The 288,358-nt window shown below is 42.5% G+C and overlaps 2 protein-coding genes across 14 annotated transcripts in view; one reads left to right on the plus strand and one right to left on the minus strand.

The window, feature by feature from the left end:
• Positions 1–8,649: 8,649 nt before the first annotated feature.
• On the minus strand, positions 8,650–150,281 carry HIVEP2 (HIVEP zinc finger 2). 7 transcript variants are annotated; one of them, XM_075748275.1, is made up of 10 exons: positions 149,472–150,281; positions 113,649–113,743; positions 61,215–61,312; positions 34,306–34,350; positions 27,405–33,030; positions 26,494–26,648; positions 21,255–21,430; positions 18,550–18,651; positions 17,098–18,008; positions 8,650–10,326 (listed from the first exon to the last, which is right to left on the minus strand). In XM_075748275.1, exons 5-10 carry the CDS (start codon positions 32,817–32,819, stop codon positions 9,508–9,510), a joined length of 7,578 nt encoding a protein of 2,525 aa, XP_075604390.1. In that variant the 5' UTR covers positions 32,820–33,030; positions 34,306–34,350; positions 61,215–61,312; positions 113,649–113,743; positions 149,472–150,281; the 3' UTR covers positions 8,650–9,507. The 7 variants fall into 7 exon arrangements, with proteins under 7 accessions (XP_075604390.1, XP_075604383.1, XP_075604386.1 ...); XM_075748268.1 differs by having other exon boundaries at positions 113,638–113,743; positions 149,472–150,140; XM_075748271.1 differs by lacking the exon at positions 149,472–150,281 and adding an exon at positions 146,900–147,350 and having other exon boundaries at positions 113,638–113,743.
• Positions 150,282–180,119: 29,838 nt separating this feature from the next.
• Positions 180,120–288,358, plus strand: part of AIG1 (androgen induced 1) — a 128,175-nt gene continuing 19,936 nt past the window's right edge. Inside the window, exons 1-4 of one of the 7 annotated variants that reach the window (XM_075748278.1) lie at positions 180,202–180,582; positions 216,940–217,095; positions 223,982–224,083; positions 236,792–237,294. In XM_075748278.1, the coding sequence (XP_075604393.1) occupies positions 180,442–180,582; positions 216,940–217,095; positions 223,982–224,083; positions 236,792–236,899 (507 nt within the window). In that variant the 5' untranslated portion in view covers positions 180,202–180,441 and the 3' untranslated portion in view covers positions 236,900–237,294. Of the gene's footprint in view, positions 180,583–180,736; positions 181,098–216,939; positions 217,096–223,981; positions 224,084–227,292; positions 227,459–236,569; positions 236,755–236,791; positions 237,295–288,358 lie in introns of those variants that run through there. The other 6 variants (XM_075748279.1, XM_075748280.1, XM_075748277.1 and 3 more) reach the window with 6 other exon arrangements.

Raw genomic sequence — 288,358 nt, forward strand, 5'->3', positions numbered from 1 at the left:
GAGCCGGTGCTGGGAGGACACATGCAGCAGGGCACCATGCGCTAGTGAGGTGTTCACTGTTTACTCATCATCTGGTGTCCACCACTGGGTGAAGAAGATTCGTTTATAGCCTACCCTATCAACTGGTGTTTGCGCCTGCAATACTTGCACTGGCTCAAGAGCCAAACTCTTAGAAACTTATGGGTGTCTGAGCTAAAAGCACACCTCTGCTGGGGGTGTACAACACAGCAATGGGTGCAGAGACACGTAGGTCTTTTTATGGTTGCAGAGAGCCCTTGACATGTAACAACAGCAGCCTGCAGGCAAAGAGCTGGCGGCCCTGCTACTGGTGCCGAAATGCCCCCAGTCTGCCCGCACGCCCTGCGGTTCACTTCTCTGGTCCTCCCCTGTTTACCTGTTGCCTTGCTACAGGCAGTTGAAGCTCTTGGCAGAAGATGGCCCCTGATGGCTCCCCTCCCAATGTCAGTTGCCATTTTCTTGGCACTTGGGTTGGCTTGTGTGTGTACAGGCATATGCACGCATGCCCTCCTCACAGGTAGGCGCAGGGTGCGGTTACAAAGCATCCATAGGGTTTCTTCCTAGGCAAAGACATACTTCTACCAGCCTGTATTCACATAGACCTTGAAGAACAAGCTAAAGGCCAGCCCTGTATATGTTAAGAAACACCCTGGAACCAGGAGAGAAACAAGCAGCACTAGGAATCATGTTTTAATAAGTCACAAGAAGAAAACAGCTTGTGTAAGGTATGAACTAGCTGTATGAGCAGACCGAGTGGACCTATGCCATCGAAGGGCTTTGAAACAGACAGTTCTTGCTGGAAAAAACTGTTCACTAATATGCATGTGTAAATTTTTCACAACAAGGTGGAAATATCAGAAATAACAGTATCGGCATCTGCCTGAGGACAGTTGCTACCTTCTCATAACCATTTTTTTTTTTTTTTTTTTTGCATCTGGTTCCATTTATGACTCATACTTCCCAGACAAGCCATACTTTGCTGCAGAAGGCCTTTAACTTTGCTTGATTCGTATTGAGCTGTATTCCTGGCTGTCAGCCAAGTAAATGTAATAAAACCACTTTTTCCATCAAAAAATAAAAATGAAATCCCATTTGCAATGAGATTTAATTAGCAGCCAGTAAGTCATTTTGGTGTTGAAAGCATGCACACTCATGTTTTGTTATAGCCTGATTTGCACCTTCAAACTCCATTGTAGCATTTTATTCGTTATAATACAGAAAGGTTTCCTCTCTCCCCCCTCCACCCCAGCCTTCATTTCACTGCAGATCCTGTAGCATTTGAATGATGGTAAATTTTTGCAAAATGTTACACCCTCTGAGCTCTTCTCTTTGGATGTCACATTTTGCATCACCTATTTAGAACATTGTGACATTGATGATTTTAACACCCCGAACACCAAGCTGACAATAGTAATTTCTGCTGAAATAGGCAGTCTATCAAGAAACTTGTGTATAAAATCAGGAGCTGGCATCCCATTAAAGCCCGCAGAATACAGATGACTAAATCAGCGTCATTGCTGATGTTTCTGCAACCAACAGGCCAAAGTTGGGGGGGCAAAGAGACTCTATCCTACCTATTTAAAACAGCCAGAGACTCTTCTTCACTGCCCTTTTTAATTTAATGAAATCCTCAGGTAATGCACAACGTGACAACACATTTTTGGCTCCTGTCTCATGTTCCCCCAGGGAGGGGTAACGTTTGACACCACTGGCATTGTTTTGAATACCATAATTTTAAGAAAAACAGCAAACCGAACCGTTGGAGGGTTTAGCTTGTCCCCTTTCCTGGAAAATCAGGCTGCAGGAGCCAGGAAACTTTGCGAGCTCCAGGATACAGAATTTCCAAGTACTTTTTGGGAGCTTGGGGAGCACTGACCAGCCAGAGCAGCTGCGAGCAGTGCATCCCCCAGAACGGCTGCCCTGGAGCCCCCCACCAGCCCCCCTGCCCTGTCCCGCCGGGCTGAGCCCCCCAGCCAGCGCTGCCCCACGAGTGGCTTGCTTTCCCGGCACTGGCTGAGGCAGCGCACGGCTGCGCAGCAGCAACTAGAGAGCAAGCCCAGCCAAAGTTTAGGCTGCTTAAAGCAGCATTAACTCTCGCTTGGATTTCTGCATGGAAATCCAGTGGGTTAGCACAGGGCAGTGCTCTAGACAGCGGCTGATCCTTCGCTCTCGCAGCCTGGCAGGGATCCAGCCCTGCAGACAGCCGGCAAAAAACGTTTTGCGGGATCCCACAGAGCGAGGGCAAGACCGTAGGGGTGTTATTCCCCTCAGCTTCTTCCCACCGCCTGTATTGATGGAGCAGGCAGCAGGGATCTACACAGAATATCACCCAGCCTCCTTCAGCCCCCACCCTGAAAGATCAGCTGGATCTGAATCCCTTCTGCTCGCAGTAGGACCAGAGGAAATACAGATGGAAAAAACTATTAGACTATTTAGCTCATCTTCTGCCAGAGAAAGACTGCTCCCTGCAGTACACCATGCCTTTGCCGTTTTTTTTTTTCTTTTTATTTCAAAGTTAAAGGCCCCCCTCTCTACTGAATGTCCAAAGAAAACTTCTGAAAGTTTTAAGATGAGTCCAAGATGTCTCTCTGTACCAGTCCCATGAGTTAAAATGTCATCAAGAAATATGAAATGGAGAGGAAAAACTTTGTCACAAAACTGGTCAAAGCCTCTGCTTTATCATTTTCATTTTTCCTGGCAATAAAAAGGAACAGGCTATTTCAGCCATGAATGTTTGCTCGTTGTTTCATTCATTTGGGTTTCTTTCTTTCTTTCTTTCTTTCTGGCTAAATATGGATGTTGTGGAGGGAAGAAAGATTGTAAGAAATAACAAATGGAAGTGAAGTGCCAGACATCATTAAGTTAGTCATTAAGAAGTTTTAAGGGCCAGATTTTCACACGTGCCCAGAATCCAGCAGTTTCTGCCGAGAACAAGTGCTCAGCACTTTTGAAAACTCTGACCACTTCATCTAAGCGCCTCAGTCAAACAGCCCAGCTCTTCAGAAAATCTGGCTTTTGAAATAGTCACCCTTTTGAAGTAACCCTATGGAGATTATGAGTAGACATCTCTTGAGGAAGAATAAGCACACAGGTCCTCCCCCAAGCCTTCATTTGCCTTGCAGACTACACAGTGACACCGTTTGAAGGGCCAACACTAATATGCCTGGAGGATTCAGGGCATTTACACCAGCACTCAGGATGTTCAGGCACTGGCTCCTTCCACGGCCTGGAGCTGCCCCCCACAGCCCCCCTGCCCCGGCAGAGCGCAGCTGAACCAGGCAAAGACCTTCGCTTCTCCAGGAGCAGATGGGAAGGAAAGAAGTTGAAACGGCAAAATGCCAAATACTCTGACATCCCTGCAACTTTAGCAGCGAGATTTCTCATCACCTCATGGAAACAAGCCTTCAGAGACTGCATCTCCTGCTGTTAAAATGAATGTGGAAACTCCATTAATTTCTATGGCATGGTGTCAGCCTCTTCTTATATTCTGGCAGGGGAGAGGGAAAGGAAATGCTGTTCTCCGGTACAGAGCCGGATCTGCCTCCGTTGGCTTTCTCCACCTTGCTGGGTGTTCATGGAGCTGTGTGTGCCGCCATGCATATTCATCCTGACTGCTTTGCTTAGCAATACTCCTGTCAGTTAAGAGATGTCACTCATCGGGAAAGAACGCAAAAAAGGCAGTTTATGTAGTAATATTGGGTTTGGTTTTGATTAAGCCTGCTGCTGATCAAGCTCCCCTCATCATGTCAGCTTCAGAATGAATATTCATATAATGCAGAAAAGCAGGGAAACTCACTAGAGCAGAAATTTTTACTGTTTTTCAAAAAAATTTTTGTTTTCTTCTGCCGCTGCTCTCACCAGCCTGCAGTCCAGCCTGCAGTCCAAGCTCATGCAGGTTATTTCCATGCTTGAACAGACCTCAGAGGTGTTAGAGGCACCAGAGTCCCTTGGCCGCTCTACAGCAGAGGTGCACTGGCACCACTGGAGCTAGCTTGATGCACGCTGGCTGAGGAGCTTGCCTGTCGCTTTGATGTGACTGGAGATGATTTTACCACATACGGCAACGCACAGCGCAATAGGAGGCCATCCCTGTTTCTTAAAGCTGCGGGGAAAAATGACACCGAGGCACCACGTGTAACCAGTTGCCAGCACGGAGAGCCAGCAGTCCCTGCACGCCAGTTCATCCTCTACGGGGATTCCAGGGGTTTGTGGTCATTGCAGTGGTCTGCTCCCAAGGACGAGTTTAATCTTGCTCTGCCTCCACAGTGGTCCAGCTCAAGATTATCTTGTATAAAAAGATAGAGACATTTCTCTTTTGCTGAAACTCAATCACATGTCTAATAAAGCCTATACATATGAACCATATGTACAGGGCACCTATACTCACAAATTAAAGAAAGTCTTAAAAAGAGTTTTCCTCACCACGCACAATCATTTGGAAAAGACTTACGTACACACAACAAATCAGCTTATTATAGCTCACGTAGGCATCACATAGGGGCAAAAGCCAAGTATTTCACAGTGAAAGCCGCTTCCCACATTCCTGGTGCTATCGGTGGTACCGAATCCAGTTGAAAGCAGGCATATTAAAGGTAGCGCAAACACACATGACAGATGTAACATAGGCAAAGCCCCCAAGAGTAATTACGGAACAAGTCAAGCTATCCAGCACTTTCATCTTAAATTAAACCTACAGTGAGCATATGTTCAGGGTCTGTGTTTAGTACATGTAATCTGCGTATAAGAAAAGGACAGAGGGACATTGTCACAGTGATAAACTCAATTAGTACACAGACTGCTGATTTTTTTCATGCAAGCAATTTAACTCAAAAAGAAACCCCAGATAGTGGCTAAACTAAAATACATGATGTGTTGTGCAGGTTTTGCATTGAATATCCTGGATTTAGTCTAAGGACATTCTTTAGAGAATATTGATTGAGATTTTCAGGGGTGGCTAAATGACTTAAAAGGATAACTCCCATTGAGTTGTTCCACTGTGCAATGGAATAAATCAATAAGGCTTGTTCTCCTTCAGCTAGTCAGGGCAAAACCCAATAAGGCATTCAGGCAGCACCTAACGTTTGGGGCTTGGTCCTCACTCTGAAGCCCAGAACTGTTAGTCTGTCATCTCCCCCTCTCCCTTCACTGGACATCGGAGAGTCAGTCACCTCAGAAAGGAGCTGGATGCTTGAAACCGTGCTCGCCAAGCTGTCTAGAAGGCTGCAGGCAGGGAACTGCTTGAGCTCAGTCCCTGTCCTTCAAAGTCTCTGTCACACCAGTCCACTCACTGGCCTTCCCAGATGGCTCTCTCCCTGCTGAGCAGGGCATATCTAAACAGCTTTTCTTCTTGGGGGCAATAGGTTACAATCTTGCCAAAGAATCTTGAATTTCTTGCTTTGCAGTAGCAGAACTTCAGCAGGAAAGAAAAGACTGTTCTGCTCCTGGTGGGGTACTTAGGGCACTCTCCTAGGGGACTGGAGTTGTTGATCTAGCAAGGGAGAGGTTTCAGCACAGGTTTTTAGGGTTTTTTTTAGATACCCAGGGAGGAGGACCAAGTCATTAGGCTAATCCATAAGAGGTGGTGACAGCACTTGCCATAGGTGTAATTCAAGAGGGAGCCCCATTTCATCATATGACAGGTATTTTCAAAGACCTGCTCGGTAGGGCAGGTCCCTTGAAGGATCTAGGCCAAGAAATGTGTAGTTTCTGGCGTCCAACTCAGTTTGGGAGGGGAAGAGGCATGAAACAGTTCCGAGGAGAGAAGTTCAGCTCATGCCCAAAAGCAGAACTCAAAGAAACAGCCTCAAACAAGGAGGCACCTTGAAAGTCTGGGTGCCACTAGGGTTAAATAGGAGCTGACTGCAGCATTCCTGGATTGAAATTTTTGCATTTAAGTAGCTTGACTCCATTTGGGTCTGTTATAGCTAACGATGTCCTTTATTGGTGCTATTTCTTATCCACTGCTGGCAATGTGTCCTGCAGTGGGGAAGTCCACATAAAGGTATTTAACATGCGACGGAGTTACTACCCTGAGTCAGAATCTAAAGCTTCATAAGAAGATTGTGCAGGCAGTTATATGAGACCAATATGCTCTCTGTTTTGCTGACGCAAATAAATCCTGAAGTGACTCTGGTGACAGTATTCTGTGAGAAGGGAATAAAGAAAGCTTGCCAGAGCATCTGTATTTCCCTTGTGCTTTACAGAAAAGACATATGGATCTTCATAGAAAATTATAACCTCCTTGAACAATATAATAGGTAATTATATTCCTGACTTTTAGAAATTCTACAGCATACTGCATACAAAAATCCTCATTCAGTTCTGCAGTTTTCTAGAGCGCCCTTTTTTTCATCCCTTTTGAAAACACCAAACTTTTACATTAGAGACCTCAAGAGTTATTCTTCTCCATCCCATCAGACCTACGTGCACCCACTGCACTAAGTATTTTGGAGGAACCCCCTCCCCATCACCAACATCCCCGGCCGGGAGCAATGCAGCTGCGTTCCCACAGCACTGAGCCCAAGCCCGCAGGTTCGAGGCGTGGTGCGTTAGCTCAGCATGGCAGGGCACAAACGCAGCCCCACGCCATCGTTACCGCTGATGGCTCGGAGCTGGCTGCACCGGGGAGCGGGCAGAACACTCACGAAATTATCTGCCCCCAGTCCTGGTTGCTGTACCCACTGTGTTGATTCCAAAAACTACTCATGCCTGGGGAAATTTTGTCGGACGTGCTTGGCTTCCTCCCCCACACGCCTTCCAAAGCATGAAAAGTGGTCATCATCAATGCCTAGGCCTTGTATGAGGATATGTTTTTTCCAAAGCACTGTATAAACAATAGCTCATTAAGAAAATACAATTAAGATTATAACTACCTGAAACCTCTTTAGGGTTGCTCCATTGTAACCCAAAAATATCACATGTAATTTCAGTGATACTTGCTCAATGATTATAAAAAAGAATTTGCCCCAAGGCTGAAAAGGTGGATGGTAAATTGCAGTTGCAAATTAATTAAAATAATCAAACAAGCCAGAGGTAACTCCCACTGTAAGGGGGTGGCTTATAAAGGCAATTTTAACACAGCATTTACCATCAGGGGTTGCCTGGTTTCCTTTTAATAAAGTATCTGTGATTACCTGATTAGCTGATCATTGTGCAGAGCATTTTGTTCTCAATACAGCCAAGCAGCCAAGGAGGAGAAGAGAGAGGCTTTTATCAGATAAGGTTTGTTTATTTAAAACGTATAATTGACTTCTCCTTTTTTGATGGAAGCATGATCCAACAAGCTGCTCGCCTCCAACTACGTATACTGCTTCTCCTCTCTACAGTCTGAGATGAGCCAGTTTTCTGGCACGCGCTCCTCTTGGCAAGGTTACCATAATGATCTGGAATAAAGGTAGGAACACTGCAATGGATATGAGAAACTAACCTTTAATGGTTAGAAGCGGTCACCATCCATTATGGTATTACACTCGTCATATGCCATCATGCTAGAATTATGACAACGTACCAGCTGTGGTTCTGCCCCCACATGGTATTATTGGAGAAATAAACTGGTTTAGTTTGATAATATCTGAGGAGGCCAAAAGATGATCCACATTTTTCGCTGCCACTCACATTCTTAAGGGCGCACCTCGTGCAGGAACGTGCTGCTTGGGAAGAAAAGGTTCTGACAATATACTGGAACGCCAATAAACTTGGAAATTCAAATTCAAAGAACACATGAAAACTAGACACCTCATGCATGTAACTGTATATTTATTTCTTTTTAAAGAACACTCCTTAAATGTATTGTAAGTCAAGTCAATATACAAACTTGGTTTCACAGAATTATAATCCACTAAATAGCACAAAATATAATCCAGGTCGTTGTTTTCTTTCATCTGTGTGTGCATGGGTGTTTGAGTGCGTGTGTGCGTGTGCACGTGTGTGCTCGCACGCATGCTGCTGGTGGTAGTGGTAACCCACCACACATGTTCAAACACAAGCCCGGGCTCTTCCTGACCTTCCTCTGGAGCAAACCTCACCCAGATGGAGACCCTGCTCTGGAAGACTGCGACTTTCTTGCCCATGAATCCTGCTCCTTGAAGAGAAGGGGGTGGTGGTGCTCTCTGGCAGGGCCACGCTCCTCTGTCCCGCAGGGACGGGCAGGATGGGACGGGACGGGAGTGGAAGGAAGCCTCCCCTGAAGTTGACCCGGGTACCGCAGTAGGGAGTGACCGTCCGTGGTGTTCACGTGCAAGGAAACGCCTTTTCTTCCCACTCCAAACCCCTCTCTGACACTCCGGAGCACCTCTGCGTGACACCTACACCCCACGGTCAGCCCTCGCGAGCAGGGGACTGCCGGGGCTCGGCGGGGCGCCGCTTGTCCAGCCAGCGGGCCGGCTCCTCGCCCAGCCCCGTGCGGCCATAGGGGCCTCGCCGCCCTGCTGCTGGAGGCAGGGGAGCGGGTCGTGCCACGGCTGGGCTCGGCCTCCCGGCAGCCAGCGGTGCCCCGGCTCCGCTCCCGGCAGCGCAGCAAACCTCGCCCGTCCCGGGGAGTTACAGAGATGGCACCAGTGATGCACGTGCACATATTTACATGGGGTGGAATGTTTTCCCATAGCTTTTTAAAGGAGTATATAGATCAACGTGTTCACATAAGACCAAATACTTTTAATATATTTATAACTGTTTTATAAAGCTTTGAAAAAACTCACAATAGCACATTGTTTTACTTTAATGCTTTACGGTACTATCAGTTTAAAATCACAATCAGCACTTAAGTTATAGTCAATCCGGCAAACAAGAGACAAAAAAAAATTACAAGAGTTAAGAACTGACTGATACATCCTTTATCTTTTTTTTTTTTTTAACTAATGCATAAGTGCAGAATAAGATAAGATACTCTAGTTTAAATATCTTGGTTTACAATATACATTTTGTTCTAATTACGCAACAGTAAATCCCATGCTTCACATAGAAAAGCAATCCACAACATTAAGAAAAAAATTTACAATTTATGAAACAAAGTAAATAAATATTAGTATTACAGAATCAGAGCTGTACATAAAAGCTGTTCAGTTTTAATCATATAAAAATATGTTTTAGTGCAACCTCACATATATTGATGCTGTTTTGCTTTACATCATTTAGATCCAAGTGTCCAAAAAAGGAAAGAAATTACATTTATTACAAAGCAGATACACAAATTCTAAAATATGTACAAATTACTGCTAAAAAAATGCTTATAAGAATATAAGCAAAGTAAAGAAAAGGCACAAACATCTGTACAATTTAAAAGTACCAGACCCAATAAGAATTTCAAATTTAATTTTGGTCAGGCTCATGATGACTTGTTATTTTATCTAATTCTTTTGATATAACAAAAGTATATATAATAGCAAACTACTGTAACTTAGAACAGGCATGCTGTAAAGTTGAATACTTCTATCTCTAGAAAAAAAAAAAAGTGGGGTAAATGTATGGGTGAAAGTCTCCATGCATCTCAGATCAATGTGGCTTGCTCTTCTCAGATGACGGATCTTTTCTTTCCTGTGTGCTTGATGGGGGGTCGCTCCTGCTGTGAAAGCCCAACTGCCGGACGTCCACAAAGCTCTTGCTGTAAAAGGTGGGATGGGCTAACGCAGTCTGTGATGTACCAAAACTGTCCTGTTCACCACCGTGCAAGTCAGGATGGGTGGCTGAGGCACAGGTCTGGCCCGGCTCAGATCCACTAAAGTGTTTAATGCTAAAATGTGCACTTTCTAAGGGTTTCTGGTGAGGCTCAGAAGGCCTCTGCAGCTGCTCCGCGCCGTGCAGAACGGCTTCTTCTGTGGCAATTCGCAGAGAGGCTATGGCTTTTGTACAAGTCTGTATGTTCTCCTCCTGCTCCCTCTCGGTAGCTACGACACTGTCCTCCGACGTGCTCTGCGTCAGCAACAGCAATGGAGAGGAGGGCGCACTGGAGGGAGCGGTGGGGTGCAAGCTGTGCGGAGAGGTACGTTTCTCGTGGTGCTTAGAAATACTATACGATTCTTTTGCAAGGATTTCTGCAGTTCCTCTTTGCTTCTCCTCAGAGCCCTCCCTCTGCAGGGCCAGAGTGGACGGAGGATGTAAACCTGAAAGGGCCACTGGTACTGAATGGACCATCTGGATACCCCCAATAGGCATCATGGGGATGGGTGCTCGGATCTGTTGCTGGGAGTGTAGTGGAAGATGACTGAAGACGTAGTCACTCGGACCTTCGGGGAACGGGCTAGACCTGCAGGGCTCCATACCTCCTTTTTCTCCATATACGTTGAAGTAAGGCCCCTGAGACAACCCCCTTCTCTGTAACCAGAAAAAAACAAAAGAAATGTCAGCACTGCTACTAGCAAAATTCTTGTCCAGCTGCCAAACCACCTATCTGCTTTCCTGTCTAACACAACCTCCCATTCATGCAGCACCTTTCGTCCAGATGGATCCCTAAGCATTTGGAAAACTCCACTAATTGCTTATCCAAACAACATAGGAGGTTTTGCTGAGCTCAGCCCTACAGGGCTCATGCCTCTGAGGTGAAAGGCAGCAGCTAGTTAAGAGTGTTCAGCAATACAATGCAGCAATTTAGGTCAGGAAGTGAAGAGTATTATATTCAACTGAAACTGTGGGAGAGAATTTGGGGTAGATAGAATTTCATTCCCCAGGAGAAATTTGGCCAGGAGATCCATCTTACCCTCTCTTTTGGCAAACACTGCAAACTGTGCTGGTACTGGCAGTTCCACACTGGGTATCAAGACTTTGTTGCAGAGAAATACACATCTGAACGCTCCTTGCTTGCCACCACTGCTTGGCAGTATGGGAAAAATCTGACTGTGTGTACATGTTTTCTGCCCGATGAAAAGATCCTGCTCCAGAGCCCCAGAGAAGGCACTTGCTCCTCCTACTCTCTACCATGAGCTTTACCCAATCCTTGATGAAAGAGGGTGGGTATTTCCACGGCAGTTCAAGTGCCTCTGTGCAATTGAGACCCAAATTTTTATAGTCATTAAGACAACGGAGCACCACACTGGCCTATCTGTAGTCTAAACAATAAATAGTAACAAAAGCATGGGTATTAGCTGTGAGTGAAAGTGATGATTCTGTCGCAGGGAGACTCACCCACTCATAAGGGGATTGAGAAGAATGAGGGATTTTGTAACGGCTAATAAAAACTAATCTTGCAATATTGACGTTTTCAGTGCCTTCCCATTACTTCCTGCCTTGGAAGAATGAATAGCTCCATCTCCACTCAGTATTAAATATGCCCTGAGCTTCTGGATTTCTCTTTCTTTCATTCTTAACTTTTAAAATTTGTTTTCCATCTGATGATTAAGTATCATTTATTGCTGACCAGAGGAATAACGATGACAGAAGTGCAGGATGACATTTTCATAATTGTATGCGGGATTTGGCCACACAACTCTCGGGGACTCCCATAGGAAATTAGATGAACGAAAACGCTCATCTCTGCTCTGCAAATTGACCAAACACCTCTCAATTGCCCCAGAGCTGTACTGCTACCACAGTCTTGGTGTGTCAGCCCAAGGACTGCGCTGCTAAATGCCAATGCATTAAAGTGGCAGCACATCACTGCTGGGAAATCCTAGCTCTCAAGGCATTAAGCAACCTCTTGATCCCATCCCCAGGAACTGGTTTAGGGGGCAATTAAAGATTCAGTTTCTGTGCTACCCGGGGGCTCAATCTCACTGTGCTCAGATGCTTTGTCCTGTTCAATATAAATCAACGTCGAGACAGGAAGGGTGACCCATAATCATCAGACTTGAACTTAAGAGATGTTATTATTCAGAAACTAATCTACATTGGGAATTTTCCTATTCAGAAAGCGAGACACTGGAGTCTCCTAAAAGATAAACTGTCATAAGAAAGCACAGTGGCAGCATGTTACACTGCTAAATGGGGAAAAATTTACAGAATAAACCACAGTTGCCAAGCCACAAGACAGTTCACCTACCATGCCAGTCCTTCCTATCGCTAACCTCACCTCTGCACAGCTGCTTGCCCCCTTTTTTTTTTCCATCTTTGCTCTGTCAACCCGTTTCTCAGTCATACTGTCCTCTTGGCTGTTTCCTAAGCCATGACATTTATCACTATTGCATCTGACGTGAACTTGGGCTAAGGGAAATAGAGGAAAAGCAACCAAAAAAAAAAAAAAGGAGTAAAACTCATGGAAGAACAAACCTAGTCACACACAAATCTGTAATTGAGAAAGACACTGGCTCCATGTTGTACCCAGCCACAGTTTCAAAAGGGAATAGAGCAACAGTCTGTCCTCATTGAGGTGGCTAACATGATAGAAACTGCTACACGCTTCAAGATCAACAGTATCATCCAATATATGTCTCATATGCATAATTTTTACATAGGCAGTGACAGTGTGTGCATGTCCACTGGATGCCTTCCGAGCCTGGCTGAGCATGTATCGGATTATCTTTCTCTAGCTCTGGTAGATAAGTTTGGAAACAGCCAACATAAATATAGGCATTAATAATTGTTCATATCTCCTACCCTGCTTTTATTTCCTTTACCAATATCTAGTATTTTCCTATCTACAAGCAGACACACATATACATATTCACGGGGAAAGACTGAATATTAGAGGAACTGTCTTCTTTTAACAAACATCCTGAGAATCCAAAGACTTTATTTTGTTGACAGGGCGAGCACTAGATCTCATCACTGAGCACAGTGCAGAAGTCATGGTATTTTTCTGCGGCGCAGTGAGAATGGGTTGCTGCCAGCACAGTGAGATGAGCTCCTCTCTTTGTCAGGTGATGGGAACCCAGTTCATTTCCTATTAATTCTCATTTGTTGCAGTTCAGCATATTTCCCTCCAACTCCAGGTGACATATGATTTCCCAAGTAACAATATTCTGTGGGAGCTTTTCACTAAACTCTCCGACCTGGTGGTAAAACTAGACTTCCACAGCACACCCCTGAGCAAAGCCATATCCAGCTTCACGGGTCCCTTGGAATGCCTCAGGGGCAAGATAGGATTTACCCTGTGTCTGGTACATGACCCAAAACAGGCTGTGGGGGATTGAGAGGAAGATCGCATTTCAAAGCCAAGCACCCTTCACAGACATCCTCCCCGCAGCCTCAGACCACAGCTTGCAAAAAGATGGTGGGTGGAAAACAATCACTTTGATTACCATATCATAACGTACTTGAGGCTCTTTTAAAGTTAAAAACCAGAAATTGTTGAACTCTATTGTGAAATTCATTAACAGAGCATATTACTGATGTGCTTTCTAAAAGACATGATGCTTAATAAAATGACTATAAATCTGTATGGACTTCAGTTTCAGGATCAGCTCGATCGCAGTCCTACTGAGAATGCACCATAGCATCGCACATACACCAGTATTTACAGTTTACCTGGACTTAGAAATTTTATGCTGTCTGTACAGGAATGCATTTCACTCAAGATGATAAAGTATTGAGTGTTTGGGAAGGGATTTAATATCCATACATCTGGGATGGTCATAGGACCTTAAGTCCTATCAGCTTTCAAGTGGATATAGAGGTGCCTAACTCTCTTCAGCCCTTCTGAATATAACGAGACAGGCTTCAGACTTCAAAATGAGGTGTGCAACAAAACAGCAACACAAGCAAAATCCACTACCTCCTAGAAGTTAAAACAGTTGCTAGGAACAAGTTTGTACTGCTCACAGCAAGATATATTCACAGTCTCATTGCATCTAGCCCTGGGACTGGAAGAAGAAGCAAAAGCTCTGATCCACACTTGGAAGCAGCAGGGTACACAAGTAGTGGGGGACAAGCAGGAACACAGTGAAACTGTTGGTGCTGGATTCCACGTTCACCATATAAGTGTTGTGGGGCTGGAGGGGAAGGTTGCTTCAGACTAACCCTATGTGGTCTCTTCTTGCTCATTTGAATGTCCACTCACAGTTTAAGCACACCTGCTGCATTCCTGGTTTAACTTCATCTAAAAACAATCCAGGTCACTTACTCCAAGACTCCAAGACATTGCTCTGCAATGTGAGTCAAAGCACAATAAATGTGGCAACAGCGACATACGCCTGATCCAAACTAAAATGCCAACAGAGATGCACTCGGGGTGCACAAAAGCAGCCTTCCCATTTCTCTTTCTTTCAGGACATAAAATGACGGGGCAGAAGACTTAGAGCCCTTCAGTAATGGCACCAGCCTCCCCAGAAAGGATAGAAACCTCTGGCATTGACAGAAGAGAAGATACTGAATGTATTTAGAGTGCAATAGGGACCTGTCTTTAAATTTAGAGACGGGCATTTAGCTTGCCAAAGCCAAATGTGCACCAGCATCAACCAGAGCCTTAGGCTACTTTGGAGAGAGTATCTTGTTGCAAGAGTGTACCTCTTATTAACTGCCAAAGGAAAAAAAGTGTATTTTTCTATATTTTTGTACAATCTACAAAAGTAGTTACTTTCCCCATGCTCTTTTCCACTTCCTAAAGAAATAATTTCAATTACTTTCTATAGCTTTCAATGCCAGAACACTTTACAAGCTCTTTGCACAGGACCACCAAAGTGCATGAACATTCAAGGGAAAGTAACATGAAGGGGAACTAGACCAGCACCAGCCAAACAGACCAGAGCAAATACAGCAATATCAGTGGAGAAGAAAGAAAATTGGCCTCTTCTGGGAACTGCAGGCAGCAGAAGCACAAAACCATGCTTATTCCTGCAAGGACTGGAAACCCAATGCAGCTCTGAAAGAGGAAGCATGATTGTAAGCTTCACTGATGCAGTTGCTAATCATGTTCTGATTTGCTGGATTTCACTTCTCTGAAAGTGAAAAACAGCCTTTATTCCTTTATCTTCTCTGACAGCTTTCATTTACAGCAAGCTCAGCTGTAATATTTGTCTTCCCACACACTGAGTATACTAACATGTGTTTCACCTAAACTCAACTACTGCTTGGCTAAAGTATGTCTTCCAGAAAGGCATGAAGAGGTGAGGATTCCATCTTTCCTCCCTTGCAGTCGTATGCTGAGATGGGCAGTCATCCTCACTTGTCATTTCCTCATTTGAATTTGCCTGGGCTCTGCTTCCAGTGATGCCTGTGTTCAGGTTCCAGTGACTGTACTGAGGTCTGGGTTTCTCTCTCAAAACACTCAATGTGCCACTGAGTTACGGATGCTTTCTGTAGGACAAATGATCTTTTACATTGGGTTTTTCACTGCCACATGACTGATCCTACCTCAAAACTAAGGTAAGTGCTAAAAGCCCATCTGGCATGGTGAAATTTCCAAAAGAAGGAGCTAAGGGTGCTAAAAGAGTCCTTACAATGTGCTAAACGCCTTGCTGGAAGGTGTGCATAACACACAAGGCAAATATTACAGCAAGAACTGTCAGATGGCCAAGGGTGACTGTTACATACTCTTTTGCCAGCATCATCACACATCCAAAATCTCTACTACAGGATGCCAGTAGAAGTGTCTCATGCAGGACATCAGGAACTTGGGCTCCCTGCACAATGTCAGCTGTAGTGTCTCATATAATCCCTTTCATTTGATACTAAGACATCATGACTGTTAAACTGGTGGCGCTTTATCCTCTTTTTGTGCTTCCTTACTTTATCAGTAGGACTGCTGGCTGGATTTGTATCCTCTCTCAGCTACACAGCTGTCACCCCTATGAGAGTGCAGCAGGGTTTCAACATGCCCTTCCTCAAGAATGGCTTAGTGAGCCACCCCACTCTGCTGCCCTCCCCAGCAACTCGCCAGGCCATAGGGCCATGTCTAAGATGTGGGAGAAGGACCTGTGTTGCTCTCTCCTACAGACGTGGCCGCTCACATTGCAGCTTTCCCTTATCCCCCTGAAAAGCTGGGAAGCCACTTTTGGATCTTCCAGTGTGGCAGCATCTCAGCTCTGTTCGGTCCATCCCTGCTCCAGCCACCTTTGCCCAGCTGCATCCCTCACTCCATTCCCAAGCGCAGGTAACACATCAGCCTGGCTCCACAGAGAAATTCACTCCAGAGCTCTGGAAATGCTGATTTTATGAGCTCAGGGTTCGATTCTTCTCCTCTACAGAGAAGAACCACAAAGAACTACACAAAGAGCTGAGAAGACTGGCGATGGGGAAGCGGGTAGGAGAGCCCTGCCAGGAGGAGAGCAGGGAGGCAGGAGCCCTGAGGCAGCGGGAGCCTGTCACAGCTTGCCCGAGTTGAACCCACACATATGGGCTGATGAGGCAGGCAGTGAGAGGGCAGCACCAACACCAAACGTGGCAATGGAAGCATACTAAATAAATAAATGCATACATAGTGAGGTCATCCCTTAACTCTAAAGAACAAATTTATTTGTGGAGAGAGTGCTTTGTGAACGCTAGGGCCTGTCAAAAGTGCCAAGTCAGCAATTTCTGAGAGCTGATTTACCAAAAGGCAATAGCATAGGCAGCAGCTGTGCAAATTTTGCATATTTCCATTTCCACCCAGACGGTTTTGTCCCTGCCGAAACAGTCAATTGTGGTGGTGCCTTCTGCTGGGCAGACAGCTGCCTACTCCTGTCACACAATAATATCCTTTAAACTCCAGTCACAGATCCTGATTTCAGTGGGCACCCTGCTTTTCCGAGAGTTTTAATTTAAGTGTTTTTATTGTATTAAACAATACAATACAGTGATGGGCACCGTACTGCAGTATCAGGACCTTAAACCCCAATCTGGGCTTGATCCCATCTGACAGTCTGGGAGGTAAAAGGTTTTACAGTGCTGTAAGAAGCTCCACACACCACGTAAGCTTCCTGGGCCGTTTTAAAATAAAGACGGGGGGCAGTTAATGTAAGCCAGCCTAATTTCATTGAAGTTAATGGAGGTACCCAGGCTTGTACCAAGTGAAGATTTGACCCTTAGGATGACTCTATGGCATCTAACTCAATCAACATCTTGACTTGGTCCCCGCCTATTCCAAATTTCTTGCATTCGTTCCAGGACTTCCCGCCAAGACTCAAAGCTTATGCCTTCTTCTTCTACAAAGCTGCAAAGTTTTTTAAAATACTATGTATAGATTAGGTAAGAGCACTGATTTTGACAACAGGAGTGAAAATACTCTTTCATACTTACTGAATGCCCCACTGGAATAGATTCAGGTTGTAAATATTGACCCATGGTCAACGCTGGATTATGGTATAAGCCCCTCCGGGGAGACGCCGCTCTAACGGAGGTCATATATCTCCTCTCTCGCCTAGGAGACACATCTCTTCGAACAGACACATCTTTTCCTGGTGACATTGGTCTCCTTGGCGATAAGTGACGTCTTGGTGACACATCCCGTCTTGGCGATAACTCTCTCCTCAGCACAGCCTCCTTCCGCGGGGAAAGGTGCCTCATGGGTGACATATCTCTTCGGGGTGACAGATGCCTTCTGGGTGACAAATCCCCTTTTGGCATTAAATACCTCTTTGGTGAGTTATCTCTATAGGGTGAAGAATCATAGCCGGGTGACGACTGTCGACTGGAAGGTGAGAGGTCCCTTGGAGACGAACTGGGGTCTAACGAAAGCACGTAATCCTCATCCATGCAACTAGGTATGTCCAACCTGTCTTTATCGGGCTCTGAATCGGCACTCTTACTCTGGAAAAACCTCTGATATTCTGTCATCTGTGAGTCTTCACAGGAGTCACTTGGTGTTATAAGCTGAGTAACCTGAATGCTAGGTAAGGTGACCAAGTAACTGATGAGGGAGGAGTGTCCCACAGAAAGGGAGCCCTCGGGGGAAGCCCCCTGCGACGCCCCAGCTGAGTTCACCGACAGGGAGGAGAACCGAGGGGGCTGCGGGCTGGTGCTTCTTGATCTGGTTTTTGGTGTCGAGTCTCCCTGAGTATCATCAAAATCATCCTCATCTTCATCGTCATCGTCATTGTCGTCACCATCCTCACCATCTGACTCCTCCGCGTCAGAAAACTGGTGCTCTGCTGACAGGCCTGCCAGGTTGCTACTCTTCTCTGCCTCCTGCTGCATGTCCTCCATGTTTTCTGAAACAGCCACGGCAAGTCAAAATGGTGAGCACAAACCCCACCTCTTACGCCTTCTGCCACGTTCATTCCCCACCCAGCACACCTGTGGCCATCGCTGGATACTCTTCATCTGGGATGGCTGCGTAAAGCCATCCTTCATAGTCTCAAACCATAATTTTTCATAATAATACCTTAAAATTCTACACTTGAAAGGAAGTATAAAAAGCAAATTCACCCTACCCCACCTTGCAACTTCGCTAAATGTTGCCATCTCTCACATCTAAATTGAAAAGATTAGGAACTTTGTATGAGACAGATGACAACAGGTCATATTTTTATTTCTAGCTCCTCCTCAAGTATCTTAATAAAAAAAATAACTCAGACAAATGGATCAGATTTATTTTTTATACTTCCTGTTTATTAAAAAGATGCCTCTTAATTAAAAATTGCCCCAAATACTCTTAATATATTTTCCCATGCCAGCCACTGTGCTAAAGTGCAATGAGTCATTTGCATACTCCAGAGGCCATTCCAACTAAATTAAATCATTCTGACATACCTGCTTCTTCAGTTTCAGCATCATCTACGGATGTCATTGATACTCCAAGCTCCAGGCATTTTTTCATGTGTGCTTTAGACTTCATATGTTTTGTCAGATTTCCTATGGATCAGAGATTAATCTAATTAATGAACAGCAAAGATCACTCAGCTCAGGTTTTGGTGTATCTTAACTCCGTTATCCTGCAGATGGGGGTTTTTAGTTTTAAAAAACCCACAACAGACAGGGCTGACTCATCCAGCCCATTGCCCTCAGAGCCTGTTTTAATGAGAGTGGGTTTTTATATCTTCCAAAAAAATACATAATATTTCAAATAAACTTAAACTCAGGGCCTGAGAGGTATATAGGCATCTCTCCAATTTTCCACATGACATTTAGGCACCCCAGCAAGCTAAAAAACTCGCTTTTGGATGTCCTCTGTCCCTGGACTGTGTGTTTGTGATACGTACAGACTGCCCAGACACTGAAGTCCAATGCACACCAGCCATTCAGGGCTCACACTCACAGTGGTACTTTCAAGCCAAGGGCTCTCCCATTTACTCCACATGTAGGCTCCAAATGTTGAGTGTATATGAAACATTCTGAAACAAAAGCACCCCTCAAAAAAGATATTTATGGGAGAATTCTCTCTGCAAGTTTACCGTCTAGCTGCAATCTCTGAACTGAGAGGAGCTGTACTTACAGCATTCAGCTGGGATGTGGAAAATCCAGGTTCAGCTCCCTGCTTTGGAGTACGGATCTGGACCAGACACAGCAGGGATTTGAAATCAGATCTCCCATTCCCCTGAGGAAGCAACCTAACACTAGACTATTGACTTTCTGGAGTGCCTGTCTTGGTCTGTTTTTTCACAGATAAGAAAACTCGGTTGAGACTGGCCCCAAGAGACATATCATGGCAAAGAATCTTGAGCACAAAGCACAAGCTGGAGAAACAAGAATATTGCTCTAATCCATTAGCCACTTCAGTCACATTTGCAATACCCAACGGGGAAAGCATGGCACAAGCAAACCCAACCCACTACCAAGACACGGCGCTTCTTAGCTCAGGGAAGGCATTCTGTGAATGTACCTATGCTGCTTTTGGGACCTCAGCCAACGTCTCCAGATGGTGCATGTGGCACGTGCAACCTGGGGACAGGAGCACTGCACCACTCTGCTGGATAGTGGAGGTGTGCTTAGAAGCTCACAAGCCAGGCTCCTCTCCTCTGACTTTCCATCCCAGCTAGTTCAAATAATTCTCAGTAAGAGTTTCTTATTGTGCCTGTGCACTGCATGAAAAGTCTAACTTGGCCTCTGATGCCTCTGGATGGCTAAATGCTCAGGGTGTACACTGAAAACCTAACTACCTCTGAAGGTCTGTTCCCTACCGTTCTCAGCAAAACAGCAACAACAGTTATGAGGCTGACAACTGCTCATACACAGTAATACACCAGTTAAACACTTCCGGTACTTCCAAGGCTAACTTAGTCTCTTCCTACTCATGCCCTTCTTGTGCTATAGCATACCACCTCCTCCCTGTTTCTTCTTCTCTGCCAGAAATGCCAGCCTCAGCAAGCAAGTTCACAGTTCTTTCCATGCCATCTCTCCTGCCTGGAATGCCCTCTCTGAATATAGCTGCAAAACCACAATCCTCCTTCAAGTCCCTCCTCAAGACCCATTCCTCCAGCAACGTCAAATGTAAACAATGAACAGCTCAACAGATGGTCTATTGGGACTATAAACGAGCAGCTCCTTGTCTTTGTCTCTACACCCCCATGAAAGTTCTCATCTTAAATTAGGTTGATGGGTCTACTACCATCCATCAGCTATTCCCATCTTTGGCAGAGGAAGAAGTGCTGGAGTCATGGAAACTATTACAATTCTCAATCCTCAAAACAGCCATGAAGCTGCACTGGGATTTTGGGAGAAATTTCCTTCAGCTTCCTTTCTCCCCCTTCTAGTGAGTTCACCGCACTGGAACCAGAATCCATTTCCCTTGTCTGCCAAAGGGAAGCTAAGAAACTGAGAATGTAAGGCTCATTTGGGCTGTGCTACAAAGAAATGCTACCAAAGAAAAGGATTTTTTTCTTTTAAGGAGACAGTTGCAAGGCAAATCCAAATTCCAAAGAATATCATTATCTGTGGCCTCAGGGTGACAAATGGAAGCTTTTTTCTGTGCTGATAAATACATGTGAACACAAGCTATCAGATCTCTATTCATAATTAATGCCACAGTGGATGGAGTGGCCCATCTGGGAGACATACATTATTTATAAACTTGAAACTGACCCACTGTAAAGCCCATGAAGGCATGTTTTCCTCAGCAGCTGATGCTCTGCTTCTACATTATGTCATAACAAGTGCACTCTCCTGGTAGCATTTAAGTGTTGCTGCAATTAAAATTTGCACCATGTAACAATTTTGGCAGAAAGTATTCTTTGTAAGGGTGGTTCTTATGCCACTACATTTTCTCTGCAGACAGATGGACCAGCCAAGAGCCTATAGCTCTTAATGAAGCTGTCCAAGGAGTCTCGGAGTCTCACAAAATCCCTGGATCAATTAAACAGAAGAGAAAAACCTCTCTCGTGAAGTCCTCTATACATAAACACAATAATTTTATTCTGAAGAAAATTCTCTCCTTGATTGCAAAGGGTGCTTGGAGCCCTGATGGCAAAATAGCTCAAGATTTGTTTGGGAAGTGGCAAGACTTCAGCAAAAAAGGGTACCTTTAGTTTTGAAGGCAAAATTGCACAACTTGCATACATAAGGGCGGACATCAGTATGAGTGCGGATATGTTTTTTGAGCATGCTTGGCTTTTTGCAGCGAATTCCACATTCTTCACAAATGTACTTTCCTCGGCCACGACCTCTGACATAGACATAATCCTCGTTTGATTTATACCTGTTGGAAGAGAGCAAGCATTTAAATCATACAGACTCTAGGACACATACATGCACAAACATCACCCCTATGCATCTGATCCTGATCCTGTAGGTATCTCATCACAACAATTCCACAGAAGTCCATAGGAACTACTGAATTTTCAGGCTGGAACTCAAACAGTATTTGCCTTTCAGGGAATGCACTGGTCCCAATGTGTTTTAACAATATGAGACCAAAGGGTTGCAGTATGAGAACAGTATAAACACCTTGTAAGGGAACAGACTAGCTACCATTCCTATAGACACAGCACAACTCCAAATACGAGTCTGCAGGTTGGATTTATTTCAGCTAACTGTAGTCTTTTACAACGCAGGCATCTACCACCACCGAAAACAGTGTTGTTTTTCAGCACTGTTCATTTAACTATTTCAGTGTATTTATCTCTTGGGATCAGATAAATCACATCCTGGAAATGCCTGTTTCTCCCCATTAAGCATAAAGAGAATGCAGATGACTAGCAAGGATGTACGCATTTCCACTACAAATGCTTGAAGTTCCTGAAGATGGATCCCTCCCTAAGGGACACCAGGTCGAGTTCACTCAGGTACGTGCTGCTTTAGAAATAAAATGGGAAACTTCCAACCTGCATACTTAGCAGAAAGCTGTTAAAGGAATTTTTCTTAGCACAGGCATAAGCATTCCATGCTATTTTTGCTGATTACATAGTGTGTAGTTGGACAATAAATAAGATGTGCAAATCTATGTAAAGCTGCATATTGCCTTTACTATCATGATAAATTGTTAATACTGAAATCTAAAAGGGCCCAGGGGATCTGCTCAGGCTGTTCTGAGGTTTGAAGAGTGCTGGGCTTTCCCTAGAGGGAGAATTTCATCCTCATTCACCCAAAGTAAAATCCAGAAATTGCGAGAACTGAGATGATATAATATTTTTTCTCCCCTCTGTCCTGCACTGCCCTCTCCCTAAGCAGCACTAATAAGTACTTTCAGTCACCCTGTGGATGTGCAGCCCACAAAATATCCTTGGTACTGACAACACTTTAAATAAATAAGGGACTGTCTGAAAGATTCTGTTAATGTGATGATAACTCTGCAAGAAATAAGTGGCAATTTTTGGGTTACAGAGCTGAAACATTTTTCAAATGTGCTTTTCTTAGATGAACACTTCTTCCACATGTTCAGCTATATCACTGGCAATATAAATACTGAAGCTAATATCTGAGAAATACATAAAACACTGTCCTGTTCTCATGTCCATCTTGTTATCTATTAAACCTATCAGCTCCTCTTTTAAATGTGGATGCCTAAATTCATCTCCTTTCCAATAAAGTTGGCCCTCTCCCTATTCCTTCATTGTTCCTGGCACCATGTGCAAAACTGGCATAGTCTAATGTTACTTAAATATTTAGCCATCACTTTAGCAGGGTTTTTTTGTATAACATTTCTGGGATTCTGCTTTTCTGTCTGCCCTATTTTCCAGGTTCTCCTTCATACGCACATGCCAACAACTCATAGACATCTCTCTATCCACTGCTTCATCAGCTACCTCCAGTCTTTCTCCCACAGACAGAAAAAAATGTCCATTATTGTTTGAAAGACTGCCATTTTATCTTCTTTTCATCTCTCCTTACAGGCTGATTTTGCTGGGGTGGAGTCTACCTTATCACCCCTGATTGATACTGGTAAGATAAATGCTGCATTATAACATGTGCTTTTCTGTTGCTCCATCTCTGCTGTTCCTCTGTGTGACCTCATTCCACCGGCTTCTGTCACCTGTCAAATCCCATTGGGCACAAAGACAATTAGACAAGATCTATCTCTTCATCGTTCATATGTACAGTTCTTGGCCATAACTGACCTTAACTCTCTAAGTATGCTTCACCATAACAACTCTAAGAGAAATGACACGCACAAATTTGACATTTAAAGAAGGCCTGGTCCGAAAACTGAAACAGCAGAAGACTGAGTCTATAGTGATTATCTTTCTAGCCCCCAGGAACAGGAATAGATCTTACTATCAACTCCTGACTCTCTCAAAGTTTTCAGCAATTTTCCCCTTCCCACTACACAACTTTCATATAAGGACTATGGTCACTGCCGCTCTGAGCTTGACTTGAATGGGACCCTAGTGTTAAAAAGTATTAACGAGCCTCAGAGTCCTGCAATTTCTATCCAAAATGTTATTTTATTGGGGATTTTCAATTGGAGTCTATTACTGATAGATCTGAAAGAGCAAACAAGCAAACTGTGACCCATTACTGTCAGCTGATAATGTCATTAAGCCAGATGTCAGATGAACAGGCATGTTTGCCCTGTCCCTCCTTTCTTTTCACTTCACACCATTAGTAACTAACTGTACTGCAGCAAGTACTGAATGTCAAATTGCTGCTTTTCTTTGAGGAACACTGCTGTATATCCCATCAGGGTTTTGCAGTCACAGATGATGGAAAGCAGATTTTGTAATTCAAATCATTTCTTTAGAATCAAGCCACCTGCCAGAGGTAATAATATGGTTGTTAGCTTCTTCCTTCAAAACCCCCTTCTGCTGCGATGCTTACAAACTGCTCGATGGGCTTTGGTGCACCGAGGTGGTGATGTGCTGTGACATCTACTTTTCGCCTCAACTCCGTTCATTCTGTTCCTTCAGCTTCTCATTCATCCCCAACCCTGTCTATTTGCTTTTTGCCCACCTGCCATACGAGCGCTCTGCTCCCCTGCCACAAGGCAGCAATTCCCTGCCTAGCAGACAGGCTTTCCCGTAAACTGAAAACTCTGACAACCACAGATCTTTCTCAACTATGGATTCAGAATTGCTTTCTTCGCACTTACAAAACAAAAGCAATCAAGAAGCTTAAGCAAATATACTCCCCAAGACAAACGAAAACCAAAATGCAAATACTCCGCTGAAACAAGATATTACCATGCACGCTTGTCTGTCCAGGGGAGAAAATGTGAAATGAAGACGACAGACATTTGCTGCACAGTTCAGTGCACTACTTGCGTGTACTGAGGTAATATGAAGATGAGCTTGATGAGTAGAGCAAAAGAGAGAAGAACAGAACAGCTCTACAAACAGCCAAGAGCAAGCAAGCACGGAAACCCACCCATGTTAAAAACTAGCTTTCAGAAGTCATAACAAACAAAAACCTGAAGGAAGACAAATTCAATAGGACAGAGAACAATGAAAGACATGGTTATGGAAAGAATATTAGATCCATTTAAAAAATAGCCAAAGTAATGAAAAGAATGAATCTACCCTTCCACAAATAATTCCTATACAATGTATGATAAAATTATGATGTATAGGAAAAGAGTGGACCCATTAACACCACATCACCTCATTCACTATAGCTTTGCAGGTTATGTGCTCCTATTGAGGAAGTTCCAGTCTACTGCACAGATTATTTGTCCCTCCCGCTCCAGAAACTAATGTACACATCAAGGTGTCTTATGTTTTGTTTTACTCAAAGGATATCTAAACATAGCCAAGTATTACTAGGAGACATTTCTAGGTGACGTGTCAATTACATGACTTTACACAAATAGTTTCATAGACCTTATCGGTGTATGGGGAAACTTAAGATGGTCTAAGTAACATACAAAGTTTCTTAAAGAAGGTATTAGATGGTAGAGGCGATATATACAGTGATCTGTTGCAGCTCACACTGATCTGAATCCTCCTTTAAGTTGCTTCTGTTAACACACTTTTGCTCTTCTGACCTCCCATCATACAGCTTACGTCAGTGCAGACTATCTTCAGCTGGGTGATCCAAATTCAGAATTGATACATAGAGGGAAGCAGGCAAATTTTATACTTCAAAGTGAGTTGAAGCAACACCTCTTTAAACTTCTTGTAAACTTAGGCTCACTCCTGAATTTGGGTCATGCTGGTGTAGCCAGCCTACTGGTTTGGGTACTAGGACAATGTACTACAGAGAACAGCCAGGATCAGTGTGTCTGGGCCAGCATACCTATAACAATCTCCAAAATAACATTTTCGGTCTTTCAGGCAAGATGTAGCCTATAGCCCTTCAGTGTTGCAGACTACAGAGAAATGCCAATGTTCATTTCATGGAGATTATTCAAGCAGAGCCAAAACACATAATGTTAATGAAGGACAACTGAGATTTTAAAGGGTACAAGCTGATGGGAGAAAGAAATGGATGTACAAATTTCTCACATCTCCATCCTCACCTATTTAGTTACCCCAAGAAAACAGTGTTGTGAGACCATCTGAGTTTGGCAAGACTGAAAAACACATGTTGTTCAGCCACCTGATTATTCACTACTAACAAATGGCAAATTAAGTGCATCGTGTCAGAATTCTGTAAAAGAAATTAAACAGTATCTTCCATTTTAGAGTATACTGCAGAGGAAAACAAGTGTCCATTTCATTTGCTTTTTATAACAAGCTTCATAAGCCTCAAAACAATGTTAATAGGATTTCAGGTCTCCTTTTTCCCTCTCTTTGTTGTTTGTTTCTGTTATCACTTGAGTGATAGATGGCCATGGTAAAATTAAACATTGTTTAATCAACCATACATGACAGATCTATGGATTAGGCTTAGATACCATAGATTTCATTATCATCTTACATTTTATCTCCAAAATCCAACTTCAATGAGTACTGAAAAATTACAAGAATAAGAATAAGCATGCCTAGCTAACCCATTCAAGTGAGTGGAGGTTCAGAGAGTCTAAAAATGGAAAGATATCCTCATGGGAGCCATTAAATACAAAGAAATGGTATAGAAAATATCAAAATGTTAACCATTTATCCATTTCTTTATGACCTAAGGAATGAAGGTAACAATTTCAAGTGAGTGCTCTCACACAGATAGAAAATATAATTGTCCTAATAGCAAAGTAGAGCCAAGAGTAAGTATGCAGGTACCCTGCGGTTTGTTTTAAGACTGACATATACAGAAAAAACAAGAGGCTTGGGAGCTACAAGACATGGCAGGAATACAGGAGACTGTTCACATCCTAATTCATTCATATTCATTTTCAAATCTCTTTAAAATGACAGGCTGAGCTTGAAATTTCCAGTTGCATTTTCTTACCCTCCTTCAAAGATTTTAATTCGTATCGGCTCAGTTTGTTTGGATGTAATGTCTTTATCTCCATGAATGTCTCCTTTTACTCTTTCTTTTATAATATTCCCCACTACTTTCTTTTCAAGCTTGCTGCCAAACAAGAAGAATGGCTCGTGTTTCATCTGTAGAACAAAGTCAAGGAAGGGTGTTACTGCTGGAGCACACAATAAATGCACACTTCATTTCAAGTACTTTTAACATTCCAGGTCAAAGCCAAACTCTCATTTTGGTGTAACTCTAGAAGATGAATTAATTTGTCCCATTTAATCTGACAGAGAATAAGAAAGGGGGCAGCATGGACAAATTTTTATGAGAGTCTTGACAGAAAAGACAGCACCATATCTTTCCTCAGAAAAAAATCATGGAAAATAGAGATGGAAAAGCCTTAGAAGGTAATTCATTGCCATTACAGAATTTTCCCTGGCACCATTATCTAATGCTTCATCCATGAGGAAGAGTCAGTATGTGAAAGACATTAAATGGATCTGAAGATCCTTACTCAATTTTAGCTTAATCTTTACTTATGAATGCACGTGGATGTTTGTGTCTGATGCTGTTTGAATCAGGACACAGCAAAAACAAGGGACAAAATAAAAGAAGATAATGTATCAGGCTCTGGCACACATGAAGGGAGGGCTTTAAAAGCCTCACTTTTTACATCTGACTTTGAAAATGGAGACAGAAACAGCAGAAGTAGCAGAGCTTGCAGAAGGGTAAATTGAGGCTCAAAAGTTGTCATGGGAAGATGTCAACATCTGATTTCCCAATGGGGAATTTTTTTTTTTTTTTTAAAAATCATTAACTTACATTTCATAGTTTACTAATATTTTCTGAAATAAAGATATACTAATTTAATTTTATTAAAACCTCTTATTTACCTGAGCAAACTGCTTCCATGCACTTGATGATGTCAGTTTACCAGCTCCAGGTCTATGCATAGCAGCCAGAGTGTAGATTTCTGTGGTGTTTTTCTGCTTGGACCTTAAAAGTGCTAAAGTGGTCTTTGTACTTAGCCCAGATGGGTTTGGGTTACATGAACTTATACACCATGAAGCATAAACAGAAGATTTGAGGGTTGGTTGCTGAATGTAATTGGGTTTCGTATAATTTAAGAAACACCAGCTCACAGTAGTAGTAGTGCGCAGACTTGGGAACTGAAGGATCTGCTGAAAATCTGCTACGTCTGTCAGGAGAATGGTTGAGCCTGTGACTTTCCCACTGGTATTGGATGACATCTGGACTAACATACCAAGAGGCAATTTTTGATGTTTCAGTTGGTCTTCTGGCTGAATTTCTCCTGGTGGCAATGAAGACCTCTGTGGACTCATGCTCATATCCGAGGCTGTTTCATCCACATCCAGTTCTTCTGGTGAGTCTCTTCCTTCAGAAGGCCCACTGGACTTCTGCCCCGGTGACGTGGAATCAAAACTGGAAAGTTTCTCCCCGCTCAGTGGGAAAGCATCTGCTGTTGGCATGCTGACAGGAGGGAAATCTTGAGATGATGAGGAGGACAGCGGTGAAGAGGATGACACGGATGGCAGAGTTTCTTTTGGCTCAGTCGCACAGCTCTGCCTTACTAGTTGAGGCTTCTGCATTCTTGGAAAATCTTTCTTTATATCTGAGTTAGTTAACTCAACTGCACTTAGCTCCTCAACTATCTGCCCATACATTTTTTCTTCTTTGACTCGTTTCTGCTGCTTGGTCTCCATGAAGAGCTCCAAGCTGCTGGCAGGTGAAAGCATTCGTTTGCTTCCTCCCAAGGTAGAAGCCATGTCAGAACTGGAAGGCAAACACAGGGGAATCGGTGGCTCCAGCCCAAGTGGTAGTGTCTGTGGCACTTTCCACAAAGGATATTTTTCTAGCCCTCCATGCTGACCCAACATCTGAGCTATGTTAAATCCAATTCCTTGCATGGTTGCATTAGTTGCCAATGTTCTTTGAGAAACAGTTTCATCAACTTTACAAATTACAATTGCAGGACTGCTGCTCTGCCCAAGAATCTGGGAAATGCTTGTGTACATGACACTACCGTAAGATGGCACATGGGTTTGAATCCTGACAGGAACAACTGTTCCTGGCAAAGACTGTACAGATCCATCACTTGGGGAGTCAAAATCTGTCTGAAGATGCTGCTCAGAGGAGGTATCTGTTGGTTTAATGCTATGGTCTGACTGGTACTTAGCAAGAGTATTTTTTGAATACTGCCCAGATGTTCCTGAGTAATGCTGGTATGCTTGCTCTTTAGCGTGCACATAATCAGCTGGTTTCTTTCCAATAAGCTCTGGCGTATGTTCTAGGGGATAACTTGGAGGAACGTCTGTTTGGAAAGGCTGTTTGACATAAGATTTCTGCAGCTGTTGTACAAAATGATGCTGGAAGTGTAGAGGTTCTGTGCACGACTGCCACAAGACAGGCTGCTGAGATGGTGGTAAGTGAACCATGCAGACAGCTGGATAAGGGAACTGAAACAAGGTGCTATGAATAGGGGGAAATGGGACTTTTTCTTGATGTGCAAATAGCTGCTGCTGTTCTGATGGATGCTTGTTAGGAATATAAGGTGCTTGTTGGATCAAGGGAGTCCTTAACATTTCCGGGCTGTCTGCAAGAAGAGCCTGTTGCTGGGCAAGGTGGGATGAGCTATTACTAAGCTGAGCACAAGAGCCAATAGCCTGTTTTCCAGAGTCATCTACCTGAATGGGCTGAAGTACAGAGGAAGGGGAGTGATGCCAAGCAAGCTGGGAGGAGCGAAGACCAGCTTGTGCATGTTCCATCTGCTCCTGCTTTATACTTTGTTCTGTGCTCTGATCAGCCTGGGAAATCTCTGGAAAACCACTGAAGGAAGCCTGGCGAACCAAGAAGCATTTCTTCCTTTCTCGGGATGGAGACAGTGCCATAGTAGGTGTCCCAGCTGAAGAGGCATGAGACAGGTTCCCGTAATCAAAGGACTTACTTCGGATCTCTGGGATTTCAGCAGCATGAGGACAGGGCATCTGTTCAGATGAGCAGCGTCTCATTTCCCTCTGATGGTGATGCCCAGGGACGGAAAGTGAGTAAGCACCAGCTGGAACTGTTAAAAACTCAGACTGTTTTCCAAACTCATCTTGTTTGGGAGGCGTGATGAACTTCATATTCTCTTCTCTTTCAAAGGACATTGAAAAACTTGAACTGTGGGACAAATTACTTTCTTGGCTAGGGCTGCGAGAGAGGCTTGTACCTGTGGACTCGAAGCTGGATTCTCCAGAGGAGTGCTCCATGTCAGCCAGTCGTAAACGCTTCTTTTTGGGTGGTAGCTTTTCAGCTGGAAGTTGAGAAAGGGTTTCACTTCTCTGGGGCCACTGGAATTCTTCAGTGGGTCTTTCCTGCTCTTTACTCTGCACTTCTTTATCTTTTTCAGGCTTATCTGGCTCCTCTGTGACACGAATTTCAGGTACCTGTATGTTGTGCTGGCGAACCAACCTGGGCTGCATATGATAAGGCTGAGGCTGCTGGGATGGAGACGGCTTACTGGTGTCAGCGTTTTCCGTTTGTGGAGCTCGATCTGGGCTCATTGGGGACTCGCAAATCTCGCTCTCGCATGTTTCAGATGGTGAATAGATCTTTTCCTGCTGACATGCAATATGTTCTGTAGATTCAGACCGTTCAAATGAGTTTGGCCTGCTCAACGAATTTGTGTGCTGAATGACAGAGATGACATTTCCAGGGGGCTTTCTGGCCAGAGATTCTGCAGTCTTTTCTTGCTCTCCAGTTAAGGATGAGTCTTCCAGAGAAGCTGATGGGCTTCCAGACTGCAAGTAAGGCCTGCAGATTTCAAAACGCTCCACATGGCAATGGGCAGCATTGTCCAGGCCTTGAAGGGCAAATCCGCTCCTTGGCACTTCCTGAATTTGGGATTTGGGATCAAAGTCCAGAGGCTGAATTCCCCCAGTGGTGCCAGTTGTACTGCTGCAAAGCATGGGACTGTCTTCCTCATCTCCCACACTCTCCTCTTTCCTGCGCTTTCTGTTTTCAAAAGTTGTTCCAAGCATGGATGGTACCGCCTGAGGTTGTCCGAGTGGGTCAACAAAGTACTCTCCCCCCTTGTTCATCCCACCTAAGGATGGCGAGTCCCTGTAGTTCTGCTTCTGAGCTTCAAATTCTTCCCACTTTCTGTAGTGCTTTCCGCTGGCATCATAGTCATAAAAGGTCTTGTCTCCTTTCTTCTCTTTTAAGGATGGTCCTTTCTCACCTGGTGTCTGTCTGCTGGAAGAAATAATGATATTTTTTCCTGGTCTTCCATGATAGTCCGAATCCGAGTGCCCCTCCTGCACAGAGGGCAGTTCAAAGGCAGCCTGTCTTCTCAACATCCTTTGGTGAGTTATTCCCACTGTCCCGGGGTAAAATACATCATCTGAGCCAGTCATCTTCTCATCAAATGAATGGCTGCCTCTCAGAGATGGGGGAATACTTAGGCTGTTTGCAGAAGAGGTTGGCATGGAGTTACTTCTAATAAGAGGAGAGGAATCTACTGGGGGCTCTAGAAGGACGGGTATGTCACCTTGCTGACTGACCTGGTACAGGCTGGATTCACTTTTGATGGATGATGTGGTGGTCTGGGATTGTCTAGATTCTGTATTGCTGCCTGGATAAGCTTGTGTAGATTTAATAGTGCTCAAATTACTGGAGTCAATGAGTTCTTCTTTATTTGGAGTCAGCTGAGAAATATGTTCCTCAAGCATCTTGATATCTAATCTGTTATTTAAAAGAGGTAATGGCTCTGCTTTGCCCTTTCTACCCATTAAACTGTGTTCCTGATTTGTTGTGGCTACTGTTAGTGCTGTCCTTTGATTAATCCTATAGAACTTCCCAAAGATGATCTCTTCATAAGACTTTGCATTAGTATTTGGTGGGCTAATTTGCTGCTCAGCACTTTCTGAGCGGGAAAAATAACCCGAGTCAGTGCTTCCTTTACTGTGTGGGCTCAGGAGGTTTAACGACTGCTCAGAATCTTGCCCTTTTTTCTCTGACAGTCTTAGTGCAAGTCGCTGTTTAACTGTATGAGAGTCGTCAGTCTTGGTATTTAAGGATGGGGTTTGCAATATATCAGAGCCAATATATGGTGAACTCTCACTGGGTAACTGAATTCCACTTTTAGGGATAATCAAAATGGGCACTTTCATTGGCCCCACCAAGGACTCTTCCATGGAGGAGTGAAAACTGCTCCTGCTAGCAATGTCCAGGGGGAGCTGTGGGACGGGGCTCAGTTTGTCAGACCCTTCCACTAGGAGTGGGGTCTCCTCATCAGTGTCTGTGCTCTGCTCACCGTCTGAATGTATTTCAGCTTCCACATCGATGTAACCAGCATCTAGATCCAATTTGGAGACTGCTGACTCTGTGAAAGGTACCAATCCTGCTTTAATTGCATGGGCATGTGACTTCCTGTGCTTGTAAAGGTTGCTCTTCGTCTTGAAAGAGAAACCACAAGGAACACAAGGGTACGGTCGCTCCCCAGTATGAGACCTAATATGCTTTTTAAGTACACTAGGTTTGGCACAAGCCCGATTACAGTAAGGACAAATATACTTGCCAGGTTTTTTGGGTTTGTGCTCCTTTTTGTGAGCATCTTCTGATTGTTCTAAAGATTTCTGTGAATATTGGCTGTATGCAGGGTTCAAACTTGAAATCTTCTTCCTGGAGAAACCTCCACTATGGCTATGCATATGAAAAGGAAACAAGTCCTCTGAGGCAACTGATTGCAAGTGGCTAGGAAACTGCCACGGAGGGCCTTCCAAGCTCTGATGTGGCTTTATGTTGTGCAAGAAGCCTTGTGGCAATGAATGCTGTGGGAAAGAAAGTGAATGTTGACATGAGTAAGGACTTGGACGATGCTGTGGATATTGCTTCTCTGTGACTTGCTGTGCAGCTTCATTCGATGATACCAGTTTCCCAGAACTAAAAAGTTGTGCTGATGCTGTGTTTCCTATTTGCTCGTGATCTATTTGTGGTTGCCTCTGTACTTCTTGATTGCCAAAAGTGCTCATCTTAATAACAGCTGAATGTTCTTGCCTCCATCTACTTGGTACTTTAGCAGTTTCTCCAGACCTTGAGGTAGCTTTTTGCCCTATAGCTGTGTCCCCAGAGTCCATTTTGTTACACAAGGTCTTAAGTGCTAGTTCACTTGAAAGCTCTGCAGACACATGGAGTGTGTCCAAAGCTGTGCTTTTTAAAGTTTTGTTGCTCCCATTTTTCCAGGGCTGTTGCAAGTTCACAGACTTTTCTTTCTCTTTGGAACTTTCCACGCAGTAGTCTATAGGCATTAGATTTGCATCTGTACACTAATGTGAGTATTATACAGTTCTGTTCATGGCAGAAACTTTCCTAAGCAGTTTATTATACATTTGCAAAGACTTGTTATAGCATTTGGACATTTTCCATTGTTATTAAGTACTGAGATGCAGAATGACCCAGAGATATTTGTGATCTACCACAGCAAAGTTCTCTTCATCTCTTCCATGGTGACACAGATATCTGTACAGAAAAATCAAAAACAAAGAAACCCCACACACCAATTAATACAGACATACTAAATAACATAGATGCACTCAGTTGCACTTTTATTGAGCCTTAAATGAAAAGTATTGAGGGACTTAAGCAAAGGCAACTACGTTTCACAAGACCCCCTTTTGTAAGCAGACACAGTAAAGACTGGCTCCAGAGATTGCACACAAGCATAATCGCTACTCAATACAAGCCCTAGGAATAGAAAACAGAGATCTACACTTTCCAAATCAAATAGTAGCTTTGGAAGGTTTTCTGGGGACAGTTTAAAGGCTCTATTCTCAGAAAGTCCACCACCTACTTTCAAAGGTCTTTCAGCAAATCACTGCTGAAAACAGAGTCCTAACACCATGGGTGGGAATTACCTTATCCAGTATTACTCACCTACAGTTCAGACATGCACTTTAGTCACCTGGCCTTCCTCTAAAGTCAGAGGAGGGTGATCAGTAGTTCCAGAGGAGAAATCTTTCCATATAGTACAGGTGCTTCAGACATAGAGGATGTCTATGCATGTGACTCTCCGCTATGGAGATGCCTGTTTCTCACTGTCGGCTAGGCAGTAACCCTAGATGACTCCCTTGGAATATATACCAAATTTTAAATGGCTAAAGTGAGGTACTTCTTACCTTAGATTATCTAACTGGTTTTACAAGAAGGTGTTCATTACCCTTTTAAACTACTTTTAAACGGTCAAAAAAGAGACATCAAATATGCATTCCACACATAGTACCTTTCTACATCTCTATCTTCCAATCACTGTATGAAATTCTAGTGAGAATGTCTTTCTAGAGGTAAAACATGTCTTAGAGAAATGAGCTACAACTGTGTTTATGTGACTTTAGCATTTTAGTTTTCAATGGCAAAACATTTCCAACCAGTTATGCATGCATTTTTTATGCTTAAATGCAATAGGTTTCCACAGCTCTATTATAAAGAAAAAAAGAAGAAATCATACTCAGAGGTATGATTTTCATAGACAAGTACAGCATTTGAATTCGAAGAACAATGTAGGCTTCCTGCTTCTGTACTATCCAAACACAGGACATTTTCTAGATGAAACAGTGAGAATTATAAAGACAGTCATGATTTTACAGTAGCAAGGAAATGGGTAAAAAAGCAGTATTAGAGCTACTGGAATATTTTTCATTCCTACGGTGGAAAAACTGAATTTGGCTTGAAGAAATATTAGCAAAGTACAGGTAATGAGAATATATGATTATTTTTTTTTCAGCATAAAACAATTACCTGCATCTTCTAGGCATCTAATAGGCATGACTATCTTCGAATTTCCTGTAGAAAAAAAAATACAGTCATAAGAAATTCTTGATATTAAGTATAGATGCTGAAGAAAGTTTTCTATTCTTTACAGTAGAGGCCTGAAAATTTCATTTATCCGTCCACTGGAAAAAACTCGTGTCTTAGAGGTCTGAGCAACCACATTTCGAAGACTATGAGCATGAGTCTTTTTAAAGTACTTGGGCTTCTAGTGTGTAGATGAATAACTGCAAGTCTAAATTAATGCAGTCTCACCTTCCTGAGTCAGTACAAAGAGAGCTACCGATGTCCCTCTTCATTCCTACGCCTTTGTTAAGCCTGGATTATCCCCGAATCCCATTGGCAAATCTCTTTTCAATGCCTCTCTCCAGCTAATACTTTTAGACTCCAGGTCTCTCATTAAGTGTTTCAGGGACCAGAACAAATTCCTGGTCAGGGTGTCACCACTCAGGTACAAGAAAATGTAGTGAAAGGTGACGAGGTTTCCAAATCAGTTAACACCAGTGGGATACTTGATCGAGAATATATGGCTGCCTTCTCAAAGAAGAAACATACAGCCCAAATACATGGTTAAAAGACTTCTGTGACTGCCATGATCTGCCACCTGTCTGACCACCACCAGACTGCAGCTACTCTCTGTATTGCCAAAAAGACGGGCACAGGGAACAGGGAGCCTGAACATCCTCTCGCTGCCTTAAAGAGCATTTCTCCCATGAAAGGAGGACTCTCCCTTCCAGTTTTCAACAAATCTTGAAAACAGATTTTGGCTTTTGTTTCCTTAAAAAGGATATTTGTTCCACTGTGATAACAAAAGCAACACTTACGGCTTTTCTTTGTGGCTTTTATTTAGGACAAAATTCAGAGCATCTCTAAAGAACAGATCTTTAGAAATAGCTGGAGTATTAGCTTCAGAGCATTGGATATAGGCTACTATAATGATCCTCAATTAGAAACTGTCAGGAAAACAGCTAGAGCACTCATGCTTTCTCCACTGAATAAAACCAACAGATGACAAAATAGTAAAGTCTATAAAAGAAAAATATCATCAAAATTTAAAAATTATTTTTAATTCTTTGTAATTAATTACACTTTCAAAGAACAAATGAACATTAGTAAAGCCCTATGATTTGACATAAGAAGAATCACTACTGTGCCACCTGCTATCAATTATTTACTTAATAGTACAAATAATGTATCAGTAGTTAGGTCAGCAATAGCTAATGGACTGTTGGTTTAGTCAAATATGGATAACATATTTTTAAATGGTAACTATAGAGAAATCCCCTATAGGACAAAACAATAGCAAGCTTTCAAATACAAACTAGAATGTTTTAGATCATAATGTATTCAGCTTTGATGCACTAATGATTTTTACATAACTCTCTTGTCTGATTCTCTAAAAAAGAAAAAAAGTAATCCAAGTAAAACATTTTTCTTCAATTTTCCTGATCTGCTTCCTCAAATAAAAAGTATCGGTACAAGTGGAAAAAAAGCAATCCTCGTGCACGATTTACAATCTATCAGAAGTGGTTACTAGGGAGTAGCTCTGCAGTGCCTTATGAGGAAATGGCAGGTAAGTGGCAAACCATTTTCAGCAGCTGAGCTAAACTGAATCTCAGGTGAGTAATGATGCCAATATATAAGCACAGATGTAAAGGAAAATGTGTGGCTTGAGAAGCAGAAACAGGGATGAGAGGGAATGTTCCTCACTGAGAGAGCATAAAGCTATTAGCCATCTTCAAAGAAAAAGACTTTTCTCCTTATTAGGCAATTTTGCAAATGGTGAAGGAGAAATTTCTAGAAGATGGGAGTATCCTTTCTGTTCCATACTCCCTCTACTGAGAGCACCTTTATAGAAGAAATCTTCCAGTCAGAGAAATGTGACAGCAATGGTTTTATTTGAGCAAAAGATGATGCTAATACACTTCCAGCAATTTTCTGTTCTGGACTAAGACCTCTGTTACAGAGTTCAAGCCATTCTGTGGTCCTGCTATTTTCAGAATGTTCTATATAATTTTTCAACCTACACTATGAAACAGGTATAGACTAATTATAGGGATTATTGATGGGTTAAGTTTGGTCAGAGTCACCCTCCTGGGGAAAATAAATCCCTTTCCAGAACCAACATAATCACTTCTGGTTTGGTGTGAGCTGCCATCCATCCTGTGTCAAAGATGGCTTTAATATTATTTCTTTCAATTTCTTTTTTTTTCTTTTTTTTTTACCCTCTTCTCCCTAATGGGTGACTGGCCTAACTGGAGAAATCTAAGACACTGCAGTGCTAGTTTGCATTCTCTCTGTTCTTTCCAGTCAAGTCTCTATCTCATCTGCCTGCATCTGCAGCCTAGCTTAAACTGACAACAGGCTTCCATTTTTCAACTGATTCATGTTTCTCCTTTAGAAAACACTGTAAATACACTTTTCAATATTGCTCTTCATCAAACATATACTATTCAATAGACAGAAACTCCCTATATTTCAAGCACTACATATTTCAAACTAAGGAACTCGGGATGATAAAAACGCACGTTTTCTTTAATACCTTTGGCACGGTTCAGCTCCGCTGGAGTGACTAAGAGGAGCCCACCTACACGGATCAGAAGCCGTACAGGAGTTGCACTGAGCACATCGTTTGACAGGAGCTGCAAAGTCCTGCCTGGCCAGGGGCCAAGCCAGGTTTCCCAGTAGGAATGTGGCCCGGGAGCCAGCTCCCCCAGCCACACTAACTGCACTATCTGCCCGCTTCAAACCGGGACATTTTACTTCTGTGAAAACTTTGAACATGGGAAGATTACTGGGAAACCAGGAGCTGTATTTATGTCAGATGCACCTACTAAATCAAGACCTTCAAAACTGTCTAGAAAGGAGCATTATCCTGTTGCTCCTTTTCCTAAGGTGCCTTTGTGAGCCGCGTGCAGAGGACGTATATCTGGTTGACTACAAAGCTCCAAGATTATTCCTTCTTTTTTTCAGACCATTAAAATGGTTACACTCAACAGCTTTAAAATAAAATTTGGCAAAATACAACTTTTACTACTTCTCAATTTGTAGCTCATATTACAGTTCTTACAAGTGAACAAATTGGAAGCTTATGTCTTCCAGGCTAAATCCTGAGTGCACCATACAGAATAAATATTGACTCTAGCGTAAGGACTAAGGGTCAGATCCAGCCCTGTTTTAAATCTTTTCTGTCCAGCTCTGCCAGCACAAAGCCGGCCTAAAACCACAGTAACTGGTCCCTGAAGAATTTCTATTCTATAGGGCAGGCATTAGCACAGACAAGCTGCAGTGGCTCCTATGAAATCCTTATACTCATGCACAGACCTCTGCCAAGACCCTTATTAGGCAAGTCTAGTTTATGTCTGGGATAAGCCCAGCAGCCAAGCAGCCTTACAAGAAAGAGAGGCCACCTCAGAGCTCTTCCCCACCTGCAACTGAGAAAAAAATTCCCTTGGCCTTTTGGGAAGAAAGGCAGCACACCTCTGGCTTGCTGTCCTGCCCCGCGTTTCCCTCTGCCCCGCTAATGATATTCCCCAAAGAGCTGTTTGGTGTTGGCATCTCAGCGTAAAAAAAAAAAAAAGGGGAGGGGGAGGGAAAAAAAAAGAAAAAAGACTGGGAACCCTAATAAAACATGGATTTACAGCTTCTCCTACCTAGGCAAAGTCATAGGTGGGCTAAGTCTGAAAAAGAGCTCTTGACCAGCATTCAGTGTGCATCTCTGAACTGAAGGATTTAACTAGCATGAAGCTAGATAAGCATTTGTGCATCCTTCTTTGCAAGGCTTTATACTCATCCACGGGCTGAGGATGTTATGTAGCATCATAGCAAAAGGAATGCAGTCCTTGGGGTATATAGTTTTGGCAGTTTACACAAATGAAGAAAAAAGATGACCAAGCTTTTTTATACTGTTCTACACCACACTTGTGGTCTTTGAAGTGTACGTACTAAAAAGATAAAGAAGAAGAAACACTTCTTAAATTTCTCAGTTTTGTAAAAAGGCTTCCAGTTAGTGACCAGAGAGATTCTCTTTGCACTTCCAACAGCCCCTGGTTAGGAGTTCCATCTGACTGTGGTTATGTAGCTGGCCTTCTACCTGTCTATTTGAACACCTCTAGGAATGACTGTAAATGCCTATGTCAACCACTGGCACTTGGCAAAGCCTTGAATTACTGGGGAATGCAAGGATGCCTGTGCTTTTGCTGCAGTTTGGCAGGAGTTGTAAGACATCCTTTTACACACATGATTCCAAGAAGGCAGCCCTTTTAAAACAGGTTAGGTTTATTCATCTACCACTTTCTATATTGTAATTGTTGTTGTTACCTCTTCATATTTGAAGACACTACTCTAATTCGTTCATTAATTCCACCCCAGATGTTCTCCCTGCCCTCTGGATTTCAGTGCTTTATTGAACGTATCGCTATTCTCCAAAACCAGCCAGAGAATCACAGTTTTGAAAATACCCTGGAACGTTTAGAATAACACACATGTGTTTTTTAAATTTGGGCAGCTGAACTCATCATTAAAATGTATTTTTTTAAATGTCACTTAAAAAGTACTAGCCAATACAAAACCAAACACTGCTCCGCAAGTACACATAGTACACTGTGAATATTAAGTGATCAAACAAACTGTACTAAGCTTACTTGAGGAGAAGCTACAGGGCAGGATCTGTTCTCCATTGCTATGTTGGGTGAACACTTGTGTTCACACGGATTCCCCATGAAGCCAGGAACTGAGGGCACTGACTGAGAGGATCCAGTTACAGATGCGTCGAGGGTAGACTGCAAGCCGCTGTGACCAAACACCAGCTTCAGGCTCTTACTCGCAGGTTTCCATGAACCTGGTAGTTGCTGGTTTCAAGGGACAGAATCTGTGCACATAAAACTAGAAGTGGTATAAAACCTGGCATCCTGAGTTGTGCAATTATTGTTTCAGTGCTTGCACTAAATCTGGCTCATATTTTGAGAACTATTCTAGAATCTCAGCCACTGAGAGATGGCATATAACAGCACATTTTGGTTAAATGTGGTAGTATTGATTATGTCTTTCATTTTAAGGCTTTACCAAACTCACCTTAATCTTATAATTCAAACTATTATCTGAGACCATTATCCGAGTACGTTGAAGAAAATAACTGGAACCTGTCTGCTTAAAGGCATGCTGAAGCCAATGGAAAAAAGCAAATAAATAATCATCAAATCTGTTGTACACTAACACCCATTAACCTTAACTGTAGGAACTTATACCTGTCTCAGATGTTTCATATAAATGTCAATGGGTACATGCTGTGAAGAAGAACAAGACTCTCCTTCCCTCCTCCGAATGTGACCCTACCACCTCAGAGGTCAGGAACTCTCTAGTCCTTCTGTGGTGACCTTATGGAAAAATCAGGTCTGAAACAAGAGTCTCTCATTTGACTTCAAGGAGCTTTGAACAGATATGAGGTTTGACTCAGAGCAACTAAAAAGAGACAAATTACTCCAACAGCAAGTAAAAGTAAGAACCAAATTCTGCTCTACATTATCCTGGTGTGAATCTGAAGCAGTAAGTCGCAAATCCAAGGACATAATTCCAGATTTATTCTTCATTAAAAAAAACAGAATCAGACATCACTTAGGTTTAGGCTTTTACATCCTACATACTAAATATCTGAGGTTATTTGCTACCGGGTGAAAATAAACTAATCCAACAGCTCTAAGATGTCTACAGAGAAATTCGTAACACATATTGCAATAAAGGTTCAATTACACAGTAGTAAGAAAACATGGGCGATTTTCTTCAAGAGATGCCAGCTTGCATCATAAATGCTTAGAGCACAGCTGCAGCAAAACACGCATTTTTTGCTATGTTAAGTATCTCAAATATAATTTTAAATTGCCACTCTCTATAGAAAAATAGCACCCCCCCAAAAAACTTAAATTCAAGTTGAGTGTATTTTAAGAAGCCATAGAAGAAGCCTACAGCAGAAATGCTTTAACACTGACCTTTTCACTATAATGACAAGGATTGCTCACTTAAAGTACATCACTATTTCCTGTTTCAGCATCATACACAATGTACACATTACTACCGGATGGAAAAAATGTATAAAAAAAAGCTTTCACACTGCCAAAGTCCAACTGAACACAGACTTATTTCCACAGGATGACTATAAAAAAAAAAGAAAAGCTACACCAGAGCCAAATTCATCTTAAACACTTCCTTTATAGGTGGAAGTCTGCAAACAAATCACAGTTCTTCTCCTTGAACTGAACAAAAACCTGCTATCAAAGAGATGCCAAAACAGCCACCAGGACAAACAACTTTGTCAGTCAATTAGCAGCTAATTGATCTCTCTGATCCCACTGCTTTTAACGGATCAGGTAAATATTTTGTTTCTGGTTGCCTAACCTTGCTGTGCATGTAAGAGTCTGTCGGAGGTGCTTAAGCATGTCAGATAATACAAAATCTACCTGTTCTGGCTGACCGTCTTCGGACACGGACATCCTGAATCTATCTATATACAAAAGCAAAGAATTTGGATTGTTCAGGCATGAAACTAAACAAGAGAATTATATAAACTGCTAATCTTCTCACACTGTTACTTATTTCCTTGGGGAACAAGTTAAAAACCGAAAACGGATGAGTAAAATACCCATCATTTCCCACATGGCCCTTAAAATCTGATGGCAGAGCAATGGCAGATCTGACAGACAGCACTTCCAGTGTTATTAAAATTTCAGAAGGCAACAAAAGTATCACAATCGTTTTGTCCCCTTTCCTCTTCTTTTGAATCATAGTACACAGTGACTTAGGAGAGTGAGAGCAGCTCCCATGCAGAGAACAGTCAGAACGGATGCCCACCATTAAGGTCCTCTTTAAACACTATTTTGATGGCTGAAGTTAAGTTTATATGATGCCTAATTCCACTGGTCCTAACCTGCAGAAGAATAAGTTTCTCTCAAAGGTGAGTTAAGTACTAAGTAAACAGTATTTACTAAATACACGTTAACAATGTGTAGTAGTATCCGAAGTGGTGCTCTTGATTATCCAAATGAGCTCTTAATTCTTGGGCTGCTCTCTTCACCAACAGAAAATCAAGTCTCTCTTTCCTCTGAGCCACAGCAATTGAACATAAGGATACTGTGCCAAACCGTACAAGTGTGAAATAGCTTCTGATCACTGTTTGTAGGATTACTTTTTTTAGAAAAGAAATGATGGAGCTTTGGCCTTGCTGTTGGCCCCAAACTATTATCATGTAAACAAACAGGCATTACCTAGCGCCCAAAAGGCTAAATACCTAAAATCTGTGAAAAGGAAAGGCTCAGACACTAACCAATGATGCTATGCGATGCCATTGGGATTGCAATGAAAGTTTTGCATTTGCAAGAACTGGTGAAAATTACTGAGATTGAAGATTTTTTTTCTCAATTCAACACAAAGAAACATGTTAATCAGGGAAAATTCGCACCTTATAAAGGACAGATTAACTAAACTATGAATTTAGCAGCACTTGCAAAAGATTAAGCGTATGCAAAGAGCAAGATTCCCATGTGGACGTAGTTTGTAGTCACTTCTAGATTTATAAAACATTGTCTACAATAAGAAGGGTAAGAAGAGTGTCACTGGAGAGTTCAAACTGCTAAAGTTGTTGGATATAACAATTTTCCTAACTGAAATGACATGCAAAGTCGGAAATGCCTCTTTGTTTTCACACAAGAACTGCAACCTTGGGCAGCCGCTGGGGAGAGCAGACCTGTGCTGGTAAGTCCCTGCTAAGACACCATACAGCTTTTCCCCAAGTTTTCCCAGGAAAAAAATATCTAAATTTGTGTAAATATTGCATCATTTTTTGGTACAAAGTAATTATTATTCTGTTGCCAAACGGAAATATTAGGCAAATATCAGGCTTTTGCCTAGCATTTTCATCTTAGAGGGAAAATATCCCTGAATTTTCTGGGAAGCGAAGCTTTCTTAGTTTAAAAATTACACAATCTGAATTATGCAACCACGGCAGATTTTGCGAACAGCTATGCCTCCTTTCACACCGTGTCAGAAAAAGCCACTTGCGTTTCACATGAAAATATCAGTGTCTTTCAAACACTTTCTTGAATGAGCAAATGCACTGCCTCTAACGGCCGCCCTCACCCCAGGGAAAAATTACAGAGGAAGACATTTATAGTATCTGAGCTTGCATTTGTTTTTAACTCACACCAATTATTATACAAGCTTATTTTAAAACCTGTCATTGTTTACTAAGCCCTGTGGTCACCACATGTCAAAACAACAACAGACGCATGTTAAACATCAGTAGCACGTTCTTACCTTTTTTTTTTCCATTTTTTGCACCCAAAGTAGAATGGGCCTTTGCAGCAGTTTTATTTCAATCCATTCTGAATATTTTGTTAAAGTTCAGCTGAGATCAGCTATTAAGCCCCAAATCCTGTATATCGCAGAGATGTCACAACAGTCACTACTCTGCAGCCAAAATATTCCGTTTTGACTAGTGACGCAATACAGGCATTTTGCTGTAGCCAATCTAGTAGTCACTTAGCATTGCCTAAAGACTCTGACCACTACAGTGGTAATTTAAGATACATTAATTAGACTGCACATTTAAGGATACTGCTTTCTTTACAACCCTCAGGATGCCTAGCAGGGAAAAAAAAAGGCGGGGGGGGAGCTCTTTAAAATTACTCTGGTTCTATTTTACAGTACTTCCTTGGTTTTATTGCATGAAGCATTGGAAGTCAGTATGTATAATATCCAATTGCATCAGAACACCTCTTAAAAAAATTCAATAAAATATGCGCACACTTTCTGCTGCATTTTGCAGGTACACATGAAATTTCACTCTTTCCAGTTAGGTTTTTTTCTACAGAACACAAATCAACTGTGTTTATTAACATGAGCATCACTCTCCTGAGCACACACCTCTGAAAAGATGAAGGTCTACCAAAATGCTTGAATCTGCACACAAAACCTCTGTTATTCCACAGGGCTCTGCTTGAGGGACAGGCCAGCCTGACAGCTCTGTTACAGATTCTCAACAAGCCCAACACAATAAACCCCAAAACATTTCTTGGGAAAGGCACCGCTCAGGTTTCATGACTACGTATCAGACAAGGCTAGACCAGGGCATTCCTAGTACAAACAGCACCTTAAAGTTTCATATATGTATCCCACATCACACCAACTTTTGAAACTACTCCAAGGAAACCTGCAATGTGAAACCACTATCCTGTACTTACTAAGTGACACAATGGGACACCAAATCGCTCCTACCCAGGAAAAGTCTAAGTAAGGACAGCAAAAATCTTAATTTCAGCCACCAGGCAAGAGCTCAGCAGGCTCTGAGAGGACATTTTCAGCGCTGATGGTCTATCAAAAGGGAAAGCAACCACTGCTCAGCTCTAGAAAACTCCAGACAACTTTGTACAGGGTTCTCTTTCTCCTGCACCATTCTTGTTCCATTCCACCAAATTTAGATTTTTTCCTATTGGCAAAAGTGGAAGTGAGATCAGCTACAGATCTGATCCACAAGTCTCTTGGGTGCTTGTGATATACCAATGACACTTGTGCACTACAAACAAAAGAAAGCATCTCCAACGTACAATCATAGAATGGTTTGGGTTGAAAGGGACCCTTAAAGATGATCTAGTTCAACTCCCAAACATCCCTTAGTCCAACCCCCAACATCCCCTTTGCAGACACGAAAACAAATACATAGAGTATACACACAAGTATACGGGGGCTTCGTGTTTGTTAAACTACGTTTAAACTAATTAATTCCTAAATGTTCCTTGGGATAGCTCCTGACAATCTGAAAAACTGCCTTGTAAGCCAAAAGCAGAGAGGTTATTTTCCTTAAGACCAAAGTGCCATGTTTTAGCACTCAGACCACCTCAGAAAATTAATGAACTTGCTTATTCAATTGAACTCTTGCCCCTACTTCCCTTTCCTACCCCCCTCGCAGGATTTGAGGACACCCTGTTCGCTTGGAGATGGTGAATCATTACAAGCCAGCAGGCCCACTCGGTTCCTCAAAAGACACAAAAGGTGTAAAAATAGCTCGTACTAATGAAGCAAGTACAGCGTCAGCAGGCAGATGAGCGTGGGTGATCAGATAAGGGTCTGTTGTTGCAAAGGGCAAATTATTAAGAGAATGCTTCTCCCTCTCCCTCTCTCTCTCTTTTTATTAAGCTTTGTTCTTCCTTTGCTGAAACCAGCCCTCTGCAACGCGTGATAAATGACACCTGACAAGATTGACTCCTCCTGTAATTGCAAGTTTCATACCGGTGCAGGAAGTGGTGCCTCACTGCGAGCTGAAGGTACAGTGGAGGTGTCACTAAAAAAAATAAATAAAGAGAGGCAAAAATAAAGCCTAAAAATAGCCAGGACTACCCACTGAGTATGACTATGTGGGTATATTTAGCTGGTCTAACACCAACTTTTCTTGTTAAAAACACAATCTTACCTTTATGCAAAACAGTTTCCTGTTTCTAAACATAACTTGAGAAACTTGAGAACACAAAAGGGGAAAATTCAGATTTTGAACTTGTCCCTTTTTCACTGAGATTACCAAAAGATTAAATGTGAAAAGATCAAGTAGGTCTTCCACATGGGTTTTGCATCCTGCCATCCCACAACGAATAGACAAGAGTTTGCTATTAAGACATCCTAATACGGCCCAACGGACAAGGCAATAGATTCAGAAGCAAAACCAGAGCTGTACCAGCAAACTCCTCCGGGAACCAGAAATGAGACTGCGAGAGCTGAAGGAAGGGGGACACATCCTATGCCAGCTCCACTGCCTGAGCCAGCACTGCCCTCCTGGGAAGGCTTTGCCCCACCAGAAGCAGACACATAGGTCTAAAGACTGATGAGATGCAGCTGCACTTTTACAGCCCTGTTCTGCAAGTCTCATCTGCTCTGAGGCCAGTTTACATCACTTTACCAGCACAAAGGAGCTTTTAGTAAGGGTGTAAATATAACTTACTCCCATTTAAGGCACTCCTGTGCTGCCCAATAAAGTAGCATGAGTATGAACGACCGTCTGGCCAAGCGATACAGTTTAGTATCTTATGAGCAATATCGAGAAGCGCTTCCAACCGCACATTTGAATTTCTGATTCCCAAATACCTGTACTTACAGGGATTAACGCATGTGCCTTTAAAGGGCTGGCGCTGTAGCTGTGTATGTCAGCTGGCACGCACACCGAGGTGAGTGGAGGTCAGCGCTCAGGCACTTCACGCCATATCTCTGCACCACCGGCACTGGCTAGCCTTGCTCGCGGTGCCACACCGACCACACATTGAGCCCACCGCTCACCTCACCCTCCTGTGTCAGGACTGCAACAGGATGAGCCACAACTACCTTCAGCATAGATGTTCAGAGATGTTCAGCAACCTCTCTTTGCAGGGAGACTTTATGCTTCTGCACGGCGTGAGTTTTGCTGCCCCTGCCCCAAAGGGAAGGCAAGCCCAGTCCCAAAGACTCTCTTAAGAATGTCTGCAACTGTTTAAAGTACATTACTGAAATATTACTACTAGAAGTAATACATGTGCCAACTTTCTAGTGCTCTGCATGAGCTGTGCAAGGAAACGGTCTTTTCTACAATTATGTTTTTTCTGTTTAATATCGTGACTCCTTTGGCTGATGCTTACATGAGGGTTTTGTTCCATTATTATGCAGCCTTCCTGTGTGGCTCCAAATACCTCATATCAATCGTTCTGGGGCCAAGGTTAAACAAAACCACACAGGTTTATACCAGACCTCTTTTCTCATTTACAATAGGAAAAAAAGACCACTGTAAGACATGCCAACTTCATATGCAAGATTCAATGAAAATTATTATTCTGACATTACAATTTTTATTTTGTTCTGATTCTAAAATTTTTTTAAAAAAAGTAACTGAAGTTAATAAGATGGTATTTTTAACATTATATCCAGTGGGAAATTGAGAGCATGCTCTTTTCTTGATATGCTGTGATTAATTCCCATTGATACAACCATTCAATGTTCAGCATCATAGTTTTGTCTTTTCATCCTATGTCTTAGCAGTAAATTTAATAGTCACTGATTTTTTGTACTAGAATAGGTAAACATTGTGATGCAAGAAAAATCAGCTGATGATATTATTCTTCAGACAATTTAATTTTCATCTGAAATGAAGAGTAAATGTTATTATATTAGAGGAAATATGAATGTAAAAATAATTATTAATACATTTAAATACTGAAGACCATACTCCAGCAGTACATTTACATAAAGTTAACAGGAGACAGGACTACATACCCCAAACCACTCAAGTTATACAGCTAAAAGCACTAGTGATCAGAACCTCAGCCTATCCCCCCACTCAGATTTGGAGCAGAAATTTTGTTTAAGGAACAGTTATATATTATGTATCTTTTTAAGACTTCACCCATTTAAAGAAAAATACACAAAGGACAAGATGACATTAAAAAAACAGCAGGAAGGTATATGAGAAAAATGAAAAATTACCTTCACTATACACTTAAGAAAATATTTGTCATTACATGGTATTTTCCAAAACTCATGCAGAATAGACTGAGGCCTTTTCCCTGAAGCTCTGCAGCCTGGGCCAGCCACACGTGTGGGGCTGAAGCTGGCAGCTGCCCCCTGGCTCCCCACAGGCCTTTGGCCTCTGGGCTTTCAGCGCCTCCACAAGAGACAGCTTTAACCATGCACAAATTCAGCTAAGAACCAAGAAAGGGGCTGACTGGGAAATAATTTGAGGGAAAGAAACGTTAACTTTTCAGTCGGATCCATCCCCTGGTGGCTTGCTGTGCAGGCAGGCGGGGGGGGAAGGGGGCAGTCACATATCATGGTGGAGCAGGGCAAGGGAGACCGGACGCGGTGGCTGCCCACACCTCGGGTGGGACAGCAGTTCCATGATGGCACTTTCCACAAAATGAAAGCCTACGGTCGGCAACAGCACCGCTGATTTCACACCCCGGGTAGGGGCACCCCACCACAGGCAAACGGAGGCAGCGGGTGCCAGCGCAGGAGAGCAGGGGAGGCTGCAACGGGAGCCACGGGAGGCAGTAAGAAGATACGGCGTTAAGTAACGAGGGGCTGCGCTATCTCACATCTTCCTACATCCTGCCGCAGGTCGCTTTTCCTGCCACAGCCTTCTCCCTCCCGCCCCTGCACGGTGTCACTTTCACCGGCGTGCGCTCCCCTCCCACTCACCAATGTGCAACGCACACCATGATTTATGTCACCTCTCCAATCTGGCCGGGCATCTCTGAGGTGCGAGCAATAGATGCAGTCTACGAAAGGTTAGCATTAATGCTTTATTGGCAATTACAGCAGGCAAGTGGCTCAGCTCATAATGCAATTTTTTCCTCATGAAGACCTGTAGGAGGTGGGAGCAGGTTGCCACGGGCCCGGCGCCTGCTGCGCGCTGACATATCTCCTCGCTGCTTGGCAAAAGGGCAGGTCCAATTAGGTGTCTTGTATTATTAACGTTCTGCTCCTTCATCTGTTGATCACGTATCCTCCTTTTGGCCCCTCTGCGCCCCAGCTTGTGCAACGCACCAACATCTGCAGAGGCACTGCTCTACCCGGGAAAGCTCGAGAGGAAAGCAGGGGGAGGAGATGGAACATCTTCCTTTTGCAGACCCAAGCAAGGGGCAGAATGGCTGAGAAGTCGAACAGATCACTGTAACTAGGATCCTCAAGCTAAAAGATGAGAAATACGAGATATCTGCCCTGCTGGCAGTAATAATTACAATGTATTATTAACAAAACTCAGGTTTCATCGTTAACTTGACTCGAGTTTCAAGAGCTGATCTCACCCTAATCATCCTCCAAATTACATCCAGCATTTCTGTCAGTGCCGAACCAGTACCAGCAAGGAAGGCTGCTGGTAATGATTACGCTGAAGAGAAAGCACAGGTAAAAACTATCAATTCCACAATCAAACAGGTGCAAAAAAATTAGACACAGATTTTAAGTTGCCCAAACCCAGGGCAATATCACCACTCGGATCTGATCCTGCCAGAAAGATGGAGCCGGCGAGTTCAAAGCAGCCGAGAGGAAAGGGCTCACTGTCAGTGCACACTGCATACGGCACAGCTGACATGACCCCGCTTCTGCAAAGGATTGACTCCACTCCTCTCAAAGGTGTTGGTAAAGTCACAGCTCCTCTCTTGGATCTCAAAACATGAGAAAGGCCACCTACGTGTTTGCTATAATGAAGTAGCCAACTGTCTCAGCCACGACCCAACTGCTGCAACAAAAGACCCTTGTTTGATTTGGTTCCTCTACAGACCTCATCATCAGAGCAACTAAGATCTTCAAAAGCTTTTTCTCAACCTCTAAATGTGAGATGAAAATGCCATTTTAATCGTGGAGCAGTGAGGTCTGCTTGAGTAAAATAACCCCAGTCACTCGGATGCAACTGGGTAACAAACACCGCTCTTCTAGCAGAGAGCCTAATTGCTCTGCTAGCACCAACAAAGAGCTGCTGGTTCATTAGAGCAAGCTGGAGGAGCTGCTGTTTGCGTCTTCACAAGCTGGGAGTATTTGATTGCAAAACCGCTATGGATGTTTGATCCAAAATTCAGCCTCTGATTTCTGATCAGCAAAACTTAAAAGCAAGGAAGCTATCAGTCTGATATTTTTCTTCATGGCTTTCTTCAGGGTAACAATTTATTTTTCTCCTTGATCTGTTCAAGGATGTCAAATCTAATCTTAAGACAGGATTTGGACTTTTATATTCTATATAGACCTGCTTAGCACAAAAAGTAGCAAGAACAGAATTGGTGTGAACCAAATTGCAGTTTCACATGACGCCTGGATGATGCTGGCAGTTACATTGCTATCCTGCAGCCTCACTGCGCCAGCACCTTGCCAGAAAGTGCAAAGGGCAGAGGAAGCCAGAAAAAGGCCAGCAGAGGTCAAAGGCAGCCACGCTTCCTGCTGGCTGCTCACAGCAGGTTCACACAGCAGGCGACCAGGCAGATGGCAGAGGAAGCATACTTCCATCTTGTTCAACGGGGAAACAATTTGCTGAATCACACCAAAGGGGAATGTGGCAGCTAATCCTACTGAGACGTCCAGGAGCTCCCTTTGCCTGCTGCAGTGGCTCCCAGGTGTAGTTCTGTGCCCCCTCCAGGACCCCATACTGCTGTGCTCAGATCTGTCTGTCCACCCTCTCTTTAAGAACATGTATTTCTGTTTCTTTTCCCTTCGCAACCATCTTTAGACTGAACACTTTCTGAATGGAAAACGTAAATCTAATTTCAGGCAGATACCGACCTCAGCAGGTCTATCAAGAGCAGCTTATTTTCTCCAACTCAAACTCCACAGATGAATACATCCACATACAGGCTCTGTACATATCTGCATAAAGAGATCCATTTGCCTGAGTGTTTGCTAATGAATGCTTGGCAGTCAGGGGGACACCACAAATGCATCCAGTTGATTTTCATTTTTTAAAGAAAAGGTGCCTTACACCTCAAGGAACAAAGCGTTGCCAAGATTGCTTATGAAATGCACCACCCATGGATGCAAATCCAAATCTTAACATTGACATGAAAATTAAAGATGCAAAGAAGAGTAACTTTTTTCCCCCCTTTTTTATGCAGTTTGAATCAGCTTGTGGGAAAGTTAATAGAAATATTCCACCAGTGAAATGGAAAGTGGATCAAACCAGTTGAACATAAGCCTTCAAGACAGCGGAAAACTCCACATGGGATGCTTTCAGGAAAATCACTCAAATACAGTGCTACCCAGTGTGCTGAGGGCTCAGGTAGGCCAGCTCTTTGCATAGCCAGGACCACGGTCTACGTTCCACCCAAGGTGCTTGTCAGGATTGGAACCCAAAACCTTCTTTTCTCACAGGTCATGAATTAAATAACTACAGCTGGTTTCCAGAATCTCTTTCCTTCTGCTAGCAATCTCACATAGAAACAATAAAAGTACTGACATTGTAAATTAGTTCTAGAGGTATCTTTTTAAGCACAAAGCTGCTGCAAGATATTTCTTCTCTGGTAGCAGTAACAGTGAGCTCGGGAAGCACAGAGCACCTGCCAGCATTAAAGGACGAGCACATCTAAAACCACACATCCCGGTGGTTAAAATGCTGCTTGCTACAGGAATTTCATCTATGCTAACCCTCTGCTAGAGCAGTCCAGGTAATAAGAACAATAACAAACAATAGGAAAAAGTTAAAGGAGCACTAATATAAATGGGACAGCATTATTCACTGACATTTTTAAGTCCCAGTCGTGTTGATCCACCCATAAGCAGGTCTGGATTTAGGGCAAAGGAAAGAGTAAGGGCATGACTACTGCACAGAAAGTTTCTATTTCAAAAAGTGCCTGCACTGCCTGAAAATCAAGATCACACCACTGAAATTCCCACCCATCCAATACTTTGTTTCCTCCTTGGTTTTCTTTTTCTCTCTACAGTGAACTGAGCTGCTCTAAGATTATTTTTCTGTGATTTTCAGCAAAAGTAGATACAGAAGGAATTGTGGACAAACACCAAGGGCATCGAGCCCACAAGAGACTCAGCCTTTGTCCCTCTTGAAAAATGGATACAATGCCAGCTTGAGTAGACTCCGAATCCTGGTTTTAATTAGAGAGAAGACGAAATCAGGCAAACCTACCTCTCGCTCAAACACTATTCTTTCCTCAGTATCCCTCTGTTCTCCAGAAAAATGGTCTTCTCCCTGTTGGTGACCATTTATGCAGACACAGGATCCAAACTCTTTCCCACTGTGTCCTCACCATCTGCATGTTGTCTACCTCTCTATTGACAGCTTCCAATAAAAGCTTCCTTTAATAGAGTTGTCCTGACTCACAGGTGGGGGGGGAGGGAAGCTGACCTTGCTGCAGCATCAAGAGTCTCTGACGCATTTTGGGAGGCTGTGGTTTCGGGTCTGAAAGAATTCAGCCTTGTTTTCAACTAAGTTTTACACATTTAGCTTCCAAAATATCACCCTATAGCTTCATGTCCATTTGCGACTCACTGTTGTTTAGTGGTTCGACTTAGCACTATTCAGGGCTTTAGCCGTACGCTTGGCAAATTAGCAGTGCTCACCAGCAGAAGAGAGTTTCTCAGAAACGCAGCCACCCAGGCTCCTGGCTGGCTCCACCTCTTGTCCGCCCACTCCCGGTTTCAGACATTTCGCATTCCAAAACTGGAAGTGTCTACGCAACATAGGGTCACGTTATTGCACAATGAGCTCCGCTCCTTCTAAGAGCCACTGCATCCTCAAAAGTGCATCAACTCTTAACAGCAAGAGAGCTGTTTACAGTGAATTTCTCTCTGAGTGGGAGTATTTTCTCCAAGAATCTTATAACAAGGACATGAAGCGTATGACTCTTCCCTACATTTGGTAAAACTGTTACCGAGATGACATTTATTTCATACTTCCACATCAGCATTCCTTCCCCTTTAAGCTGCCTTTTGAAAAATTGAGAATTAATTTTTACACTTCCCCAAAGTATTTATGTGCTGGATAATTTTAGGACACACTAAACAGAACAGTTTCTGCCTATCTTACATTTAGAACTGGGGCCATTCGTAGCTTTTGAAATGCAACTGTCAAATACAACTGATTGTCACCAATGTACGTTTTGCCAATATTTTTTCCTTGCCAAATGGTATCAATAATTGCTATGACCCCTCCTTCACTTAGTCTTTAAATTCTAACAGGTGAATGAAAGCTCCAGCTTCAATTTTAACTAAAGAACATCTTCTCTTTTAGTATAGGGGATTAAAAGTGAGGTGAGCTTTATTTTTTCCCCCAAAGGACAGTACACAGGTGGAAATGGTGGTGTCACATTGTGTTATCGTTGAAACTGTATTCAGCTTTTCAGGTACAATTAAGTCTTCATTGTTAGCATTGGAAGTGTATTTGATGTTTCCCTGAATGCCAGTGAGGTATGTTGGTGTCTCCTAAAGGCAATTTTGGACATATTTACATATAGAATAAATGACCAGTCCTTATGTGCCACTTCTTTCAATTCAGATCTGCCCCCTTTGCCCTCAGCACCACTGCAGCAGCTGAGCACTGGGGAAGCAGAAGGGTTTGAGGCTGGGAGGGGTCCCAGCACCCTCTGATGAGACTGAGGATGCTGGCAGGGCTAACGGCTCAGGCAGCTCTCAAAAAGCCCTCCTGGTTTCACAGCCAAGTGAGCTCTTCATAAGCTGTCACTCCTGTCCTCCCAGAAGTAAGAAGGTTCAGATCCAGCAGTCAGCATTCAGAAATCTGACTCAGGCTACCCGGTGAAAATTATGATGGCCAAAACAAAGCAGTGACAGACGAAGAGGGAGAGGGAAACTGAGAGAATCCTATGAGAGGGGCAGAACGAGGGACAGAGGAGGACTTTTGCACTTATGTGTTTCACTAGATGCACTGGCACCACACTCTGCTGTAAGTAAGGGTAGCCCAGGATTTTCACTCTGAGTCATTCATTTGGAAGATATGACATGATTGAGAGTCAACTGCCCTTCGTCCTGTGGAAGAGATATTTAAAATGGAGCTAATGGTTTAAAGTTACTTAGCTCCTGATCAGTCTCTGAGCAAGCAAAAGGTTAGACTGTAATATTTAACCACAACTCCCGTGCCTTTCCGAGAAGCACAGAGGAGGCTGCCTGCAGGAAAGTCAGACATCTGCCATGCTGCTTCCTGTGTGCACGAGGTGAAGAAATCTGCGCCAGCCTTCAGCCTCGTGTAGATAGTGAGCTTCCCCCGGTGCAGTGGCTGTCACGCAGTGTGCTTTCTGGTACAGCCCATTTCCTTCTGGGGGACATGTCTCCCTGGGGAACAGCGGGGGCTAGCGCTCTGTGCACGCCACCAGCCACGATCATCAAATCTGCTAGCCGGTCACCATGCAATATAGCCTAAGGTCTGGTGCTTTAAGGAGAACTGGCAGCATGTCTAAGTGAGAACTGGATGAAAAACCAACGAGGGATAGCAAGAAAAAGAAAAACATTCATAGAAGTCTGGAGACACAGTACCATAAGGAGAACACAGCATCTACTACAAATCTTGGGGAACTATTCAAACTGCTACTTTAAAAAGTAAAAGTGGTATGCGCATTCATTCTGCTTTAACATTCATCCATAAGAGGTCACTGTGTGATACAATGAACACCTTGGTGTTGGCAGCATTCCTCTCTCCCTTCCCATGTGCTCAGCACCAGGTGTCCACTCACCTACAGGAACGCCCCAGCCACTACCCAGCTGCCCTTCGGAGGGACAGTTAGGGCCAGCAAGAAAGCAAGATGTGTGTGGGAGTCCTTCTCTCTTATCCTGTGACCTCAGCCAATTTTAGGATCACTTAAATGGACTTACTTTCTATTCCCCATTAATCTCAAATGGAATCCAAGAGTTTTACAAGCCCCAAAGACGTTTTAAATAGCCACTAAAAAATACACAAAAATTCAGGAAGCTGAGTTTGAACAGCAAAGACACAAGCTCACAAAGGACCGAGACTCCTCTGGTTTCCCAGGGTCTGTGGCCTCTATTTTAGTCTGTTTCACTATGACATTGTTTTTTCAGTAGTAAGCAGACTTTTTTGCAAGGGTGACTACAATACAGTGTGGGACCTACCCACAGGAACTTCTCAAACACGAAGTTTCTGTACTGCCACTCGCCATGAGACAAGAGGGAATAATAGGCAGATGCAACTTAATGGCAACTGAAACCATTTTAGCTCAGTTCAGCGAATCAAAGACCTTCTTCATGGAGTAAGGTGACTTAAAGGGAAGTATTTCATTCAGAGATTTCCATGGGAAAATGAAAACAAAAAAATAAAAATAGCAATATGGAGATTTTCCAGTGGAAAACTTGTTCTTGTGGAAATTCCGCCTTCAAATGACAAATTGTTTTTATGGGAAATTCCTAAGCAGCTGTAGGCACAGCCCTCATGCTGAGAAGCTTAAAAGCAGCTCATGTCTGACCCAGTGCCCTCAGATTTCCCACATCAGATAAACTGCAAGAGCAGAGGCCTCAACTCTCCCTTACTCCCATGCACACCCTGCAGCACACAAGTGGTCCCACCACAGGCACGACAGCATATTGACTGCAGTGGCAGTATGCATGTGGTTACAGATGGGATGCTTGAAGGATTAATCTTTTAATATCTCAAATCAAGATTAATTACAGGCTCTTCTATATAAGCTGTCCCTAATGCTCTGATACTGGTAAAGCTGTCATTGACTTTAGCAACAGATTTACCTGCACTAGGGATTGCAAGCTTGGGAGAGTCTTAAATGAAGCTCCTCACAGGAGACTGCACCAGGCAGAGAGAACTTGTGGTTGTTTTATGTGATTATATGAATGGTCACAAATCATGGATGTAACTCCATTGTTATTGTTTTACACTGGCTTAAACCCATCAATAAAAACTACACGCTCCACAGCTAGTATTGCAGAGAGTAAGACAAACATTTCTAGTGAGCTTGCCAAGGGTCTTCTAAATTTGCAGCAGGAGCACTGAGTAAGCATCTCCTTTACAGAGTGATATTAGAAAAGAGTAAACCATTCATTATAACGCATCTTCTATCAACCACTTTAGCATGAATCATCATACTGCGTAAACAGGCTAGAAATCATATTTATGACAGCGCTCAAAGTATCTCAGAAAGTAAGAGGAAGAAAAAAGCTATTAGAGCAGGCAGGTTTGTACAACCCTTCACAGTCCAGAAAGGTACTGAGCACCCGAATTGTTCCCCTAAGCATGTGCAGTTATTTACACTATTTCTGTACCAGCCCTGTATTTTCATACTAATGCATTTTTAACACAAAATAAAATGTAGATTCCTGTGAGCAAAAAAAAAGTTGTTTCTACTGACAGCATGGGACTGGTCTTCACAACTTACTCCCAAGAGTAGACCTTGCCTCTTTCCTGACTACCTTCTGTCCCATGTAGCCTATCCAACAGTAGAGCGGATCCAGCATCCCCCAAACCGAGCTGAGCTGGAGGAGCTGAAGCACAGCGGGCGCCCCAAGGTGCCACTGAGGAGTCTGTCGGCAGCTGGCCGCCTGTCACGCGCTGCAGGCTATGAGGTGAAGGAGTGGACAAAGGCCACCGCTCAGCTGCTACGGTGACCTTCAGCTATGCTGATCTGCGAAGGGAATGTACCCCCTGGCCATGCTCACGTTTTTAAACCACGTTTTCTTGGCTATCTGTAACACTGTGTACACACGTACGATACCGAGGTCACACACATGCACAGCCCGTGTCTGTACTGCACATGAGGACGATGAGTTCCCCTCTACTCCTAACCGCAAAGTGGCTAGCCAGTTACAGCAGGGCTACTGCTGCTCTGCGCCCAGCGAGCGCAGCAACCACACGTGTTCATCAAGGCGTGCTGCATGGCTGTGAAGATCATACACGCCGAGATCGAATTGCAAGCAACATCAATTTCAGAGATCAATTAAAAAAATCCTGTGTCTCTCCACCCAAAGGAGTTATTCTTTTGGGACATCACAGTAACAAAATACAATTGCAATGAAAATCTTATTGATACAAGCTTTGTTACTGAAGTGACAAGAAAGGCATTTATTTTCAGTCAGATACTCAAAGGAATAACCCCACGTGCTAGATCATGTAAGATGTCTTCTCCAGTACATAACAGAGACAGCTCTACTACACTAAACATATGTGATAAGAGGACCCAGGCTCTTCTCCATATTCTCTGCATACCTGTTACTATCACACAGCTGCTCTCAAGTCTACAGTTTCCTGTGCAGTACAAACTGCATACCACTTCCCCTACAGAAAAAAAAAAAAAAAGCCTTGCTTGTTCTTAATTGACGATGGAAATACTGTCATATTTTCCACTAGCCAAGCTTGAAACCATTACTGAACGAACCTTCATTAATTTTTCCACAACATTTTGCAGAAATGTCAGGAAACAGCTGCACCAGAAATGATTAACTGTCCTTATCACTAGGGCTTCATTGGCCAACTTCAAATTATATAGCTTTTCTTCTTTCCAAACTCTACATTCAGTGATGTTTTTTGTTACTCTTTAGTTGACTGTCTTGATACACTACTTTCTCTTCAAAAGTATCTGATTACACAGGTTCAGCAGTGCACAGATATTTTACGACCAGTGGAAGAATTTGTACAGTTTGGAGCTGCATACTTCTAGGAAAAGATTGCTTCCTGCAGATTGCTCAGCTGTGTCTTTCTTGGATCAAATTCAATGAAATTCACAACTTGCAGTCAAATTGTATTTGCCAGTCAGGCTGAATTCATTACACTGACATAAACTCTTCTTGCTCCATTTTCTTACTCCTTTCCTCTCCTGTCCTACCCTTTTCCTTCTCCCTTTTCTCTCCCCACACTCCTCTCTCTCACCTTTTCTTGGAGTTATACCATGTGTCAAAACTTACCATACAATGCCCTGTACATTTTCAGGCGAAAACAAGTGAAACGGTATACATCATCATTCCAAACATGCAACCACTGAGATGCTAGAAGGCTTGGTGCAAAATAAGAGCGCAGCCATCTGGAGGTAACTGCCAGCATGGATCTGAGATTCCCAGCTGGCTGAAACTTCGCAGTCTCAGAACTTTTTAGCAAAGCGTCAGTGAGCAAGAGACTCTGCTCCCACGGATTTGGACAGGGCACTGGATATCATGTAATATGGATATCCATATTTGTCAAAAATGTAAATTCTTCAAATTTCTGATGAGAACAGAGCAACAAAAAGCGAGGTTCACAGAATTACTTTAAAAGACCAACAAATATTACAGCTTCTTATTTATATTTTGAAATACTTAATTTAGCATTACTACACCATGGCATGTTAGAATGATTCTGCATACATGTCACTGGCAGACCTAAAACTGCAATTGTTCGCTCTATGCCATCACTGGAGCTGTAAGCCTTCAATGTGTAACCCTGGGATATTCTGAGACAGAGGGGAAATATAGATGTGAATAGGCATATACATGTATTAGAAGTTACATGAAATTAATCCCATCAAGTGTGGTTCAGTGTTAATAACGTTATCACACTCTGTCCCTAACAAAAGGTAGGTTACTTGCAGAAATGATATAGCTACATAAATAGAGGTTTATCTAGGTATTATAGAGCAAGAATCCTTCCGGCTGTCTGTAACGCAAAACGATTTGCATTTCTTCCTTTTTAAATGGGTCCCTTCCACAGCAGCGTGCATTGCAGCACAGTCCACACGCAGCTCTGCTCAGAAGGCGCCAGCCACTGATGACCTCACCCTGTGCTAGGTCAACTCCTGAATGTCTTCATTGCCTTCACAGGTACATGTACAGCTCGCAGATCCTAGTCCAGAACACCTACCATAAGCTAGCATTGCTATTTAATGGGTGCAGTGCTGGCTACAGAAACAGATCTGGTTTTAAATTACTCTACCAAGATACTTGCTTAGGTAGCAGAAATTGCAGTACACTATATTCTACTTAAAATACGCATGAATATATATGGGTTTATTTACAAGAGATGAAATACTGCCAAGTATCCAGGGGTTTTTAAGGATTCAATTTTATATCATGCGATGCCGAATTTCTCCTTCACAATATCCTTGTCTGTCTCTGTTCTAGTTTGAAACTAGTGGTGCCAGAGGATTTCAGGGACCGTGTCCTTCCAGTATATGGCCTGTTAATGCGCTGCCAGCTATCATATAGCCGTTTGTGGCTGCGCAGGAGACGCACGAAGCACATATTGTGTATGGGGAAAAAAATGAAGTTAAGTTGTTAGATTTCATTAACCACCTCCTGTTTTTTATTTTTTTGGGGGAGGGGGTGCTCTGACACAAACAGAACCAGAAGATAGACATCGCACCTCCTCGCCAGCAGAAGGGTGTCGCAGTTTCCCGAGGGAACAAGGGCTGGCAGGCGGCAGCTGCGGCAGACGCAGGCTTTTTTCTTCCACACCTCGTCCGGCACCGACCCCCGGCGACCGCCGCCGCCCGGCAGCAGCAGCGGCAGCGGCAGCAGCAGCGCGGGAAGCGCCGGAGCCGCCGCCGCACCCGCGCCCTCCGGCCCGCAGGCGCGCACCCGCGGCGGCGCGCACCGCTCGCCCGCAGCCGGTAGCCCCGGTGGCGCCCGGGCACTACGGCGGCGGGGCCGCGGGCAGCCGGGCGGCCGCGGCGGCGTTTCGTGCCCGGGGCCTGGGAGATTCGGAGTGGCAGCGTTCATTTCTGCCTCCTCCGGGTGTTTTCGAGTCTCTTTCTTCCCACCCCACGCTGTCAGAGAACTAGCCACTGAATTTGTTGTCCCGCCACCCTGCTCGGCCACCTCCTGGACGTGGAAAAAGAAACATGTTTTCCCTCTCTCTAATAGCGGGCCAAGAAATGAGTGCTCTTGCTTCCTCCTCGGTTTGCACATCTTGAGCTCAAACTGCCACAAAGACACGGCCACCTCTTGTTCACACTGTCAGCGACGAGCAGCAGGACCTAGGGGCAATGTCATAACAAAAAGAGAGACCTTGAACTTGCTTCACCCTTTGCATAGTCATTTATATTTGGGCAAAGCGGATAACAGCTCCTTTAGCACTAGAGTAGTGGCATTTGATGCTCGCACGGCATTCACTTTACCCAGGTATAAATAGCAAAAGGTTTCAGGCAGTAGAGAATCGGGACCAGTATCTTCAAAGGATTCTCAGCCAACGTAAAGCAGCTAGTCCTCCACGCCACAGCTTGTGCAAACTCGCTCTGCTGCAAGAATCATCCCCTGCAGGGCGCCTGGCACTGCTGGTTTGGCAGCATCACATGCTCCTGTCTTCAGAGAAAATGTGCCTTCCTATTGCCCCATATCTAGCGGTGGAATCAGACTGCAAGCTTTCACCTGTAAAGTAGGCAGTAATAGAGTTCAGGTTTTTAATGGGAGCCTTTTATTAGTTCACACAGGGTATTTACAATCCTACCGGTATTAAGTGCTTGCCTTAGTATCCTTAGCACACAAGGTAGCGGTACATATTATCATAGTTACCATAACATTGGTTTGAACTACATTAATTGAGAGCATCTATTCTAAAATTCAGTTGTTCCAAACAAAAAAGTAAAGCATGCCATTACTGGGCTGACACATTATCAGGGAGAGTTCTCAGCATACCAGAGAGCCACAACAATAAGGGTCCAATGCACAGAAGTACCATTAAGTTCCATGCTAATGAAACCTGAAAAATTTATGCCAAAACCCCATTTCAGAGGATGGCCGCCATGCTCTTGTGTACTGAAGTCCTCTGTTTTCCACTTAAATCCTGCCTGGTGAGTCAGAACATGGCTAGGTTTCTGTACTGCAGGAGTATTCCATTACTCCCGCTTATAAATTTCACACGCTATTAATGCTTCCCAAACTGGCAACAGAGCTTAGGGGTGCATGAGGACAGTTTGTTTTCCTGTTGAACTTTCAATATAAATTCCACAGGACCTCTGGTGGGGATGATGCCTTGTTTTTTGCCGACATGTTCGTTGGTAACGCCCCTGCTGACAGCCATTAGTTTGCACCCCTCTCGCCCACCCACCTCTGATCCCAGGCTGCACGGAAAGATCTCGGTCAGCTCTGAGAGACTGTGGAGGGGAAAGACTGCAACGCAGATACATGCAACTTCCATTGCAGGGACCTGGAGAGGGATCCATAAGAAGAGATATCCCATATAGCACCACCCTGGACTGCAGAATATTTGGGATCAGTTCCAGGTTTGAGCAAAGGTTCCAGGGATAGCCCATCTCAAGTTAACCCCCTCCATTCTTTCCTTCAGCCCATCTCAAATTAACCCCCTCCATTCTTTCCTTCAATCCATTTAGAGAATAAAACATAGGTCCAACACAGCTTACAAAGTTCTGAAAAACCTGGGGGGTTTTATCTCAAAATATGTTCTGCATTTTCTTTGAGCACCTTCTCCTGTGGTCATGATATCACATGAGAATCTCCCATGTCTTCCTTATATGCCTAGCTCCTATGGTTACAGATAAATATTGGATAATTTAAAACAAAGAAAGCTAATGAGAAAGATCAAACTTTTTCTTAACTTTTCACTATTTCAAGCCAGTCTCAGTAAATTCCGAGAGCTAATAACTCTCTGACCATCAAGGATATACCCGTACAGAAAAGATTTGAGAAGAGGAGCTTCTCAGTGCCTCAGGTCCCCTACAGCAACAAAAGTAACTCTACTGCACGCAGGCATGGGTTTTGAGACAAATTCAACGTGAAACCTGTCCAACCTGTGACTACCAACCCAAATAAACATAGAACTGCAATGAGTAGCTGAAAACGGACCTATTCTTAGTGAGATAAACTGGCTTCTGACCTATCTGATGCCATAGTAAGACTGTTGTTGAGGATCTACTAACTTTAAGCTAATGACACTTTTGAGTGTCATTATACTACAGTGTCAGCACTTTCATAACTGCAGTTCCTATGTGCCCAAGTGTTCAAGACCCAGAGGAAAAAATAAACCTTGAACAGTATTGTCAATGGTGCACTTGAAATGGCAAGATGGTCAAGCAGAAATCACCAACTTATACTTTAGGACAATTTAAAAATGAAAAAAAAAAGTTTCAGGTATCAAAACCCCACCCACCATTTCTTCTTGTATTTTTACAAGTACATTTTTCATTTATTTGGTTCAAAAAGTGTGTTCCCTGGATGCTTGATGCAAGAACTGCACAGAGAAGGGAAAGTGGCAAACTAAATATGTGGACAAAGCAAAGACAGCACTTCCAGATGAACAAAAACATAACCTGCGCCAAAAGAGAAATCCCTCTGCAGCGAGAGCTGACTTCAGTTGTAACAAAAGAACATGTAATCAGTATTTAAATGTGAATGACTTCCACATGAAGCCTTCTGAGAAAGAAAAACTATTCATTCGGGCCCGCTCCCTCAGTTCACTCAAACCCATCCTTTCTTTGCTCTCCTACCTGGCCACTGCCATCAAAGGTGCAAGTGAGTAATGGTTCCAGTCAAGGCAATTTGGTTCACCGCTCCAGCAAATATGGCTGTTGACTTTCTCCTCTACCTATTTGGAAAACAAATATGAAAGAATTTTAAGGATTGTGGTTGATTTAGCCTGCTGTTTGATTTTACAACCTAATTGACCTCATGGCATTGGCTACATCAATTTGTGTAAGAATTTCAGAGATTCAATCACAGACCTTCTTGCTACTCAGGTCTTTTTCCCTCAGAGCAATGTGGCACCAGCAATCAGTAGCTGTGCTGTGGTTTCTAACTTGCTGTGGGCTAGAATACACACAAACTAATATATTCTGAGGTGAAAACAATAGATATACAAGACCAAAAGGTGCATACAATGATGTATTTTCAAACATGATGTATACAAGAAGTAGCGTAAACACACAAACCACGGAAGTGCCTTTGTAGTCTATTTACCTTTAGGGGTTGCAGTTCCAGGTTTTCTGCCTAATTTCTGCCTAATTTTCAAAAGATCATGCCCAAATCAGAATTCAAGAGAACATATTTTTGAATTAAATGCAAATACTTTCCTGTTATTAAATCAGAGCAGTGCAATTGTCTTTCTTTCTGCTTCTTTCCCTACTAGCACTGTGCTTTAAAAGTGAGATCACCTCTAAAAAGTCCTTTTCTCTATGATGCTAGTCTGTTTTAGACAAGTTATTAGCATACACTGTGAAAATAATTCATAAACCTTATATCTCTCTTTACATGTGATGGTACTCTGGGAAAGACCACAGAAAGGCACTTTCTGTATATAAAAGACCTGCTGTAGGCATGTATGCAGGAGTGTATGTACCACTGTGCGTCTGAGGCACAGAGCACCAGGAGATGTGTTCGTTAATGTGTTAGACACGTTAGACAGCTACAGGCTGCCCTATTTACACCTGCAGGGAGGGGGTTATTGAATACGTGGAGGCTACATGGGCATACAGGGCATACAGACAATGCACCAAGAACTGGAGACTTGTATCTAATTTGCACATAATAGAGCTGACTGAAATGCCCCCCTCATTAATACTGAGACAACAAGCATTCAGTGGTCTTCTAGTGACCACATACTCCAACGGGCCTGGCTATTCTGATTTTGTTGAAGACCAGTGTGAACACACAGACAACCACAGCACACGTTTTGCCCAGGGCACTTTCTTTCAGGCTTCCCTGTGTCCTTGAATGGCCACATGTGAGATGCCAGCCTGGGTGAGGTGACAGGGATGGGCAATGAGCATGGGCATCCCAGGGTGGATGTGCTCCTGGATAGGGCAGCACCCCAGGGGAGCACGGGGTCCTGCTGAGTACAGCGCGTGTCACACCTACTCCTGCTCTTTGCCCTGGCTGTGATCCTGAGCCCTGGCTGGCCACCAGGCAGTTGGGTCACTGGAGCAGGAGAAGGTACCCACTCCTCAAAGGCTTACAAATGTCATGGCAGAGGACCATGCCAGAGGACTTGGACAGGAAAATCTCAAATGTAGCACATTGGACTTGAGATCTGTGCCCATGGCCTGACCATACTGGCAGTGAAGCCAACAGCAAACCTCCCTCTGCTTCCAGCGAGTGCGACGGCTGCCCATGCTGCCCCAAACACAGGGCAAAGCCTCTCCACCATGGGGTGGGTGACACGTGGCACGTCCACTGCTAGCAGAGTGCAGATGTGAGCTGGTGGAAACAGGGTGCCAAAAGCTGAAGGGTGAAGCAGGCCTGGAAACAGTTAGCAATAAAAGGCATATGCTTATGGGTTTTATTTCCTGTAATGTTTGCTATCAGCAACAAAAACAAATAGTAAATAATAATGTGTTACTGACTGGCAATGTCAACAGTGGTCTATACAGGCATCTGAGTATATAAAATAACATATGCTCTGGCTCCAGACCCTGACGCTTTATCACATCAATATACAACTTTCTAGGAAATGATCTGGATGTGGAGCCAGGAACCACTTTTGAACCTTTGAACAGACAGGGCCCAATACGTTTTTAATCTGCGGGTGAAACCTTGGCACGGCTGGACTCAAGGGCAAAACTCTGTTTTTAGCAAGGCCAGTATTTCACTCGCTATTTTTACAACTGGCATGAGAAAAGTTCCAGTCAAAAAACAAAACAAAGCAATAAAGAAGTCATGAGTCCTTATTCCCACATCCTTCAGTAGGAGCTAGGGGTGCTCTAGATTGCAGCATCCCCTCCCTGGTATGGCATGGATACCTTCCAGCCCCCAAGCAGGTCACCCTGTGCTGTCACAGGCCTAACTGGCTTTAGTGATGTTGGCTACACTTGCACGGTTATTTTTAATTAAGGGCCATTGTGAATCAGTTCATCTAATCCGCAACCCAAAGACAAGGGTCTTTATTCTCATTTATACTAAATCCTCTCATAGCACCGTGGCAGGAGCAGAGGGGACTTTGATGAAAAGAGAATGAAGCCATAAGTGAAAGATGTCATTTATGAAACAAAATCACACTGCCGCTTCTCCAGCTTCATAAAGAGTATTTAAACTGAAATCCAGGAGGAACACTACATTCCGTTTTCCCTAATTTCTTTTTTAGCTCTTAACTGCAGGGAGCCAGTGTCTTCCCTCTCGCTGTGGTAACCTCACTGACTTCAGTGGCGTTCCTCAAGGGATACTTTAGCCTCTGATCCAAGTGTGATAGACTCCCCCTGATTCCAGTGAAGGCTGGATCGGCTTCTGAGTCTTTAAGAAGCTTAATCTTTACTTACAATTAAGTGAAATACTGTCCAGAGCAAGATCTGGTTAAGGACAGTAAGATTTTGTCTAAGCAGTACTACTGCATCTCCTTGCTAACCTACCATCTTACAGCAGCACTGGCGCTCGCAAACAGGACGTGGTCTGAGGGAACAGCCAACCTGCAGAGCCGCTAACAACCCCGGATAATGCATGTGTCATCAAACAGGATTTTACTGCCCCATTAAAGCTCCCAGGGGCATTGTTGTGATACTAAAACCAGGAACTTTTAATTTGTTTTTATCACCGCATCATTAGTAAAATTTGTGCAATCCTTGGCTCTTTGGCAGCAAAAGTAAACGAGCGTGCCTTCAATGACTGCCCACCAAAGACAGACACCAACGCAACCACCGCTGCCGAGCATTTGCCAGTATCTGGTCATATCTGGTCATGACTCTCCTAATCTGCTGCAGTTGTTTGCCAGCCGTGGAGACTAAACAAGCACATCAGAAGGGAAATGACAGTCTGAGAAGCACGGCATGTCTTACTGCTTTGGAAGAGGGGTTTTTTTCAATTTGAACTTTGTACCTCAGACACTCGGGGATTAGCCTTTTACATGGGACCTGGAAACACCCAGGCAGAAGTGCTCTGATGATGATTCTTGCACCATCTGCTTTTGAAAGACTGCTAGCTTCTCTCTTGGCAACTTCAGGAATCATTTTGTAATTGTGAAACTACACCTTCGGTGGTGAAACAGAAATGTAGCAGTAGGCACCAGCATCATCTGACCATAAGATTTACTCATTTCATGGATCAACTAGAAGGACTTTGTTTTATATTACTTACATATCTGTTAGACCGACACTGTAAGGTCAGTTGGGGCTATGGGACTGACAGGGAGATTCCTTTGCACTTTATAAGGTAAAAAATGTCAGAAATCTCACTTGTATTTTAATCAGAAACTAAAGTTTAAGGAAAGCAACTGGATAATATTTATTGTACTGCTAATTATTCGAAGGTTCTGAAGTAGCACAATAAATGGGTGAAATTGCCTCAAGAGTACAAAGGGCAAATAAAGCTGCGACCACGTTACTCCTTAATGGGCTTGCAGCAGATAGCATTGCCAGCACAGACAGTTTGGGAATTTACCTAAAGCCTCAGTTTGACCAGGTCTATAGGAAAGCCAGGTGCCATTTAAATTGCAGCCAGGTGCCAGGATTGTATAGGGTAATTCATACCAAAGAAGAGCCAGGCAACAGAGGTAGAAAAATGTGCACACTTCTGTAGCATACCACCCAAGGGCTTGAATTCATGGCTGATAACTCAAAGCAGTGAGGCTATATGCAAATCTCACTTTTCCATGGGTTCAAATCCCCCTTTATAGATGTTTTCTTACTAAACACAACGAATCGACCACACAAACTTGTGTACTGTAGTATGTAAAGACTGTGAACACAGTCTGTGTGGATTTTCTAATGCTCTTTTTGCCCTCTTTCTCCTTTTCAAACACAGAAAGTCCAGAGAACTCTGTGAATTACGGTCTATAATGGGAGAAGTAAGAATTTTGCTCGGTTACAGCTATGGTGCATTAAGCTCCAGGCATCAATCTCAACCTCAGTACTTTTGCTCTGAATGGGCAATATTTTACAGTTATCGCTCTCTAAACAAAGCACAATTTATTATACACACAACTTGATAGCTATGACAGCTAAGACTAGAAGCAAAAATGTCTTCCTACTTGAGGAAGGTAAAAGCAATGTCATACTTTAAATTGACTTCATATGATCAATGGCAGAAGACAATCATCTGAGAAATGACGTTCACGTCTTGATCAAATGCAATCATACCATATGCAATTGAATTTGGAAAAACTGGAAGAAAATTATTCCTATTACTTTACTGGTGTTCTTAATGTGTTCACACAAATCATCTGTGAATAGCTGGATTAAAATACTTACAGTGTGTCTACCTTTGCCCTCTTAATTCCAGGTCATTCTGGCAGCTCTTGATACTGCAGAAATATGTTTTCTTACAAGCAGTTTGATGAAATTAATGGATCAAATCTTGAACTACCTCCAAAGTTAAAGGGATATAATTTATTTTTTGAATCAAATGTCTTTATGCTGTAAACATTTACATCTTCACTACTAAAGCAGAAAGACATTTGAAGCCTAATTTATTTTTCAGTATTTATGCTTTTTTTGTTTTCCACATTTTTTCTCAATAGGAGTGTCATAGCCCATATAGATTTTGTTTATTCACAGCTTTTCTTCATTTTGATATTTTGGTTCCTGCAAGCTAGCACTATGCTGCAGGTCAGGATGCAAACAGCACCCAGAAATCTTTGTAAAATTTTAGTTTGTTGAAATTTATACATGCATGAATCCATATGCATACATACATGTGTGTATATACATAAATGTATGTATGTGTAGAGGTATGTATGCATATATGCATATGTTTGTACATATACATATTATATAAATAAAATTAGCCATATTTACTAACACGTATGTGTTAGTGGAGCTGGTTTTATTGTCTCTCAGGCTCTGCAGAAAGTTAGCAACCAGAACAAAATTTACCTAAAAGATGTATCATGCCAAATGACTTTTGAAACATCACCTATGAACTTTGTTTGTTTACTTTACACATAGGTGATGCACTTTATTAAAATCAAGCACATGATTTCTTCTCTGGATCCTCCCTACATTTTCTCCTCTATCCCCAGAGCCCGCTCCACGCAGGATCTTATTTCGCTGCCACCACTGGAACTATGATTTTGGGTTACTTTTTTTTCACTTCAGCCAGGAGCTAAATTAGCAAGAGCACATCCCCCTAAGTATAGGTCCATAACCTCACTGCAAATAACAGTTTAGACATTGCCAGCTGAGATCAGTGCCCTCACTAACCAGGCTTGATGCTTTTAGACAATGGTCAGGCTGACAATTGACACAGCGTCCATGCACACAAGTTGCTCAACCCATTTGCTAGCCCGCTGTTGCCAAGAGAAGAGGGCTGTTTGTGCGGGCGGCTGGCAGCAAGAAGCGAGTACATCTGGCGATCCTCCGAGAGTGGGCAGAGAAGGCAAAAACATCAGGTCTCAGCCGAGCCCAAGATAGGATTCCAGGTAAAGCTCATGCTCTACGTGATCCAAACAGGCTTCAGCACCACCACCACCAAGGAACCTCCTACAGCGAGTGCCTTGGCTTTCCTTCCCTCTTGGAATGACTACTCTCCTATGACACCCATGCATTGGGAAAAAACAATACCACCATGCACACAAGGAAGAAACTGAGGCAGAGCCACTCATAGCCGCCAAGCAGGCAGGCTGCAAGGTGGCAGGTCTCCTACAAGCCCATGACAGTCACTTGAGCTGTCACAATTACCTCCATCTCCATGGAAAGACCATTGCAAGTTCAAGCCCGTGGCAGAGCGATGGCAGCAGCACTGGGCAATCTTAGCAGTAGATAAAAGCTGACTTGCCCCTGGGAAGCTGGCAACTAGTCAGACGTGCAGGACACTGAGAGGGAAGCGTGACGCTGGGGAACAACAGAAATTTGTCAACACGGAAAACAATCTAAGGACTTGGAGTCTGTTTACAGTCAGTTTTGGTGGTTATTACCTGCAAAATCTAAGCCAACATTCTCTATAAAATAAAACTAAAAGACCTCAGTGAGACTGGTGTTAAGCCAAAGCATAGACTTCATTCAAGGCACTCTGTATTTACACCAGGTAAGCTGAGATCAGTCTCTCACACTATGCTCCTGGTTGCAAAGACAGCTTGTACAGCACAGGATACGCTACTGTTGTTTCAGGTCAGCAGCCACAATGAAACACCATCACTGGCGGCTGATAATTTGTCTTAGAAATCTGAATGGGCCACCGAAACACCTGTGACCACACACTTTGTTAGCACTTCTGCTGAACGCTGTGTGACTTCTTCACAAGGAGACGAGTGCTCTACCTCACTATCCCTTGTTATTGCCACATCTAGAAAGGGACTGGTTAAAGTGCCTTCCTTCCAGTACCTCCACGCTGGTCCTCCAGGTGTAAAGCCAGACAAGAGAAAAGCAGCAGTGGGGTCTCTGGTCCTCCACAGTGAGGCAAGATCCCTCTGCACTGATGTCACTCTGCTCTTGGTGTGTGCTCAGTAAGTCAGTAATTTGTCATGAGCGTGGGCCCTATCCATACATGGCAGGCTGGAGGAGGAATGACCTCAAACTCCGCTTCTAATCCAGGGGGCGTTGCCAAAGCACAGTGTTTGAGTTTGATGCATGAAGCGCAGAGATATTTTCAGCTCCTGAATCACACTTTTGGCTCCACAGCTAACTTGAACTTCTCCTTAGTTTTGTTTGCAATTTTTCACCTTCTGCAGTCACTACTGACTCTCAGAAAAAGAAAAGGAGCTGGTACATTAAAGAAAAAAAACCCAAAAGCCGTAAATACAAAGATTTTTTTAAAATAATTTTATTTTAATAACTTCTATTTTATTCTCTTGCATGTGTGGAGGAGTGGAGTTAAACAAATTACTAATAGATTAGTGGTGCATCACAAACGTCTGGTTTCTTTATTTCACATTCTAAATATATGCTATTAATTGCTGCCAGTGAATGTTTTCTAATGATTTTGGTGTCCAACACAAAAATGAAACAGTCTGAAAAATGAGGCAGTGCAGCAGCAAGTAGTTAGCCTGGATACACCTATAGGAGAGCTTTTAGCTATATATTTCTATAGCAGAAGCAAAAATGTTTTGCTATACTCATCCCACGAAACCATATTGACTTGACCACAATTCACAACCATAATTTGAAACTGACAGTAATGAGAAAGCAAAACTTTAATTTATAATACAAAGGGAATAAGTTTTAATTGGCATATCCTGCCAATTACAACCGCATCACCTCTCTGTCGCTGCGGCCTGAGTCTACTCTCACTGAATTCAACAAGAAAGCTCCAGCAGACAAATTATGCAACCTCAGTCACAGCTAAGCAAATCATTTAAGCATATGCTTAATTCCATCTCTAATCAGTAATGCCAATTCAGCAAAGCACAGCATGTGCTCAAGTCACAAGTGAATAGGTAGCATATATCTTTCTGAATATGGGTTTTTCACAGGCTGAGGATGTTGCACAAAATTTCCCTTGATTTCCTTTAGAGCTCATCATACTGGAAGAAGGTAGAATTCAGCTGTTAATCAAACTGTCACTTTTGCATGTAAAGTACTAGTGTTTTTAACTCATCCATAGATTGGTTAAGCAAAAACAACAACAACAAAAAAGCCATGGGGACATATCCTTGGGCTGGACACAGACATACATACATACTACCCATGGATTGCAGGAGATGACAGAAGCAGAAGGAGGAAACACAGAAAAGATGAGGTAAGAAGCTACCATAGGAAATCCCATGCATCCAGGATTGCTGATGAGGCACTCTGAGCCTTTTCACAGAGTCAGTTGGGAGCTTTCTTACCCACTGGAAGAAGAGTGGAAAAGCATGGGCGTTTCAACCCCTGCATTTCCATTTCCCTCCCATGAGAATGAGGAAAGAGTAGGGATAATGAACACACCACTTCAGTACGGACTGTGGCTCTTTCCTTGATGCACTGAAGTAACTGGGTAGCCTCTAAAGTCCTCTGAAACCTCTTCTTTTCCTTTAAATTTCCTTTAGTCTTAGCAAGTGACATTAATCTAACAGAGACAACTTCCAGGCAAGCACGGATCCCCAGGAACATTCCTCAACTGCAGACAAGCGGGAAAGGAAAAGCCTGTTGCAAACAGCAGGGCTGTAACCGGTCGCCGGGAATTCACTCTCCGCAGCAGGCCGCACCACTCGCCTGCCTCCGCCCTTCTCCCCCAACCAAGGGGCCTTATCTACCTTTGCGTTTCATCTCAGAGATCAGGAATCAATTACAAATGCCACGGGGCTGCCCTAAATTATGTTCAGCTGCCTGAGGTTGCTTCCTCCCAAGCAGGTCCCCCCCGGCCGAAGGCTGGAGGAGCCATGGGGAGGGGAGCACTGAGGACCAGGCTCTACCTGTTCTCCGGCTCCTCCGGGCTGCCGGGGACGGCTGGCGTGGGGTCAGCCTTCTCATCTGTTCTCTGAGATTGCAATCTGTCCCTGCCCCAAAGGCACTGGGAGCTGTAGAGTATAAATGTTTGCAGAAATTAAACAACTCCAGCAAAATACACATTATGCAAACATCTCCTCTCTTCCCAGATGACACAACATGGAGCACCGAGCACAAACAAAAACCGACCAAACAAAGCATAGAGGCATTGTGGAAAAAAAATCATTTAGCGAAGAGCTTCTCTGCTCTCCTTACAGCCATTAGGACAGCGATAATGCTGAAATGGCTGGCCAGCCCTGAAAATTGGATAAACTGAGACACAGAAGAGACAATTGAAAGCAAGGAGACAGACAGCAAAAATAAGTGAGACAACAGATGGAAAGCAGAAATGCAGTGTCTAAACTGCAGCTGTAATTCTGCTAGTAACAAGCACGTTTAAGCATAGTTCAGCTTGCCTTCCCATTTTGGGGAGGGTAGTTTTCCTAAAAAAAAAACCCCAAAAACTTGTTAGCAAAACTGCCGTGGGTTCTCCCCAGATAGTCTGTGGGACAGGAAAATTATTTCTTTCTATACCTAGAAGTGAGATGACACTTCTAAGAAAGGGCAAAATTCCGACAGCCTCTGGTGTCCCAGTTGTCCTAGTACTGCTGGGGGTGGAGAGGGGGGGATCACAGCATTAAAATCTGTATCCACAAGTGCAAGAGCTGTGTTTTAGTTACTGCTGGCCAGGGGTCAGTCAAAGGAATTGTGAAGGGCTATGCCGTGGCAGCACAGCTTCCTTAGCCTTTCTCCTTCACTAGCCTGACTGTTACAATTAGGCAGGAAAAGGGTAGTTATTGTTCTACCGACATCTTTATAGACTCATTTGGCAGTTTTTCTAGCAGGGTTTTAGTGTAGTTTTGATAACATGCTAGTATGGGAAAGAAGGATTTCCACATTGGCCAAAGAAACAGTTGTGGCAAGACTACCTATTTTTAACATGGTTTATTCCTAGCACTATTTCAGACACAGCATTTTCTCACCCATCTGTTGACACAGTTGTTTTGTTTCTTTAAAGACACAGTTGTCTGTCTCTTGGGGAAAAAAAAAAAAACCAACAACAACAAAACACCTTCAATAGTTGCAGAGAAAAACATGAGACTGAAACTCAATCAAACAGTGATCTGGTCAAAAGGTAATGCTTGTGAAGCTTTACAGCTGAAATATAGAGCAATTCTTCAGATGCATTTTAAAATTTACATCAGGTTCTAGCCTCTGTGGTATTTTAAGCGCAACTGTGGATTTTTAAAATTCAAATCTGGTATACTCAACAACTAACTAAGATGGTTTATTGATTTAAGGAGCCTGACTGTGAACCTGCCATCAGAGCAACATAGTGGTCTGCTCAGGAGGAACGCTGCCACAGAAGCACAGAGCAAGATGCAAATGCTGTCTTTAACAAAGGAGGAAAATGTAGTGAGAGCACCAAGGGGAAAAAAACAACCCCCAAAGTCTGATAAAAATTAAACTGGCATAACAGGATGAAACATTAAGCAATCCTTCTGACACTTGGGTTGCCAGGCTGTTTTCTCTGGTTTTTGATGATAATTTTTTTTCCTTATTGGACTGCTGGAGTTCATGGTTATGATCTCCCAGGCAATCTGAAAATCTTATCTCCTCTCAAAGGCATTTCAGGCAGCTTGAGAGCTTGTAGGTAGAAGCAAATAAAACTGAAGCATGGCTGAGGTGGGACCTCTGCAGATTGCTAAAGCAACCTCAGTTCTTGTAGGACAGCCTATTTGCTGGCAAAGTTGCAATATGAAAACCTGATATATTAAAGGTCAAGACTCCAATACAGAGCAGACTCATCTGTATTGTGTTTTAATTTCTTTTACGCTGAGAGGTGCCTAGGGACCTGAAGAGGTGACAGAAAGATAAATCATGCATGACAAACTGGAACAGAAGACCAGGCTGTATCCAGAATAGGATAGCTCTGCTGGTGCAGCTGTCCTAGCAAACTGTACTGACAGCATGTTCCCAGCACAGCCTTCATTCGTACCAGCAAAATCACATTATTTGCTGGCACAGCTTTTTCCTGAGGTCCCTCTTCCCTCATCCAGCAAGCAAAAAGTGTTTCAGTAAATGTAAAGGTTTGTCCTAAGTGTATCCACAGTGAGAGCTTTTGTGTCAGCCAGGGATCAAGTCACGGATCAAGTCAAGGATCAAGCCTCTTTACACCTTTGGCCAAGACAGCTATGACAGCAACAATCTGTAAAACAGGCATGTTCTTCCTTTGACTGGAGTGAGAAGTCCTTTGCAAAAACTTCACTTCCGGCTTCTGCCGCTAACCGGACTCTTACCTTCCCATTTGCTTTTGCAGACACGCAGAGATACACCACACGTGTCCCAACTGGAAAGGTTACAGTATTTCCACAAGCAAAAGAAGTCTCCAGCATGCCTGAGACTGAGCCCAGCTGCTGTTCCACCACCATTTTGGAGGAGAATGCTCACCCACCCGGCCCAGCACGCGGCAGCGATGCTCAACCCGGGCTGAGCACCCTTCCCCAGAGCCGCGGGAAGGGGAAGCAGACGGCAGGCTTGGCAGTGCTGCCTTCTGCAGGCACAGCCTTCTCCCCGGATGGAGAGAGCAAGATCCCGATGTACAGTGACATGGGGAAAATGATGCCAAACCAAGTGCCTGGGACTAGGTGGGCAGCTTTAAGAAAACAACCAAATTCACTAAGATGATGAAAACCACAGCTGATTTAAGATGTATTTTTAAAGGAATTTGTGGATCTGCTTTCAGGAGCTGTGTGAAAAGATATTTGCCAGGTGTGCTATATGGTAGGACCTGCTGGTCACAATCACCCAAGCGATTTAAGATTTTAATGCTGTTGTCTATGATTTTCATAAAAGAATGGGCAGCAACTTTAACATGCCCTTGAGGAAATTAAGATCAGCGAGGGATCTGGCAGCATATTCATACCCAGTTTTCAGCCTGTTTAAAGGGCTTACCTGCTTACCTGCCTTCGGTTTGGCACCTTCTAGAGCTGTGGTCCTTGGCCACCCAGTATTATCTAATTTCTTTACAAGGCATGCAGTACGTATTTCTGGAAGGTTGGACCTAATCCAGGCTACTATGGTTTCCACGGACAGGAAGCTTGAAGGTTTGGGATTAAAACGGCAGGAGGCTGAAAAGAAAATTGAGGACCTGGAAATAACAACTGATGGTCCTGATGCAATCATCAGCAAGAACACTGCAACTCTGAAAAATGTAATCAAGAGCCTGGAGAATAATCTCAGATAAAAGGCTAGGTTCTGGAGGACAATGGAAAGCTCCTGCAAGTACAGTTAGAAGAACAGGTTCTAGTACACTTTTGCATATGAATTTCAACCAGTTCTCCACAGCATCGTGTAGGAAAACACACAATACAAAAGCCTGTAGCTATCCAATCTATCCCAGCATGACTCATTTAAAGGAAAACTGCTGCTGGCTAAGACCTATGACAGAAGCCCTCTTCTTCCACTGGCTGTGGAAGCTGAAGGTGCTCCCTCTTGTCCCCACTTGCTCCTCACTGACTGGAGGCTCATGTTTCCTACCTCAGCCAATGTGAGCCCTCCAATGACCTTCAACCAAAGCCAACCCAGATGGCTTTGCCTGGAGTAAGAAACAGAGCACTTCCACAGCTCTTTCAACAAGAAGAGTGCTGGAGTAATTTCCAGCTAGTAAACAATGATGATCCATGGAAAGAGTGTCATCTTCAACCTTTGCGGCCCCTTGCAAAGGCAACACCTGTCCACTCTCTGAGATCTGCAGGATAGATAAAGAGTTATAGAAAAGGCAAGATGGAAAGTTTCAATTTCTGTATCGCTACAGTACTAGCTGAAGAAATAAGCTTACCAGCAACCCTACTGAACTTAAAAGCCCTAAGTAACAATTATCCATGATGCAGTACTTGTCAAAAGACTCATTACTTCAGGGCACGCACACAGGTTTCATCCTGAATTCATGAATGCTGTTGTAGGCAAAGTATCACCTTGATATCCTTTTGTGATGGCCAAGACAACAGAATCAGAATAAAATAAAGATGCCAAAACACTGTACTAAACTGATCCCTCTCTAAGCTACCTTTATTTACTATCCCCAGAAAGGTCACTAAAAAGCAATGTATTTTAAGGAAGAAAACTATTGACCTTTGAAACACAAATGGCAACGCAGGTGAGCAGAGCCTCCACTGAATTTATTCATGTCACTGTCCAAAAGTCAGGTGCCAGCTCACATGGATACCCTACCACTCACTGACAGAAAGAGGCCCTATAGCTCACTTAAAGAGACTGGCAGGGATTAGCTAAACGTGGTTTCTGAGCGTGTTTCCTATGAACACGGAAAACATGGAGTATCTTCAAGGCCTGGGTTGCCCCAGGAACCAGACAAACAGAAAAACTGGTTTTAAGCCACCTTTGCTCTCTCTGCTGCATTCGGCAGAGCTTTAGTGCAGCTGCAAGGAGAAGACTAAGGACTGCAAGGTGGCAATTTCACTAAGACTCATCCCCTTAAAACCTCAAGGTTTGATTCTATGTTAGGGCTTCTGCTCAAAAATAAGTAAAACCAGGAAAATGATGAGAGGCCACACTACTGTAGAAAGTCCAACTGAGGTAAAACTGCCCTAGGAAATGAGCCAAGAAAGTGCATGGGACCTAAAACCACTTTCAGATAACACAGTCAACATGCTAGGCAGCCAAAATGTTTCTGCCAGGAAAACATAATGCCACTGCTAAGAAACATAAGAAATCAAGTTAAAGGCTTCTTGTGAGGAATAAAAGGCACAACAAACAATAGTGGTCATTCAGAAACTCAGACACCATTAGAGACTAAGAAAGGTGGTAAGTTAGACAAAAATTAACAAAGACGACCCTACTGAATTCTACATCTCCAAAGAATTATTCCAATTCCCACTTGAGTGTTTCCAGAGATGAATACCACCAATTCTGATTCAGGAAGTTACAACAGATATATTAAAATTCAGTCAATTATAACCCAAACCGTTATCGCACTGTTCCAGAACCTTTGTGGCCACCAGAAACTGCTTAAATGATAAAAGAGCAAGCACTCAAAGAAAACAAGCTATTTCTCCATCAGGAGTACTTCACAGGCGACAAGCAGAATTAGGAAACCCCAGGAAAAGGCTACAGGCAGGCACGCTATACCTGATCTACCTCCTGATCTACCTAACGTGCCCTTAGGATACGGTAAAGCACTTCTCACCGCTTCCCTAAGGATTGCTTACTGATACAGTAGTTTCAAATGGGATTTAAAGAGGGTAAGTAAATGGAGTCAAAATTACTTTTTCTGGGGTTACTGCTTTTCTTTCATTCTGATAAGTCAAAGAAATCGTTAACTTGAACTGCTGATCTAAGTTCGGCACCTATGTTCCAGTGTTTTTCATATCATTTCATTACGACTAGTCCTGGCAATGAGCAATAAAGTCCCCAGTGGGTTTGCAGATCATCACAGCAGCATGATTAGAAAGCTTGATCCAAGTATCGTAAAAGTCAATGGAACTTGGATTGAGCCCAAAGAGAAATTATTTTCCCTGCTATGGGTGGTTAGCTATACATTATGCTTCTTCTGTTGATAAAAGTTAATCTTTCCCCATGCACTGATTTTAATTACTTAACAACAGAGCCTGCTTTTGAACCATATAGTATCATGAAAGAAATCATAACCTAGAATAGAGAAAACATGTCTTTTGCACCCTGGGATCAATTAAAAATTCCACTGACTACAGTAACCATTGAGTAAGACTAGCACACCGTTACCTAAAGGTATGCACGTACATATGTACACACACATGCATTGGCTTACTGATCTGTAGGTCCTCTAAACCCTTCCCTGGCAACTAGCACTACGACGAACATTTGTAGGAGGAGAGATGTAGTTTGTGTGGTCATGGGGACACAGAGTGTATCTCAACTCCTGTCTAACACTATTCTCTAAAATTTTATACATTTCCCATCTTTAAAATATGTAGCCATTTCTGTGGAAAAAAAAAGTTTTATTCTAAGGAAGAAAACAAAATGTTTTAAGAATAGTCTAAATATTTATAAGACATTTTAATTTTAACACAGATTTCAAGAGACTATTCATAAACACAAACACACCATTGACTTTATGTAATAATTATTTGGCATTTTACATCTGCTATAACATGCAAAGTAACATTGGTAGTATATCTAGCTTACACGCTGTTCTTAGTGCAGAGGGCTTTTTTGTCAATAGGGCTGTAATAATTCACATACTAACTGGAAGAACAAGTCAATCTGACATGAGTCGTACTTGAAGAGAACAAAAATCACAGAAACATTTGGGTTGGAAGCCACCTCTAAATGGGTCATCCTAGATCGTCTATAATAGACACTTATCTAGTCTAGCCATGACTGACTCCACACCCTCCCATGGCAGTTTGCTCCACTGACCTAAATGTTGCGTAGTAGTAACCCCTTTCCAATATCGAACAGTCTAGCAAAGTATTCCCTGCTGCAGCTTCACCACACTATTTTCCCCCCTTTTCTCTTCAATAACATGTGAAAATACCTTGCCCTGTTCTTTCCAGCCCTTTTGCATATATATGTGCAGTTAAAGCTCTGACTTACACTTTCTCCAGACTCAGTGTACCTAGATTTCTTGTCTCAAATATTCTTTCATCTTGTCTTTGGGTTTACCCATCTTCCTGAAGAGTCCTGTGAATTAGGTTGCCTTTTGGCTCTTGATTTCACGGGCTGAAGAGGATTTGAAATGTTTGCACCAAGTCTAGTTAGGAATTTATTTTATGAGGCTTGAAGTTACAAATATGTCATCGCACATCTCCCTGCTTTATAGTGGCATTTGTTCTTTCAAATTTAATATTGTTCTCCCAAGAAGCACCTTGAGAAGATCACACATACGAAAATCAATACGCACATTAATGAGATAGCTGGAATACTGCTGTTCTTCAGGATGTGCTCTGTAATTCCAGGGAACTCCTGCCCCAACTTGGACAAGGAGTGTTACCTCCTTATATAAACGTATGTCACCTTCATTAGGTATTGCTAGGAGTGAAGTCACGCCAGCACCAAGGTTATCTGAACATTTACACAGGGCGTCTGAAGGCTGTCGAGGCCACACTAAGTTCCAGTAGCAGGGACTTAAAAGCTGCTTCTGATATGCCCGGTTGGGCTGCAGTCCAAGAGCACCATATACTTTGATTTTTAAGTAACGCCCTTCACCTGATCCATATTAATGACTGTGACACCCCTGTGCTCTCAACACAGAGGAGGTCCAGGAGCACAGGAGAAGCTGGTGGTCTGCTCACGCTTACAGAGAGAGTTTTTGCCTGAGCTGCCTGGAGTCATACACTGTGTGTGCAAATACATTATTGATTCAGTGTATCGGTGTATCATAATGCACATGCACTGAAGTAGAATCTGGGACTTTAAATCAATTATTTGCCTGTAACATAAAACAAGTCCATTTTCCCCATGAAAACATGTGCCTAAAGAAAGTGGTAAAGAAGGGGCTCTGACACATGAAGAGGAGACTTTTTTTCTGTGCTTTGACAAAAAACTTGGCAGAGGGTACCCAAACGGCTCGCTCCATGCTTCAAATAGCTGCAATATAATACTCATCCAAATTGTTTTCAGAATCAATACAAGGAAGGTTTGGATTTTCTAGTTTTTCACTGTTTCAACAAAGAGAGGACACCGCTGCCAAGACTGCGCCTGCCTATTGCCAGCATGAGAAGCTGAAAACACGCTTAACAACAGCACGGCACGAGCAATTTATATATTAAAGAGATAGCTGTAAAGTCTGATACAAACAGACAAGCATTATGTTTTCCAATACACAGCTCAGGAGGCCAACTTATTGACCATAAAATGAATTATATAACCCAACTTGTATTATGTCATCTGAGACCTTGGTTAGGCCACTACCTTTTATATATATATACACATATATATATATATATATATATAAAAAAAAATAAATTTTCTTCCCCAGACAACTGTCAAGTTACATTCCTTATATAATGCTGCTGCGATGCTAACCTGAAGCATAATGACTGTGCTCGTTATAGGGTTATTATGAGTTCTGGGATGAAGAACTGTGAATAATTTGATTTGCTCCATATAAGGTAAAATATTGTCTTTGTTGTAAAGGGAATCCCAATTATATCTTTTTGAAACAGCAGCAAAACTCTTATTGATATCATTGGATTAAGAGTGGTAGTCACCGCTCTCCCTCCAGCAAGACATGCAAGCCCGTGTCTCAGCCGGTGCACAGGACACGGAGACAGGGTGCTGCCAACTAAATTGCTGGATCAGGTTTTAGCAGACAATCCTCTGCATCCTTGAACAAAAGAAAATGGTATAGAATACTGCAGTGCTCATGGACAAATAGATTCAATGTTTTCTGTATGAATGAAAAACCTATACATGGTAAATTTTCTTGATTGTTCAGTCTCACTTTTTTGTTGGTTTTGCTGTCAGTTCAGTGTAGCCTATTAAAGACTGTGGAAAAAAACATCCTTCAGCAGGGATTTATATTCCAATCACGCAATCTCAATTTCTTCCAGAAAAAAGGAGCTATCGAACTGGTTCTCCACTTTTCAGGTAAGTCAGGTCCAACTTTTAGATGTTGCCCTTATGTTGTAATTATGTATTGCCAATGAATTCCTATTTAATATATTCCAAGATAAACTGATACCCATGCAATTAGGTTCCAAATATGTTACACCAATTTGATAATGACAGTGTAAGCAGGCAACTCTCTAATGCCTTCCTGTCCGCTCCACTAATACGGAAGGGTTTTTGGCCACCTTTCTTTAAAAACAGAGACTTTTGTTGCTACACGTTCCTGTAGAAAAAAAGCAAAGGTGTTCCTTTCCCAGGACTTCAGTTTAGCCCTTACCACCAGCATCCGATTGAGTTGCAAAACATACACTTAATTCTGTTCAAAACCTTTACTGGTCTTCATCCTGGTTTTATGCAGTTGTTTGCCTACTGGCTGCATCTGTATTTCCGAGCAGCAGTAAGGCTCTGCTGGCTGCAGGCTGGCAGATCGGTACAAGATCGCAGACCTCTGGCGTGCTCCCGGCAGCTGCCTGTTTGCCTGCTCACTTGCTCTCTCCCCTAAAGCCCCTGGGCCACTTCAGCACAGCCAGGGCTGGAGGCCCGGGCTGCAGGATCAGACCTCTCTGCTTTCTAAAAGAGAAGTTTTGATGTTTAATATTCATACGTAAGGGCCAGCAAGGCCGAAATGGAACAACACGGACCACAGGTAAGTCTATTTCAGTGTGCTATCAGTGGTTTTTCTTGTCTAACAAACTAGGAAAACAGAAGAAATTTTAAATTTAAGGCTTCTGCTCCATCCTCATCACCTTCCTGTACTGAGGCAGTTCATCTGAAGCAGCAAACTACAAACCAAGCACTTCCATTTCTTGGGTTGCAACCTACAACCTGCCGCCTCGCTGAGCCTCCTCCCGGTCCCTATGAGGCGAGCCAGCAGCTCGCACCCTCCGCTTTCGGCCAAGCGACACGGGTTTACACCTAGAGGTGGGAGAAAGGTTGCAAAGAAGGAGCAAACCTCCTCGTGACCACAGTGTCCCCACTCATCCCCACCCCTCTTCCAGTGCCGTCCAGAGCCTCCTCTTGTGGGCTCAGCCCCCACCTCCACTGCCCCCCTAGCCATTTTTCTGGGACCGGCACAGGCTCCGCTCCCCACCTGAGATGCTGAGGGGTGATGACCAAGGGAGTCTGTTCCTGCACAATCCACCTCAAACCATAACTCAAAATGTATTTTCCAATTCTACTCACATATTTATAGGCTCCTGCACGGGCACATATTATTCTTTCAAAAATATTACAGGAAAATGCTGCAAGTGATTGTCATAAAAAAACCTCCATCATAAATTCATTAAAAATTAACAAAAAGAAAGCATTAGTGTTGTCCTGCCAACTGGGGATGGGGGGTGTCTCATATTATTAAATTGAGAAGGGCAGCAATGGAAAGCCTTCTTAGATTGGTGTTTCCATTCTTTCCTCTTTCGCTTGGTTCAGAAGTCCTGCATAATTAATACTGTAGTACTTAATAAATGCTTATGAACCTACTACCTCTCTGCTCTTTCCGTTTAATTAGGTGATTGACTTCAGGCGTACTATAAATTATAATGACAATTTAATTACTTTTTTAATGCGCACACTTAAAAGATTTATAAACAGGAATAGAGTAGTACAGTGCACTGAAAACTAGAAATACCGTGAACTGGAGAACAGCACAAAGTAATCCCATCTAAAGTATCTCTCCAGTGTCTGAGCACCTGCGATGACTGGGAGATACAGTATTTACAGTGTCTGGTACAACCATAGAGAATTGTGCATTTCTATCCGAACACCCATGTATGCCCCTTTTAACTTTTTCTTCTGGCACTTGGGTATCTCACTCAGTTTCACGGTAGGAACCTAAAGCAGTTCCAAGGAGAAGTCAGGCTATGGACTTCAGGGTCTCTTAGGTAAAGCGTTTGTAAAAAGCAGAAGACCCTCTCCCTTCTTTTAAACAAATTGTGAAACTTCTGCCTCATTGCATCATAACACAGTCATTGTTAAAATTTGCAGGGGACCAAAATCTCTCACGGTATTCCAGCTGGCACAGGCAAATCGTCAAAGACCACGGATTTCATCATCTCATGAACAGACTCTTCCTAGTCAGGAGACAGAAATATCTGTCTGAGAAAATTTCATGCTATCAGCACCACATACCGCAACAATCGAAGTCAGCTCTTCTGATATTGTTGTTCTGCCATCTAGGACGCATTCCCCTGTCACTTACAGGAATGTAAAGTATAACTGAATTCACAAAGCTAAGAGAATTGCATATATAACAAATCGAGTAAGAATCAGACCCTGGTTTTCACTTCAAACCAGTGCTCAGAAAAATACACTTGATAAACTAAAAATAATCTTTTTAAATTTAAATAGTTTAAGATACTAAGAGAAGACTTAACCTACCTAAATGTCCAGACATTTCCAACCCCTGGTTGGTCATTGAAAACAAAAAAATTATCACTATTTTCTACAAGTTACCTGTCACCAACATAGAGAGACGACAGCATTTGTTTTAAATCACACTGTATGCTATATTGGTGAAGCTTTCTCATGTAAAAAAGTCATTAAAATTTGGGCTAGAGGAGACACTTTCCCATCTGGGAGCTGAATCTGGTTTGGTGTGACTATTCCTGTCTGTTAATTTAGCAGTATAAAGTATAACTGTACATTCTTGGCATACTTGCTGGGGATGCTGACATCTCTGTAACCAGAACTGCTTTCAGAGAGGGAAAAAAAAAAAAAAAAGACTGGGCAATTCACAGTGCACTAGAAAAATGATGGGCAATTCAGTGTTTTAAGCATCATCTAACAACAGCGTTGAACAGTCAAAAGGGAAATAAATATATCGCCAAGGCACAGTGCTGTGATAATTGTCTCTGGTTTTCCTTTTTGATATAGAAAAAAAAAGTCCCAGGTGCTTGCCTCATTCACGCCCAATGAAGCTGAGTGGCAAGCAGATCAGTCCCACAGCTTCCTCCTGCATCCGTCCACCTCGGCCGGCACAGAGCAGGGCCAGAAAACGTATAGGTAAAAGGGAACACGCCGGGAGGCTGAGCGGCGCGGTGAATCACAGGGAGCCGCTTTGTCTGCAGCTTCCGTTCTCGGAGGAGCTGCGCAGGGCTGAAACAATGGCTCTCCTATGGAGCTGCGTCTCCTCTACCTCATCTGCAGCCGGTGATGGATGATGGGTCAAGAGGGCAGCAGACTTTGGGTGCACAACCCTTAAATACTTTATCAAAGATGGCAAAAGGCCATGTACTACAATAACACAGCGAATACTTCCTTTTGCTGCAGAGCAGACAAATTCCTTCCTCTCTGCTGGCTAAGTCTGAAGCTTTTGGTTCACGGCTCAGAGTGTGTGCAAGTTCTATAGTCACAAAACATATGCGTAAAAAAGCTGCGGTCTTATTCCTGAGATGGTTCGATTGTAAACGTTCTCACAGAAATGAAAAGTCAGCCCTATCTGTGCTGAAATCCTAGGCAGTCATAAATATGTAATTCTAGGAATTTATGGGGTTTATAGACAATAAAAGAAGGCACGTTTCACCCATTTTAAAAATTGAAACTGCACAGTAAGAATTGAAAAAATTTGTAAAACTGTGCAACTCATCCAAACTTTTCATACTGAAAGGGTTTCCTGAAAGAAAAACATACTGATTTGATAGAAGTGAAAAGTTCCGTAAAAAATAGAAAATTTGTCCCTGGTTTAAATGAAGATTAATAAAATTAATAGGCCTCATTGCATAACAAGATACTTCAATATTAACAGTTTAACAGTTTTGTTGTGCTACCCAGTGAATTATAATTTAACAAGACATAGGAGATGAGTTGGAATACCTTCATGCTGTCAAAATACCTTTATGCAAAATTAAACTGAAGCAACATTTAAAATGTTCTGAAATAAGATATCTTACTGTATAAGAATTGTCAAGGGTTTGTCCCAGTTTAGAGAAGAGGTAAAGTATTTCAGAACGTTCTGCCGTTTAAATGTGCTTCCAACCAGTTTTGTCTTCTGTTCCTCCTTGGCTGCTGCTCTCTCTCTTTATCCCCCTAGATATCTTTAAAACTGGATCTGACTGCTCTGAATTTGACAATATAACTTAATGCTCTAACAGGACAGAAAGCTGTGGCCTCACATTTGGTTTCTAAAGGCAGTGGCAGAAAGGAATCTCTGAGGAAACCTCCAAATCAGCTGTGACCACTCCAGCTCCCTTACCAGCTGACTAGAGCATCAGCAACAGAAGACGACCGCTGAGCTGCCCACCCACACGGCCCCAGAATCCAAGGTAACGCTGTAAGAACGGAGTCATTGATTAACAGCAACAAGACCTAATACTGGCTCATAGCTTTCCCGTTCTGGAGACTTTGAGGGGTCTGTTCACATCAAATCGTTGAAGCGACTGGGACAGGTTTTCCGGCCGCGCAGCGTGGGCAGGGAGGCAGCAAGCTGTGCCGTCCCACCGCCGCGATGGAGCGACACGGGGAACCTGCACCTTCCGCCTCCGGACGCGCTAGGGCAGAAGAAACGGGCGGTTTCCCTCCCAAAGATCTTACAGCATTTTACACTACAGCAATCAATTTGCATAATTTCAATCAAATGATGTATTACAAATCTCACTATAGATTTTGAACTTAAACGCTTCAGAACTGAGCAAAATAAATGGTGCTTATGTTCAGAAAATGGAAGGTCTCGGGGTGGAGATATCTCAACGTTCTCACAGCCCTATTGAACAGATTACAAGCAGGCCTGTCATCTCTAATTCAACCAAGTGTAAATTTCAGATTTTAAAATAAGTGATTTTAACTAATAGCCATAATGCGTACTGAAAAGCTTCTAAAGCAATAAAAGCCTTTGCACAGACTCTATCACCCAGAAAGCAAATCTGCGCATAGGTAACTCATCCTCTGAGTATTTTCATTCCTTTTTCAGAGTGTGAAGCTAAGATTGGCATCAAACTGCGCCGCACTTTTAATGCATTTTCCATCCAAACTGAGAGGTACTTGAGGAGCCACAGTGATGCTCCACAGAAAAACATTTTGAATATAACTTTTCTGCTACACCCACCTTCAGCTCATGGCTCAGCACTCTGCTCCCTTTTATTCATCCAGGTAAGGAGAAGGTGACAGCCAGGGGAGGGAAGAGATTGAGAGCCATATGGAGCTAGAGTCAATTTTTGGTATGTATTTGTGAATTGACACAAAAGACGTAAATGCTGGCATGCATAAATTCATATTTTATCAATATCTATTATGGTATTTACTGTCAGAGTAATTTATTCAAAAAAAGGCTTTTAAAGGCAAACACCAGTTGAAAGACAAACCCAAATCCTTAAAGAGACGCATTCCCATCCTGATTTACTCCTTGCCACAGCAAGTCCAGGATCCCAAAGGCGTGAAGAAGGGGCAGAAGCCCACTCACTAGGTTTATTTCCCAAAGCCAAAAGGGAAACTGGTGCAAATAACCAAGAGCCCAAGAGGGAGTTTCTCCCTGCCTACAAGAAGTCCCCTGGGAGTGGGGCCGCTTGAGCAGGGGTGGGCGAGCAGCCCGGCGTGCAGAAGCGCTGAGGGTCCACGTCCGAGCTGCTCATGCAGAGGGCAAGCGGAGACGACGGTTTTGCATGCAGTATCTTGTAATGACAAAGGTTATCGAAATTACAAGGATTCGCTAGTTTTGCTGCCTGTAGTTGCTGCACCTACAAATGTTCAGTTTCACTTCTCGGTGTTATTCAAATTAACCAGCCCTCATGGGTCTGCGAACCTGAGCTGCAAGTCTCAACGCGGAAGGGGATTTATTAAAAGACTGCTGATGCATCTGACCGTGATGAAATGCTAAAATAAAAAAGTAATGAAACACACTGAACATTTCTGAACCCCAGATTACATTTGGCCTGGATCGAGTGGACGCATTTAATTTCCACTGACTCCCCTATCACAATTTGTTATCTCCCCAAACTGTGATCTAAGGTCACCACACAACACGAGCGGGAGGACAGCGGAGCAAAAGTATCTGTGAGAGTCACTTATTCCATTAGTCAGAAATCAAAAATTAGAAGAGCCACTTCAAACGCTAACAGAATGCAAAAACTCATCACTTCCTTCCAGAGGAGGGCAAAACCCCTTATTTGTAAGTATTGATCAGAACACGTGCCGTGGCAGAAAACTTCTGGACTCTATTCACAGCTCTTAAATAGCTCTGTATCTGGAGTCAGGCAAATGGTTTGAATTTTCTATGCTTTTTCAAAACAGTAATAAAAACACATACCCACCTCACAGAATAGAGGTTTCATCAGTGTTTCTAACTCACTCTCAGCTCCTTAAGAAGACAGTCCTGCAGAAGTGCAGAGTACCATTATTTAGATTCGATTTCCTTTAAAAAATTTAATCCTGTCTATTTCTTGGGGTTTTTTTTGCCACATAGGAACAATTGTGGGTGCAAAATCAGCATCTCTGCCTGGAAGCTAGTCTCAGGCTCCTGCCTCACACATACATGTACATACATATTCCTACATCTTCCACAATACATACCACGAGTCTGTGAACAGGTCAGTAGGCCACAAGCCAAGCAACGCACATTTAAATCAGAATGCAGAACAAACAAGCAAGAAAAAAATCTAAGATCAAAACTCTTTCCTAAGAACCTCATTTCTTCCCGGTCACACAGTCTGGGTGCGACATGTAAGAAACGACTTTTTGAGGCACTGCGGTGTCTTCTGAATCACTGCCATTACCCGAGAAAACCCCAGGAAGTGGTTTGGATGAGAAGCTGGACCGGACTTGAGTAGGTATCAGCTGATGTCAGAGTACACACAGCACAAAGCCCTAACAATACAGACATTGTGAAACCAGGAATAACCTTTTCTTATCTCCTGCAGTTTGGGAAATAATTTCTAACCTGGTGACTACAGAGCTTAGGAACAAGTCAAACAGTTAATTATTCACTGCGCGCTTCATAATTAATCTCCGTTCCAGGCCAAATCTTTGTATGCCCATAATAACATGAAGATCTCCACTGAGGGAAACAACAGCATGAGCTTTTGGACTTCCTTCTGCAAAGCAAATTGTTTTTCCATAAACAGTTACTATTAAGCAAGGACAAAGCAACAAACCAGACAGCCATCTGTGTAAACCAATTTCAAAGGATGGTGACCTCATAAAATTTTTCAAACTAACACTCTCCATTTAACTTCTGCCACTCTGTCCTGCCCCAGCAGATTCTGGGTTCGAGCAGGTCCTCAGGCGAGCACGGTGCTTCCCATTTAGGGAAAGCTGGGACTTTAAAGCCACAACAGTTTCAAACCTGTGAAAAGAGCATGTCAATGAAAATATCTGGGCATACAGGGAAGCAGGACAACCTAACCGGCAGCCCACACACCCCAGAAGGTGTTGTCACGAAGGTCTGCACTACATTTGCCAGCTGAGCTTCCTAGAGGTATGAGGTCAAGCGAGCACAAAGGGTCAGGCCACTGACGATAACACAGTCCCTGCTGAAGCGTGTTCTCTCTTATGACCCAGAGAGAAACCAGCACAAGCACTGATTGCAACCACCAACCACGTTGGAAAGGAAGACAAACCTGAGAGCCTTAGAGCAAAACTCACAAATCCACACCTAGCGCAGCTGTCCTTTACACCCCCAAGATGACCACAGCATCCACGGAGCCTTCCGCCTCTTTAGACTTGAATCCAATGAAGCTTTGGGTAAAACATGCAAAATAAAATACCAAGTACAACACCTACAAAGAGGTGCAAGTAATAAGCACTCAAGGCCATGTCTTGCACCAGGCCACTTGCAGAACTGCCCTTTATGTCATTTACTGAAGTCAGTCAGAGCCACACAAGAGATGTTGGTGATACCAGATCATTGGTAGGAAAACAAAAGAAACTACAAAAATTCATTTACAAAGGCACGTAGAGTACAAATATTTCAGTATCAAAGAAGGTAACTGGAAGAAATGTATGTTCTCTTCGCATTTCCAAGCATCAGAACAACGTAACAGTATATTAAATTTATTTAAGTGGCGGAAGGAGATGGGATTTCTAATCCATGTAATGCAAACATGGTAGAAATCACCTCCCACAACACCCAGGCTTGTTATGTTGACTCTTTTTCTCTTTAGCCTGCATTTTCAAACACTCATTATTTTACTGTTCCCCTTCCGCAATGCCTGATATTTGTGTGCCTGATAGTCGTGTTTGCTTTAAAATAATGGTTGTGAGGTGAAGGTAGCCTGCCCTTCTGACCCGGTGCGCAATTGTACAAGTCTTTGTGCAGCAATAACCCATCGTACACATAAAGGGACATTTCTCTAATTGGCATTTGCTGAACGCAAGGGCACCCTCTGCAAACACAGTGGCTTTTTTATTGGCAACCTCTTTAATTATCTCACTCTTCCTAACGCAGAATCTCCTTTCTATCATTAGAGAAGAACAAACCGCTCCTCACCGCAGCCACAGTAATACTATGTATTTCATATTACATATCAGTGAATGCTATTAAAGATTAGCCTTAAAAGACAGAGTAGTATTAACAGCTGCCCTGGGAATTCGTTACAGAAAAGGGAACAATTCTGACCTTTGAGTCCATGTTTCAGTGCCTTTTCAATACACTTCTGAACAAAAGTTCAAGCTGCGTCTCATTTCAGTTTGTCAGATCTTGTTGCGTGTAAAAGTGAGGAAAGAAATTCAAGAGATGCCGGGCTGGCATTGCTTCCCCTTGCCTTCAGTTCTGCTGTGTCAACTGATGCTGGCACATGCAGCATTATTTCTCTGCTTCCTTTGGTTTTGTCTTTCCTTGGTCATTGCTTTGAATTCCTACCCAGCCATCTCCAACAGCTCTCCTGTTGGCTGTCACGTTATGTTAAAAACTCAAAAATGGCTTAGGAAACATTTAAATCTGTGCTATCTTGGCAAGCGGTTAATCCTTGAAGCAAATGCTACTTACACAATGGAGTGCCTGCGCTTCCTCGCCTGCCGCGGAGATGTCTGCCTCATCTTGTGAGGCTGGAAGGAATGCACAACGCTTTGTTACATACCTCTGACTTTCTGTTTCTACTATATAAGCATCTTGTTATCAATTTTTATAGGGAGGGAAAACGTGAAAGGAAATTCCTGGAAGAGATTACAATTGTCAAACAAGCTTTTGATATCTTTTAAACAGCTGAAGCATTAATTTTTTGGCGGCACTGTCAAATGTCTTTGAGGGCTTCCTGGCTGCAGTGGAAGAAATAGTACATTTAGTTCAACTACAAGCTGTACTTTTTAAAAAAATCCATATGAAAACAGACTCATTATTCATTTTTCTGTTAATACATGGTTTTGCCCTGCAGTTTCAATAATATTTTTTGTAAGACCTTGCAGTCTCAAGAAAGAACTGCAACTTGGAGCTAATGCTTTAGTAAACTCTTGTTTATATTATAGTCAAACCAGAACAAACAAAATACAGCTACAAATGACATTTTTATAGGAAGTCAAGAAAAAGATTCATGTGTCTGAATATTTTAGTTACAGTATGGTAGGCATGATTATTATTTCCTGTAAAGCCAAAGTGTAACTTTAAGGAACTGGAAGAAGGCTACTCTGGGAATAGAGCATGGATATGACTTGGGCCTCTAAAGAGTAGCTAGATATAAATACCATACAATTTTAATGCAAAACTCCCATCAAGTATTCTGGGAATTTTGCAGTGGAGCAACAGCAAGATATGGCCATGAAAAATCTGTTTCAAGTCTTCAAAGTACCACCATGTTGGATTTCTGCAAATGCCTCCCTTTGTGGTAAAAAGAGACAAAAACTTTCAGCAGAAGGTTTGCAGTGAGACAGGCAAGAAAATTACCTTTTTTAAAAGCGATCATAGAATCCCAGAAATTAGATCAACAAGGAAATGGCCAAAGTCTATTAGATCATCTTGTATACCCAAATAAGAAAGTCTATGTAGTATATGTTACAATGTTTTGTCCAGGTCACTTTTGAGTTACTCACATTCATCAGCTCTTCTGGTTTCCATCAGGAGAACAGACCTTCACCGTAATGATTTTTTTCCTGGTAATTAACCTAACACTCCTTTTGCTCTTTTGCACCATTTTACTCCTTTACACCTCTTTGAGACTGCTATTCCCTTCTAGGTGATCTTGGCTCTGATACTTTTACCACTGTGATATATTTAAGAGCAATCAAGTTAGAAAATGCTAAACTAAAAAGAGCAACTGATCTTCTGATGTGCAGCCTTGCTCCCTCTGTAACCAGCAGCAAGGTTCTAGTGAAACTGAACTCCTGGTCAAGAGTCAAGAGCACGAAAAAGGACCACCATTCGCATTGAAAGACAGGCTGTATTTCATCAGCATGTGACCCTGAGCTTTACAGAGGATGGAGAATTTGTAGCAAAGCCACCCCAAAGGTTCCTATTGTCTTTACTCAATGTGATGCTCCATGATTTGGTTACACTAAGAAAATTTGGTTACTGTTACTTCTCCCTGCATGTTAGTGAAAGAGGGTTTAAAGAGTTTTGTGTCTCCTAGTGGTCATAACCCTATTTCTTTCTCAATCCCAAATTTCAGGCTTCCTGATTAGGATTACTGGCTGGCCTTTGTATACGGAAATGGAATTCCCTGGAGGGGAGGGGAAGGAGTTTCATACTGCAGATTGATATCCTTCCTCCCAAGAAAGGGAAAGCAGATGTCAGGACCTCACGGACTGACTTTGTATCTGAACAAAGATGGTCACAAGCAGCATGCAGAGCAATCCCATTTCAGAAATGAACATTCATTTCACTGGCTAAAAGTATAAATAAGTGTACAGGAAGGAAAGCTGCAGAGAATCCATCCTTGAGCACGCTGCAATAAGTTTGTGAAAACAAAATGACTAGCTGATAAAGAAATTTATTTTTTAACTTAGTTGCTATTATTTCGCAGGGTAGCGAAATTTGTGCTTGACAAAAAGGAAGGCTGGACGAGTTTCTGGAAAACTCCTCAAAGCTAAAGGCCTGTCTCCAAAGGGACAAAGTCATGACATGAAACTACAGACACTTGGCAAACTCCTCAGCAATCTTGAATTAGTGCCTTGTACTGCACTCATGTTATTGCAGTATCATGTAAATCCTTCATGACAGTGATATTTTTTGAAGTACTGCTGTACAGTGAGGTGTCCTGACATTGGCAAGGATCCTGGGGATGTCCATGTGCAGCATTTCTTTCTCGCCTCCTTTACACCGAGTTTCCAAGCCAATACGAATGCCCTGTGAAGGGCCAGGATCTGCCTCCCAAAGATTTTAACCTGGGTTGGGAGAGAGCTTCTTCCCTCGGGGTCTCCCTGGGATACGGGACCTCTTTACCCAGGATAACCCTGTCCCTTACTCGCTCCTATCTCAGGATTCACATAACGTTTAGCATCTGAAAATAGGAGGCTGGTGGGGAGCGCTGGTGGCTGCGAGCAGATGGACGGAGACTGCGCTGAGTCACTGGCAGCACACCACTTGTTGAGCTGTTTGAGGTCCTGCAGGAAAAATGCTCACTTTGTGGCACTAAAGAGAAATCCTGCCAAGAGCAAAAATCCCTGCAGGAATTACTGCGCTGTGTATCTGGAGGAAACAAAATAGAAGATGACAAAAAGACTTTGCCGCAGTTTATGGGAGTTGCTGCCGGGCTACTGACATAAAGGAGGTACCTTCCCACCTGCCGCAGCACACAGGCTTCACCTGCAGAATCGTCCTTCTCTCTTCTGCCCCACGTGCAAACCAACGGGTGGATTCCCTTCAAACTAACTCAGTGCCAGGGTAACATTTACAAATCTGTTAACTTACTGACGGCCCGGTCCTGGATCTCCAACAATCTTTCGAAAGTCGCTGGCCGTGTGCAAGAAGGACTGAGCGGATGAGCAAAGGTTTCAGGACTAAGGTCATCAGGCACAGAGCATGCAGGAAGAGTTGAAGTGTTACCTGACTCCATTCATTCACATTATGGTACACAGTAACATCAAAAAGATGGAAGGCTCTTCATTTATCTTATCAGTTGGATTAAAAACAATGAAATGTCACAAAAATTAAGTACCAATACCTTTTTTCACTTTTCCAACTTTTCTTTACGCTGTATTTTCCTTATACTATTTCACTTCATTGCTTTTCTTTCTCTTTGCTCTTTATTACTCCACTCACTACAAACACCAACACTGTTTATGAGTAACTCCTGATTTTTCCCTGCAGCAAAATAGTGTCTAAATGAGGCAATGGCTAACCCGTATTTCCTCCACGACACCAGCAGAAAAAAAAACCCCAAAACAAACCAATTAAACTATTCCAGCCCTTCCTCACACAAGCTCACCAAAATTGGAGTTTCCTAGTATCTAGGAACTGGTTCAACGATTTCAATGGGACTTTATGGAAACACAAAGATCACCTTGACAGATCAAATATTTGTGACTGTAATAAGATGATTTTGAACTAACACAATCAAAAGATACCGTGTGCCCTAAAGTAGTAAAATCACTACTTCGCCTCATGTTTCAGAACACTTTTACAACATATAGCCAGCTCACAGTAGCAACATATCTCACTTGCATTAATGATTTTGTTAATGACCGAGCATCACTGCCTGCTCCGTACAGTCACTCTTCAAACAAAACAGTGCCGTCAGAAGGGAGGGCCATGGGCCAGCTTTGTATGGCCTTTTCTGTTCTTGCCATCCCCGGGCACCTCTCTATGCTCAAGAGCATTAAAGCACTGAGAGTACTTTGCCGAAACAACACAAAACTATAAAAATTCCAATTCATTGTCATGACCCTCAACAAATATCCAACACTACAGCAGCTGCACAGAGCGGCAGTCATAGATTTAACAGGTAGAAGTGAATTGTATTTAATCTTTTACTTTGGCTAATGCATTAAAAGAAATTCAAAAATGAAGCCCCTGATATTCCCGTGTCAGATTCAGCTTCCGTTTTCGCCTCCCAAGTATGGTAATTACAACCCTGTGCCCACTGGGAACCACTTGCTCACCAACACGCTTCAGCGGGGGAAGCCCCTTGCTCACGACACCTCATTATTTTAACTACCAAGATGAAATATCTGGTTAGCTGTTGTCCAGGCTAACTGACAAGATTTTAAAGGTAGCCACTGAACAGACGAAGGCTTTTCTGGCAAAACAAGGCTTTAGCCACCGCAGTCACCGTTCCTCGATCCAAGCTGGGCAAGCAGAACTTGGTGCCTGCACTTTGTCACTGAAGTCAACAGGGCGCAGGCATGTGGACCCAGGCATCCACCTGGGATGACTTCACTGCAGGGTCAGCACCTAAATTAGTTTGTCCCCAGCACGACTCCTCTGTCACAGCACGCAGGGAGGTACCTACACTGCCACTTGTCAGTTTGGGCTTCATCCCTCCACCTTGCACACAGCCCCAGTGCCAAGCACCAGGAATCAGCAGGCAACATGCTAATGCTTTTTCCTAGCAAACGATGGCCCTTTCTGAAATGTTTTGAAGGCCTGCAGAGTCTTTCTGGAAACTTCATGATGCTGAGCTTTCACAAAAATTTTGTAAATAAAAGCTACCCTGAAATACTATTACTACCCTAAAATACAATCCCCCCAAAAATGAGGGAAAAGGAGGTCAGCATTAGCCAAAAGATGTTAATGGGCATAATGATTCCTAGAAAGCTGTAGCAAATAATACATATAGCAACATCAACGAGTTAGCAAGCTTTACATTTTCTAAGCACGGTACCCTAGGAAACTTCACTGAATTTTAATGCAAATGACTCAAGATTCAGCAAGCTTTTTGTGCTTAACCTTTTATGGATTTTGAATTATATAACCAGCTTGTCATGAACCACAGAGTCTTACTGAAGTGACTGCAAAAAAAAAAAAAAAGTATATCGAAACAAAGGAAGAATACACTCATAAATCACAGTTCAATGAAAAACTTTTAATTCCCCCCTCTCCCTTGATCTTCCAAGCCTCTTTTTAATCGATGCTCCTCTTCCTACTTCTTCTGTCGAATGCAATTCCTAACCGGCACTCAGCTAGCCAGAGAGCAGATGAGGAAACTTGCTTCAGAGCCAGCACGTGTTGTACCAGGCACCTGTCTGCAAGGAGTGGAAAGGTATACATAACCTGCATCCCTCAGAGCAAGGGCATCCACACTACGACAGCACATGCATTGGTACCGAAGGCAGCTTTATGTAAGCACCGTGTCAACAAACGCGCAGACGTGGGTTAACTGGCTCCTGCGGGAAGCTTGGTTTCATTCATTAACTACGACCTCTGGGCTAGTACATGTGGAGGAGGAGACACCCGGGCGAGTTAAAACAAAGCTCCTGTTTTCCCTCTGAAAGTTTGCAAGTCTCGAAATCCTGCACAAAACCCAATCTGCCATCACCTGCAGTGAAAAGCAATAGTAGGTGCTCAAATAAGTAAGAGCCGCATGAGAGTTTGCAAGCCATGTGGAGGGCCACCTGCCAACAGGAAGAAGTGGTGAGGAGGAATTTGGATCCAGCTGCTATCCTCCCCCAGCCAAACAATGCCGGGTGATAAACAGCATTAAGGACTTTTTTTAATCATCAGTCACACCGAGAGCATCCATGTCTGTCATTTTTACTTCCTGGTTGCCAGCAAAAGGGCTTGAAAGACTTCTGAGCTCGAGTTCACAGAGAGCTGATTTGTTTCCTATCACAGCTTTATCAAAGGCACTGAGCCCAGGAGAGACAGGAAGAACGGGGGGGAAAGAAGAAGAAATGACAAAAAGTGCCTTGCTGTAGGGCTGACTCAGGCTGCTCAATTCATCACAGGTAACACTCACAAAAATCTCGTAGCTGTCTTGCAGCCCCGTTTCGCACGTCAGCTTCTGGCAGAAAGGCAGAGCAGGAGAAAGAGGGGATAACTCAGTAGCTGCAGTCCTTATTTTCGTAATAGGCAGCACTGAGCTACCAGGAAATGAACTACGACTGCATGCTCGGTGACTGCATGTCACTGTGGCAGGTGCAACTTAACCTTAAAATCATGTAGCCTACTGCACCTTCAGATTTAGCCCAGACAGCACCTGGGTTAAGCACTCCAACAAATCTGCTCGCTGCTCACGGGCAGTAACAAAAAGGGTTAAGAAAACAACCAGGCTGCAGCTGAAAATTCCACAGCACTTCCCTTCACAGAGCTGCAAACGGCGTCTCCCTGGAATAAAACGGACCGACGAACTGCCCTAAAGATCAGCCAGTTAAACACATTGAGACGCCACTGCCACCAGCAGACACGTATTGCTAGAGAGCTCGGGAGAGTTAGCCAGAGCATCACGGTTGCTCGGCGGTCCCCCGGCGCGGCTGCTTCCCCGGCGTCGGGGGCAGCGTACCTTTCGGCTCCGCGTCGGAGCCGGATTCACTGCCTTGCAGCCGAGGAACCCCCCTCTCCTTCCTCCCCGCCTCGGCCCCCGGTGAACACCCAGTATCTGGGTACTACCTGCGTGTATCAGCAGAGTCATCCCGTGTCTTCAGTCATTCAAGGAATTTAACAGCCTGGAAATTCCTGTTGTCCATTATTTGAGGTCACAGATAAAAGCTAAACAGCAGCCGTGACTCCCATCAATCATAAGTCACTCACTGATAGAGTGTATGGTAGGAGACCTACTGATGTAAGCTAGTCACCAGAGAAAATACCCACTGATGACGCATATCCAGGCACAAAAATAGTTACAGGGCCCCCAAAGGGATTATTCAACAGCCTACATTTAGATATTCTTACAAGAGACCCGCAGTCAATTTGCTGCTATTAGATGGCTGGGGAACGTTGAAGTTTAAGTTTCCTCAGCAGACATAACCACAAATAGCTGGTTTAAATAAGCTACTGCAATTACAAGCTGTTTTGTAAATTTTAACACTGCATTATAGGGATTAAGTCTAAACAGAACCACTGGCTATAAAATGCTGTATAGCCTTTGCTCTTACTATTTACCAGTTCCTTCCATATATTAGCCAGCAATGAAAAGAACAACTTAAAATTAATTCACAAATGCTCAAACTAAGTCCCTCATGCTACCCAAGAGCAATGTTTGTTCTAAAAAAAAAAAAAAATCAATATATGTGAAGTGGGGTGGGATTTTTTGGTGACGCTTCAACGCTATCCGGATAGCGTTATAAAATAAATCTTTTTGCAAAATAAATCTTTGTAAAATACTTTTGGCTTAATTTTTACCCCTCTTTGGCATTTGCCTCTCTACTACGCAAAAAAAAAAGACCTGAATAGTTAATCTTTCTTGCACAAATCAAAACCACATAAAGGTAAGTTATTGACAACATGCAAAACCAGGTACCTGTTTTGAGCAGGGGCTAGAAAGATGACCCCCAGAGACCCCTTCTAGCCTAAATTACTCTATGATTCTGTGCAACTGGATTTTTTGGCATTAATGTCCAGTTAAAAACATAATTCTTTAAATTAACCAATCAGCTGGTAATCCCACACTCCCGACCCCTTCAACAGCTTCAGGATCCTTCTCATGCCCGCACAGCAACCAAACTTACTAGGATATAACTGAGCGTACTAACACTGCTGATGGCGAAACACTGACTGCTATTCTGGCAATATCAAAATTTTTTTTTTTTTTGTTAACTGATTTTACCATCCAAGCCCCCTTTTCAGAAGCAATTTCGGTGCTTAGGAGTCTAAAACTTAATGACTTCCTATTGCATATTTAAAATCTAAATATAGGAATGTATTTTATGACTCCAATGCCTACTTCATTGACGTACTTTTGGAAAGCATTACCTAGCCAAACAAACACTCAAGGATTTATAGTGTTTACTCTGTAAAGCAGGAGAAAGAAATATTCCAGGCTGCAAACTTCTACCTCACTTTCTTCATCTGTGATAACATTATTAAAAATAACACCAAAAATTATTTTTAGCACAACTGTTTCGTAAAGCCCTCGCGTTTCTCTCATGCATATATATGCTGACAGTCCACATGGCCTAATTTAACAGCCCTAAGAAGAAATATTCATTGGTGCCCTCTAGCTGATTATCCTAACCAATTTGCTGCAGACGCCTAGTACCAGTCTCTCTTTTCTCCTCCTGTCATTCCCGGGACTTTTGCTGGTGCCCACTCAATGCAACATCCTGGAATAAAACAATTTGCTTCCTACAAAAGATGTGAGAGTCAAAACATTATAATCCCCTAGTGCTATCAATTGTAGGAGCTCTTACAATAACACAAGCGTCATGAAAACCAGGAGAGGTGTAAATGTGTAAGATATACCACGCCACCAAGAACCTGTGAAGTAGCTAAATATACTTTTTAGCAAGTTTGCAAATTCCATGGGAAAATACAACCTGCAATGTCTCTTATGAAACACATGAAGCCTCTCACCCATTCAGAAGTGGGTATTATAATCCGCCCCCTTCCTCAGGAGCCTTTAAACAGCTTATAAGCCATATATTGTTTTGCCACACACACTGGAATTCATGTAACGTCAGTCAGGGATGGATCAGGCAGTTTCACAACTCACAGCCCGGGACCTCCCTTTTGCCATTGCGCAAACCTGAGCAAGTGGAGAGGGCTTGCCTCTTCTTTCACATCGACATCTGTCCAATGGACGCACTCCTCGTTCCACCCGCCATGTTTCCCCCCCCCCCCCCCCAGCCCCTCTCTGTGGAGGCTGTATCGGGTCCGGCTGAGGTGCACGGCCCCATCACCACACCGTTGCATAGCTGTGGTGGGGACGTGCCTGCAGCGCTGCTGCATCTTCAAAGCTGAAAAAGGCGCAAGGCAGAGACGCTAACGCATACCCTGGGCACCGTCTCTGTTGTGTCAGATGAGGCAAATGAAATGATGTCCAAATCCCCAACAGGAGATTCCTCCAGCTGGAGGGAAATCTCCGCCTAGGAAGAGCTGCCCCAGGAGACGCCGTGCCCGTGGTGGCCCCGGCACCAGGGGAGGAACAGGACAAGGAGCAGGGGGCCAGGACAGCTCTTTGGCAACTCCAACAGCGGGTGCAGCTGCTCTGAGTCATGCCAGCGGCCACCGGCCACTCAAAGGACACGAGAGGTGGGGAGGCTGTGTGGAAAGCAGGGTTAAAGCTCTGTTCTCTTCCTTCTTGCCCAGCTGCACGAGGCAAGAGGCTGGCCGGAGCTGGCTGTCTCTGTGCATTTAATTACAGCCATAGAGATGTCCATAGCACCGTATCAATCATTAATCAAAGTAAACGTAGAAGGGAGACCAGGATCTGAAGCTCAACATAAATACTGTGAGATTGACTAACTTTGGGGGCTGCATTCATAATTCTCAAAAGGCCTGTTTATACCTTGACTGGGAAGAAGAAAGCTGCAGCATACACTCTCCTATTTCTGTGTCTGAACAGCAGCTGTAAAGCAGTAACTGCTCAAACGTTTGGGAAGCACCAGGCTGCTCCTGCAACGTCCAGCTGTGCATGAGAAGTTAACGTCCCACGTGCCATTCGCCTGTTCAAACACAGAACGGGTTAATCACAGCGGCCAGGCATTTTGGAAGGGTCCTGGGGCTCCTTTTCTGTAGCACCTTATTGCAACATTACAGCTAACGTTTCTTTCTCACACACGCCCCCCAAGAAAAGGACACCACAGACTGGGTCAATACTCATTAAGGGGACACAATCCAAATCTCTACATCATGAAAAGACCGAGGGGTTGTTTGAACGAGGAATAGTGAAAACCTTTTGTTCATGTAAAACAGGCATTTTACTCCATTTGGAAAGTGAAATTTTTGGCATAGTTCACTTCTTTTTTTTTTTAACAACCAGCTGTCAGTTCTGTCAGTCCTCATACAGGAGACCGAGCACAAGCCTGGTTTGTGCAATTACTTCTGGAAGCCAACAAACTTTTCAAAAGCCTGTTTTCCTGAAACATAAAGGAACCCAGCAAACCCTTGCACGGAATAGGTACAGAAGTGGGAATGTGACAGATGGGCAGTGAAGGTGACATCTATGGGGTAAAAGGAGATGTGGAAAAATGAGGCCCTGGCAGGAGCAGCTTTTCCTCTTCCCAGTAGTAAAAATGTATTGCTTTCCAATATAGAGAAAAAATAGTGAAAACAGGCAAACAACAGAACAGGAATCATGATGGTAACTAAACATACCCATCTAAATAAGTATAAAAGAGTGCCGAGATGTCCTGTTGTAACAAAGCTTCATGGTAGTTTTAAAATGCTGTATTTCAAGCTGATGAATTATCTCTTACTGACCCATGAGTATCCAATTAGGACTACACATTAATGCAGTGTAGGAATATTGTTTATGAAAAATAAAGAGACTATTAGCTCTCCAAACAGATAGTAAGAGAATACCCCAAATTAGCAAATTATTTTTAAAAAGTTTCTACAACTTTTGAAACAAGGGACAATATTGGAAAAGATGTTTGGCTCACTGAGGATGGAATAGTATGGAGCATTTAGTCAGTGTGTCATACAACATTAGATAAACCAGGACACTGATGTCAGAAACATAAAAATAGTCATGCTATTCTCATTCTGCCTGCACATCAACCTCTTAGGGCTTTTCTCCCGATGCTAGCATTGGCAAAACTGGTAATATTGACTATAATTGAAAAGTAGAATTAAAATATTGTAGAAGTAGAGGCTTCTGAGACCACATAATGATTTTCCCCTATTTGGAAGGAGGAATCTGATACTTCCCTTTGCATGCAAAAACACCCCTGAAGAAATCAAAGACGAGTAACAATGGAACGCGGTGGTGGGAGTTGTGCTTATTTTAGATATTTAACATGAAAATCAACATTTTTATTTTTGGAAATAAGTATACTTAAATTTCAAATTAGTACTACCTATTATATAGTCTAAACTGGTTACATTTGGTAGCATAGTAAACAGTAAATTGTAGGGTTTATGCCAAAGTTTTAAAGCAAATCCAACTATGAAACTCAGGAAAGTTGTTGTCTGAGCACCTAGAACCAGGTTTTGTTGAAATGAGAAACTAGCATTTGATAGCAATAGCCTCTTCTGGAGCTGCAGCAAAAGGATCTGGGGGTTCTTAATTTCACTGTACTCAGTTTGGGTCTGTTAAATAACTAGCTTGTTTACACTTGAGTAATTGTAAGTTGAGGAAAGTGTACTTTCCTATTCCAAGACATTAATTAAAATACTTTTCAGATCTGTTCTTTACCAAAATTCTTTCAAAGTACTTTTAGAATATTGTGATGAAAAATAATAGTAGTGTCAGTGGTCTGTTCACATCTTATGTATGCCACTTGACTTGAAGGGACCAAATAAATTTAACCATCAATGGGTTTATTCTATATATTATTCTACAGTGACTGCATTGGTGGATAAGGGAAGAGAAACTGATGTCATCTATCTTGACTTCCAGTACCTAAAGGGGGCCTACAAGAAAGCTGGAGAGGGACTTTTTACAAGGGCATGGAGTGATAGGACAAGGGGTGATGGCCTTAAGCTGAAGGAGGGTAGAGTTAGATTAGATATTAAGAAGAAATTCTTCTCTATGAGGGTGGTGAGGCACTGGAACAGGTTACCCAGAGAAACTGTGGATGTCCCCTCCCTGGCAGTGTTCAAGGCCAGGTTAGATGGGGCTTTGGGCAACCTGGTCTAGTGGAGGGTGTCCCTGCCCATGGCAGGGGGGTTGGAACTAGATGGTCTTTAAGGTCCCTTCCAACCCAAACCATTCTATGATTGTATGACTTGTGTAAGGTCTCTGACACAGTGTTACACAGCATCCCTGTCTTTCAACGTTGGAGAGGTTCAGATTTGATAGATGGACTATTCAATGGATAAGGAATTGGCTGGATGGCTGCATCCAGAGAGTTGCAGTCAACGGCTCAGTGTCCAAATGGAGATCAGTATAAAATGGGATCCATACTGGGACTGATACTGCTCAATATCTTTATTAACTACATAGTGAGATTGAACGCACCCTCAGCAAGTTTGTGGATGATACCAAGTTGAGTGGTGCAGTTGATACACTTGAGGGAAGGGATGCCATCCCCAGGGACCCTGACAGACTTGAGAAGAGGGCCAGTGTGAACCTCCTGAAGTTCAACAAGGACAAGTGCAAGGTTCTGCACCTGGGTTGGGGCAATCCCCAGTATCAGTACAGACTAGGGGATGAATGCATTGAAAGCACCCCTGCAGAGAAGGACTTGGGGATATTGGTAGATGAAAAATTGGATATGAGCTGGCAATTTGTGCTTGCAGCCCAGAAAGCCAACTGTATCCTGGGCTGCATCAAAAGAAACATGACTAGCAGGTTAAGGGAGTTGATTTTTCCCCTCTACTGTGCTCCTGTGAGACCCCACCTGGATATCACATCCAGTTCTGCGGTCCTCAGAACAAGACAAACATGGACCTGTTGGAGTGGGTCCAGAGGAGGGCCACAAAGATGATCAGAGGGCTGGAGCACCTCTCCTATGAGGAAAAGCTGAGAGAGTCGGGGTTGTTCAGCCTGGAGAAGAGGAAGCTCCAGGGAGACCTTATTGTGGCTTTTCAATATATAAAGGGGACTTATAAGATGGAGAGAGACTTTTTACCAAGGTCTGTAGGCACAAGACAAAGGGCAACAGTTTTGAACTGAAAAAGGGTGGGTTTAGATTGGACATAAGGAAGAATTTTTTTACACTGAAGGTAGTGAGACACTGGAACATGTTTCCTAGAGCAGCTGTGGATGCCCCATCACTGGAAGTGTTCAAGGCCGGGCTGGATGGGGCTCTGAGCAACCTGATCTAGTGAAAGATGTCCCTGCCCACAGCAGGGAGGTTGAACAAGATGATCTTTAAAGGTCCTTCCCAACCCAAACCATTCTGTGATTCTACGATTCCAGTGCACAGTAACTAGGAGTACCTAGGAGATACTGTAAAACCTTTTATTTCTTTGCAAAAATAAAAACAATGACTGTAAACAAACTATTCTGAAATTACACTCATTTCAGTTTGTAGTTTGATTGTAAATCTGCACAAACAATCTTCGATTGTTCACAGGAGCTGCCAATAAAACCCCAATTCTGAATTTACGTCCATTTCTAACTCCATCTGGAAAGGGAAACACAGAGAGTGACTTGGGGTCACCAGAAGTGGGGAGTAGAAAAGGGCACTGTAGGAAACACCCCTGTCCTTCACCATCATCTTCTCAGTATCCATTCCTGATTACCATGATAATGTAACATAGTACTCAAGTGTGAACGACCTTGCAAGTACAAGATCTTATCGGCATGTTGAGGATGCCGTTTCATGCTCCGGCAAGGTCAGTCCAATGGCTAGCTGTCACCCAAGATGGGGAGATGCTACTGTGCTTCTTCCCTCCCAAAGCCAGCCATGTGCTCCTGCCAGCCCATGGGGAGTCAATCCAAGGTGCTAACCCATCAGAATGGGTTAGCTGCCCATCCAGCTGCCCATCCAGCTGCCCAAACCAGCCCAGTGTGGGCTCAGGCAGGTGGCCACAGAGGACAGGTAGCTGGAGCAGCCCCGCTGGGATGTGAAACCACAGCCGGGACAGCGTGAAACCCTTCCTCAAACCCCAATCACCCACTCGCTCCAAGTTTTGGAAGTGCTGTAGAGCCCTGGCTGCGGACACGAACTCCAACCTCTCAAAGTCGAGGGGTGTTTCAGATGTTGCTGCCCACGGCTTCAGCAAGGACCGTCGGGCAGCCCGCAGGGCCAGGGAGGAAGTGAGGGGGAGGATAGGGGAAGGTCCAAACCACCCTATGCAAAGGAGAGAGCCCCACCTCGGCTGCTGGCAGCCTGCCCGCTGCCCCCCCGCCGCCAGTGCCCGCTGAAAGGGGAACTTGCCCCTGGAAGGTGAATTTAGCTCTGTGTTGATTTGCTTATTAGGCCTATCCATAACCAAATATGTCCGATGTTTCAAAACTGTCTGTTTATGATATTTTTCAAAATGTTTGTCCATTTTTTTCCTTCATGCCAAACTAAGTGGTTTCCTGAAAGAGGTGGCTTCTTTTCCTCTTGCAAGATTTCTTATTACTCAACAATCAGGGAAACAAAGCAAGGACCAAACTCAGAATTTATTCTTCAAAAATCAAATTTATTGACAAAAGCACAATTACCAAATCACATTGCTTCACTTTTTCTTTTTTTTTAAAAAAAAAAACAAACCACAGATAACAATATGAAATCCTGTGGAAACTCTCCAAGGATTTCTTCTCAAACAACAGTTTCTCTCATTAGTTCTATTCAGATTCCTCTCTTCCTGAGACTTCCTCAAACCACCAGCTATAACTGTTATCTCTGGAATACGTTAAAGTAAGAAGAAAGCATTACCGTGCCTATTTGGCGTAAGAAGAGGGAGACTTCTCTCTTACGGGAATGCCTACTGAAATGAAATTTTGGGAGTTGCTCATGCTTACACAATCATGAATTTTACTCTTCTACTGACATCTCATTTTCTTATGAAAAGTTCAAAAGTTCAGTTAGCAACAATCTGACGCCTTAGCTTGCTGCACAAGCCTCTGCGTTAGTTAATCAAGGAACTAGATGACTGCAACGCATGGCAGTACATACACCGCATTCGATATTATGAACTGTTGTTAATAAGCTTAAACAAAAATGCCAACATACACTTATTTACGATTTTAATTATTTATAGCATGCATAAGCGGCCTATCTGTAAGAAGTTAGACTTAATCTCTAACAGACTCCCTGCTGCTGCACTGCCAGTCTCTCAGCGCAACTGTGGCCATTCTTAATTAAATAAATAATTTACCCTGGAAGATTTCATTGAGTGCCAGCCACAAGCACCAGTGCTGGGTGAAAATAAATCACTGCCGGCATCGTGCCAGCACTCCTTCCTAGAATCTACAGAAAACGGTGATTTCCCTACAGCAAACATTTTGCATAACCATTCTGCAAAGTTTAACTGATCTCTGCCATAGCATCGTAGTAAACTCCCTCCATTTCTATGTATTTTAAAAGAGTACTTCATGTTCTGTTGATTTCATTCTCTCTATATTTGGTTGACTTTTTGCATCAGTTGTGCAGCTTCTTGTATAGAATCATCTGCCTCTTTTTTTTTTTTTTTTTTAATTTAGGGTTAAAGTCCTCCACATTATCACTTATTGTTATGTTGCTGACCCTAACGCATCTTTCAGATGGCATGTTACTGCTTTGAGTCTACAATCATTCCCTGCTTTGATTTCCACCATTCTCCTATCATCGGCTTTAACAACAAAACTCAAGTTACTTCCTCCTTTACCAATCTACTCTTATCAGTACACGCAAAATGAGCTTTTAACATTTACTGCACTATACTGCTATTTAGGTATTATCATAACCACAGAAAAAATGAGGAAAATTCCCACTTCGTGCTGTGATATCGATCTATTTTAAAATCCATTGCAAGATCCCACAATAAATATTATGGTGTGACTTCAATACCTGACAGTAGTGTAAACATCAGCAAATTTTCATGGGCAATCACAAGCATTTCAATTATCCAAACACTGTCTCAGTTATCAAAGGGGCAGCCTGACCCGTATGGTGAATGTCTTTTGATACGCTAGTGATTTTAGAAAACCTACACAGAAAAAAGAAAGTCCTTGGGTGTTCCTTCATAGAAAATTTCTCCTTAATTTTTGCGTTCAAAATGAAAGATGTGAAGTGGTCGCTCCCATGCAGGAGAGCTCAGAGGGTTTGGAGGTCGGGGCTCCCCACCACCTGCCACGTGCCCCAGAGCCGAAAAGTGAGCTCCCAGTCTCCCTGCCAGCTGAGGGTTTAGTCGCTATTCCCCAGGCTTCCAAAAAATTCATTTTTTCTTGCAAAGTTTGGTAACTGGCATGTAACGCTTCTGATGTCAAAACACACCGACGTGCCAAGAAAAAGCCAACCACCTTGATAGGGCTGCCCCACTGAGGAAATAACAAAGGAAATACATTCTTCTCTGCATACCATTTACCCTAAGGCACATAACTTCCCAAGCGCTACCAGTATTTCACAGCTCTCAAAACTCTGCTCGACCACCTACCACTTTTTGGCCAACTGGTTGACCCAGAAAAGCAGAAGAGAAACGATGGCCGCTGCAGGGAGGAAGCGTCGAGCACAGCTTGCGAACCGGCACGCCTCCGCGCGGGAAGAAATCGCTCGCTGGGCACAAAGAGTGTTGGCTGCGGCTTGCCCTGGAATGAGCGATGCGATGGGGGTCGGACCATGGAGGTCACCAGAAAAAAGGAGAGGGAAGAAAGAGCACACCAAGGGAAAGAGTGTTCTACTTATACTGCAGTTAACTCCCCTAAATTTCATCCCTCCTCCTGGTTCCCCAGTTTCCAAAAATAACCTATACAAAGGCAAGAACTGCAGAGGCAGGGAGCCTTAAAAGAGCTGCAGTTGGAAAATACAAAAAGGTGGCAAGGGAATTGCAGAAAAAAAAGACACATTCTTTTTGGAAAAGAACAGTGACATCTTTTAGCATGGAGGCACATCGGCAGGGATGTAGGTCGGTAGCTGGAACCAGCATCCACGGGGTCTCAGGTCCTGGGGGCTGGTGCAGGCGGCTGCGGCAGCGGAGCAGCCAGAGGGGACGGGGGGCTGTTCGGCCTCTGCCCGGGGGGGCTGGCGAAGCCTTGGGCAGGTCTTGGCCGTTCCTGCCCTCACGTGCTGCAGCTCAGCAAATGTTTAGGCAACCACACATTTCGTATGTCTGGTATCAGAAGATGCTTGACATTTTCCCTTAAAAGTAAAGGCACCTTAACGTGAAAAACATCTCTTAATGACTAAGAAGAGAGTCAGCAGCGAGCATTTGCACCCAAAGAATTCAGTTCCTCCCACATCAAAGCAACCTCTTGGAAAACTGATTATAAATAAATTAACAAACAACTAGTGTGTCTATCAAAAATAATTGGTTTGCTGCTGGAAAAGAATTAGACTCACGGTGCCTGAAACAAACACTGAGGGTTAAATCTGATTCCTAATGGCTGGACTGGACGCCAAGGTGAGGGAAGGGAAAAAAACCTCCTCTTGTTGTGCAGAAATGGCTGCCTTGCTTGCACCGCATCTGTGGAAAGGGTGATTTTTGTCTAACATCTGAGACGTAAATTCAGGTACAGGTTGAGAGATTTGGGGTTACACAAACGTCAGCCATTGTATTTCCACCCAGAACTGGCTTTGATTTCAGGTGATTCAGCCTTGTATTCCAGCACCCCAAAGCCACATTCAATTTCTTGCTTCTGTTTTTCAGCGCTGATCACAATAAGCAAGTATCAGCACATCTCCACATAACTACAGTGCGATACAGGAACGTCACTACTCACTCCACCAAAGGCGGCGAGACTGTGCTCACAGTCAAAAGGTCTGTTTTCACAAATGTTTCCTCCTTCTGTCTCGTCACCACTTGCTTTCTCTATAGTCGGAAAAATTATTAAGGTCTCCAGGTGAGGTCAGGTCCCCCTGCTTTGACCATAAAAGCGTTCATCTTTCTCGTAAATAGTACCACATACTGCTGAGTTCTTCAGACACGACTGCCCAGGGAGGACCACTCCCCTTCTTGTACAACCAACCCCCTATTTGAATGCACATTTCTCCACCTCTGCAGACATTCATGTCTTCTCTCCTGGACAATAAATTTCACTAAAATTCAGTAATTACATTCTCACGAGTCTCAAAAAATTGGTAGCTGGGTCTGAGGAGGAAAGCCAGAGCGACGCCCCGAGCTCAGCCCTCGAGCGTTGCACAGCCATCCTGGCAGCAAGCAGGGGTGCGCAGCCCCCCCCCATCCTACCCCCAGCAGAGACATAAAGGAGGTGGGTGATGTGTCCTGGGGAGAAAGGGCCACGGGAGAACACGTGCTGGTACCGTTGCCCACAAAACAACCGATTGCAGCGAAAGGGTATTTCTCACCTTTCCGGTTCTGGAGAAAAGTTCAAATATATCATGCAAGTACAGCCCAAGTGTTGAGGAAACAGGAAGCAGAAATGGCAGAAATTATTTGGAGGTTTGGGGCTTCGGGCAGGGCTTAAATCTCGTAATTCCTGTTTTCTTCTCTTTCATGCTTAAGTAACAATTTTCAAATGGCACAGCTAGCAGTGCCTGTGACTTATTCCACAGAAATCTTCTTCAGCCTCCTATCATGATGAAAGTCACCACAATCTCAGAAAACATCCCCTGGCAAGCGATGGCACGAAGTGGGCCAAGCCATGCCTCCTTCAGAGAAGCAGCAAAGCCGCCGAGCGAGAAGCATTTTTAGGAACGAAGTTTAGGAGAGTGGGAAGGAGACAGCTTCACACAGCCTTAGCTGCTTCTCCCAGCGGAGCAGAGACTGAGAAGAAAAAACACCACAAGCCTCTCATCTTCTCCAGCTTGCCACAAAAGAGGGGTGTATTTTTCAGCAGGATCTGGTGAGTCTGACACTGAACTTAGCTCAAGTGACATGAAATGTTAATGTTTAGGAACAACGTAGGTGGAGAGGAGGAGGAAAGAAGACATTCGTTATTTGATGTAGAATTCATTCAAAAGCTTCTTTTCACAGCCAGAACTAAAATTTCCATTCAGCTGTTTATTTCTGGTAGCCTAGATAGCTTGAAGAAGAGGGATCTAGTGGGAGCCCTTATCCCTCCCTGCGTGGCAACAGCCCTTCCTCAGATACCTTCAGAGAGAACCGGACACATGTTTCCGACTGCCAGTCTTCAAATGCAGGATGGGCAATTTTCCTCAGGGATATTCATACCTGGCTTCCAGCCAAGGTGCACAGAAGAGATCTGCCTCCAACCACTCTGGTGCCTGCGGCAGCCTCCTGATGTGGCCCCGCTGCTCCCCACCAGCCCCCGAAACCTCCACATGGAGGGTCACGTCACAAGCTCTTGATGTTACAAACTCAGCAGCTACTATTTTAAAATGGCTGGACCAGTGTATGAAATTCATCTGTGTGTTTTCTGTATTTTTTCTGTTCATGTCAATCTGAAGTCTCCTCCCTCATCACTCTGATATCTTCTCCCACTTCATGTATTTTAATTTTCTTGCCTTTTTTTTTGGTCTACATTACATCTGAAAAACAACTTTTCCATCATAGGCACTAGAGCATCACCTCTTTCCTGTGTTGTGCTCTTCCCAGCCTGTTGTTGTTCCTCTGCTCGCCCTTCTGCCTTTGCTGTTTCCTCACTCTTCCTGTCCTCGATTTCTCTCCTCCTTTTCTTCTTTCTTTGATGTTCCTCTTGGTGCTTTCTCTTCATCCTTCCTGCAGGGTGAATGAGATGCTCCACTGGGAAGGTGCTTGCAAACACTAGCTAGTGTGTTTGGAGGGCTATGCCAGGTTGGGACACCTACACAGGAATCTTTCACCTCCCTTACTACGCTGTTGGCTGGAGCGATTCCTCCTCTTTGTTCAGGGTTGTATGCACAGTCCCTTTGTCAAATGTCAAGAAAACGAAGGTGCCACCTAATTTGGGAAGCATGCGCTAGTATTTCATGAGCTATTTCTGTTTTTTTTGTTTTGGGGGGCTGTGCAGAAACTAGAAGTTGCAACAACAAAAACAGATTTGGGAGAACGTCAAAGGCAGCATTAGCAAGTGGCTCAGGCTTACCAGTGCCGCTCTCGCTCAGAAAGTGGCTGTTTAAAAATGACACCTTCTCACTCCACAGTTCTGCTGCCTCGAGGGTGAAATCCACCCCTTTGTAGAATGCCAAGACAGGGTCATTTAATCATTTCAATTCTATTTATTCCCTTAGAAAAGATTTACCCATGTCTCCTGAACAGGGACAAATTTCCCCCAAGTAGAATCTCAAAGACAGGGTTCCCACTTTAATGAATGCAAGCCTTGTTTTTAAGAAAAAAAAATACTCCTGTTGCTAGTCAGAAAAAAAAAGGGGTACAGATAAGGGAGAGACAAATTTTATTCCTCCTGGCACAGCAAGAGAAGAGTGGTCGACCAACTTCCAACTGCAGAGCTGTATTCTCTCCCCAGTTACAGAGAGAAACCTCACTGAAATCTATAGGCCAGATCCACTTATAAGTTCTGGCTGCTTTGCCTGTTTTAGCAATGCAAAGCAGCTGTAAATCCAGTTTCCCTTGCCAGTTTCTGTCAGCTTTACCATGCCAGATTAGCACTGCTGTTAGCCTCAGAAATGCTAACATCTGGAGGTTCCCCCACCGCCCAGTCTGACTTTAAACCTTGGAAATCTGCAATTCATCCACCCATCAGCACAGCTGGCAGGACCAGCCTTAGGTAGCTCTTCACCCCGAGTAAAAGGCATTTGTCACAGTCCCTGCTCCTACATTCATGCAGTCAACCGAGCAGATCAAATAAAATTCATGTAATGATCAGCTTTCGGTTATTCCCTGGCCCATTGCCCAGTTGCTCCGGAGGGTGACTCCTGACCCTGTCTGGGAGCAGGTGCCTTCCTAGTGCGGGTCTGCAAACCCGAGTCGGCTGGCAAAACAAAATACGCCGCTTCCTCACACTTTAATATTTCTTTGGATGTCAGGAAATGGAGCTCAGTCTTGTTTCCTGCTCCTCAGCCAGGGGAGGTGGGGGAAACTGGAGGTGGATGTAGAGAAAGGCAGAAAGAGGGCAGATAAAAAAGATGAAGGAAAAAAATAGTAATAAAAAACCCCAAACAACTGCTTCACTCTGCTCTGTAAAGCAGTACCATCTTGGAAAAAAATACACGCCCCCCCCCAAGTCTTTCTCTCCAGGGATATACAACAGTCTCAGGAATTAATAGCATTTTCTTGCAACATTAAAGTGCTGCTGCACTTAAAGTCTTACTAAAAAAAAATATCAACAAACCAGCCTCTTCATTTGCTTTTTGCCTGAGAAAAACACATTTAAACAAGAATCAGAGAGAACTCGGGGGGGGGGGGGGGGGGCGAATATATTAATGTCAGTTATGATTTTCTAAGAACAAAGGCTTTACTTTAAATATAAATAAATAAATGGGAAACATTCAGCATATTTTATTTTTTCCCCGCTCGCTCCCAACCCCTCACTCTGAATGCATTAATACATACACCTTAAGCACAATCGGGCTCTTCGTGTTGCCATGGAACTGAAACCTTTGCCGTTTAGATGGTGATGTACGCCAGGAAGCATACTGTTCTTACACTTCCTATAACAGAAGCAAAATCACTGCATAGCATTAACTCCCTTAGTATTTAAGGCACTCGGTGTCTTTCTTGTCTGCTCGTCTTCACACAGAGTTTGCTTTTTCTATCTTGCCACATGCAAATGAAACATATTTGACATAGCTATTCTCATCTTTGTGAGGTCAATAGCTCGCACACTGAGCACATTATAGAAGGTCCACAAGACTACGGACTTTCCCTTTTTACTAAGAGGCTGTTTGCAGGCATGCAGCAGCTGAGACAAGGGCTGGAGAAAGCATACATGTATGAAATATATGTGCATACAGCAGAGTATTATATATCAAGGTAACATTTAAGCAGATTTTTCAAACCTAGTTAACATATTTATTGCTAATACTCTTGACTATCCTGCTAAATATTCTTTTGCATCCATTTGTCCGAACAATCAAATTACAGTATAAAGCTCTTGCAGCAGACACCAGATCTTTCCACACCTTTTTCTCATAACGTAGGCTGGTGGGCTTTCAGCGGTGAGCACAGCTTTGGGCACTTCAGTTAGAGAAAAAATTAGTCAGTACAACTCTGTGTCATCTAAAGATTCAGCCTACAGTGATTACCTTCAGCTTTTTGCCAAAGCTTCTGAAAATGGCTGTACACACATTGCAAATACATAGATTTTTGTGTTCAAAGCAAAACCAGGGTACACAAATATCCAAGTCCATTATAAAAACATTACCATAATAAGCAAACAAACCAACCAACCAACAAGTAACTATTCGTGCACGTAAACATTGGATCTGTACCTGCAGAAACAGCTGGAAGCCAGTCCATGCTCTGAAGCCAGCTTGAGGGTTTTTTGTCCAAAGTTAAATATTTGCATAGTATTAAGCTTAAAATTAAAGCATTTGCTGAAGAAACTTGCTGACTTGTGTATATGGAAAAACAAGAGGAAATTTAGCTTCCCTGCACACAGGGGCAGATTCTTGGGATGCTTTCTCCATCCCATGAATTCCTGGACAGCAGAGAGACAGACAGACTACCGACCCGGGAATTCCCCTCTTGCTTTCCGGAGGATTTTGCGCGTGGGCTGGACAGAAAGGCAATAACCCAGGTAGTTATTTTATGAAGAAGTTGTTTGTTGCTTAGGTGCCTGCCCCTCGACCACCTGGTAACACTCCTTCCTTTTAGCGTTGTCCCCGGCACAGAAAAGATCCATTCACCCAGCTCCTCCATCTGAGCAGGCTTGCCCGGTCCCGGTGCCGCCGGCGACCTCCTCCTGGCCAGCAGCTCCCGGCGGCTGGGTCAGCCCGGCAGCCGCTGGCGACCTCCTGCCGCTCACTGCCCCGGGGACTGCTCACAGAGGGGCTTTCTGAGACAGGGTTTGGCCCCCGGCACCCCCCTGCTCGCCAGCAGAAGACACAAAAGCACCGCTGTCTCTCGGTCCGTCTGTCTGGGCCAGAGCGAAGCGGCTGGTCCCTGGTTCCTGGGTGCTAGCGGGGGCACGCTAGACCCTGCTAGCACCGGCGCCTTTAGGTCCCCTCTCCTTCCCTCCACCAAGGGAAGAGCTGTGCTGGCAGAATAAGCTCCCTCTCCTCCTTGCACTGGCAGCAAGCGTCTGACAGTCGCACGTCCCCACCGCTGCATCCATTACCTCGGGTTTACATAAGGCTCTCACCATTGGTTTTCTAGTTACAGGAAAATGTATATTGTGCTGTGATGAAAGGCCAGTGCAATGTCAAGAGCATTAAAAGGACTCCAGGGACTGATTAGAGTCAAAAGGGAAAGGATTTATGATGGTTAATAAAGTTAAATCTGCCAGAGTCCTGCTTATTCTTTCCAACGGCAGGTAACCAGATCTTATAGGAAAAGTTATTAAAATGTTTCAAGTTATTACCATCCCCTTTGAAAGAAAACCTACGTTTTGCCATGAAAGCACCTGGCCAGGAGAGAGTCCGGCTCAGCGTGGCGCCTACGCTGACCCTGAGGAGGAGAGGAAGAGGCGATGCGTCACCTGCCCGCACCTTAGGCGAGCAGCGAGGAGCTTGGCACCAAGCGGTCCCCTCAGCAGGTGTGCAACCGGAACGGTCCCCTGCGCGCCTGCAGCCAGACCGCACCGGCGACGCCAGCCTCCGGTCAGCGGCTGGGACGGGCCTGGGACTTCCACCCACCATCGACGAGGGGCACGGGCAGGCGGGGAAGGAAAGTTTCCCCCTCTGTCAGCACTGCACGTCCACGTGGGAGAAGGACCAGGCAGAGAAGGAAGCTCTTGCCTCTCATTCCCAGTCTGGTGTCACGTATGCACCTTCTCCTGAAAAATGCAATCTAACTGGACTCCATAGGACTGCTCTGAAACTTGTTTTAAACGCTTTATAGTATCACGTGCCCAAAAGTCGACATAATTTTACAAGGCGTTAATGATTTTCCACATTGAGACAACACCGAAAGAGGGTAAAGGAAGGTGGAGGGCCAAGTTTTTTTAAAGCTATTAGGAATTTTGCATCCATATCTAAATTACATGCACTTTATTGGATCTCAAGTTTTCATTTTTCTACCACTTAATAATCACAAATACGTTATATATGCCCTTTCCATTTTGTCATTCTTTCACTATATTACCTGAAATTTAATTTCCTGTGGAAGTGTGTAATCTTTTCAGCTGTGACTTGTCTCAGAAGCTTTTCTGTAATAAGCAAAGCCTCGTCCTCCAGCAGGCCGATCTTTTATATGAGCTGTGCTCTTGCCGATTAGTTTCCTGAAACGTTTGCAATGCTATATGAGAACCGGCAAAAGAGGAACACCAAAATAACATCCAAAAGGAAAGACAAACACAAAACCCTTCACTTCCTTCTGATTCCTGCATTCACCGGTCAAAGGAAATTTCATCGTGATTTGGGTAGATGGCAAGTCCGTGAGAGTTATTACAGCATATCAGAAGAAGCCTCACAAGGTGCGAGACACACCCTTGCTGCACAGCTCATTAAAAGCGCGGCACTGAGACGGCTGCTTGCTCTTTGTGCCCAGGGAACTTGGAGATCACCATTCCAACAACCACTTCTCCCCAACAACCTGCCCTCCGCTCTCTGAGAGTTCCCCTCCACTGGCAAAAAGCCGCATTCCACCAAAAAAAGTGAAAATGTCAACCAAGACGCATTCATCCTTTTCATGACGAGACACCTGTGACGGCAGGAAAGCAGACCAGCTGGCCTGCTGGGTCCTTTCCAGACCTCTGCCCCTGCAGAATGGAAAACTCATCTTCTTCAAACCAGCTTTCCATTACCAATGCTCACACGCACCCCAAAATGACTTCTTTAAAAAATACCTATCAACAAACAATTCTGAATGTTTAGAAATGAATCAGCCCGGAAGAAACAAGAGCAACAGAGATTATTATTCCTATATCCCTCCTGAAAAGGTGCTTAGATATGGACGATAGAGGAGACGTCTGAACAAACGCATAGAAAAAAATCTGCAAAGGGTCGGGTTGATGGTATTTGGCCAGCTGGGATTACTGTGGGTGGCTACACAGGCGCGCTAGAAGCCCTGCCGGCACGAGCAGGACCAACGCTCTCTCACTGCACTGGCAGATGTCGCCTCCAGGAGCTTCTCTTCAAACTGACCCAGAGTCCAGCCAGATTTGGAAACCTTTTCACCACTCAGCACCCAAGTCACCTGAGTTGTGAACTGCTCTCCCAAAACACACTAAATTGGTCGATGAAGCATGACCTTTCTCTCCCTGCTCCTTCCCACTCTCACATCACTGATGTAGAAGCAAATCATTCACATTTCTGACAAACATTGTCTTCAAAATCATATATAAAAATACAGCATGTTAAACCCAGATATATACTTTTGGAGCAAGCAGTCATCTCTCCTCATCACTTTATAACTTTTGAAGCTAGACAAGCATTTTCAATAATTGAGTCCTCTTTTAGGTTATTTTGGCAATCCATTTCCTTGTAATTCTGTTTTATGCTTGTATCTTTAATACTTAATCTCTAAAATGTGGCAAATCAGTAGAAAAAGCTCTATGCAGGGAACATTACTTAAACAAAAGTCTCAGGTGTTACATGCAGTGCGATTCAACTCCCATCAGCATGAAGAAACATTTTTCCACCAGCTTCAGCAGGAGTTGCATCAGGGCCATAAATCAGATGAAGATGCTCCATGCTAACAGTTATGTGATGTGCTACGAACTGCTTCAGAACATAAAACAATGATGTAACCACTCTCATAAAACCAGTTTGCTTAGGGTTTTACAGGACCTGAGTGTGTGTTAACAATTTCAAGCCAGAACAGTAGAAAAGAAAAACACGCCAGCTATCAGCGACCTTACATTTTTGGCATCATAGGTCATAAATTAAATAGCCTCCCTTCACTAAATGTGGGTTTCAGTCTCCAATTCTTTATACAGAGTGAGGAAAAAAGGCTCAATATATGGATTTAATTCCTATTGAAATCTTGGTCAAAGATGGTGGGTGATGTAAAGCTAAACATCAAGGGAATACCTGCCATCATCTGCCTGAGTTTGGTAAAATGGAATTAATTTACACTTCTTTAGGGATTCACTGGTGTGTGAAATGAATCTAATTTAGATTGACCAAAAATTGAAAATGGAATGAAGGAGAAAAGGAATTAAAGACCTTTCCTAAAAGCAAAAATAGTACTGCTTTAACTGCAGCGATATAGTTAAAGTACAGAACCCTTCATGCTACTGCTACCACCCCCTCCTGCTTGAGGAAGAGAATAATAGTCTGTATATCTACATATCATCACTGTACCAGTATAACTTCATCCAAAGGAAACAGTGGTAGAATGTTTCTAGCAATATCTGTAAATAAATTCATTTTCAAGTTCACTGTTCTGCACACAGACCAGGCCTAGCAGATAAACATCTGCTGGAACAGCTCAGTGTAATTGATTGTACATGTGGCTCAACATTTACTTCAATGACTTTTAGCACCTTCATGTTATTGTTTCTGCGTTGTTCCGACAAGCAACAGTTAATGTAAGATGCAGACGTTCACATACCGTATACTTACGAATAACTGGTTCCCAGAGATGTGGCAGTGATAACATTGTCATCATACGATTCAAAGTAGCTCGCTGTAGATCACATATCAGAAGAGGGTCCCACCTGAAAACATAACAAATCCAGACAGTAAGTTCATCATATTCAGAGGTTTACATCAAGTTCTGCTAACACCTCTGTGTATTTTCACATATCCCTCCGCTGCATTAACAGGGTCTGTGCTCTTCCCAGGCTTACAGAAAACATTTAGCTATTCACAATAGCAAGCAAAAGTGTCCAGCTGTAGCCAAACTGGTTTGGCCCACTACTCCAGACCAGATTTCAGGCATGCTATCAAAGCAATGAAAACCAATGCTAATGCAGAAGCTGTAACTGTTTGGCGGACAGATACAGAATGTCAGATTTCCCATTTGTCGGGTCCTTGACAAGCACATAATTCCTTTCACTAATGCATTGCCAGTTTGGCTCTATCTCGGTTTTTTTCTTTTTTTCTGACATTGAAAATTGCTGGTTTAGAAGACGACACAACACTGAAGCTCCCTCGTGAACTATTCTCTTGAGATCAAGGGGTCTTCAGAAAGCATTTCTTTCCCATTGGTGACTACAATCACCTTATTTATAATAATTAGATCATTACAAATCACTTGATGGGTGAGTCTGTTTTTAAATATTTTGATAAATATTGTAGGTCACCAATGCAGATGTGGAAAATGAGCTTGTACCAGCAGCATTGTCTCCCATGACAAGACGCGTGGCAGCAAACGAACAAACTTTCCAATTTAAGAGCTGAGAAAGTTTTTTCTTACTGAAACTAATAGTAAAATCACAACTGACTGAAACAAATGTAGGGTCAGGCAACCTAAAAGCTTACAGCATTAAGGAAAGAAAACTGTCTTGGGCTGTGTATCCCCATAAGTAAGTGTTTGAAACAGGAATTAAGAAACTGTTGTTTGTTAATCGTATTGACTCACCCTGCGATGCATGGGGATGTGTATAAAGCTACAAACCACAGTTATTGATACAAAAGGCAGATTAATTGGGTTCTCTTTATTTTTAAAAGTGACTAATATGACTTACAGGATACTCAGAAATATACTCAGACACAAATGTACAGACACACCCACAGCAATGAGAAGTCACATCAGAGACAAAGCTGGGGTCATATATTTTTAAATCAAGCCTCCCCAGACAGAAGCTGATCTTCCTCCTGCTCTACAAGCTGCATCTCATCCTAGGGTAAGAGGTTTTCAGGAGGGAAGTCTGGTAAATAACAAAGAATTTTAAAGAAATTATGGTTTTAGATTTTAGCCACAGTTTACATTTTTTAAATTAGTCTAATGCTTCTTTGACTCTTCATACCTCCAAAGTGTCTTGATTTTTGCCTTTATTATGCTTCACTGGCCAGCCACAACGTCATGCAGTTCACTAGCAGCATGTACATCTTCATTTGATGCCACCTAAGCAAGCCAGTGTCTCCTATACTCTGTATTTTGTCTTCAATAATAAGCGTAAAACCATGTAAAGATTAAGTTACAAAGAACGTACTCCACGGTCCAAAAAAAAAAAAAAAAAAAACCAAAAAAACCCCAAACCATTGGTAAAGGGTGCACTTAGGTACAATGCTACTATGTAATAACTAATGTTTGCCTGATCAGAAACAGTATAAACACAAGTTGGCAAGCAGAATCGGCACAGAGTAGTGGGTATCTGTATTTCAGTATACACATACTTAAATGCCAGACACTGAGGTGAGTTGCTGAGCCACAGCATGGGATCCAGCAGCAGTAAGCAAGACGGCGGAGCAGTGACTAACAGCGCCCGGAGGCAGCCCCGCCTGGCAAAAGGCGCAGTGCTCTGCCATGCCCCATCGCCGGGATTTCAGCAGTGCTCCTCTTCACTGGGGAGAGCCCCGTCCCTCCCGGCAGGCAGGCAGCTCCTCCAGCTCCGAGCTGGGGCTGGGGGGGTTCCTGCGCTGCCCAACTGCAATACGCTAGCTGAGGGACCACCTCGCGCACCTGCCTCCACTCTGCAAGGCCAGCAGCGGCTCCTTCCCTTTCACCCACAGCCACCTCTGCTCAAGCCAGAGACGGCTCATCTGGAAACTCATGGAGGCCTGGCGTACATGAATCCAGCTGGGGACTACCGGTCAGCGCACACGTTGGCTGACGGAGGAAGGACCAAGCAAATGCCCACCGGCAGGGCTGCACCGCCGGATGGGCTGGGGACTTGGCGCAAGCTGAACCAGCTGGCTGCGGGCACTCACAGTATGCCTGGATGTGAAGAGTTAGGGATGTATGCTCCTTAGAATTCTAAGTGTACGTTGTAAGTTAAAGCTGTCCACAAAATCGAGATAGTGCTTTCTTATTCTTTTGTACCTATGTGTATCTGGGAATGCAGAAATCTGGAGAGGGACTGTTGACAAGGGCATGTAGTGACAGGACAAAGGGTAATGGCTTCAAACTAAAAGAGCACAGATTTAGATTAGATTTTAAGAAAAAAATTCTTCACTGTGAGGGTGGTGAGGCACTGGAACAGGTTGCCCAGAGAAGCTGTGGACGCCCCCTCCCTGGCAGTGTTCAAGGCCAGGTTGGATGGGGCTTTGGGGAACCTGGTCTGGTGGAGGGTGTCCCTGGCCATGGCAGGGGGGTTGGTACTAGGTGGTCTTTAAGGTCCCTTCCAGCCCAAACCATTCTGTGATTCTATGATCTTTTGGCATTTCTGAAAATGAGGGACTGGTGAGCCCTCTGCATGTGCTTCCTGGCAGAACTTCCCAGGCAGGTGAGTGGTTTTCACACGTTCATGCTCCGAAGCCCCCATTTGTTAGGTCCCAAGTGCTGCCAGTTTTGCGGTGGGGATCCTTTATAACAGTTTCCCTAAAACAGACATTCTTCTGAGTGTTAGATAGATCCATTATATTGAACTGCTTAAATTTTGCTTCCTAATAACTCTGTTTTACCTACAAAAGCAATTCTTTCTCAACCCATTGAAGCCTTAAAAAAATCTTCCCTCCCAGAGAAATTATTTGTAGCATCCTCCCCACAAAAGGATTCTGCTAAAAATGGCCAGCTGTCTTCAACAGGAAAACACAGTAAGACATGTAACTCATTCTTTTTCTGCTTGCAGATTTATTTGGAGCCATTTAATCAATCTGTCCCTAATGACTGCACCTAATCATTTACCTCGCATCACTTCATTTACCTTTTAAAAAACTACCAGAACTTTTCAGGTGAATAATTTATTTAAATATTTTTCCTTTCTTTTTTTTTTTTTTTCTTTCTGCCTGTTAACAGTACTCTTGGAAAATTAATACTCTAAAACAAAAGTTCTGAATCACTACATGAATTGAAAAGAATGACCACAAAGCAGCTACATCGTGAACAGAAATGCATTGCAACACATGGAACCAAGAGCAACACAGTCTTTCATCTCTAGCGAAATCAGTTCAAACCTAATTCAGATTGGTAGCCGTCACCAGATACCACTGGCTTCCTGCTGTTCAGTGTACTGTAGGAAATGAGTTTGTAATTCTCCATTTGATTCCCTTTTGCTCAGATTCCTTCACTGAGTCCTTATCCTCTTCTTTGGCCAAGTCAAGGCCATGGTCCAGATTTTCCAGGCCACAAGTTATGCCCCATTTTCAAAGCTTATTGCCTCTCTGCTCAAAGTTGAGATGGCAAGATCTTGGAGACCATGTAGGAGAAAGCCAAAACTGCTCAAAACAAACCACTTCTGGTGGAGCAGGAGGGACTAAGGAGCAGCTGCTAAGAGCTGACTGAACTACTCGTGAACCTGACAACTTGCAGGATCTTTCACAAAGATCTTTCTGGCAGAGACTTCCTAGTGCCTTTCCTTCGGGGAGAAAGAAACACCAAAGTCCCAAAAATACAATTCAGAAATTGCAAGTCCTGGAAGAGCCTCTTTAAGGCAAAGGCAAAGTCTTTCTAGGTGAAGCAGAAGCATGGAATCTGTTGTGAAATCTAAAAATGGAAATTATATGGGAAGTATTTAAGTACGTGGTTCTGGCAATTATAGAAATAGCTAGTGTTGACAGGAGTACACTGGGGACCCAGCACTTAAAATCTTGGTGGGAGAAAGACTGGGAACTAAACACACAAGTCAATATAGTCTCTACAGAAAGAAAGAACTGTAAGAAAATACACACTGTTCAGTTTATTTTCTATGGCTAGACAGTGGTAATCTCCAGGGCCATCAATTAAGACCTTCATTTTCACAAGCAATGTTTTAAGGAAATGCAAACATTAGGCACAGTTAGAAAAATTAATGGAAGCTGAAATGTAATTTTTGCTGCCAACTTACTTGCACGTAAGTGCACCATCACTTCTCAAAACTGAGTCTGTCAGTCTTAAGACAATCATAAAACTGCATTTATACGTACTAAACTACAGGTAAGTTACTCCCTCACCCCAAAGAACTCCTTTCTTACAACAAAGTACAGCACTGAAGAAGCAAATATGCAAGTTTTTCCATTATAAATATTCATATTAATGCATACAGTAAATTCACAGCAACAGAGCTGAAGAGGCATTACAAACACGAGTTTTCAGAGAGTGCCTATAAAACCACTGCTGTGCTCTAGGACTTATCAGGGTTTTGGCAATTCTTTCCCCACCTTCAATAAATACTATTTGCTCATTTGAAAAATGAACAAGGACCTAGAAAATGGACAAAGTATCTAAACCAAATGCTTAGATTGATAAGATACAGGCATTGAATTGTTGACTAAAATCAGGTCTAAGTATTAAGCCTCAAAAACTCCCCAGACACATCCATTTTATTATGAATTTTTAAAAGGCAGCTTCTAATTAGAAAAAAATATACCTGTGAATAACCTTTCAGAAAAAATATATTTTAAAATGAAAGAAAAAAAATAATTAATGATCTGAAAAAACTTCCCTCTCCTTTTCTCTCAAATGTAAGAAAAAAATCACAGTCTCAAGTGTTACTTTCCTGGCATTTGCCTTTCCGCTTCAGAACTTCCGCATTATTTCTATAAAGGTGAGAAAGCTGGTATTTAGTTCTCTCTGACATCAGAAGCTACATTACAGACATGACAGCACTTGTGTACTTTACTATGCAACACAAAAAATGGATGGATAAATCAATTGCCTGTAAAATAAGTCAGACTCCATCCACGCAGACCGAAGCCCTCTTCTCCATACAGAACAAGGATGGTGCACAACGACAGTACAAGCTTCTTCTCATACCATGGCTCCCCATGCACCCCAGCCATCGCCTGGGATAAACAAGAGCAGCAGTTTTGCAGTAACTAGGAATTACGTTGCTCATAACGGCAATTCAGTTCTGCACTTGTAATGTCTGAACGCAATTAAGCCGCATCAACAAGTGGGAGGGGAAGCGAGAAGAGAACGAGAGAAAGAAAAAGCAGCTGCAAACAGGGGGTAAACTACAGCAGGAGGTTCCACGGTGATGCACACCGATCTGCCGTCCGGCAGCATCAGGGGACTTAGAAACAGCAGATCAGAGGCACTCCCTGGCACAAAGCTGCACAAATGGAGTGAGGGACACGCCAGAGCTGTATGAAAAATAATGCATGAAAATCCCCAGACAAACAGTATTTTTTCTTTTATAACCTGCACAAGAGAGCATTTAAAATCAAAAAATATTGATTGGATTTTCTCTGGCATGATATACTCCACCAGCACTACTTACTTAATCAAGTGTATTGTTCTTTTCCACACTGTGGCTTCCTTTGACCTTTCTCTTTTTTTGACTAAATTTTTTTTTTTTTAATTCTGCCCCTCATTTGCATGAATGTTAGTGATCACAAAATATATTGAGAATGACAGACAGTAAACACTACTGGAGGCTGTTGCACTTGGACTGCGATGTGGATGATCATCCGGAGGCTGGTATAGGAGCTCAGCGTTAGAAGGTCACTCGAATACCCATCCCTCCAAAGATCAACACTTTTGAAAAACAACCTCTGAAATCAAGATCTAACACCAAGACTATTTCACAGTAATTTCTATTTCTATTCCAGCCACAGTAATGAAACTTTCATTTCAAAGAACAAAAGTTATTAAACAGAACATGTTGTCAAATGCAACAGTAGATGCTGGGGCTATGAAAGCATGGGAAAAAACACCCCGTCCCCTAACATCACAAGTACAGGTGAGAGACACACAGAAAAAGACAGACAGAGAGTCAGTCTGAAAAAGCACAAAGAGATTTGATCACTACGCAGAGACAGAAACCCATCTGAGAGCCACAACTATCTCTGCAGGCTCTGAAAGACAGAATTAAATTGACTTAGTGCTATACTCAAAAATGAATTTAATTAGCTGACATTAAGCAGGATAAGTTTGCGGTACCATGTTGCTCTGACAAGCTGTCTCCAGAAGGGTAAGTGGAAGGTAAAATCCTATTTTTCAGGATGACATTACGGCCATGCACTGAGACAGAAGGTAACAGCGCGTCTGCTGAGGGCAGCTTGAAGTTGGCACTGGACATTTCATCTCACACCATAAAAGGATGGTATGTGATAGATGAGCCAGAAGTGCGAGTTTCAGATTCTGCACGTTTATTCATATGGCTGTGCAGCTTCATCTCTTTCTGGTGTTGCCACTTCTGTGAAGAAGAGAGCCTTTTCTCCAGCTTCTCTCAGTCAGAGCCATCCTCCTGGAAAAACTGCAATACCCCAGGTGCAACTTCTTTATTTTTGTTTGCGTGAGAGCACGCTGGTCTTTTGTTGGAAAAACGCGGTCTGTGCGGGAGGTGGTTGCTGTGCTAACCTGGCGGGCTGCCAGACCTGCCGGCTGCTGCGTACCTACTCTCTGTTTTATGGGGTCACCCAGGGCACCCCTGCTCTGCTCCTAGCATCTACCAAGACTGCTGCCGCCTTCTCTACCTGGCAAGCAACCTATGTGCCACGGTGCAGCCTGCAAGCAGAGTGGCAGTGGTTGACAGAAAATAAAGTAGGCAGAAACTATGGCCATAATCTAGAGGCAGATAGCGACAACCGCAGAATCGATAGTAAAATGCAGAGGAAATCCAAATTAAGTGTTTCCCCGAGGAAGACTTGGAGGAAATGGAATAACACATTTCAAAGCAAGAGTGCCATGCATAGGTGACTTAACAAGCCTTGTCTTCTCATGTCTCCTTCTATTTAATGATAAATTTAGTTCTAAGGAAAGGCATCTCACTGTCAGTGCTAGAAATTCTGCTTATTTGCAAAGCAGGCGCATGCGTCCAGGCTGTGACCAGGGAAGCTATTGCTCACATCACTTATATTAATGTCTCAGCTCTGTCACACCAGAACAAAGCCAGATTTACCAGGCAAGACAGAGAGGCCTTGGCCATCCCATTAGCAAGTCATTAGGGAGGTGTTCCTCCATCCCATGACACAACTGCACAGCAATATCAGCTCTCAATTTAGGCTGGCAGTGCCCTTCGTCCTCCCCTGGGACCGTATTTAGCCTGCCTGACCTTGTGTAGCGGTTCGCAGATTTTAAGAGCAATCACAACATGCCGCGTGCCCTCCTCTGGCACCACATTAATCACCCTACTTTAATGACTACTTCTTCTGACAAACCACTCACTGTACCTGACCGTCCTCCCCAGTGCCTGCATCCAGAGCAATAACTTGAACGTGCCCTTTTCCAAACTCTGCCACTGTGTAATCCACTGGCAGAGAGAAAGCCACTGAGAACATCAGCTGGCAGTGAGGGGTGAAAACCAGCAGGGATCAAGAGACCTCAGTTTTACCAGCCATTTGATGGGTGACCTTGAATCTTTCAGTTCTGACTTTTCTCACAGTTATAGAGAATAATGGCATTTCTTTTCAGCTATACTGAGAATCACAGATACAAGATTACTACTTTTAATACTACTTATTACTGGTATGTATCTACACTGCCTATTACTATACATATCCAGACATAAGAACTGTCTTCAACTAAACAAATGTAGCTTCAAACAGAGTACATATGATTTTGTAGTATTAATTCTTAATTATTTCACTCTCTTCCAGGAAACTCAAGTCCACAGCTGAGCATGAATAAAGACACAAGATCTTTATGATAAGAAAAGCAAAACAATGGCCTGACATGACCTAACGAAAGCACAGGATACTACCCCCCCGAGGGTAGAAATCTCCTTATTCCAAAACTTCCTTTCAAGTGCTCTGACTACATTACTAGACAAAGAAACAACAAATTCACTTTTGCAAGGCAGTAACATTTTTTAAAACAGCGGCATCTGACATTATTCCATAAATCTTCCCCAAAATCAATGTGGTTTATGTCAGATGGGACCTTTAAACTTCAGAATAAAACAAATTTAGGTCTGAATCACAACACAAAGATACATGTAATAAACTTTAAATATGTCAAAAGCTTCACTGGAAAAAGGTTGGCTGAAGTTTTAACATGGAGCTAAAGGCTCACGCAGTATCGCAAGATTGACCTCTGTGCTGCTCCGTGATGCATGGTGCTGGGAGTGCCACCAGCTTATAGGACTTGAGAAACAGATTTCATATCTGACCATGGAGGGCATCTCACAATCTGTCTGTTTGATCCCTGTGATGACATTTCTTTCCTCTTTTTGTCTTCATCTATCAGATACTTACATTGTAAATTCAGTGTGTCTAAGACGTAAAGATAAGGAAGCCTACATCTTCACAGAAGCCTTTAGATGTTACCACAGAGAAAATAATAGTCACCATAACAAAAATCACTTATATCACATTTTACCATTTTCACACAGCTTCCTATCCGGAAAGTATTCTCAAAGGAATAAATTCTGCCTTCCTCCCAAGATCTCTTTTGTAGCCTTGTTTCCTAAGTAAAAAAACCCCTGCAATCACACACTGTGTGTAATGTCACGCCTGTGTCCGTCTGCCTGCCCCTAATAATTTCTCTAAAGACATTTAACAAAGGGGTAGCAATCTCAGAATTACTCAGTTGCCAGAAGCTCCTTCTGATTCCAACTCATGCTCAAAGAGACAAGAGAGAGTCGGTCAGCGTCTGCATTAAGGGAAAAACCTTCCACGTTGACTCATAAAACAGCGCAGAATCCGCACGGAGATGCAAAACTGTGCTGAAAGCTGAAGCTGACAACTACAGGTGCACCCATATGGCTAAATAAAAGTGGGAAAGGAAGACATTTGAGCACCATGGCACACTGCTCGATAGCTTGCCTTCTGCGTGGCGTTGGGCCATTGCGACCGCCTTCTCGTGAGACAAGCCTGCCATCAGAGGGCTGCCTTAGCAGCGCGGATGCGACCTAGCCAGCGCGACCTGGCCGTCAGGTCAAGGGCAGCCCTTTGCCTCCTTTTACACAGCAGCAGGGGCTGCATCCAAAAGACAGACACTTACAGGAAGCTGGGGTTCATGATTTCTGCTGCGTACCAAAAAAACAGAGGTGTTTTCTAGTGCATCTGGTGGGTGCAATACTGAAGGAGCAGAAAACCAGAGGAGTGGGAAGGTTCACAAACACACACACATACTGTTGCCTCACAGCAACACCCTGCTGACCTTCTCTCCCACCATTCTTCCATCTTTGACCTGAATTTGAATGTCAGTGCTGTAAGTCAAGATGTATAAAAGCACCAACTGGGCGATATCCCCACTAGAGCAGTTTCTGGCATTGAGTTTTGCTGCCCGGCGCCCGGCTGCTTCAGAGCGAGTGCCCAGCCGTCCCCACAGCCCCTGCCCGCTGCCATGCCCCCCCATGCTGGGCACTCCCAAATAGTATCTTCTGAGTCTTGTATTATTGCCTACTACTGCAGACATTGGTTTGTTCCCTACACATCCTATACCTGTGCATACTTCCAAACTTTAGAGCCTTTACATTCAAGGGGCAAATCAATAAACAGGACATATGGTTTATTTTATAGGAACATATATCACCCAGAAAAGTTGTGAATACGCTCGCTGCTTTACAGTTCTCTACCCACAAATGTTCAAGACAGAAATTTAGTACCAGAAAGGTTCATGACATCTCTAGGCTTCTTTGAAAGTATCAGGTAAATACTGGACAACATACTGCCGCACCAGAACTCCATGGCTGTATTAATTATATCTTCCTTTTAGTGCTCGCCTTTAAGTTCTTTTCATCCACTCTTTCCACCGATGCTTTATCCCGAGACCTTCCTCCCACACTCCAGCAGCATCGCAACAGGGGTCTTACCAACTGCTTGTCTAAACTTGAACTGCTCTGATTTAATGTCCTGATAAACAGAGGAAACCAGTGTTGCCCTTTGACCCAAGCATTTAAATTCAGGAGCTGAAGTCTGAAATCTGTCAGTCACTCTGTGTGGAATTATCCCTAGTCCAAATCTTGTCCTCAAAATCTTTCTATATGGGCAGAAACCTTTCATATCAGGACTTTCCTCTGAGTGGTTCACTTCCATTACTTAATCGCAGAAAGTGACCTCTGTAAGACTGGGAATCTGTGAACAGGCATCGATGGGGATCCTCTTGGGCCCCACACTAACCTGTTAAAGAATGGCTCCCGCCAAACGCTCCCCCACCAGGGACCTTCAGCTTCCAAAGGGATGGTTGCAAGAGAGGCAACTTTCCACTGAGCCCTCAGAAACGCTAAATCACTGAAGAGAGACTGGGATAAGAGTCTAGGGTTTAGGTGTTGGAAACAGAAGTCCTGGTAAGATGAGCTGTTTAGCAGATAATTAGCCACACGTGATGAAGGCTTTTGTGTTCCTCATATTGGGGAGCAACTGAACAAGACTGGTCACGTCCCAACAGACGTTGCTCTAATATTGAGCACGCATCCTCACAGGGGATTGACAAGGAATAGAGACAGGTGTCAGCACTGGATCTCTCACAAACCTACGGTCTAGCGATCCAACCATCATGAGACGGACAGTTTGAGTTTGCGATCTGTATCTCACTGGGAAAAGGCTACAAAGCTCCCATCACCTGAGTGTCTCCCATGGAGTTCTCCAGGGAGGACACAGTGCAGCATTTGAAAAATCCTGGAGCCTTCATTGAGAAGCAACTGCTTTGAAAACGGTGGGAGAAAAGCCACGGAGCTGTAACAGATGGAAATACTCATACGTGCGCACCCCCCTGAGTGCTCATTACAGTTGCAAAGAAAACCTTGTAAACCTGAAACGATACGATGTTGTTTCTCTAGTTCTGTTACAACTGGCTGTTTTACCAAAATGTAACAACAAAACTAAAATAAACAAGACAGATGAACTTCACTGCTTCCCAATGGAAAAGCGGTGTATCATGCAAGAAATATATTTGTGCTAGTGCCAGTGCAACACAGGAAAGGGGGATCATCAGCAGGTGAATTATAATCAGCACCACTGGAATTATAATTTATTTTGCTGTAAAAATTTTAAAAACAATGAAAAATTGCTACATTTTGTTACACATCACATATTTGTGTCGCAAATTATATTCAAACACACATAGACATTGATGATACTTCAAATATATTATCTGTGTAATGAAAAATATAAACAACTTTTAAAGTAATTTATTACTATTACCACGCTCGATAAGAAAAAACTATTATATCAATTTATTTATGTTATACTATCAAATGCATCTTATTTTGAAAGCAGTCTTTCTTTCCACTACCAGTTTGTAGCATCCTGCTTCCAATTCTGCAGTTTAGGCAACTCAGAGTTTCATCTGTTGGTGGGAGGGAAAAGATTTGAGCAGCTAGAAGTAAGTGCAACTACAAGAAATGGCTTGTAGTTGAAAGACAGATGACAGCGGGATGGAACATGTAACCAGAATATTTTAGAAGTCTAAAATTTTTCTTCCTATTGATATAATATGGACAACAGATGGGTTTTTAAATGCAGCTCTTGGTACAACTTTGCATGTGAGAAGGAAAATAATTTGGAGTTCACGGGAACAGGAGCAGATTGTTCTGTGGATCCAGTTGGTGTCATTCTACAGCCTTAAACTCTCCTGCAAAATACTGTAAGCAGAACAGCAGGAGTCCCAAAATTCCCCACGCTGGCGCCAGCTCAATAAGCCATTTCTATTCACAAAGTATATAAGCATATACTTAACTTCAGGAGCATGTGTAGGACGCAGTGATTTCGCTACGACTTAGGAATCTGCCCAAAATTAAAGTCGCACTTAGAGGTTTTGCTAAGCAAGCACCAGATACATCTGGCAGGTATTTACGGGCTTTTCACTGGGTCTCTATGTTACGTTTTCCACCTGCCACAGCATTTTCTTCATTTGCTAAACAATGCGCTCACCAAACCGGCCACGATGGGCCTGGCTGCACGTACGAGGCATTCAAGCAACAAAAGCTGCCGAGCAGAGGACAAGACAAGCAGAAAGGACTGCGAACAGGCAGGACATCCTCCTGAGTACACCAGAAACATCACTGGCAACAGAGGAAAACAAGACAAGCAGTATTGAAAGAGTAAGTTTAATTACGTTAATTACTTATTTTTTTCCTATTTAAGGCTTAAACTAGCAAGCGGGGGGAAAAAAAACCCTGGTGGTCTGCCCTCCCTTGCTGGTGAGCTCCAAGCCTGACCGCTGTGACCCAGGCAGCCGGGAGCAGTGGGGCACCACGGCCCCCGGCATCGCCCACTCTCAGCCACCCGAGTACAGTTATGAAAGACCACGAGCCCTGTGCATGTAGCAATGATGATTAACATTTTCTCAGAAATGTCAGTTAGTGAGAAGTGCGTGTTGCTAGTGAGTGGACGTGGTGAAGGTTACGTGTACTGTGTAAAACCGGCCCCATCTGCAGGTCTCCTGAGCACCACCACCGCCAGCACGGACGTTTACAGAGCTCAGTCACAACATCCCAAATCTGGAGGAAAACCACAGCTACTATACGCTCTTCAGACACAGAGGGACAGATCATCACCCAGCATAAATCAGGGTGCCTTTTGGGCTGTCCATGATGCCGCGCTGATTCACGCCTCCCAAAAGTTTAGCACACATGAGGCTGAGAGCATCCCTGTGGGCACTCTGCTGGTTTAGGAAGTGCTGGTGTGCCCCATAGACCCCAGAACATTTTGTAGTGTTCTCAATAGCTATCATGTGCAAGGCTTTGCTCAGGCAGTTACCCTTTGAATTGCCCAGGTACTTCAAAATGCAAATTTCACAAAGTTGCACAAAGCCAGAGAAAAAACGGCATGTTCTGCATTGCCCACATGCATCCGCTCAACAGCAGAAGCATCTCTTCCCTCCACTCTGCAAAGCTGCTACTCACTCTAACACTCACCACAATATGTCTTACATTACAAATTTCCACCTTGAATTTTACCAATTTGTTTGGGAGGAAAATTTACCCTTTCTTCTTCAAAACACAGCATTTAACCTCTGGATCCAGGTCCATGCATGTTGCCCTTCTCTAATGCCTTAGCTTCTGACTGTACCTTAGTCAGGCTATTTTCACTCTTAAGTAAAGGAGACAGAACTGGACTCCAGTGCAGCAAGTAGCCTGAATTCTGCAACGACTTGTATGAACTTTAATAGCATAGATACTGTGAGCAGAGGTGCTCACAGCAAATAGCACAACTATTGATCGCTCTGAGAATGGTCACTTAAAAAAAAAGCACCAAAAAACCCCCTAAGGTTCAAATCCCACAGTCAGTTTTAGCACAAAATCCCTATTGGCTCCCTATGGATCAATAGCAGAATACAGCATCTGGCTACAGGACATCGCCTTAAAATAAGGAAGTGGAACTGACAAAGAGAATACTGCACAACAACAGTATTTTGTGCCTAACTCATATTTATGAATATAATTCATATGAAAATCAGTGTAAGGTGGTGTGAATCTTACCCCAAACTCATGAACTGTGTAGCAGAACCAGGAATTGAACCTATGGGTATTAAGTCCCTGCCTAGCTTGCTAGTCACTAGACCGTATTTCCTTAGGTAGAGAATTACAGTAAATACGCCAAGTCAGCTGTGTCCTGTTGAGCTTGTGTGATCACACATCACAGACAGTAAAACGTGTCACCATAAACTAAAAGGTATATTCCATGCATATGACACTGTCATTTCTAGTTTCGATACAAAGTGTTCAAATTCCAAGTGCAAATGCATGAATTAAAAGCAGTTCTACAGGTGAAATAAAATATACACTGAAGCAGGGAGTGTTATTCTAGTTTTCAGAGGATCTTTAAAAATTGGTTATAAAAAATTGTCATTACCATTTTGAATCGACAAGAATGACACATCAGCAGAAATTAAAAATTTCCTTTCTCACTAATGCAACCAGGCACCTCACTGCAGTATGCCATCAAAACTGCCTTGCTGCAGAAGGAATTGAACTTGCACAACCACAACAGAAAGAATTTTAATCTACAAGCACTGCACTATGGAAAGCAACTGCTCAAGTAAGCATGCTCCATGCAAATAAACCAAATCTTTCATGCCACGCTTACATATTCCATTCACAAAGGAAAGTCTCTCTACAAACATCCCCAAAGTTTGGGAAGGTTCAAGGCCGGGGTCAGCTGAGGTAAAGAAAGACAGCACACATATTTTTGGATGGTGAAACAAGTTCTCTACAATACAAAAGCATGTCATATTGGTGCTCCCAAAGAAACACATATCATGGCAACGCCGCTACGGGGTTGAACTCACCTCGGTAAGACTGATGGTGCCTTCAAGCCACCCCCACGGCCAGCCTTGTCTACAACTGCACAAAAGCTTTTGCCTCTCATCCCCACAAACAGCGGAGCCATCGTGACTCGTGATCTGTCTCTCCCGAAGCAGCGGCATGTTCACAAGGGACAGGCTGCGGGGTAGCAGCTCTGCAACAAGCACAACTACAGGAACCAGGCAAACGCTCTGAAATCCATTCCTCTGGCAAAGGGCTAAGACCACGTACCCGCTCAGGATATGTGTTATACAGAGTTCAGTATTTCCGAAGGGCTGATTTCACACACACGATAACTTTGGGGAGGCTACAAAATGTTCGTATTTCAGCAAGACAATCTGGAGAAAGCTTGGCTATTGCACGGCTGCAGATCATACCAAGGCACGTAGTGTAACCAGAGTTAAGAGAAAGCAAGCCTGCAATAATGGGAAGATTTGATTAAGACTCTCCCGTCTTAATCTATTCAGATTAAAACTTTGTTTTTATCAGCCTAACTGTACATTTGGTTTTATTCTTGAAAAAATGCTTCAATCTGCTAAGAGAAGTCTTGTTGCAGATGGGCTGGTAATGAAATACAAATAGGACATTAAATATGAAAAATGTAATGCACGACATTTTTCTCCTTTACTTATTTAAACTTAATTTGCACCTAGTGATTTTCATGCCGAGCATCTCATGTAGTTAAGTAATTGGTGTAAATTAAATTTCACTTTTTTTAGCTGGCAAAAATGGTGAAACTCACTTGGTAATTATTTCAAGTTTGGCTGCAATATGGGAACAACTTGATAACCTGAAGACACTTCAGGGTCTGAACAGACAAGATATACAGGCTTTTAAGAAAAGCAAGGAAAATGGAACTACTGTGTATAGCAACTTGCAGGGCAAGAAGTCCCTCTCTGCAGAGTGTTATGACCGGGACTATTAACCTCTGAAGATCTATTCAAGGAGCTCAGGATGCGAGAGTTTACTCCTGAGCAAGCCGCTGCCTGCACATATGCACAGATACACCCCCGTGCATCAGTGCCACTCACAGCAATTACTTCCTTTCATCTAGCAGTCACATACGCGTCCGACTCTGCTCACTCACATCACACTGATTCCAACAGAAATTCCCCCAGAAATCGAGGACAGCCCATACCTCCCACAGCAGCCGGAGAACGGCCCTCGCTGCCCACGGGTGCCGAGCCCAGCAGCACCCACCTGCCGTGGCTCCTGCCCCAGCCCGGCTCAGAGCCCTCAGCCCACCCCTGTCCCCCCCCCGCAGCGAAGGCAAGCCTGCAGGCACAGACTCTCACGGTACGACGTAACGCAGCAGGCAGCCGCAACGACCCCCTTTGCAGCTATGCCCGTCCCACAGGCTCTGCTGCAATGTGGGGTGAAAACTCCCATGGGCCCCACGGTGCCCCCTCCTATCCTCCTGGCCTTACATGTCTTGGCTCTTAACAAAACCACAAAGACTTCTCATCCAAAAGAGTAACAGAAATTCAAGTAAGATCGGTTAAGGTACACTCAAACCCTCCTAATTAACCACATCAGAAAAGTGCACCCATGCTACTATTGACAGTGTGCAAAATAACTTCAACAATTTTATATGACACCTCTGCATAATATTCATCTGCATTAAGAAAACCACGGAGTTGCAGAAAGGATGTTACTATTAGCCAGCCAACAACCACTATGGAATCAACAGTAGAGAGTACTGGAGTGGATACAAATAGAAAGCATTTGATGAACTCTATATTTGGTTATAATCATGCAGATTCAGGAAAAGGTCTTTCTCCACCTACAAGATCTTGGTGTCCTTATATGCCACTACTCATGTGCCCAGCTCTAAGCTTCTGCCACTGTAACAGTAGCACATGACTACACCAAACTAAGTCAACTCAGTATGATAAATGAAAATTATCCTGAAGACTGAAACCTAAGTTTTCATAAAAAGCAAGTTCCTTCTGAAGGATGTTGCACTGACAGTCCAAGAGAAATCCTGCATTTGTTTGGAAAATAAGGACATAATGAGAGCAACACTGTCCACTTCCTTATAGTGTCTTTTCGACATCCCTTGGCCATGACCTGAATGGCCTCCTGTGTGAGAAAATACATGTTTCCGTCTGTGCTTGTTCATCTCCTCTTCTCCGTGCTGAGATTATTGGCAATGGTGCTAGCTATAGAAGCAGCTTACTGATGTAAGTATTTCTCATTGTAACATCTCAGCTGTCACTAATGCATCATCAGCCACTATGTGCATATGCACATATGGTAGTATATAAAAGAAGACCATAAATATCAGCACTAATTTTTAGTATTTGTTTTTAATAACAACAAAATCTCAAAATACAGTAGTTAATAACCCTACGGTACAGTTTACAGCTATTTCATCTATAGATGAAAGGAAGGAAAAATACAGAATTATTTGGTCAAAACGAGAGCAGGACAGTTTGAAGGGGAATTCAGGACCACTGAACCATTCCTTTGCTAAGAAGTCATTAGTTCCACTCCTTTCCTAAAAACCTGTTATTCTCATACTTTTATTTCCTATTATTATTATATATTTGTATCCGCACCACCAAAGCAAAAGGTTATCCCAGGCTTAACAACTCAGCATGACTTTGAAGATGAAAACTGACTAACAGCAGAGAAAATTGTCAAGGAAATATTATTAAAGGAAGATTTAACTTAAAATCATTTGCTTTTATTCTAATGCATTCATATAACTACTTGCTTCCCCTTTTCCATAAACTGGTTGTAAAGTCTCTTGAGACAGAGGACTATGGTAGTGTATACTTGCCTAATGACCCTATAGGGGTCTATATTTAAAAGAAGAAAAGAGATTTATATAACACTTTTAACACTTTATAGGGGCAATCACAGCTCATCGAGTTATTTTCTTTTACATGTGAAATCAGTCCCATTTAAGAGACTTTTCCCATTTATTATTCTACAGTGCTTCTCCAGAGGAAAAACAACGGGGGGGGGGGGGGGGGGGGGTGGAATTTGGCATGCACATATGCAAAACCCTCCAAGGACTGCACATGCCTGAGCAAATTCACTCTTCTGTCTGTTAAACATTCCCATCCCAAGACTTTGTTTCAAGACACATCCTCATAAGGAATAGCTGGACCTTGTCTGTACGGCTGAGAGTACCAACACACAGTATTTAATTTCAAAACCCAGTCATGTCCTATTCCACTAAAAGTTGAGTGCTGTTATTTCTTTGCCTATCTTGCCTTTCCTGCTTGCAAGCATCTCGCCATGCACGACTCGTGTTACCTAACTCCAGCTTGTTAAAAACAACAGTTATTTAGCTAGGCAGTGTGATAGATTAATGAGGTAAATCCAGAACTTGCTTATTACAGAACACAGACAAAAGCTGCTCCTCAAATAATATGCCTATGCAATGTTAAACAAATGAATAAGCAACTGCACCAGCACTGTTTACATTCAAAGTTAATTATATCTTCAAATTCAGGATACTGTACTCTAGACTACTCAGTGCTGCTTCTCACACCACAAAATGCAAACTCCTTAGTGCATATGCATTTAATTTTTTTAAAGAGTGACCCGGCCCCCAATCATTAGAGAATAACAGTTGAATATTGAACCAATTAACTTCACTCGCAAGAATGCTGTATTGCTTTCATGTTTTGGCTGACTTTGATGAGACTAAATCCTCCTCCCTGAGTTAGCTGCAAAATGCTTGTGTTTCTCAATAACCATTCTTACTCATATCCCTGTTTTGCATACAAAGTGTAAAAGCAGCAGCCGTAGAGGGTTAAACAGGTTTCCTGTCAATGCTCTGCAAGAAGCAAGCCTCCGTATTCCAGCAAGGCAAAGAAATCTGTTCAGGCCCTGTATATTCAGCATTATGCAGCACTCTCGGGACTGTATTCCCGGATCCCTCAATGCCCACCTGACAGTGTGTCCTCTATATTATGCGAGTGATGTGGTCTCCCCAAGGCAAATCATCACCTGACCATCCTGGTCTTTGCAGCTGAGCTGTATCCAGTGACATGCTCTGTGGAGCAAGCCATTGCCACATAACTGTATTTTCTTCTCAGTCACTTCTCCAGTAGGAAAAGGAAAAAAAAAATTTAAAACACTCGTATTTCTGGCATCACGGCCACAGCAGAGCAATAGGGAGGGTATTGGCTGCCCCGGCGGGAAGGCAGCAGCAATGGGGGCCCTGTGCGAGCACCGGCTGGCTGCTGAGCCCAGACCTGAAACTAGGTCTCAGCCCGCTCCACTGCAGGGGAAGGGAGGGAAGGCAGAAAAAAAAAAAGAAAAAAAAAAAGGCAGCACTTTCTCAGAGCAGGAAGAAGGGGAGGCCATGAGCGTTTCCTGTTGTGCAGCTGAAACAAGCAAAGACGTCATTACATTTACACTCCCTCAGGGTGTCAGCAGATTGAGGGCCAAAGTTCAGTCATTTCCAATGCACTGCAAGGAGGGAGGTTTTGGAGGAGAAACCAGCAGTGGCTTTATTGCTAACAACGCTCTCTGCACTTGCATAGCAAAACAGCTAAGCAGCGTGTTACCAGGCTCAGCTGCAAAGTATCATATGTGACTAGAAACAATATTTGCTCAGGAGCCATGCTGCTTTTATTTTTCTTGTACAGCTTGTGTAAGAATATTACTACAATATAGAAATGCACTAAGCTCTCGCTACCGCCCATGCTTCTGCAAGCATCTGGAAATCAAGCCTTACATATTTTTTGATCCCATGGAGTAAAACATGTTTTGTGAATGCATTTGGGGCAAAACTAGAGGGTAAAACTACAGGATTCCCTTGTCAGATATGGCTGGCAACCCAGCAAAGCGAATCCAGATGCTGCCTTTTCAATTTCACCCCTGCCATTCTGAAGCAGATAAGGGCCCAGCTTAAGGAAAAGGGTGAAGGCACAGGAGTTGTGCAGTGGCATGTGGGGGTTCAGCATTTGGTAACTGATTGTCTCACAGGCTGTCCATCTGACCCTACGTAAATCATTAGTATACTTGCATGGCAAGTGTAGAGAGAACCTGGATTGCAGTCCTACCCACCATTACTACCTTCTTAAGTTAAACATTAGACTTTTTTAATGGAAAGCATCCTTAAGAATGTAAATGAGACCATCCAGGAGGTTTCAGAGTCCCCACCACTGGAAGTTTTGAAGAGCAGTCTGAACAACCACCCATAGGAAATTGTTTGGTTATAGCTGGGGCAGGGGGATGGACAGGCTTACATTACACTCTCAGGACACACTTTCTAGACACATTTTGGTTAATCTCTGAACAGCATGTCAAAATACAGCAATAAATACAGTGATTCCAAAATAAGCACGTCCCAGCAACAACCTCTGGTGTCCGGGACACCACAGTCCTCCTCTGTACACTGAATGACACAGATTGGGTAGCCACGATCCACTCAATAGAAGCTGATTTTCAAATAGAGGCACTTAATTCAATGAACCTCAATGAAAAAAGTTACGCAGAGTTTGGAAAATGTTTTTTTCTGGATTCTCATCTCATACTACCATCACTAGCTGAGGAGGAGTATTTTTGCCATGTTTCTGCAACAACCACCCTGTGGTCACACCAGGAACTGAAGCCAGCCTTTCAGCCCTAGTAATTCAGAGTATTAGAGCTGAAACTAGGGGACCACCAGTCCGTGTCCTGGAGTCCTAAGAAATCGTATCTTTTGTGGGACATATGCAATACCACTGGCTTACCAAAACTGCTCGTTTTACTAGGAGAAGGTCAAAGATAATATTTTTAATTATTTATAAACTAAACATTTTGGATATACTTTTAAAAACATATTCTTCTGTAAGGATATGAGCTGGTTTGGTTGTTTCCTACCCTTTACTTTAGAGGTAAATTTTTGAAAAACAACTTATCTTGAAGATTCACTGCCCAGTTAACACGAAGAAACCTCTACTGCTTCTTGTAGAGAAGCAGTACTAGCTTCATTAGCTTTAAGACTTAATCCTGCAGGTTGTCAGTCTGGCCCTAATCATCAGGACTCTTTTCAATATAAAAAAAGCAGATGAATGAGTCTTTGGTGTTGGCAATGATTTGCAGTGCATGATCACGATCTGAGGAAGAAAATAAGATTTTAACTCTGCATCAAAACAAAAAAGCATTAACTTTAGCAAAGATAGCTTGGATTAGTTCAGAGTAAAGTGATTATAATCCAGCCCTTAAAGATGTGGGTGCTGGATCAGAATCTGGCCCGTATCATACACAGCGAAGAGTGTGAGTAGTGTAAGTAGTCCTGAGAGAAGGAAAAAGGGGACAAAACCTTCAAAGTACTGTAAGAACACTGCCAAACACCCGATAGCAAGTAATTATTTATCTTCAAAAATATATGTGGCAGAAAACAGAATTGAGGGGGCTTGTTTTTCACCGTGAACCTGGTACCCAGCCTAAATATGGCAGTACGCGGGATGCAGCATGAGAGGCTGCTCATTGCTGAAGGACAGAATCCAACCACCAGTAAAGTGGCATCAATTGGAAATTCCTGAAACGTCCCCCATCGGCTATCTTCTGATCTACCGCGCTCGGCTGCCCCATGCCATGCTCTCCTGCCCCAGGAGGACTCTGCCACCAGCGCTGGTCTCTCCCCCCATGTACCTCGGGGGGTCTCCAGACATGAGGATGCACAGCCTCCCCTTCAGAAGCTACTGGGAAAACACTATATTGCAAAGAGAAAAACACTGCTGCGATTATGTGGTAAGGACCAGGTTTAGGATGAAAACATAAACCTTGCATTTTAAACGGGATGATCCAATACGTTTCAGGTGCGTGCATACTCTGAGAGAGTATACGCGTGTGTTTTGTGCATGTATATATAGGTACATACATACATTTATGTGCATATATATAAAATAATATCTATGTATGTGTGTATATATAATAATATATATACACATAAAAATAAAAGTTAATATGAAAGTGATTTGGCTAAGCGGAACCCAAGTGATTGTACCTATCATCATCTTTTGTAAGTAACAACTCATAGAGATTCTTTGGACAAAATATATTAAGTCCTGGAAACTACTTGGGGGGGGAGGGAAGGTAAGCCCTTGTTTGGGGGCTTGCTCAAGTGTTTATGTTTTATTTCAAATGTCTAATCAAGACAAAGCAGATCTGAAACCCATGTTTAAGAACCTGCAGTTTTCAACAATAGGTAACCTAATTTCAAGAAACCAAAAGCAATTGCTAAAATATTTATTGAAATTGCTTTCATGGAAACAATGAGAAAACACTATAAAAATGTTAAAAATATTAAATCAACTTGACTGCTTCTGTATGTCATGAATTCAACAAGATCCTAGGCAACAATAATATTTAGAATAAATATTTTTCTTATGGGAATAGCTTTTTCACTCAAATTGACCAGATGATATCAATTAAAAAAACAAGGATTAGATACAGAACACACATCGACTGACTTAAAAATGAAACTGTACTCCAGTGAGTACAAAGCTTGCTTAAGACGACATTTACTTTTCCTTTCTAAGATCTTCTTTCATAGGCTTTTTCTCCATTACAGTATTTTGAACTAATTTCAATTCAAACGATGAAAATCTGTTCACTAAAACTTCAGAAAGCACACACTACTCAGTGTAAAATACTGCACACATACACAAATATAAAGATTAATATATCAAAGGCAAATTCAACAAGTTCTGCAGTGACATTATATGCCCACTTAAAAAAAAAGAGATAAACAGCAATATAAATAAAAATCAGTGATACAAAAATACAGTAACTTTCTACGTAATAGACCATCTGTTCCACCAGGAAACCATGCTGCAGCAAGCCACAGGGGCTACAGCTCTGAAAAGCCCTTGTAGAAGAGCCAAGCACTGTAATGAGCAGTTTCAGAAGCTGTGGAAAACCGTTCCAGCCACCAGAGTAAGGAGGCAGCCTGCAGTGGGAACTCGCCGTCCCCATGTCCTGCAGGCTGGGGGGACCAGGGCTGCCACGACGCCCTCGGAGAACTCCCCAGATCTTGCAAGCCCAGGGTCAGAGGTTTACAGTGTACCAGTAAAGCCAGGCAGCGCTGAGGAGCAAGTGCTAGTTGTTTGAGGTTGTGGTATTCTGCCACGGCTTTTTACGGGAAAGTTTTGTCTCCAGAGTTACAGACGCAGTAAACTGGATTTCCCCAACTCCTCCACAGACCACACCTCCGCTGATGCTGCTCCCTGCTCTTGTACTACTTCTGCACACAGAAATAGTTTCTGGAACATGGGAATGGGCACCCCAGTACGCCTGCTACCCCGGAGGCTCATTAAAAACAGGAGCTGCTGTTGCGTGCCAGATGCTTGCTCACTGTTGTGTGCCTCACAGCAAATGAGGTGCGAGTCTTCCAGCCACTTGGGCAAAAAGGCAGGCAGGAGAGACCCAGATCAAACAAGTACTAAGGGATGCTCTGTTATGGTTAGGAAGGCCAATTAAGGTGTGCGTCCCTCTCCTTCCAGCTGGCAAAGTCTCAGGTACTCGGGATTATGTAGTAAGAATTTACTTTCACTGCTTCTGTTATTATTCGTGAGGTGTGCGTTAAAAAGGTACCCTACCTTTCCAGCCTTTGGTTGCCGTATCACACCAAACACAGGCTTTAGGACAAGGTCCGAGTTGTTTAAACCATGCTTGTAAAGGCTTTGCTTTTGCTCTCCATCACCATCCCCGGAACAAGTGATGGAATCGCAGAACCCTGGGCAATTAGGAGACCATACCTGGACTGGAGGGAATTCATGAGCCAAGACATTATCGTAGCTCTCATTAATAAAATAATAAAGTGTGCAATTGCAGTGGGTTGTACACATACCTCAGGGTATGCAGTAAGGCATAAATTTAGAAATGGAATGTTTCCAACAACCAACAACAACTTAAACAGGCAAGGATCCTTATCAAACAATTAGGTTACACAAGAAACTACTCCAATAACTGGCCCTTTTTGCCCAAGGTTATGCATTCTAAAATCATGTCATAAGCTTTGGTTGATACGGGCTTTTTCTTCTTCCTTCTTTTGTAATATTAAAAAAAAAAAAAAGAAAATAGCTCATCTCCCCTCTAATCAACCCATCAGGTGCAGAAGTCTTTCAAAATTACATCTAAATATGGGAAAGTGCAAAGAGAAACCCAGTTATCAGTCATAAGCCAATTCAGTTCAGTGCTACTGGGCTTCAGATGGAGGGCTAGATACATAGGACAGGTAGGTTACACTAGAATGAAACATCACACTAGAACCTTGCAAATCCATTGTAAATATTGTTTTCTTGTGTCTTTTTTTATGCTGAACTGTACCAGATGCAGGAAAAAAAAAATCTCTGAATTATGCCACTTGAAACAAGAAAGTATCAGACCTCATTAAAAAAAACCCAAACAACAAAATGACATCATGCACAAACTGAAATGCAAGCTTCTTGCATCTTAACAAGCAGTTCCAATCCAGATAATAGGATTTCATTGGGAAGATAAGCATACAGTACACATAAGGTACAGTCCAGGCTCCAAGCTCTGCAATGCCCGTAGGAACCCAGCAAGTTCCTTTCTCAGATGGGTGATAATTACAAAAAAACCAACAAACCTAAAACCACAGCTCTAAGCCACTGTCAGTTGCAACACTTGTACCTAAGACTTCACACATTTTATATTCAAATCAGAATGAAAGCACCTTGGGGTAAATAATACATCTTTACTCTTTCTTTCCAAATTACCTTATACCATCTGGCAATGTAACAATCACTTCTGTTGAGAGTGCCTTTTGTTTTATATCTCCTCTGCCTGAAGTATCCAGAGGCTGTTTCCATGTAGACAGTTTTTCCAATATTCTCACCTAGTGTTACTATATCCAATGAAGAGCAAACCTTGCATGCTGGAGGTTTCCACTTATAGGCTGAGACAGTCACGAGGAACACTATTTCAGCAGTACAAGCCCTGTCTACAGCTGATGGCAAAATCCTGGCCTCATGAAAAAGAATTTTAAAAAATCAGTAACAACTTGCCATTCTGCACTTTTATTGAAGTCAGGATTTTATCCAAAATGACAAAGTTTTCATTTTATTCACAAGAGAAAAGGCAGTTCAAACAGTAACACAAGCTGTGCTGAGCACAGTTTGGTGTCATCTTCTCAGCTCTGGGGCACTGATTAGAAAACTGTGAGATGAGGGCAAGATGGTTGTGCACTTGACACCACAGAAAGTGAAGGTCAAGCAACAGGATAACAAGTGTTGGCATGATGCAAGTGGGGGTTTTTTATGATATCTTTCATTTACATAATCTATTTACACAGGTAGCTGTTCGTGGATTGCCTTTCTGGTCACACTCCTACAGCCACGAGACCTGGCACCACTAATTCAGCCATGGCGCCGAAGCGTGCGTCCCACCAGAAGGGTGAGGGTTAATGAGCACGACACGCAAATTGACTGTCATGAACCACCAATGACAGGACCTCAGAAACGATCCTTTAACCTTCCAGCTAGACTAAGAGTGATGTGATTATGTGCTTCAGAAACAAAAGGATATAAAAGAAATTCAAAGTGCTTCAGCTTAGAAGGCAAACATCTCCAGGGTGCAACAAGACATGACCTTGGCTCATTCATTCACAGGCAATAAAATGGGCCATGCTCCATTACTGACTCTGCTGGCATCATCCTATCAGCAATGTACCAGGAACAGTGAGTAACACTTGAGAAAGATCACCTGGGCAGATTCTGATACCCATTGCACCAAAGTGAAACCACAGCAATTCATCATAGAGAACTAATATGATTTTTTACCTGTTTAACCAAATGTGGCTGTGTATATGCATCTATGTACACAGTTATGAAATAAATGCTAATACTCACACATAAATAATGCAAATAAGTTTATTTAAAATATTTTCTGTGATATTTAAATAATAGCAGAAGTTGAACCTACATAGAATCTAGGACAAATCTTCCTCTCAGTGACAAACTAGCCAGACCCGCAACCACGAGCTCTCATGAAGTTATTCCAGGCATACCGTACTGTGAAGGAGACAGAACATGACTGGGTGCAAAAGCTATGATCACATAAAAGTACCTAAGTGTGCATGTATATACTTATACTTAAATATTTCTTCATGCAATATGGCAAAACCCCTCAATTTTCTGGTGTAATGTTTATTTTTATGGGAAAACATCAAAACAGAGCCAAAAATGCATTTTTTTGGCTAAGATAAAAACACAGGTGTAATTCCATCATCTGGATGTGACGCTGTCTGAATTATATAGTGAAACTGGGAAGCATTGTTCTGTGTTTTCTAGTGTATGAGTCTGTAAATAGACACAAAATGTATTCATTACAGTCTTGGCTTGCCAGACAATCCACTTGACTGAGAAAGAGTTAGTCAAAATTGGTTTCATTTATTCCCCTGCTTGCTAGTTAAGTGGTTCAACTATTGACCAGGATCAAATGATACTACATTACATCAAAACAGTGCATAAGTAAATGTAAAGAGAAATACCTGCAAGCGTTGAGCAACATAAGAAGGTATTGTATATTGCATGTAAATTATCTGTGGAGATGCCAAATGACACAAGTTAGAGGATGTTACCAGTGAATCCAAGCTGGTGCCTTCTATCGGCTCTTAGTTACTCATCAAGACGTGCTTGTATGACCTGTGACTGGATTTTAAAGGTTGTAGTACTAAAATTCTTTAGGTTGAGGACTTAGAGGGAGACTTCATCTGATAAAAATAACTTCTTGTAGGCAATTATAATCCACTGTCAGTAATATTCAAAGCTCCCCTCCCCATCTTATTTATCTTCCCCTCTAGACTTCATTCTCAACCAGCATACATCCAAAAATGTGTATTTAGCATCCTCATTTTCTTCTTTAATTACTAAGGCTGTGAGAGAAAGAAAATTAAAACACTTCTCTCAGTCACTCCATTTGTGGAAAATATGCTGCACTGAAGCTTTGGAGAGGTGTGCGTAAAGGAACTCCATCATCCCATGTGTCTTTTTCTCTCCTGCCATGCAGAAGGTGATCTGGGGAGCAAGGGAAGGAAAGTCAGGGTATATCTACTGAAAGCTACTTTGCTGTTACTACCGAAGAACAAGCGAAGACCCCAGACACATCACTATAGACCATCACATATTGGACACAGACCAAAACTGCAGCAGAAGTTCTTCTCCTAGTACACTTATCTTTTACAAGTGAATGTGTCCAGGCAACCCACCATCGGGGAAGGTTCAGGTTTATCACCTCTGGATGCTGAAATCTGTACAACCCAGAAGCAAAAAAAAAGCATTTTCAAAGCTGATGTATAAACGCACCTTGTCCTTCCTCCTAAAGAGATGTTTTGGAGGATCTGATATGCTTCCGTTTCCTTGTCTAGTACTTTCTCACCTCTCTGCCAAGCCTGTTCGTAAGAGCAACATACAGAGTGATGATTTTTTTGTCCACAATGAGATCACTAACTAATTTAAAGGAATCACTGAACAGTTATAGGGTAACAGTTTTCAACTATTGGTGAGCTGAGCCAAAACAAAGCAGAAAAAATGAAGTACTACATGTCATCCTTTTGACTCCTGACATTTCACAGACCAGAGTCCTGTCAGTAACAACTCATGCCAAAGGAAGGTGCTGTGGGAGCCTTCGTACTACTGTGTATCAGTTCCAACTTACAGCCTTACTCCTTTACAAAAACACAGCTGACTCAACACTGCCCTACTAATTACTGCCAATTATGTAGTAGTTTTACTAATGCATGGATGATTCTGAAGTTTTTCACCAATAATTAACATTACCCACTATGATAAATTAGGTCAAAGGTGAGTACAACTTGTGTATTTTTAATTGATAATTAAGTAAATCAGAGATTAAAAAACTAAAAAAAGATGTGAACAATATGTAACAACACATATCAAACATGACAGATACCTTACTAGACTAACTTTACTGTCCTCTCCATCCCAACATTTTGCCACCCTGCCAACCTACTGCAGAGGTAGCAACACTGTTTTAGACCTAGAGCGATGCCAAATACAAACACCTTCCTGTGAGTTTGTATTTCACTAACATCACGCTAACATCATTAACATCATTTCACTAACATAATTTCCTACTCAAGCATATTATACAAATGACTCTTACCGTTACACTTATCACAAATTTCTACAGATGTATTAGTAACATCTTGCTAAGCCTGTATCAAAATTCAGCTGTACCTCACAAAATTAAATACACATAGCTTATACATTATTTAAGCCTTAATAAAACAAAGATTCTAGCCAAGCAGCACTGTGAAAAAATATCTGCTTTTAGAGGAATTTTGCTAGTACTGCAGAACCATGCACAAAATTACGGAACAGGCTGCAAGGTCTGTTTGACACAATTTTACTAAGAATGTTGGAAGTAATTATATTCATAGAGCTTTGCAGACATTTCAAAGCAAAATCTCTTTAAGATCCTAGTACCATGACCTCTCCTAGCGATCAAAATAGACTATCACACCACACAGCATCAAGATGTCCAACTTTATAGTCTGAAACTTCATAGTTAAATCCTATCTTTATCAAAGTGCAGAAACTTTTATTGACTTAAACAGGGAATTTGGTTGTAGAAGTCCATGAATGAACGGTCAAAGATAAATGCCTTTTTCACTGAAGAACTATTTTATCACAGACCAATGCAGGGGAAAACCTGTCATAAGCAGCTTCAGAAACTGTGTTCATAAACATAACTGACTTTAAATGGGAAAAAGTCAAAATTAATCTATTGCTACAGAAGACCATGAATCGTACTTGATTCCCTCATCTGCAATGTTAACACAATAGTTTTAGAAATTCAAATCTCAAGATGAATCAGTGTTCACAGGTGTCAGAGAGGACTCAGTCAAACATTGCAAGGATGCACAGATGTCAGTTAACCAGGGGCCTACATTACTCTCCAGAGCATCTTTTTCATTGCTAATGCTCTTACAGAAAGAAATAAAACCACTCTCAAACCCTGCATAAATTGACAATAGAGCACAGAAAGATATATTTTCTAGGTAACTGAACTATTTTAGCTGTCTTTGAAAGACAAGGAACATGGAACTCCACATATTTTTAGGACTTTTGTGAACAGACTACACTCAAAATGAACTACCCTGAGCTATGAAGACTGTTAACAGATGCCAGCAGCCTAGTCTCCATTGAATACTGACTTTGGTCTAAACTAGTTTTTCCTCTAAATAGCATCATGTCTTGTTGTCAGGGAAGGGTAACCCCAGTTATTATTTCATGCTACTCTTTCTTGACACATTAGTTACGTGTGCTTTGTTTTAATGCAAACCACAAATACAAAATACATAAATACAGAGACTGAGCCATTTATCGTATTTGAATGAAAAAACCGTCAATATGAAAGAAAACCCCACTGTCTAATAAAACTAATTCTGATAATCCTGATCCTGTCCTGTCAGATTTTTTTAAACATAAAGCTCCTTTCTGCCAACGCACAGGTATTACTCTATGGGAAAACTGCTCATTAAATAATATTATTTCAACAAAATTAAGCATTCTGCTCTACTAAGTTCTCTGAGATTATACCATATCCTACAACCTGTAATTGGACAATTCTTTCAGCTTTTTAAATTGCTTAATAGAAAACATCCAGTATTACTCCATATTCATAAATTATTTGATGTGGAGTGCATCCAAGCTCTGACAGTCCACCACCAAGCCCAGCAGAGCCAAATTCCAGGCACACCACCAGGGTTTGGGTAGGCAGGGAGGATTAAGTTAGCCCAATCAGGCCAGCAGCAATACTAACCTCTGTAGCCAAAAAAGTCTAAACTTCACTATGAATTACAGAAAATAATCTGGGGTTTTCTTCTGTTTGGTTTTTCATGAGCATTTTCTTCTAAAGAGGGTCAAAACTCCACTTTACTGCATAACCTTTGAAATGTCACCCGACATTGTGATTTCAATTCCCTTTAGCTCCTCTAGTGTTCACTTTTCTATTAAACTGAAATATACATGCAAATTACCTAACTGCTTTCCTTTGTATGGAACTTCTGATAAACCATTATCTTAAAAAAGAAACTTTCTGTAGCAATCAAACCTTGAGTTCCTCCTGTATGACACAACAGCAATTAAAGCATGCCTTTCAAAAAATACTGTATGTCTTCTCTTATCCTCTTTTGGCAGCTTACATAGATCAAACACTTTAGCCAGAGGTGCAGCACTTCATTACAACTTACTTAAGTTGCAATGAAGTGAACTTACTTAAGAACAGAGATATTGTTTACACATTTTTTTGTGCAGGCTGAAGTTTCTTGTATATTAGAGTTGCATTTTTCAGACTCTGTAAGTGTATTAGGACAGAATTGTCAATCACAAGAAAAACCAAAACAATAAAACAATTTTCTGTTAAACAAACTGAGGTGCAACAAAACAAACCCATGTGTGCATGAAGTGGCCATAAACCCATTACCAACTACATTATTACATTACTTATGGTTTCTATGTCATTTTCAGAAAGATCTTTTCTGCTGAGACCAAGTCTACACTGACAGAGGTAGAATACGCATAAACAAACTCAGAAAAATGGATATAATCACTATACAAACCAGTCATATCAGCATAACCATGTACCAGGGGAATTTATGTCAGGTAATCACATCCACATTGGTACACTGTATTACTTTAAGAATATTACCATCTAAATGGTGCATTTTTTGGTAGGTATGCCCCAAGATCCCCATCCAGAGAAAGTGGAGGAAAAAACCCACAACACATGTAAAAGGCAGTATTTAGTTTCAAGAAACAGTAAGAGGGGCATGCCCAGGGCAGAACAAGGAAACAAGAGAAAGACAAGCAATGTTGTGACCATAAACAGTCGTGGTCCACACTCCACTGCCACTACCCTGCCATACAGAGAACAGAGAGTGACCGTTTTGGAAATGTACAAAATGTGCCTGAAAGACAAATGCAAATAAGCACCCAGAACCCACAAAACTTCCTCAGAGCAAGAAGAAACTTTTATGTTTAGACCATATTAATGATGGTGAGGAATTAATCACAAGACAATAAAAAGGCAAGAGACTTTTAATTTGACAGGCAAAGTTGCATGATACTTCTACGTCTTCTGATTATTTCACACTGGGGATTTGGAAACATCGCATCAGATTGTTTCCCCTACCCTTACCCATACCCTCTCACCCCTTTTCCACGTTCATAGCTTTGTGAAAGAGATTTCTGGGGGCAAACCTTACCAGTGACAACCTACTACGAACAAGTGGTTAGGGTACAAGTCAATTGTCTAATATATGAACACAAGTTCAGAATGCTAAAATAAGAAGTATGTGGTTTCTCTCACTTGCTATTTCAACAAAAAAAAAAAAAAAAAAAAGCCCAAAATCAGATGTTTCCAGAGATTAACATATTCTTTAAATTCACTGATGATTTCTTAAGGTACAAGTAGAGGCTCACTAGCTGGTTATCATGGAAAAACTTCTAATACTTCTACTTACAATGGAATTTTGCTCTCAGGCTGTCAGACCAGCACTTCTATAAGTCCTAATTTCACTTGAGAATAAAAATATGGCCCAAATGAATTGCTTTTTAATATTTCCTGCTGAAACGGAATGGTTGTTGCAAAGTCTTAAAAAAAAAAAAAGAGTTTAAAATAACAGAAAAAGTCCCAAAAAGAGAAACAAAACTGTACAAAGCTGCTATTTCCTATTAAAATGGCACAGTCAGCCTCAAACTGTCATTCTTCTGTGGTAATCCCTTGCTACTTTAATTAAATGTAGCATCTAAAATTACTGACTGAAACACACCAGTAAAAAATACTATTCTCCATTTTCCATCTAGCTTACGCTTCCCCTTGCTGTTTCTTTACTTCTTCAGGAACTGATAGATAGTTCCTTATATTAGAGGGGGAAAAAAACCACAGTTAAATTACAGGAGAAAACCAGTTTCAAAAAATATTTATTTTAATTTGTCATGCACTACTTCAGAGATGCTGTTTAAGAAATCTGTTAAGAAAAAATAACCTGCCTCTTTAAATAAAAGAATTTTTAAAGTAGTTTCCTCATAACTTATCAGACCTTTTTCAAATAACAAAGGTATGCAGCCTCTGCACTCAACACTTCTGTGGAGCTCCCAACAGTATTACCAATTAACTCTTGCTGAAGACTTTAACCCATCAGATCTAATAATAATGTATTCCTCCTCCTAGGACCACCAATAATTTAAAAGCACACACTGTCAGGTTCACCTCTTCTCAGTGATGGAGACGAGAAAGATGGATAAAACATTTTCCCCTCTTTACCCTTCATGAAGGCCATTGACAAGAAGAACCAACTGTTGCTGGGCCTGATTTATGTTAGGACCTGAGAGAGTCAGAGAAAGTTCGTACTCAGCTCTGGTGATTTTACCTGGAATTCTTATGCAGAATTACGTGAGAACTGTGTGGAAGTAGTACGTGCTGAGCTCTACTTACAGAGCTGGATGGACAGCTATCAATACAAGCGGCCACAGCCGCCCATACCAGCCACCATACCATATGGTGGGGTGCAAAGCCCCACCATACCCAGATTTGAAAGACAGCTTGCTATTTTTCAGAGTACAAGTCATATAACTGATCTTTCCACCTACAGCAATACTCTTAAATAGTAAGCATTCTGTCTTTGATGGGTAAGCATTGCAGTATTTAGCTCAATAAACCACTTCTGCCAGACACACAGCTCCTATATTCCCACTACCTCACCTGACATGGTTAAACTTCAAAAGTAGCAACTGCCCCTGCTGATGACTCGAAAACAATGAGGAGAGGGACACGCAAAATGGTACTGATTACTTTCACTTTTGTTTAAATCCAATTCACCTCAATTATTTTAAAAACAAGCACCTAAATAAATGAATAAACAAACAAGTTTGGCAAAATGCTGAACAATAAATTGCCTGCTTAAAAAACTTCTAGCTGAGTTACAAACATGCAGACCAGTGTCCTAAGTTTACTCATGTAACTAAGGCCAGCCAATGGTATTAGAAATAGTTAAAAGTCAAAAAAGAATGGCCTTGTAGGGTGCCACCACATAAACTAAACATGATATACTGCCAAACGCTCAAGCAGACACATGTACCATTATTCAGCAAGGACCACATGAATGCATATGGCTCTCTGTTTTGTCTTCATAGTAACAAGAAGGTTTGTAAACAGATCTCACATATGAGGCAATCTAGTCACTTGAGAATCTAAAAATCTGCCTTTGTAAAGAAGTGTTCTGCACTGTTGCCACACAATTGGACTTAGACACACAATTAAGAGTCCTCTACATTTGTGCTTTGGGACAAGTGCTGCTCAACGTTATTCTTAGCCATAGCAGCGCTGTTTTAACACACCACCTCAGCCAGGACGCATATGCCTGCTATACCCAATAGCCACTGGAAAATGATGTCAACACAATAGCCTCTAAAACATTAAAAATTTGCATTGTTCTATCTACAAAAGTAATGACACCTTGACTTTGTACCATACCACTGCTGGCTTTCACAGCTGAAAACCACAGTAGCCTTAAATGCATTTACAGATGACAGTAGTAACTTTTTAAAACTCACATGGAAAAAACCCTCTCAGCCTAATCTACAACACTAACAATTGTTTTGAAAAACGAGGCAAAGGAAAAAAATAATGAAGAAAGTTTCAGATAATTCATACCTGAAGTTTCAGAAGTATGGCCTGAATGGAAGGATAAGGAAAGATTTAACATCTAACTGTAAATAAATATAACCCCGAGGTTACAGGTCATCTATCTAAATATGTCCACGTGCTGCAAACCTAACAGGCAGAGACTCTCCTATCTTTAAAAACAGATGTACTTTTTTTAGCATGCCTGCGTATCATTTTCACTATCAAAATACTGAAGATTCTGCAGTGTCCTCATAACCCGAGGAACAAATTCCTCTGGTAGTCAGTGGTAATTCACAACAACAGAATTTAAAAACTAGGCCCACTGAATTTGTACCCTGTTAGACCAGTAGTTCTTTTAATTTAGCAATTACTGTAATTACTCCGTGTCCCTAGAACGCCTAATGATGACCGGAGCCCCCTTGCGCTAGGAGCTGCGCAAACACGGAACAGAAGGAACCGAGAGCACACACAGCTCCATGGAGTAGAATAACACAGACCTACCAACTAATGGTTTGCTTTTGCCACCCCAACCACTTCGTCTACTTCTTTCATAATAATTCACAGTATAGATTCATTAGGGTAAAAGAAAAAAAGTAACACCCTTGACCAAATAGGCATAAAATGTTTCCTATGTTATTTAATAACACACAAAACCAGACAGGCTTTATATTAAAGTTGACTTCATTGTAAAGTGAGAGAAGGGAAATTATTTAGTAAAATATTTTTGCTGAAGCTCATTAGTATTTCTATTCCTTTAAAAGGACATTCAAGAATTACTGTAATAAAAAAACCTTTAATGTTTGAGTACAAGTCTAATTTCTGCAGTTACCATACGAAGGAAAAAAACCAAAACAACAACCAACCCTCAAAATAACGCCTGACCGTTACTGCCAACTAGTAAGAAAAACAGAGAACTCTTTTTCTGGGAAATTAAGCTCGGAGGACTTTTATCGTTGCCCTGGGGCGAGCCCCGGCCGCCTGCCCGCGGAGACAGGGCGGGCTCGCCGGCGGCCGGCCGAGCCCCCGGGCCAGGCGGGCTGAGGCGGCGGGGACTCCCGCCGGCTTCCCCCCCCACCCCCCCGCGCGGGCCGGAGCTCTTCAGGGCATCACCCGGAGCAGAAACATCGTCATCCTTCCCCTCACTTCGGGCTCCCTCTCACAGAGGGGAAGGCCGTGCCCGCCCGCCAGCCCCGGGTCGGAGCGGGCTGTGGGGCATCACCCGGGCTAAACCGGGGCTTCCCCCTCCCCGCGCCGCTTCCCCCCAACGGCGGGGACGCGGAGAGGTAGCTCGCGGCGTCCGTCCCTGCCTGCCTGCCTGCCTGCCTGCCTGCCTCCCGCCGCGGCTGGCCGGCGGTGCCGGCGTGAGGTATCCTGTGCGACAGGCGCGGACGTGCCGCTTACATAATCACCACCGGCCGCACACGTACCCGCGTTACATAAGGGACCGTGCCCCCGGCAGCCCCCGCGCCGCCCGCCCCCCGCCCGCCGCCGCCCCCGCGGCAGCCCCGCCGGCGGGCGGAGGGAGGGAGGGCCGGCCCCGGCGGCCCCGGCCGAGCCCCTTGTTAACCCCCTTCCTGTGGCGTTTACACGTCATGGAACATTCCCGGAACGGGCCAACGTCCCACCCACTTCAGGGAACAGTCACCGCGGCGCAGCGCGCACACGCACTCACACGCGCACCCCCGGCACGGCGGCGGGTCTCCCCGCACACACGCACGCCCCCGGGCCCGCCGACCCCCCCAGCGCCCCCCGCGGGGACGTGCCGGCAGCCGGAGCCGCACACGCACCCATACACGCGCACGCACACCGCTACCCTCGGCGCCCTGCCCGCCGCGCCGGGTGGCCCCGGGTGCCCCCCCCCCCCCCCGCGGGGTGCCCCCCCCCCCCCCGGAGGGCGCCGGAGGCCGCAGAGAGAACCCCGTCGGGGCGGCCCCCCCGCGGGCGCCTCTCCCCGGCGGTGACCATGCCCATTCCCCGCCACAGGAGGGGATTACGCAAGGCAGCCTGCTCCTCATCTGCATACATTTACAAGCTGGGTATTCCCCACATTTCCTAACGGCGTGTCACCGACAAAGGCCGGACCCCGGCCCCGGCCCCCTCCTGCGCCGGCTCAGCGGGGCGCCGGGACGGGCCGAGCCGGGCCGGAGGAAGGGCCGCCGGTCGTGGTGCCCCGGGAACGGTGCCGGTGACTGCCGGCGCCCAGAGCCGCCGCCGCCGCCACAGAGGTGACTTACCGGTCCGGCGGTTTTACAGCCCCGCCGGCTTCCCCCGCCGGCGCCCTCCCCCGCGCCTCCCGCCGCCTGCCCTCCATTTACCCCTGCAGCCCCAGGGCCGGGGGTGCCCGGCGGCGGCCGCACCGCCGGTCGCTTCGGCGGCACTCGGAGCGCTGGCGTCAGACCCCCCGCGCGGCAAGTGCCCTCTCCGCCCGCGGCCCGAAAGCCGGCCCCGCACCCGAGCCCCGCCGCCGGAGTGCCCCCCGCCGCCGGCAGCCGCCCCCCGCCGGCGGCTCGGCGCGGCTGTCAGCTGGTGCCGGTGACAGGGGACGGGCGGGCGGCGGGCAGGGAGGAGGGGGCTGCCCGCAGCAGGCGCTGCTGCTCACCTGGAAAGTCACCGAGGAGGAAGGAGGGAAGCCCTCCCGGTGCCCTTGTTGTTGTTGTTGTTGTTGTTGCTGCTGCTGCTGATCCCGCCGGGCGCTCTTGTTGCTCCTTTGCTAAGGGCTTGCCTGGAGTGAGGTGGCTCGCGGTGCTTCTTTTATATATAAAGACAGACAGATACTCCAGCGGCCGAGGGGCGCCCGTTTCACGCATTTATCTTAAGGCAGGTCATTTCTCTCCCTCTTTTTGGAAAGGATCATCACCATCACCCTGACAGTGGCGGAGGGGCTGGTGTTGCACGGGGGAGAGGCGGAGGCCCGGGAGCCGCAGCCCGCCCTGGCCGAGGCGGGAGGGAGCGCTCTGCGCTGCAGGCAGATCTGCCGGGCTATTCCTGGCACCACTTCCCAGAACAGAAGTTACAGGGCGGCGAGCGCGGAGCGAGCGCGGGGAGCGCGCCGCCCGTGACGTCACCGGGTCCCCCCGCGCGCCGGCGGGGAGCGAGCGGGGCGCGACCGGCAGCGCCCGGCCGCGGGGTGATGGGCGCTGCCCGCCCGGGTGCGTGTGTGCGCGCGAGGCGGCGAGGGGAGAGGTGCGCCGTGCGGGCGGGGAGGGGAGGCAGGCAGGCAGGCAGGCAGGGAGGAGGAGGCAGGGCTTCGGAGGGCGAAGCCGCGGCCTCTCCCCGCCGGCGGAGACCGCCGCTCTCCCTCCCCCTCCCCGCCGAGGGAACTCCCAGGAGAGCCAGTCCCGACTTGCCGTGCACCAGCCGCGCGTCCTCCCGTCCTGAGAATTTCCTCCGAGGACGCGGGATCCTCCTTCCCCCTCCCCTCCCGCCGCTTCCTCTTTTTCCCTCCCCCGGCCCCTCCGCCCCCTCGCTCCTGCCTGGCCAAGATCACGTTATCTGTCAGGCAGAACAATACAACGCCAGGGCTCCCCGTGCCGGCCGCCGGCCCCGGGCTTCTCAACCTGCCTGCCGGCGGCGCCCGCCCGCCCGCCCGGCCCTGGCAGGCGCCTCCGAAACCGGGCACGGCTCTGCCCGCCGGGCGGGCGGCCGCCCCGACCCTCGCTCACCGCCTGGTGCGCAGCCCTTCAGGGAGGGGCGGCGGGGCTCGCCGCCGCCCCGCAGGACAGGGAGCCCGCCCGCGGCGGGCACTACCAAGAGCGCTGCAGCCGCCCCGGGCTCTGCCGCAGGGACACGCATTTATTTTAACAGCCTCTCGCCGCCAGCGCCGCGGCGAAGCGCCTGCCCCGGTGCCACCGAGAGGACGGACGGTGCCGGCGGTGGCCGAGGGCCAGGGACCACCGCTCTCCTCGCCGGGGGCGGCCGAGGCCACCTCGCGCGGGGTAACGGCCGCCCGGGGCTCGCGCGCCCACCTCCCCTCGCCGCCGCTCACGGGGCCGCTCGCAGCCAATGAGCGCGCGCAACGTCCGGCGGCGGGGCGGGGCCGGGCCGGGACCGGTGGCGGGGCCGGTCTCCCGCAGCAGCCGCCACCCCCCGCCGGCCCCGGAGCCGGCCCGTCCCCGGGGGCAGAGGCGCTGCAGGGGGAATACCCTCTCGGCGGGGCGAGGCGAGGCGAGGCGAGGCGGTACTTGCGCTTCCTGGGAGCATCCCACCGCTCTCCCGCGGCTGCGAACCAACCGCCGGCTGTCGGAGCCGTCGCTGAGCCGGGTCCCGCACCGACACTCGCCTTGGCTCCTGCTGCTGACAGCGGCTTCGAGTTAGCTGAACCCGAGTGAGGTTACGGGGAGCAGCATCCGTCTGTCTTAGGTTTGCCGTGGCTGCCCGCAGAGCGGAGCTCACCCGGCTGGTTCCCTCGCCCGGCCGGTTCCCTCGCCCGGCCGCTCCGGCAGCGCGGGGGTCCCCTGCTGTGGCTTCTCTGTGGCACAGGGCCGTGCTGGGGTTCTGAAAGCAGGTCAGAGCAACATCATTTTCTTCTGAGGCAGCCATTCGACCGCATTCGAAGGCTACCGTAAGTCGATTTGAAGTGATGGCAACTCGCAGCGCTGTCAGGGTGACATCAGAAGTCATACGAGCACTTGAGATTATTACTTTGATTCACATCGAGAAAAAAATCACAGCCTCGCGGATGAAGAGGAAAGAGTGTACACATAAATCCTGAAAGTGGTAGTTCTTACAGCAGGTGCCAGGGCAAATAAAACCATTTTTTTCATAATTTTGGAGGTTAAGAATGTTAAGTCATCCTTGTAGCTTTTAGGGACTAATAACAATTCAGTGCTTGGGGTTGGCGGTACAGGGGCACAGAATCAGTTAATAAATGTCCTGTCATCCTCATGTGGTGCTTGGCCCCTGCTGACTTTGGTGGCCTCTGAGCCAGGTTCACAGGGCTTCATTGTACTCGATCCAGGAGGTGCAGGAGAGTCTCAGGATTTCTTGGGACTCGCTTCAAGTGATAAGGGCACGAGCATCTCGCGCGATCATCATTTTACGATAACTGAGGACTTCTGTTACATAAAAGGCTCGCTCCTGGCAGCATGGTCAATACTAAGAGGACTGAACCACAGCTAACAGAGTTGCTTGCTCCTTGTTAAGTCCGTGAGCGTGTCTGTCTGCTGTCCTGGTCCTCAGTGTAAGTGGTAATGTCATTCCTGACACCGAGTATTGTTTGACTGAAATTATTCTGTCTGAGCAAACGTATTGTCCTTGGGCTTGCAATCTTTATTTGATGTCATCTCAGAATAAGTCAAATGGAGACAGGAGTGCTTAGGATTTGCTTTAAATTGAGGTTTTCCCATCTTGCCGCTTTCCACAGCAGCTGCGTTTACCTCTGCCCCCACATGACGTCTGCCGGTATCTTCCCCTCTGGGAAGCTGCAGACTCCTGACCTGCACATTTGACTTCTTGCTGTATGCCCAGCATTGTCTGCTCTTCTTTGCTGCCTCTCACAAGACTTCAGAAGTTCATTTGTATTGTCACAGGGACCAGACCACAGAAGCTACTGCAACAAGGTTCAATGTTCAAAATAATTTTAAAGAAAGTGTTTATTGACAATTGTTCTCAAAGCAAAGTAAAATTGTTCTCACCATAATGCTTTTCAAAATAAGGGTCTTTTTCCACTTATGTTGATTATCTCAACAAGTTTTACTTTGTGTCCTTTCCCACATTCTCTTAGTATTGCAGCATCTGAGCCACAGCCATTTCCTTCACTGTGGCTCCACAAGGTACACGCTGGAGGCACCTTAGTGGTCCCAGGGAAGAGACTGAAGCTACACGTGTGCTCAGGGACCTCCACTGTTGTACATAATTTGTTTGGCTCAAGCCCCGGCGCGGGTTTTGACAGGCTGCACAACTTGCAGCTGCAAGAGTCCCCAGCTTGGAGGAGACACCCCACCCCACCCCCGCAGCAGCCAAAGAGGCAGGGAAGTCTTTGCATGGCCCCTTCAGCCCGCTCCCCCTTTGTGCACCATTTTAGGGGAATGGGTGTAACTGAGCACAAACTTACCTTCATGGCGGCCGATGCCCTTGTCCCCTCCCACGGGGAGCATGAGGCAGGAGCACTGTCCCGCAGAGGGACTGCAGCTGGCGTGCCCCCAGGAGTTTCCCTCACAAACTCCTGCCAGTAACTCCACGGAGAGGAATCACTTTCACCTACTTGTGACAACATAACTTAATAATGATGTCCTTGCATCATACCATCCTATCATTTCCCTCTAGATTTTTTTTTTTTTTACATTTATGTCCAGCATTTAATAAAACTATCACTCTAAACTGAGGAGAGAACTATGGGAGCTTTCAGGTGTGAGATTTACAGCTGTTATTTAAGTATAGGTTTTGCAGGTTCATCAGAAAAGAAGTCATTCTTGCAGCTTGGAAAGCACCTTGGCCATCACAGCTGCTGCTAGTAGCAAGTGCAATACAGAATGATAGTGTTCAGCAATGATGTTCACAGTTTATTAAACACTATAAATTACTCTGAAAACTTGGTTTGATCTCAGAATGTATAGAATCCAACAGTTTTGTAAACTGTGCTGCTCCCAAAGTAGATAATAGAAAGCATTACATAATTTTTCTATAATAGTACAGTTGAGTTGAAATGTTAAATAACCATTCCTAAAATAGCTAACAATTTTAAAGCAATTCATCCTTTCTTACTTTGGGAAAAACTACTCTGTCCCTAAGCCTGTACCCACAAGCTCTTACCTATTTCTTCACAAAGCTGTTACAGATACAGCCACACCAAAAGAGACAATTCCTTTATATAAAGGGGTTGGTGGTATCTATTGATTTCAGTGTAAGTAGCGTAAAGCAAAATGGACCAAATACATCCAATTTTCTGAAAGTCTCAGAGGGCAGGAGCACAAATTAAAATCCGTGTTGGTGGTGTTATTTCACTGTTTAGCATCCTCTTTCTTAAGGCTTGATCAAGTGAAAAAATCTATGGGAAACTGTCTGGGAATGGTTTTCCTCATAAATAAACAAAGACTAATAGTTTCCTATCAATGTTGTTTAAAATGCATCGTGCTTATTTGTGTAGGAGCTTCCTTCCCTTTTCCTTCACTCCTTTTTCCGACTGCCTGGACTGCAATGGCTCTTGCTGTCCTTGCCCCTTCCACCCCCACCGCTGTCTTTTCTAACTCCCTAGTTACACTCAGGGCTCCTTAACCTTACCCGTAAAACTGCTGGCTTTCCTGTGGGGAAGAGGGGTGTACTCCCTTTTCGGTACAGGGAAAGGACTCTTTGGAGGATCTGATCTTTCTCCCCTCGTGAGTGAGAGAAGGGCCCTGAGCTGGATGCTGGGACGATGAATGGCAAGGACAAGGGTGAGGGTCCCTGCCACCGGCCCCTCCTCGGGGGCTCCCAGAGAGCCTGGGCGGCACTCGCAGCAGCTCTGGGGCTGGGAAGGAGAGGGCAAGGGAGACTGAGCTAGATCAGAAGACTCGTCGAGAGTCCTGAAAGGGACGCGTTTGTCTCCTGCTTTACTTTGGATGCTGAACACATCACAAAATCAGCTTGCAGAGCAGTATTAATTCAGATAACTGAGGGGATTTTTATCTTGAGAGGCACCTACCTTCTACTGACCATATATCTCAAGCTCTTCTCAGAAATAACTAGCAGCTACGAGTTTCACATGACAGTCATTTAATACCATAAAACATATTTCCAGCCACAGCATTCCACTTGCCCATTTGTACGCATTGCTTTCGTTTTGCTCAAGTGCTGTCATGAGAAAAGAGAAAAAGACATTGCCAGTTCACCCTCCCACCACCTCTCCCTATGCGTTCCTTTAATCCGGGCTGCTGTGTCTTGTTTGTCTGCTCTGCTACATAAACAAGGGTAATCTTTCCTCATAGGGGAGTGTGCCCATGACTCCTCCACGGAACACAAAGAAGTCACACTGAAGCACTTCTTTATCCACAACAGCTTCAAGCTCAGACAGTATCAAATGGTGTGAAGGAGCAAGAAGCCAAGGTGGCTAGTTAGCTTGAACAAGCCTATGCGTAAATAACTCTGGCAGAGGGCCCAAAGGAAGGGGAGCACTATTTGCCTAGTAATGAACAAATGGCTCTATTTCTTGAAGGAAAAAATATTTTTCTACTATATGGAGTTTTCCCTCAAAAAAAAAAAAATTTTCTTCACTTTCCAGATGCAGAACTAACATGTTGTGTATTATCAAGAGCTTGGTATTAACATGTCATCACTTGACCTTGGACAAGGGGAAAAAAATTTAAAAGGCAGAATTTTCTGATATTATGCCCTTTCATGGGAACATTTTTTTAAAGCCCGTGAATTCTGGGAAAAGATTTTTAAATAAAATTTGATTATTTTTATTCATTTCCATTTTTTCACAGCTAATTAGCAAGCTGAATAGGAAAATCTACAATGCTGACCAGAAGTGATTGTGTGCACTTCTCATGTGAGATAAATGAACCCTGTAAGTGCTATAGCTACATTCTCTTTGATCATCCCTTTTAATATCACAACCCAATTAGGTTTTTGAAAGACCCTTACTTTTAGGCATTTTGAAAAACTATTTTGCCTTGATAACAAGTAGGTCATGTTATCAGGCACTGGTTATTTCTCTTTAAATAAAAAGTAATAGCTCCTATGTATTTTGTATACTGTACTCGATTCTCTCCCCCTCCTTGCCCCACTTTTCCTAGGAAGAGCTGAAGAGCCTGCCAAAGACATGGCATGATTTAGCAACTTTTGAGTTATATATAACCTGAACAATTAAGTGACTTAATTTTCTAAAAGCTTACCTAATTATATTCCCATTAGACCTGATAGCCTTTCGTTCAGCATTCTTCTCAAATAGGCACCTTTCAATTTTGCATCATCTTCCAATTCAAAGAAACTTCGATTGCTTCATGTGTAGAGAATTTCATGTATGGACTGGAGAGAGGGAGGGGCAGACCTCTGCATAGTGGCAGCTTGAAAACAGGGGAAAGAAGAATATCTTAGTATCTCAAAATGGCAGAGGGCACTTTGGATAAGAAAAATGACATTAACTAGGTTGCAGCTGCCTAGAATTTGGCTGTATTATCCTGTGTCCTTTCCTCTTCTGGCACATGCCATGGGAACCTTCCTAACCACATCGGTTGCCTTCCTGGTTTTGCACCTTGGGAATCTTCCCACAGGCCAGGGCCCCAAGCATCCTGCAGATACCTGCCTTCAGACTGATGCAGAGGGAAGTGTGCCACCTACTGAAGGACTTCAGCCACTTCCTATGCGTCTTGGACTTATCTTAAGTTCCTTCCCATTCCTGAACTTTCCATGCCTTCACACTACTGATTTGAATGAGGAATTAGTCTTTGGTTTATGAAAGTTTGTAAACTCGGCAATTGGAAGGTCATGAAGATGGACATGAGCAAATGCAATCCAGGCCAGTTCTGTCTAATTCATGTGTAAGCAGTGTAATTTGAGATAAAAATAAATCAAGTGTAAGTGCTACCCCTACATGGCCACTTTTGCCAAAAGTGGGATAAATATCAAGAATTATCTTTATAACTGTAAGAAAAGATTAGAGTTGGGGATCATCAGTACAACACATGGATGTGTTGGCAATACTGACATACACAGTATTTGCAGTTCAGGTATTAGTTAGGCTTTTTTAACAAATGAGTGAACAACGTTCTTTACTGCCAGATAGTAGTTACCTTTGATAGTGCGTTTTCTTCTGTTAATCATTCAGTTGAACAAGCTCAAAGGAAACTTTACACGGTTCTTGTCGTAACTCGTTTGACACACCTAGAGAGTGTCCTTTGGTTACCTGTCTCATGCCACGGAGTTATTCATGCATAGTAATGCAGCATTTTTGCTAGCAAAAAAGTTGAAACAGATGTCAATGTTGTTTCAACTGTTGTAGTAGTGGATCATAAATAAATATTTTAACAAGACCAATTGCTTTTATTAAAATCTGTGGAACTGGGTAACTGAGAATCTTTCAGCTTTGAGGCTCATCAGAGCCTTTCACTTTGGAGTCAGTGATTTAAATTCTGCTCATGTACATTACAGTAGATAAACCATCTAAAATTCTGATTCGCTGAAATTAACAGATAATATATGTATCTAAAGCTTATCACACTTCTGTATTGGACTTACTTGTTCCTAAGAAATATTGTTCTCAAAAATTCTCATGAAGAATTTCATCAAAACTTCAGCTGAAAAGTAAAGAAATAATATGTTTTAGAATAAACATCTTAATGTATTTACACTTTGAAAATGCATATAATAGAAGTTTGAAGTGTTTCTACCAGTTTTGTCACAGTCTTAACCAACCTGTCATACAGTACATTAAAACCTCTGTAATACCTGAAACTGTACCACTCAAGGTTTCACATATGTAGGAGATAGAAGGGAAATAAAATTCAGTGTCAGCAAGCACAAAACAAGGAGCAATCTAACTCTAAACTCACCGTGACAGTCACAGGATCTATACTAGCTATCACCAAGCGAAAAAAAAATTCTGTAAAAATAGTTCTGTAAAACCATCAGCTCAGTGTTCCATGCTGGCCAAGACAACAGAGCAATTATTGGGAGTTATTCAGAAACAAAGGAGATAAAAAAGGCTACAGAGTTATAGAAATCTAGGGTGGCACATACCAAATATTTCTGGTCATTTTCTGCCCACCACGCTCCCAGTGGGACGGCTCTGCTGGCTAACTCCTCGGGCAGGCAGGGCGCGAGCCGGGGTGGCTGCCGCAGCGGCAGCCCTTTGGGAGCGGGTTTTGCCGAGCTGTGAACCGCTCCTCGAGCTCCCTGCCTTTCACCTCCCGAGGCACGCGTGCCAGCCTTTTTTTTTTTATTTTCTCAAAATCTAAAAACTAATAGGGTGTCCTCCTTCCTTCTCTTCCTCCCTCCAAGAAAAGTACCAGGTAGCAGGTATAAAACAAGAAAAAGAAGCACTTCTTGTCACAGCACACAGTTAAAGCGCGGGCCTGGGGCAGAAGAATGCTGTGGGGTGCCAAAGTATGAATGTCATCAAACCGAGATTCGCCTCATTAGCTGTGAGATTTTCATTATCAGCTATTAAAGCAACGGCCCATATGCACACAGATGCTCAGGGGCTCAGTCCCCAAACCACTTGCTGACTGGCAGGAGAAGGTGTATCACTGAAAAGATACAGGAGACAAAAAGAGGAAATTCTTTCCCTAAGAAGTGATGAAACTGGCCACACTTTGAGGACAATAAATCACACCGAGCTTTCATGTGGCTGCAGTAGTGGCAGCTCTTATTTTTCTACTAATTGGAGGGGGGATCAGTCACCTTTAGCCTCTCTTTCTGCAAACATGTGACTACTTTTGGGCTTTTTCATGATTTTCAGTTTCAACGATTATATGGAGAAGCATTCAATGAAAATTTCAGTTCATCCTTGAACTGTTTTTCTTCTTCAAAACGGAAGAGACATTGCAGAGCATATCATATTTTCTGCTTTGAAAACAGAAATGCATTAAAAGATCTCCAGCAGGATACTGATTTGTCATGATGTAACCAATTCTAATAGCTAAAAGATCAATATAAACTCTATTTTCTAAATACCACAAGTTTATAAATGTGAAATACCCAGACAGCAAACTTTGTATTAACTGATTTTTTTGAACTTCTAATATTTTTGAGGCATTGTCAGCCCAATTAGGTGTTCAGCATATGTTTTGCATTTCAGAATCCATATACCATTTATCTGAAATAAAGAGATATGAAGGGGATGTGAGTCATTAGTCACAGTCAGGAAACATGTTTCTGAAAAATTAATACATGACCAGTTGCCAGTAAGTAGCAATCTGCTACATATACGAACAAAGTATGTTATAAAGCTACATATTTTAATGATAGTCTTTAAATGTTAAAATTGTAAACTGTAATGGAAACAACATTTCTCTAATGGAATATTTAATATCACTTAAGACCCACTAAGGACTGCACAATGGTTCTTACATCAATGGGAGCTGGGTAAAAGTGCATAGAGTCAGTACAGTACAGTAAAGTCTGAAGTCAAGCTGGTATATAGAGGTATACTTACTGTTAAGTGCAGGAATAAACCTAGTGATTTCAGTGATGTTCTCTTAGGCATCAAGTTAAACAAGTGCTTAAGTGTCCTAGACTTTACAATCCTGTGCCCTCCATCCTTTCTCATAGACAGTGTCATTTCTTGCACACCTCTAGGAGGAGAAGTACAATTTGGCCCAGTCAGTACCCTAATACGCACAACTCCCCATCTCTGGTGACTATTAGTATGCATGTACATGGTTTCCTTACTTTTTGACAATTACTGGATTTTTCACATGGGTGGACACTATTGAATTCAAACAGGTTGCATTCCCTGGATGCTGTTCAGTAACAATTTTAATTGTGGTCGCAGTATAATTGTGAGGAGTCATGGAGATGGGAAAAGAAAAAAAGAAAAAGGAGTCAAATTGTCTTTTTGGTCAATAAGGACATTGACAGACTCTTTAAAAAGCATTTTCACTCTAAAGCTAAAGATTGTAATTGCCAATGTAATGACAATATTTTGTTAAGGAGCTAGGAAAAAGCCTGTTCCACTGGGGAAAGTCAGTTGGTGGATACCAACATGTGTCAATAGAGATTCATTCCTGGGCTTACAGCACGGTCATCAGCATTCCTGGCTTAAGGTCCCTGGACTGTAGAAATGACTAAAAGAGCAAATTAAAAGTTCTGTGGCATCTTCACTTAAGCTGTAATTATATTTCAACAATCCAGAAATTTTTGAAACTACAGCAAAGTTGGCAGCAGCTAACCCTGTGTGCTGCAAGCAATGGGTGCAGAAGCTTTACTCATGGCCATATAATAAGTTAAAGACCATCTTTTTGTCTTATTTTCTCTACCCTAGGTAGGTGTAAATGTCTGATAAATAGTTTCGGTGAAATGTTTTTCTTTCAAAATATCAAAATTGCATCTTCTGTTTCAGAGCAAAACCCAAAATGACTAAAGACAGTTCATGATTGTAGGCAATAGATGGTCCTGAAGTATAAATTAACATGGATTTTCATCAAAAGAATAAAATGTATAAAATATTCTAGCAGCCAGATGTAGTAAGAAAGTGGGAGATGTGAGGGGAAAAAAAAATAAATCCCTGAATCCATCAGGTTAGATATAGCTTCAGACAAATTAAAGGAAATAAGAGTAGAATAGTCTATTACAGGAGATAACACACAGATCAAAATAGGTGACTGTGTTGACAGTAAACCAGCCTGACAGATTTGCTAGTCCTCCTCAGTGCTTGTCCTCTAGTATCATCCCAACAGGACTTCAGAGACTGAATAGGCATTACCCATTTAGTTGAATATAACAAGTTTGAATAGGCATTACCCATTTAGTTGAATATAACAAGTTATTGCCTGCATACTCTGTGCCGTTCAAGCTACCACAACTGAAGAAGGACATCTGTGGAAAGCATAACAAACACCTAACTCCTGATAAAACAGAAAGTTTCAAGTTTGGCTTCAGTGAAGTGTGATCAAGAATAAAACCTTGAGACTAAAGAAATAGTTGGTCCAACAAATCAGGTAGCTGGTGAAACTTGTCTACAGTTTGGGATCTTTAATTACGCTATCTCGGACTGACTAGCTGACTTAGAGTGCAATACTTAGAAGCTTTTTATTTCCCTTATCTGCCTCTCCAAGGCCACAGGAGAAAGTGCAGCAGTTAGAAATAGCGCAGAAGTAGATTTTCCCTCCATACCGTAAGTTCTGATGCCAGGACAGGCTGGTATGGAAATCTGAATCCAATCTCATTTAAAGATATTTGGACTTTTTAATTTGGTTCTTACTACTTTTCAACCAAAGTTGTACAAGACAGAAGACAACAAAGCTATAACCATGCTCGTCACTGAACCAGGCTAGGGCCCATTCTCTGTCCCTGAGGACTTGCATCTTTAATGCCTTGCATCTTTAATACCTTCCAAAAATAGAGCGGCAACACACACATTACCTGGCAGGATCAGCCCTGAGCCTATGCTATTCCCTAGGCTGGGCTCAGGTGTATCTGGCACAAACTGCTGTTTGGCACAAGCCAAAACCCTGCCAGGAAGCACGTTCACTGCTGAACAATGTACATGATTGCATGCAGCAGGCTAGAACCGTACCCCAGCCCTGTGTTACACCTCAAGACAGAGGTAGCCTAAGACAATGAAAAGGTGTGCAATCAGAAAGTCGAGGGATAGCTGGCAATATGCAAAGAGGGAAATGAAGTGCATATTGGCAGGGAGTGAAAAAATAAAATTATGCTGGATGGGAAGAGGAGAAATGCTGAGAAGGAAATCATCTCAATTCAGGAAGCACTTAATAATATGTTTTAAGTTAAAGCATATGCTTCAATATTTTCTTACCGATAGCCTGCGTGCCTCAAGTTAGGCATCTATTTGAGCAGCTTACTGAGCTGGGGCTCTGCGGTGAAGTTTCACAAGCTGCTTAAAGTGATATAAGTCCATGGTGTCACTCAGAGAGATGAGCTTCCTCTTCCCAATGTCCCTAACCCTGTTGTTTCACACCTCTCCTCTGCTGGCATTAGTGCTTGCACGAGCTGCACTGTCAGCAGCACCAGCACCGCACTTGCAATGGGGGCTGGAGGACACGAGCAGCAGAGGTGAGGGCAAAGCTGGCTTCTTCAGCATTCGCTGCTGAGCTGGACACAAGCTGAAGACACTAGTCAAACCACACTCTGTGTGTCCTCATCCACTCCACTCCTTTGCCTTTAGCAAAGCTAAACAGAGATTTCAGACTTAGGATGGATGGGCCGCCTGAGCCTTCACAACCTTTTTCTGAAGTAGTTAAATAAGCACCATATCTCTGTGCAGACGTGGTGTAAGAAATAGATCCATCTACGTGACTGGAAACAAATAAAAAAGTATTAATTTGCATTTTCAGAACAAACATTTCTAAAAATTGTGGAATTTTTTTTTCCTGAAGACATGCCTGACAGATGGTTTGAGTGAGGAGTGGTGAGGCACTCACACAGTACCAATTTCCTCATGTTCTGTCAGCTATTTGCAGTTTCTGTTGCACACATTAAACATTGAGAGCACTTCTCCTTCATAAACTTCAAATTTACCTTTTAACGTATAAGAAAAAACCTTTCAGATGTCCCATATTGATACCACTGTAATGACAGTGCTTGAATTATTGGTCTCCATCGTTCAATGTACAGTGCATATATAGACTAGTTCATTACTCAGGAAGAGACAATAAAATAGCGCCAACCATTTAAAACCTATTAATCTGGATAGCACCATTAGCATAAACAATACTTTATTATTACCAAATTAAATCCATTATAAGTATCTTGAGTACCCAATCAGGTTAGTAACAGACTAAAGCTATCTACACGAATGACTGTACTGCTTGATGGAATACTTTTTGTATTGGTATACATTAATCTCACTTTTAGTGTGCTGCACTGTTATTTATCACTCTGATAAACTGACTTTTATAACATGTAAAACAGCTAAACATTTAATAAAGGAATAGTTAGAAAGTTTTCATAGGTTCTGTAATCGGTTTTTTTTCCTCTTTAGGGACTACAAGGTATTTTCTAACACATCACAGTTCCATCAGTCAGATAATCCTCGATCACTTTGAAACATAACTATGTATTTTTGCCTTCAGATTTTGCAGGACTTAGGTTAAAGAAAGTGGCAATGAAGACAAAACTTAAAATATTTGAAAAAGTAGGATGCTAAATGGATATCCCAGATGACAAGACTATAGTGTTGTCATTGTTCTCACAGAGTCAGAGTCCTGCCTGCACTGACTGAATATGCATGTGCTAGTCTGTTGGGACAGACTGGGATTCAGATTTCTCAAAAAAGACTTCAGATATTTAGAAGGGACGGAATAAAGTCGGAGATGTACTAAGGATAATTTTAAGAAGAAAGGTAGTTTTTTACCTCTTTAACAGAAATATGTATTTTTATCTTTCTAAGGACAGAGATAGAGTTTTTGTATCAGTTAATCGACTTGACTATTTTAAAAGCCTGCTATTTCTTGTAAGCACTATTTCTGCCAACTATTGTATATATGCAGGTAATGCATACTAAAATGTAGGATTCCGCTAGAAGTCAACTCCAGGCTCTCCTGAAGATTCTGACCCTGGAGGCTGTCTCTTTGTTGTGGCTACTTTTGCTGTAGTGTCTGACTGCCTCTAAAAAAATTATTCTCCCAAGCCTTCTGTGTAAGCAAGAAAATAGGCCTTTTCTACAGATGGGAAGCTGAAGCTAAAAGATTTTGACTTCCATTGTGCTGGCAGGCAAGAAAATCAGGAGGAGCAGACCTCCCTGGTGCTTTCTGTGGCCTTTCTTATAGAGTGGCTGCAATTTCTTCCTTTTTTGTGCATTTCCACCACACATGGATGGGGTTTGTATATAGAACAGCAAGTGGAATCGAGAACTTGATTCTATTTATCAGAAGTCAGATGTCAAAAAATTGCTGTTATTGTCAGCAATCACCTCCCATATATATAGATTTACATCATTATTTCCCAGTGCTCTTCCAAGGGTAGCAGAGCTAGGCTTTCACAGGGACAAAGATGGGGTATGTTGCTTGAATCCCAGAGACGGGAGATTTCTGTCACTGCCCTGGACTTTCCTCATGCGATTGGGGAAGAATGTGGTAGGATCAGCATCAAGTTTAACTATCCCCCAGTCTCAGTCCACTCTCTTACTCCATAGGTGGGATTGCAGGCAAGGAACCAGAACAAATACTCAGGGCCCCAGGACATCAGGAGTCTACCGGGATAAACTAAGTCGCAGCACTGATGGGCTGGCACGGGAAGGAAGGGACCGTGCCGCTTTCGTTTGCCAACTGCGCCCATTTTCCTGGTATCAGCTGCATCTTGGTACTCAGTACAAAGCTTTTTTCCTAAGGCTGTTGTAATTTTCCCCTGAAGTAAGAGGATATATGGCTGGGTCCTTTCTGATAAACTGACAGGGTAATAACTTATATACCTGAATCAGATTAGTTGACAGTAAAGATACATGGGATGTGTTGTTTGAAGGACATGAATAGTTGTTGCTGTTTTTCAGCCTGAAATAACTTTGCTTTCCTGAATGCAGTACGAAAACCTGCCAAGAAAAGTAGACTGTCAGAGCTGAACGTGTTATAAGACTGACAATAAGATACGCCTAGTACTTCAAGCTGGCCTCTTACCGCTTTTTCCAAGGTTCAGCCATAACAATCATTCTTTTGAAAGTCAGATTGTTTTGTGTCATTTTCCTCTGTAGCATGACTCAGTTGCTTAAAAGTCTTTGAAATTCAAGAAGGAAAGAATCTAATGGAACCAGAAGCAAATTCTACTGTATTTTAAATCTCAGGGCATCTCTCAGGCTCACTTTTTTCCTCTTACAACATGGGTAAATAAATTTAATTTCAGGATAAGAGATGTAGCTTTCTCCTACAAAATGAATAGATTAAATAAAAGTGAATTATTTTCTAGCAGTCCTTTGAGGACATAGCTTTTGTTGGTTAAACTGAATGGATTTACATTCTGATCTTTTTGGCTACGTTTCTACTACAGTCAAATCAGTTTGTGCATCTATAGAGACAGAGACATGCTTACTTCATTCACTGTTTCACATGTTAGTCCTCTTTTAAAGCAAAAGCACATTCACCAATCAACTGAATTATATTATTTAAATATACTTTATGATCTACACAGCAAAGATAAATATGTTCCCCATTTTGTCCCAGTGAGGTTGCCCCGGCGTTGAGCAGGAACCCTGTTAAGCTGCGGCTCACAGTGTGTTCCTCCACTTCTTTCCACCCTTAATGGGAGAGGGGAAGCTGAAGGGACAGTGGGAGCACTGGTCGTTCTCCACATTTACTTCAAGCAGGATCTCAACTCCCGGGACTTACTCTGAGGCGTACCTGTGCCCTAGCAACGGAACCTCCCCCGGAGCAGCCATGACCAGGGTGTGCTCCAGCCCCAGCTACTTTCTCCCTGCACGACGGCTCCGCACAAGCCTGTTTGCTGTCCCCTGGCAGGCAGAGCACCACGCGCTCTCGAGGCCGGCCCCGGCCACGCTTGCAGCCAGGCACTCAGGGCCACGGCTGAGGAAGTAGGAGCCTGGGGTAGAGCTAGCCAGCTGGTCATGGGCCTGACCTGTGGTGAGGAAACTTCTCTTGCAAGAGAACTTCCCTGCAACCTGAGCAGAAACCTTCTGGCTTGTGCGAACAGGCAGGAATTTTGCTCTTGGTGTTGTCAACAGCTCCAACAGGGCATATTTTCCAGTTGGTCCAGTCTATATTTTCATGAGAAGGGAAACTCTCTGGACAAGGAGGTTTTTGTTACCAAGTGAGGAGGAGATAGTGTCAAGTATCAATTCCATGGGCCGTGTCTGGGGAATCCTCTTAACCAAGGAAGAACATTATTATTAATGGGAACCCAAATCTTTGCTTACATGGCTTAATGCAAGTGACCGGTGTGACTAAAGTGACCGATATCTTCAGCCAAGGCAGTCTTTGTTTCGCATAAAAAAATAACATGAAATGTAGACAGGAAAAGGCAGCTTCCTTGCATCTCCATGGCATTAGCAAGGTTTTTGATTTCTTAATGAACTTTTGTTTAAGTCCTGCCAGTCAAGCTTTAGTCGTACACACTGGGAATTTTCTGGTAGTGCTGGTGAATTATGTTCTTCTGGCAAGCAATAACTGTCTAATTTTCAATAACAACATTCATCCCAATGTTTGGTTTAGTTCCAGTGGTATCACTTTGAAATCTTCTTCATGAACTTCAATTTTAATATCTAATATTCTTATATTGATAGTTCTGCAAGATGCAAGTGCTGGCAAAAAACAAAGAGTCAGTTTTCTGACTAAAAGCCTTTCAAAAAATTTAATTTTCCATTGTGTCCATGGGAAAAAAAAAAAAAGGACTTGAGAAGATGTAGTAATTCTTCCTGAATAAATACCTTCTAGTAGCAATTTTCTCTGTGAGGAATTGAATCTGGACAACTGTCTCAGAGTATGTGGAACATTTGAATGTATCAAATGGGATCCCTGCATTTCTGTTATATATGTACACTAACCTGACTGTTTCACATGCTTAGCTCCTTTGGATTACACCTATAAGTGCTGGAGACCTCCTGAAATCTCTGGCCATGCTGCATTGTTCCTGGCTCTGGCATACTAAGGCACAAATGAGATTTTACTATGTTCTCAGTAGAGGTATTTTTTAGACTGTTTTCTCTGCTAACAATCTTTCATGTGCTCAGGAAAGTTACATGTGCCCATCCAGGGGGAAAATGAGTTAGCTGTGCCTATGTAGAATTAAGCAAGTAAAAAAAGGAATATTGAATTCAGGAAAATGCATTTTTAATAGTCTTGAAATTGTTTGCAAATATTTGTTCAAATGCTTGAATACTTTTGCCTGCAAGGTGCTATTGGGAAGCGGAGAGGATTGTATTCACAGAACTGCAACAGGAATAATGGCATCCTTGTTTCCCGGCATCCTTGTTCCCCTTCTCCCTCTTTTTCAGTTAACTAACTTAAGGGTCAAAATGCTTACCCAAGATATGAGCAATGCAAGTTCAGTCCTTTGCCTGAGAGTAACCTAACTACAAGGCCAAAAAGTCATGGGTATACATAAATGAGTCAGAGAGTAGATTCAAACTAGCTCTCCCATATCTTTATGCGAGAGCCTTAATGGCTAAGCTATAGGGTAGTTGAATTTTCTACTGCTGACAGTTTTTCCTCCATACAAAACAACCTGTCAGCAGCCAAGGTCACAATAAGCCCCCAGTCTTGCTCCAGAGATGAAACCTGAACGCTAATCTCCAAAATAAAGAGTATTTTATTATTTATACAAAATACACAGTCACAAAAAATAATTAAAAGAACCCTTCCCCACCCAAACATATCCTCTAGCACATTGGACAGAATAAGAAATGGGAGCTACAGACTTTAGTCTGTTCTGCTTCTGGGAAGAACTGAACCAAGCTTTCTCATATACTTGGTGACTGCTTTAACCCCTGGATTATTCAGAGAAAAAGAATTCATCTTCCAGTTGCTTGTGCCCATCCTTTCCTCTGCTTTCCCTCAGCCATCTTTCCTACTATATAAAGTTACAGATCAGACAAAAAGGTTTTTCCACATTTAAGTTATTTATATATCTCCTTACAGACCAACAGTTAGATGGTAATTTGCTATCCAGTTGCAGTCACGGACCTCTCACTTTGGACACTAGGAATTGGGGGAACCATGCAAAACAGGACAGCAGGACTTAAATATTGCAATCCCCATAAAGAGATGAAATGCAATGTGCTATCAAAAGTAAGAAGCATCTTAGGAACACCACCCAGTAAACACAAAGGAAAAAATATAGTGTTAATTAGACTGCTAGAATCTACAACAGAAGACTTTTATTTAACTGAACCACATAAACACTGTTGAACAATCAGTACATAATGAACCACGTTACAACCACAAAATTCTACCTATGCTTATGTAATCATGTATCTGTCATGGACATTCTTGCCCTGATCTACCACTGTGCCATATCAAACACATTGTCACGGGTGCAAAACCTCCAAAGCACATAGAATAACAACACTCGCATCGGTCAACTACTGTGCATCGACAATGCTGAGGCACACTGCTGTGTCATGCAGAAAACATATTCATAGCTATAACAACCATAGACCTAAAACCTGTGTGTTCCTCATCTCCTGTGTACTTCACCTCCTGCCCTGGGCCTTTGACTTTTATATCTGTGGGACTCACATTTGACTTCTGCAGCATCTCTAGTTTGCTGATCTATCTTTGTGTTGTGTGTGTGAAGCAGCAAACTTTTTTCCATATTTTCCTGTTTTTGACTGAAAACTGTGACAAAGGTATGCAAGCAAAGTGCTTCCTTTCCTAGGATAGCCTCAAATGCTGCACAAGCATATAAGAATAAAAAAAGGCCCCTTGCTTCAGAGCAGTGGTCCATTTAGCCCAACATTCTCTCTCCAACTGGGTAAGAAAGAGATACAGTTTTGGGAGAGGCAACATTTTTCCTGAAATTTACTACCTGCTTTGTAAAGTAGTACTTTTTAAATACATTTTAAACTGATGTTCTAGTTTCATTGACTGTCTCTTAGTTTTGGTATTGTGTCATCTTCGTGATTTAGATCACACATCCCTCAACCCTCTTCTTTCCTAAGTGAGAATTCCCAGCTTTTTTAGTCTCGTATGAATCAGCTGCTCTTTCTCCTTAACCATTTTAGCTGCTTTCTCCATATCTTGTCTGATTCCACCATGTCTTCTTGAGCTGTGGTGGCTGAAGCAGCACATAGCACCTACAATGTGGGTGAAATGACATCTTATAAAATGGCAATGTTTTTCCTGTCTTGTTCTCAATACCCTTCCTGATGATGTACAACATTTTATTGGCTCTTTTGGCTGCCACTCCACATTGAAATCATGACTTCAATGAATTATCAATGGTAACTCAAAGACCTTTTCTCTGAGTTATAACTTTTCAGGTCGCATTGTGCAGACCTGGAGTTTAGATTATTTTTCCGTAGAGTCTGCACTGAAGCTAGTATGACACCTGCTTGCCTGCTGACCCAACTTAGCAAGTTGTTTCTGGTGTACCTTATTATTAATGTTGTATTTCATTGCCCAAAAAGAAGTCTCGAAGAATTCACTGTATACATCCTACTTCATGTCACCAATGAAGGTGTTGAATAAAAATGGTTAAATCACCAAACCCCGGTAACTGACCCCACCCTTATTAGCGATCATCAAACTCTTTCATTTGCTCAATCCTTTCACCAGCTTTCAGTCCATAAAAGAACATCTCCTCCATCCTCATGGAAAATTAACTTTTGCAATAACCACTGGTGTGGCATCATGTCAAAGATCTTTTGAAAAACAAAATTAAGTCCCCTGAATACCCTTTATCTGTGTGCTTATTGACTATCCTCACAGAATTTCAGCAGGTGATTGAGATGGCCTTTCCTTTTAAAGAAGCCATGCTGACTACTTCCCAAGAGGTGATGTTTATCCATGTGATCAAGTATCTTACTCTGTAAGATATAATCTACTATCTAATTAGGAATGGAGTCATTTATTGGTCTGTAGTTCCCCAGATCTCTTTTACAGCCTTTTTTGTAGGTGGAAGTTACACTGGCAGTCTGGCACAGTGGCCATTTCTATAGATGTGTGAGATAACTTGGCCAGCAGTTCTGCAATTTCACATTTGAGTTCCTTCAAAATATTGGTTGAATGCCATCCTGCCCTGGTGACTTACTGATATCTAATTTGTCTACGTGGTTTAATTCACTTTGAATCCCTGTTCCTACAGCTGAAGGAAATGGGAACACAGACTTGAAATAATTTGTCTTTGTCCCAGCCACTGGGCCAAAGCAGTAGTGATATGTTAAAATGGAAATCTGTGGAAAGAAAATAGGTCTACAGATTTTATCTGGTTATCCACAAGTAAACTGTATTGCACTAAAAACATTGGGCAGAGTAGTGATAGCAATCATAAAGGTAGTAGTGAGGCACCTTTTGATTTGCACATCCGTCATAGTAGTGCCAACTGACTTATGATGATAAAAATGAGCTAAATTAAGAATGATCAGGGAACCCCATTCGCATTATTGAAGCATCATACAGTAAGTGCAAGAGACAGGTGGCATAAGTGCTAAAACAAGGATGGAGAGTATGTGCTGCAGGGAATCAATCTACTGCATTAACGGCTAATGGCACACTCAGTGTTTATCCATTATTTATCACATAAATGAGTATGTACTGTCTAGACTGCAGAGGTGCTTTCATAACAGAGTGACACTGATTACTGAAAATTAAAAAATGAGAGCTGATCTTAATAAATGAATTGAAAATTAGCAAATGGTAACAAACACCACATGGTATATCTGCTCAACCTACTAACACTGGCTTTTGTTTTGGTTTTATGAAAAGTATTTGATCCATTGCTATAATTTTAGAGTTTAGAGAATACTGCAAAACCTAGAAAAAAAGCAGAGGACTTAGGATGCAATCACTTCCTGCCACTGTCACATACATTCATTTGCATGCACGCTTTCATTCTGAGCTGCTTTTTGTTTTGCTTTAATATTCTGCTCATTTATTTCTTTTCCTTTTCAACTTACTGACACATTAGTGAAAACCAAGAATATCTGCTCATACTGAGACAAGAATGACGTTACTCAAAATGTATTGTGCACCAGTTGTGGCACAGAAACTACACTCTCTGCATTGGTTTTAATGTTTTAATGATGCCAGAACCTTGAATAAATAAGTTACATGAGCTCAGGCTTGATCATGTATCATTATCAGTGGAAGCTGTATCATTAAATTCAGAAGAAGGTGGCTCAAATTTTCACCTCTGACCCACTGAAGGTGTTAAAACTGGACACAAATTTAGATGATTAGTTGAATCAGGAAACTGTTTATAGACTGATTCTAATAAAAGTAGTACAGGGTTATTTAGGCATGCTAATTTATTCATGAAGGATAGAAGAACTATATCAAATAAGTGGGAAAGATGTAGTACTTAAGTGTCCCCAGTATATTAAATATCTTTAAAAGATGACTTCTACATTAAGATGATTCAGTTCACAGGGACTTAGATAACCATTTAAAATTTATACTAATGCTGGATATTATATGGCAATTATATATATTATAATGATATTGCCATATCATTATATGGCAATTCGTAAGGTATTAACTAGGCATGTTGGCCCTGAAAGTAAGTCATGGATTTCTTCCATCTGAATCCATCGTATTCTGTTCAGTTCTATCTTAAGCAGCAAGCTGTTGTCCCAAACTGAATCCCTTACCAGGATAATAGACACACTAGGATATGTTTCCAGTGACAAGGTGAAAATTATGAAATGTCCTCAGCTTCCATCAGGAATGTCTGAAATTTTAAAAATTCCTCTCTCCAATCACTGCTGGAAACATTCATGATATCGTTTACTCTGATAAAAAGGACATCTCATGTCCCTTATGCCAACAACAACCAACCAAACCAAACTAAAACAAAGCAAAACACCCTCTCAAGGCTTGGACGGCTTAGGTTCAGAAAACATAAAAGAGAGAGGACAGTTTTATGATTAATCTAAACCAGCCAAAATGGAATGGAGTTTTCCAAGGATTTAGACTGGGTTCTGAATCCCAGTGTGCCATCTGGGCTGCTCATAAATGATAAAGCTGCTAGGTCAGTGGCTGCGTAAGTACATACAAGACTTGAAGATGCTTGCAAATAGGCTATATTTTTGGCAAAACGTTCACTAACAGGGCTTCTTCCACCCCCACTCACATGAATATTTTGGCAAAAAAATGAAGTCTTGTGCATTTTCAGTTATCTCTAGCAATTGTCAATTACTAGATTAACTAGTCAAATTTACCAGCTAATATACTTCAAAAAGGCACCCAAAAGCTTTCAAAGGTATCCTTATTATCATATTTACAGTCTCCAAGATTACTTCCAGCAAAGACATCCTAATTCAGTCTCTTCTACTGGTTTATTCAATTGCACTTTATTAGCTAGTAATCATACTGCTAAGCCTGGTAATAATGCTGCTTCGCATCTGCTTAAACTGCCGTCTCTTCATGATGCATCTGTGAAGCGCATACAGTTGTGTTCCTTCTATAAACAGAAAACAACAGCGAAGTGACTTGTGATTAGTCCATTCAGTTACTGAATCTGAGATTTGGGGGCAGGAGCTGTGGCAGCCGAACTTTTCCCAAGGATATTAAGTACTAGTTTTTCTTTGCAAACACCCAGTATCCCAGTGTGTCCTCTGCAGTGGTTATGTATATTTTGCAACAGTGCTGTCATTCAGAAAAGCAAGGATTATGGTTATTTCATTCACTTGCAGAGAAATTCCCATGATGTAGCTGTCTCAAAATATTCAGATTTTAATTTTTGTTCCAGCAAGTGGGTAGCAAGAATACAGAAAAAGGTGGTTGTAAGAAAGTTCAAAGTCATTTCAATGTGTTCATTTATTCACACATGCATTTGTGGTGATTTATCTAAGAGCTCAAATGTGCAATAGTGTACAGCTGGTTTATTTCTAAAGGTTGGTCTAGACCTCCTGCTTCTCCCTTACTTTTCTCCTTTAAAGCATATTATCATTCTATCCTCTGCAATTAATCTCAAATGATCATCAGACTATAAAAGTATACAAAGCTGAACAAGCAGTAGAGAAAGTTATTCACAGTTGTTTTCCTAAACCCAGTGTGCAATTCAGGTTGTGTATCACATCAGTATGTGTGTTTGTCTCCCTTTTCACTTACATTTTCATGTCTTTATTGTGGATATTTTTTTTCAAGCTGATTTAAAAAGAGGCTTTTAGTTATGGAAATATAGACACACCTCAGATTAATGAGGAAATTACAGGAATAGTTTTCTGTCTACTATATCCACAGTGGCTTTGTGTTTCTAAGAACAAGATTTGAAAGGAGGCTGGAAGAGTGTAAATGAGTTGTATCGATTTAATCCATCAGCATAGCCATGGACTGAACTAAAAATGGAGAAGGCAGGAAAAAAAGAATATTCTGGAGACACGAAGACACCTCACCCGAAGATTTCTTGTTAGTATTCTACTTCTTCAGAATATGAATCAGCTTTGACCAAACGTTTTTGATACGTGGAGGAACAAAACAAAACAAAACAAAACAAAACAAAAAACCAAAACAACAACAAAAAAAGCATCAGTATCCAGGAAAACTGGATCCATCTGTAGTGCAGCATCACAGTACAGTAAAGACCTCCTGCCATTGTTAGCCCAGAGATATGTGAGCCTTCAGCAGCACATTGTATCACAGGGAAATATGCATACTGAAACTGACACAGATTTTCCAAGTTGTGTAAAACACATTTTGAGGATGAGCGCTAAAATAAAAAATTAGATAGAACAACAGCTTCTAGCTGGTGATGGAGAGAGCCTGGTTACTGCTGTATTGTCTGGCAGATAGTAAGAAGCCAGAAGCGTGGCATTCTGCTGAGAGTCACTTCTACCAAGAGAGGAGGAGCTGGCAAGGAGAAGCATCCCCTGCAGGGGGGCTAGCAGATGACGGTAGGCACCTCCAGGTTTGCTTGGCAGCCCAAAAGCGATACAAGCTTCTGCAAAGTCATCAAAGCCAAACTAGTTAAAAAAACTGGCTATGCCAAATCTTTGAGATGGGTATTTGGTTACTATTGTCCTTGCTAGCTACTGCTGTCTCTACACTACTGAATGAAATGCCCTCTGTATTCCGGCTGTTGTATTAGATGCATATTACTGGTCTTCCTTGATCAGTTAAACCTTACTGCAGCTGAACCAGAAAATTACTCACCCATTCGCAATAGAAGACACTTTGCACTTACTCTACTTTCCAGTGCTGCCCATTAGAGTTAGTTGTCACAGAAAAGAAACTGTAGTTTGTTTAAGAAACTACTGTATTATTTATATCTCAGGTTTCCTTAGAAGACCAAGATGTAACTGGGTGAAATATAATTTCATATTTATAATTTTAAAATAAATGAAGAAATAGTTCTTGCTGAGATGAACTTTCAGTCAGCACACAAGATAGGAAGTTTTACTAGTCCGGTTTTATGGATGAGAATTTGGGATAGAGATAGGGTGCAGACAAATAATTTTACAACTTTTGATCAGTGATTGAGGGGTAGAGATTTGTTTCAATTCAATTAATAAACTGCACATGTGAAGTCTCCAGCAAAAAATAACAATCATATAGCTCTTTTAATGGAGGCAATGCTACAGAAGTGGCATGGGGCGCCTGCATCATTCCTATGCCTTCTCATCCCACCTCTAACCCTGGGTGTTCAGAGTAGGTAGCATGGTCAAGCACTTAGGCAATTTAAGCCACCAGAGAGCTGATTTTAACAAGATAATGTAGAAAGTTGAGGCAGACTTGGTGAGTTATGCCTTAGTCACATATGTACCTCCATTTACACTACAGCATCACAGAACTGTTGAGGTGGAAGGGTCCTCTTGAGATCACCTAGTTGAACCCTGCTGCTCAAGCAGGGTCAGCTACAGCAGGTTGCCCAGGACCGTGTCTACACGGGTTTTGAGTATCTCCACAGATGTAGAGTCCACAGCCTCTCTGGGCAACCTGTTCCCATGTTCAACCATCCTGACAATAAACAGCATTTTCTTACGTTCAGATGGCATTCCATGTGTTTCCAAGGTACCTGGTAACAATTGTTGTGTCAGGACTGTCTTCTATCAAGAGGGTCTAAGAGAAGGCAGACACTCAGTACGCAGTTACATTCAGGGTTACATTTTCTGGCTTTATAATTATTTGTAGAAATTTTATTGCTTTCTTTTGAACATTTTTAATGAATAAGAAGCTGACTCATATTTCCCCATGGCAAGCAGTTCTGCCTTTTTACTGTTCACTGATATACCCAAACAATACTGCGTATCCAGCCTGTTCAAGAATTTGAATTGAATAGTGTAAGGGGTGAGCTCTTAAAACAGGGCAGCAGGTAATTTATATCTGCGCACTGCATGTACCTAAATGATTTCCCAAAGGCTACAAAGGGCATTTCCCTCTGTGAGATTGCATGCTACAACGGAATAATATTAGCTGTGGTTCACAAAGGGCCACATCATCTGTGGGCAGGCAGAATACTCCCGGACCGTATTGCTCTTTTGCACCTCCAAGGCCTGTTACCTGCCTTCCCTTCCTGCCCTAACAGGATAAAAAGTCCCTACCGTGAGACAGCTTTGTAGTACACAATGTATCTGATCCAAATGTGAAGAAAAGCTAGTCTGCTTACACAGTCCCTACTTCACTTACATATTCAAAACTCCTGATTTGGACAATAAGGCTTTTTCTTTATAAAATCACTTTGGGAAATTCTAAAAACAGGGAGGCTGAAGACAGCAAGGTTTATCTGCTCATTTCTCCTTTATAGCAAGAAAGTTCGTGGTCTTTCAGGATAAAGCAAAGTTTAACTTGCAGAGAGGATGAATGAATTTCCAGATGCCCCTGACTTTGTTCCACTTACCCCCTGGTCGTCTCTGCTCCAGCTCTATTTCCCATTGTTAACTACATATATATATTGTAGAATACAACATCTTAGAAGTCAAGTACAAGAACTGACAAACACCTGCAATATTAAATTCATGGGATTTCCTCTGGGCGCACGCGGGAAGTGGCATCACGGCAATTACGAGTTATTGGCTGAGTTAGGACTCTCAAATTCCCGACAGGATAAAGTGGCTCATCGTTTATCGACTCGAGCATTATTTACATCAGTGGACATTGTACACGTGTTTGCAAGTCAAGTGCGGTCTATTGTAAGATCTTGAAACTGTTATGTATTTGTACTGTGTATTGTACAATTAAGTGCAAATAAAGTGTTGTCATCAGTACAAAATATGCCCAACTAGTAACTTCACTGTAATACTTAGACCTAAATTTGAAATTAATTGGCAATAATCAGTTATCATACAAACAAGTAGCTCCAGAAGTCTTATTAAACACACTGCTCTTTATACTTGGTAGAAATGTGGTCTTTTAATTTTTATTCTCTTTTTTTTCTCCATCCTGCAATTTCTACCATTTCTGTTCGAAATAAATGAAGAAATAAAAAATTGCCTAAACTTTATTAGTAGAATTAACAATGGGCCCAGTTACAGCAGATAACTCAAAGATTTTGAGTTGAATCCTCCTCTGATGTGTGAGGCCATTTACTACCGAAGTCACAGTTCATCTGACTTAAGAGCTACACATTAAATATATACGTATCAATGGGGAACATTTCTAAAAACTCTTCTGTCTTAGCTACAGGCAAGCTTTTTTCAATAATTGCTTGCTGATTTTGAACTTGCAATGTTTCAATAATTTCACTTACATCCATTGCAAGAAAGCTTAATTTTTGCATGTCTGCTTATGTGGGAGTCACACTCCCACACATCCAAGTACACTTACCTTGGCACAGTTTGTACGCTTTGCCTCAAATATTAGAAACTGCAGTATCAGGTGATCCTGTATCCAGTATCACCATGAACACATTGTGATGAGGCAGTATTACCAATTTCCTATGAGTTCAAGCATGCATTATTATGCTTATTATTATTGCTTTGGAGGCAACTGCTCCTGGAATAACTCCTTGTAAACGATTCATTTGTATTTAAAGCAATTGCTTAAGAAAAGGCACCTCACAGGTCTCAAAACATCTCTCAAAGATCATTCATCAATATTCACCAATATCTTTGATATATACAAAATACAATGCTGTTCAGAAGTTCAAATGTTGTTCCTTTAAAAAAGAAAAGAAAACAAAACAAAAACCACCACCACCAAAAAACTCTTAAGCATTCTCATCTGCTAAGCCTGCATAGAAAAGATTAAAACTTGGACTCCAAGATGTTACACTTCAGTCTGTCAAAGAGCCAACTAGCAAAAACTTCATGGTACTCATTTTATATTGACATTTGGATGGGAAATCTACCTTTTTACTTCTTGTTTCCACTCAGTTCTCTGACAGATTTTTTAGGCATCTTGCTTTCCTCCCCTGTAGTAGACAGCATTTATTAACATCCCTCACCCCAGACACACCAGAGCTTTGGACTCTTCCCTCCTTTCTAAAGCCATTTCTCATCTGTACGAAATGACAACTACGACCCATGTCAAACTTCCACTTTCAAATAAACTTACAGTATGTGACTTATGAAAATTCAGTTCAGGCTTTTCACAATTTACATACAAACAAATATTTAAACATCAAGACCTGAAAAATCACAGGCTAGCACGGAATATCATATTTTACATGTTTATGTTCTACCTTACTATGATTTATGCATTTAATAAAAACTCTGAAATGTAAACATTTCACAAAGTACCAAAAAGTTGCGTTCATATAGCGATATAAAAGGCAAATTAGTAAACTTCTCATTTTTACTTTGCTGAAAAAAATTAAGACCAAATCCAAAGGAAAATAAAATCCAGTGCAAACCCATTTCAACCACAGTCACAAAGGACTTAGCTGCTTGTCTCTCTATAGACAGGGAGTATAAAGTCCACAGTAGCACATAAAGGCTAATGGCAGCCTACAATCTAGTTAGTCCTTACTATAATACTGTCCAGAGATTCAACAGATACTTCTTTAGAAAGGACACAGGCACAAAGAACCCACCCACAAAGGAGTCAAGTTTCCTTTCAAAGATCTAGAAATGCGTAATAAGGAAGAGTCTTTGACCAGGAAGAAGCTTGGCTGAGCCTGGTATGTTAGTTAGCCTGCCTTGAGATTTTCTTGATTGAAAGAAAAAAAAAAAAAAGAGGAACAAGAGTGTTTATACATTCTGCTTCATTTAGGTTTTCACCTCGGCTTACAAGGCTGAGTGAAAGTTTTTCTTTGCATGAGGCTAGAATTTTCTGTGAGCTTTGCTGAGATTTCTATGGAAGAGTGGAAAGTAGAACTGAAGAGCATTCAAATGGGGCTCCAAAAAGCCTGGGTAGTTTTTCTGTAAGTTTTGAGGGTGCTGTAACCCTGGAGGATGTTTAAATGAACGTGACTAAAAGACAAACTGAGAAGTTATGTCCAGTGAGTATTAATGTCTGTGGTGCCGTATTAGTGACATAGATGTGACCCCAGCGAGTGAGTTCCTGTACATCATCGGAGGAGATGCAGTCAGAAAAGTAGGGGACAAACTGCCTGAGGCTTAGACAGCCTCAAACTCTTCCAGTCAGAGGCTGATCACAAGACACAAGGGTGTGCATGGGCATGCAATCAGCCATGCTGTGTAGCTACGCAGAGAGTAACTGGCCTTCGAGAGCTTACAAAGTTCAAATCCAGCCAGACTTGTGCACTAAGGGTGCCTCTACAGCAGCACTATAGTTCAAAGAAAGAGTAAATCTCCTGATCATCTGGACTTATACTGAGCTTTGGTTTATAACTTGACACAGTTTCAGAAAGCAAGCTGGATTCCTTCTGAGTAAAACCAAACCAGAATGTGTGCTACTCCAGGGGTTCGCTTAATGCACTCCAGCCACTAGTGAATATTCAGTCCACAGCTCCAGATAGGAACTAGTCTGAAGTGAAACCTCTGCAATACACGCAGTACAGACATCAGGTCCTCAGCAGCAACTGTGCTGCTCTGCAGATCCACTTGTATTGGGGCACGCTGCTAACGTTATTAGTCTAGTCTCCCGTTGTATCACAGAGATTGGTCTAGTCTCCCTCTATATTGCAGACCATTACATTTCACCCAGATGCCTCTTACACTGAACCCTGAGACTTCAACAAGACCAAACTCGTTTAGCCTGTAAGACTACAATATGTGCTACAAGCGGCAGAAGGGTCTGATTGCCCAAGGTACTTGCTGAGGCTATGAACCCAGGTAAGATAAGGTAAAATAATCCAAAGGATCCAGTGGGAAATTTGTGCATTGTGTTTCTAGAGGATTCCTTGTCCATGCCTGACATACAATTCCTCTGCATAAGCAGAGATCTTAAACTGTGCTAGTTTCATCTAGGATAGCTGATGGCATGTGTTCTTCTAAACAGCCCTTCAGTTTTGCAGAACTTGAGCACAGTGGATACCAGATTCAGAGGCTTTGACTCTATGTAATAGTAAAAGTAGGGAACACATTGCACAGTCATTGATTCTTCTTCCAGCAGCATAACTGTGACGAAGCACCTTATTGTTCAAATATTTATTTCAGAAGACAGATAGATGTAGGGAGATGGCGTTTATAGAAGTGGTTTGTCTATCCAAGCCCAGACACCACTGCTGGTGGTTTTTTTCCTTTAAAATAACTTTTCCAGATGGTGGAGCAATTTAATATTTACCCTGCAATCAAGCACTTTAAGACTCTTTCAGGGTGTGGAAGTCCAAGCCCAAGACCCTCTCAATTGCTCCTAAGCATCAAGGATCCCTCTGCTGACAGAAACAGTCATTCATTGCCTTTAAAACAACGGCTGGTATAAAACCTGATCCCTCAGATCACCCCAGTGCTCACCTACGCAAGCATCATCTTTCACTTGATTTTCCTCCCATGACATTTTTTTTTTAGTGTTCTGCCACTTATTTTATTTTCTCCTGGACTGAAGGAAGAGGATTTGGTCTCAGGGCCTCCTCAGAGCCAGCATGACCACCGTGGAGATCCAAGTCTTTGCCACCAAGCCACTGAGACCAGCTGCTTCTGCTGCAACTGTATTTTGTGCCCCCTCAGAAAGCAGGACGCCACCACCCGTGGGAGCTGAGGGCACAAACCTTCACGATGACCTCCTGGTCCCTGGGACAGTATCACCAAGCGGTTAATTACAACCAGGAACACTGTATTGCCGCCATCAGGTTCACCACTAAGAAAGTATCCTTATAATGCTGATACTCCTCTCAACGTTTTAATCCAGGGATGATGAGGTCCTCGTTTTACAGTGGTTACAGGAAAGCGCACTTCTACCGATTGTGTGCGTGGAATGAACGGAAACACTGAGGACTTGACTGTGCCTCAGAAACACACGCGGAAGGACAATTGCCCTCCGCGCCGGGGCAGCTGCACGGACAGCGGACGGTAACCGTGCAGCGGCAGCACGGCACACGGCCGTGTGCGGCCAGAGCCCCCGTTTGGGCCGGCGGCGCCTCTCGGGCGTCCCCCCCACGGCCCTGCCGCCGCGCCCGGCCCCACACGGCCCCGCCGCCGGGACACCTGCTCCGGCGGCCGCCGCGCGCCCGCAGCCCGCAGCCCATTGGCTCCGGCGCGGTCAGCTGGTGGCGCAGGGGCTGCCCGCCCCGCGCCGCGTCAACGGCAGCGGCGGCCGGGCTCTGCGCCCCGCCGGGCCGCGGTGTGACCGGCCGGCAGTCGGGCGCTGCGGGGGGGGGGGCTGCCACGGAGGCAGATACGCGCGACAGCGTTTAACCGTACACCCATTAAAAACCGTAATTGCTGATGCGTTGTAATTTTTTTGCTTGAAAATGCGGGCAACGAGGTTCTGCAGTAACTTACTGCCCGTGCTTCACACTCGTACCCTCCCGGGGCTGCGCGCCTGGGGGATGCGGGTCGGTCGGGCAGGGCCACGCCGCCGCAGCCCCGGCTCGGCACCTGCCAGCCCCAGGCACCCACCGCCACCGGAGCGGCGCGGCAGGGCCGGCCCGCAAGGCAGAGGGCGATGGCGGGAAGGAGGGGAAGGGGAATGCCCCTCCGCTCCCTCGCGAACGGCACGGCCTCTTCCCTCCCGCCCGCCCGGCCGCGGAGCTACGGCTTGGGAGCGCGCCGAGCCCTCCAGCCAGACTGCTGGCAGAAGCGCCGGCACCGCCGCCACCAACCACCCCTCCAACCCCGCCTGCCCCGCGCCGCTGCCACCCGCCGCCCAGTGCGGCCCCTCCGCTCCGCCCCGGCCGGGGCCGAACGCGGCGCAGGGGCGCTCGGAGTCCCGCCCGCACGGGCGCGCACACACAGACATACACACACACACACACACACATATACACGCACGCACGCACACACACGCACGCACACACCACACACACGGAAGTGCACCCCGCGCTGGCTCGCAGCCCGCCGCCGAGGCCGCCCCGGCGCAGCGCGCAACATGGCGCTGGTGCCCTGCCAGGTGCTGCGCGCCGCCATCCTCCTGTCCTATTGCTCCATCCTGTGCAATTACAAGGCCATTGACATGCCCGCGCATCAGACCTATGGAGGCAGCTGGAAATTTCTGACCTTCATAGACCTGGTAAGTGTCCCCGGCGCCCGTGGCCCAGCCCCCTCCCTCAGGCTGCCCGTTTAACGGTCGCGGCCCCGCGCGGGAGCCCCCGGAGGAGGCGGCCTTGCTCGACGGCAGCGCCATGAGGTGACCTAACACCGGGGACGGCGACATGTTACTCCAGGGCCGGCCGTGAGAGGAGCCAGCCGGACACCGCGGCAGCGAAGCCGGGTGGTTTGACCGGAAGACAGACACGGACAAAGCCGAGAGGCTGCGGCGTGTGAGCGGCCGTGGGGAAGGTGCGCCTGACGCCCTGTCCCCGCAGCGTTGATGCCGTGTTTTGCCTTTTTTAATGGCTGACAGTAAACACCAGAACCTGCTGGTCCCAGTATTTGGCTCCCGTGTGCTGTCAAAATAGAAAACATATCTTGCTCTCTTCTGAGGAACCCATCCCTGACAGGTGCAAGTGTGTGAGAGTGCCACAAAAAACGTTGGGCAACTCAATGTGCCTGATCCACTTAGTTTTGGTTGCAAATTCATAAAAGAGCCTATGAAACAAAAGATGTTTGATTTCACTGTTCTTCATAAGGGCCCAGATCGGGGCTGTTTTTGCCCTGAGCTTCCTAGTCTGGCTGTTTCCACAACAGCGTTCCCCTAGTGCAGGTAGGAGGAGAGGAGGCGGGAGGAAGAGAGGAGATGGGAGGAGAAACTTGGTTTCTGGTTCAGAAATATGATAACCAACTTACACCTAGTACCTAGATCAAAATAGTTGGGTTTTTTTAATCCACAGTGTAAATAGGCGAGAAATTTTGCAGTTCCTACTTAGTTACAGAAAAGTCCCAAAATACAAGTATTTCAGTGCTTCCCAATGATAAAACCTCACTCAGAACCTCATTGTAGATTCACAAGTATTGCTACTATTGCCTACGCACTTCATTATCCTGTCAATAGGTTGAGTTTGTGAGTTTGGAGGCCAAACTCAAACACTATTAACCTGGTAGGTCAAGTGTGCAAATTTCTGTATCAGGGTTAAGCTAAGGTTCACTGAGGTCCGTATTTTATTTGGAGAGAAGAAGCACCTACCATATTTTGTGTTTAGCTGGGATAATTTTTATGTTGGGTGCCAAAAATTTGCTGGATCTCTGAGGATCCACAGCCACAACTAATGCTTTTACTGCGATTGTAAAAGGACATCTTAAGGCCTGATGTTTTTCTGGAAGGCAAACTAGAATGTACTTTTTTTTTTTTCCTTTTAGGCTGCAGAACAGTACTGTCAGTAATATTAATTGATAGAAGTTAGCATCAAGTCCCAGTAAATTGGGGGGAGCTATTGACTTTAGTGGCAGTTGAATTGGAAGTGAACCAACTAAAGCTGAAAGCCAACGATCTTGTCTTTGAGTCTCCTTCACCTTTTTGTCTGTTCTCCTAGCCCTGACAGTTGCTTGAGGATTAAATGAACTAACGGTGTCTTACAGTGAAAATAACATTTGACACTACATGATATTCATCATTTCCCAAAAATTACAGCCTGCTGACTGTGGCAAGTTCATGTGGACTTTCCCATCAAAGCATGCACATGGTTCAGGCTACTTCTGTCACGGCTCAAAAGGTCAAGGTAAATATGTAGTGCTTTCTAAAATGTCTAGAGCAGTTATCAACTGCAGCTAGTTGTTTCTCTCCTTTAGCTAATATTTTCTCCAGTAGTTGCAAAAAGGTTAGCAATTCCTTATAGCCTTCAATCCTTCCGAATAACACACGATTCAATGACCATGGCAGGGGGGTTGGAACTAGATGATCTTTAAGGTCCCTTCCAACCCAAATCATTCTATGATTCCATGACATGAATGCCTTTCTCAGTGACTAGCCAGCACATAGACCTCTCCACTTGTTGGCAATATTTACTTATGTCCACATGGTCATGGTAGCATCTTATCTAAGCAAATCTATCTTTCCGTCTCCTGCGACAACTGGGAGACTTGAAGAAACAAAACCTGTTAGATTCCTGAGGAGGATACCAAGAGGCATGTTTGGAGGATATTAGGCACATTTCCAAAATATTCTATGATGTTGACTGTCTTGAAAAGCTCTTCCATAAGTTCCAGTTTCCTCAACCATGTGCGGTGTTCCTGTGTCAGTCACATTCAATGGCTGTCTAGACAAAATATCATCAATGCCGGAGTCTTGGCAGACGTGTGTTCTTGCTACAGATTGTACCTCCACAAGCAGAGATTTCATCTTTGACATCACAGAAGCACATAGATGTTCTTTCTGTTTCCAGAAACTGCCACCAGTTTTTGAGAAAAGTGAGTTTGTGACTTGAATCTGAAAAGTAATTCAGATTTTTTTTCACCTGTCCATTTGTAAGAGGACATTCCTTTCCAGTCTCAGCATCAATAAATGTCTTGGAGATTTAGGCAGCTGGCTTTGCAGAGGTGCTGTGTGAACTGATTTACAGTTATCTGCAGGTAATACAATTTCGAATCAAATTATGAAGAACTAGTGGTTTGGACTGTAAAACACAAGACACAGTATTCTAAATGTATGCATTAATCTGAACAGTAGACATGCAGCCCTCACACTGTTGACAGAAATTGAGCATTAAGAGGAAGTTATTTAATACAAAGCTAAAGGCTGTAATGCTCCTGTCCATCCATAATATTTTGGATGTTCGTACCTAAGTAAGATTTTCCTGAATGCCAATATTCATGCTTAATCTCCTCTGTTCTTGAATTAAGAAAGAAAATAAGCACAACTGATGACTTTTTTTAACTGCTGTCATTCTGATGACTAACTCAGGTTTTTTGCAGTTGCGAATGCAGTGACAACATTCCCTAAAACAGCTATGTCTGGAATATTTTTCTGGTTTTTGAAGCAGTGTACTGGCAGTATGTTTTGCCATTATGCTGGTGATGCTCCTCACCGTTGCTACTAGCAATCATTTCTCCACTTAAGACTTTCTCCCTGGTATGTGGGGGTGATAGATACTTATCCCGCTTATTCAAAAGATGGTAAAGGTACCTGCCTAGTACCTGTGGATTCCAGAACACTTCAGAAAAGAGACCAGTGTCCTTTTTGTCATTTAGAGAGTGGGAAACAGGTATGAAGAGGTAAAGTTTTCTTGCCAAGATCAGTCGGCGGGCCCAACAAATCAGATTATCGAACTGAACATTCAGACTATTCAAATCTACAAAATGTTACCTTAATTTAACTTTACAACACAAACCAAGCCCCAAAGTTAGTTCCTGTGAAAACAGCAAAAAACCCAGATTCAGACAGGATATTTCAAGAGATGTACCTAAAATTTCTTGTATAGCTGCCTTTGTTAGATTCACCATTTTGTGCTTTACTTAAAGTAGCTGAATTAAAAGTAATAGTACTTGATTTAAAGATAACTGGGTCATCCTGCATACACTGCAATCACACACCTGCCTTTATAGATACATGTTTGTTGAGGGATCCGTGGCACCCACTTGTCTAAAATGGCAGAATCCTTGCTGTTGCAGTGGTTAAGTTTTGTTCTTCAGTTTCTCTTGGCTCTCTTACTGTTGTTGTTGCTTACTGTTGTTGCCGTGAGAGGAGGCAAAAATAAAGAGAATTTGTATTCCGGAATGCAGTGGAGCCTGTGAGTGCCAAAGGAAGACCAGTTCTACTTTTTGTGTTTGAGTATGTGTGGTAGTTAGCAGAAAAGTAGCTTGGAGTTAAAGTAAGTACGTATCTCCTTTGTAAGGGCTACACTGATCTAAATAGCTTCTAATTTTCATTTTGCAATTTCTGTGAAAACCTTATTCCTCAAACAAGCTAGAGTAAACCAGGATACTATTGCACGTATATACACATGCATTAACAAAATACCGTTTGGATTTTTCTTTGATCTTAAGGTCTCTGATAGGCTGAGCAGGCTAGTTATAGAGACAAAAAGCAAGGCTAGGTTTTTGGAAGCAGTGTCAAGTGTAAAGTTTTATGATTAATGGTCCTATTTTGAATAACAAAATGTTAATGTGGGAATTCATACGACTTGATTCAGGGCAGCCAAAGCTAGAGAGGAATTGATTTTGCTCATATATAAATGTGATGGGCTTTATATTTTTATTATTCCTTTGGAAGAAATAGCTGGATGTCTGTGCATGAACTTTTATACGTTGTCTGGCAGATTTTCTACAAAATACAAGTATAAGCTCTGTTCCCAGCACATTTTTTGATAGTACATGCAGAAAATGCCTTTAGGTTTAGTTTGATTAAGTTTAAATAAGTCATCAGAACTTAGTTCATTTCTTGTATTTGGAAAATTTCATAAGGGCTTGTTAACAATAGCACTAGAAACTAGAGTTGGTAGATTGTCATTTACTTATTTAGTGTATTTAATTAGTTATTAAATTATATGAGATACATTTACTAGACAACAACAAAAAATAGCAGCTTAACAAAGCACAGCTAAAAATCATAGGCGATTTGTGCCCCATTTGGATTTAGTCATGCTGATGATAGGAAATAAGATGACCAGAAAATGTCAGAGGCCAGAAGATTCAGAATTAAGGAATAATAAACTGTGCCATTGGCATGATATCTGAAGTTGAGCGAGTTTCATTGCTAACTGTATGGGTTACACTTAGCACAACACAGAGGACAAAAGTGAAAACATGTTCCACACTCTATGGAATATGACTCTTTTCCATGATTTCCTTTAGTAAAATGAATTTCACCTTCTGCTTTCCTCTTTCATCATCTGTAAAGTTACCCTCATATTCAAGTGTTATATGGCTTTTGGGTGAAAAGATTACAGAAGTGTAAAATATTACTATGTATTATTCCCAGAGGTAATTCATCACCATGTTTAAATATCTCAGTGCTCTTAATATAACAGAGAATACAGTCAACGAAGTGTTTATCAGTTTCCAGAGAAAGAAAGGGATTGCTTTTTGATGAGTAACAAGGTGAGGTTTCTTAATGGTGCTTAATGTATTTGACAGAAAAGGCAAAAATATATGTAAGGAAGCCTTTTTAATAAATGTGTGTTTTAGAACTTTCTTTTTCCCTCTCAGGCTGTAAACATGTTGGAGAAACAGTTATGTATAATGCAGTCGATGCAGTAATAAAAATGTAACAATATCACCGTTTCTTATTCATAGACCCATGTTTTCCATTTGCTTTTGTTAGCATTATTACAAATTGAGAGGAATTTGAGCACTGCATTGAAGAGTTCCATTTTCACATTGCATTAGCATGTCTTTATTTTACAGTTGCACTTAAATATGTTGAACATTTAATTTGGGAATTCTTAGGAAAGTTGTAGCTGTCTTGAAATATTTGTGTTGGCAGTAGGGTTGGCAGGGGAAAGGAGGAGAGTGAAAGAGAGGACAAATTGGGATCACTTACTATGATGATAGATTTAACTAATGTCAGTAATATTATTTTATGACTTCGAGTATGTAAGTGATAGGTAACAGTGCTACGTTTTAAACCAGTGAAAAGTCTGTAGAATTTTGCCAGAACGGTTTTAAATAGTGACAGCTTCCAAGAAGTTGGTTTAAGTCTTTTTGTTCCCCTTCTTTGAAAAAATTTTTATGTTGCATTTATGTTGCATTACAGTTGAATGATTTTCTTTACATTTTTATTATGGTGTTAAGGATAACTCAGATAATCTTATATGCCTCCATATGGCAAAATTGTTAAATATTTTAAACAATTAGTTTAAACAAGGACAACACATCTAGTGTTCTATGCTGAAGTCAAAGTTGGGGTTCTGAGCTGTCCTAATTTGTTGTGAATATAAATATATAAGAAAATACTTAATCTATGTATTTTTTACATTGTAAGTATATTTGTGTTATCTCAATGAGGCCATATAAGCTTATACAAGTAATACATTTTGAGAGATTGACCTTGTTAAATTGTAGTAAAGATCTATGTAACCTATCAAATAATATTCCTAACTAATACAGAAAATTTCAAACTTAGTGTTTTAAATTAAAAATATTTTTAATAAAAATCAAATTACACTTGAATCTTTGCAGTTACATCAGCCTGAGGACGTACAAAGACTTGTAGAAGTCCGTGTTGGTAGTTCCTTGTTTTGTCCTTGGGCTGAAAAAAAAACCCCAAACTTGATCACTCTATCTGAAAATGAGGAAACACTCACACAATAAAAATGTTTTTTTATCAGCATTATGAAAAATTTAAATGTGCCAGTATGCCACTGTACAACAAAATATGAAGTTTAAGCCTATAAATAGGACCCCCCCCCCCCAATGAGATTAACCCCCCTTGACATTTCACAGAAGTAAGTTTGGAGATCTGAACAGAGTAAAACCACAATAAAATGTGATAAAGTTGAAAAAGTGGGCAATTCTGCAGTGTATTAAACACGATATAATTTAGATTAATTACAAGGGATTATGCCAAGTGTGCATTTACCTGAACAAAACAATAAAAGAAAAATACCTCAGATTCCACAGTTTTTTCTGTGCTGCAACTTTCCATATTTAATAATTGGAGTGTCAGTGTCTGCCTATCCTCACGCAGTTTTTAGAAAACATTTTTCTAATTGTGCTACTTTACTATAGATTCTGATGTTGGGAGGGGCTCAACATGGGTAGAGAATTCCTTGTCATTTGTAGTTTTAAGTGCTAATACAACTTCAGTCAGTAAATGTTAAAAAGATCAGCACCAGTGACAGGTTTGTATGCTTTCTGCAGAATTCAAGAATGAATATTCAACAAATATAGGTGTGCAGTAAGTTCACAAACAAAAGTGATGCTATTGCTCGCAATGCATACATGGAATTTCTCTCAATGTGCATTTTTTCTTTTAAGTATCTGCATCTGAGGCCTGATTGTCTCACCTTGCATGTCCAGATATATATATCTATGTATCTATATATCTATATCTGTAGTGTATGAGGTAGAAACAAAATTGACATTGCCTTGGCTTATTTTGTAGACCAAAGTGAAGCATGAGCTCCTTGTTCGCTCTTTGAATGGGTAAATATGAAAAGCTTTCTTCCTTCTAATGAAAGCTCTTTCAAATTTTGCATTATTTACCTGCATTTATTTGAATAACTGTGTTTTTCCTATAGCATATTTTCCAAAGCTCTGAATTTATCAGTAGTTTTCAAAGCCTTATGGCCTTTGTTCTATTACTCTTACTATATATGATGCAGGGTTTTTTCAGCTCAGCATAGTTAAATTTGCTATCACTGAAAAAGCTGAGTTTAGCTTTAGTGGATGGAAAAGTTAAGTGTAAAGAAAAACAAAATCATTTGGAAGCTGAAGTAAAACTTCCATTCTTTTCAGAGAGGAAGAAACTAAAGTAAATTAAAATTTATAAACATGTTTTGGTAAGACTTAAAAACAAGTCCCTCTACCAATTAGAACTGTGATTAAGCATTTAGAGGATTTTCATCAGCATTTTGCCAGTCACCTCAGGATATTTTACACTCTTTTGGCATATAGTTGGCATTGCTTGTTGGTTGGGTTTTTTTGCAGTATACTGCAAAATGTAGAGATTCTCTTGGCTGCGAACAGGTTAAGCTCATGTGAAATGCTGGGAGAAAATCAGAACCTGATTTTCAGTTGTATGAAGGCTCCTTCTGGCAACTTAGGCAAGTCTATGCCATTTTCCCTCAAGAGTTTGAAAGCAACATTTGAATGCCTCAAGTTGCATTCCCTGAACATCTTGTCTTGCTGCTGCCTTTGCAAGCATCCCGTTTACAGTGGAATTTCCAAACAAATACTTGCCAAAGGGTGCAATTATATAATAATTTCCACTGGGATCTATGTACAACTGACTAGCTCAGGTATTTTTGCAGCAGTTGTCTGTCAGGTTCATTGTTTCAAAGTGCTTGAGAACTCTCTACAGTATAGCTTAAAACAAAACAAGTACTGCTGGATTTTTACTAGCTGAATATTAGGTGTCTTGGTAAAGATAAACTAGAGTAGAATGTGCAGAAGAGCAGAATGTCAGATCCCTTGCTAATGCCTTCCAGACTTGTAAAGCACAGCACAAGAGGGGATGGGTTTTTGCAATTAATTAGTTTAAGTGAAAGAAGTTGAGGACTGAAGTTTACCTCTACAAATGCTGCTAGACACTTCAGACTGTTTGAGTTGGTTGTGCAGGGACTTAGCAGAGAATTTCAGTTTTACTCTGTTAGGAATTTATTGGCTCAGTTTTGTTTTTGAGAAGTGCTGCCTGTATTTGTATATTTTTTAAACCTAGCTCTTTGTGTACCCGAGGGTAAATTTACTTCCCCTCCTCTGTTTGCATATATTTATCAGGTGTCTCGAAGCCTTCCGGTCCTGGCAGCACATAAGTAACAGATTGTTATTTATTATTATTGTTAGTATTACTAGAATTCATTAGGAATGGGAGTTCCACATGCAAACATAGGTGGTATATCTTTGTTCCTAAATGTACTTGATCAGATGCAAAAGAAAGAAAAAGAAAAAGAAACTGCTGACTTTAAATGCCGCTATATAAATTGATAAAATGCATGAATGCAAAAGGGATGTTTTCTCTGTGAGATGCTTAACAAGCTTGTGGCTGAAGTCGTATAAGCATTTCATACAGCTGATGGTCAGGCTAGCATCTCTGTGTGATCCTGAGGCAAGGCAATAGGACCCTTGATCCTAGAGAAGATGCAAGTTGTTTAAGGCCAATGCTTGTGCAGGCTCAGCTCTGTAAAGGCTGCAAGGAGAGAAGGTGGGAGAGAAAGGGAAGGTGCAATATATGACAGCACTTTGTACCTGGGGTCAGTAGGTGAGTGCACCATGCTGATGGGCCTTGTGTTGTGGCAAACTGATATTTAGATATTTGATTGCTGAGCATGAGGACGAAGTGAGGGAAAGGAAGGGTGGAGATACAAAGTGGCTGGTATTTCTCTGCTAAAACAGCATGTGTTAGATCCCTCAAACTTCCTCCCTTTCCTTGTCCTCTCCCCCATTTCTTCCTCCCATACGATCTCCCCACACACAACCTCCTCACACACTGGTGACATGGCACCACTTCCCTGCGCATAACTTGTTTGGCTTTGCATGCTTCTGCTCAGCAGAGGGTCCTTGCAAAACCTTTGTCCTTAGTTAGAAGCCACGTGCACTGACAGATGCAGAGGTCCCCATTTGCTGTTCACTTAACCTTACAAACAAATTGAAACTCCGTCCTGTGAAAACTTTCTTGACCTGAGTTTACTTGTTATTGCTGTGTTCCAAGAACTGCAAATTTGCCTGTGGATTAGACACAATTGTCTGCATTCCTGTAGGTCCCAGGAAGTGAGGCCTAAGAATGCATGAGTCAGGAAGGAAACCTCTGCTGTGTGGACCTGCTGCACAGCAGTCTACTTTTAAACTGGACATTCGGGAGGTTGAAAGGGATTTGGGGTGTTTGGAGGTGGACATGTATCTTTGCATATGTTTGACATAATAGCTATTAATGCTGAACATAATTTGAAAATATCAAACTGTTCATGAAAGGTACTCTGTTCTGTAGTCTCCATATGCAGTGCACATCTATGAGTAAATTGGCCCGCTACTACTGAAGTCAACTTAGGTGAACAATTAATGAACCACGGATAGACGATTAGAGTGGTTTGAGGTACCAGACACTGTTAAGTTTTGGTGTCAAAGAACTCTAGCTAAAAAGAGAAAGCAGACAGCTTTCGGGTCAGCTATCTCATGACCTACCATGGCTACAAAGGGATATTTCTGTATTTATTAAGAAGCTAATGATGTTTCTAATTCTAACATATGATTATAGAAGATTAGTATTCAAATCTCCTTGACTCAATGCCAGTATAATTTCAGAAGCTAAACACCTCTGAATTTCCAGAGATTATATTCTATGTTATTAAGTCATATGGCATTTCAGGCTAAGTTTTATTTTCTTTTTTTCATGGTTTGGGGCAGACGCTACTAAAATGATATTGCCAAATTAATTCAAAGCTTGTTTGCTCCTCATTAACTAGAAGGCTGAGTTAAAATTATGAGATGTATTTTATGGGAATGTATTTTAGAAAAGGGTGGAAGGGACCTATTTTTACTTTGGGGATTTGAACCAGTGAGATCTGAACTTCTTGATTTTGAAATTCAACCTACAACATACAAGCAAAACATGAATGTCTTTGAGGGTATGCAAGGGATGATTCTGTTCATCCACTGCTGAGTTTGTGAATGAAAGTGCTCCCACTTTGCCCTGATCCATTCATGCCCCTTACTGCCCAGCCAGGCTCCTCAGTTACAGGTTGCTGTTAGCTTTCACTGTATTTTCTGCCCTTTTTTATAGGAACCTGCCTGTGCAACATCTCTTTCTCGATTCCTCCTAATCTCTTCTTACGCAGCACAGTCTCCTTGATCTTTCAGCTCTATATCCCAGTTCCAACTGCACAGCCAGTCCTCTTCCAGAAGCCTGTGTTTTCCTGTCTGGTGCTGATTTTCTTATCTCCACAGTACTCTGTATACTATTTTCCCACCATTGACACATCCTGTCTTTTCTCCCAGTGCATTCACTGTCCTATGTTGTCTTCTGCATCCTCACCCCATCCTTCCCAAATACCAGACCTACCCAGTGTCATTCTCTTTCTTTTTAAAGCACCCTCTGTTGACCCAAAATGATGAAGAATCAGTCATCTTCCACCAGAAAAGCTTGATTTTGTTGTGCTGAGAGCCTTAAAGAAACCACTTTTGAAATGATGTTGTTACGTAAGACTCTTCGGCTTTGCTTTCTGTTTTTGGACAGGTTTTTAAGCATCCTGGTTACAGGAAAAAACTCCCATAAGTGTTAAGCATAATGGATCATGATCCTAATGTTTATTATGGTGTTAAAAGCTTGTCACTTTTTGGTAGTCTGCCATTTGATTTTTTATGATATATTTTCCTGTTCAGAAGCAGATCCTTGATAGAAATGGATGTTTAAGTTAAAAAATTCAAAATAATGTATGGAATCAGCAATCAGTATTTATTCAGACACTTTTTATCTTTAATTTTTTTTTTTTGTAATTTATATATATTAACTGAGATGCTGAAATGATTTAAATTGTATTTTATATTTCCTAATAAGAAAACCTGTAATAATCATTGTAACGTTTTAAATCTACTGCATTCAGTGAGATGAACAAAAATATTTTTAATCATTGCTTAACTTGTTGGCTGTTACTGTAGTTAATAGAAGAAGCTTTCTGGTTTTTGTGTGTGTGAACATATATAAGTACTTTTTTCATGTTTGTGTGGGTGGATTGGGAGTGCATGCAGACACACCTGTTGCAATTCAGAGGTAGGGGAAGAGAGAAATCTGTATTTCACAGTGATAACTTTCTACTCAAACTTACGTGGAAGTATATTCATTCTTGTTAGGGGTTGCCTGGTAGAGATGAGCCTCCCATGGCTCCGTGCCTCCACATCCAACCAGTGGGAGGGCTGAACACATGCCTAGTGGGCACATAGAAAAAACAGAAGTGTAAAATCAGGACACTAAAATGTAAGTCAATACAAAATTCTGACTGGACTAGGTGGTTTAGATTCAAGAATGTCTTTTAAGGTAAGTCAGCCAAACAGTGAAGTGATGGCTGGAACAAGGAGTGCTCAACATAGGACCCACCTAGGGTCTATAGCCTGCCTGGTTAACCTTCCTGGGACTAGCACTGGGCTGAGTGCAGTGCTCAAATGGGAACACTTTGGTCTCGATTTTCTGCAGGGACTCCAGCCCTACCCTGGGGTTCGATCTGTGTGGCACGTCATAGAATCGTAGAATCATAGAATGGTTTGGGTTGGAAGGGACCTCAAAGATCATCTAATTCCAAGCCCCCTGCCACAGACAGGGACACCCTCCACTAGACCAGGTTGCCCAAAGCCTCATCCAACCTGGTCTTAAACACTTCCAGGAATGGGGCCTCCACAGCCTCTCTGGGCAACCTGTTCCAGTGCCTCACCACTCTAACAGTAAAGAATTTCTTTCTTACATCTAATCTAAATCGACCCTCCTTCAGCTTAAACCCATTACCCTTTTGATCAACTTCATGGCCCTCCTCCGGACTCGCTCCAACAGCTGGATGTCTCTCCTTTACTGGGGCCCCCAGAGCTGGACGCAGCACTCCAGGTGGGGTCTCACAAGAGCGGAGTAGAGGGGCAGGATCACCTCCCTCGACCTGCTGGTCACACTTCTGATGCAGCCCAGGACACGGTTGGCTTTCTGGGCTGCAAGCGCACACTGCCAGCTCATGTTGAGCTTTTCATCAATCAATGCCCTCAAGTCCTTCTCCTCAGGGCTGCTCTCAATCCATTCCCCGTCCAGCCTGTAGTTGTCATTGGAACCAATGCTCACAACTGCCTTGTGACAAACTGTTACAAAAGGTCTGTGGATCTTGCAAGGGTCTTGAGCTACAGAGGTATTGTGGCATTACTTCTGGCAGCTAACGGGAAGGTATTCTCTCTGTATTACCCACATTCGTTCTGCTTAGTTTGCACAGGAGTTGAGGTCAGACGTCCAGTTCTGGGTGATACTTAGCATCCACATCATGCTATGTGTGAGTCAGAAATATGAGTTTTCAGCACCTTCTAAGATAAGACCCTAAAGTATTGAAGGGGTTTTTTTTGGTTTTTTTTTAATGTCTCTTATGGCATGATTGTAAATTTAGAAATTATGAATTTATTCCAGATGAGAAGAAAAAGTCAATCTTGCAATTTCTTGTGGGGAAAAAAAATTTAGAAAATATATTTCAAATTCATGGTTTCAGTGCAGTTGGACTGACCAATGAAAACAAAACATTTGATTGTCTTCATTAAGATACTTGGACAAAATTACATTACAAAGGAATTAGCTGTTCCAGTGAGAAATAGTTATTCAGAAATATTTTGCCAGCTGTATTAATTGAAAACTTGTTTTATTTTCCAATGTCACAAGGACAACATAATACTGAAAGATGCGTCTTACTCATAAATGTTACCCTTATTTCATAAGCATTGTATCTGTGCTGTGTGACACAGTGAAAGCAAACTTGAATTTGAAATATAAAAGTCAGGAGGGGATGTGATAACAAGTAAAATCCAGAAAACAACTGTTTAATCTCTTTTTTTTCTTTTTTCTTTTTTAATTAGGTACATCCTGATTGCAGGGCTTAATAAGTATTTTGAAGAAGTAACCAAGTAATAATAATATGGTACAAGCAAAGTCCACTTTTGGCCAGTCTTTTCCTTTTAGACCTGGTATTTTGCCTGTCTTGGGTCTTGTGCTCAATGAGTGTGACTAAACAGTCACACTGTTTGTGATGTCACACAGACTAAACAGTGTTTGCCAAACAAAAGAAGCGCAGTGGTGGGGGTAAAACTGTTTTATGAGATGCTTATTTGCGTGGCGTGCCTGTATCTCGGTGGTGTATTTTCAGACAAGGTCTCTTTGGCTGGGTTGTGGTGGAAACAGCCGTGAGCCCTTGTTCTGAATCGCTCCAGTGTCTTCTGTACCTCTCAGGGTGCTGACCTCAAGTGTATGTATCTTGTGTGAGAGAAGATGTATCCTTGATATTCAGAATTCCATAGAGTAAACTGACCTTTTTAAAGGACTCTTTTTAAGCCAGGTAGATGGGGATTCAGCATTATGAATCAGACCTGGAACAGCCCCATCTTTTATTAATATAATGTCTCCTGATTTACTGCAGGAAGCCACTGAAATGATTAAGTGTACCAGCAGTCTGCATAAAATGCCTGGGTGACCTCCAAAGCACTATGACAAATATCAGAGAAAAATTTTAAAACCTATATGATCAGCTTAAGGAAAATTAAGGCCATATCTCAGTTTTTGGAAATGCTGTTAGAGTGGGAAGGCAGATAGTGGCTGCAAAGTGGCAGAAGATCTAGGCCACATCTCTTTCTATGTGACCTAAAATGAGTACTCTGGGTGGAAAGTATCTTTCCACTGGAGTTCCCTTTGCAGTTTTCTTCCTTGGTGTCTTCCCAAAATAAAGCAGATGTAAGTAGTATGAACAGTGTAAGAGTCCCTATTCCAAATAGGCAATCTTGTGCATTCTCTTTATGGATGCTTATTTTTGTACCATTTCTTTCTTCCATCTTCCAAGAAAGAAGCAATGTACTTGTAGATGGAGATCTTCTGATTTCTGTTTAGGACAAAATTAATAAATCCTGGTAGCAAGTATCTTTCTTAGAGTAAAATTGTTTTGTAGTGCCATTGCACCTTTTATTACAAGATCTCAAAGCACTTGGGAAATAGTAGCTAAGTAAGCCTCACAACACCTCTCTGCAGAAAGGCATGATTTAAACCTAATGCAAGCCTAGCGTTCAGGACACTGAAATTGGCTGGATGTATAGTCATTAAAATACTTAAGGAATTATCTTAGTTGCATAATCTGTATGTTAAACCATCGTTAATCTCAGGTAGTTCAGGAGGTGATTTGTGGGAGAGAGGCTGCCCATGGATTGCTCCTATTCAGCCTTTGGAGTTTTTTGCAGGGTGGGGCTGGTGTTGAGACTGGCTATTCAAGCAGCACTGTCCAGGTAATCAAACATCACCTCCAGTCTGACCCGTCTCACCCAGTGATTCACTTACTGCTACTGTTATCCACAAAGGGATGGGAAGTTTGTGGACATTGCCACCAGGTGTGAATGAAGGCACGTGCTGCCCCTTGGTGGAGCAGGAGTAACTTGACTCCATGATGCCTCCTGTTTTGGCCCCACCTTCTTTTGCTCTCCAAGATAAGAGCCATATTCTGTCTTGGCCTCAGCCCTTCCCGGTGTTGCAACAGACATGGACCTCAGCCCGTGCCTACCCAGCTGCTGCAGAGCAAGATGGGGAGAGCAGGGCGCTTGTTTGCATGGTGGATGTAGGAAGGTGCATTTGATGGCATAGGAAGGGTGAGCTGAGTCCAGGCTGCTGATGAGGAGAAAGGAAGAGGCACAGCTATTTAAACGGTAGAACGTAGGCTGCTGCCATCGGTGCAGAGGGGGTGGTTGCTGCAGCACAGCATCAAGAGGGATAGCTGCAGCAGGAGGAGTTGACCTTCAGGAGTAAAAGAGGAGACCCCAGACTGGAGATCTGGCCCTTGTGCATGCTGAGTTCAGGGCCTCCACACTCTGCAACAGCCGTGGGGATTATTTCCATATTTCTGGACAGAAGGAGGTGTACCTGCACTGTGTAGCACATGCGGCATAAATGAAGAATCTCTGGGAAATGTTGAACCTGCTGGGTGTATACTGTGAAGTTAATCCCTGTGTGAGCAGTAGGTGTTTATCCAGAAGAACCAGGCATTCAGCAGCCTGGACAAGTACCATGAATCCTCCCGTGCTGCCTGGAGAGAGTTTCTAGCTGGAAAGAGGGAAAAATGAATGTAGGGTAGCTCTAACCTACACAGTGAACATGTAGGTTAGCATGGGGGCTTCCACCCACATGACCTACTTGTGGAACAGCTTCTTTTCTGAAATAAACAGCGCGATATTGTCCATGCCTGTTTGAGTGGGACGTGTATTTCTGTTGGCTGGAAGAAAGGAAGGTACAGTTGTCAGGCCCAGATGGAGGCTTTGAAATATGCATGATAGTGGCAGCTGTGTGTGGGAAGAATGACTTGAAGTGTGTTGAGGAGGAGGAGGCTTGTTTACTGTGCTACTGTCTTCATGTAGCTATAGAGTTGAATGGGGAGAGAAATGAGGAATGCGTTTTGTGTCCATGGATTATTGCTTCACTGTGCTGGACAGTTTTTTTCTCCAATATTCATTATTTGTTTGAAAATTCATAAAGGATGAGTGAGTTGCAGTGAAGGAGATTGCAAAGAAGTATTGTCAGTATTTCCCCAGTCCCGGGTCCTTGTGGATCAAGGCACTGTGTTCCTGAGCTGGGCTTTTCTGCCTGAAGGGTCCTTCTCGAAAGCTGGGCTTTAGAGAGGAACACATCATTCCGGCAGCCTTCCCGATCCTGAATTTTGTCTGTGCCCTTATTTATTAGCCTATTTTGTAGTCCATGGTTATGTAAATGCTTAAGCCTATGTACCATTGACATTTGTGCATTGGGGCCCTGTTTTGTTGCCGCCATTGGTAGCGGTGCTCGAGAGGTGGCCCCAGGCATGCCCCCAGGCATGACTTGGCCGAGGGGCAGTTCACCCTCTTCCTCCCCAGGGAGACGGGGGCAGTTGTGGGCAGGTGGGTGAGGCCTCATAGCCAAACCCTGCCTAAGGGCAGCCAGCCACTTGGTTCCTGGGCACCGGCCTTCATGCGGGGGAGCGGGGTCGGGCTGCGTGCCGCCTTCTCCCTGCTTGCAAACGCAGCCCGCAGTGGCCAAGCTGGGGCAGCCCATGAGGAGGTCCAGCTTTCGTATTTGTGGAGTGCATCACCTTCTTTCAGGGAAAAAAGCAATGCCAACCCCAGCCCAAAGGTTTTGAGATACGTAAGGGAGAGTATATGTATATGTACTTATGATAATATATAAAAGAATGGACACGGCGTATAGAGGAAAAAGTATTTTGCTGGTGCAGTGAAGTAGAACGTGTCAAGTTAATTCACAGACTTCCAGGTTTTATATGTTTTTAGATTTATGTTTTATGTTTACAGTTTTCAGTCATCTCATTAATTAGCACTTTTCTGTGGGGAGAATAAGGATTTGCAGCTTATTCTTTTTCTCACAAGAATGTTTTCCAAGCATGTTCTATAATGAGTACATTTTTCACATTCCCATCCCAGAGCATGAAATTAATCTTTTCTGAGTAATTTCCTAGTATCTCTTTTAGCTATGTGGCCTAAAAAAGGTCTTTGACTTAATTAAAGAAAACAGTCTGAAAAGAAAGTGTGAAGATGTAAAGCTATCTATTAGAAATATATTAAAAAGGCATGAGTGAACCCTAATAACAAACTTCTAGAGTCAGAGAGTCAGTTTTGGTGTCAGCTGTTTTACTCTGCACTACTGCTTGGTTCATCCTGCGCTGGACCCAGCACTGGAAGACTACCTTTGCTCTTTACGCTCAGATAAGGTTGTGTATCTGCTTCCGCAGAATGTCAGTTAAATGTAGTAGATAGCTTCCAGATACACCTAATTTTGAGAGTTAGCTGCCATTTTTATCTGTAATCATGTGATAATGACTCCCATATTTTTATCATTTGAAAATCTACATCCTAAGTGATTTCTCTGATTTGAGCTTTAAGCTTACAGCTGTCAGACCTACTTCCATTATAAACATCCTTCCTTCCCTCTTCATTTTCTGGTGGGTCTGTGAACAAACTATGCTTCAGTCCTGTTCCATTCACCAAGTACATCCAAGTATTTTATAAAGTACAGCAACAGCAGGAAGCAATATTGATATTCCTGCTTAATCTGACTTTTCCACAGCTTTATTTTTATCTTGCTTCAACTGTGACATGGGACAACAATGTAAAGAGCCAAAGCTAGCGGTCATCAAATGTTTCATATGGCCAGTTCTCAGGAAATCGAATAAATCTCTAAAAGCCAGTTTTCCTGAAATCATAAAAGGAACCGAATTGATCAAAGTGTAAAACCATCAAAAAGGGAAATTTACAAGTGTTTGTTTCTGTGTTGGACAAACACAACATCTTTACAACACTTCAAACAGAAGATGTTGCTGCAAATGGAGTGTGAAAAAATTATCTGCTTAATTAGTAGCAAACAATCATGGCAGCAAAAGAATTTTAGGTGTTTTTATTCTTGATTAATCATAGTCCAGATTTGGTTCTGACAGTTTTTGAAAATCATACTAGTTTTATTGTTGTTCTACTCTCTTTCAAATAAGGATTTAGCTTCCTTAGTGCTTGAACTTCTGTGCGTTTTTTGTCCAGTTTTAAGGCCTCTAGCTTGCACCTCATGTTTCCATTTACATCTTAGTAATATGAATGCACATCATTGTAATTGAATATTGCTGGCATCTTATCTTCACTTTGTATGTAAGTAAGTGTAGATGAGATTGAAAGTTCAAAGCACAGAAAATTAGACCAAGGCTGATGAAGACTTTCTTTCATGAAGCAGATGCCAATTAGAAATAAATGTTTAATTTGGCAAATAGACAAACTGAAGCATGGAGAGCACTCTCTTAAATTTATAGTGCAACTTTTCTGCTGGTTGCTAGGAATCCGTAACTGGAAATTATTTTTTTCCATGATAGACTTATCATATGGGCATAGCTTCATCAGCAAGAGGAAGATGCAAATGGTGTTTATTTAGAAGTGTGTGTGTACGTCTATATTTAAGTATGACCTTTCAAAGATGTCTATAAGGGAGGGAGGTATTCAAATCTTGAAGAATTTCTGCCAACTGTTTTCTATCAAGGGCAAAAGGATTATTTAGTGAGTCTCATTCAGTCAGGAGTTTTGACTGTCGTCTTGTTCCAGAATGTCCTGAGCTTTAACATGTTATCACAGTAGAGTTAGTAAACTCTGTTGGCTTCAGTTTATCTATAAAACATGACAATAAAATTAGCTATTGTTGCCTCACTGGATGATGTCATGAGGTATAATAAAAGGTGATTTTCCAGAGATTTGTACCTTGTGCTATGAATTCTGTTAAGTTTCCTTTTCAGTTTCGTTTGAAGTCCTAGCTGTAAATACTAAAAGGTTGTACAGATTTTGCTGTAATCCTTACTAGCTGTAATTTTTCTTCACAGTTTCTTCAAATATTGTTTAACTGCACTAGAGCATATTTCTCATATTAATATGAAGCTAGCATCCACATATTTTATCAAACATTCTGAACGTCAAGGAAAACAAAAAAAAAACGCAACACAACAGCTGCCTAATTTCACCTGACGGTGCATATAAGACTCGGTTATGGACCTTCAGTGTGACTTATCTGAAAGTCCTTCTTAAAGGCTTTGCATATTCATTTCATGCCATATTTAATTAGCAAAGGTGAGATTTTTCAAAAACTTTGCTGCAGTTTAAGTTAGGCAGCCACCAGCATCGCTGGAGTAGAAAGCTCAAAGACCATTGCATCCTTGTGAGATCCCACCCAGAATGTACTACAGGGCTGAACAAAGGAGGAAAAACAACAGGACATACAAGAATGGCTGAATCTTGTTTGTGGAATATGTGTAGGATACGTAGGGTAGGATTTATTGTAGGGGGAGAGGTAGCAACAGTGCCTCCTACCACAGTCTCCTTGTTCTTGTTCTCTCTTCTGGCTGAATGTATCCCTGCAGACCACAGTAGATGTGATTATGGTACCATAAACAGGCATTAAGATTCAGGGTTCTTTCTCTAGTTTTAAGGAGCAGTGGTCAGGAATGTTTGATTTGAAAAATCAAACAGCAGCTTTAAAAGGCAATACTGGTATGTGTGTATGTAAGAACTTCCTGACCTGTTTAGACAGCAAATGGCAGTGAAATAACCAGCTACTTGTCTTTGCTCTTTCTGAGTGTCACTAACAGATACATGCCTAAACGTGCACAAATAGCTTGTCTTTATTCTAATGGGTGAATTGAACCTAGCTAGTCTTTGCAGACATTGCAATCACAGAATGATCTCCAGTTTTAGATGGATGCCACAATTTGGATAGAGGTTTTTTTTAGTTGTTGAACATATAAAATAGCAACCAGATCCTACCGAGTACATATTATTGATAGTCTATTATACAAATTTAAGCTCAAATCTTCAGTTGGTCTCTGTCCCCTGACTCTTCCCCCCCTCAAATTGAGTAACACATTTCAAGTCTTACCAGCAGGGAGATGTTTGTACAAGACCAAGTACTATTGCTGCAGTGTCTGTGCACCAGTATACTCATGTGAAGCTTAAACCTGTAACAACTATAGGAAAACTCTTTCAGTAAATTGTGAAAACACTTCATAAGTGTTTAAGATACTGTGATCAGCTGGAGTCATTCTAGAGATATCTGTGTTTTGCAAACAAGGAAGAGATTTCACAGTCCTCGACAAGACTAAACACTTTCCCTTACCTGAAGCCCCAGATTTGATGTAATCCTTGGATCACTCAGATTGGAGGGTAAGCCAGGAGGTCATCCAGTCCAACCCCTTGCTCAGATCATGCTCAGCCCTGGTCTGGGTTTCCCAGGAGTTTGTCCGCCTGAGTCCTGACTAATAGATTGAAAACCTCCACTCTTTGGCATGTTAATACTCATTTACAGTTCTACATCCATCTCTCTCTGTTGTGTTGTAGAACTGCTTAATCACATTGTCTGCTAAGGATCTCACTGGTGATAATCCTGTTTGCTGTAATAGTGTAACACACTCATAATCCCTCATGTATACCAATACAGCATATTTTTGGATTCTTTGTCAGCATGGACTACACATCCAGGTTTATCAGTAGTTATTGTTGTTACATCTAGCCAGAGCATGTGTTTTTGAAGTTTTTGAGAGGAGCCACAGCACAGAGCTACTGAAGGTAACGATTAAGCAGCAGAGCTAGGGTTTGCGTCAGTATTAATTTTTTTTTCTGACAACACTAGTCTTCTCTGCAGATGCAGAGAAAGTATTTCTTCCTCATAGTCATTAGTTTAGTTCAATAACTGTTTCATTCACGCAGAATGAAGAGAAATCAATTCACTGAGAAACCAACTGGGAGTTAAAAAGTAGGAAAGCTGGTTTTCCTCCTCCTCACCTGCGAATAACAATGAGCTGTGGGAGGATATCTACTACCTCTCAAGTCTTGTAGGGCATGGTGAAAAGAAGTAATAAATCTGGTTTTACTTAGTGCAGAAATCATTTCATTTGTTTAATATGTCAGATTTAAATACATAGTGTGTTGTTTTAAGCTTTTCTTTACATGTGCAACACATTTAAAGTAAGTTCATTTATTTGGTTAAAACAGTTCAAAAGTCTGCTTGCAGAAATTTTAGCATATTCCAGCCTGTCATGTCACCAGTCATGATAGTTATCTGTCAGAAATAAAACAAATTCACTGTTGTATTCACCATTTTCTAGTATGATAAAAAATAAGGAGTATAACAAAAACCCCATGCTTTTATTGCATTAGAGGAAATGTTTGCCATTCTGTTACTCAGTTTTGGCCCTTACAAGTCTGCGGTACATTCCAGAATACTACAGAGTCTTTTTTTCTGCCTGTGGTTGACTAGGCGGTTGCATTCAGTGTGCCGTTTCTGCGATGCTCATGTGGCAGCAATGCCTTAGGCCTTATTTCTCTGCAGTTTTCTTCAGCAGGGGCTTCATCCAAAAATGAGAAGTCCAGCAGAATGTGGCAGTCTGCTTACTAAGTATATCTTGCCACAAAGAAATTACTTTTGTTTTTGTTTTGTCCAGCTACAGTAGCATTTCCTGTGTCTTTTTCAGTGCTAGTTTGAGTTACAAAGCAGTAAATTGCTGTGGATTTGCCTGCTTTGCTCTTGGTTGCTCTTCCTGTGGTATTATGCAACCGTGAAGCTAACAAATGTACTATTCTGCCTTCTTATGAAATGGCCACTGATAGGGAGGTCTCGGTTGTGAACCTTACTCCTCTCTTTGATCTGAATAAATAAGGAAAATCTCTTATTTGTGCTTTAAAAAATATTACCATTAAGAAGAGTAAAGAAATAAAGAACAGGGAAGCACACCTGTTTTTGAGGACTGAGCTAGATTTTATTAAATATAGCCAGCAATCAATTGATCTCTGCTTTACAATTTTCTGTTGGGTTTAAAAAAAAATCTATAGCTTGATAGAAATATTACAGAATGCAATCTATGTATACTGCCAAGTTGTGTACAGTAATACTATTAAATAGGCTGTTTTGTGACAGTTCCATGTAAACCCCCTTTTTTGTGTGACATTTGGAATCCTATAAATAAGAGATGGACAAGAAACAAGTGGATCATCTCTTTGATCCCTTATCAGTTTCAAGTTTCTCTAAAAGGTGGTAAAAGTCTGATAGTACCAAAGAGAAGGTCCCCATCTGAAGCTGGCTGTCTTCGCATCTACTGACAAAATAAATGCAAATTGTCTAAATGCTATAAAGTGGAGGCAAACCTGGAATGAAGTATGTGAGATCCTTTTAGGTTACTGCTCTGATTTCCTGAGTAGTTGTTCAGAGAGGCAGAGTCTCTCTAATACTCTCTCCATCTTCAGTCTGAAAACCTGGGAAGTAGAATGGGAAAAAAACAAAATAAGGGTGGAAAAATGTCTGAAGAGAGACAATTATAATGCTGTAATAATACTGTGATACACAGATTGATTAATTTTTCTAGGCTAAAGACACAATATGAAAATCAGGATATGATGGTTTACCTTTTAGGATACAAGATTGGTAAATGCTTGGTTAAAATTTGAGGCTTTCATTTCTGCTGTAGATTTTTTGCGCTTGCTTTTCAAATTGACTGTGTATTGATGTGCGGACCTTATCTTGGCATTGATACAAATGATGTAACTATAGACATGGAATTCCTGAAGTTTATAGTATTGTATTAATGATAATCCTACTGTATTGTGATGCTATGTCATATTTTGCTTTTAAATGAAATACATGTTTTGGCTATATCCATAGCTGGATAAATGCTGCCTCTCTAAAATAAATCTTTACCTAGGGGAACAGAATGTGCTTGCACTTTATTCAGTGCATGTGTGGAGGTTAATGATTGGATGTCAAGCATTTTATAAATGAAAGCAGTATTTAGTTTGTATTTTCCTCCAAAAGATTAGCTAATACAATTTCATATACAGGCAAGCTGTGATATTTTAATTTGGAGTCAATGTGCATTTTCTGGGTTATTGTTTTGTTTCAGTGTTCTCCTTTCAAAAGAGGATGTTTTCCTACTCATATTAGACTTACCATACTGGTTGTAGGTTTTATTACAGGGTTTTTTATGGGTTTATTAACTGATATTAAGCCACTTAAATGCCATTAGTTTTCTGACTTGGATATTTTGGAAGCAGATATAAGCAATGCCTTCACTGAATCAAATAAAATTTCAAGGTCCTCATAAAAACAGTTACTGTGTTTTAACTGCTACTGCACTAAGTAGTCAGTTCTTTGAAATGTAATACTAATTTTGATTGCGCTGTGGATGCACATGTGCTCCCTACATACATAAGGAAAACAATTTATCAGGGAACTAGTTCCAGTAGAGTAAGCTAACACCCTTATTTCTCTGAGCACACATCCGCCTGGATCCCACAAGAGATCACTGCTGAGCGGTATCTCGTTAGAATGAAGGTCATCATCAGCTACATTTTCCGGTGAAGTATTACTCTTCCTAAGTTGGCATCAGATCTCATAACTAAGTGCGGTTAACCAATAGAAGCATTAACAAATATAATTTGTATGATCCATATAGTCATTTCACAGTTGTCTGTTTTCAAAACTTTTTTGAAGCAGATGGAAGACATTGCTTGAGCTATGATGGAGTGGACCTTTGCAGTCAAAAGGCTAGGCATCCAGCCAGTTCGTAATTCAGTGAGACACAATACATTATGTATTTTGACAGTCTTCATGGTTAAATAGTCTGGCTTTTGTAATATCTTGCTGTGTTTATAAATAGAAATGAAGAAGTCAAATGGTCCAGTCTTGACAGCAGAATAATACAGAGGTTTGGATATGCCCAGAGCTCACACGTGCCTCTCCTCTTCAGTGGAGTGGGAAGAACATCGAGTCAAGTGGAACTTGAAAACACCTCTGGCGTGTGTTTTCTTCAATGTATCAGTAGTACTGTAAGAAATGTGATATATCTGAGCTCTGCAGTGAGGCCTGTAAAATAGATTGGTTTTCTGACCAAGAAAAACAATTATTTTAAAAGCAAAATGGCACACTGAGCATTCACTAAGAGCTATACTAGAAGAGTATCTGTCCAGTTTGCATGTTGTGTGGAGAAGGAAGTCGTCGTCGTTTCTGGTTCCTATTTCTTGCTCCAGATAAAAGTATTTTAGCAAACACATTCTCCCTGTGAAATCTAGGCAAAGGGCTGGAACTCAGCATAAGCCTCCAAAGACATCTGTGGGCTCTCTCCTACCCTGGCACAACTCAACAGGAAGGACAGACATGCCTTTGGCATAGTCTACTTGGAGATAGGAATTACTCTTGAAGCTTCTTTTGGATTGAAAGGGGTGTAGAAGGTGCATCCCTCACTGAGTAACATACTTACTTTGGTGTTGCATAAAAGTTGATACCAATAATTTGTCTTTTCCTTCTACCTTGTGTTACATTAAGCAGTCCCTATAGATGACTTCTTAAATGCCTAGCCTCTCTTCGGGCCTCAAGCTGTGAACACCAGTCTTGCACAAGGAATTGACTGAAGTGACTTTAATGCTGCATGTGTGTACCTTGCAGGAGAGGGGTGAGATTCCAGACACACTCCTTTCCTTACTATACGCAGTTATTTTTTGCTTCAATATCACCCCCAATTATGGTCTGCTCATTGGAAATTGAGTGTTGTGTGAGAACTGTGATTGCCACTTTTGGAGCCAGGTGTCTAAAAACCCTGTGCAGTGTCACACCTGAACCTCCTGGCCTAATCCATACTCACCTAATCCATACCAACCTTTCCTTGAAACCATTAGGAACAGCCCCATGTGGTGGTCCTCAGGCAGCATCCAGGTTGGACTCAGTTCTGCATCAAGTACTTGGCTGTCATGACAGGGGTGCGGAGGGATCCAGACCCCTGCTTCAGCTGTGTCATGTGACATTTGTAGCACATCTCTGAGCCAGGATTCCTGGCTGATCCAAAGCTAGAGGTTGAACATGACCTCGCTGTTAGTCAGAACTGAATGTCTCAGGACGAGCATGCTGACGGAGCTGGTCGGCAGCTCCGCTCCGGGACGCTGGTGTGAAGTTTCATGTTGCTTGGTTACAGATGGTCTGGACAGGAGAGGTCCTTGTTCCATGGCAGTGGTGTCTGTGCCTAGTGCTGCAATGGACTACAGACAGATTATAAATGAAAGGGCATGGCCCAGAAACCACCATCGTGTATGAACATTATCTGTGTAAGGAGCATTTTTGTGTTGAGAGGAACAGGGCAGAGTACTGGAATGTACTTATTTACTAAATATTGTGGGAAAAGACTATGTATTCTGCAAGTCAGAATTAGAGGTACCTAACATAAAATCTGACAGTGACGTCAAATACATTTACTTGGATGAATGCCCTTGTACTCTGGTAATGTTTTAAATCTGAGTGCGATTTCGTTGTGGCTAGCTTACATGGTGCTAGGCTGTTGTTTCCATAGAGCCTGTTCTGGTCCATGTTACACGCACCCTGATGCGAGTGTTAGCTAAAGAAATGGATTTATTTGGATGTTCTGCATGAGGTAATACTCTTGTGTTACTGTTGTCACTATTGTGCCAGTATGGCCAGTTTCTGTCCAGGTGGTGATAGTAGTCTCCATTGCAAGTGTCCTCGTAACAGCATTTTCAGCTGGTTTGGATCAGACTCCCCAAACTGGTTTTTGGTGAATTCTTATCATCCAGCTAACCTGCAGTCCCAAGCCAACACTGGAGTGCATGTGTGATGAGTTTCTAGTTAAAATAATCTCAGCTATGTGCAAAAAATTGCCCTATTCGATGGTAACCATATCTAAATCGGTAAACGGTGTCTGTCAGTTCACCATTTACTTCCTGTGTGCAAAGCAGGACCCGCCTGGGTTGTTCCCAGGGCTGCTGGGAGCTCCCTGCCTCCCCAGTCCCCATCAGACAGTCGATTATCCTGTTAACAGGGACTGGGACTGCCTGGGGAGTTCTTCTATCGATTCCTCCGTCCTCTGGTGGAGTCAGGACTGCCCGGGGCAGGTTCCTATAGCTATCAGTCAATTATCTCATCTCGACAGAAACTAGCTGGGGAGTTCCCAGAACAGCCCAGGGAGTTCCTATGGGTGACTCAGCACGTCCAGCATGCACCCTTATCCTCAGTGGCATTATTATTACAGCTACAGTGTTAATTCGGAGTGCACTGCACCTACCTGGTGCATGGAGTCATTAGTGTTGCAGTACTAAGAGGTTTAGCAGAGGACAGTTGGTACTTCGGCATTTTCTGCTGTGATCTGCCCAGCTGACCCTATCTACCTAATAGGCACAGATGCCTGTTTTTGTTTTCGTTTGGTTTTGGTTTTGGTTTTGTGCTGAGCTGCCATATCTACAAGCTGGTACTTGCAAAGTGCTTTTCCTGCCATGGAGAATCCAAAATACCACCCTCGCTATCACTAGTACTGGTCCCCAGTACCATGCTTTAGCGAAGGTCCCTTTTCTGGAGTCATCTGCTATTTTCTTAACTGCTACAAGAGGTGTTGTTTGAGCCTCGTGTATCTGAGAGGAAAGGACACCTTATTATTGAACTTGTGGTGTTTACTGGTAAAAAAAATATTTATTGTTTGTCAGTCAGTGTGGAATGGCCTGATGGACAGCATCTAAATCTTATGGAACCTGGTGTGATGCCAGGTGGTTGTCATTAGGCAGCTTCCCATAATGTGTAGGGGGATGTACATTAACCTTCCCTCCAGTTAATCTCTTTCTTCCTTTTGCAAGTGAAATGAAAGGTAGTGAGCAAAACAGAAAAACAGTAAACAACAGTGTCTGAAAAATTAGTTTGTAAACTCAAGAAACAGTTAAATGTGGGTTAGAGTAAGAAAGAGTGACAGATGTTTGGGCTGTATCTGCCTTCATGAGCACATAAAGCAAGATAGGACTCCATGCCATTTCTTTTTCAGGCCCCTCTCTCCAAAGACAGTCTCTCGGTAGCAGATGGGATGGTTGTGCTTCTTCCACCCAGCGCCCTGTTCTGTGGGGATCCTGGAAAGCCAAATGTGCACCACACCGATCTTGCAGCTCCTCAAACTTACTCATCTAGTTGGTTGGCACAAATACATCAGCTAGTCAGAAATACAGTATTGAACCATTAGAAAACTTTGAAAGACACAGTAAAGCAAACAACATCTTTTAAAACTATGATCAATATGAGCTGCATAAAAGGAAAAATATTTGCATTTATGCTAACAGCATAACAGCATTTGGATGGAACAGAAAGGTCCATGCTGTTTCTCTGAGAAAGCCAGGAGTGTTTCCCTAGTAAGCAGTGGAAACAGCTGTCACTGTGAGAGCAAGTCCAGATACATGGAAAACAGCCTGGTCTACTGCCTAGAGAACTGCCTAGGGATCAGGGCACCTGAGTTCATCCACTGGGTCCCCTTGGTGCTGTGCTGCCTGACCTTGGCCAGCTGACTTCTCCCTGCCTAACTTTCACCTGACAGAGAATCAGGAAACAAATCCTTAATTGCCTTTGAGATTTATCTATGAGAAAGACAATGAAAGCAGGGAAGTGTAATTGTCTGGGGTTGAAATGTCACACATCTAGTGAACGCTCAACCCCCCCCCCCCTTGTATTATTTAATTTAAATGCAGTTAGCTTATATCAGGGTTTTTCCCATATTTTCTTTAGAGATGTAAGATAATGAGAACGTCTTTTTTTTTTTTTTTTCCTGAAATACAACTCTTTATAACACACAGTGCCTTGCTTGAAATGTTGTGTAAAGAATAGTCTTGTTTATGAGGACAGTACAACATGTTAGATCACCTTTCATTGAACCATGTGCTTTATAATTAATGTACAAAATTATATCCTCTCTTTTTTTCAAGTGGAGCTTGAATAACAGCATCCTTTGCTGTGGTCTGATTACAGAACATCCTTATTTTAGTAATAACTTTATTTAGGAATATACTTTACCCGCTCCTCATAAATTATCCTTCAGCTGCTGCAGCAGCGAGCCAAGGAAGAAAAGGTGCTTTAAGCAAAAGCTGAAGATGACCCTGATTGGAGACCTGAGCTATTTTTCACAATGTAGGTTTGCAACTGACTTGGTTTGCATGTTGTTGGTAGGTTTGATGGATGAAGAGCTGGGCTAAAGCTCTCAATGTTTCCTTCCTGTGCCTTCCCTGGAGAGAGGGAGGATTGCCCAGCTGAGACAATACTACTTAATAGCCTACCTTGCTGGACTGGTGTGAGGAGTCATTCTTTACTGCTTTCACAGACCTTTTATTTCCTACAGGCACGGTAGGGCAGTACTGAGGCTGTTATGTATCTCTCAGAAGATAGTATTGCCTTTCTCATTTGCATTTCCAGCTCCATTGCCATGTTGCTGAGATACATCAGTCACGGCCTTTTCTAAAGGCAGCAATTTAGAAAGCAGCTGTTACCTTGTTCGTTAAAAAGGGAAGAAATAAAAACCAGAAACAGTCACTCTAACTTTGAAAAACTTATATGTAGTTTTGTTTTCAAATTTGATCTGTCAAAATTGCTTCCCTCTAGTGGTTTTCAAACTGTATTTATAAACATGAAAAAGTTGGTGCAATGTAGAAGTTTGCAAAGTTTCAAAAAAGCCATTTCTGAGAAAGTTCTATACTTAATAAAATGTAATTTCTTTTTGGGGTAATTTACTTACAAAGTGCTAGGGACTTTCCAGCCATCAGAAACCCTATCCTAAAGCTCAGTTTAGCACAGACAGCTGCAGAACAAGTCTTAGCTTCTTAGCTAGCTATCCCAAACATTGTCTAGAGAGCTGCCATTCCCGCCTGGTTGACTGCAAGGCCGCTGCTGCAGAGAGCATACCAATCATGCTGAAATGTGTAAAATTAGCATTTAAGCCAAAATAATGGCATAACCTTCTGTGCAGTGTATAATCCTAACAAGATTAAGCTCTAGCAAAGAAAAACATGAAAGATACAACCTAATAAAATCGTAATCTATTCTGAATAAACTGTATTATACATGTTTGCTGAATGGATTATATAAGTTTAATGAAATTACACTGTCTTATAAGCAGGATACAATAAGTAGTAATGGCAGCTTTTCTATACACGATGCAAGAGAGTAAGGAAGAAAATGGGCATTATTAGAAAATGAGTTTAGTCAAAACAATTTAAAATCAAAAAGAAAGATAAAAATAGAATAATAATTTCTTAAATACTGCAACAATGAGCTTAGTGCTTCTTTGAGTGTATTAGCTAAGATCAAAGTAAGATATCCAGACATCTATAACTGAAAAGTATCCAGAAAATACCTGTAGTTTTTAGAGGAAGAAAGAAGACTGGTTTGACATGGTATTGGAAAGGAATGACACAGCTTAAAAGAATGCAAAAGATTTGAGAGAATCTCACACTTTCTCAGCATCTGGTCAAATTTTTGTTCATATTGCTTTAGTATATTCTGTGTTTGTCCATTCCATCTATTCATCCGATACATGGTAATGGATTCCATGCTGTTAGCACTTCTGAGCCAGATGGCATACACTCTGTCATGCTGAGATCATGTTGGAAATGTCATCTATGCAACACAGCTGAGATATAGTAGCACTTTAAAATTAATTTCTCAATTGTCCACTACAGCAGTTTTTTTGTTGGGGATATTTTACCTGTGTAAAAAGAATAACTAAATATGCTTTTTTTGCATTTAAAAATTAAAGCATTTCCAAATAGTTTTGATAGTTTACCAAATTTCTGCTTAGCTTGTTGTAGTAAGGAATAATACATTTGACCTTATAGAAGTACAAAAAATATTAAGAAAACTGCTTTTAAAACTATGTTAGCACAACCACATTACCTCTCCAAGAGCTGTGCTGCATATTTTTGAAAACTATTACGAGACAGTCAAGAATCATGTTAAGACAGAATCGTCTGAGACGTAACCTCTCCAGGAAGTGTAACACGGTAAGGGTTTTTCCTGGGTTTGAGTAGAAGGAAGATGGAGAGAGAAAGGAAGAGGTGCAAGCTGCATGGTTATATTATTTATCAGAATTTTTTTATTTCATGTGCTGAAAATTGTGAATTGTAGTAGATGCTGAAAGGCAGTGCTATAAAAATTACATTTTAGGGACTCACATCTGTTTTGGTTTTCTGATTTCTTACTGAAGTTGCTTAGCTTGCACAAAAAGTTGCTTTTCTGTCTGTCCAGATAAAAACACATCTTGTGCTCCAACAGGCAGAACTGTAAAACGCATTTCTCCTCTTGGAAACACAAGGTCTCGTTAGCTTATGCAGCTTTGTCCCCTTTCCACAGATCCATAGGTGGTGCTTAAGCACTTGGACTTAAACAATGTAGTACCTATAAAAACTAGACCCAAGAGTCAAACCAGTTTATTTTCCATGCATAATAATTCCATAGTAGATTTTATTCTTTTGTGTTTTTATAAAATCGCATTGGTACAAACCCCTGTCCTTGGTTACATTTGGACAATACTGCTGGGCTTCAAAGGAAAAGACTACGGGAGGTTATGTAGAAAGTAAAGGATGATATTTAAAAGAATCTCTGAATTTACATCATATTAAGGGATTCAGCATGGTTTATAAGCTGATCCATGTCATATGATGAAATCACGAAAACGAAGTTAAATTTCCTGGTAAGGACTAGTCTTCATGTGCGACATCCTGGTTACAGGAGCCTTCCCCCCACTGAAGGCTGTAAAGGGAGACATGAGTCATTGTTTTGGATTAGGGCAGTGCTGGATATTTATAAGGCTGTCCATCTATGCACTTACTGAATTTCTGATGGCTCTTCTGATAGAAATAAGTGTCATGTTTTACTAGTGGAGTTTAAGTTCTAATTTGTGTAAGTGAAAGAGAAAGGAGGAATAGGGGAAATATATGTTTCAAGATTCCTAATGAACAAGCAACTAAAAGTAAAATAGATGGCATTTGCGTTAAGTATTCCTTTGGTTTATTCTGTTTTCGTTCCCTTGTCACTTACTTTTGCCCTATATGTTGTGCATTTGGTTTCTCAGGCTGCTGGCTTTTGATGAGCGGGGGCTGTGTTCCTCTTCTATGTTGAAGTGGCATATGACGTTGTTGAAACCAGCTTTGACAAACAAGACAAACTAAAATGGCCATGGCACTGCCACTGGTGTAGAAGAAGATGTGATATGAGGTCTGACTGCATGCTCCAACTTAATGCCAGTCAATGAATCTCCTAGGGTGATGCTGCTCTTTTACCTCTGGCCTTTAAAATACAAGTCTTCTGCCCTGTCCTTGCACAGAAGTAATGGTTCTGAGTAGCACACGGTACTTTTTCACGGTGCTTGCACTTCAACTTTAATTAACTGTAGATTGGGGGATTAGACCTATTACACTGGCATATATTTTAGTACTTAAAATGCTGTTGTTTCTTGCTTTAATTTCTTTATGTCTCTTTCATTTGTCTGTAGACACAAAGACTTGCCTTTTCCTTATCTGAAGTCAGTAGCTTCTCCGATACAAAGATTTAGCACTTGATTACATGTTGTCCAGCTTGTGCTTGCTATTATAACTAACAAAGATACAGCGAGGGGAGGAGAAGTGACAAGAATAAAAGCAATGCACCTGTGAGTAATGCTGGAATGGCGATGGACAAGAAGAATCAGTAGCTTCATGAAGTCAAGAGGAGTTACAGATTTAATAAACAGCTACAGCCCATGGCTTCATTCTGTAAACACAGTGCATTTTCTATAAAAAATACCATGCTATTCTCAACTTAACTTGGACTTGCTCTGTATATTGGGACTACAGTTAACTGAGCTGTTGTTAGAGGATGCAGGCTGTCCACGCACACCTGCGTATATACACTACAACCCAAACTAAGCATGGTCCCAAAACAGAATTCAATCAGTCGTATTTACAGTGTGAAAAGAGATAAAAATCAGACTTCACTTACTTCAGAGTTTCTTAAAATGCAGTCATCTTAATTGCTGAAGCATACTACATTTGTACATCAAATAATAATGTCTAGAGGCTGGAGGAATGAAAGCTGAAGTGACACAAGGTGATGAGGAGTAGTAACAGATACTCTGAGGTTATAAATCATATTCCTGTTGTTTGAAAAGGAAAATCAGAACATGTTCTGTATATGGCACATTGCAAAATCTGAAACACATGAGAAATGACAACGTTCAGCAATTTGATTTTGCATGCTGGTAGAGCTAACCTTTCATCTTCCTGTGGAAAGCTATGGGTTGTCTTAAGCATGTTGCTTTGATGAGTCAGGTTACGTTACATACCCATGGGCTGGTGGCCTGTCCCCAGGGAGGTGCCCAATGCCCGGGGCTGGGACTGCCTGGTGCCCCTGGCTGCCCTGCTCCTGGCTGGGGGTGGGATGGGACCTGGCTGCACCCTGCTGCTCCCAGCCCCCAGGGATCTGCCAGGCCTCCCTGACACTCTACTGTGAATTAGTCTTCCTGTAAGATGGGTTATATTTGCAGACTCTTAAGTCTCTTTTCTTAAATGCAGTCTTACCTTTAAACAGTGGAAGCTTACCTGGTAAGTGAGGTACAGGTACCTAATACATGCATGTGCGCGCACACACACACACACGCACGCATACAGCATTTTAGAATGTGTAAAAGTTACTTAATTTTCCATGCTCTTTTGTTATTTCTTGATTTCATGAGTGTTACTTCCATGCTTTATTCTGGCAGCACTGTCTATTTGCCAGCCTACTCAGATGCCTTATTTCAGAGGGGTACATGAAATAATTTGTAAATGCTGTTAATCTCAAAAATGATAACTTGAGGGCAGTGAATTCTCCATTTTCAAAGGTAGATAGATGAAAAAATACCCATGAATAATAGTAGTGCTTGCACAGACTTTTCTAGTTCTGCCCTGAGCTCTGAGGAATGCTTCTGGTTACAAGAGTGAGTTTGAAAGAGGATGAGTCCACGGGCAGTGAAATCCTAGAATTTAATAGGGATTTTCTGCCTTGGTAAGAGTAGTGACAGAATTTCCATTGACCTCAGTTGTGCAGAGATTTTGTCTGTACTGTGGAGCCCCACAGCATGGGGGAGAGGAGAGTCTCTATGCCCTGAAGAAAGGTTTACAAGGAAATATATTTTCTGACTCTTAAGAAGTCAAGTTAGGGGGAGTATGGGGAGGTCATTAGCTGCTATTCTCCAGTGAGCACCTTGTAGAAAAACTGTCCTATTGAAGCAAGTCTTTAGTTTCTCATAGGAGACGGACATGTACAATTAGTTCACTTTATTCTAATTGTTCATAAGGAACAATAAAAACTGTCTTTTCAGTTTTATGTAATCTGAATAGATCTCACTGAGAAGGTTTGTGGGATGCTTGGTTTCATCTTCTCTTCATAGCTGTTTTCTCCTGCAGCAACTTAATAAGTATTTTTTCTGCTCAGAGTTTTGTATTACTAAAATACCTGTAGTTGGCCATTTCTATTACTTGTCATTACGTTATCACAGCTTAAGAGTACTGTAGTATCAACTATAGTAGCAGTGGCCCCTCTAGGCTTCAATGGAGAAAATGGGATCAGCGGCAAGTTAGCATTTTATACCTGTTTTAATAATTTTCTTGGTTTTGCATACTCTGCTTACAAGTTTTTGCCTCTATCACTGTTACATGGTATAAGGAAGGTATGGTTGTTTTCTGTCAAATTCGTATTTGTCGTTTTCTGAATCACTGTTTTCCTTCAAACTCTCGTTGGAGGCCAAATTGGAAGATTGCTATTATGGCTTACATTTCCAAGGGAAAAAAAAAAACAAACCAAAAAAAAACCCAAACCAAAAAAACCCTCAACTGTTTGTTTAACATCTCGGGGATATTTCATGTATAGATTCACCACCTGCAGATTTTCAAAAGAAGGTCTTTGTTTTGAAAATGCGATCCTAAATCTGAGGTAACACCAGGGCACTTCGGAGAATATTGTTTAGAGGGAGTTTCTACTCCCTCGCTGTGAACTTTTCACATCTGTTAGGCAGCATTCACACTGAGGAGCATGGACTTTAAAAATTTGTTTCATACCATAAACCACTAGTAGCTGCATGCTACGCTCTTCCTATGCCAGACCCACAAAGGACGTAAGTCATTACTGATTCTGGCTGTTCAGTTTATGCTGCTGAGACTCATGCAGCTCTGGAGGTCCTCAGTCTAATCCTAAATGTTGATAGGTGTCAGAAGAGTTTTCTTGCGCATTCGAGAAAGGAAAGGAAGTATTAGAGTAAATGTACATACATTATTTGTGTGAATAAGCTGGAACTGTTTCTCCCTGAACACTATACAATTTTTTCATTGGCTCTGCATGTTCTCAATAAATACGTAATTTTTTCATTCCTATATGGTTTTTTATTTGTTAATCTTTTTGTAGAATAGTTTACTTCATACCCACTCTTGAAAATCTTTGGGTATTTTCTTTCTCTTTAGGAGTTTTCAGTTATTCCCGATGATATCATTATGTTTTCCCTTGAAGCAGTGTGTTCATAACAGGATAATGGGGAGAGAAGTTGTTCAGTTTGTGATTGATTAGTGGATGTACAATCTCAATTCCCTTGGAAAGTGTGATTGTTTGAGTCTGTGTTACTTTGGAGAGAGACCATTTTAGGGAATCATAGTTAGAGCTGCAAACAATCCATTAGTCACTCATCCAAGCCCTGCCAGTGTAATACTGTTCCCTGCAGTACATTATTGAATGTTCTGTCCAATATTGGTTTGAGTGACTCAAGCCATGAGGCTTCCACCACTTCCTCTGAGAAACTATTTCATGGTCTGACAGAGCTCACTGTTAGGAAATAATTCTTGGTACTCAGCCTAAACTTTTTAACACCCAGATTGATCTCATTACTGTTAGGTATACTCTTTTTTCCAGTCCTGTCTTAAATCTTTTTCCTTCTTTGGCATTCACCCTCTTGAGTGAATAGTAGATGGTATCATATCTCCTCTGAAGTCAAGCAAATGCATAATTAGCTCTTCTATTCCTTCTCTCCAAATAGGCCATCTGTTTGGTGGAAAACAGGGCCGAGTATGGGAACATTTCTTTCTACTAAGTGCTTGTTTCAAAGAAATAATATGAAAAAATGCATTAGGAGTTCATGTGATTATGTAGCTCCAAGGAGCCCTGACTTTTATATAGAATGTTTTTCAGAAATTATGTAGAAGGTGGTAACTTTTTCAGGCCCTCATTTGAAGTAGTAATACCTTTTTCTAGCACAATATACAGCTCTAGCTCTAGTTGTCTGTCACGTTTCATGGCTTCAGGGAATGTTTTGTAATGTTGCTTCATCTATTTATCAAGCAAATTATATGTAGCTACAGCCTGGAGAGGGGAGAGCAATGGCAGTAGAATTGCAAGCAGATCCAAGGGCCATTTGAACGTCTGTCGTTCACAGCTTTACAGCCAGAATTTACAAGTATTTGGGTCATACAAGAGATTGTTGAGGAAGGGAATGTACTTTAATCCATCCAACCATTACACATCTCTGGATTTCTTTCTAGTAGCCAACATCTCTTTGCCCTTCCTTCCTTCCTTCCTTCCAATCAGTGTCCCCTAGCCTAAGGTGGTTTTTTACATTACTTATTATAGTCTAAATTCTGCAAAGATGTATGCACATAATAAATTGTATTTTGCAAAATCTAGGCATGTGCTATTCTTATTTCTTATGGATGATCTTCTGCTTAGTCAGAGAACTCCTAGTCAGAGGAACACTTAGATTTACAAATAAGACTTCTAAACTAGTACTCTATCCTTGCTTTGAAAAACGTGTAGTATGTATTTTAAGCATATATTTGTGTTTTTCGATGAATCACTGCACAGTTTGGGAACCAAGCCCGTGTTTTGTTAGTTTTTTACTTGAGATTACCTGATGTGTGTGGGTTTGTGACCTTGGCTTCCAGCTCAGGGAGTAAACAAGCTGCGTGCACTTTCTCTGAACTGTACTAGAAAGGATGCTCAGGTCCTCAGGCAAGAGCATTCCTGAGCTAACTTATTACAATTTTACTGAGCTAATTAAGGAAGAAAAACGTAGTGAACAAACTAAGATCAAGTCAAGTTTGAACGAAATTGGTGTGTTCAGGCAATTAACGATTTAATACAACAGATAATCTTACGATACTGCACACAAATACATAAACACATGAAGGAAAAGGCAGGTAAATGACAGTTCACCATCACAAAAACAAAGCTTGAATAACTCCTGCAGCTTGCTCGTTCTGTCATTTGCTACCTGAGATGAAGCAGTGATGGACTTGCCAGAGCCCAGTCTGTGTGCTGCATCACTCAGGAAGCCTCAGGCACCTTCTTTGCCTCTGCGTGGAGTGTCTGGGGCAGGCAAAGCCTTTAGGTGCTGCTCCTGGCACAAGGGAAGGAACCACTTGTCTTTTTTCTTTCCTTTCTTTTTACAGGAAGCGTTCCTCACTTTTTCCACCTCAGAGGCAAATGCTGTGGATTTGGGGCCAAGTTGTATGGAGTGAAGCAGGAAGAGGTGGCTGCAGTTCAGTCCCTGGGGGGTGGCACGTGTCTGAGGTGAGGGTGGGAAGTCTCACCTCTGGAATGGTCCTTCCGCTTGCATCAATTTTCCCCCGATACATGAGGAGCAAAGTGCATGCAGGGCTTTCAGTCTAGAAGCACAAGCGGCTTTTATGTGTACAAACTCTACCCATATTTTAGGGACTGATGTTTTCCCACTCCACGTGTCAGTTCCGTGGCAGTATTCCTCATGCGTGCCTGTGTCCAACCTGCTCTCTGCCAAACATCTAGTCTTCTCTCTGTTGAAGAGTGTGTTCCCTTTCCATGCAGGTTATCCAGGCTGTCTTCTTTGGGATCTGCGTCTTGACCGACCTGTCCAGTCTTCTCACTAAAGGAAATGACAGTCAAGAGCAAGAGAGACAGCTGAAAAAATTAATTTCCCTCCGTGACTGGGTGATGGCTGTTCTAGCTTTCCCTGTTGGAGTGGTAAGTATGGCGTTAATCTGCACATGTCTTTACAAACGGGATAGGCGGTGTTATTTACTAATTGTTTTCTGGCTGACAGAATTGTTTTCTGGCTTCCCCACCTCTCACAAAAGACTATGTGGAAAGGGAAAAATGGTAGTGATGATTTTACTACTCTCTGTTCGCCATAAGTGTAAGGGAGCACTGATGTTGCTGAAATTACTTTTTGCTCATTAGAAAAGATGTACTTGAAAATAACAACTTGATTGTACAAGTAATTTCAAATGTGAATTGTACCAGCAGCATCTTGAGAGTCAATCTGCACTTCTTCTGCCCCGTGTGTCATCATCAGGTGTAGTGAAAGTGCTGACTGTGGCATGTTTCGCACCATGACAACCTAACTGGAGTTTGGGCTGTAAGCCATTTTGTCATGGGCAATAAGGGAAGCAAAAATCCAGGTTGCTCTCTGTTAATCCCACGCAGGATTCAGAGCTGACAGGAGAAATGAGGTAGGAAAAAAAGGGATTTGTCAGTAATGTAAAAAAGCACACAGAGATATGGAAAAATGTGGATTTTACATATCTTTTTCAAAAGAAAACTATTCTTTGGATCAGGTCCTGCTCCACTGGGACATTTGACATCACTTTCAATGGCAAGAGGTGCTGAGTCTCTAGGTGTCTCATACCACACACTGAAAGCAGCTGAAAATCCAGAATTTCATGGATTTTTACATGGAAATATGATCTGTTTCAGTCTAGTTCTAAGTTCAGGTTACATTAAAAGAAATGCGTGAACCTTTCATTAAAGCATTGCTTTTGTTGTAATTCAGGATCAGCCTTTAATTCTGACTTTTTATTTCAGTGTGCAGTAGTTCAAAATAAATTCGCTAGAAGCAATGGTTTTTTCATGGTAGGAGTACTAGAAAACTGTATGAAGTCTCAAAAGTTGTACTGTTTCACAAAAGCTGATCACCTATTGGCAATTAACAGCAGTTAACATACCATTCTATCATCATAATTTGATATATTCAGAGATTCTTCATTAAAATGTAATTTCACCATTTATGTGGGATTTTACAATACATGAAGAAATACAGAATGCTTTTGTAAAGTTAGAACATGGAAAGCATATGTGAAACACCTATAAACACACAGCTGGTAGCCTTCCCTTACCGTAATTGCTGGCTGGCCTCTTGGGAGCTGCTACAATTCACATTGGGGTAACAGACTGCAGTTCTCCAGCCATGGTAGAAGAAACTGGATCAACTAATCTAGTTTTGAAAAAATGTGTGAATAAACAGGCTTGCAAATATGTATTTAATGGGTGCAGAGATATATATGTTACATTTGTTTTTAAGGGACATTGAGAATTAGAAGTGGTTATGATTGTGATTAGCAACAGATGCTTTTCCTACTGTGTTGACAGAAGTGAAGAAGGACAACATCACATTATTGGTCTTTATTTAAAGATTTTAAGTGCCTTTTTCAATCTAGAAGTGTAAGCCTTTACATGCATCAAAGCACGTCTTCCTTGCCGTTCTCACACCACTGCCACTGTTTTAGCTCCATACTGTTTGTGCGCTCCTCCACCTCTGCAGCGTTGCTGACCTTGAAACTTTTCAAGATATTGGAGAATTTCAGCTTCACTTTGTCTTGGCAATTCTGCGCATTTCTTTCAGGCATTGTTTCTCTTGCCACCGGTAAGCAAGGGTTCCCAGGTAGCCACTGCCTGCACTAGAAGTACTGTTGCAACATTTACAAGTTAGCAGTTCCTAAGAAACATGTTGCATACCTGGAACTAGATGCTTTCTCAAGAGTTTCATACAGAAACAACTTGTGTCTTAAACCAAAAAAAAAAAATCCGGAAAATAATAAGAAATGGCTATGCTCATTGGACAGATGCTCTCCATTTCCAAAGGTGACCTTTCAGTGGTGAGGGGGAGCAATTGATTGCCACATATTTCACTTTACTTCTTACAAAGAAAGCCTAAAAAGGTTGATTTCATTGTTGTTTCTTCTCCTGGCTACTGGGAGACAAACAGCAGCACTTCATAACTTAACACTGGTCTCAGCTCCTTCCTGAAACCTGCTCCTTACCAGCAGTACTCACCACACTGCAGTTACCACTTGCCAGAGTCTTAGCCAGTGTCTGAGGGACAGCCACTGGGGGCTCTTCTTCCATGGGATTATGGGTAGGAACAGTTCAGGGCCCAAAAGTAGCTGGCTTTGTTCTCTAAAGAGTTATTTATGTGTAAGAAGATATTCAGTGAAATTTCAGTATGCCAGAGGTGCTTGTTAGAAGGAAGTTATTAAACACCAGAGTGTCTGCACAAAAAAAGTTAAAGTTCCCTTGTTTCCCATATTCTCTCAACAGCTTCCTCACTCAAAAAAACCCAAAACCCAAACCCCAAAAAAGAAGTTCAAATGCAGACTTTCATTCTTTGAGACTCACCCACCTAGCTCTCCATGGAGCTTCTCAGTGGTTTCCAGTAGCGACACAAGGGGACCTTCACACATGAAAATTGGACAGATGTGAACTAAATCCTTGTTGGGTTTCTAATGTAACAGCAGTGGTCATGCTTAAGTACTTCTCAGTTACTTTAACATCTAAATTTTTTTTATTGCTCAGTGTTTTACACAGGGCGTGTTTAGGGAATAATGGAAATACTAGGGGAACATTTTAAAGCCCACTAACTGTAGTTTTTCAAGAGCAATTCAACACATTTTTTTCTGTATTTCCTGCTTACGGAAGCCCTTGAGATGACTTGTTCTGAAAAACAGATGAGAAAAGGGGTTTCCACTCCCAACTCAAACAATGATGTGTGAAAAAAAAAGTAACAAGGTATTTCATTTTTAGTACTTCCTGCAAAAGTGTTACATATAAACCACCCAGGAAGTCTGACCACCAACCTCTTCCCACCTTCCAAAGGAAGGGAAAGAACCAGCCCAAAGGCAACAGTCTCCTTGGGTGGCTGTGCAACAGATCAAATCTTGCAAAATCTCGGAGCAAATCACATCTCTCCACCGTTATGTGTTGTGTGTCTTTGGGAGCCCAGATAAAACTGAGTTGCCAACCTACCCTTTTGTTTTGGAGCATCAAGAAATAAACACGAACCTCTTTGAAGGACATAATGACTACTGTCTACCTGTTGTTGTTCTTTTTAATACAACTCTTAAGAGAATGAAATCAGAAATCAACAAACCAATTTTCTATGCAGTAAAGCCTTATTCCACGAAAAGTCTGTGGGCAACACTTCCTAGCCCTCTTTTAGTTTATTCAAATGCCTAAGAGATCAGGAAGCACCCACCTAAAGCTAATACCATGCCAATTTATGCTCACTGTGGTCTGCCTTTGTAATAACACTTTGCCTCTATATGTAATGCCTTTAGCCCTCGAAGAGGCTCACAAACAATATATTTATACTGACAGTTAACTGCAAATGCCTTGGGAGATAGCCAGAAAGCTTACCTTTAACTGTACTGAGAAGTTTTGTCAAGGAGTAAGGGTGGGTTTTTTAATTTGTCATGAGGCCATCCAGGAAATGAGTGAATTGTGCATCCCAGCCAAAACCAAAAACACATAGTGCAGGAAAATAAAGTTCCACTGGGTTCATTCTTCTTTTGCATAACATTTCTTGGTTGGGCTCACGTAAAACAGCAAATTACGCATTTCTTTTCACTGGCTTTCCTCTCTTAGTTTCTCTTCGCTTCCATTTGTGGTGTTTTGATAAAGCCACTTGTTTTCCCTTTTGAATCACCAACTGTTTCCCAACTTGTCCTTTAAAAGTTCTCCCTTGGCAGTGCCACATGCTCTTCTCATGTCCTCTGAAGCTTCAGAGGCAGAGGAGAAAAACTCAAGGAATATCTCCTTAAGTGGGAAAGCAGAGTTTAGTTTTCAGCCTTAATCTTTTTCTGCTGCTATTCGTTTAGCAATACTTTAGATGCCTGCAACAAGTTAGCTGTTCCATATTTTCAAACAGTTTCCAAGGTCTGCTTGCAAATTTGAGGTTCTCTTTGGTCTGTAATGACCCTAGATAGGAGAAGTAGCAAAGGAGGGACTCTTTTGTTCTTTTATATGTTGCTTAACCTTATGTCGTTTAGCCAAGTAATCACTGTCTTTGGAAAATCCGCAATCTTAGGAGGCTGCTGTACAAAGAAGTATAAAAACAATTGCTTGTGCCTGTTTTCTTCCTTGAATTCCAGGTTTTGAGTTTGTCTAAAGAGGAAGAGCGACATTTGTGCCATTTTGCCTTGGGAACAAAAGAAAATATTGGGCTCCCTGAAAGATGTCTGGTGCCATATGAGCAGCCTGTTCAGCCTGGCATGCGAGGGTAGTACTGTGACTGTCTCCACAACAGAGATGAATTGTGCCACAAGGAACGTGGCATGAGCATAAGAGCATTCTGCAATTCTGATTAAGCCTTACATAGACAGTGTAAAGAAGCAGCTCATTGTGTCATGGACTGGCACTGTATGACTGTGTGTGATCTTGGCAAAGCCTAGCCCAAATAAAACTCTACCAAACACCGAAGTGTATGCGTAGTAGAGGTGATTTAAAAGTACCAGACCAACAGTTGCTCGTTAATTAAAGTGAACAAATTCAGAAGCGGCCAAGGTAGCTAAGAAGCAAGTCCTTGTTATAGTTCTTTTTTATCCAAATACCTCATTTTTATAGTTCATTTTTATAGTTCATTTTAGTTCCTAGTGCTATAGTTCATTTTTATAGTTAATTTTATCCAAATGAACTGATTGTAAGGAAAGGTCAGGTGAACCAGTCAGACACTGGAAGGGATCTTCTCCAGGGCGTTGGCGTTAGTCTCATGTCAGGTCGTCCTCTGGGATAGGTTAGTTCTATAACACCTTGGGTTTTGCGCACTTCTTTTACCTTATGTCTGCCTTGTGATAGTGCTTTGCTAAGCAGCATTTGCCGTCTGTAACTCCAGATGGTTGCAACCAGCTAGGCTGATCCCATTCCATCCATTGGCTGACTTTGGTTAAGGGACAGATGGCACGTCCCCTCTTTTCTTATCTTCACCTCCTTGGCAAAGTATTGTTTTATTCTGCTACACACAAAAATAACAGGTCAAAACATGCCAGCTTTGTTGTATTCGGCGTAATAAGGTTCAACCTAATTCTAGGTGATTTTCGTTGCCATAAGACTTCCTTGGAAAAAAGCATTCTCAGTCTCAGTCTTCATGTGCCTGAGAATATAGTTTTACGTCCCAGTTGGTCTTAGCAGGTTCTCAGAGACCCACTGTGATAATACATGACTTCTAGGAAGCCTATAGAGAAGAGGATACTTTGCTTCCATTTTCCCTGCTGTTCAGCTATTCATATCTTGGCACTTATGTGTCAGCAGGTGCATAAAGAGCTGGGCTGCACCAATGCCAAGACTGGCCCAGAAGAGAGACTTCTTATGGGGTACTTTACACTTGCAATATTTTTCAGGCTGTCCATCATAACCTTTTTTTTTTCCTGGCCTCTGTACACTAATGAAATAGTCCAAGCTTGTTCTGAGCAGGCACCGATAGCTGTCATAACAGATGGACAAGTGTGTTGGAAACCAAGAAACTATGTACTGTATGCGCACTGAGGGAACAGTGTACTGGTTCAGGTCATTCACGTAACTGGCTGGCCAAAGTCTGCGTGTCTGTGGTTAGAACAAGGTGCCATTGATAAACTGCAACCTCAGTTTTAACTTTGCAAAGTCAGAAGCATATGAAACAACTTAAGCCTACACTATCACACACTAGTAATTTGCTGACCTTGCTGGGCTCACCCCATATATCTTGCACTTTCTTTTACTGCCTCCCCAAATTAGCTGTAAAATCACAGGCCACATCGATTTGGATGCAACTGAATACTTACCCGCTGATCTCAGTGAAAGTCCTATCTGTTGCCTCTCAAACTTTAAACTTGGACTTGTTGCTACTGTGTAGAGATCCCCTGAAAACAGTTGTTGAAAAGCTCCTGGCCCAGGTATTGGATGTTACGGCTGTAAACAATAAGCCTTTTATTACTAGAAAACTATCACTCAAATTCAAGGTAAGAAAGCAATTGTGTTTTAATTAGAAGACTACTTACTTTGTTCTTTCCCCAGCTAAGGTAAGCTAAAACTATTATTTCTGTAAATGACTGCGTTTTTATATTGTCTTTGCTTTTCAGACATCAGGGTATCTCTAAAGAATTTGTACGCACTTTGGCAAAAATTTAGCCTAGTGCAAACTTTATCTGAGCCATCTGTCTTGTCCTCAGCTTAGTGGAAATAATGGTCTCTGGGCTCCTGGTAAATAGTCTCTGACAAGAACCAAGGCAAATTTCATACCAACAAACGAGCAGGATACTAGACCTTTTTTCTGTGGATCCTAGTCCATGAATTGTGTGCAGAGTAGTTGAAGGGTTAATTTTTTTTTCTAAACAATGCTATTTTGATGGCTGACATGCGAAAGTGCATGGATGACTTTATAGACTTCTGTTTAGGGGTGAATGTTTCATATTTATACGTTCTATGAATTCCAAGTGATATTTTACCTGATTTTTCATTTGTTTTCTATCCTGCTAGTGGTGAAACATTATTTATGTGCCACATCTGCTACTAAAGTATTGTACTCAGTTGTAATTTGGCCACAGGCATGTAGTTCAAAAAAATGAGATTTTTTTCCAGGCTGAAAGTCAAAAGAAAAAAAAAAAAACAAAAACAAAAGAAGAAAAGTTAAAACTCCTCTGAATGCAAAGAATAATGCAGATTCACACTGTCGATTAAAGCAGGATTGGGTCAAAGAACTATAGTATCTGTGTCTGTCCATAGCTCATTTGCTAAATGCCTCATTTTGCTATCTAAAATGTGTAGCAGTTGTTCAGAAACATACATTTTAAAATGTCTTGTGTTTGTTTTTTTTTCTTCTTAGTTTGTTGTGACGATGTTTTGGAGCATCTATATCTATGACAGGGAACTGGTTTATCCAAAGCTGCTTGATAATTTTATACCAGCGTGGCTAAATCATGGAATGGTGAGTAAAGTAATATAAACACTTCCTTGCATAAACAAAGAGTAAGACACTGATTTCCTTGTGCATGACTTTGCATGCACTTAGAGCTAATCCCCTCAGAAGTGATTAAGGAACATTGTTTGCAAGCAAGAATAACAGCTTTCCTTCCTTGAGTCCTTGAGTCATATTTGAATCCCTACTAGGTTGAAACAGTGGAGATTTGAACTTGTGCGTCCTACATCCCAGGCTAGTTTTGGGGATTGGCTGTTTTCTGTGATAAGGTACCTTTGCCAGTGCTGTATCACCCTGGTCATGAGGAATTTTAATCAAAAGAGACTCTTCCAAAAAACAGAAGTTCTGACTTTAACAAATCTTGTTCTAAAATGACAGAAACACTTAATTGAATGATTCTTTACCCTTCTGCAAAAGTATAATTTGTGATGAAAACGTTTTGGTTTAAATGCCTGTTCAAAAAAATCTCACTATGCTTTTTGGACTTGTAAGTTTTTAGAAAAAAAAAAGAAATAAGCACTCATTCCTCAAGTACACCAAACTTGTGTAGCAGAACCTGTATCTGAGTATTTTTAATAATGTGGAATTATATGCATCAATGCAGTTTCAAAATTGCTGCATCAGTAATCATAAAAGTAGTTTCTTGAGAAGAAATCTGACCTTTTCATCACTCTCTGGTATGTCAGGTCAGACATTCTTTCTCTCACCTATATGTTTAAGTGCTAAGGGAAACACCTGTATGTTTAAGTGCTAAGGGAAAGATAAGGCCACACTTTGCTATCAGGTGCTTAGTACTGTTTATGCAGTATTTGAAGCTGAAAAGCGTCATGTTTGCTTCTCTAGTTGCATCTGTGCACAATGTTTCATTAATACTCTGTTTTCCATATCAAGGCATGGCAAACCATTTGGCAGTGCTGTTCATCAGCAGATGACAGCAGAGCTCATCCTTCAGGATGTGAGTACTCTATCACCGCAGCAGATCAAGATTTCTCCACTGCTGCTGGGCTTGATAGATTGGTCCTTTGTGGGGTGGGGCAGATGGCACTGCTGTTTATTTCTTCCCTAAATCGGCCGTGAAAGGAGCAGTATGAGAGTTACTACTGACAAGAGGAGCATCAGCTTCTGCTAGATACTGTACTGTTTTATGGCGTTTTGAAAGGAACAGCATGATATTATGTGTGTGTATAGCTGAGGAAAGAGTCTGATGACTCCTGCTGTGTTTGTTCAGACTGTCCTCCCTTGAGTTTTGAGGTTGCAAACTGAACACTTGCAAACACTGCCAAGCCATACATACATTGATTTTTTTCCCCACACCACATCAGTGCCAGCTCTGATGACATTTCTTCCAGGTTACATTCCACATACTGAAAGTGCCTAACCTATAACATTTTTTCATGAATGTACATTGTAAGCAGTTGACAACAAACGGCCCTGTGTATTCAGGAAGTCTCCTCTGTGCATAACTAAAAGGCAATTCAAGCTCATGTTGCTCTGTAGAAATGTATACTTACTGAAATATTTGAAGAGGGCTTTTGTTTGAGATTTTTGGACATAATAGAATTTGCTGAAATTAATTGCGTGCAAGCATCTTAGCCTTATTTTTTCAACTTGAAATATTGTAGAAGGCATTTTTGAAAGTCTTTTGTAAAGGGATTGTTCGCTATGTCAGTCTCCATTTATCTAAGTGTTCCTTTAGCTCCATCACAGAAAGCTTATGGCTGTTGGGCTTTTTACCACCTTTCATTCTAATTCTTTCTGATGTTTTAACCATCATTTTATACTCACCAGCTTTCATACTAATTAATTCTGATGCATTGCCCATCATAATATGAAAGGGTTCTTAAACCACCTTGAGAATGCTAGCACCTCACTTATTAGCAGTTACAATTTTGACATGGCAGATTTTAGAGAATATGATAGAGGTCCCCATGGTGAAAGTGTAGGACCTCTGGCAATACAGTTTTAGAAAAGTCGGGATCCCTGGCTATTGTTTTTTACTGAATTAAACACTTATTCTCATCTTTTCCTGCATGTTTTGACAGCAGCTGAGCACATTCAGTGATAATTTTTCTGAATGCAAGGGTGGCTGTGCTGGAGCCTAACCTTGTACAGCAAAACTCACACAAGAGATTCATCACCCTCAGCAGAGTGAAATCTGTCAGGGAGAGGTGCATCCTTTTGCTACTGCAGCATTGCTGATGAATCCCTCTTCTCTGTGAGCTTCCCCCACAGTGCCTGGTGCAGCTCTGAAGGATCTGAAGTGTTCGCCTGTGAACACTCTGTCCAGGTTTTTTCACAGCAGTTTTCCTAAACATGTATTTATCACAAAAAAACCCACAAAAACTGGAAAATGTAGACCCTGACATTTTCCACAGTAAAAAGATTCCCTCCTTTAACAGAAAAGTCGTATTTTCAAAAGTTTCTGACAGATGTATTATGACCAGCTGTAACAACTTGCTCAACTGTCAATATCAGCCTGCAAAATCCACACGTAGAAAAGGAATGAAGAGTCGTGAAATCTGGTTGTAATAATAGCAATCATATTTCCATTAGTAATATGGGCATATATCAAAATATTTGAGAGTATTCATACTTTAGAAGCATTTGAAAGTGATTGTCTTGAAGGCTGTATGAAGAAATTTTTTGGTCTGATTCAGTGCATCAGCCTAAGCAGAAGTGGTTTGGGCAGCAGTGTCTGCTGCTTTGTTAGGTTATAATAATTAGTTCTCATCCCCCTTTTTCTTCTCCCCCCTTCCCATCCTTTCTCTGCAGTTACAATGTTGCCTATAATTAAAAAAACCTCAACTGTTTTCTTCAATATATAGTAATGTCTTACTGATACTCAGAGATACCACTTTTTCATAACAACACTTTTTCAACATCTAAAAAAGTACTAATTATTAAAAAAAAATCCTCTCTAGAAATGGAAAACATAACGGAAATGAACCTCAGAGCTGTGCAGTCCCATTACCTATTCAATCACAATATTGTTTATAAAGTTTCATAGAAACAGAGAGAGGCTTATCATTGTGCACAAAGATAAAACCCACAAACTATTTACCATAAAATTGCATATAGTATCAAGAACTATATTTCTATTATATATTGCCCTGATTTTGACTGAGATGATAGAGTTAATTTTCTTTCTAGTAGCCGGTATAGTGCTGTATTTTGGATTTAGTATGAGAATAATATTGATAACACATTGATGTTTTTAGTTGTTGCTGGGTAGTTGCAGTGTCTACTCTAAGTGAAGGACTTTTCAGCTTCTCACCGTGCCCTGCCAGGTGCAGAAGAAGCTGGGAGAGCACAGCCAGGACAGCTGACCCAGGCGGGCCAAAGGGATATTCCCTACCATAGAATGGCATGATCAGTATATAACTGGGGAAGCTAGCTGGGAGGCAGGATCGCCGCTCCAAAACACACTGGGCATCGGGGTGTTGGGTTTTTTCTGCATTTGGTGAGCAATTGCATTTGTACATGACTGGTTTTATTATTATTGTTATTACTATTATTATTATCATTCTCTTCCTTTGTTATCCTATTAAACTGTCTTTATCTCAGCCCATGAGGGTTTTTTCCATTCTCCTCCCCATCCCCTTGAGGGGGAGGGGTGAGCGATCAGCTGCATGGTGCTTAGTCACCCGCTGGGGTTAAACCACGACATACATATATGCACATACTGTAATAGTTAAAAACATAATTCCAGCGTACAGGAAAATCTGTGTAGTAAGTGGTGGCTTGTGGTACCAGATGGTACCTCATACATACAGATTCATACACCTGTGAAAAGCATCACTAATAGAGTTGTACTGTGCCATAAAAGTGATATATTTTGTCATCTCCGTCAGTCGATTCATCCATAACCAATGGTATCACTATGAGTTGAGAAATGATGGGGGGAAATCGATGGCAGGGTTGCCGTTGATTTCAGCGGCACAAGGATTTCATCTCTGTTTATTATGTGAAGGAGCATATCTGAGTAGCTGAGGTTAAGTGTCTGTCAGTAGAAATAACTACCTGTCCAAAGAGAGCTTTTGGAGAATAGGGTTGTGTCTCAGCTTTGGTCTATTTCTCAAGTGTCAAGTTCACTTCCTGTATTTATTAGTTATGCAGATTAATTCATCTTTGCTGGCTACAATTTTAGTTGCCAAATTACTGAACTCTTCCATCAAAGATGTCATTCGTGTTCTTGAGACTGTCCTGCGTTTTGGATCCATATCAACCCTTAATTCCACAGGCATATTTTCCATGGGAAATAGTCTTTCCCATTTTCTGATGGCTGTCTATCTGATCTCTATCAGTATTAGTAATTTTTAATTAAAGGCTAATCTTTAGTGTTTCAAGGTAGTGTGTCATAGTAATAAGATTTTTATCAGCTCATTCATTGCAGATTTTTGTGTTGGAACTGGACAGGATGATGCATAGATAACATTTGTTTCCAGAAGTTATATTCTCTTCAGTATTAGCACAGACTATAAAACTAGAGCTTGCCCCTATTCTGTGTGATGCCCACATAAACAGATCTGTAGACTGAATTCATTTAAGCTGGGGCATTGCTGATTCTGAGCCAGGTTACATGGCAGGACTGTGTGCAGTATCTGTCCAAGTTAGCATAACGTTTCAGCAAGAGTCCTTCTTTGTTTTTCACAGACATTGTCCCAAATTATTTTTTAAAATGTAAATAATCTTTAGTGTGTGGCAAGGAAAGTAAAATATAGAGATAGAAATTGCTTACTGAGGAGTTTAATGGCTTTGGAGGTCAAAACCAGAATTGCCTTCATATGAAAACTCTAGAGGAGAGGTCAGGGAAGGGGGGAGGGGAATACGCTCTGCCTCTGTGGAGCTGGAAAATTGATTGTTGTATGGGTTCTGTGCCACTGCAGTCTATATGAGCTCTTCCAGTTTTGTACTCCCATTTTTATGTCGCTTTTGGGAAACAAAGGTGTTCCTAGAAAGACATACCCTCTGTCCTTGTATTCAAGAGAATGCACAAAAACTGCGACAAATAGCAGACACAGACAAGTTATGGAGAGGAAGGAGCATGTCCAAGTGATACATCTCTACTTCCTTCACGAGTTGGCTCTCTCTTTTTAGTGCTGGCTGCTCAGCTGTAAAGCTCAGCCCACCCGAGAGTGGTATGGAGTCCCTCTGACCATCTCTCCAATTGTTCTTCCTGGCAGCCTTGTCTTAGGTCCAGTGGCCTTGGCTTGTTTGTTCCTTTGTTTTTCTGGTGGAAAGCTTTTTTCCTTGGTGATTCAACAAGTAGAAAAATAGAAAAGCCATGCAAAGATCAAAATTTGTAGTAATCTGACATAGAAAGATTGGAAGGTCCAAAACTGGTGAGTTTTTTGACAAACCCGTCTCTCCATCATTAGTTGGGTCAGTTGCTGCACAGTGCTCACTCTGATTACAAACAAGGAGACATCCTTTCTTTCAGCAAAGTGTTTCCATTTAGCATGTTGCCCTAAAAATCCTTTTTCAGAAATGACTCATTTGAAATAGCACATTATACTTCTTGAGGCTGTTTTCCTAATACAGCAACATCCCATGTTTGGGCTCTTTTTGTACAATCTACTGCACCTTGGTAATGCCTCACGCTTATGTGTAGAAGATACTTCTCCTTTTCTGAGATGTGTTTCTAAATTCAATTTAAGGCTTCTGGGGATATTCCAACTCAAGTGCTCTTCTTAATTTATCTGTAATACTTCTGTATGTTAGAGGTGAATAAAATCTTCAATGCTCCAGGAAGGAGTTCCCACTTGTTAAATAACTTGCAAAGTTTTCTAATAAAAATCAGGGAAAATTTGTAATTTAATTTCCAACAGAAAATCCACTACTGGATCGCTATTATTTAAATATCTATCTGATGGAAAGAATAGCAATTGAAGCTGGTTGCCTGGGGACTCAGAATATTTGCAAAACCTGTGAAAATAATGTTGTTGGATTTGTACACTTCTTGCATGTTCATGCTGCAGTTACACAGCTCCGTCTGGTATCTCTCCTCATTATCTGCCAGTTCCACCACTGGAGTGTGAATACAGTAGTATCAATTATCCCCCCTGCTCTGGGGAGAAAACCAGCAGCAGCTTAAAAGATTTTTTTTATTTTCTGTTATTTATGTGAAGGGCTTGGAAATTGGTAGTGTGTCAAAACCTGTGATAGCATAGCGCCTGAAAATTGCGAGAGGCTGCTAGGTAAAGAAGACCAAATTATCTGAGTGGCATCCTCCGGGAGCATTAGGAAAACCCCTTTACCTAATAGAGTAACAGCACAGCGGTTTTTGTAAAGTGGGAAAATGGCCTGAACCACCTTATGTATCTGCTGGGAGAGAATTGTCAGAGTAAGGTGAAGACAGCTTTCTAACTGAACACAGGTGCTGAATGTTTCTGATTATTTGCTATTTCCAGTAATCTAGAGAAAACATACACACAGCCTCCTCCTGGCAGAAATGAGCCCAACACATAGTAATGAGGGACCTCAAAATATCTTTGAGTACTTAGTAATGGCTGAACACATGAGCCCTATTCCCAAATGTGAGCATTGCAAATTAAAAGTTTGAGACCTAAAATCCCCAGACGAGATCTTTTTCTGAAGTTTTGCCTTCTTTTGTTGACAAGGTCACATAACTCAGTCTGTTAGCACAGGGGATGATAGTATGCAGTGTTAACACCAAGTCACAGGAGTGACTACCAAAGGAGGGAAGAAGGGGAGAGCGAGCATGAAAAAGGGTGTTAGGGAAAGATAGTTGGATGAGAGGAAAAGACAGGCAGGAGGAAAGAGACGAATTGAAAAGTCAGCTGATGCTGTTCCAACTCCTACCTAAAAAAAAAGAAAAAGAAAAACAAATGAGGGAAGTGAATAAAAAAGGAGCCACAGAATAATGTAGACAAGCTGGAAGAGACTCAAAAGGATAAAGAGGACCTGGGGGAGGGAACGGATGAGGGGAGCAGAAGTAAGGAAATAAGGAAAAGTAAGAAAGAGGAAATGAAGAGTATGTTTTCTTACCATATCTTTCCATTGCTTCCCTGGGAAAACTTCCCTGAAATCTATTAATTAGAGGAGTTGAGAGCAAGGAGATGGCTTACTGATGCTGCTGTGAGGAGGAGAATTGCTTATATTGCTGTTTGATGTAGGTTTACAGGGTCGATGAAGTAATACTTGCACAGTGACACGTCAGGAGCTTTGAATCCTTGTAAAATGTTTAGGATTAAAACCACTTGCGACCATGCAACAGTACGAGGCCTGTGGTCCTAGAAATTGTATCTGTGAGATATCTGTAGAATGGCGTAGGTGTCTTTGCATCTCTGTCTACGTCTTTATCTGACAATGCTGTACATTATCTGAACTGTCTGTTTCACCCTTAAAATTTCATTCCTGCTGTTGAAAACAAGCCTGTTCAGAGTGTGCCTTATTTTTTCATGTCAAGTGTGAAGTGTGAGTTGCATATTAAAACAGATGTGCTGTTTGCTAAGGGTTGCAGACGTGCTGGAAGATCACGTATTTGAAACACCAGAGGTAACAAAGCACACTGTATTTGAAACCGCCCTATTGTCCTGGTTTCAGCAGGGATAGAGTTAATTTTCTCCCTAGCAGCTGGTGTAACACTGTGGTTTCAATTTAGGATGAGAATAATGTTGATAACACACTGATGTTTTGGTTGTTGCCAAGCAGTCAGGGGCTTTTCAGCTTCTCGTACTGCCCCACCAACAAGAAGGCAGGCAGTGCCCAAGAAGCTGGGAGGGGACACAGCCAGGCCAACTAACCCAAATTGGCCAAAGGGATATTCCATACCATATGACATTACGTTCAGTGTATAACTGGGGGGCTGGCCAGGAGACAGCATGGCTCAGGAACTAGCTGAGCATTGGCTTCGGGTGGTGAGCCGTTGTGCTGTGCATCACTTGTTTTGCAACGTACTAGTATTCTCTTTCTTTTCTGTCCTATTAAAGTGTCTTTCTCTCAACCCACAAGTTTTAACTTTTTTCTTTTTGATTCTCTCCCCCATCCCACTGGCAGGAGGGGACTGAGCGAACGACTGTGTGGTTCTTTTAGCTGCCTGCCAGGTTAATCCATACCTGCTTTGACAGACAAAGCTGGGTGTAACTCTGGAAGTAATAGTTATGGTAATAGTAATAACAGTGATAATAAAAGCTCAAAGCCAGATTTTCAGCCCAATTCGCTCTTACAGATGTTTTATAAAGTGATTACTATGGGCACAAAACAAATGACCAAAGAAAAGCCCCAAAAGGACATACAAAGGCAGCCTTAGCCTTCCTGTCTTTCTCTGGGTGTGGAGTACGTACTGAGTTGTGTTTTCCTAGAAGCAGGGTTTGGCCCTGGACTGCTATATGTGTTTGTTAAACCAGCAGCAATGTGGGATGGAAACACATTTGGTTCATTCCCATAATTCTGACAATTTTAGGAACACTGGTTTTGTTTTAACATTCACTTTTTGCGCAGCTTCTATTGCTCGCCATAGTCACTGCTGGAGCAGCGCACAACTCTCTTTTAATGCTTAAGCTGGTACATTTCCCTGGTGCTACTACATGATTTATCAGATATGTAGTTTGCAGGTTATAAATGTAAATAAATGTTCAACTTTAAAATCAGTGCAAAATGCCTTAATAACTGGTATGCATTTTTGGTAAAAATCTATGTGCCTTCCTCTCCTCTCTCTCAGTTAAAATCAGACACTTTTTTCATCTTTTAACATAATATATCTCTGTTTTTTTCTTGAGGTTTTTTTTCCAGAGAACATAGGCAGGTAGTGGAATCAAACAGTAAGCAATACATTATTAAGATTAATGACAAGTATATTCAAACAGTGTCTTTTATCAAGAAAATAGAACATTTCACTGGAAAAAATGAATGTATTGGGAGAAGGACTGCTTATGTTTAAGAATGTTTAATATGTCAGCTGCCAGCTACAGGTTGTGTACTCTAAAGCACCCCATGTGCAAGTCATCCTAGAGGCTATCGCTGCAAAAAGCTTTGTCTTTTTTAGCAGGCTGTGAAAACACAGGGAAGGATTCAAATATCTCTTTAATGGTATAGTAGGTATATATGCATTTATTGTCTATGTATCTAAGAGACTATGCTTTGCCTTAAGATTACAGTAAAATGCAATGTTGTGTATCCTTGGACACGGTGGTTACCATTCATTAGCACTTACTCAGATAAGAATTAGAATGTACATACGATAAAAGTATGATTGTACTATATTGTACCCACTTTACTAAACTGTGCTGTTAGTATTCACACATGTGGCAAATATGACTTAATCAGACCACAAATATTTTGCAGCATTCCATGGTATCTCATTTATTTGTTTAATTTGCCGCTATAGCAACTGGATTCCATCCTTTTAGATTCTTTTTTTCTCAGACCTATGATCTACTTGGTTGAAGCTTGGCAGACAGCTTTTCCTTCAATTGAAGACATATGTGCTAACTCAGTGACCAGATTTTTACCTATTTATCATTGTTGGAAAGTGGGTTATTTCACATGGACACAATACCAGAAGAATCAGCAGACCTGGTGAAAGGAGTCTGAGCCCAAAAGCTTATATGCTTTTTCCAGTCCTTGAACTTGGTGGAATAAAAATTATTACTTTTCTTTGTATCCCAAGATCGTTGTCACTACAGGAACGCTAATACAAGGAAATATTTTGACATTGTTTTTGTAACAAATTACCACTTTTTAAAAGTAACTTTTTTGTTTGTTAATTGCTGTCTTTTTACATGTCTTTGTATTTGGAAACAGACATAATTTCTGCAGAAGTCATTTCATATTCAGATGATTAATATGTTGAAGTAGTGCCACAGCAGTAATGTTTTATACATCCTGATCGGCAGAAATCAAGGATTTGGGGATGGCCGTGGAAATTAATTTTGTTCATGGTGGGCTATGAGCTTTGACATAACCTGATGTCTGCCCTGCTGCTTGGTTCAATCCCCATATTTTTACTTTCCCACATAGATGCAAATAAGTAAAAACAGTGTACATTTTTAGTAACTCCTCAAATACAAGAGACTCAAATTCAGGATGTAGCATGAAGGATGTTTTTGACAGATGTGTAAGCCATTGCCATTAGTCATGAAGGTCTACAATTATCCCTTTTACCTTTGGACATTTACCTCAAGCACCAAAGCCCCAGCCTGGTGCCCTACTCAGGAAAAGCCATCACCTTTCAGAGGCCGTCACCTCTCTTTCTCAGAGAGACCATAAGGATGACTAAGGTGATGCTGTTCCTCCCTCTGACCCCACATTTAGCTAAACAGGAAAAAACTCAGACCACGGAGAAACAGCCTGGGGCGTGGAGGTATCTCAGAATGGCAAAAGACAGACCGATGGCCAGTATATCTCTTACATCTTTTTCGTTGCAGTATTAGCTGGTATCCTTTAACTCTTCACAGCTTGCTTGCTTTTCAAAACAAGTAACAACGCATATTAGAAGTGCTGTTTAAACTGTTCTTAAATTTCTGTTTTATTCCTAGTTCTGCTGCTGTTTTACTGAATAATCTGAGAGCAATTATGTAGTGTACAATTGAAAACATTTTTTTATAAGTCTTAATTAGCTAATGTCTGCATTTTGTAGGACTTTGTATTGATAGTTAGAAAAACAGTGCTGGCTGTTACTGTGTTTATAGCACCATGCCTGATTCTGGTTATGAAGTGTCCCAGACAGGGCAGCACACCTGCGCTCTGCTCTTCACTGTGCTGGGGGCTGGTTCGGAGGTATTTCCCTTTCATGTTCCACAGCGTCACATTCATTCACTTGCAATGAAGAGGTGAATTGCCTTTTGCAAATTACTTTGAGGTTCATGGATGCAAATGCAACACAGAGTTAGAGTTGGTATTGTTGTCCATTCTTCTGCAGAACAGAAGCAACCTCCACTTCAAATAATAACATTATTAGTGGTTATATACCAAATTTAGTGCTCCAGGTATCTCATGAAATACTCTAGGCAGATATAGTGCATAGTATAGAAAGTTCAAATATACCTAGAAAGGAAATTCTTCTTTATCAAAAATGGCTGTAATAGTCAAATCACATCCTTAAGTTTGTTTCCCACAGAAAGCAAATTTATTTACATTGTAGGGCTTTTAGCTTTTTATTCTGCTACTTTGAGCTTTACCAGCTTTCTATAAACCCTATATGCAGAGTTCCAACTTGCTGAGTCACTGCCATGCACATTTTTGTGGCTTCTTTTGCAAATACAGTATGTAATGTAGAAATTTTTTATGAACTATTTATGGGAAGGATGAAATATGTATGTCAGTCTACTGAACTTGGTATTTTAAGGCACTTTTTAAAACAAAGAAATGGGAAATGATATCGTTTTCTATAATGGAAACATCCCTTAAAAATGTATTTTTACTAATACACAGATTTACTGATGTTTCCATTAACAAGCAAAATTGTGTTGTCTGCAAGTTGTTTAAAAACACATACAGCTGCAGATCATTTTAGGAGGTGAATATGTGTTCTGAGATCAGAGACTAAGGTGGATGGCATTTTGGTTTTTGCTCCTGAAGCAGAGGAATGAAAGATGAAAAAGAAGAGGGAATTTGAAGGAGAAGGAAATGCATTTGTCGGAAGCTAAGAGAAAAAGTGATAGCCTTAGAGGTTGTTAAGGAGGAGAAGACAGCAAGCAAAGTAGAGGAAACCAAATACCGAAATAAAGAGGTGATAATAGTAGTCAGCTGGAGAGAGCCATAGAACATGGAGGTGATAATTGTGTGTACTGTACATCACTGAGAAAAAGCTTGAAAGGGAACTTTAAAGTACCCAGCGTATATTGAAAATGTGACCCTTCGTTGATTCTAGTCAAACATGCAGAAATTTGGCTTCGTTTCATTTCTTGTGACCACTATGCAGGATCACTGTTTGCAGAGCAATTTTCTTATTCCAGCATATTTGTGCATGCAGAAGTCAGAAGGGTGCCCTGCTTTGTACACCCACTGTCTCTAATATCCCCAGAGTTTGTGGGTCTTTAGATCTCACAGTTGTTTGCCTGAGCGCTACACTGCTGTGCCTCTCACTATGGCATCAGTTTGGCAGGACTACTGTATATAGTATATATAGAGCAACATATATAGTGTTGTGTATATGTGTAGTGTATAATACAGTATAGATACACTATATATAGTAATACATAATATATATTACTATTCATATATTAATAACGATATTGGTACCTAGTACCATTTTAAAGAACATCTGTAATTTTACTTAAGCTAAGCGCTGTTGATACATAGAAGAAATGTTTAGTCCTCAAATTTCTTTCAGCCTCAAAGAACAGGACAGGTAAAGACTGGCAGAATAGAGTTGCTATTTTCCCCATGTTACAGAGGAGAAACTAAAACATGGAATTTGTGGTTTGCCTGAGGCTACAGGCAGTTTGTTAAAGATTGAACTGCAAAGTGAATCGGTGTTTGCTTCATTAGCCAGTGCTTTTATTAAGAAATGATCCTCTCTCTCCAAACCAGGCAAAGACGACAAATTCACAGTGAATGAACGAGCACGCACTTGGGTTTCAAATTCATGCTCTATGGGAAGGAAGAAGTGACTCAATTTTTGAAGAGAGAGATGTTGCTCTAAGTCCTGCTTCACTTAGTTACAATAGGCGTTTCATTATTTTCGTTTTGTTTATATTACTGGAAGCACAGGTTCATCTCACTAACTGCTTTTGTGTTTATGTTTTCTTTTAGTATAGCAACTACTGTCAGCTTACTCCAAATAATTTGATTTTGGGTGTACCTTTTCTCTGTAAGGAGAAAAATCCCTTAGGTTTCCATTCCTTCTCTGATGATGATTAATTTGAGAAGAGAGACTCTGATATGTAAACAGAAGGATGATTTAAGAAGGATGAACTTGGAAATTGAAACGATGTCAGAGGAGAAAAGGTCCCTTTCATCTGCCCTGTCATTTGGAATTGTTTTTTCTTTTGTTCAGGAATGCTGTTGGGACCAATGCGGGGCTGTTACCCCTAGTGAAAATCAAGGAAAGCTGAGAGTTTTGCTTGCAGGTTTTTTTAAGATATTTCAAAATTCTCTTTTATGGAGTCAAAGCTATTTCAAAAGCTATGTCAAAAGTTGTAATTGCAGGTATATGGCAAGAGGAAATAAAAATACCCTTAAGACATAAAATAGCTTATGCAAAAGTGTGTCACTGACAGTAAAGTATAAGTGATGGTCATGAAGATTTGTACCTAATGATTGTTTTGACTGAGGTAATAAGATCTGTGTTTAATAGACAAAAAAATTACGCCAGAATGCGCGGTGGCACAATGTAGAGGCCTGCATCCACTTTGGGAAGTACCTTTCTTCAGGCAAGAATTCAGTGTTTACCAGCCCTGTCTCAAAGCTGAACTCTACAGCTTAACTGGCAATCATACAAATATTCACAGCTGTATAAAAAATGTTATTTAGTTCACAACAGTAGCCATGGTTACCTGCATACTTTCATTGCCTTATTCATGTGTAATTTTTTTTTTTCTGGAAATATTATTACCGTGTAATATAATACTGTACAGCCTCTTGGTAAGTTTTACGGTGTAAGGAAGAACATTTTGCAGTGAACCTGAAAGCGTATTACATCAAATTGGTTTGTACATGGAAGATCCCACCTATACATTGCTAGGCAGAGAAAGGCGAGTCTGAACACTCTGCAACTGCCATTTCAAAATATAAATAGGAATATGTAAAATTCCTTGGCATTAAAAAGTCTCTGACAGTGTTGTAACTGCAAAACATGTAAATAGAACTAGTCCCTGCTTGGTCCCCTCACAGGTGACACAGACCAGGCAGTTCCTGTCACTACATGTTAGAATGGGAAGTTATTCTCCTTTACTCTTGCAGGAAAAGTGAGCCCCAGCAACCCCACGGTGCCAGAAGGCTAAAAAATTTTACTCCTCTCTCTCCTTACTCTTGCCTGTGTAATTCAGTGCCCTCAGTGCAGGTGTGATGTACTTGAGAATCTCGTGGTTTCGTTACGTTTGTGGAAACCAGTCGCTTTAGCATTACTGCAGCAGAATTCCCAACTATATTCTAAACTTTGCTAATAAATTAAAATAGTACTTAATCTTTCCAGATATCTCAGATCACTTTGTAAACAAATGAACTAAACTTTGCAAGAGTATTAGAGACAGTTTACTTGGGCTTATATATTCTTTTTTGAATTGAGAAATGTGACATACATTCTGAAAGAATGAAATCACCTATCTCAGTTTAAATTAACAGCAGCAGCAAAAGCAATAAAGGATATTTGCTTCTTTAATCTGGCAAATTTATCTGAGCTCTTTCAGTATAAGGTTCCTTACTGCCATTGCTACTGTTGTAGAGAAAACTTGCTGGACTAAATATAAAAATTGTATTTAAAGGTCATGTTCCTTGGCATTTTCATGTAACAGTGAAATCTAAGAATTTTATAGGTATTGCATAGAGATTGAACTGAATTTCTAAAATGAAATTTAAAAATTACTGATCTAACCTTATGAAACCTTGTTGAAAGCATGGTAGAGTTTTAATATACTATCCAGACCTGTTTTCAGTGCGTCTCCCACAGCAAGAAGGAAGATGGCATTAAGATGAAACTTTCTATAGCGAAGCCGGCTGTTACCACAGTCTGGCTTCTGTTACTGCCTTAGTGCTGCCAGCTTGGAGCTATTTATAGGCATTAGCCTATATCTGTCCATGCATGCGGATCTGCTACTCTCTTCAGAAGTAGTTGTGTTCCTGAAGAAGTTTGTCTGAGGTTTCAAGCTTTGTTTTTCCTTTCAGGGGCCAGTTTCTTCATCTGTCCTTATTACCAATTAGTAGGAATTTGGCAGGCGGTCTCTCCCTGCCAGAGCTCTTGCATCAGCTTTCCTGCATTGGCCTACAAGCTGGAAGGTTCACTTGCAGCGTTTTCAAAATCTTCAAAGATGTTTCTTACAGTACGGGACTCTATCGATCATCTTGTGATTTTCATGTCTTTTCCTCCTTTTCTTAAGTGAGAATGGTATACAAAACTCTTCAGAAATGCTATTCAGTTCCATTAACTCAAAGCTAGAACTTGTCTCACTTAAAAAAAAAAAGTCCCTCTTTGTCAGAGAGCCTTTGGTTTTCTTCTGGCTGCAACAGGGTTTTGATGCTGTGCATGATTTGCAGCAGAAATAACACCTGTTCTCTTTCATTTTCCTGAGTACCTGATGATGAATGCTGGGCAATAAACCCTTTCCCCAGGAGCCAGCACTTGCTTGGGGCAGAGGTAATTGTTTGTCTGCTGCACCACAGCACGGCTGGAGCCTCTTGTGGTCTGCAGCATTCTCTTCACACGTCGTGCCTGCATACACCCATCCATAAATTAGATACAAGCCAGCCAAGTGCAGCCTTTCTGTGTCCTGCTTTACACCACCTTTTTCCATGGCATAAATCCCAAAATGAGATACGCTCCCTGGCAGAGCCCGAGTGAGAGCACACTCCCCTGACATAGTAGCAGCAGCAAGCTTCAGGCTGCAGCCAGGGGTGCATTATGTCTTCTGCCACCTCATGCAACAAACCATATAGTGCTGTGGGCAGCAAAAAGTTCTGGTAGCTGGTAAATTTACAGCAATGGGCTCAAAACTAAATTAAAATGAGAAAGGAAGATAGTGGAACAAGTGTTTGACTGCTACAAACCATCATCTCTTTCATTCTGACATTCTCAGTTCTAAAGATTATTTCTCTGCCACATGGTTTAAGCACATTAGTGATCTCATGGGGGAGAGTTTTTCCAGCTTGAATACACTGTAAAGCATTCTGCTACTATTAAATTGGTTCTTTTCCTGCTACTGGTAATTGTTAAATAAATATCTTTTGAAGAGCATTTAACTTCCTCTTCTTGCTTTTACCTAAGAGTAGCTTGAATATTAAACAAAGATATTTCTGCAGAAGTGTTTTTGCACCAAATAAGGCTTTGATAAATTTATAACTGGCCACCTTCTGGAAAGGTAGTAAATTTTACTATCCAAGACTTGGGTAATTTTTCCTCCATGTTAGCAACTTTAAACCATTTTCCCAGCTCCACTCAGCACACCCCCTGCTTTATTTATCTGTTTTCATCTTCTGTGCAGTTGCAAAAAATACAAATACTTGTATGTATCTTTTTCCCTCCTTCAGTTTTTTGTCCCTTGACGATTTGAAGCCGTTGAGTTTCTGCTAATATAATTCTTCCCATGGCAGCAAATTATGACTTTGCAAAAACAGAGGTTGCTGTCAGCTGTTGGTGTCCAAGGGGAAGTCGCAGACTCACAGCATCAAGTTCGAGTTTTAGCTGGGACTTCCGCCACTCATATGTACTTAAGCTCTCCTAAACAGAGGAGATGTCATGCTTAAATTATTTTCAGCTTTTGACCTTTTCATTTCTGAACTTCCAGCCACTAAAACATGAGGTTTCCCTAGTATTTATTTCAGAGGACAGGTCGAGGTGAAATGTCAATGTGAAGAGGAAGGGAGAATAAAGTCCCCCATACAGTGTTATTTTGGTATCCAGTGTCCAGTTAATACAAATAAATCAGTTTTACTAGAATTTGTTGGAGTGGTTTTGCTGCTAAAACTCAGGCCACATGGGAAACAGTTAACAATCTCCAGATGTGAAACAGAAAGAATCAACAGCAGCACAGAAAAATTATATTTTTCTCAGTGAGGAGGGCTACTGCAGCTGGGATTCACAGAGATACAAAGAGAAGGCAGCTGCTCTGAGAGCATGAGAGAGTCAACCATCTTGCTGTGTTCATGGCAGGGCATTTACCAAACCTGAGGTCCTACTAGACGTGCAGGGAAGGAGCTGGCGAGCAACCAAGCTGAGCTGTCTAGCACACACCTCAAGCCAGGGATTGATGTTTACCTGTTGCTAGTGCTTGGGGACTTGCCACCTACGGCGGCTTTACATCAGCTGTGTTGAGTGAAGCCTTGTGGGACTGAAGCAAACTCAGAATCTTCTTTCCTTTTGCAAGTCTATCCACAGGGAAGCTTTGGATGGCATTTGGCACTGTCTCATTTTTCACCTCTTGATCAAACTCTTGCCATGTCGAGGCTCTGCAAGGAAACTGGATGCTGGGACAAGGAGTGGGTTGGAATCTATCCGCTCACCAGATACTCTGTGACTAAGTGCATTTCTTTCATCATAACCTTTTCCACCTTACTGATTGAGAAACTGGATAATAATGATACACAGATCCTTTTTCAGAAAATTTTATGGACCTGTTGACTTGTTAGGAGCATCTGTGTGGCTAAATGAGATGTCCTGCTTTTAAAAGTCTGATGTTTAGTTGCACTGGTCCCTACACGTGTTCAGGGAAAATGAATGGGCATAAAAATATGTCCACCACCAAATAGCCTAAGGTGCAGTACAGAAAGTTGCATTTAGAACATATTATTATAGACATGTTGTCAGGGAGTATTCCTGTTGCATGATGTTCTGAAAACATCTCAGTTCGCCTCAAGGGAATGCCCGTCTGCCCTTCTTATGATCCATGGGAAAAAAAACCCCTTGTGGTAAAGGCAAATGGAGAGTTTCCAATGTCTAATACCCATCCTGTTTTTGTTCCTAGCACAGCAAGTGAAGTGATGTGTTCGTGAGAATCATACTGGTGCACAATAGAGGGGGAAGAAGGAGAGTTTCCAACTTCTAAGGTCCTATGATTACAGAAAATCTTAACTTTAAGGGCACTGTTATCATCCTAAAAGTTTCTGGTTTGCGATTAATAAGCCTTTTTGAAATGTTTACTGTGGTTTATAGTTTATGTATAGTAGCTGCAATACTGCTTAACTCCCACCCTCAGTGCCTCTTTCCAAATACTCTGCCCATTCAACTGGGCATTCTTCTTTCAAGGAACTGTCCACCCACAGAAACTAATGACACAGGATACTTTCAGGAGCTATCCTGCGGAATGTCGTATGTGCTAGTACTGCTCAGGCACCAGTCCTTCTTACTGAGTATTTCTTTACATAGTCTGAAAGTGAAATACATGGATAAACCCTGAGTATCCTGTGCTGGTGCCAGTATTTTTGGGCTCTTTACCGGGTGTCAGTCATCTTGAAGATAAGCCTGCAAGCATCAATGTATGAATGGTCAGTATTAAAAAGAGCAGAGGCTCAGAAATGTGCAAATTTTTGAATTTTGACTTGGTAGTTTAATCCTAAGGTCCCAGTTTTAAGCTCTTCACATCACGTAGGATTGGAAAACCTTTTTTATTGAATAAAAGTTGAGATTATCAACTAACCACATAAACTGAGGATCTGATGCCTTAAGAAAAGGGTGGGGTCAGCCTTTCCTGGAAGAGGCTATGTCTCATAGTAAGTACAGCCTGCTACAAAGGAGTTTTGTTTGAAAGGTTAGCTTATACTTATTGATTTTACCTTTGTCTGTCTTATTTTTGTTGAGTTTTCTGTACAATATAAGCTCTTCTGCTTCTTACAGCTCCTAAGATATTTTCAAAAGTGTTCATCTATATTAATGTTTCTGGAGAAGTGATTAATCCTTTCTCTCATATTAATTCCTGCCTAGCACTTAGCATTTTGGGCCAGACTGTCCCCAGTGGAGCAAAGATCTGAATTCCGCTTTTGATTCGCAGTTTTATGTGAATACTTCTTCACATCGTGAATTCAATCCTATGGCCCTTTTGGAAAACATTCTTCCTTCAGGACCACATTCTGTCTTCATTGCTCAAGTTGTGCTTTTCTTGTCAGTGTAAAGCTCTGTGCTGAGAAGTGTAAGGTTTTCACGGTGTTGCTCACTCTACTTTCTGTAAAGGCAGACCATGTGGTGACAATGATATAAATACCATGTGCTTTGTTTGCCCATCTTTGCACATCCAATGCACATTCTTACCATCTTGTTCATTATTTTACTCTTTAGATGCCGCGCACAGAAAAGGGTGACCACATCACTCCTTTTGCAGTCAGAATGACTTTGGTTTGATTCATGCTGAGAAAAAGAGACAGATCACTGAGCAGGTGTTGAGAGTTTGATGGAAGGAAATGCAGGTTGTCCTTTCAGAGCATTTAAACTCCAGCCATGATCAGTTAGCATGTCTTGTGCCCTCATTCTTGCTCCAGAGGTAGAAAATCCATGATACGATTTCCCTCAGGGTACCACAAGTAGCAAGAGGACTTTGTGCCCATATACCCTGCACAAGGGGTAGTCGCCATGGCTGGCTGTGTCCTGGCATCATGTGGTACAGCTCTTGTGCCAACATGCTGACTTGGTCCTGAAGGCAGCGCAGCTGGGTTAGCATAGCACTGGGTCCCAGGGGACGGGCCTTGCCCCTTGGCAGGAATTTTTGATGGGGCTGAGGTGTCTGTACTGCTGCTGGCTCTGGAACATGGCACAGACGTGCCTCCTGTCTCCTCATCTGCAGAAGTGCACTAGGGTGGCTGGCTTTCTGGGTAGGGGTAGGTGTGTCTGGATGGTATTTTGCAGACAGATGCAACTTTATTCTGTGTTGTGAGCTGGCCAGGCATCAGCCAGCTCCAAGCCCAGAGCAAGTTACTAGGTTGGATTGTGCACCATGCTAACCGCACCTACGCATCTCCTGGTTCATTGTTGGCATGGATTCATCCACACTCAGAAGGAGAGTGAGTTCTCACCTACTGACAAAATACCACACAGACAAACCCAGACATTTATGGCATTTAAGGTCTGAAAAGAATATTAGATCATTTTGTCTGACCTCCTGTTTAACACAGGCCATAACATTTTGCTTGCACCTGTACTGAGCCCAGTAATTTTTATTTCACTGAAGTTTATCTTCCAGAAAGGCATTTGGTCATGATCTGAAGAGATAAACAATCTTCTGTTTTCCTTAGCAGCTTGCTCCTGTCATTATTCATTGTCACTGCTAATTCTTTTCCAAATTTCTAACTTGTCTGACTTCAGCTTGTTATGCTTTCCACTGCTATGTTACAGAGCCCTTTATTACTTGTTTTATATCACTGTTTTCCGTACAGGGAGAGGTCTTGTGAGTGTCTCCTTTTGGAGAAACTGATCACGTTAAACCCCCTGAGAGTCTCATCTCAGGAGATGCTCTGCAGTCTCGCAGTAGCACTAGTGGCTTTTCTTGACCCTGTTCCAATAACGGGGGTCACCTGAGCTGTCAGTATGCTGTGATCTATATGGATCCACAGGTCAAGCATCCCCTCGCAGGTCATTTTGATCATCCCTAGCAAATTAGTCCACACGCAAGGTGAGATGGTTACCACCTACCTTTCATGGAGCACAGGGCTGTTTATTTTGGGAGTAAAGCCTGACAGAGAAAATACACTGTATATGATAAACCGTTTCCACGCGGTTGACCTAGCTGACCAGCTGTAACACTTCAGCCACTTATGATGCTGTTAGAGACAGATGTGAGCTCATCAATTGTTATTGCCACTTTATGTCTGTGTACAATTCCCTGGCCTTGGACTCACTTTAAAGCCCTCCCAATCTCTTATTCTTGCATTCAATAAAGGTCACTCCCAGGAAGAGCAGCAAATTCTGCAGCTTAGTTTACCTGACTTGAAGTTTGCATAAATTATTGCTCTTTTTTTCCTGTACAACCTCAAATAAGCCTGTCTCTGTTTCTCTCTTACTTGGATAGAATGATAGAGCTTACCAAAGATATATTGTGTATACTCATAAATGCTGGTAGGCTTTCCAAGGTCTCACATCTGACAGACCCAAACACACCACTACTACAGAGACATGCGGCAGTCTGCAGGGCCATTATTCACCAGTTTTTCATATATCCATAGATTGTATTTAGTCTTTATGTCATTAACGGGGACAAAAAAAATTGTAATGTTTCATTCTGGTTTGGGGTTTTTTTTCGTTATATTGTACCAATATATATTATTTTTAAGTATAGTTCAAACATTTTAAATCTGGAAGTCACAAAATAACAACTCATTCTTAGTTAGTTCAAACCTGAACTGCATCGTCCTGTGGTACTTCACGGTTGTACTTGTGTTTCTCCAAACCAGTCAGTCTAAGAGGAGGAAAAACTGTGTTATGAGAGGTGTGGTCTAGCCAGAAACTCAGTCCACAGCCAAGAACTGGTCCATTGGGTACTTGAAAATTAAAATTCCCCCAAGGCTACGCTGTTCTGGAGAGCTGCTGGGAGAAGGCAGAATGTCCCCAGTGCAGCCATGCTAAAGCAGCCTTACGGACCTTTTGGATTGTTTATGAGCATGGAAAAATTTTGTCAAATCAAAAATGACAAAATTTCAGTTACACCCAAATTATGTTTTCTGTCAGAGATTCATTCTGAAAGAAATTTTCAAACCCAAACATGCAACTCTGTGACTGTTTCAACTGTGATGCTTTTTCAGCCTCAGCTTTGGGGTTAATGTGAAGTACCTTGAGGGGTTTTTTTGGTAGCATACTGTAGAATTTCTTGGCAGCCTTTTATTGCTGTTTTCATTTCCATAAACACTTTTTACAGTACCTCCTTACAGTTTCAAGGTAGTTCCTGAAGATAACAGGGAAGTGCAGAAGGGATGATGTTAAATAAAACCAGTCACAGTAAATTGCTTACCAGTTGTGACCTGGAATTTTGGATGCTGTTTGTTTGTTAAATCCCAAGTGGAGGAAAGGAAGCTTGAGGAGTCACTTTCGAAATGAATTTGAGTTGTGCTGGGAAGTTAATTTAGCTGCTTGTAAGCTTTTCAGGAGCTAGTGTGAGAAAATCCAGCTGTAAAGATGGGTTGGGAAATGGGTAAGTCTTCCACCTGCATGATGGTCTGTAGTTCAACCATACTACACTGGACTCAGTGACACACAAGTGTTTGAAAAGAATGGTTTCCTTCAATTGCAGAGTAAAATTCTGTGGCCTGTGCGCTGCAGGAGGTCAAACAGCAATCAGCAGGGTTTCTCCCAGCCTGAAGTCAATCAGCCTGCAAGGTATTAGCATTGCAACCTGGCAGGTGAACATGCATAGGTACACTTGTACAGGCTTACACACTTAGAGCTTGCACATGTTCCCACATGTTGTATCTCACGCTAGTGTATAGTATCTGATTTTCATCCCTCTTGAGAACACACCCAGAGCTGGGGTGCAGCTATGCCATTATATGTGGATGAAGGGGTGGGTGGGTAGCTGAGGGCACTCATTAACGTAATTAATTTCCTCATTGACTCTACATTAACCTTTGAATCCATTACCACTCTTGTTTGCTTTTCCTGTATGTTACAGGCCAATCTTCCCTGCAGGCTTTACCTATCAAGTTATTTTACAAACAATACAGCTTCTCTCTGAAGAGAGATTTCTCCCCAGAGCACTAGTTGGCGAAGTCTAAACAAACAAGCAACTAAAAACACTTTTAGTAAGTTTAAAAAAAAAAAAAAAAGGGCCTGCTCACAGAGTTTAAAACTATCCCAGGTGTTGCTGTGGTTAAGTTACTGGCTGCTTCCTTGGCTTTGACATTGAAAGTCAAACAAGAAGGTTTTTACCTTCCTTGCAGGAGAGACGAGCATCATCTCTAGTTTATTTCAGACTTGCCTAAGTTATTAGAAAGGAGGCTGCTTCTATCTTGCACTCCTTCCAAATATGCCTTTCTATGGAGGGCTGCAAATCCCAGCAGATCCTGGGACTGCGTTTTCCAGGATTCCTTCTAGATGAGATCGAGTGAAGCTGTGCCCTGCCCATGCTGCGGTCCTCACTCTGGGGCACTGCAGGCGCTCAGCAGCCTGGACTCCTTCCCAAACCGTGGGCTGCCACCCGAGACCACTTCCTCTCACCTTTGTCCCACAACTCTGCTTTGTTTAAGACAACCTATGGAAATGGGATTTTCTGGGCTCTGATACATCCCTGTTCTCCCTACAACACTGGTGTACACTTGCACAGCCTCCAAACTGGAAAAAGGAAGACAGGCTCTCTGCTTCCCTCTAGAAGGAGGATCAGAAATGTCAGAGGTTTCTGTCTTTTTTTCAGCAGCTGCTTCAGAGCAACGCAGCCAGAGGGGATAGAGCTGGAATATGCTGCGTTCTCATCGCTCTTTTTTTCTAGTTTGCTGTTAATCAAAAATTTCCTGGTTATCTACCATCCCACCAGAACCACCAAAATTGTTATGTTGTTTGCATGCCTTTCCTTGTGTTGCTTTTGGACTGCAGTATGAACTGCAGCATAACAGATGTGTGTTCCTTCTGCGCTTTCATGGTTTTTTCTTTATTTGAAAGTTCCTGGTCTGACCTTGTAAAACCTAGGGCATTTCAGAAAAGAAGAATTAGAGCTGTTTGTTAGTTTCCAAAATTTCTCTCACACATAGACATCTGGGTACACACACCCATACTGATTACATTTTGTTTATAAAGAATTTTATAAAGAGTTTTTTACAAAATGTTTCTTAATACATTTTAAAGAGAAAATTAAATATAGTATATGGTGTCATACGAGTTATTAAATGTCTTCTTTAGTAGAACTTGGTGATTACTGGAAGTATGACTGGCAAATATAAAATGTGTTTGAACTTGAGAACATGGGCCTCTGGCAGACAGAGCATTGGCTATTTGGACCTCAGCTTCCATATAGCGTGAGTCAAGCGAAACTTGGCACTAGTTGTACTGTTTAGTCTTTAAACGTTTTTTATAAGCCTCCCTTTCTCTCAGTGAGATTAGATCAGCCAGATATGATATTCTGATCAGCATGGACTTGTGTTTGTTGTTGCAGTAGTCTGTGGAAGATAATTTTGGAAACAATAATAACTTATACTCTGAAAGTAAAAAATTGATTAAAAATCTGTCACGTTCGCCTCAATAGACTTGTAGTTCATTACGGTTCTCAACATTAAGGGCAGAGAATAGCCATAGAAGTAATTTTTTTAAAAAGTCAACCCCATTGTTAACTTAATTTTGGTTTCTCATCCCTCCCAGATGCAATCTTTTAACAAAATCAATAGCACATCTAGATGAAAATGAAAGGTGTAGCCAAAGCTCGAATCAAAATACTCCAGTCCTTCCAGATTACTAGGAAAAGGAGACCTGACTAGGTCTTTGGGTGGAAAATGGGATGGCAATATGAAAAAAGATAGCAATAAATTAAATATGAAGAAATACAGAGTTCACAGGTGTTGGAGCTGTGGGCAAGTTTCTACATTGAGCTTCTGAAAGGTTCAATTTCTGTCCCAGAGAACAGAGGAGCCATGGAGGTGTTACACTCTCCTAAGGCCCTCCTGTATCTTTTCTGCACCATATGCTGAAAAGACTTGTACAGTGATTTGTGGTCCTTAAATTAGTGATTTACACAGGCCACCTACTGGGCTGAGCATGGTGTGAGGTTCCAGTTGTGCTGTGAGATATACCTCTACTTTGGTATACATTATGCTTAAGGATAGCCATACAGCTGTCCTCATGGATCTTAATGCTAGAGGGATCTTTTCTCCAGTTGCTTCTGGCTTCCCTTTTTACCACTTAATTCCTTTTCACATAGTATAAATGCAGAAAAAATAGAAGTAAGGATATCTTCTGTATTGTCTTCCTTTTGGTGAAGTTAAGAAAGCTTCATTAGTTCTCCTGGATTGTTCTTGAAATAAAGTTCAAGTTAATTTTTTTCGTCAAAGCAGCCAAATATATGTCATTCATAATGCTAGATAATGGACATAACAAGAAAAAGCTTACAAAACCTGCACAAATTTTGTTCTTGTCTATGAAAGATATGTAATTAATATCGTGTCTTTATCCTTCCCATGCTGTGAACATACTTTGCAAACCCTACAAAATGTATTACTATTTAATTTTGTCATATGAGGTAGCTTGTCTTTTTGATATATGCAATGAAATCTTACCCTTTTGACATCGATACAAGTTAGGTCATTCCTTTCAGTGCAGTGAGGAATTATCCAATGGTTTGCTTTTTAAGAAGCACATTCACAGATGTAAAATTACATATAATTAAACTTTTTTAAGCAAAATTTTAAAATGTTTTTCTCAAGTTGTATTGAATTGCTCTTTGATATTTGCCTGCCTTATTAAGCTCTTTTCTCATCATATGTCATATGTGCTGTCAAGATGCGGTGTGAATTTCTTTGTGGCAGTAAACAAAATTGCAGAAACTTGCTTTCAGTCACTGGGCTTAAAAAAGTAAGTACTGCAGTCTGAATTGTCAGATACCCCCAGAAATGGTGTATTTCTTCTAAGCAAGTGACTCAAACATGCACGTGCCGAAAAAATTGATGTCTGCGGTATGTTTTCAGAAATGTGGCAGTGCTGAAGGGCTAGGCAGTGCATGTACACAGTTGAAACTGGATGTAGGTACTGAGCATACGTGCACTGTGCATTCCTCTAGCCCAAGTGCCAAACAGAGTAGATCAGAGGATTAGGTCTCTGTAGTTAATCCTGTGTTGGCTTATACCTAATTTCCTGATTCTGTTACCTGCTGTCTCCTCGCTTAGTCCCGACTCTATCCCTTCATTCACTTAATGTCAGTGAAGTTTTACAGTTGGTAAACACATGGAACACCTTATGGAGACAGACTACTGAGGAAAGCTATACCTTTTTGTTGTTGTTGTTGAAACAATTACTTTTATTTGGACTGTACTTAGTTTTTAATGATAGTTACTGGCTTTATCTGAAAATAAATACATGTAAGTGTGCTATAATTTTTAACTTATATAAGTGAATTCTTATGACTTCATTCCTTGATCCAGCAGAAGGATGAAGAAGTAAACCATGACAGAGAAAATTTGTGTTCTTATACTAATGTAATTTTTAATTTTGGATGACGGACTGAAAGAAAATAATTAGAAACACATGCACAAATGGCTTAGGAGCTCAGTGATGTTTCTTCTTGATATTACAATTTTGACACAAAAGGAAAGGACTTTGGCTGTTGAAATGCTGAGATTTGCACCTGTAATCTCACCGAAATGCCATCTGCTTACCGGAAAGAGGCAATGGCAGTTTTTCATGTTATGTCCCTTCCTCTCAGATGATATATGAGCTAATATGGTTCCTCAAGACTAACAAATAGTTAAAAATTAAGCAGTAGTTGCAGAATTACCACACCTCTTGTTATCAGTTGTGGCACCAGTAGAGTCCTCTGCTGAGTACAACATTTGAACAGTGGTTCAAACAGCTGGATAGATGCAGTATTACATGGATCGGCAGAAGGCCACTTAGGAAGTTACAGGGTATGAAAGACTTTCTGATACTGAAGTTGGTGGAAGTGAGATCCTTACCCATTTTCTCCTCAGCCAAACTGACTTCACATTCAGGAACATTGGCATTTGCTTGAGAGGGCAGAGTAAAAATAGCAGACGATGAAGGCTGCCTGGATTTGGTCACCTATGTATGTAAAATAACATGTCCTGTTGTGTGGCGGTCCCGAATGCCACCAGCTGAGAGAAGATAAATGACCCCATGGGAGGGACTGGACCTCCCTAAGTGGGCAAAGTTAGGTTGACAGTAGATGTAAATACGGGTTGAAAATGGGGCCAGAGCTTGAATGGAGACCGCAGGTTTAATGCCTTGCCCCATCTCTGTTGTGTTTGCTTATATGAGGAAATCATCATCTTAAAAGAGCCTCTTTTCACACCTGCTTCAGCAGTTTTTAAAAGAGCAACTGGAGATCCTTGTGCCCCCTCATGCTTTGTCTTCAACATGCAGGAATTATTGTGTTAGTGTTTTCCAAAATGTGTCCCTTCCTCTTTTTTTTGCGTTGTTCTATCCAGGAACCCAATGGGATTCAGCAAGTGTCCCAAGCTGAAGCACTGTGAGGCTTGGGTGGGTCTTCCACCCTGTACTGACTTTCTGGTCTCTGGTTGGTCTGCAGCAGAGTTGTGAAACCGAGCCAGTGAAGGATGGGAGGAAAAAAAGGGAATGTCTCTTCAGAATCTTATGATTTTTCTTTTTATCTGTAGTTTTGACTGCTTTGAAAAGGTGACTAAAAAGCCATTCTAAAACCAGAAACCAGCATGTGTCATGAGGCACCCAACTGTTCTCTAGACTTGCCCCAACAGTTTTATATTCCTCTGGCAATTTTTTTGACCAGTACTTACAGAACTCTATGTCATGAGTCTCCATGCCTGACCAGCGGCTCTGAAGTCTTCTGCTTGGCAGGTTGCACTTCAGCCACACTGGAGAGCCCCACTCACAGGCGGGCACTGATACACTAGATGCAGCAGAAAGACAGGACACAACCACATGCCTTGCCTGTGGCATCTTCAGCTGGTTGTGTCACTTCGGCTTCGCTTCTGATGAATCAGAAAAGACTGATATGTGAGCAGTTCTCTGGAGGGAAAGAAAAGAAACAAGAGTTGGCGAGAAGAACATAGGAAGCCACAGGCAAGGAGAAGGAGGAGGAGAGGGCTGTGAAATAGCAGGGAAGGGGCAGCCAGAGCTTGGGGTATGGCAGGGAAGAGCTGCCATGTGAGGGGGGCATGTGTCCCACCTAGCGGATGGGGAGAAGGAGAATGGTGGTATGGAGGAGCCATTGGCCTAAGAGGGTGGCAGGAAGGTTCTGAAATCGAATGGGATGGGAGGATGGCACATAAAGGACTTCTGGGGTAAACCACTGCATACAACTTGTTGGTCTGGAGAAGAAGAAGCCTGTGCTTGTATTTGTCTGGCATGATGTCCCTGCAGCTGAAGGGAGAGCAAGGTGTTAAGATTATGAATGTGCTAAATAAACAAAACTGGCAATGTTTTTCACAGTGCAAATTGTAAATTTTGTCAAAAATTACTGTTCTTACAATTTGTGATTTGTAGATTTTATCAATCTATGCCTCAATTTATTACCCGATGATTCAGGGAGACATTTTGGATACTGTTGCCAATAGCAAAGCGTAGCTGCAACAAAAATTAAATCCTTCTGGCCTTCTAGTAGCTTTTTGGTATGGCCTTCCCTCAAGGACTGCCTTTCTTTGTTTTGACCGTGCCAGAAGTAACAGAGGTCAGTCAGGGTCTAGAACCATTAGCCAGGCTTGATTGTAAATGCTGTCCAAAAAAATTTCTTGGTTGAGAAAGTGGTACTCTCTCTTCTGCTAGAAGAAGCTTACTAGTATCTCCCATGTAAAGTCTGTACCTAAAAAAAAGCGTCAAAAAATGGAGAAGTAGAGGAATGAGGGGAGGGAAAAAGGACTAAGGGGAATGGAGAGGAGGGAAGGAAGAATGGAAGGATGGATGGATGGAAGGAAATGAAACTGCTTGCCATTTTTATTACTGTTGGGTAGCTGGGGTAGTGACAGAAATTTCCTCAGGTATACCTTCTACTGAGGACTGCAACATCATTTTTTGAGTTGCTGTCTCACTCTGTCTCTGCTTTCCTGGTGCCCCTTTTCATCCTTTGCATTCTTTTCAGCAGTTTAGGATTTTTGTACCTTGCCATGCAGACTGTAAAAATTATTTTTCTGGCCCAAATCATAACAGTAAAAGAGAGACAGAATCTTTCTGGCATACTAACCTCAAGATACCAATTATTTTGATACAACTTCTAACAAAATTATATGAAGGACTGTTTTATTGGAAAGGAAGGTGCTTTTTTATTTTATTTCTTCATTGGTCCAAACAACAGTCCCACGTATATGGGTCTATCTGTTTCTTTTTTCCACAGATTATTACTGTAGAGATTTTATGTTAGACATAACATGAAGAGTACAAACAAGTGGTTACCATGACATTGTTATAGATGTATGCTGAGCCGCATAGTTGTGTTCACTTTTCATTCTCTTTATTTAGTAATTTATAAGCTGAATGTTTTTCTAGCTTAAGTAGTGGAATTCATTTTAAGCGATCATCACTTCTAGTAATTGTCTGGCTGCAGCAGAGATCAAATAATTATGTTCCTGAAATGAGTCTTTGTTTAGTCTTCTTTTGTGCCTCCTTCTCTATAGCTCCACTGTGAAGACAGGATGGAGGGCATCCTCTGTTTGCATTTTCCTTGCTCGCCCCTCACCAGCAGGTCATGTGGATGTGTCTCTGACACGAGTCGTTTGGTGTCACAGCCTTGCATTAGCACTGGCCCTTTTGCCTCATCCCAGTGAGGTTTGTCTCTCTGGTGCAGCACAGATACTGCTCTTCGTTGGGGAACGTGACACACCATGTAGCAGTCAGGAAGTAAACTTCCCCTCCATCACCCAGCCCTTTCTGCTAGCGTTAATGATTTTTATTATTTTTTTTCAGCTGTGGAGAAAAACATTTTTGCTGCTCTGAAAAGGGTTCATTCAGCCTTTCTGTAATAGTTCAAGTGGTTGGGTTTCTGCTGGCTTCTGAAATACATTACAAATCACAATCTGGAAAAAGTTCTAACACGGTTCCAAGTCTTGCTGCTGAATTTGGATACGTTGCCGGGTCTTACTCTGTAGCTCATCCTTAACAACTGACAAAATATTTACTCGGCACAGCACAGAAAAGGCGAACTTTCTCCAAAATATTATACAGAGTTGGAGTCAGAACATAGACAATGAGGCAAAAAATTGGACCTGCCCACCAAGCCATTAGTTGAATCATTTTTCCAGAATGTCATGAGAAAGAGCTTCATCAAATCGCTGTGCTCCATAGCTCCTTCTTACGATACAGGAGTGGAGAGGGCAGCCAGGTCGCCAGTAGTGAGGACAACATATTGCAGATACTAAAGTCTTAAGCGTATATTTGCACAGACAGTTCCAGCAGGGAATGTTCTTTGCTATTTATTAAACAGCTACTTCATAAAAAAGTGGTTTCCCTAAACTGATCCCCTGTGCTCAAAATGAACAGCAAAATCTTGAACCCGAGCTGGGAGCCTTGTTTCCTTTTTGGTACTTTTTCAGTATTAGTTTCTCCCTGGGGAAAGGATTATTAAACTATTGGAACCAGACTGGAGTGAGTGAAGTGTGGTGTGCTGTTTATCTCTTAATCTAGAAAACGTGGGTTTAGTAGAATTTCACCCCTCTTTTTTGAGAGATCGTGGAGGGAAAAAATTGTAGTTAAGTGTCTTCAGCATAGAAAACCCCATAGTGACAAAACTGAAAGCCTAATAATAGTTTTCTTCTTCTTTTATGTTGTCTTCACGTGATCCTTTGCAAAACAGCCACCTTGATAATTATATTCCATTGTCTTTCTGACAGCAGTACGTTGTTGGTTTTAGACCAAATAGTACAGCATATCTCCAGAAATAAGATCACACCTCACCGCATACTTAAATGCAATACACTGCAGTCAATATTTCTGGCAGATTCCTTGTTTTCAGCATATTTACCACCACCACCACCAAAATATATCAAGAATAATGAGGCATAATAATTCAACCCTTCTGAAACTGAGCAGAACTGTTTTCATAAGGCAAGAGGGTTTTGACAATCTTAGTTGCAACCGTGTTTATATCCATAGATGTTATATGTCACTGTTTTTCCTATCTCATTAAAATAATAAGAAATACACTGTCCCTAAGAAACAGCATGGCACAGCTACTATAGCTACAGAGATTTGGAGGGATGAGATACGAGTGAGATTTTTTCTATTTTTTTTTTGTAATTAATAGATTAAACATTTGTCTTTGCTAATAGCGGTCACATGAATTAGCATTTTGGGTGACTTGTCTGAATACTTGTCTGTTGTCACCTTTTGTGAGCCCCACAAAAAGAAAGCAGATTCTTTGATGGGTCCTCACCGATCCAGATCAAAAGTGTTTGTAAGGCTGGGAATAACCCCCCACTTTCATAGGCAGTGAAAAAGCAAAGAGCCTGTCATACAGTTGCTTAGAAAACCTGTGAAGAGTGCCCAGCCTAACCCTCTGAAAAACAGACGTCGATGTCCTGCAGCTGACTTTCCCTTGCAATTCAAAACATTAAAATCAATGTGTAGTGGTTTTCAGCTGCCTGTTTTTTTTGAGATGTTGTGTAACCTAAAGAAAATAGGGCTTTTCAGGGTTGTTATTTTAAATGTTCTATTTGTGTTACAGAAAACATGACAGTCCAAGTTAATTATTGATTCAGTTGCTGACAAACTGGAAGCAGGAACCAAAAAGGGAAGATAAAGTAACTCTTGGAAGGATTTTGTCAATTATAATTCCTCTAGGGGTACGGCTGAATTGTTATTATTTTTATATAAAACAAATGGGAAGAAGTCTTTGCTGTATTTGAATATAGTATTTCATTGGTAAATAAGAACAACATACCCACAAATCAACTAACATTTCCTCAAAAACCGAGTTGAGATGAAATAATGAAATAACTATCCAAATTGCTATTATCCCAGAAACCAAACTATCTGTATTCAGGAAGCATGGAATCAGATAAAGCTTAAACAACTGAACCATTCAACTTAATGTCAACCACATTATATCTACTTTTGTTTTGGCATTCTATTCTATCAAAGGTTGAGATTTCAGAGAATTGCACAAAAAGGTTTGCCCACATCTTTTTTTCCTAATATTAATAGAAGATGTGTGGCCAAGCCTCTGCCAGCTTTTTAAAAGTAACAGCAAATACAGGTTTTTGTAAAGAAAAATACATGGAATTTGCCAAGGGGGGGAAAAATGGTATTTAAACATTTGGTCAATCTTGTTTTATCCAAGCTTCAAAAATATTTTCTGATGTGATAGAGAAATGCTGGCCAGTTATAGAAACATATGATTTCCTTCCTGTTGTGTTTAGAAACAAAAACACACAGAGAAACAACCAAACCCAATAAGAACTAAAAAGAAAACGTTTGTGTGACTCTCAGTTTCTCTTGGTAATTGATAAAAAGGTCGTATTTCAAGTTCTTCCTCGAAGAAACTGCATTAGTGTACTTTGAAAAGGCGTAAGAATCTGGAAAAGAGAAATAAATCAGTATTTTACATTCTACAAGGAAAGATCATAATATGCCAGTCCTGTACCTTCTGAAAAATAAATATGACTTACATGCCTGTACAGTGCTTTCAAGCAATCGTCTCTTTGATGTCGTGTACCACTAGTGCTAGTTAAGGACTTTATGTTGCCTCCCCAGGCCCAGTGCAGTTCAACAAGGTGCAGGACCTTGAGGTGGGTAAGTGCGGGGCCGTGTGGCAGGTGGAAGGAAACCGTAACTCCCTGTCTTCATTGCTCTGCTGTGTCCTGTATTTGAGAACAGGGTATGTGGAAAAGGAATGTGAAGAAGAGTGTAAAATCAGGGCTCTGCTTCTTTGCCTTTTCTCCTGACAAGTTTTAAGAAAATGCTTCTCTTGCTATTGTGTATTTTATTGTTCCTTTATTTCCCCTGTTGTGTCCCCACTACCCCAAGCTAATGCTTGTTGAGAAAAATGGGGAAGAGAGTGTAGGTTGCATTCTCCAGTTTGATCTCATGTTTTCAGCTGTAGTGGCCAAATAGTGGGAGAAGCCGAACATGGACAAGCCTGTCGGAGCATTCCTCCTGCAGCAAGGAAGCATCTCATGGCAGAGGGTAACAAAGGCCTTTTCTCCCACTACAGCCACCGTTTGCCAGCCCCTTGCATCAGTTTAGGTCAGAGACCGATTCAGAAGAAATGCAGCAGAATCTGTGGTAGCTAACACATGTGAAAGCTGGCTATCTTTGAAACTCTTGCTGCTGTGGCGGTGGTGGTTTGGGTTGCCCGATGTCGCTTCCTTTCTATACTGAAGTGGATGTGGTTATACTTATAAAAATATTTTTGTCATTGTAGCGTACTTTGGGCAAGGAACTTACTGCCAACATAAACCACCTATGCAGAGTTAGGGTTTAGTAGAGTATCTCTGTAGATACATCTCTTGGTCCACATTGCATTTTGGGAGCCTGACACTAGTGGCTGTAGTTATGACCAAGTAGTGCAAAAGGTGAACGGTTTGTATGTTTGCATGCCAGCTCTTGCTCTGCGTTTAATGCTGACTAGAGCTGGAGCATGATGGAGAATTGAGCCCTTACTGTCGTCTTTAAATTCAGTACAGCAGTCTTGCTCTCACCTTCAGTCTAGCTGCTTGGGAGAAGGTTGAGCATTGTCATGCTGCAATCCAGTATTTCCATTTTCCTCTCCTGCATAGGTCTTGCCCTCCCCTTAAATTCCTACTTTGTAATAAGGGTAGTGGTACAGTAGTTGCATTTATCGGTGGAAAGCTGTGATCTGAAAGAAATTAATACCCATATTCCAAGATAGAAATTATTACCTAATACCCATTTCTGGTGCTTGAAGTGCTTAACGACTTGTCTTGCTTACAGAGTGAATTCTCTACTTTATATTGTGAAAGTGAGAGTGGTTCTGGTATGCATATTTTAATTTATTATGTATATGACAATCATATTATTGTATGTCAGTTGTTGGAGCTATTTAGTAAATTCCGCTTAAATACTCAGACATAAATATAATTGTCCATAATGAAAGCATGTATCTTCTGATTAACAAGTATAATGCATTAATTCATAAGTTTTGTCCCTCAGATGTTAATATCTTACTGCTAGTTGTTTTCACATATAGCATTTTGGTTTTACTAAGACACACTATAAATGTATCTATTGCAATTAGAAATTTTCTGTGCCTATATGTAGAGATAGATTACTTTGTTTGGTGGGATAAAATTCCTGCAAGACACTACATTCTCTTTTTACCATAGTCTTAACTGGCTGATTATGTCCTTCCAGAAAGAAAGTCATCAGAAATCATCTTAAGCGAGTTTTTGCTGACTTTCTTTCCCTCTTCCATCTGGAAGCTATACTTGAACATACTTTAACTATCATGTTAGTTTACATGAACTGAATTTGATGTGGCATGTAGCACTGTCATCCTTAACTTTTTGTATCATCATCTGGTGTTCCAGTTAGCATCAAGGTCCTTTAAATGTAGTAGCCTTTGTCTGCCCTAATCTTTTCATGTTGAGTTATTTTATACATATTAATAGACAATAATTTTGTGGTGCAGACAAGGCTGACTTCAGACGACTTTTTTTTTTTATTTCAACATAAAATTTCAGGGAAAAGAATCCTGTCTTGGCCCAGATGTCTCTAATCTTTCCAGACAATAACCTAGTGCGTCTATTACACTTTGTATTTACTTTGGAAGCTGTCTTATTTTTGCTGTGCTGGATAGCTGATCTGACACATCCACTTCTCACTTTTACCAAAGAAAAACCCATAATTCCCTCCCTGGCCATGGACTATCTTGTAGCATTACCTTAATTACTGCTTGGAAGTTGGTTATGTTCATGTCAGTCCTTTATTTCCTATGCGTGTGTCATAATTAGGGATTTTTTTGGGTACAGAGAATTTAGGCAGCACAGATGATACAACTTCAACCAAACAACCCTACCTGTGTAGAAATCACATCAGTTGGTTCTTCAGCAATGGTCCTGTATGTACCTGGGAGTTTTGCTTCCAGACTTCAGAGGATTTCTTTCCCACCTTCTTGGTTTGGTTTGGTTTGGTTTGAACTTGAAACATATCTATGGCCAATAATAAGTAGCTAAGTATTATAAAATGGAGCAGTAAGTCCCTGAAGTTAACACTGCTGGTGAAGAAAATGCTAGCTAGGGTGTGGAAGATTCCTCATGCAATCCTGATATTAGTAAGTAGGCTGTAAAAATACCCTTAGAGAAGGGTGGAGATACAATGGACAAGCTGGTGAAAAATCCCAGTCACCTTTGTGGCTGCAAGGCTGCCTCCAGTGACTAATTCCCATTTGAAAGCCCCGTTTCCTCTTGTGATGTGCAGAGGATAGATGCTGTATGATGTTCTTAGACTGAACATTAGGTACCAAGAGATGGGTAAAGTAATAGCATTGATTCCGTCCTGCTCATGAACCTCAGAGACAGATGGCATCATCAGTATCCTATATAAATCTTCCTCCCCCTTTAAACTTCATCAGCACTAGTAACAGGAAACTGGCAAAGAGGGAGAAAAAGGTGACTGCTGTGAGACTCTCTTTAAGGTTGACTCTGTGATGTTTGTGTAATTTCTGCTGGCTGTGAGCTAGACTATAGATGCAATAATAAACATCCCTTTTCAGTGTTAGCAACCTATGCTGTAAATTCTTACCTTAAAAACTTAAGAATGACATATGGATAGCAGGGAACCCACCCTTCCTGCTCAAACTTTGCTTGCAGGAAGTTTTCCCCAAACGTGTAGGCAACTTCTCAGCTTCCTCAGAGAGGAGGGGAGAATATATCGGATGGTATACTGAGCTAAGGTTACATAAGAAAAACATTTTTTACTGTAAAGGTGACAACACTAGATCAGGTTGCTTGGAGAGGCTGTGGAGTCTCCATCCTTACTGATATTCAAAATGCAACTGGACCCTGCCCTGTGCAACCTGCTCTAGTTAATCCTTGTCTGAGCAGTGAATTTGGACTACGTGATCTCCAGAGGTCTCTTCCAACCCCTGCCCTTCTGTGATTCTTTGATTCTATGATTCCACTTCCATGTGAGGGCAATACTTATGAGCCTAAGACCCGCTCATGTTTGAAAAGGTGGCTTTGAAATCAGAGAATCAGAGGATCACTGAGGTGGGAAGTGACCTCTGGAGATCATGTAGTCCAACTCCCTTGCTAAAGCAGGATCACTTAGAGCAGGTTGCACAGGATTGCGTCCAGGCAGGTTTCGAGTATCTCCAGAGCAGGAAACTCCACAGCCTCTCTGGGCAGCCTGTTCCAGTGCTCTGTCACCCTCAAAGTGAATAAGTTTTTCCTCGTATTGAGTTGGAACTTCCTGTGTTCCAGTTTGTGCCCATTGCCCCTTGTCCTGTCACTGGGCACCACTGAAAAGAGCCTGGCCCCATCCTCTTGACATCCACCCTTAGATATTTACAAGTATTGATGAGATGCCCTCTCAGTCTTCTCTTCTCCAGGCTAAACAGACCTAGCTCTCGCAGCCTTTCCTCATACATGTGGGCTCTGGGTGCAGAGATAGCATTGGAAAAGTCTATCCTATGCTTAGTGACTTAGGACATGGATTTTTCAAGAGACCATAGAACAAAGCAGTAGCTAACATCAATCCTGACTCAAGGTGACCTTTGCTTGACTGCATACCACCTAAAATGCTGTCATTTGGCTTTTTGCTCTTTTCCAATATAGAGAAGTAGAAGAGTGCTGCTTATCAGACATTGTTGCAAGCCCAGGAAATCAAGAAGCCAAAGTGTGCTTTGCTAACCTGAGGTTATTTGAGCAGAGGTTGAGCATAGCGGGGTAGGTAGCAGGGGTACATCTGGCAGAGGTGTTGGGAGAAGTCCATTATAAACACATGGAAAAATTACTAATAATGTGTGAGTGGGCAGCGCAAAAGCTTTAGCAGATGTAGTAGCAGCATGCGTTGCTGGCCCTGTGTGCCCTTGGAAAACTGTAAAATACTTCTCCATTGATTCAGTATCTCTAGTAGGCAGATGATGAAATGTCACTATTTCTTCAAGCATAACATGCAGAGCCATCATTGTAATGGCCTCTTTGGACAGATTTACAGCCTTCAGAAGCTACTGCAACAAGATAGGGGAAGGTTATCTTCATATCTCCTCTTTTGTGTCTGCTGACAGGGAATTGCTTCTCACTGGCTACACAAGAAAGATTTACGGTCTTTACTCTTCAAGAGTGTGCAATGTAACCTGTCTGCCTCACGTTGTGAATGTTTAGCAGGAGTTTGGAGGTGCAGTTCAAGATGTGACTGACCAAACTTCACTAGTGAGGGAGTACTTGCACAAAAAGGAGGAGATGTGACATTGCTTAGAAGTTGGAAGAGTTTAATTTGGAAGGCTTTCACCCGCTTTAGCTGGGGGGGGTGGAAGAAGGCATTTAAACCAGCTCATAACTATATAATGAGTTGAAGTTGATACTGTGCCTGTAACTGCTGTAGATTACAAGATTTAATTTTGTGATGTACTTGAAAAGGTGTCTCTGTCTTTGGGTATTTGTACAGTTTAGAAGCCTTCTCAATGATTAGGAGGGGTTTGGTCATGGATCTGGCATGGAAGAGAAGGGAAGTACTGGAGGCCAAAGAGAGATGTGATTTTTCCACAAGTATTTTTTCATAAGCATGGGTAAAGGACAATGCCAGGAAGGGATGAAGAGAAAAGCATGCACTGAAGGGATATAAGAATCAGAAGGGAATCCTGTCTTGGTGTGGAGAAGTTGTTCAGTGAAATCAGACTGGTTATTGAAAGTCGAAAAATACTGAGGCTTGCAGAGATAGGTAGAGAGTTTGTTAGCATTTAAGTAGAAGAGGGAGGGGCATGAAGACTGTTTTTAAAAATCGTATTTTTACTTTTTCCTCACCAATTTGTTCCTTCCACTGAAAAGAACAGTACTCTGAGGTTAAGGATGGTGCCATCAGCGCAGTCATCAGCTCTGGCGAGTAAGAGCTGCAGGGGGACGTGCTGGATGCTAAAAAAAAGAAACAAAAACCTGAAAAGACCATGGCCCTGAACAAGCTGAAAATTACTGAATTCTAGTCCAGTACAGGTAAAAGCACAATACCTAAACCCAGATAAAGAGAGGACAGGTAGAAATAGGTAATGGATTGATCAGCCTGTGACAAGGGCTTATAAAGAAACAAAAGAGATGGCATGGGTCATTATAAAAACAAATGATAGATGGGTATGGCTGGAGTAACAAAGCATTGGGTTTTTTCCAAATGTCTCAGACATTTGGAGTCCCAGACGGAGCAAGAGTCTGGATCTTGATGAGAATGTGGACAGGATGGATTAATAGAGACAAGCCTTTATTAAAATGAACAAATATCTGCTTCCTTAAAATTGCTGCACTAGCAAGTGAGCCAAGGACATGGTTTAGAGTGGAGCAAGGGCACTGGTACCTGCTTCCTACGCGTGCCCCCATGTGCTCAGGGAACAGAAGGAACCTCCAGTCCCTTGCAGGGGTGAGAAGGAGTAGCACAATTTTGGGCATATGCTTCCCCCAAAACACCTGAGCTACAGATAAGCTGCTCTTGGCTGCAGATGCAGAGCCTGGATTCCTACCTCTCCTCATCACCTCAAGAGCAGCTCAGGCAAACTTGCGTTCACTGGCATGAAGAGGAGAGGCTGTGTTTTCTTCTGCCTCAAACCCATCATCTCCGGAGGCAGGTGTGTTGGGGGTTTTTTTCCCCAGTATAAACAGCTTGAGGAAATAAGGTTTCTGACAGCCCACGGAAACCATTACAGACCTCAAGTGAATCAAGCCAGGTAATCAAGCTAATAGTGAGGCATCAGAAAGATGAATCGCTATTATTTATATTGTGTGGCAGATAGAGTCCTCCACCCCCTCGTGCCTGGCACTGTACAAAGCACATAGTAGAGGATGATCCTTGCCCCAGATTCTTACTGTGTAATGAGAGTTTGGACTGCCACAACTTGTAGAAGTGGGAGCAGGGCTGAATTTTACTAATTGAGATCAGTAGTGCATGTTCATTTCTGGAATTACTTTGCTGTTTGCAGGTCCACAGAAGGTTACAGTAATTACTTACATGGCCATGTTGCATGTGGTCTTTTGACAAGCATGACAGAACAGCTTCTAGTCACACTTTAGCGTATTAGAGCCAAAATTCTTGTTGACATGATCTGCTTGTCCTGTTGTGTGTTCCCGCAGAATCTTATTATCCTACCCATTTGGGTGACTTAATTTACCCTCCTTTTTCTTTCTTAAAGACTGATCAAAATTTTAGTACTGATGTCAAATATCTGGGGTTTATGATGATTGTGACCTGGTACTTCACAAAGAGAGTGATATTATAAATAATAAATCACGAGGCTGCAGGTTAATACCACTGAGATGACCACAGTGCAACCAAATGTTCTACTTACCGTACATATGGAGCCACGAATCTATATTTGGATTTTTAAAAATGCTCTTTCTAAAAAAAAAATATAGTAAAACCAAATCATCCCAAACATTGCTTGCTGGTACTTGTAAGTTAGGTTTTTCCTTCCTTGTTTTCAATCATGCTGAAACATGCTCAAATGATCAGTGATCTCTTCCAACTTTTAAAACCAAATATTAATTAACTGTCTGTTTCAAGGGCAGATAGTGATTCAGATTCAGGATGTTTCTTCTTCCTTGCTACCCTGATCATGCACACCTCCAAAGCTGCTAATAGTATTTTGTGTAGCTCTGTTTCATGTAGGGTGTCGTGTCAACAATTTTCTGTTCTGTATTTCTGGTAAGGACAAGTTTCCTGTGTACCTCCATTTCTCCATCCTGCTGTTGGCTCTTGCGGTGTCCTTCCCTTCTGTTCTCATTTCTTTCTTCCCACACACCTCCCTTCTCCCAAATTCACAGCACAATTTCAACCTAAAGCCTAGCCCAGAGCTCATGTGCAAGAAGATGTCCGTAGGATCTCTGGATGCAGTTTGCAACCAGGCGAAGTTGCAATGACCGTGGTCCAGGTTGACAGAAAGAGTAAAGGTTCCCACTCAGTATTTCTCCCTAGGACCCAGCAAAGATTGCAAAGCAACTTCATGGCTACCATGGGAAGGAGGTCTCTGACATATGGTCATGGCCCTAAAGGAGGCTAAAGGTGTAGACACAAGGTCAAGAGTGCTTCCTGCAGCGTATTCGGATGCCAAACAGAATTCTTTCCCAGCCAATCCAGGAAATTTATTGGGCTGTCCTAATCTTGCCCACCCTTCCCTTTCTGTTTTCACTGCTTACACAATTCAGATTTAAATAGGCACGGAGCGCCTCTTAGCAACTTGTTAAAAACAGAATTCCTCCCGCAATTAATTTTTTCCTTCCTGCCACGAGCTCCATGGTGCCTGTGCAGACACCTATGTGCAGCGCCGTGCCTCTGCCCCGATCCGCAAGGCCACAGCCTCTGCTCTGCATTAGCAGCCTTGCTTGAGCTTGGCATACGCTGTGCCTAACACTTGGTGGTATTTATTAGCGTTCCTTTTACGATCAGTCTGCATGAGAGCTCGGCAAAGAGGAAGGTAGCAACCCACTTATGTTGATAGTTCTCCAGTGGCAAGCTTTCTCACCCTGTTGTCCCAGCTCTTCTCAGCCAGTTGCACCATATATAGGGCAAATTTGAAGCTCAGCCAAGCTGACAGTCAAAGTTCCCCTTGATATAGCCTCCAACAGCAGGAGGCTCCCGATGGTGGTGTCATTCTCGTGCCTACTGCTCAGGTTTTTATTTTGTGCCCTAACACATGGGATATGCTGAACACGAGATGAGGGAATGGGTGGTTCTTAGATACGCGTCATGAAATATGATACACATCTGAGTACTGCAGATTTTTGTTTTCCTTTACCAAATCGAGCAGCTGAAGCAGTGATCCCTACAGTGAAGTTGTGTCATGGTTTCCAGTCCACTTTCCTGTTTCAAGCTGTGAATTCCTGAAACTTCTGCTATCTGAAATATTCCAGGTTTTGTCTCTGCTTTACTGTAATCAAAATCAACCAAATTTTTTTTCCACTTTTCTTTGAAAAATTGTTGAAGAGAGGAAAAATAAGAGTCCCTTGAAAGCAAATCAGACAAGTTACAAAGTTCGTTAGCTGTGCACACAAAGTAGCTTCATTTTGGAAACTGAAACACAGGATGGAAACAGCCATTGGTCAGATGTGATGTGTTTCATTGCTGCTGGCTCTGGCTTCATTAGTCTCCCTGGCAAATGGTGAACATGTGGACTTGCTGATTGTTTTGCTGAAATGTAAAGAAAACATTAGCTCTTCTTTTGTAGACAGTTGAATATAGTCACTGTAGGAAAACTTCGCACGGTAGTCAAGAGCATAGGTAAGGGTTGCACAGGTCTTAATCTTCAGTGTTTTTGTTTGGATACGTCTGTGAGCTCCATATGCTGTAGCTATACTTGATATTAACTCATGTGTTGAGATGGTGTGGTGGTTTAACCTTGGCTAGACACCAGGTGTCCACCAAGCTGCTCTGTCACTCCCCTCCTCAGCAGGACAGGGAGGGGAGAAAAATAAGATGGAAAAAACCACCCCCAAACTCATGGGTCAAGATAAAGGCAGTTTAATACAGCAAAAGCTAAAGGCCATGCGCAGAAGCAAAGCAAAAGGTTATTCTCTACTTCCCATCAGAAGGTGATGTCCGGCCACTTCCTGGGAAGCAGGGCTTCAGTATGGGTAGCGGTTGCTCCAGAAGACAAATGTGAAAAAACGAATGCCCCCAGTTCCTCCCCCTATCTCTCAACTTCTTCTTACTGAGCAGATGTCATATGGTATGGAATATCCCTTTGGTCAGTTTGGGTCAGCTGTCCTGGCTGTGTCCCCTCCCAAGATCTTGCCCCCCGCCAGCCTGCTGCTGAGGGGAGGAGAAATGTTGGAGAGAAGCCTTCATGTGTGCTGGCACTGCTCAGTAGCAGCCAAAACACTGGTGTGTTATCGACACCTTGCTAGCTACCAATACACAGCTCAGCACTGTGAGGGCTGCCATGGGGAAAATTAACTCCATCCCAGCCAGACGCAATACAGATGGGTGTGGGAATTAGCCCTCAGTCCTCAAGCTGCCACTGAAGTTGTTGTTCAGGTAGCTACATCTCAGTGCTGAGCTTGCTGGAGCTGAGTATGGAGAGGGGCAGGGGCCTGGCCGGTTCCCTCAGCACCAGAGGCTGGCTTGCAGCAGCTTGAGTCTCCCACAAGGGCATCCCCATACCAGCGAGGAGCCTCTAATCCTGTCCTAGACAGGGACAGAGCGGGGACTGCTGGGCTCTGTGCAGAGCAGCTTTACACTGGCGGTATCCTTCACATGGAGGGATCTCCTGCAGCCCGTGCCTCATTGCTGGAGTGGAAGGACACAAAGGCAGCCCGGTAGCTCCAAGGATCTGGCTCCCGGACTTCAGTGGGTGTGGGGGAAGTCTGGGGGTCAAAGGCCCAGACCCAGGCATGCCTATTTGCTCTTCCTCTTGCCCGTATCGGACTCCCATCTCCTTCCCACTTCCACAACAACTCCTGGATGTTTGGAGAATCAACTGCACATTGCCTGCCTGGCTGTCCGCCGCGAGGGCATGGGAGATGAGGTCATGTGGGAAAACGGGTCCGCTGGAGCCAAGAGGAATGTGGAATTTGGTCAGCAGCCAAATTAAGATTACTTTTACATGGCCATCTGCACCTGTGTTTGTGGGGGCAGGCATATCTGGGGCTGTTGAACTGACTCAGCAGTTGCACACACAAAGGCTGGCAAGGTTCCCCGCTCTGCTCTTGTCTGCTCAGTGTCTCTGCCAACACTCTATCATTCCCATCCAGGTGCAAGTAATCTGTATTGAGAACTCAGAAAAAAACTTATCCCAGGAGATGATGTGAGACTGATAGCGGAGGAACAACTGCTGAGGTACTCCATCCAGAAAATACCAGCTATTTGTGAAAAACACGCCTGTCCTTAAAGCTCCGTGTGCTGGAACTGGGATCTGGGGGAACACTGGACACGGTTTTCGGAAAGCCCCATTCCTCTTTCAGCATAGGCACGTAAAAGGAGGGGTCTCTGGTAGTGAGGTGGATCTGCTGTCTCCACAGTGCCAGTGCTGACTCGTCCATACTGCCGCCATCTCAGAAGGTCTTCCTTGAGTCTCAGTTGCATCTTGGGCCTGTAATGTAAACAGAAACAGAAATTACTGGGTTTTTCGTGCACCACCAGAAGAGTGCTTAGACCTCTGAAGACAAGAAGGCTGGATATATATTCCAAGCAGGCTGTGCTCTTAAAACAAACAAGAAACATCATGCATAGATGGATGTAGAAGAAAATGGGATATGAGCAAAATCAAAACAATAAAAATGCAGTTTGGTACATGCTTTTTATAAAGATAGATTTTATGTGGAAAAATACTTATAGTTAAAATTGCCTAACAATTTCCATTACTTCTAACTTCATCAAGACAAAAAGTGTAGCCTGAAATTTTCCATGTGAGGAGTTACCTTCCCACCTGAATTTTTCAGGAGGGAAAATCAAAAACCACAAATCAGCCATGTATAAAAATTGGATCATCAGAAATCACATCTTTGGACATCAGAAGTATTCTATCACCTTCATCCTTAGAACAAGGGGCTGAATTTTGGCAAAGAGACAGCATTGCATAGGGATATGTCTTTTGCTGGTCTTTCATTTTCAATCTACCGAGATTTGGCTAACCTGCAAGCTCCTGAAGTCCTCGATTGCCTCAGGCTCTGGGCAGGCTTGTTAGAAGTGGGCAACTGCTTCCATCGTCCCGCAGAGGTAACGCTACCCCAGCCTAGTCACGAGGACCGAGTTGCACATGCACCCTGTCCTAAGAAGGACTGAGCATGTTTCTGCCTGGTGCAGGAAGGGCAGCCATGACTTTTGATGACATTGCTCTCCAGATTGCTGGGGATTTCCGTGGTTGTATGGGAACTGCAAGTGGTGAACGTGTCTGTACAGGCATGCCTTCCAGTGATTTAGCTCAAGGTCTTGTATTAAGGAACGTGGATGTTGTCTTGTCTTCTTTGCAAGGCAACCAATGGTATTCTTGAGTTAACAGTCCATTTTCTCTCCCTTTTTATCTCCGCAATCAGTTTTCCTGGTAGCATCGGACAGTAGCAGAGACTGAATACATCTACAGAATTTAAAAATAACGTGCTTTTCTAAAAAAAATATTTGCATGTTTGTTGCAACATGCAGATTCAACTGATGAGATGTGTGCGCTGGCAGTCAGGTTTGTTGCCTATGACAAATGAAATAGCAACATTCAAGCTATTGGCACGACTCATTTCCTTGTGAACCTTGTGCAAGAGACACCCCTTCCTAGGCAGGACTCAAATAATTTTGTGCCTTTGTGGCACTGAGGCATGCCAGTATTAGTCCCATATTCCTTGGGCAAGCTGAGCTTAAACACAGGACCCAAAATCTAAGACTTTTAGAGGTGGACATGTGGCAATCTATAGCAAACCTAGCTTTTCTGTGTCCTTACCTTTTCCTTGGTGGTGCCCAATGAGTGTGGGGGACAGGAAAGAAACAACTGCCTGGAAGCAGGTGGATGAGGATGCAGCACGCAGAGATCATTAAGGGATGGATCTAGAGTCCCATGTGAGTTGTTTGGGGAGGTAAAGGCTGGCCAGGGGATCTGGGAACACAGCAAGGAAGAAAGGGCAGCAGAGAGGGAAGTCTGACAGCCAAAAAGGAGGTGAGGATTGAAGCCTGTGAACAGAATAACGACAAGTTGAAAGGCAGAAGGGGTCGGGCCTAGGGTTTCTGAGCCTGTGAGTATTACTGTGAATCCCAGGATTCAGCATTTCCTTCCTCAGCCTCAGCATTACCAAATAGCTGTGAAGCACAGTGGTAAAATGTGCTTCTTCAGCTCTTCCTAGTAACTGGCCTTCTTCGCCTCTTAAAATAAAGGCTCTGCTTTAGATAGCATGTGCACAACTGATACAGGGATTTCTGAGCCCCATGTGCCAACAGTGAGAAGCTGAGAGATGGCTTTCATGCCTTCAGGGTACAGTGGACTAATAGGAGTTTGTTCAGCTGAAATAAAATCAGGAACTCAATTTGCTTGCGGGCAGCTTTATGGAGAGGGTCACTCTGAACTCAGACCGGCACTCCAAGCTGCTGGTGCCATTTCTCTTTAGATCAACTGCACTGAATTCTTTAAAAGCTGTAATTATTTTCTAATTCTCTGGTCAGCTTTTGGGGAACAGCGCAAGATTTTCAAACTTCTCTCCCCCAGCCCTTCCAAAAAAAGTTAGATAGCAATTGAGGTGAATGTAGGCGGCAATATTGCTTGTGCCTCTTGGTTTGCAGCATGGGAAGATTTTCCATATGTATGGATGTCGTGGTTTAGGCCCAGCCAGCAGCTGAGCGCCACGCGGCCGCTCACTCACTCCTTCCCCAGCATGATGGGGAGGAGAAGTTAACAAAAGGCTCGGGTCGAGATAAGGACAGGGAGAGCTAATTATCATCACGAGCAAAACAAAACTGAACTTAGAAAGAGGGATTCATCTAATTTATTACTAAACAGAATAGAGCAATGAAAAAAAAACCAAGTAACATCAAGCCTTAAAACACCTCCCCCACCCCTCCCCCCTTCCCGGGCTCAACTTCACTCCCGGCTTCAACCTCCTCCCCCCCCTCAGTGGCGGGGGGGGGGGGAAGGGAATGGGGGGAGGGGGATGGGGGTTGCGGTCAGTGCAGCGCACGTTGTTTCTGCCGCTTCGTTGTCCTCGGGGGGAGGACTCCTCTCATCCTTCCCCTGCTCCAAAATGGAGTCTCTCCCACGGGCTACAGTCCTTCCCGAACTGCTCCGGCGTGGTCTCTTCCATGGGGTGCAGACCTTTAGGAGAAAACTGTTCCAGCGTGGGTCTCCCACGGGGTCACAAGTCCTGCCACCAAAACCTGCCCTGGCGTGGGCTCCCCTCTTCACGGGTCTACCGGTCCGGCCAGGGACTTGCTTCAGCCCAGGCTTCCCACAGGCCACAGCCTCCCTCGGGTACCTCCACCTGCTCCAGCGTGGGGTCCTCCACGGGCTGCAGGTGGAATCTCTACACCCCCTCATCGGTCCTCCATGGGCTGCAGGGGAACAGCCTGCTTCACCATGGTTTTCACCACGGGCTGCAGGGGGATCTCTGCTCCGGTGTCTGGAGCGCCTCCTCCTCCCCCCTCCTCCTGCACTGACCTTAGTGTTACATCTCCGCACTTCCCCCTCCAGCAGTAAAAAAAACTTCCCACCTTCTTAAATATGTTATCACAGAGGCGCTGATTGGCTTGGCTTTGGCCAGGGGCGGGCCCATCTTGGGGCTGGCTGGCATTGGCTCTACCAGACACTGTGGAAGCTTCTAGAAGCTCCTCACAGGAGCCACCCCTATAACCCATGCCCCCAGCCGCTACCAAAACCTTGCCACACAAACCCAACACATTCCACCCCTCGCCTCTGTGAATCACATATTTAAGAATCATTAAAATATACATTCAACACAAAAACTTCACAAAGTTATCACATCTATAAAAAAAAATTTTTCCCACACCAAAGTGAAAATATCCCCATCACAACACCAATACAGAGTCCACCCCTCGTCCCTTCACCACTATTTCAGTCTCAAACTATGTTCAGTTCATGTTTTGCCCGTTACCTCTTCCAATTAGTATCCTTATCTCAATTTTCTCGGGCCCCACGTTGGGCGCCAAAAAGGACTGTCGTGGTTTAGGCCCAGCCAGCAGCTGAGCGCCACGCGGCCGCTCACTCACTCCTTCCCCAGCATGATGGGGAGGAGAAGTTAACAAAAGGCTCGGGTCGAGATAAGGACAGGGAGAGCTAATTATCATCACGAGCAAAACAAAACTGAACTTAGAAAGAGGGATTCATCTAATTTATTACTAAACAGAATAGAGCAATGAAAAAAAAACCAAGTAACATCAAGCCTTAAAACACCTCCCCCACCCCTCCCCCCTTCCCGGGCTCAACTTCACTCCCGGCTTCAACCTCCTCCCCCCCCTCAGTGGCGGGGGGGGGGGGGGAAGGGAATGGGGGGAGGGGGATGGGGGTTGCGGTCAGTGCAGCGCACGTTGTTTCTGCCGCTTCGTTGTCCTCGGGGGGAGGACTCCTCTCATCCTTCCCCTGCTCCAAAATGGAGTCTCTCCCACGGGCTACAGTCCTTCCCGAACTGCTCCGGCGTGGTCTCTTCCATGGGGTGCAGACCTTTAGGAGAAAACTGTTCCAGCGTGGGTCTCCCACGGGGTCACAAGTCCTGCCACCAAAACCTGCCCTGGCGTGGGCTCCCCTCTTCACGGGTCTACCGGTCCGGCCAGGGACTTGCTTCAGCCCAGGCTTCCCACAGGCCACAGCCTCCCTCGGGTACCTCCACCTGCTCCAGCGTGGGGTCCTCCACGGGCTGCAGGTGGAATCTCTACACCCCCTCATCGGTCCTCCATGGGCTGCAGGGGAACAGCCTGCTTCACCATGGTTTTCACCACGGGCTGCAGGGGGATCTCTGCTCCGGTGTCTGGAGCGCCTCCTCCTCCCCCCTCCTCCTGCACTGACCTTAGTGTTACATCTCCGCACTTCCCCCTCCAGCAGTAAAAAAAACTTCCCACCTTCTTAAATATGTTATCACAGAGGCGCTGATTGGCTTGGCTTTGGCCAGGGGCGGGCCCATCTTGGGGCTGGCTGGCATTGGCTCTACCAGACACTGTGGAAGCTTCTAGAAGCTCCTCACAGGAGCCACCCCTATAACCCATGCCCCCAGCCGCTACCAAAACCTTGCCACACAAACCCAACACAATGGAATAGGCATTGCTAGCTCCTACATCCTTCTGTGCATTACAGTCAACTAAGGAGGTAAATCAGGGACAGGCAGAAATTCAGAGAGCTATAACCAGCTCCCTAATGGCTCTGCTGTCCTTCGTGCAGACACCAACTTGACACAGAAGCCAGCGAGCCATGTATTGCCCTCGCACTCTAGCTCTCTTCATTATGAGTTACTTGAAATAGTGCTAGTAAGCATACTTTTCTGGCCCCAAAATTACCGACTTCATGTTATCTGCCATGGGAATTCCACTATCTCCAGCGAGGTAGTTGTGTTACCCAGAGATGAACTGCCAGAGAGAAAACATCCAAGTAAACAAACATATGCTTAGTGACCTAATTAAGCAGAATGTTTATATTCCATTCAAGCATGAGACCATTTCAGTTTATTTCCTGCTCTGCATTTTAATTTTGCTGTCAGAAGTATAAACAACTGGCTGTGGAGTTTTTGTCTTTCAACAACTGACCCCATCAGACGTCAAAAATACAACTAAGATGTGAGGTGTCAAGGAGTATCAGCAAACCTTGCACTTCAGAGAAAAGTGCAAATGAGAATTACTCCACTGATCTCATCTTAGTTCCCTATATTATTTTTCCACATCATCTAGTAACTCAGTTAAGCAGCCTATATGCCTAGGAAGAGTGGAGTGGTTTTAGTGAAGTTCAGCAGTCAGTTCATGGCAAGGTATAATAAAATAGTCACAATGTAATGCTTTATCATAATTTGTTGGGCAATACCAGAACAATGGGGCATAATGTTAATAGCAAAGCAGAACTGTTTATAGAGCAAAATTGTTTGAGGGCAGTTCCTGCTGGGATGCAGGGTTGTCCTGCCAAACTCAGCATGGTCTCAGAAAAAAGGCTCTCCACACCTCTGCCAGTGGGTGTGCAGAAGTGTGAGCATAAATAGGCATACACAGTAGGTCTGTGCACCGCTTAACTCAGGCTGGTATGTCTGTGAACTTAAATTCTTCCAAAAGCAAAATTCAAAAGTGAAGAGAGGAGAGCGGTGTGAAAGTGGTGGAAAAAGGCAGAATTTGGCAGTTAGGAGGACAAAGATGGAGAAGTTTGATGTGGTGGGTGTATAATTGGTGCAATCTGACAAAGAAGAGGCATTTGCAGGATGTGTTGTGTCAGGATTTTTTCTAGACAACCTGTTGGTTACGCGCAGTAGCAAAGTGTAGTAAAATGGCATCTATTTATACGTAAGTAATTAAGAAAGCACGCAGCTTTCAGAAAAGAACATGCATTTGGTCTAAGACTGTTGTTGTCGGCCTGCCACTAAAAACTGACTGCTCTTTGAACTACCCCTCAGTTGGGGTAGTGCTGCAGGAGTGGCACAGGCTGTGGGGCTTCACTGGATGCGCTCTCGTTAGGTCTGAAGCCTGCTAAATCAGCACTAGAAATTTCCATCAGTTATGAAGTTCAGCCATCAGTCAGTGATGTTACGCACTTTGGGAACAGAGAGAGTATGCATGGACCTGTGCACAAATTCGTTTATATGAAACAAAAATTTCTTTATTTTGTCTGTTGAATTTGCTATATATCACTTAAATAGGGTAGTAGGAAAGTGTGTCCCGTGCTGTAAATAACAGAGGAGTATATTTGCAATCATCATAAAAAAAGTACAGTTTCATAAATCACGTTAGTGAGTCTGTCAGTTAACAAGTTAAATATGCATGAAGCCCTGCGAGTGGTTTATGGTCACTTTGAAATATGGTAGTATGCTTATTTATATTAATAAAAATACAGTAGCTTTTTAATAATAAACAGGAATACAATTTTTAATAGATATGTTTGTGTTTATATACATATTTATACATTTATAGTTTAATAAATAAACAAGGAATGCAGCCGTCCCTCATGTTCAGCCCTGTATTTCCAGCCTTTCAATGTGAGTAGAATCATCTGAGCCAAATGTGAGGAAGACTTTTCCTCTCAGACCTGCTGCTTACACAGAAGAAAGCTCCAGGGATGGGGGGGAAGTCTTTTAAATTAATTCTTCAGGCTTCTTCTAGCCTAGATCTTTCTTCTTTTGATGTCCTCAGATGCTCCCGAGGACTTTGGGAGCTGTTTGAGCTCGGCTCGGAGCTGCCTGCCAGTCCCATTGGGTGCCATTTCCTCTTCAAAGAGCTATTCCTGCAGCTGCTCCCTTCTGCGCAGGGAGCGGAAGCCTTTGAAATTGCTGCAGCTTCGCTGCACAGTCTGTTGGAACAGCTCGCATCAAAAAGGAGAGGAGGAGAAGTGCTTGTATCTGTTTAAATTAATTATAGAGGCTCCGGCAGAAATGTGAAGGCAAACACAGAGAGGAGACCTGATTTGTGGGGTACTTCTTAGAAAATCGATTGCTAATCTGTGCATTGACTTTCTGCTCCCTGCACAGAATGAAGCAGCCGTGCCAAAAATTCTTTTAACAGGAAATGTTCTCCGATGGGACAGACAAGACAACGTGCAGGCAGCTCAGTAGCTGCAGTGCTGTTAGGGAGCACCACAGGGAAGTTAAATCTTCAACTGCTTTAAAAATGGGAAGGTCCAAATGTGTAAACAACATGAGGAATTTGCTTTAAAAATCATTCCTGATGCATCATACTTTCAGACCGGGCAGTCTCTGAAGCTCCGCTGACCTATGTGAGCGACCTGTTTGACCCTGCAGCAGCCCAGAAACTGGGCACCATAGAAGTTCTGCTCTCTCGGGGTATGTCTTCCACCACATGGGAGGTACCACACAGCGCGGTGGTCATGCTCAGCAGTCCTTGCAGATGAGCTATGGGGAAGAGGGTATCTTACCAGGGCAGCATGAGATGAGGTCCTCAGCCCCATGATGGAGATTGGGGAGTTGTCCTGGAACATGGTGAAAAACAGAAGGTTTGAAATGAGTTGGGGGGTTTTCTGGCCTGCAACTCAGCTTTGTTACTTCCACGTGTGATGGAAGGGAAAAGAAATCTTGCCCTACATGAGTTACTGGTCAGGCTGATAGAGCATTACACTGTTCTGACCCGGAAGGCTGGAGGAGGCCCTAAATACAGCAGAATATTTGCAGCCTCCCCAGCGGCCTTTTGAGGCTGAGTGTCCAGGCAAGTGCATGCAGTTCTGTATGTCAAATGAGAGAGAGTTTATGCGGTGCCCACCTTGAGAGGAGTTCGAGCTACGGTGTCCTTGGCTGTGTGGTGCCAGCATCCTTCATATGAAGTCACCAAAAGCAATGAGCTTAGGTTCAAATGTCGTGCTAAAAAGTGGGTTCACCCTTAGCTGTAAGATTTATCAGAGATTTTGCCTGAAAGGAACTGACTTACAGGAAGATGCCTGGTCTGCATGTCTGATTAGAGGAAAGAGGCAATATTTCCCTCTCTTTTTTTTATCCCTTTGTCTACGTACATAGAATACCCTGTGGAAATTAGCTTAGCAATAGCAGTGCTGGTGATTTTTTTACACCTGCTGTCAGTAATGCAAGACAGCAGGACTTTGAAAAAAAGATGGTTTGGGTTTGGTTGCTTCACACATTCCTCAGCCATGGTTCAGATTTGCTGTTGCTTTGGTTTAGGGTGCTTTGGAAACATGGTGCCAAGCCCAGAAATTGATCTGAATTGTCAGATGGGGGACGGATCTCATGGCATGAACATCTTAGCTGGTATCTCCTCATTCACCGGTTGCTGTTTGAAAGGGTGAAACAGTCTTTAAGCCATAGGGTTTCTAGTCCCTTTTGTCCTTGCTTTGGGGCTTGAATTGCTGATGGTTTTAGAGTCAGGGCAGAGCTGGATATGAGCAAATGCTGGAATAATGCTGTCTTGACATTTGAGGATCAAGAGAGGTTCAGTGAACTCCTAAGTGTATATGCCACTTCAGGAAGAAGGACTCTATAGGTCTTAATAAGTAGCTGATATTTAGGAGACCAAAGTGGGGTTCTCGGCTCCTCTCATTAGAAAGAAGCAGCATTCCAGATGCTGGACTTGCATGCTTCTGGAGCTGCTGGCCATGGATAAATTGCTCTTTACAGGAGGAAAATTCAGCCTTGCAGAATTCTTCTGTGCTTTTGCTGAGCTGGAGGGGAACAGGTTAGTTTGGGGGGAATAATGGAGATGGTTTTTCTCATAGTTTACCAGTCTTAATAGCATATTCTGTCTGCAGTGTTTTTCTCTGCCTGGTACATTTGGCTGCACTAAATCAGAGTGAATTTATAATACTTTACTTTTGGAGGGGGTGGCGGGAAGGCAGATGACTACAGTACCTCTTATAGAATATTATTATAAAAGAAGTGTGAACTACCTCCTAGCCTCTCATGCTGTTGAAAAATTGATTTGAATGACATTTTCAAGGTGTTGTTTCTAAGACATTCAGCAATTGCCATTCATCCATGAATGGTTAGTGAGATGAATAACAAAAAGCAGTTTAGGATTCATAGGAGGAAGTGTTAAAAAATAACATTTGGCAAAAAACACCGCTTATGCTAAATTCTCTTGTATATCTAAACTGCGCCAAGGTTATCTAAGTGGTTTTAGGTAATCCAGTTATTGTGAGAAAGATTATTTCAGACACAAAAGTGGCAACATCATTTCCATTTGTATGTGGACTATACGAGCCATCTGACTATATCAAATGCAATACAATATTATTGGTAACACAGCTTTGAGGGAAATAAAGCGGGCCCTCCTTGCTGGCCATTCTTTAGGCAGGTAAAATATAGCAACATTGCCGCTGAGTTAACTCATTCTTTCAGTGAGCATATGTCAGAATTCAAACATGATGAGGAGAGAGGAAGAAAAGGAAAGTGAATCATAGAGGACTTCATCTCTGGGTGGAAACCTTGAGAATAATTGACCTGCCAGGAGACAGGAGACATATTTACTGAGTGGTTGCATGTAGGCTTTAATAAAAACTTAGAGCAGTTTTCTTTTTGAAAATACTATAAAGAGGTGATGTGCCTCTAGAAACCAAAATTTCTGGTCAGGATCTTAAGAAGATCCATGTAGCTCTCATACATATGTGCTTATGGTGAAAACAATAACGTCTGTTATTTTGCAGGTGCATGACATTTTAAGATTGCTGATATCTTAGGTTTAAAATGGTAGGAGTTTTAAATATACAAGATATACTAATGTATCTATGTATGGACATTATTAAAGTATGTTAATAAGGTATATAAAGTACATTATGTAACTTGTGATGAATTTTAAAATTTTGTACTGATTAGCACTTTATAGTTGGAAGGTATCAAAAGCTGCATAGAACAATTAAAGGGTACTTCCAACAAACAAAAAAAACCCCTTTGTCTTTAGCTAGAATCTTCTTTTTCATAATTGTTTAAACCTGTTTTTTCATCAAAACTTAAAACTTCAGTGGTTTGGATTTTTACCATTATGGGTTTTCTTCCTCCCATTTTATCCTCCCCATGATTTTCCCTTTTTTATGTCAGAAAATGCAAAAAAAAAAAAAAAGTGATATCCAGAGACTTTCCTCATCTTTCATTCTTTCTTAATCTTTTTTTAAGAAAGAATGAAGAGCCAAAACGGAAATGGGAAAATGCTGGAAAGCTGTATATGTTCTCTTTGAAATATACAACTTGTACGTTACATATTCAGCCTGTGTCAGCCTCCAGGCTAAGATACATACATCCTACGCAAATATCATTATCAGTGCTGAGCTTTCATCTTATAGTTCAGATTCCCAAAACTTACATGTCTACCAAAGCAATCAGTAAAACAAATATTTTTCAGTTCCTTACAAGAAGGACTGTTTCCTTATGCTAAAGGAATAGGCTCCTAAGGAAATGCTAAGAGCACTTAATAAAAAATAGTCTTCTTCCACCTAACCTCTTCTGTAGCGTCTGTTTACAGAGTATGCTTTGACTCATATGTTCTCCATCTGCTCTGTTATGTCTACCTCTATGCTTTTGCCGTGCACACGCCTGCTCGAGATGCAAGGTAAGCTGCCCATCTCTCGCTGAGAAGTAAGCAGGCAGCATAAATAGTTTGTGCCGTATTAATAGCAAGAACTGGCACCTGTGATGTGCCACGCATTGTCTCTCATGGCTTCTGCACTTTGCCTCCCCCCTTTATGTTCCTTGAGCTCTGGGTGCTCAGTTGGTTTGGTTTTTGCCACTGCTTCCTTTTTCTTTTTTTTTTTTTCCTGTCCTTGCAAGACTGGGAAACTGCTGCCTTTCACAGTGTTAAAAATACCAATGATGTGGTTCATTTATTTTTCTCCCACTCTACATTTTAAACTTGAGCATCCTTAACCAAATGCTTTTTCTCCAACTTCCATGAGCTGTCCTCCTTGGAGGACTTCATAGCTGCACTGTCTCTGGAAAGCCTGCCTCTCATGTGGCTGTGAATTAAGTGGTAGCTTCTCTTGTGTCTGGTACTGGAACAGAGCATAAAGAAGACAGACAGGACCAGGCAGGGAATTTCTTCCCTACCAAAAGCCAGACAGGACATGCACTGATGAAGCCCTTGTTAATACCCGTCCTCGCACCGTGCAGCACAATTGGAGAGAATGGAGGAGCTCAGCAGCATCCAGGCAACGTGAGGCTGGAAGCAGAAAGGCAAAGAGGGATTTTATAGAGAAAAGACAGGTGAAAGGTAGGAAGAGAAAGAACGCTTCAGGTGGTGGTGGCTGAGCCCGAATGAAGTCAGGGCTGGAGGTTTCCCTGCTCTCAACACAACCAAGGCACCAAAATGGTAGTTGAAGTGATTTAGGAGTCCTTAGAGGGCAGAAAGCATGGTATAATGCACTGAAGACTGTTGCCATATTACAATTAATCTAATTTTTGTTTTGCCACTTTCAGTTTGAAAGACTGTTAAATACATCTGCAATTGATAAATGAATGAATAGACTGCCATTTGCAAATCCTCACCCAAAATGAAAGAATGTAGCTTCCTATTAAATGGGAGATTATTACTGTCCCAACATAGGCAACAGCATTAGCAATGAGTCCAGCAGAATTAAGGAGCTTTCTGAATGCTTTGACAAATAGAGTGCTAATGTCCTTGATGAAAAATGACTTTAGCAAGATCTTCCAAATATTTTCTCCTGTTTCAACTGTATTTCAGTCCCACTAGATGCATCTGTTCTTCACAAATGAATTCTAGTTGGCATTGGGACATATTTTCAACATCACTGGTCAATTACTTTACCACCAGAGCTGGTCACATATTAAATTCAGACTTCTTTTTAATGAAAAAAAGGCTTTTTGGATTGAATCAAATAAATACTTCAATTATTTTTTATTTTTAAGGGGAAAAAGTAGAATATTTTTTTCTTTAAAGATTAAAAAAAAGAAAGCCTAAATCCACATTGCTTTCATTTCTCAAAAATTAAAGATTTTTGTATTAACACTCTCCCCACAAAAGCAGCTGTAAAGAATTGATTTAATACCATATCTGCAATTCTCAACTCTCAGACAAGGATTTACTGGCTAGCAGAGCTGTTGACCTCTCCCAAATGCAGAGGGAAAAGGCCTCTCCACTTTTTGGGCAAAACAGTCCATCATCTGTAAAGTACACTGGGGGAAGTACAGCAGAGAGCTCTGTAAGTCCTGCACAGCTGAAGGAAGCAGTTGCAGCGTTACACACACACACACCCCCCCCTCCCCGGTCACCAGCCACTGGCCATGCAGCAGAGCTCAGCCAGGTGCCCTCGTGCTCCACCACCGGCTCATTCTCCCTGGCGTGGAGGGAGAACCTTCTGCCTCGGGGAAGGAGCTTGTGTCTCAGCTACCAATAGAGGAGAAGAATCAATAGAGAAGGTTTCCTGAAGGATCAAGGCCCAGTTCTTAGTACTGCCACTTACATACTGTGTACGAATAATTTATAGTTTTGATAACTCAGTTCTCTTTTGAAAGTGCTTCCCTGCTTTACAGGAGTGCTAGAGGCTGGTTGGCGTTTGCCAGATTCTCAGCTGTTGTGTGGGAGAGACGGAGTGAGTGTTTGTTTAGACGGCGGTCGTGGCATAGAGATTTGTAGTATGTCCATAGCCACCATGAGGTCATTCACTAATGTTGCTAGAGTCAGTTCAGCCCCTCAATCCCATCTGAACGCAGACTGAAGGAGGAGACCAAAGTGCAGTTTCTGTTAGCTTCTTTAGACTTGTGGTTGTTCCTGTGTTGTGACTTTTCCTGGGCAGGAGAGATTGGAAACAGTACAGGAACTGCTTCCCAAATATTATTGCGATGTTCCTGATACCCTACCTGCATCCTTTCTGCTTCCCAAGATATGCCTAGCTGAAGGCATACCATGAATCCTTGCGTTTCGACCATATGAGTCACTGGGATGCATGCTGCTAAGCCTGGGCTCACATTCATGGACCCTGTCTAAAGTTGCCCTGAAGCTGAAGTCCATTAGTTCTGAGCCCCCAGTGGCTCTCTGCTTTCATCAGCAGAGAGGGGTCGGAACAAGAATAAATTTCACAGGCAACAGCCCAAGTATTCCTCTGGCCTTTTCATGTTCCCTCTAGCATGTCTACATTGACATTTAGAGAGGCAGATGGGCTCACATTTAATAGAAAGTTTTGAAATAATCTGCTTTGATTGGGTGCCTAAACTATTGGATTTTATCCACATGATCTTCTTCTCCTGCTGCCATGAATGTTTGAGGTCAGTACATTCAAGCCCTTAAGTAGCTGTGGACTTCCCAGCAGGGCTCTTCCGACATTGACCTCCTGACAGGGGAGCAGTGTGGTGACGTGTGCTGAGCCCAGTCGAAGGTATCACCAACACCCGCATTCCAGTACAAAATCCATCACTGGTTGCCTATTGCCCTGGTTTAGACAAGATGCTTTTTCTTTTTTTGTGTGCATTTCTTCATTGATAAAGTGCTTTTATTTTTTCCCCCCTCTCACAGAAATGTTATAAGGGTTAATTGGAGTTTTTATAAGGTATACTGGCAGAAGTTATTTTAATTATTAATAAGACTAATGATATACCACCATCACAAGGAATTATGCTCTGGTAATCCCTGATGATCCTGTAGTGACGGGGTTATCTAGGGTCTCTTAATGTACTTTTCGTCCCAGTTTGCTAGAAAGGCTGGAGTTTTGTTTTGCTCTTTTTTTTGCAGTAAAATGGCAAAATGGTAACTGATATTCCTGACATGAGAAAGCAGTGTCATGCACTGGAGAATGTACTAGAGATAATCTGGTTTAAGTTTAGTATTTATCTAGGGACTATAATATAGTTTCAAGTCTTTTTATATTAATTCCGCTGCTCTTGGAAATTTCATCAGTGTGGCAGGCTTTTCCTTATGTTTTAATTTTGTTCAATAAGTGAAGAGCGTTAAGAAGTTGGTTATAGGGCTAAAGAAGACTGCTCAACAAGGTAGGCCAATAGGTCAAGTAATTAAAATACTAATACCAGCCTACTGCCAGATACCTTCTGCAGAAAGGCCAGTACAATGTTTGGAACCCCCCAAGAATGCGCTATGGCAGGGGCAGCAGAGGAGGAAGAAGAGGGCCAAGCACGCAGTCTGGCATGGGCATACATTATGTACCCTCACTGCCCAGCGCTGCTGTCAATCAAACAGGCCGGGTTCAATCACTCAGGTGTTCTTGCTGATAATAACACTGGCACAAGACCCCACCTAGAAACTTGCAAAAGTGAATTACACTTGTGGGTGCCCCTAAGCAGCAGTGCTTAACTGCTGGCTTGCAGTGGCTCCAAGGGCTTAAAGACAACCTTATTGGTGGAGTCAAAACATGCCATGGGGAAGCCTGTGATGAATAAATGGACAGTATTTGGTAAGTCTCTTCTCCTTCTGGCATGCCTTTGCAATGCTCTTAACTCTCCTTCTCAGGCCTGGGAAAGCAGCCTCTGTCCTTGCTGTCTCCACCACGGGCTCCTCATACGTTGTTGTCCTGGCTTGGCGCAGACCCAAACCTGAGCAAGTCTGTCTTTCAGCCAGCGCAGCTGAGGTGGCTGCCGCTCCGGTTCTGGAGATGGAGGCCCTAATCAGCCCTTCTCAGCTAACCTGTTGTTTTCAAGAGGTCTTCTCTCGCCCAGCTTCCTGCGCCCACCTAGCCCACCGTGCAGGCTCCCACACCTGCACTCCAGCTGGGTGCACTTGAGGTGGCTCTCTGGTCCTTCCCATAGCAACGAGGTTATCCTTATTGCTCCCTCCCAGTGGAAAAATATCACCATGTGGAGCTGGAGTGCTCTTAAATTTGCATTTTCCCCTTCCCAGCAGATGCCATTCTCCAGTATAAGGCCTCTGTCAATCAGATAGTCTCAGGCAGCTCAGAATCGCTGTTATCCCTCTTCAGTGACACATTTGTAGTGATCTTCCTTGTTTGTAAGGGTTTACTCTGCAATTCTTGCACTTGTAATCACTCTCAGTATTTTAGTTGCAACAGAACAGTGTTATAGTTAACAATATGAAATGCGTCTAGTGACTGGGCAGTCCATTCCCATCTGAAAGGCATTTCCATAACCTTCCACATCAAACACACATTCACATATGATGGGATCTTTATCAATGAGGAAACCACATGTAGAACTGGGGCCTTCCTGTTGTCTCTCTGTTCCTCAGCTACAAAACAATGACAGTTACAGGGCTGTTTAGAAAATACTCTTGAGAGTCTGAACAAGTGATACTTCTGAAGTGCACAGGGTGGAAATACTGCGGGTCAGGGTGGTTCAGCTCTCCTTTTTTTGCTCTCACCCCAGAGAACCAAGGAGATGGTAGCAAAGATCATGTACAAAATGCAGCAACTTTTTACAGACCCAGCCTTGGCCAGGGAGGGGAGATGGAAGAAGAGGTTGTGAGTACTGACAAGACTGCATATAAAGGCCGGTGACCGTAACAGCCTGGCAATTAGGGGCATAGGGTCATAGAATCACAGAGTCGCAGAGGTGGGAAGGCACCCGTGGAGATTGTCTTGGTCAACCCCCCTGCTCAAGCAGGGTCAGTTAGAGCCAGTGGCCTAGGACAGTGTCCAGTCAGGTTTTGAATATCACCAAGGATGGAGACTCCATAACCTCTCTGGGCAACCACTTTCAGTGTCTGATCACCCTCACAGTTAAAAAAGATATTTCTTGTGTTTAAAGAAAAAGTGTCATGAACCACTTGCATGCGTGAGTGACCTCAGTCCCAATACTGGCATCCATCCCCCAGCACAGAAGAGATCAGACCAGCTAAAGGATACATGGCAAAACTTTAGAGATGACTGATTGTACAGCTTTATGAGCAGGTGCGGCAAAGGAAGTTTTGTCTTGAATCCCTGTGGCGATAGGGGAATACAGGTAAATTTTCTAGTACTACAAAAATGCATTATGATACTACAAGTATCAGCAAACTGATGAACTTCTCAGACCACATTTAGCAGCGTCCTGGGAAGCAGACCAAAGGGTACCTCACGTTAACCGCTTCAGACCTCAGCTGATTTCTGTTGCTGGGAGGTTGGAGCAGAAGTCCTTGAGGACATTATTCCATGACAGGAGCTGTGACACCAGGCAGAGTAAGAAGCCTTCCTTCCTCCACAGTTCTCCAGACTATGAAACATAAGACCACTCATCCCATTGTAGCCCTCCCGCTCACCTACTGCTCTCCCAGGAACCGCTGACTTTACACGTGACAGTTCTGCTTCCCTCCTTGCTAGAAAAAATGCTACCATGTGGTAAGAATAATCACATCTCATCTCCAGCTCTTCTTCCTTTTTCACGTCTGAAATAGAAAAGCCATGCCAGGTTGCTGATAGCTCAGTGAGATCAGCCTGGCTGGGGACAGAGCTGTGAGTGAGGGAAGCAGAGACAGGCATATCAAGGTTGAGCTGAACAGAAAAAAATCAGGCCAGACTCTGCAAGACAAGCCAGAGGAGCCCATAGCTTTAATACTGTGGATATCACAGCTCCACTGCAGCCTGATTGTCTTGGAGCCCTTTGAAATCACATATGTTCAGTATCGCTGTCCTCTTGTGATGCTCATATATTGCCCATCACTGCAATCCTCAAAAAGGTATTTGACAGCAGGAAATAGCAGGCCATTTCCCATTAAAAGATTTATCGAGCGCTGCATTATCTGCGTTAAAGCAAGATTACTTATGTTTGCAGAGTTCAAAGTCTGAAAAAGTAAGGAAATGTGAAAGATAAACTCTGTACAACAGTGTTAATGTCAGTTTTATTTACATCCTCTATTTTACAGTATTGAGTAAATATGTACAGAAATACATTTACAGATTACCGTATCAGTGTCCACATTTACCAAGAAAAACAGGTAAATAGAAGTGTGTTCTATGTAAGGAATGTGGTTGAATTTTGCTGTAAAAGAAAACATCATTTCTTATTTGCTGACATTTGACACTATAACAGTATAATCTTGAGTTACATGATGTATAATTTGTCTTCAGCTCTCATCACTTGGCAGGGATGGTTCACAGAAGACTTGAATGCCTTAGGTCAAGCATGGATGAAAGGCAAAACACCTGCCAGTTTCTGAATATGTTCCTCTTCCCCCCCCGCACCTTCTCCCCAAATGTGTACCTTTTCATGCTTGTCTAAACCACACTTTAGCCATGCAGCATATTTGGATTTTAGAAAGATGTGACGTTATCAAAATTCATACGTATTTAAGAACAAGGGCAAACACTTTCTTGCATACTATACTGGTTAACACAGATCTTTCTCAGTCTAAGTATCTGTACGCGTGATTTAATGTGATTCCATTTGTAAAAAGTATGCCACCCTCTTGAGACCCTTGTATTTATCTGCTTTCAATTACATTTGAAGTATTCAGAAAGTCTCCTATACTAATCCCATCCAAGTTGGAAGCCACATAGCTCATGCATGAGACTGTCAAACATGAGTAGTTGCAGATGTCAATGCACCAGTGGCAGGAATCCAGGAAGATAGATCAAGGCTTAGTCACTGAAAAATGCACGCCAGCACATCTCAGATACATAGCATTGTAGCACCTCATGAGGAAAATGTGTCGTGACAGGAAATCAATAACCTCTTGGAGGCGATCTGTTTTTGAAATGCTCTTGATTAATTATGCCAGGGTGTGTTTGGCAACTTTGCCTGATCCAGCATTAACCTCATGCTTTTTGCATGAAGCACTATTGTAACCAGTCTCATAAGTCAAATCTGATGGTTCAAGTCAGGTTTTAAAGGGTCATGTTATAGATTTTGTAATGTCTTTGTGTCCGATATTGCTGCCTTTACTATGGTGTGTAGGCTTTTACTATCAATCAAAATAACAATCGTTTTAACATGAACAATAGCATTTAGAACTAATTGCATTTGAAGTGGAATGATTTTCCTAAATAAAGTATGTCATATAGTGGGTAAAACAAGTAGGGAATGTCAGTATGTTTTCGTGACAGAAGACCTTACTTCAGGATGTTCCTCAAGGTTCTTTACTTATGTGCTGCCTTTGCAGAGGAGAAGCGGCTCTAGGAGACACACAAGCAGGGCTGCACCTCAGTCTTTCTTCCCCTGCCTTCCTACACAAACTCATTTTCCCCCTCAACAAGTTTTCAGACAATACCTGCTGCCCCATCTGCCCCTCAACAAATGCAGGACCCCAGCCCATGCCTTCTGCCTTCCGTACACCACCACCACGTACCCTCTTTTCCCTGCACCCCAGCACATGCTAGTGCCTTACTCACGCACTGAAAGCGCATCACTGCTGGTCTTACTTAATCTTGTGGTCCCTCTAGACCCTGCCTTGGCCTGGCTTCTGCATCCTCAGCACCAAGCACAAGACCAGCAGCTTTTTTTTTTTCCTGCAGCAGGTGCCATCAGCAAAGCAGAGTGCAGAGCTGAGAGCTGCTTTGGTGCCCGGCCACGGCTTATCACTGGTCATCAGGTCACTCAGCGGTGGCTGCCAGTGGCGAGCAGCTGCTGCCGCTGCACAGCTGAGCCCTGCGCCGTTGCACAGGCTGGAGGAATGCAGAGCTGATGCTAGAGCAGCGCTTTGGCCAGGGGCACGTGCAGCGTTGCTTGAGAAGCTCTTCCCTCATGCATCTCTGCCTCGTGGTGGAGTACGGGGTGTTTAGAAGACGCAGGGCAATGCACGTCAGGCAAAACTGGTTACAGACAAATTGCTGGGCACAGTAATGAGACCACGGTCACGTTAGTCTGCTACTGCTTTCTGTAATATGACAGCAAAAAAGCTTAGGAGGTTATGTCCTCTAGAGTTATTTATTAAAGGAGTTTGCATGTCTAATATAAAGAAATAATTAAATAAAGATAATGACAATGTCTGTGAGATCAATTGTTTGAACCAAGTTGCAGATAGTTGCAGTCACCATGTGACAGACCAAAGTTTGACCTTTGGCTACCTCACCTGCGCAACACACAATAAATCCACCTCCTCGGTAACCACTTCCAAGATTTTAAATTTCTGAATAGCATCAAAGAGCCACCATTTGAAAAAGAAACTGCCAAATAATGGTTTCTTGATTTTCCCAAATGTGGAATTTCTTTCCCCAAATTATACTGGCCCAAAGCCCAGGACAAGCGATACTTAGTCCTGGACCAGTGACAGGTACAGAGTCCAATGTCTTCAGGTTAGACAGAGGATACTTTGGCTATCATGAAGCCAAAAATATCCTTCTGTGAAAGCCATAGTGCTAGCCTTGGGAGATTGCCAGATACTGGAATTCAACATGGCACATTTTATGTACAGATAAACTTTTCAAGTCAGTTAAAGAGATTTAGAAAACATATTAATGCAAATTATTTTCTCCTTTTGAGGCCTGTGCAATTAGACTCATAATATGGAAGGAGTCAGCTTTTCAAGGAGAGGAATACTATTTTCCATATGAGTAAAATTGTTCCATTGCTAAAAAATATCTGCAAGCTTTCTTCAGTGATTTTTGTGCTAGGAATACATGAGGCTCAATGACTTTACTAGCACTTTTTCAGCATGAGCTGTATAAACAGTCAACGTGCATTCATGCAATTAAATCTGGATGATACATGTATATGTGTGTGTGTGTATAAACATTGATTTTAAAGATAATTGTAAGAGAAAAGAATATATTTCTTTGCTTAGATAAACCTTTTTGCAAATAGTAGGTTAAGAAATTCTAGTCCAGGTGGTTTAACTGGTAAGAGGCAAAGAAGCTGAACAAAATATGTAGAAAAATTACTTCGCATAACATTGTGATTAATAAGTGACCCTTGCACAGGATGTGTGTGCATATCTTCTGCATTGTTAGCAACATGTTTTTTCAAAGGATTTTGTGGCAAAAATAAGGACTTGAGGTTGAAAATAAATTGGGGTTCGCAGAGTTTGCTCAGCTGTGGCTGAGCGCACAGAGCCTGGGCTTTGTTGATTCTTTCGTATTTTAAATCTCTTAACGGTAGTGCAGCGCACACTGTTGGGAGCTGACTGGGGAGTTTGGGCATGGCACAGAAGGGACAGAAAGCCTAGCTGAGGGATCCCAGCAAAAGCAGAGAGGTGACTTATGTGACATTGCACTTTGCATGTGTTGAATGATACCTGGATACATGACATGCATTAAAAGTAGTTATATTGAATTATACAAAGTTAAAGAAATTAAACATGTAACAATGCTCTTCCGTTTGGCAACATGGCACTGGCTTTGCACAATTTTGCTACACCAGATGTGCCATGTCCTGCCATCATCTTGTTTCAAGTCCAAGTGACCAAAATTTTGATGTGTCAAGGCATTATCTGTGCCTGCCAAACATACTGACAGATGTGAAGGGAGGGCCTGTAGTGACTGAAAGAGGCCAAGACAGAAGCGAGGATGTGTTGCCCTGGGAGCTGCTGAGTCAGGGCCAGGAGGGCTCAGAGGGGTCTCTTGGGCTGGTCGGATGGGAGCTGCAAGGAAGCAGCTTGAAACAACGGGAGCTGCGATGGGAGGGAGACAGTTCAAAGGGAGGCAGCCAAAGAAGCCTCCAAAAGCAGAGGGGAACCAGAACAGAGGGTCGATCAAGGTAACAACTGAGAGATGTTGAAAGGGCCGAGACGTCTCAGAGCTATAAACTTGAATGAGTAGATTGGCTTTCATACCAAATTTTTGTTACTTCTCTATACGTGCTTGCTCATCTTAGGCTGACACCCAGGAATGGAACTGAGGAATACGATGTGGTTCTCCGTTCCTCCATAACTCTCGTGCATAACCTCAAGTGAGGCATGCCATCACCATGTTACCCTCCTGCAAAATGGGGATATTATATCCTGCCCCTACAGATCAGGGTTGCTGTGAGGGTATGTTTAGTAACGCTTTTGAGGTGTTGAAGTGCTTCAGTGATTGGCACTGTGGAAATTCTATAGATAAACACCTATATATAACCTCCCTGACACTCGTACAGTCATAGGGGTGAGATCAGATTGACAATGCTATTTCAATATATAGTATGTACTGCATGTGTCAGAAACAACGAGAACAAACCTGTCAACATGAGGTATGCGTGGAGAAAGTGATACAATTCCTGTTAAATCAGATGTGCTGTGTCCACTGTATTCATCTACAGAAAAGACGAAAAGATGAGGTAACATTAAAGAGAAAGTGTTAATTTTCTTTTCAAAGAACACTACACTTCTATATTGATTGAAAATGGTTACCTCTGGCTCTTGTGAGTTTTGTGGCATTATAGGGTATTGTTTTTTGTTTAGATCATACAATACTTCTTCCTCTCTCCAACCTACAATAACAATTAACGAGCCGTCTGTGGCTGCCTTGGAGTGCATCCTGTGCATCAGTGTGTCTCAGTTAATAGTCATAATTTCTCATTTGTAAGAGGAAAAGTGCTACCAGCGCTTTCAGTCTCAGAAGGGCTTGGACTCACTCAAGGATTCCAATTTATTATGTATCCAGCTCTGATATCCTGCTGCTGTCTTTATGGATTAAGCTGCCTGGGTGGAAGGTATCATCCTTCAGATGACACATAAATAGTCTCTTGCCAGCTGTTCCTTTCTCAGAAGTTTCTCAACAAGTAAATCATAATCATGCCCCTTGTTTTACTAGTTTCTGATCTCGTTCTACACGTTACTTTGCTAGGAGCATGTGGAAAAACCATCTTTATTACTGCTATTACTCTACAGATGGCGCTGACTACAACTGTAGGGATTTTTAGGCCTATTAGTATTGGTTTCTAAGGTGAATACACCCGTAATGATTTTAAATTAAGAGGAATGGGCATAGGTCATTTTACTGGTCGTTTCTGTAAAACCTTTAATCTCAAGGTGCTGCACAAACCCCTGAGAGCTAAGAAGGAGATGCAGACGGATTGCTTCACTCATTCTGACATGCAGCATCTGTT

The sequence above is a fragment of the Balearica regulorum genome, chromosome 3 (genome assembly GCF_011004875.1).
Source record: "Balearica regulorum gibbericeps isolate bBalReg1 chromosome 3, bBalReg1.pri, whole genome shotgun sequence".
Taxonomy (NCBI): Eukaryota; Metazoa; Chordata; class Aves; order Gruiformes; family Gruidae; genus Balearica; species Balearica regulorum.

Coding starts and splice junctions, on each gene's coding strand:
- HIVEP2 (XM_075748275.1), bottom strand. CDS start 32,819: ATGCCTATAGACTACTGCGTGGAAAGTTCCAAAGAGAAAGAAAAGTCT. Junction 18,009..18,549: donor TGCTGAAACTGAAGAAGCAG/GTATGTCAGAAT, acceptor TGGCTGTTTCAG/AAAACATGGAGGACATGCAG. Junction 10,327..17,097: donor CTATTCCAGTGGGGCATTCA/GTAAGTATGAAA, acceptor TTCTGGTTACAG/AGAAGGGGGTTGTCTCAGGG.